General features: G+C 48.6%; 73 protein-coding genes across 73 annotated transcripts; 40 read left to right on the top strand and 33 right to left on the bottom strand.

Moving 5' to 3' along the window:
* Positions 1 to 3,738: 3,738 nt before the first annotated feature.
* On the top strand, positions 3,739 to 5,145 carry F9C07_8369 (uncharacterized protein). Its single transcript, XM_041294051.2, has 4 exons — positions 3,739 to 3,902; positions 3,973 to 4,057; positions 4,286 to 4,495; positions 4,565 to 5,145. The coding sequence occupies exons 2-4, from the start codon at positions 4,040 to 4,042 to the stop codon at positions 4,868 to 4,870; spliced, it is 534 nt and encodes a 177-aa protein (XP_041149317.2). The 5' UTR covers positions 3,739 to 3,902; positions 3,973 to 4,039; the 3' UTR covers positions 4,871 to 5,145.
* A 40-nt stretch (positions 5,146 to 5,185) lies between these two features.
* On the top strand, positions 5,186 to 7,510 carry F9C07_2286097 (NADP-dependent oxidoreductase domain-containing protein). The gene is made up of 3 exons (XM_041294052.2): positions 5,186 to 5,705; positions 5,860 to 6,292; positions 6,411 to 7,510. The coding sequence occupies exons 1-3, from the start codon at positions 5,654 to 5,656 to the stop codon at positions 6,886 to 6,888; spliced, it is 963 nt and encodes a 320-aa protein (XP_041149318.1). The 5' UTR covers positions 5,186 to 5,653; the 3' UTR covers positions 6,889 to 7,510.
* A 135-nt stretch (positions 7,511 to 7,645) lies between these two features.
* On the top strand, positions 7,646 to 8,882 carry F9C07_8367 (putative C2H2 finger domain protein; the record flags this gene model as incomplete). Its single annotated transcript, XM_041294063.1, has 2 exons — positions 7,646 to 8,177; positions 8,263 to 8,882. The coding sequence occupies 2 exons, from the start codon at positions 7,646 to 7,648 to the stop codon at positions 8,880 to 8,882; spliced, it is 1,152 nt and encodes a 383-aa protein (XP_041149319.1).
* A 1,027-nt stretch (positions 8,883 to 9,909) lies between these two features.
* F9C07_1754480 (chromodomain-helicase DNA-binding protein) lies at positions 9,910 to 14,846 on the bottom strand. Its single transcript, XM_071508365.1, has 3 exons — positions 14,675 to 14,846; positions 10,190 to 14,612; positions 9,910 to 10,137 (listed from the first exon to the last, which is right to left on the bottom strand). The coding sequence occupies exons 1-3, from the start codon at positions 14,682 to 14,684 to the stop codon at positions 10,011 to 10,013; spliced, it is 4,560 nt and encodes a 1,519-aa protein (XP_071367755.1). The 5' UTR covers positions 14,685 to 14,846; the 3' UTR covers positions 9,910 to 10,010.
* A 634-nt stretch (positions 14,847 to 15,480) lies between these two features.
* Positions 15,481 to 19,013, top strand: F9C07_2286094 (P-loop containing nucleoside triphosphate hydrolase protein). Its single transcript, XM_071510804.1, has 8 exons — positions 15,481 to 15,740; positions 15,810 to 15,834; positions 15,915 to 15,926; positions 15,987 to 16,389; positions 16,447 to 16,608; positions 16,664 to 16,760; positions 16,817 to 17,888; positions 17,946 to 19,013. Exons 1-8 carry the CDS (start codon positions 15,721 to 15,723, stop codon positions 17,967 to 17,969), a joined length of 1,815 nt encoding a protein of 604 aa, XP_071367754.1. The 5' UTR covers positions 15,481 to 15,720; the 3' UTR covers positions 17,970 to 19,013.
* F9C07_2286093 (spliceosomal protein FBP11/Splicing factor PRP40) lies at positions 18,985 to 24,416 on the bottom strand. Its single transcript, XM_041294058.2, has 7 exons — positions 23,884 to 24,416; positions 22,693 to 23,815; positions 22,369 to 22,641; positions 21,707 to 22,308; positions 21,495 to 21,649; positions 20,366 to 21,419; positions 18,985 to 20,309 (listed from the first exon to the last, which is right to left on the bottom strand). Exons 4-7 carry the CDS (start codon positions 21,977 to 21,979, stop codon positions 19,263 to 19,265), a joined length of 2,529 nt encoding a protein of 842 aa, XP_041149322.2. The 5' UTR covers positions 21,980 to 22,308; positions 22,369 to 22,641; positions 22,693 to 23,815; positions 23,884 to 24,416; the 3' UTR covers positions 18,985 to 19,262.
* Positions 22,134 to 24,067, top strand: F9C07_8363 (TRAPP trafficking subunit Trs65-domain-containing protein; the record flags this gene model as incomplete). The annotated part of the gene is made up of 4 exons (XM_041294067.1): positions 22,134 to 22,308; positions 22,369 to 22,641; positions 22,693 to 23,815; positions 23,884 to 24,067. The coding sequence occupies 4 exons, from the start codon at positions 22,134 to 22,136 to the stop codon at positions 24,065 to 24,067; spliced, it is 1,755 nt and encodes a 584-aa protein (XP_041149323.1).
* Positions 24,417 to 24,757: 341 nt separating the features above from the next.
* Positions 24,758 to 25,883, top strand: F9C07_8362 (peroxisomal membrane protein; the record flags this gene model as incomplete). Its single annotated transcript, XM_041294068.1, has 6 exons — positions 24,758 to 24,823; positions 24,935 to 25,025; positions 25,086 to 25,111; positions 25,175 to 25,517; positions 25,571 to 25,737; positions 25,812 to 25,883. 6 exons carry the CDS (start codon positions 24,758 to 24,760, stop codon positions 25,881 to 25,883), a joined length of 765 nt encoding a protein of 254 aa, XP_041149324.1.
* Positions 25,884 to 26,713: 830 nt separating this feature from the next.
* On the top strand, positions 26,714 to 28,099 carry F9C07_8361 (putative phosphoglycerate kinase PgkA; the record flags this gene model as incomplete). The annotated part of the gene is made up of 3 exons (XM_041294069.1): positions 26,714 to 26,779; positions 26,852 to 27,272; positions 27,333 to 28,099. The coding sequence occupies 3 exons, from the start codon at positions 26,714 to 26,716 to the stop codon at positions 28,097 to 28,099; spliced, it is 1,254 nt and encodes a 417-aa protein (XP_041149325.1).
* Positions 28,100 to 28,182: 83 nt separating this feature from the next.
* F9C07_2286089 (putative 26 proteasome complex subunit Sem1) lies at positions 28,183 to 29,443 on the bottom strand. Its single transcript, XM_041294059.2, has 3 exons — positions 29,084 to 29,443; positions 28,838 to 28,955; positions 28,183 to 28,712 (listed from the first exon to the last, which is right to left on the bottom strand). Exons 1-3 carry the CDS (start codon positions 29,193 to 29,195, stop codon positions 28,679 to 28,681), a joined length of 264 nt encoding a protein of 87 aa, XP_041149326.2. The 5' UTR covers positions 29,196 to 29,443; the 3' UTR covers positions 28,183 to 28,678.
* F9C07_2168711 (outer membrane protein iml2) lies at positions 29,444 to 32,880 on the top strand. Its single transcript, XM_041286893.2, has 6 exons — positions 29,444 to 30,223; positions 30,302 to 30,319; positions 30,391 to 30,467; positions 30,568 to 30,634; positions 30,692 to 31,695; positions 31,751 to 32,880. The coding sequence occupies exons 1-6, from the start codon at positions 30,133 to 30,135 to the stop codon at positions 32,579 to 32,581; spliced, it is 2,088 nt and encodes a 695-aa protein (XP_041149327.2). The 5' UTR covers positions 29,444 to 30,132; the 3' UTR covers positions 32,582 to 32,880.
* Positions 32,881 to 33,560: 680 nt separating this feature from the next.
* Positions 33,561 to 35,448, top strand: F9C07_8358 (putative MSF drug transporter; the record flags this gene model as incomplete). Its single annotated transcript, XM_071511766.1, has 5 exons — positions 33,561 to 33,912; positions 33,975 to 33,996; positions 34,052 to 34,143; positions 34,204 to 34,535; positions 34,594 to 35,448. 5 exons carry the CDS (start codon positions 33,561 to 33,563, stop codon positions 35,446 to 35,448), a joined length of 1,653 nt encoding a protein of 550 aa, XP_071367753.1.
* A 178-nt stretch (positions 35,449 to 35,626) lies between these two features.
* Positions 35,627 to 54,080, bottom strand: pes1 (non-ribosomal peptide synthetase module). Its single transcript, XM_041294060.2, has 8 exons — positions 53,957 to 54,080; positions 51,531 to 53,844; positions 51,058 to 51,474; positions 50,634 to 50,936; positions 41,444 to 50,579; positions 41,014 to 41,393; positions 40,296 to 40,956; positions 35,627 to 40,245 (listed from the first exon to the last, which is right to left on the bottom strand). Exons 2-8 carry the CDS (start codon positions 52,029 to 52,031, stop codon positions 36,017 to 36,019), a joined length of 15,627 nt encoding a protein of 5,208 aa, XP_041149328.1. The 5' UTR covers positions 52,032 to 53,844; positions 53,957 to 54,080; the 3' UTR covers positions 35,627 to 36,016.
* Positions 54,081 to 66,918, top strand: F9C07_2286085 (multidrug resistance-associated protein). Its single transcript, XM_071510803.1, has 17 exons — positions 54,081 to 56,603; positions 56,708 to 57,245; positions 57,306 to 57,523; positions 57,586 to 57,865; positions 57,923 to 58,156; positions 58,207 to 58,988; positions 59,048 to 59,210; positions 59,290 to 59,631; positions 59,696 to 59,819; positions 59,886 to 59,957; positions 60,010 to 60,125; positions 60,205 to 60,823; positions 60,883 to 60,963; positions 61,020 to 61,394; positions 61,453 to 63,745; positions 63,799 to 65,940; positions 66,010 to 66,918. The coding sequence occupies exons 1-15, from the start codon at positions 56,379 to 56,381 to the stop codon at positions 61,682 to 61,684; spliced, it is 4,401 nt and encodes a 1,466-aa protein (XP_071367752.1). The 5' UTR covers positions 54,081 to 56,378; the 3' UTR covers positions 61,685 to 63,745; positions 63,799 to 65,940; positions 66,010 to 66,918.
* On the bottom strand, positions 60,801 to 66,918 carry F9C07_2286084 (nucleoporin Nup120/160-domain-containing protein). Its single transcript, XM_041294061.2, has 5 exons — positions 66,010 to 66,918; positions 63,799 to 65,940; positions 61,453 to 63,745; positions 61,020 to 61,394; positions 60,801 to 60,963 (listed from the first exon to the last, which is right to left on the bottom strand). Exons 1-3 carry the CDS (start codon positions 66,647 to 66,649, stop codon positions 62,595 to 62,597), a joined length of 3,933 nt encoding a protein of 1,310 aa, XP_041149330.1. The 5' UTR covers positions 66,650 to 66,918; the 3' UTR covers positions 60,801 to 60,963; positions 61,020 to 61,394; positions 61,453 to 62,594.
* F9C07_2286083 (DNA repair protein rhp51) lies at positions 66,919 to 68,722 on the bottom strand. The gene is made up of 4 exons (XM_041294062.2): positions 68,332 to 68,722; positions 68,155 to 68,234; positions 67,989 to 68,056; positions 66,919 to 67,920 (listed from the first exon to the last, which is right to left on the bottom strand). Exons 1-4 carry the CDS (start codon positions 68,416 to 68,418, stop codon positions 67,109 to 67,111), a joined length of 1,047 nt encoding a protein of 348 aa, XP_041149331.1. The 5' UTR covers positions 68,419 to 68,722; the 3' UTR covers positions 66,919 to 67,108.
* F9C07_2168697 (uncharacterized protein) lies at positions 68,723 to 70,820 on the bottom strand. Its single transcript, XM_071509341.1, has 3 exons — positions 70,143 to 70,820; positions 70,065 to 70,082; positions 68,723 to 70,016 (listed from the first exon to the last, which is right to left on the bottom strand). The coding sequence occupies exons 1-3, from the start codon at positions 70,185 to 70,187 to the stop codon at positions 69,432 to 69,434; spliced, it is 648 nt and encodes a 215-aa protein (XP_071367751.1). The 5' UTR covers positions 70,188 to 70,820; the 3' UTR covers positions 68,723 to 69,431.
* A 362-nt stretch (positions 70,821 to 71,182) lies between these two features.
* F9C07_2286082 (uncharacterized protein) lies at positions 71,183 to 72,287 on the bottom strand. The gene has a single exon (XM_041286895.2). The coding sequence runs from the start codon at positions 71,953 to 71,955 to the stop codon at positions 71,443 to 71,445; it is 513 nt and encodes a 170-aa protein (XP_041149333.1). The 5' UTR covers positions 71,956 to 72,287; the 3' UTR covers positions 71,183 to 71,442.
* Positions 72,288 to 73,062: 775 nt separating this feature from the next.
* On the top strand, positions 73,063 to 74,304 carry F9C07_8352 (uncharacterized protein). Its single transcript, XM_041294053.2, has 4 exons — positions 73,063 to 73,378; positions 73,440 to 73,468; positions 73,543 to 73,680; positions 73,739 to 74,304. The coding sequence occupies exons 1-4, from the start codon at positions 73,222 to 73,224 to the stop codon at positions 74,093 to 74,095; spliced, it is 681 nt and encodes a 226-aa protein (XP_041149334.1). The 5' UTR covers positions 73,063 to 73,221; the 3' UTR covers positions 74,096 to 74,304.
* A 164-nt stretch (positions 74,305 to 74,468) lies between these two features.
* Positions 74,469 to 78,058, top strand: F9C07_2168688 (armadillo-type protein). Its single transcript, XM_041294054.2, has 2 exons — positions 74,469 to 75,015; positions 75,079 to 78,058. The coding sequence occupies exons 1-2, from the start codon at positions 74,634 to 74,636 to the stop codon at positions 76,791 to 76,793; spliced, it is 2,097 nt and encodes a 698-aa protein (XP_041149335.1). The 5' UTR covers positions 74,469 to 74,633; the 3' UTR covers positions 76,794 to 78,058.
* On the top strand, positions 77,607 to 81,667 carry F9C07_1748810 (uncharacterized protein). Its single transcript, XM_041294055.2, has 3 exons — positions 77,607 to 79,144; positions 79,213 to 80,572; positions 80,628 to 81,667. Exons 1-3 carry the CDS (start codon positions 78,419 to 78,421, stop codon positions 81,059 to 81,061), a joined length of 2,520 nt encoding a protein of 839 aa, XP_041149336.1. The 5' UTR covers positions 77,607 to 78,418; the 3' UTR covers positions 81,062 to 81,667.
* A 238-nt stretch (positions 81,668 to 81,905) lies between these two features.
* Positions 81,906 to 82,302, top strand: F9C07_8348 (uncharacterized protein; the record flags this gene model as incomplete). Its single annotated transcript, XM_041294056.2, has 2 exons — positions 81,906 to 82,111; positions 82,185 to 82,302. The coding sequence occupies 2 exons, from the start codon at positions 81,906 to 81,908 to the stop codon at positions 82,300 to 82,302; spliced, it is 324 nt and encodes a 107-aa protein (XP_041149337.2).
* A 488-nt stretch (positions 82,303 to 82,790) lies between these two features.
* Positions 82,791 to 83,713, top strand: F9C07_2235497 (uncharacterized protein; the record flags this gene model as incomplete). Its single annotated transcript, XM_071509973.1, has 3 exons — positions 82,791 to 82,805; positions 82,859 to 83,091; positions 83,164 to 83,713. The coding sequence occupies 3 exons, from the start codon at positions 82,791 to 82,793 to the stop codon at positions 83,711 to 83,713; spliced, it is 798 nt and encodes a 265-aa protein (XP_071367750.1).
* A 986-nt stretch (positions 83,714 to 84,699) lies between these two features.
* F9C07_8346 (Zn(II)2Cys6 transcription factor) lies at positions 84,700 to 88,138 on the bottom strand. The gene is made up of 7 exons (XM_071511765.1): positions 87,047 to 88,138; positions 86,447 to 86,952; positions 86,275 to 86,386; positions 85,839 to 86,206; positions 85,394 to 85,783; positions 85,148 to 85,337; positions 84,700 to 85,085 (listed from the first exon to the last, which is right to left on the bottom strand). Exons 1-7 carry the CDS (start codon positions 87,549 to 87,551, stop codon positions 84,976 to 84,978), a joined length of 2,181 nt encoding a protein of 726 aa, XP_071367749.1. The 5' UTR covers positions 87,552 to 88,138; the 3' UTR covers positions 84,700 to 84,975.
* A 544-nt stretch (positions 88,139 to 88,682) lies between these two features.
* F9C07_2235495 (DNA polymerase POL4) lies at positions 88,683 to 90,988 on the bottom strand (the record flags this gene model as incomplete). The annotated part of the gene is made up of 4 exons (XM_041294083.2): positions 88,683 to 89,864; positions 89,917 to 90,282; positions 90,336 to 90,508; positions 90,577 to 90,988. The coding sequence occupies 4 exons, from the start codon at positions 90,986 to 90,988 to the stop codon at positions 88,683 to 88,685; spliced, it is 2,133 nt and encodes a 710-aa protein (XP_041149339.2).
* A 319-nt stretch (positions 90,989 to 91,307) lies between these two features.
* On the top strand, positions 91,308 to 92,485 carry F9C07_8344 (putative F1F0 ATP synthase assembly protein Atp10; the record flags this gene model as incomplete). Its single annotated transcript, XM_041294071.1, has 2 exons — positions 91,308 to 91,723; positions 91,792 to 92,485. 2 exons carry the CDS (start codon positions 91,308 to 91,310, stop codon positions 92,483 to 92,485), a joined length of 1,110 nt encoding a protein of 369 aa, XP_041149340.1.
* A 353-nt stretch (positions 92,486 to 92,838) lies between these two features.
* F9C07_8343 (putative vesicle transport v-SNARE protein Gos1) lies at positions 92,839 to 93,665 on the bottom strand (the record flags this gene model as incomplete). Its single annotated transcript, XM_041294084.1, has 3 exons — positions 92,839 to 93,342; positions 93,403 to 93,516; positions 93,600 to 93,665. The coding sequence occupies 3 exons, from the start codon at positions 93,663 to 93,665 to the stop codon at positions 92,839 to 92,841; spliced, it is 684 nt and encodes a 227-aa protein (XP_041149341.1).
* Positions 93,666 to 94,044: 379 nt separating this feature from the next.
* Positions 94,045 to 95,222, top strand: F9C07_8342 (60S ribosomal protein uL29). The gene is made up of 4 exons (XM_041286896.2): positions 94,045 to 94,095; positions 94,181 to 94,320; positions 94,549 to 94,774; positions 94,867 to 95,222. The coding sequence occupies exons 1-4, from the start codon at positions 94,093 to 94,095 to the stop codon at positions 94,870 to 94,872; spliced, it is 375 nt and encodes a 124-aa protein (XP_041149342.1). The 5' UTR covers positions 94,045 to 94,092; the 3' UTR covers positions 94,873 to 95,222.
* A 194-nt stretch (positions 95,223 to 95,416) lies between these two features.
* Positions 95,417 to 98,652, bottom strand: F9C07_2235491 (mediator complex, subunit Med16; the record flags this gene model as incomplete). Its single annotated transcript, XM_071509972.1, has 8 exons — positions 95,417 to 96,120; positions 96,196 to 96,327; positions 96,388 to 96,657; positions 96,710 to 96,820; positions 96,872 to 97,265; positions 97,316 to 98,029; positions 98,088 to 98,433; positions 98,498 to 98,652. 8 exons carry the CDS (start codon positions 98,650 to 98,652, stop codon positions 95,417 to 95,419), a joined length of 2,826 nt encoding a protein of 941 aa, XP_071367748.1.
* Positions 98,653 to 98,960: 308 nt separating this feature from the next.
* Positions 98,961 to 99,431, bottom strand: F9C07_8339 (uncharacterized protein; the record flags this gene model as incomplete). The annotated part of the gene is made up of 2 exons (XM_071511763.1): positions 98,961 to 99,011; positions 99,237 to 99,431. 2 exons carry the CDS (start codon positions 99,429 to 99,431, stop codon positions 98,961 to 98,963), a joined length of 246 nt encoding a protein of 81 aa, XP_071367747.1.
* A 1,346-nt stretch (positions 99,432 to 100,777) lies between these two features.
* On the top strand, positions 100,778 to 102,561 carry F9C07_8338 (DHS-like NAD/FAD-binding domain-containing protein; the record flags this gene model as incomplete). Its single annotated transcript, XM_041294072.1, has 2 exons — positions 100,778 to 101,111; positions 101,180 to 102,561. 2 exons carry the CDS (start codon positions 100,778 to 100,780, stop codon positions 102,559 to 102,561), a joined length of 1,716 nt encoding a protein of 571 aa, XP_041149344.1.
* A 477-nt stretch (positions 102,562 to 103,038) lies between these two features.
* Positions 103,039 to 104,126, bottom strand: F9C07_2109349 (uncharacterized protein; the record flags this gene model as incomplete). The annotated part of the gene is made up of 2 exons (XM_041294086.1): positions 103,039 to 103,848; positions 103,977 to 104,126. 2 exons carry the CDS (start codon positions 104,124 to 104,126, stop codon positions 103,039 to 103,041), a joined length of 960 nt encoding a protein of 319 aa, XP_041149345.1.
* An 855-nt stretch (positions 104,127 to 104,981) lies between these two features.
* On the bottom strand, positions 104,982 to 106,742 carry F9C07_8336 (P-loop containing nucleoside triphosphate hydrolase protein; the record flags this gene model as incomplete). Its single annotated transcript, XM_041294087.1, has 3 exons — positions 104,982 to 106,508; positions 106,576 to 106,670; positions 106,730 to 106,742. 3 exons carry the CDS (start codon positions 106,740 to 106,742, stop codon positions 104,982 to 104,984), a joined length of 1,635 nt encoding a protein of 544 aa, XP_041149346.1.
* A 391-nt stretch (positions 106,743 to 107,133) lies between these two features.
* Positions 107,134 to 108,087, top strand: F9C07_8335 (putative glycerol-3-phosphate phosphatase; the record flags this gene model as incomplete). Its single annotated transcript, XM_041294073.1, has 4 exons — positions 107,134 to 107,233; positions 107,309 to 107,330; positions 107,382 to 107,491; positions 107,606 to 108,087. The coding sequence occupies 4 exons, from the start codon at positions 107,134 to 107,136 to the stop codon at positions 108,085 to 108,087; spliced, it is 714 nt and encodes a 237-aa protein (XP_041149347.1).
* A 7,064-nt stretch (positions 108,088 to 115,151) lies between these two features.
* On the top strand, positions 115,152 to 117,347 carry hbx1 (putative homeobox transcription factor; the record flags this gene model as incomplete). The annotated part of the gene is made up of 2 exons (XM_041294074.1): positions 115,152 to 115,481; positions 115,545 to 117,347. The coding sequence occupies 2 exons, from the start codon at positions 115,152 to 115,154 to the stop codon at positions 117,345 to 117,347; spliced, it is 2,133 nt and encodes a 710-aa protein (XP_041149348.1).
* Positions 117,348 to 118,139: 792 nt separating this feature from the next.
* On the top strand, positions 118,140 to 119,330 carry F9C07_8333 (putative GPI anchored protein; the record flags this gene model as incomplete). Its single annotated transcript, XM_041294075.1, has 3 exons — positions 118,140 to 118,274; positions 118,330 to 118,551; positions 118,611 to 119,330. The coding sequence occupies 3 exons, from the start codon at positions 118,140 to 118,142 to the stop codon at positions 119,328 to 119,330; spliced, it is 1,077 nt and encodes a 358-aa protein (XP_041149349.1).
* Positions 118,611 to 124,691, bottom strand: F9C07_2168632 (nuclear localization protein). Its single transcript, XM_041294088.2, has 3 exons — positions 122,819 to 124,691; positions 122,403 to 122,525; positions 118,611 to 122,215 (listed from the first exon to the last, which is right to left on the bottom strand). Exons 1-3 carry the CDS (start codon positions 122,925 to 122,927, stop codon positions 120,303 to 120,305), a joined length of 2,145 nt encoding a protein of 714 aa, XP_041149350.1. The 5' UTR covers positions 122,928 to 124,691; the 3' UTR covers positions 118,611 to 120,302.
* A 1,867-nt stretch (positions 124,692 to 126,558) lies between these two features.
* On the top strand, positions 126,559 to 126,876 carry F9C07_8330 (uncharacterized protein; the record flags this gene model as incomplete). Its single annotated transcript, XM_071511762.1, has 1 exon — positions 126,559 to 126,876. One exon carries the CDS (start codon positions 126,559 to 126,561, stop codon positions 126,874 to 126,876), a length of 318 nt encoding a protein of 105 aa, XP_071367746.1.
* Positions 126,877 to 128,111: 1,235 nt separating this feature from the next.
* F9C07_8329 (uncharacterized protein) lies at positions 128,112 to 129,053 on the bottom strand (the record flags this gene model as incomplete). Its single annotated transcript, XM_041286902.1, has 1 exon — positions 128,112 to 129,053. The coding sequence occupies one exon, from the start codon at positions 129,051 to 129,053 to the stop codon at positions 128,112 to 128,114; it is 942 nt and encodes a 313-aa protein (XP_041149351.1).
* Positions 129,054 to 130,563: 1,510 nt separating this feature from the next.
* Positions 130,564 to 130,998, top strand: F9C07_8328 (uncharacterized protein; the record flags this gene model as incomplete). The annotated part of the gene is made up of 2 exons (XM_071511761.1): positions 130,564 to 130,660; positions 130,817 to 130,998. The coding sequence occupies 2 exons, from the start codon at positions 130,564 to 130,566 to the stop codon at positions 130,996 to 130,998; spliced, it is 279 nt and encodes a 92-aa protein (XP_071367745.1).
* A 7-nt stretch (positions 130,999 to 131,005) lies between these two features.
* Positions 131,006 to 132,280, top strand: F9C07_2286061 (uncharacterized protein). The gene has a single exon (XM_041286897.2). It carries the CDS (start codon positions 131,322 to 131,324, stop codon positions 131,919 to 131,921), a length of 600 nt encoding a protein of 199 aa, XP_041149352.1. The 5' UTR covers positions 131,006 to 131,321; the 3' UTR covers positions 131,922 to 132,280.
* A 671-nt stretch (positions 132,281 to 132,951) lies between these two features.
* Positions 132,952 to 139,132, bottom strand: F9C07_2286059 (DNA replication regulator SLD3-domain-containing protein). The gene is made up of 6 exons (XM_071510802.1): positions 138,888 to 139,132; positions 138,740 to 138,797; positions 138,577 to 138,604; positions 136,438 to 138,500; positions 135,647 to 136,375; positions 132,952 to 135,603 (listed from the first exon to the last, which is right to left on the bottom strand). The coding sequence occupies exons 4-6, from the start codon at positions 136,576 to 136,578 to the stop codon at positions 133,714 to 133,716; spliced, it is 2,760 nt and encodes a 919-aa protein (XP_071367744.1). The 5' UTR covers positions 136,579 to 138,500; positions 138,577 to 138,604; positions 138,740 to 138,797; positions 138,888 to 139,132; the 3' UTR covers positions 132,952 to 133,713.
* F9C07_8325 (S-adenosylmethionine synthetase) lies at positions 137,500 to 138,973 on the bottom strand (the record flags this gene model as incomplete). The annotated part of the gene is made up of 4 exons (XM_041294090.1): positions 137,500 to 138,500; positions 138,577 to 138,604; positions 138,740 to 138,797; positions 138,888 to 138,973. The coding sequence occupies 4 exons, from the start codon at positions 138,971 to 138,973 to the stop codon at positions 137,500 to 137,502; spliced, it is 1,173 nt and encodes a 390-aa protein (XP_041149354.1).
* Positions 139,133 to 139,484: 352 nt separating the features above from the next.
* Positions 139,485 to 140,354, top strand: F9C07_8324 (putative ATP binding protein; the record flags this gene model as incomplete). Its single annotated transcript, XM_041286898.1, has 1 exon — positions 139,485 to 140,354. One exon carries the CDS (start codon positions 139,485 to 139,487, stop codon positions 140,352 to 140,354), a length of 870 nt encoding a protein of 289 aa, XP_041149355.1.
* Positions 140,355 to 140,893: 539 nt separating this feature from the next.
* Positions 140,894 to 141,481, bottom strand: F9C07_8323 (nuclear pore assembly and biogenesis-domain-containing protein; the record flags this gene model as incomplete). The annotated part of the gene is made up of 2 exons (XM_041294091.1): positions 140,894 to 141,405; positions 141,466 to 141,481. 2 exons carry the CDS (start codon positions 141,479 to 141,481, stop codon positions 140,894 to 140,896), a joined length of 528 nt encoding a protein of 175 aa, XP_041149356.1.
* Positions 141,482 to 141,651: 170 nt separating this feature from the next.
* Positions 141,652 to 145,989, bottom strand: F9C07_2286056 (uncharacterized protein). The gene is made up of 4 exons (XM_071510801.1): positions 144,882 to 145,989; positions 143,811 to 144,702; positions 142,213 to 143,747; positions 141,652 to 142,152 (listed from the first exon to the last, which is right to left on the bottom strand). The coding sequence occupies exons 1-4, from the start codon at positions 145,313 to 145,315 to the stop codon at positions 142,071 to 142,073; spliced, it is 2,943 nt and encodes a 980-aa protein (XP_071367743.1). The 5' UTR covers positions 145,316 to 145,989; the 3' UTR covers positions 141,652 to 142,070.
* Positions 145,990 to 147,897: 1,908 nt separating this feature from the next.
* On the bottom strand, positions 147,898 to 149,620 carry F9C07_8321 (putative C6 finger domain protein; the record flags this gene model as incomplete). The annotated part of the gene is made up of 3 exons (XM_071511760.1): positions 147,898 to 148,030; positions 148,085 to 149,350; positions 149,425 to 149,620. The coding sequence occupies 3 exons, from the start codon at positions 149,618 to 149,620 to the stop codon at positions 147,999 to 148,001; spliced, it is 1,494 nt and encodes a 497-aa protein (XP_071367742.1). The 3' UTR covers positions 147,898 to 147,998.
* Positions 149,621 to 150,434: 814 nt separating this feature from the next.
* Positions 150,435 to 152,001, bottom strand: F9C07_8320 (vacuolar H+-ATPase V1 sector, subunit H; the record flags this gene model as incomplete). The annotated part of the gene is made up of 3 exons (XM_041286900.2): positions 150,435 to 151,041; positions 151,104 to 151,623; positions 151,698 to 152,001. 3 exons carry the CDS (start codon positions 151,999 to 152,001, stop codon positions 150,435 to 150,437), a joined length of 1,431 nt encoding a protein of 476 aa, XP_041149358.2.
* A 585-nt stretch (positions 152,002 to 152,586) lies between these two features.
* F9C07_8319 (TATA element modulatory factor 1 TATA binding-domain-containing protein) lies at positions 152,587 to 155,298 on the top strand (the record flags this gene model as incomplete). Its single annotated transcript, XM_041294076.1, has 3 exons — positions 152,587 to 152,734; positions 152,795 to 154,290; positions 154,357 to 155,298. 3 exons carry the CDS (start codon positions 152,587 to 152,589, stop codon positions 155,296 to 155,298), a joined length of 2,586 nt encoding a protein of 861 aa, XP_041149359.1.
* A 119-nt stretch (positions 155,299 to 155,417) lies between these two features.
* On the bottom strand, positions 155,418 to 156,662 carry F9C07_2286052 (proteasome regulatory particle subunit). Its single transcript, XM_041294093.2, has 6 exons — positions 156,522 to 156,662; positions 156,443 to 156,468; positions 156,209 to 156,337; positions 155,998 to 156,120; positions 155,607 to 155,936; positions 155,418 to 155,551 (listed from the first exon to the last, which is right to left on the bottom strand). The coding sequence occupies exons 1-6, from the start codon at positions 156,577 to 156,579 to the stop codon at positions 155,501 to 155,503; spliced, it is 717 nt and encodes a 238-aa protein (XP_041149360.1). The 5' UTR covers positions 156,580 to 156,662; the 3' UTR covers positions 155,418 to 155,500.
* On the top strand, positions 156,663 to 158,608 carry F9C07_2286051 (pleiotropic regulator 1). The gene has a single exon (XM_041286899.2). It carries the CDS (start codon positions 157,011 to 157,013, stop codon positions 158,367 to 158,369), a length of 1,359 nt encoding a protein of 452 aa, XP_041149361.1. The 5' UTR covers positions 156,663 to 157,010; the 3' UTR covers positions 158,370 to 158,608.
* F9C07_2223489 (origin recognition complex, subunit 1) lies at positions 158,609 to 162,069 on the bottom strand (the record flags this gene model as incomplete). Its single annotated transcript, XM_041294094.2, has 6 exons — positions 158,609 to 160,252; positions 160,313 to 160,443; positions 160,499 to 161,482; positions 161,516 to 161,558; positions 161,671 to 161,718; positions 161,969 to 162,069. The coding sequence occupies 6 exons, from the start codon at positions 162,067 to 162,069 to the stop codon at positions 158,785 to 158,787; spliced, it is 2,775 nt and encodes a 924-aa protein (XP_041149362.2). The 3' UTR covers positions 158,609 to 158,784.
* A 225-nt stretch (positions 162,070 to 162,294) lies between these two features.
* Positions 162,295 to 166,026, top strand: F9C07_2168598 (uncharacterized protein). The gene is made up of 7 exons (XM_071509340.1): positions 162,295 to 162,626; positions 162,686 to 162,916; positions 162,972 to 163,202; positions 163,260 to 163,843; positions 163,896 to 164,186; positions 164,237 to 165,585; positions 165,646 to 166,026. Exons 2-6 carry the CDS (start codon positions 162,776 to 162,778, stop codon positions 164,949 to 164,951), a joined length of 1,962 nt encoding a protein of 653 aa, XP_071367741.1. The 5' UTR covers positions 162,295 to 162,626; positions 162,686 to 162,775; the 3' UTR covers positions 164,952 to 165,585; positions 165,646 to 166,026.
* On the bottom strand, positions 164,886 to 166,200 carry F9C07_8314 (putative prefoldin subunit 5). The gene is made up of 4 exons (XM_071511759.1): positions 166,004 to 166,200; positions 165,646 to 165,932; positions 165,468 to 165,585; positions 164,886 to 165,384 (listed from the first exon to the last, which is right to left on the bottom strand). The coding sequence occupies exons 1-4, from the start codon at positions 166,047 to 166,049 to the stop codon at positions 165,317 to 165,319; spliced, it is 519 nt and encodes a 172-aa protein (XP_071367740.1). The 5' UTR covers positions 166,050 to 166,200; the 3' UTR covers positions 164,886 to 165,316.
* A 739-nt stretch (positions 166,201 to 166,939) lies between these two features.
* Positions 166,940 to 167,686, bottom strand: F9C07_8313 (putative mutt/nudix hydrolase; the record flags this gene model as incomplete). The annotated part of the gene is made up of 3 exons (XM_041294096.1): positions 166,940 to 167,203; positions 167,269 to 167,477; positions 167,584 to 167,686. 3 exons carry the CDS (start codon positions 167,684 to 167,686, stop codon positions 166,940 to 166,942), a joined length of 576 nt encoding a protein of 191 aa, XP_041149365.1.
* A 988-nt stretch (positions 167,687 to 168,674) lies between these two features.
* Positions 168,675 to 170,956, bottom strand: F9C07_8312 (prolyl-tRNA synthetase; the record flags this gene model as incomplete). Its single annotated transcript, XM_041294097.2, has 7 exons — positions 170,773 to 170,956; positions 170,642 to 170,720; positions 170,546 to 170,589; positions 170,408 to 170,498; positions 170,271 to 170,350; positions 170,086 to 170,215; positions 168,675 to 170,032 (listed from the first exon to the last, which is right to left on the bottom strand). The coding sequence occupies exons 1-7, from the start codon at positions 170,872 to 170,874 to the stop codon at positions 168,675 to 168,677; spliced, it is 1,884 nt and encodes a 627-aa protein (XP_041149366.2). The 5' UTR covers positions 170,875 to 170,956.
* Positions 170,957 to 171,181: 225 nt separating this feature from the next.
* Positions 171,182 to 174,712, top strand: F9C07_8311 (CAATT-binding transcription factor/60S ribosomal subunit biogenesis protein; the record flags this gene model as incomplete). Its single annotated transcript, XM_041294078.1, has 4 exons — positions 171,182 to 171,994; positions 172,045 to 173,168; positions 173,222 to 173,759; positions 173,822 to 174,712. The coding sequence occupies 4 exons, from the start codon at positions 171,182 to 171,184 to the stop codon at positions 174,710 to 174,712; spliced, it is 3,366 nt and encodes a 1,121-aa protein (XP_041149367.1).
* Positions 174,713 to 176,336: 1,624 nt separating this feature from the next.
* Positions 176,337 to 176,543, top strand: F9C07_8310 (uncharacterized protein; the record flags this gene model as incomplete). Its single annotated transcript, XM_071511758.1, has 1 exon — positions 176,337 to 176,543. The coding sequence occupies one exon, from the start codon at positions 176,337 to 176,339 to the stop codon at positions 176,541 to 176,543; it is 207 nt and encodes a 68-aa protein (XP_071367739.1).
* Positions 176,544 to 177,149: 606 nt separating this feature from the next.
* Positions 177,150 to 178,872, top strand: F9C07_8309 (transmembrane amino acid transporter protein-domain-containing protein; the record flags this gene model as incomplete). The annotated part of the gene is made up of 5 exons (XM_041294079.1): positions 177,150 to 177,368; positions 177,431 to 177,573; positions 177,627 to 177,753; positions 177,812 to 178,735; positions 178,792 to 178,872. The coding sequence occupies 5 exons, from the start codon at positions 177,150 to 177,152 to the stop codon at positions 178,870 to 178,872; spliced, it is 1,494 nt and encodes a 497-aa protein (XP_041149368.1).
* A 540-nt stretch (positions 178,873 to 179,412) lies between these two features.
* Positions 179,413 to 180,919, top strand: F9C07_8308 (glycine cleavage system T protein; the record flags this gene model as incomplete). Its single annotated transcript, XM_041294080.1, has 2 exons — positions 179,413 to 179,804; positions 179,866 to 180,919. 2 exons carry the CDS (start codon positions 179,413 to 179,415, stop codon positions 180,917 to 180,919), a joined length of 1,446 nt encoding a protein of 481 aa, XP_041149369.1.
* A 471-nt stretch (positions 180,920 to 181,390) lies between these two features.
* On the bottom strand, positions 181,391 to 184,095 carry F9C07_8307 (putative alpha-1,2-mannosidase family protein; the record flags this gene model as incomplete). The annotated part of the gene is made up of 7 exons (XM_071511757.1): positions 181,391 to 181,982; positions 182,034 to 182,134; positions 182,190 to 182,638; positions 182,685 to 182,824; positions 182,856 to 183,193; positions 183,245 to 183,888; positions 183,957 to 184,095. The coding sequence occupies 7 exons, from the start codon at positions 184,093 to 184,095 to the stop codon at positions 181,391 to 181,393; spliced, it is 2,403 nt and encodes an 800-aa protein (XP_071367738.1).
* Positions 184,096 to 184,202: 107 nt separating this feature from the next.
* Positions 184,203 to 184,592, top strand: F9C07_8306 (uncharacterized protein; the record flags this gene model as incomplete). The annotated part of the gene is made up of 2 exons (XM_071511756.1): positions 184,203 to 184,374; positions 184,513 to 184,592. 2 exons carry the CDS (start codon positions 184,203 to 184,205, stop codon positions 184,590 to 184,592), a joined length of 252 nt encoding a protein of 83 aa, XP_071367737.1.
* Positions 184,593 to 184,786: 194 nt separating this feature from the next.
* Positions 184,787 to 186,396, top strand: F9C07_1747026 (thioesterase family protein). The gene is made up of 3 exons (XM_041294081.2): positions 184,787 to 185,220; positions 185,279 to 186,006; positions 186,065 to 186,396. The coding sequence occupies exons 1-3, from the start codon at positions 185,064 to 185,066 to the stop codon at positions 186,095 to 186,097; spliced, it is 918 nt and encodes a 305-aa protein (XP_041149371.1). The 5' UTR covers positions 184,787 to 185,063; the 3' UTR covers positions 186,098 to 186,396.
* Positions 186,397 to 186,695: 299 nt separating this feature from the next.
* Positions 186,696 to 188,074, top strand: F9C07_8304 (vacuolar H+-ATPase V1 sector, subunit C; the record flags this gene model as incomplete). The annotated part of the gene is made up of 5 exons (XM_041294082.1): positions 186,696 to 186,996; positions 187,058 to 187,152; positions 187,206 to 187,297; positions 187,348 to 187,840; positions 187,892 to 188,074. The coding sequence occupies 5 exons, from the start codon at positions 186,696 to 186,698 to the stop codon at positions 188,072 to 188,074; spliced, it is 1,164 nt and encodes a 387-aa protein (XP_041149372.1).
* A 76-nt stretch (positions 188,075 to 188,150) lies between these two features.
* F9C07_8303 (adenosine 5'-phosphosulfate kinase) lies at positions 188,151 to 189,113 on the bottom strand. Its single transcript, XM_041286901.2, has 2 exons — positions 189,019 to 189,113; positions 188,151 to 188,940 (listed from the first exon to the last, which is right to left on the bottom strand). Exons 1-2 carry the CDS (start codon positions 189,024 to 189,026, stop codon positions 188,313 to 188,315), a joined length of 636 nt encoding a protein of 211 aa, XP_041149373.2. The 5' UTR covers positions 189,027 to 189,113; the 3' UTR covers positions 188,151 to 188,312.
* A 1,874-nt stretch (positions 189,114 to 190,987) lies between these two features.
* On the top strand, positions 190,988 to 196,906 carry F9C07_1747030 (WD40 repeat protein). The gene is made up of 7 exons (XM_071508363.1): positions 190,988 to 191,139; positions 191,211 to 191,996; positions 192,054 to 192,184; positions 192,270 to 192,582; positions 192,648 to 194,246; positions 194,294 to 196,846; positions 196,896 to 196,906. Exons 2-6 carry the CDS (start codon positions 191,223 to 191,225, stop codon positions 196,478 to 196,480), a joined length of 5,004 nt encoding a protein of 1,667 aa, XP_071367736.1. The 5' UTR covers positions 190,988 to 191,139; positions 191,211 to 191,222; the 3' UTR covers positions 196,481 to 196,846; positions 196,896 to 196,906.
* F9C07_2223483 (alpha subunit of succinyl-CoA synthetase) lies at positions 194,292 to 199,290 on the bottom strand (the record flags this gene model as incomplete). Its single annotated transcript, XM_071509743.1, has 9 exons — positions 194,292 to 196,838; positions 196,888 to 197,180; positions 197,231 to 197,262; positions 197,323 to 197,936; positions 197,987 to 198,197; positions 198,254 to 198,636; positions 198,693 to 198,836; positions 198,885 to 198,998; positions 199,096 to 199,290. The coding sequence occupies 9 exons, from the start codon at positions 199,288 to 199,290 to the stop codon at positions 196,743 to 196,745; spliced, it is 2,082 nt and encodes a 693-aa protein (XP_071367735.1). The 3' UTR covers positions 194,292 to 196,742.
* Positions 199,291 to 200,356: 1,066 nt separating this feature from the next.
* On the top strand, positions 200,357 to 201,455 carry F9C07_2286036 (putative alcohol dehydrogenase; the record flags this gene model as incomplete). The annotated part of the gene is made up of 2 exons (XM_041286903.1): positions 200,357 to 200,871; positions 200,930 to 201,455. 2 exons carry the CDS (start codon positions 200,357 to 200,359, stop codon positions 201,453 to 201,455), a joined length of 1,041 nt encoding a protein of 346 aa, XP_041149376.1.
* A 369-nt stretch (positions 201,456 to 201,824) lies between these two features.
* Positions 201,825 to 203,353, top strand: F9C07_1746792 (uncharacterized protein). The gene is made up of 2 exons (XM_041286906.2): positions 201,825 to 202,361; positions 202,580 to 203,353. Exons 1-2 carry the CDS (start codon positions 202,193 to 202,195, stop codon positions 203,146 to 203,148), a joined length of 738 nt encoding a protein of 245 aa, XP_041149377.2. The 5' UTR covers positions 201,825 to 202,192; the 3' UTR covers positions 203,149 to 203,353.
* Positions 203,354 to 203,702: 349 nt separating this feature from the next.
* On the bottom strand, positions 203,703 to 204,049 carry F9C07_8297 (putative ubiquitin-like modifier; the record flags this gene model as incomplete). The annotated part of the gene is made up of 2 exons (XM_041294110.1): positions 203,703 to 203,759; positions 203,828 to 204,049. 2 exons carry the CDS (start codon positions 204,047 to 204,049, stop codon positions 203,703 to 203,705), a joined length of 279 nt encoding a protein of 92 aa, XP_041149378.1.
* A 649-nt stretch (positions 204,050 to 204,698) lies between these two features.
* On the top strand, positions 204,699 to 205,022 carry F9C07_8296 (uncharacterized protein; the record flags this gene model as incomplete). Its single annotated transcript, XM_071511755.1, has 2 exons — positions 204,699 to 204,714; positions 204,850 to 205,022. 2 exons carry the CDS (start codon positions 204,699 to 204,701, stop codon positions 205,020 to 205,022), a joined length of 189 nt encoding a protein of 62 aa, XP_071367734.1.
* A 101-nt stretch (positions 205,023 to 205,123) lies between these two features.
* On the top strand, positions 205,124 to 209,323 carry F9C07_1747596 (nuclear pore complex protein). The gene is made up of 6 exons (XM_041294099.2): positions 205,124 to 205,650; positions 205,713 to 205,947; positions 206,001 to 208,058; positions 208,117 to 208,447; positions 208,516 to 208,640; positions 208,700 to 209,323. Exons 1-6 carry the CDS (start codon positions 205,600 to 205,602, stop codon positions 209,038 to 209,040), a joined length of 3,141 nt encoding a protein of 1,046 aa, XP_041149379.1. The 5' UTR covers positions 205,124 to 205,599; the 3' UTR covers positions 209,041 to 209,323.
* Positions 209,324 to 209,594: 271 nt separating this feature from the next.
* Positions 209,595 to 210,004, bottom strand: F9C07_8293 (uncharacterized protein; the record flags this gene model as incomplete). Its single annotated transcript, XM_071511754.1, has 2 exons — positions 209,595 to 209,636; positions 209,705 to 210,004. 2 exons carry the CDS (start codon positions 210,002 to 210,004, stop codon positions 209,595 to 209,597), a joined length of 342 nt encoding a protein of 113 aa, XP_071367733.1.
* Positions 210,005 to 213,424: the final 3,420 nt, after the last annotated feature.

The following is a 213,424-nucleotide window of genomic DNA, read 5'->3' as shown; positions in this document are numbered from 1 at the left end:
GTGGGACGGTAGATAGGGTTCCAGTATATCAGACGGTATTAAGTCTATGGGAAACATGGTTTTTTAGGGTACCGAGTCAGTGACCTTAATGCTGCTGACTCAATCACACGATCTTCAGGGTCCGGAAGAAAGTTTGGGACGGGAAACCCTGTTTTTTATTGTCCGTATTGTCTGTTCAGTTACCGGTCTAATGGCGAACGGAGAATATTTTTGACTTTTGAGTTTGGTTTCTTCGGACGGTATTGAAATTCTGGAAATACTGACGACGTGCAGCGAGACTCGGATATAATTGCCGTATTTCCCGACGTTTACCCTTAGCTTCTTTTTACTTCCTGCAGTCGTACAGTTATGTATCGAGGATTCGAGATAGTGGTGCCTTAGTAATGCGTTGATCCATAGGATCTGTGGCTCGGCGATTAGGTGCTGCGGTGGATTCACAGCCCACTTCTTTGGATTACATAGTTCGATTGGCGACTGCATGGAATATGTCAACACCCAGGGTGTATCTTCAGATCTCATAGCCCAGTCCGATATACGTACGTGCTCCGCGTATGCCCTTCATGGTCTCGTCTGTAACGGGATAGAGAAAGATCAGCCATCTTATCACAAGACGGCTCCTGTTACAATGAGGAATACGTATACCCCGGGAAAACAAGGCATATTCGGGAAGAAATAAGAAGAAAAATCAGCAAAGATCACCATCGACCCTTCGCTTTTGCATTAACATCTGATAAACAATCTATGAAGCATCACAGAAAAATATACTATGCTACGTAAGCAGAGACGTCACGGAGTGGGGCCAGGATTTTGACAGAGGACGTATCGAAGACCGCAGAGACAGCTAAGCGCTGCAGCTTAATCCTGCTTGCAGCCCTAGTGCTGTGCACAATAAGATAATGAAAGAGACACAGACCCCTACCGTCGGCTTCCACACCTATCTAGACTTTTCCTTAGTCCGAAGCTTAGTGTTTTGGCCTTGTGGCTCGTCATACGACCATACGTAAGCCAGCGTTTGTGAGCCACATCTCAGTGGAACCAACCTAAGGCAGCAACATTTCTCCTCAGGGTCATTTGCTTTCTCCAGAGATTGCGGCGCTTCGCTAAGATGATAACTTTATTGTTCCCCTTCGACAAACTTACGTAGGTGCATACGAATGCTCCGGTCCGGAGTGGGGCGGACGACGGATTAGGGCTGTCCGGTAGTAAGCGCCGAGGGTGATGGATGTCAACTGGGCTTAGCTGTTGGCCTGGCCGGGGTCCATGATTCAAATCCTGTGTGGCTGGTTTTGTGGCAGGGCCTTTTTTTTATTTTTTATTTATTTTTTATTTTTCTTACCCTTCGTTGGGTCCGCTTTTTCTTTTGTTTTCATTGGCTTGGCAAATCGGATTATCCGAACGAGACGATGTATGACTACGTACTCATAGTCCATATCCAGGATGAAAGCGTTAAAACCGTTCAATACTCGGTGGTACTCGGGGACCAGCTTATTCTTTCTTGTAAGCTTAATTGTTGATTTGCTGACGAGTGACTGCCAAGGCCAGTAATTAATCAAATTCGAGGAGCCCTAATCTTCTAGCCGGCCATCTGCGACGGCCATGGGAATTGACCGTGATGAGTATGCATGGGTAGTAAATTAGCTGCTGCGAATTGTTCCACTATTGTGCGAAAATTTCCGACGTGAAGCCAAACTGTACTGTATAGTTGTATCAGATTCGTGTACTTTTTGTCCGGTGAGTCGAAGGGCAGGTACCGTATGCCATGGAGAACATTGTGGGCAAAGTGTTGGCTTTGAGACTATCACTAGTGAGGAGACAATGAAGGGCTATTGGTGTATTCACATTGCTTGAACCTGCCATACTGCTATACGATGAAGAGTGTCGAGAGTTGTGGTTTTATAGCTGTATACTACTAGCCTTCAACAATCAAACCAGTGCATTCTAGTCGTACGTACGCCCATACACACAGAATCTGGGCATCTCAGAAGCTCATCTTGATGTTTTATTAACTTTACCACACTCACTAGTCTACCTCAGTGCAGAGTAAATATGGCCCCAATAGATCGCAGACTGTTCTCGTCGTCGCTGTCGGGACGGTCTCCGGTCGGCACCTCTGTGTAAGCTCATGCCAGACCTACCTGTTATCCCTCATTGTTCACGATGAAAACTCACAAGGTGTCTGTCATCTTCTTAGGAACTCCTCCACACCCTTCACCCCCTCCGTCACCCTCCGAGTTGTCTCGCTGCCATGACGCTGGCGTGTGATACCCCCTACCCCCTAAACCACGAGCTCGCCCATACCCTTCTGCCCGGACCCTATATACCCCCGTGAGTCAGGTGCGGGGCTCAGCGGCATCAACAGCCCTACACCCTAGAACTGACCTGCTGACGATTCGGTCCCGGTCGTGCTTAGACATTACTCTATACACTTCTAGCCAGCAAAGTCTGTCATTGACACAAAATGTACTAGAATCAACGGCCTCCATGTGTGGCTAGACACATTTCAGAATAGTCTGAGCAGGTAAGACGACTGCCTCATCTTCCAGTGCACAAGATATAACCGTGAAACTTGACACTTACAGACGCGAAGACCCAGCTACAGGATCAGCCAAACGAAGCCGATTACCCTCCCTGAACTACACCGAGGCCAATATACCAGCCATAGCTGATAGAACCTGCATGTGGCATATACTGGTGGCCTCGAGCGTCCTTCCAGCTATGACAACGCTCTCTGTGGCACATAATGGGGTCAACCCATGGCTATCAGACGATAATGAGCCTCCAGAAGACGTCGATATCATAGCAGCGAAGTTGCTTCCTGCCTAGCCATGAATACCAATACCTACACCTGGACGAGGACGCGACAAGAGAGAAATCAGTCTTTCTTCAAATACAGCCAGTTGTGGTTCGGCTTTACAACCGCAATGGCTCCTGGGCAATGTCATTACTCGGTTGAAAAGACGCTACCCAGCGACGCGCTAGGGGAAGTTGCATTCAGAATGGCTCGGAAGCCGGGTACATAAAGATGTCAACGAAGCAATAAAGCCTAGTATCCTATACGTAATAGGGTCTGTGGAATCTCGACAGATTTCGCTGCACACGGTGAACAACGATGGGAACCGCGGGCTAGAAGCACATACACATACGGGCTTCGAAAATTCCGGTATTATCCGGTACGGTCTATATGGTATATGTTTGCGCCCTCTTGGTTGCCACAACGAGCAGTATCTGTTGATTTATTGCCATATACATGGTCAAGAAAGCTCGGCATCGTATGTGCCAGAAAGAATAATTGACCAAGGCTCCAGCGTATGTCACTGGATCTGTGAGTTTGACTTGGTGAAGTTGATCATACATTAAATTCTCCAAGAGACATCAAAGTCAAATGAAACGTCGACTAATTATGACTAATGCATGGTATTGGATGCCCCAGGCGCCACTGCAGGGCTGCGCAGGGACCTTCCCTTTGTGGCTAAAGATGTCTCAAATAATGCAGTAGTAGAAATCGCATCTATAATAAGAAGCAAGTCTTTGCCAAATTGCACTTATATCATGTGATGTCTTCATTTATTCTTACACATCCATGCACCGGCTCGACTCGACTCAAGCCGCGAAATGCACAGGTTGTTGATGTGTATCCTGAGTAGGTCGATTCGGGTATTTATAGTACTACAGTACAAAGCAACGTCGCTCTTTCTACTCCAATGAACTTCATTCAATGCACACACATATATTTTGCCGCATTCCTATCTGCTCATTCTGATCTCATACTGATGAGTGGCGTGAGGATCATTACTGCTTACTACAACTATCAGCAGATGCCCTGGAATGCTTTTCCCTCACTGGAATGTAGGTATCCCTTATCGAAGCGGGGATCGCTTCGATATCACAACAAATACCAGCCGGTAAGCCAGCATCAGATTGCTTTGATTTATTCATAAGGCAGATAGTGTATCCTATTTATAACTGTTCTAGACTGTGATTTTGGAAGAACATCGGCGGACATCAGCATTACATACAAAGCCTCACTATAAGGCCGAACATGACCCAAACTTCTCAGGTATGTAGAATGTTAGCTATCGGTTCTGAACCAAATTAGAAGCGTACCGTTTGGCAGCGTGTGGTATCCGGGCCGACGGCCCCATTCCACACAACGGCCAAGCAACCGCCAGGGAGAGACAAGGAGTCGATCGAAGGGTATATCTAGCGATTGACGATCGCTCTGACAAATTCAACTTAATACTTTCTTGACCTGACGTTATTGGCCTCATATCCTCTAAGTTGATAGTTCTCTTCACCACGGCTTATACCTGTTCACAGTTCGAAACCATCTAATTTCGATTGTTTCAAATCAAGAAGCATGGCGTTGCTTGCCAAGGCATCATCCCTAGCTTGCCTGCTTGTTCTGGCCTTTCTGGCTCTTGCCTCTATCAGCCACTCGCGCCCCGTCACGGAAATCTCCAGATCTGGGACGTTGCATGCGCGCGATCCGGATCCGGTGCGTCATAAGGACACTCACTGCTTTGATTATCAACTAGGAAAGGAAACCACTAACGGTGTATGACAGAGATTGATACCAGGCTCCAATGATCTAGTCAGCGATATTCTCGATAGTATAGGATTGCAGAACTTCCAGAAACTCAACAATTGGAAGCAAAATCAAGCCACGGATGAGAGTAGCAACACCGCGCCTACCAAAACACAGCAGAACAATACCACCCCAAGTAGCAACCATACCGCAAAGCAGACGACCCCAAGCGGACTGGCGGACCCTGCGGGTGACCCCTCCGGTTTTGTGTCGGGGTTATTGCGATTGCTATCGGATAGGTTCAAGCAAGCGTGGCATAGCAGTGATGAACACACCCTGACCTAGGGAGTCATGATTAGGATAGGAATGTGACTGTTGATGATTGGATGCTTGGTCTGTCTTTCTTCTGTATCTGTTGCTTGATTTTTCTTTTCTCCTTTTCCTTCTTTTTCAAATCATTTCTGCGTTAATGCCCTGTTGAGCATATGATATGTCTCCCCAACGAACTCGTTCAGCGGTGTAACGATTGATGACGGAATAGGCGATGGCGAAAAGTTCCGAACGTGTTAGTAATAATCAATAGCTCGAATAATCCAAAATGGTAACAATGACATTCTCGGAAGAGCCTCGTTATCCATCTCTTATGTCCGCGTGGTTGGACGGCGGGATGTATATCCTCCCGGCCTACGCGATAAATCCGCACCCTTAAATCCGTACCACGGCCCAGTACAAAATATACTCTACCATCTACATAGTACGGACTTAATCTCCACCGTACCGTCACCAATCCCTCTTACGGCCACAACATAAACACACCGATGGCCGAATGACCAATTTTCCAAGAATTATCGATCTCCGAAAGCAGCCAGATGGGGCGATATCCCAATTGGGTTGTGGTGATGGGAGGCCGCTGCAAGGTCCAAAGCTTGATATTAGCTGGAGTATACCGCCAGTTCGCTCTTATAAACCGCCGCTTTTTCGCCTCTCTGGTGGAGTACTTGCCTCCCACTTCCATCCAAATTACTACTTCTACTGAGTCGCAACTTCTCTTGCTCGGTTTTTTCTTCACACATCTCAGTGAGACTTTTTTTTTACCAGCGCAAAGCGATTTATTTGACTTGAGATACCATGCCTTCTCTTGTTGGACGGGATGTTGGCCATACTGGCTATGGGTTGATGAGTATGTAGATTTCTTTGTTCCTTTCTCCCGCCCTTTGTTTTCAGGGTGGGATTCGCTGTTATAGTGGTGTCTTTTCTTGTCCATGATATCCTGTGCAAAATACAAGCAAAAGAGGAGCAAAAAAGAAGCACAAGTAGTTAACCCACCACTACAGGAATGACCTGGGTGCCTCAACCACCCCCGCAAGAACAATGCTTCGAGGCTCTGAACACCGCCCTCGCCCATGGCTCCAATTTCTGGAACGCCGGTGAACTCTACGGCACACCCGAATATAACTCTTTGCATCTGCTCCATAGTTACTTCGCCCAGCACCCAGAGAATGCGGACAAGGTTGTTCTTAGCATTAAGGGTGGGTTGAAGCCGGGCCAGCTGGCGCCTGATGGTTCCGAGGCCAATATTCGGCGCAGTGTGGATGAGTGTCTTCGTGTGCTGGATGGGAAGAAGAAGATTGATATCTTTGAGTGTGCGAGACAGGATCCCAAGACTACTGTAGAGCAGACGGTTACTGTTCTTGCGCAGTTGGTTAAGGAGGGGAAGATTGGGGGCATTGGGTTGAGTGAGGTTGATGCGGAGACTATTCGGAGAGCGTATGTTCCCTTTCTTTTGTTTCTGTTGTTTTGTGCACTTCGGGTTCTTATGGGTCTTGGATTCTTGGATTCTACGGTTTACGGCTCATACTGGATTCTGACTAACTTGGCCAAACAGACACAAGGTGCACCCAATTGCAGCTGTAGAGGTTGAGATGTCTCTGTTCGACCTGACCATCCTCCAGAACGACGTCGCGAAAGTATGCGCAGAACTCAACATCCCCATTGTGGCATATTCGCCATTGGGACGGGGTGTCTTGGCCGGCGCTTTCACCACAGCCGCCGACATCCCCGATGGAGATTTCCGCAAGACGTTGCCCAAGTTCCAAGATGAGGCAATGAAGCAGAACATCAAGCTAGTCAATGAGGTCAATGACCTCGCCGCTCGGAAGGGCGTTGCTCCCGTTCAGATCGCACTCGCATGGGTCCTAACTCTTAGCGGCAAGCCTGGCATGCCTACGATTATTCCTATCCCTGGTGGTACCACGAGCGCCAAGGTGGCGCAGAACTTGCAAGCGCCTCGTCTGACTGATGCAGAGATGGCAGAGATTGATGCAATTTTGAAGCGGAATGAGATTGTTGGGACTCGATACTGAGGGGTTACGGTACAGTAATGGATGGTTCGATTCTCAATGATGCCTTGCTGTATTTGTCACTATATGAACTAAATAATAGATAAAATCAGATTTCATAAATTGTTGAATAGCCTTAGCGTGATATGGTATCCTAGACGCTTCTACATTTGTTAGCACTCTGTTAATCGCAATGATGATGTTGGAACAATCAATCGTGCAGAACGAATAGAGTCAGATCAAGTGTAGAAATGTCAACATGCAATCTCGCCACAGTAAACTGAGGAGATTGTCCGAATTGCAGAATTCTCGAAGGAATAATCATCATGCAAACAGAAAAAGTTGATGACCACGTAGTCATGTACGTACCATTGGCTGAGATTACAGGGTGGTAGTCGAATCTGCAGTCAAGTCTGGTATATATAAACAATGCGTCCAATTAAGGACATCCTAGTCGTGGTAGTAATCGACTGGAAAGGTCATTTCAATTCCAGAAGATTGACCCACGACAGGGAGTGTAGTCTGCCGCGAGAGAAAGAAAGACGAAGAAAAAGGGGAGAAGGAAGGAAGGAAAGAAAGAAGGGACGAAAATGTTGTGGGCGGTATTTTGACCGCGATAGCCTCGTCACGTGCCGCGCGGGCAGTATACTCGCCCCAGCCTGTAACACCTCCATTGACTGATGGATGCTTTGTTCCGTCGCAAAACCACCCGGTGTTAGTCCCTGTCGAATAATTGACTTCACTGATTTCTCCCCTACCGTTTCTCCCCCGCTCTCTCCCAATGACCGAGTCTCCGGGTTCCCCTCTCTCTTCCATCGCCTCCGACGATATGTCGGATCGCGAGGAATTGAAGCAGGGCTTCTCCCCCTCGGCCTCAAATATGCCTCCTTCCAAACGTCGCCGCACCGGCATCGCATCCTGGGATCGCAATACCCCCGTCTCAACAACCTTCCAAGATGAAATCCCCCCGGCCTCCCCATCTTCTTCCATCTCCTCGGACACCTCGGGCGACATCCCCAACTCCCCCGGCACACTGGCCCTTATCGGAGGCAGCCAGGACGACGACTACAGCGGCCAAGGCAACGATCAGGTCACCGTATGCCGGTGGGAAGGATGCGATGCAGGAGATCTGGGAAACATGGACGACCTAGTCCAGCACATCCACAACGAGCACGTCGGCAGTCGACAGAAGAAGTATTCCTGCGAATGGTCCGACTGTACTCGAAAGGGCCAAACACATGCAAGCGGATACGCACTGCGCGCGCATATGAGAAGCCATACGAGAGAAAAGCCGTTCTACTGTGCGCTACCAGGTGGGTTCATGCTCATAACACGACGTTTATCAGACCCGCCCCGTTGTTTGGGGTGAAAGCAAAGCAAAAGCTAACTTGCGACCAGAATGTGACCGAAGTTTCACCCGTTCAGACGCCCTCGCCAAACATATGAGAACAGTTCATGAGACAGAAGCTCTCCGACCTTCTGATCCCGTTCCGAAGCATCATAATGCGCCCTCCGCCGCGGGCACCCCTGCAGGGACACCCGGGAGCAAGCTGCAGCGCATCAAGTTGAAGCTTTCGCAACCGCCTAAGGAGGACCCCGAGCAGCAGCTTAATGAGAAGATGAACGAGGAGAACAAATACCTGGACTGCTATCTGAACGATTGGGAGGAGCATGGGTACCATCGCGAGCTAGGCTTCCAGCCTTATGAGAGCAAGCTTCCGCCGCAACAACTCTATCGACTCCTCCGTCGACAAATCCACTGGGCAGAAAAGGAAACAGTAGAGCTACGCGATGAGTGGGAGAGGGTCTTGCCGAAGAGAAAACATGCATTTCTGGAGAAAGAGGCCATCTTCGAAGACGTCTGTGATGCTGAACTACGACTATTCAGTCTCCTCATGGGCAGCGACGCCGCGGCGCCATCATCATCAGCCGCTGCCACAAACGGAGCAAAGAAGCAGCCCGAGACAGCAGATACGGAAATGACGCTTAATCCCGAGTCAGAGTCGGTAGCAGCGTGAAAGAGCGAATTAGCTTTTTCACTTTGGTCGATTAACCTACGCCTTTTCTGCCCTCATCCTTCCTTCTACAATACCTTATCCTCCTTCTCATATCTCTTCTCTTTATCTTTATCTTTATCTTACCTTCTTCCTGTCCTTGTCTTCTAGGGGTATACCTTTCATGAACTAAGATACCTAATCGGATCCTTATTTTTTTCTACATGTTTTGGAGAACGGTTGTCAGTCATGGTGTGATTTTTCTCTCTGTTTTCGGCAACACTGGTCTTTGAGTTTTGTTGTTTTGTACTTTTACGGAGTAGGAATTCGATCCTTGCTTTTCATTGGTCCTGCTATACTCTTGAAAGTGTTATAAAGATCTCTATATCTAATAGCGAACGGGGCACATAAGTTCTTTGTAAGGGTACAACTGGCCCGATGCGCATGCTCTATGGTTCCTTATGCCACATGACCAGTTGGCTATCTTCATTACTAGCAAGAGAAGAAACAGACGAATTGGAACGTAATCTTTGTACTTTTCGTTTTGTCCATTTATCAACACAGATCCCAGACAGGGTTATCCATAGATGCAAAGCCACAACCTCGAGTAGCCGAGAAAAAAAAAAAAAAATAGAAATCAGACGTCTAATGATATCTCAATATGTCTCCCAGAGGAGATGAATGATCCAAAGCAAGTCAAACTCCGGGAAGGCACCGCCAATAAGATACATGAAATGAAGAGAACACCCATGACCGCAGGGCCCACTGCCAGTAAAGGGGGGTCCCTGTTGTGAAATACAACGCGAGAAGGGAGATAACAACGAAAAGCTAGATGTGAGGCAAGGCCCTATACTCCCCAGACACGGGGGGACCAAGCTCAGGAAACAGATATGCGAACATGTTGGCAAGCCTTTTGCTCCAATCGCAGAACAGAAATAAATGTGAAACATAAAAAGCCAAGTTATATCATGGAAACATCATATCAAGTCCACTCATGCTCAACACTCCTTCATATATCATACCAGACGCCGTCGCCATGCTTTCCCAATGATGCATATTTACCGTGAATGAAGAAAGGAAGAAAGAAAATGAATACACCACAGAATCGAAGTGGACGATCTTTTTTGCTTTTGCTGAACCAAGCGAGCACCGCTAGCTTCCATTGGAAGCTGGGGCGGCAGCTGCAACTTTCTGAGCAGCCATCAACTTTCGATACATTTCTTGGAGTTTGGCCCCTCCAGCTTCTTTATTAGGCCAATGATTATCCGCAACAAAATGCCTGCTCATTTAGTCAGTGAGAGATATCGAGACAATAAACGCGAGAGACAAACCATAAACGGGTCTCTAAGGAATGAACGGAGCTTTGTCCCTTCAAAGTACCATCTATAAATTCACCGATCTTACGGAGAAGATTCCGTAACTCAGAAGCCCGCTCCGCTTTATTCGGGTAGTTCTCCTTGGTAACAGCCGAGACCTTCCTGAGGTCTTCACGAATGGGCTTAAAGAAGAGGCGTGCGACGTCCTCCTTGCCTGCAGAATAACCGTTCTCACTATTCTTCCGACGACGAACATCTTCACTCGACGCATCGGACGTCCTATGGCGGGCGCGTTCGCTCTCATGAAAAGACCTTGGTCGGGAGTCGTAGTTCGGAGTGTGATGGCGTTCAACGCTATCCCGAGCCCCGTGAGTATGAGAACGATGCCTTGACCGATCCATTTCACGATGGCCTTTGCGTGGAATTGAAGGCGCGGGTGAAGCAGAAACACTAGCACTAGCGTGGGGCCGAGAACCTTTGCGATTATTGCGGTGGTGATTTTCGACAGCCCTCTTGGCATTGACGCTTGAACCATTGGTAACTTTGTCTTTGAGAACAGATAGCAGATAATCTGCCCGGCGGACAAGGTGAACAGCGCCGGGAGATTTAGTAGACTTATCTTCTGCATTCAGACGCTCGTTTTTCCGTTCAACCCGGTGCTCCTCAAGGAAAAACTTATCCCCAAGCGCAAGATCTGGGTCGTCTCGAATCTGAGCCCAGGCACCATAGCCATGGCGTATGATACCAATGCAAAGCATACCATCTTCCCGGGCACCCCAAGGACACGAGTAATCAGCCGCCTTGGTGGCTTCGGGAACCCGAAAATTCTTGAAATCAGACACCGCGTTTGTCGCTTCCTTCAGGATCCGCATCTCAACCGGGCGCTCAACGATGGTATATGCGTTAAGACGCTTAACACCATGTAGATCAAAAAGAACGGCTTTCTTCTCCTTCTTAGTGGGCATTTTGCCGGCATGTTCAAGAGCTTCCATCTTCTCAATATCCTCGCGGACAAGAGAGGAAGCCTTCTCAGTAATCTCACGAAGTGCACCCTTAACGGTCTCCCTGTCACGGTCCAGTAGACGCGCCTCACGGATAACATCCTCTTCGCGATCATCTATATCACCATAACGCAAGAAGGCACGCAACAAATGGCGATACTCCTTCTCTATAAGTGGTCGTTTTGGGTCCAGTTGCGTATTCGAATCGGATTCGTCGCCATCATCAAGGGAAACCTGAGCCCTCGCTTGTCTCTTTGCTTTGCGTTCTTCACGAGAATCTCGTTCATCCCCGGGCACATTACGTTTGCGTGGGCGATTTTGCTCGATAACCTCCGCGAGATAGCGTTCGTCAGCTTTCTTCTTCTCCTCAGCTTTGATTTCCTCAAGCTGCTCCTTGGGGATGATGTCGTCCCATGTAAGGTCATCGACCTTGATATCGACGTAGTCAAAGGCCTTGAGAAATTCTTCACCGCCATCAGCCTGGATATCCTCGGCTTGTTCGGTCTGGTGCAATTCGGCATTTGCAAGCACGGAGTCGATGTCAAGCTGCTCCAATTTCTCCTGGTTTCCAGTCTGTTCAAACATTCTCTGGCCACGACGCTTGAGGATACGAGAAATATCCTCAGTCGAGTTCGGTTCAGTGATGGAGATTCCATTTCGCGCCATCTTGTTTTGGATCTCTGATGCCTCCTTGTCGGTGACACCACGCTGAATCGTGATGAATTCCAAAAGAAGCTTATTCCGGGCCCTCTCAATCACTTCCTCTTCTACTGTATCTTTCGAGACTAGACGATACACGCTGACAGGTCTCGTCTGACCAATACGGTGTGCTCTTGCCATGGCCTGCAGATCGGCCTGGGGATTCCAATCCGAGTCGAACAGAACAACTGTATCAGCAGTCATGAGGTTAATTCCCAGACCACCTGCTCGTGTAGAGAGAATGAAGGCGAAATCACTGCTTCCAGGGGCATTGTAATGCTCAATGGCCAGGCGACGAGAGGCCGCCGGGATCGTTCCGTCAAGCCGCTGATACGTATAGCCACGAAACTCCATATACTCGCCAAGAAGATCAAGCATTTTTACCATTTGACTGAAGATTAAGACACGATGACCGTCACGTTTCAACTTTGCCAAGAGCTGGTCGAGAAGCATCATCTTGCCACTGCTGGTGATCATAGCTCTCAACACATCCTCTCGGCGAGTGCTACCGTCCAAAATCTTCGCTTCGGCATTCGGAAACATGAAAGGGTGGTTACTGGCTTTCTTCAGTTCCATCATAATGTTCAAGAGGGACTGCTTTTGGCCCTTAGCGCCATCGTTCAGCGCAGCATAGTTTTTCGTAAGAATGTTCTTATAATACTCCAGCTGAACATCCGACAGCTCTACTCGAATGATCTTTTCCACCTTGGGAGGCAGGTCTGATTCGACTTTAGATTTTGTTCGCCGAAGCATAAAGGGTTGTATGGCCTTAGTCAATTCCGCAAGCTTCTGAGAGGCAGCCTCCGCGTTCAAGTCCATGTCGGCATCTATGTCAACCAGGCCAGGATTTAAGAAGTCCAAAAGGGCAGAAAGTTCAGCGAGGTTGTTCTGAATAGGTGTACCGGTAATAAGGAGCCGAGCAGGAGACCTAAACTCGAGGAGCTTTGCATATAGCTGAGATTCACGATTCTTGAGTCGATGTGCCTCATCGATAGCCATGAATTGCCATTTGAATTGGCTCAGGAAAGAGGAGTCTAGGAGAACATATTCATAGGTTGTTAGGAGGACATTGAACTTCGGCCGTCGAGGATTGCCATCAATCATGAGCTCGTGCTCTCGTAAAACTGTACGAGCGGCTTCATTACCGTTGTAGACAACATAATTTAGGTCGGGCGTCCAGTTATCAAACGTCTCCGCCCAAGACGGCATGGTAGACAAGGGGACGACGACCACAAAGGGCCCTTGTTGGCGTCTAACATGTCGCAGCCAGTTAATGAATGAAACAGTCTGTACAGTTTTACCTAAACCCATTTCGTCGGCAAGAACGACGTTGCGGTTTTTGACCCAGTTGAAGGCCATGAAATTGACACCCTTAACCTGAAACTCCTTCAACTCGCCGTTGCGCAGGAAACTTGGGGTACCTTTGATGGCTTCAAATGATTTTCGGCTGGCAGGGTTGGACTCCGACTTATCGGAGACAGGAGGCCGAGAGGAACGATTTAAAAAGCGATCTATTTCGCACTGAGCGATTTCACTAACGAGCTCCTCGTTTTCCCACGTGCAGGAGTCGTAAAAGAGGCGTTTCCATTTCACGAGGTATTCGGTCCCCTCGTCGCCTTCCCGCGTAGCAATGACTCGCTCAACCTGTTTGTAATCCTCGATAGCATCTACGTCTCTTTCGCGGTCAAGGTTCCACTTTTCTCGATCCTCAGGGGCTACATCCTCGTCTTGCCTCAAACGAATGTCTTCATACAGGACCTTTCGGATGTAATTGTCAAGGCGGCGCGTGCTGCGGCAGTTTGCAAGAGACTCGGCAGTTTCCCATGTTGCGTGGTAGTGGGATTTGCCTTGCCATTTTATGTAGAACTCGAAGTCATGACGATCGAGGTCGGTATTACTAGAGTCTACACCTGCTTTCAGACGGTGGTTGAGAACAATATCCACGGCAGGACGATCATCTTCCACTGCATTCACCCAGTAATTCTGCATTAATTCATCTGGGTCATCCTCGAACATTGAGTCATCATCGTCCTCATTGTATGTGGAGACCCTAGCAGCATTTCTTGTCGAGAAGCGGACCTCGGCATGGGAAGGTGCGCTAGCTGACGCCTGTTGTCGGCGACGTTTCGTCTTGCTTGTACGGGAACGACTGCCCCCGTATTCGGATTCGGATGTTTCTGAATCTTCCGAGAATGAGGACTGGGTTGCGGAGCGGGAGGGGCGCTTGGAGGTTTGTTGTGAAGCCACAGGGCGCCGACGCTTTGAGCGAGGCGCCACTGCATCCGAGTCTGAGTCTGAGAGAGACTGGGCTACCTGACGTGTCGTACGAGCGCGTCCACTACGGCGAAGTCCGTACAGATCTGGATTCTGTCTGATATAGTCCGATTCGTTGACCGAGGATGATTTCCGTTTTGTTCCCCGACCGGATTCAGATGATGAAGAATTTTCGCTGCTGGACTGGCTACTGTCCTTCGCGTTGTCCTCCATTGCAGAATCATCCTCGTACCCTTCTGCATCAGGGGAGTCGGCGTTAAAGGACTCGTCCGCGGCGTCAGGATCCGGGGAAGAGTCGGAAACGACGTGGTTGTCAACAGAATCGAACATGTTGCTGTCACCATCACTAGCTAAAGGCTCATTCCCAAAGCTGACAGTGTCGGAGGCAGGCGAGGCCGGATGACCATTGGCGAAAGCCATCACAGTCGAGGGCTCCGAGGTAGATGGGATCACCATGCTAGTAGCTATGTGAGAAGAGACATTAGCATTGAAGCTCAGGACGGGCCTGGCGAGGGATGAAAGATACAGCGTGGCATAAAACAGCAGTACGCGACTCAGTTTCCAATATTTAGAAGCTCGAAAGTCAAGACAATCAGGTAGGAGGCAGGATATGATGCACGGATGTTATTTTTGATGGAAGCTCTGATGAAACGCGACGAAGAGGGTTGATGTGAGTATTATAGATGTAGGGACAATTTCGTAGGCAAAACCAAACCCAGGAGGAGAGCTACATCCAGACCTTGACCAAAGGAATTCAGAGAACCTCAACATAAGATATGGAGAGGAATTCTTGTGTTTCTCGGTGGGTCGAGACCGTGGAGAAGTACCCCAGCCGCCAGTACCAGGACACGTTTGAAAAGGTTAGAAAAGAAGAATAAAATACTCACAATCCATAGCTTGGTGACCCCAAGGCAGGATAAATTGAGGGAAATAATGGTGAAAAAGGAAAGGAGCGAGGTGGGGAAGAGGGGGGGGATGAAGTGGTGGAGAGGGCGAGAAATGAAGACCGCTGAGAATATGATGAGGGAGTAGAAAGAGAGTTGTACGTCGGCTGGAGGTGAGCAAGTCTCCGTGAAGGGATTGGCCGGCAGCCTGATCCTTCAGGCCGTCACAGCCCACCATCCTCTGTGTGGCTTAGCGCCAGCACAAGCGAGACTCCAATAGGCTTCACGGCGCCGGTTTATCACGTGCTTCAGTCTGGCGGATCGTATGATTTTCCAGAGAAAGATCGGGGGACTCATCCACTCACCAATCATAAGGAGAGGAAATAATGCAGTCATGCTTTCTGCCTGAGGCAGGAACGGTTGCCCACAATGCCTGACATAGTTTTCTTCTCCAAGCCCCTCTTTCTCGAGGCCTTTCAGCACTGTCCTTTCCTCCCCTTCAGTACCTGCTGGCAATCTGCTCGCGCAGTTATCTGGTGTTTCTTGCCTTCTGCCAGCACGACTGGAGCAGTGTCAACTTTTCTGCCCGGTAGAGACCACTCCACTGTGGGCATTGTTCTTGCATCTACTTATACATATAGCCATCAGTCTACCCATTTTGCGCGTCAATACAACTTGAACAGGCACCATGTCTGACAAGCTTACCAGGTATGGTCCCTTGCGGTGTGATTCACGTCGTATATATAAAAGCGTTTTCTAATACGATTTTTCTTATAGAATTGCTATTGTCAACAGTGACAAAGTAAGTTCGAAAGTGCCCCGCTGTCGATTATATAGGTATACGACTTTTTTTGCTCACGCATGCTTGTTTCACTCAATCAGTGCAAACCGAAGGTACACGATACACACCTGTTTTCTATATTCATTTACAGAGTGATACTCATATATTCGCAGAAATGTCGCCAGGAATGTAAAAAGTCTTGCCCCGTCGTCCGTACGGGTAAGCTTTGTATCGAAGTCACTCCCGAATCGAAGATCGCCTTCATCTCCGAGCGCCTCTGTATCGGTTGCGGTATCTGTCCTAAGAAATGTCCTTTCGGTGCGATTCATATTATCAACTTGCCCACCAACCTGGAAACCCAGGTCACCCACCGTTACTCCGCGAACAGTTTCAAGCTTCACCGACTTCCCATGCCCCGTCCCGGACAGGTCCTTGGTCTCGTCGGCACAAACGGTATCGGAAAGAGTACCGCTCTGAAGATTCTTAGCGGCAAGCTGAAGCCTAACCTTGGACGTTATGACAACCCTCCTGACTGGGAAGAGATCTTGAAGTATTTCCGTGGTTCCGAACTGCAGAGTACGTTTCCTTCTGAAGCCGCGAATGAAGAAAACAACGGTTGCTAATATCATGCAGACTATTTTACCAAAGTGCTGGAAGATGACCTGAAGGCCGTTGTGAAGCCTCAGTATGTCGACCAGATCCCTAGAGCAGTGAAGGGTCCAGTCCAGAACGTTGGCGACCTCATCAAAGCTCGTGCTCAAATGGACAACATGGAGCATATTCTTGATGTACTTGGTATGTATAATGTACACGCTTGACTCGTTTTATCACTAACAAGGACTTTTCGCAGAGCTTCGCCAAGTTCGAGGACGTGACATTGGTCATCTTTCTGGAGGAGAGCTTCAGCGATTCGCCATTGGTCTGGTCTGCGTGCAAAAGGCTGACGTGTAAGGCTGATTTGCCCGGTTTTATCCTGGTGACCTTGGTTCTGACAGAGTTATAGTTACATGTTTGATGAACCGTCTTCTTATCTTGACGTCAAACAGCGTCTCGCTGCGGCCCGTACAATCCGAGAGCTTCTGCGACCCGACGACTATGTTATCGTTGTTGAGCACGATCTGGCTGTCCTTGATTACCTTTCCGATTTTGTTTGCGTGCTTTACGGAAGACCTGCGGTTTATGGTGTGGTCACATTGCCCTCTTCAGTTCGCGAAGGTATCAATATCTTCTTGGATGGTCATATCCCGACTGAGAACCTCCGTTTCCGAGAGGAATCTCTTACTTTCCGTCTCGCCGAGGCAGGTGATGAATTCCTGGTTAACAGGGACCGTGCTTTCACTTATCCAAGCATGGAGAAAACTCTTGGTAACTTCCACTTGAAGATTGATGCCGGCAACTTCACAGACTCGGAGATTGTCGTCATGATGGGAGAGAATGGTACCGGCAAGACCACTTTCTGTAAGATGCTCGCTGGCGCCGAGAAGCCCGATAACGGTGTTACGGTGCCCAAGTTGAACATCAGCATGAAGCCTCAGAAGATTACCCCCAAGTTCCAAGGCACTGTCCGCCAGTTGTTCTTCAAGCGTATCAAGGCTGCTTTCCTGTCGCCACAGTTCCAGACCGATGTATACAAGCCCCTTAAGATCGACGATTTCATTGACCAGGAGGTTCAGAACCTGTCTGGTGGTGAATTGCAGCGTGTTGCTATCGTCCTGGCTCTTGGAATCCCCGCCGACATTTACCTGATTGACGAGCCTAGTGCTTATCTCGACTCCGAGCAGCGTATCGTGGCCGCGAGGGTGATCAAGCGTTTCATCATGCACACCAAAAAGACCGCTTTCATTGTCGAGCACGATTTTATCATGTCTACTTATCTAGCTGACAGAGTCATTGTTTTCGACGGCAAGCCTTCCATCGATGCGCACGCCAACGCTCCCGAATCTCTGGTTACCGGCTGCAATAGTTTCTTGCAGAGCCTGGATGTTACTTTCCGTCGTGATCCCAACAGTTACCGCCCTCGTATCAACAAGTACCAGAGTCAGATGGACCAGGAACAGAAGTTGAGTGGCAACTACGTAAGTCTCTTCAGCTCGTGTTGCACATGAATTCTATACTGACATTCATCTCCTTAGTTCTTCCTGGAGGAAGAGAGTTGAAAAGGTTGTCCCAGGGAAGCATGACCGCGACCGTCATAGAGATTATGATGATCGCGACTCCCGCCGGCGGCAAGATCGACGTCGCGGGAAACGGAGGGACCTTCGGTTAGTGGCGTTTTCCGGCGTTACCAAGGCTTCAACTCAAACTAGGCGGCGCCGTCTTCGTGGTGTGCGCCCTCTTGGTGATATGGATGGTGCTTCGGAGGAGGAAGACGATGAAGAAGACAACAATGACTAGGGCCGGTGGTCTACCTGTTCCAGTCTGCTTCGCTGCGTCCGGTTGTCATCTCTCATTGTTGTCCTTCTCACACCCACACCCACACCCACACCTCTGTCCGCTAAATTTACTTTTTGTCTTCACCATGTTCGTACGGGGAGACATAGGACCCTAGTTCAAATGGGGGATTTTTGGGTAATGGTCTTTTGGATGGCGTGATCATGCGGAGTTGCGATTGTCAAAAGTTTTGATGATTTTATGGCATAGATGGTCACTTGACCGGCATGTAGATGATTCAGCGAAGGCAAAGGGACTGGATATAGGTCAAGATAGCTGACCAAAGTCCATATTCTTCACTTGTCTGTGCGCGGCCTTGTTACTCCTACTCGTATTGTATACATGGTAGTCGAATGAAGTCGTGTTCACTTGTTGCAATTTGCGTGTGATACTAGATACGCCAGATTTACTGATTAGGTAAGAATGTGAGATAGTTAAGTAACTGTGTGAACCTCGCGGAGTAGATCTTTTGTATCCCAAGTGCCCTTGCAGAAGGTCGTCAGTATTTTTGAGCGGGAATGGGCCTAAGTAATCGACGACCTCTGGGAGATCTCTGATCATACAAATAGAGTTGGATATTACAATCCTGATATATGAAGCTTTATTTTTTTCATCATACAGGTCCTCGATGGCATCTTTGTTAGTGCTCAAATATCTCGGATAGCAACGAAACCCGATATATATCTTCCCGCCTCAATCGAATAGCTAGCATCTGAATTCAAAGTACTAGTCGATACAAACCGAGATAGATATAGTAGCAAGAGGCACCTTTCTCTTTTTTTTTTTTTTTTTTTTTTTAAGATATGCTACGACTGTGAAGTGCTGAAAAGTCTAAGCTTATGCATTATACTCGAGCAGCAAGAGAGACAACGGTCTGGGTCCTGGATGATCCGGTGTACGTATTGACGTTAAGAGACTAGAATAAGGATATTGCTAGTGCCTATAATCCTTTGGTTCACTTGGACTTGATGTATTGACTTCCTAACTGCATACCCATTCATAATAATACTTAACAATACTTAATCTTCCTCGATCTCTCCTTCTTCACTACCAGAATGAACGGCCTTCTCCTCCTTCTTTGCTTCCTCTACGGCTGGGGTGCGCTCGCGACGGTCTTTCTCACGCTTGGGACCTCCACTGCGCTCCCGTTCGCGGCTGTCGCGACGATACCGTTTGGCAGAGCGACTGGCAACGCTTTCCGTGTCGCTATCACGCCTGCGCCTACGGTCATTGCTGACGGTACTTCGAGTGTCCGCGCCGTAGTCCAGTTCGTCCCGACTGCCCCGTGGATCACCGCGGGTGCGATAGAGTCTTTCACGCTCTTCTTCTCGGTCGCGGCGTTCGCGGTCATAGTGGCTGAGAGAACGAGTGCTTCGTTCACGTTCCCAATCGCGATCACGATCACGATCACGTTCGCGGTCACGGTCACGCTCGCGGTAGCGATCCCTATCTCGGTCCCTTTCTCGATCACGCTCTTCTCGCCTCTCTCGCACCGGTGAGAGCCCACTAACCTTCCGGTAGGAGCGCTCGCGGTCTGCCTGGGCTTTACGCCGGTCTGCCTCGTAGGCATCCGGTTCTGGGGTACGACTAAGACGACTAGAGGCTCCTCGCCTCTCGCCTCTATAACTACGATGATCACGGTCACTGCGGTCATAATGATCGCGTCGGCTACCACGATCTCGGTCACGGTCCCGATCGGTATCCTCTTCCTTCTCCTTGAGGCGGCGAATAACCTTGTCAAAGGCAGATTGTCGAAGTTCATCCGAATCGATGGCCTTATACTCTTCGTATTTTTCTACTCTGGGCCGCACTTGATCCCAAGTATCTGTCGGTCGGACAGGAGGCTCCAGACGTTTGATTCGCGAGCGTAAGGCATCAACAGCACGGCGCTGATGACGGTCGGCCGCATGCTTTTCCTCTTCAGTCCGTCGAATTGCTTTATCCTGAATGCGCTGGAAGATAAGCTGAAGGATCTCTTGATCAAGATTGGCTGTGCGGCGATCAGCAAGCACGACGGTATTGAATTCTTCGAAGGTAGTCTTGGGCGTAACATCGAAGCGTTTGTCCTGCGAATGGGGTGTTAGAAAACCAAGTCTATAAAAAACAAGTCAGGATCACTCACATCAAGAACATCCAAAACATCATTTCGCGGGCCTCGAAGTGACCGCTCTTCTTCCTCAACCACATCCCAAAAGAGATCTAGGGGAGATGAACCCGAATTACCCAAGATTCCAAGATAACGTGGGTCTTCCTTAATCAATGGGTAGATGTTCATCCATTTGCTGCCGGCCTTGATCTTGCCTTGAGACCTCAGCTCTTTCAGAAGTTCAGTGAACTGCTCACGAGCATGACGCTCTTTTCTTGCCTTTGCGGCTTTCTGTTGTTGACGCGCATCGTTGAATGCCCGTTCAAGAGACTTGATATGGTTTTCAAAGACAGTTAAAATATCAGACTTGCTGAGGGATTTGAACTTATCGTCATTTTGCACCTGATCATTTGACTGGATGATGGCATGCGCTTCAGACCACCGTGTGTACGGCTCGAGCTCGAGTGACTTCAGGATATTTACTAGTTCATCCATTGCAGCTTTACGCTTAACGGATTCCTTCTCAGCATGTTCTTTCTTGAGTTCAAGAATGTACTCCTCGAAGAGTTGGCGCCTTTCATCCTCATCGTCCGTAGATCTGAAGATAGTCTCACCCTCAATAATCGGCCGAATGGTCTTCCAGCGACTATAATGCTTGATTTCAGGATGACGCTTCAGCATGGTATTGAAATCTGCTCTGAGCTTAGCGAATCTTTCTTTCGCCCGATCCTTTTCCTGCATGCGAACCTCGACCGCGTATTTTTCAAAGGCTGCCTTGCGGTCTTTGGGGTCTTTCAGAGCACGGTACTGAGGATCTTTAACCGTTGCGCGAATAGTTTGCTCCCAAGACCAATCCGGTTGTACATTATGGCGTCTGAGCATCTTCATGAACGCATTTTCCGCCTCCTCAACTGAACTGTACTCTGGCTCTGTAGTCGCCCCCAGCATAGGGGCAGCCACAAGCCCATTGGCATCACCGGAGCCATATCCACCACGCCGATCGCCATATCCTCGGTCGTAGTCGTCACGTTCACGTTGCTGTGGATAGGAGGAAAACGAGCTAACACCGCCCGCGACAAATGTTGGCCCCCTATGCGCATAGGTTAGTACGTGATGACCCAAGAGAAAAAAGATATATAAAACGCTCTAAGGTCAAAAGACATACGCTGCGGGCGGAGGTTGGGCCGTCTGAGCTTGCGCCAAAGCATTCTTATAGACATCTGGTATCTCCCAAGTGCTTTGCTTGGTCTCCGTATTGTACCAGTACTTTCGACCACCATCGGCAGTATACTCTTTCCATGGTTGATTTGCCAGAGCACGCTATCGAATGGAGACCAAATTAATAGATATAAACGTAGATTATGGGAGAGAACGTACCTCGACGGGCGTCATCAACTCCACGGGCTTATTCCATTGCGTGGCTTTTGTCTGGACATTGTAGTAGTATACCCTTCCATCGGCGTTGCGAGCCTCCTGCCAAAGAGCAGGCGCCCCGGGGCCATTCATCGGATTCATAATGTATGCGGGTAGTTCCCCAGAGGAACAGTGCTGTCGTTCAGATGGAACACGCGCGGAGCTCGAAAAAGTAGCGTCCGAAGCTCTGCCGTTCCTTTCACCAATGATGTTTGCGTTGTTTGCACCTGCACTCATACACCGAGCATCATCTCCGACAATCCTCGAAACTCTTTTTAAATTGGACGTACATTGACAGAGTCTATTGGGCAGTTCGCTTTAATTCTTGTGATTGTCCCGTGTCGCTTGCTAGCGCTACTTGGTAGATGGGCATGCGGTAGTTGTTCTCACAATGCCGAGCCTCGAAATCCCTGGGGAATTTCTAAGACATTCTGTGCTAGATACAGTTGTCCCGCATGCTTCAGATATAGATCTGGAGGCGGCGCTGACGTCTGCCTTGGAAGGGGGAGCAGATGACTTATCATCTGTTCTCTCATTCATACCTCAGCGCTCACTCCTGTTCTTTGGTAAGCATATACCTGGTATCCTAATCGAGCTGTCTCTTACTCATAGACAGTTTTATACAGATGAGTTCTGCAACGCCCGCATCGTTCTGAGACTTTCCAACTGCTCGCAGGCGAGCCTAAAATACCACCTTGAACACCTGGAAGTGAAGCTCGACGTCTTCGCCATCGACCCGGCTGAAACAGTTGCTGAGAACCCGACACCTACTAGGGACCTAATATTCTCAGGGGTCGTAAAGAGAGATGAAGAACCGCTGGTAGTGGTGAATGAATTCGAAGGAGAGACGGGAAGTGGTAACCATGTCTACGTGATCTGGAGCATTGAGACATTTCTCAGTATGGGCCGCTATGTCTGATATCTACGAGTCATCTCACTAACCGTGCCAGAACGCCCTCGTATACGTATTCAGCACCCCTCTCTTCTGTTTATTGCATCTGTCAGCCTCAACCCGTCTGAAAGCCGACAGCAGGAGTCTCGCGACGATGACTATCTCCCGCCATTGATACCTGCATCCATAAATATTCTGCAGCCATTGTCGTCTGATAACGCTTTTCCGCAGAAGGATCCTTTTCTGCCAGCGTCTAGACTTCTACGAGTTGTACCGGCGCAATACAGCGAAGATCCTATCTATAACGTCCAGCAACAATCAGGTCATCCGATACGAGTTGTGCCTGCAGCTAGTGCAAGGATACGATACTCTCGGCTAAACTCTTATTCGGGACGGCCAACAACCGTGGCAAGTCTTGATTTCGAGGTGACACCGTTCCTCAATTGTGAAGTCGTCTTCGATAAAGCAGAACTTCACATGTCAGATGGGACTATCGAAACCCTCTCTGATGCGTCTGGGCTAGTTCCGCCGATATCATGTCGACCACGGGATGACGTTACTTTGATATATAAACTGACGCCAGAATATGGTCCAGATCCTAATCCCTCAACAACGGTGATGGTCAGCATCTTAGACATCCGGTTGGAGGCCATTATTAAACTCTCACCCAATTGCAGCCCGCGGATTCTAATGCAATGGAGGACAAATGTTGATTTCTCTATGGCCCTCAACCCTACGTTTGGTGGACCGAGTCAGGCTTTGCAACGGACCAACCGGCCGGCTAGTCTTCCCATGACGCCGAATCAATCCAATACTGCAACCGGAGGGCCCCCTAGCAGAAGCTCCTTCCGAGAAAGGGCGTACTCTGTAGCGGATATGGGAGTGACCGTGTCCTTTTCTGGCCCTGCTAGTGTGGTGGTCGGGAAACCCTTCGCTTGGAATGTTTTTATCGTCAATCGGTCAGCAACATCTCGTAAATTCGCTTTGAATGCCATTCCACGAAGGAAGCGAGCCGATCCAAGAAGTCACGTAGCCCGACCATCGTCTTCATCGCTCACGAGTCGGCGGGAGGATCAAGTTGCCGAAGCCGTGACGGATGATAATATCGTTCATGCCATGCAGAAGAGTGTGGCAGGGCAAGAGGCAGAGCTGGTCTGTTTGAGCACGGATCTTCGAGTCGGGTAAGTCTTACCTAACTACACAACTGATCTACTTCTATTACAGGTAGACTAACTCGATGTTTGAATAGTCCACTTCTACCCGGAACATGTTTTGCGACCGAACTAAAGCTGCTTCCATTGGCAGTGGGGGCGCTCCATTTAGAAGCCGTGCGTCTTGTGGAAGTCAACACGAATGAGACGACAGATATCAAAGATCTCCCAGATATTCTATCCTTTGATAGGAACGGAATACCACCTCAGGATAAGAAATAGAGCACCGTACATACACTATGTTATCGCCATGAAATGCAGGAATGCCTCCTATGTAGATACGTATAGAGACTCTCATGTGATTTTAAGATCGGCGGCTAACGTGCAGGGGGACACTTCTCTTATTACTTACTATTTATAACCATGGAAGCAATAATAAAAGACCGTAAAAGAAAATGGGGCCAAAAGAACATCTTCAGGGCTGGTAAATCCTACAGTGAACCAGTCTATGATGCAAACTAGTAATGGTTCGGCCCCAGAGGCAGAAAATTTATGCAAAGCGGAAGGCGGCGGCAAGGCGGATACAATGACTGGGCAGCTGATCTAAGAGTGGGATTGGATCTACGCGCCCGCAATACCACAATTAAATACGGCAGCCTTATTGCACTCTTGACACTGGACACACGACAATCTGAAACCCCTTCAAGATTCCATCCCCCAGCTGGACAGGGTGATCGACTTTCATCGCTGGTTATTTAGTGGAGACCTATCCCACTGACGTCGGTACATATTCCCATATATTTTTACTGGGTTAGCGTTGTGGGTTTCTTGTCCTACTTGCCTCCCTTCTTTTGCCCTTGACCTCTCCTTTGCGTCATACTGGCTGGATCCCGCCGAGCGGAATCTTGCCTTCGCCTTCGATCCTTTTCTACTCCGATTATCTATTAGTTTTTGGTTTCAATTAGCTTCACCATGTTCTCCGCGTCGCGTCGAAAAATTCTGGATGGACTCAACCGGAGATACATCTATGGCCGTTTGGTAAGTGTTAAAAACACCCAGGGCTTTTCTACAAACACCTATTATATACAACCCTTATCGCTTTTTGCGCAAATCACTCATAGTAACCCTTCGTTAACCTCTTGCATATAGCCCTTGCTCCACAGCATAATTTTTCTCATCGAAATGGCGGTTGCGATGCGGTTGGCGGCCAAATTCAACTCCTACTATGCAGAGAAGCCGGGTAAGCCTCTTCTTATTGGTATCTAATGCATCAAAGGCAATAAGCTAATCCAGTCTGCAGTATTGACTACTATGGTGACCAACGCGGTAAATATCACCTATGCTAACATCCTTGTTTACGACGAACATAACTAATATTGAATGCCGTAGGTCCTCGGTGGAGTCGCGGATACAGTTGCGCAGCTGATCACGGCCTTCAAAGCTCGACCGGGCCGACCGAATTATGATCCTGGTGATCTCATCTCAATCGAAATTCATGACCTCGATAAGGAGAAGCCACCAGCTCTTGGGGAGCTGGGACACGCGAGACACTTGCCTCCGCCTTTTGATTTCGAGCGACTGACACGATTTATGTCATATGGTTTCTTCATGGCACCGATCCAGTTCAAGTGGTTCGGATTTCTATCTCGGGCATTCCCTCTTACCAAGAAAAACCCGACCATTCCGGCCTTGAAGCGAGTTGCTGTAGATCAGTTTCTCTTCGCGCCTTTCGGTATGGCTATCTACGGTCTGCAAACCATATATGAGATGCTAACTGCGGTACAGGGCTGGTGTGTTTCTTCACATTCATGACACTCGCTGAAGGTGGTGGGCGTAGAGCCTTGACACGCAAATTCCAGGATGTTTACCTGCCCACTCTTAAGGCCAATTTTGTTCTCTGGCCAGCTGTGCAGGTTCTTAACTTCCGAGTCGTTCCAATCCAGTTCCAAATCGTAAGTGATGCGTTGTTACTCCAAGATAACAAGCTGAGACGGTATAATTCTAACTTCATCATTCTCTTTCGTAGCCATTTGTGTCCTCTATTGGTATCGCTTGGACTGCGTACTTGTCCTTGACCAACTCTTCCGAGGAGGACTGATTAAATCACCTGTGATGATGATATGAATGGTTTCGGGAGGGTTTCGGATCGTCAGTCATTTCACATTTGTCGCTCCTTTGTCTTTTTTTTGTGTCATTAGATTGTTTCCTGGGCGTTGTATATTGTCGTTGGGGTTCTGCTGCCTTATTCTTATGGCTGGTGTCTAGGTCTTTTCCCCTTCGGTGGGACGGTTCAAAAGGTTGTCAATTTCACTGCTGGTTGTTTTCACACGCATATCATTATACAAGGTGGAACGCCCAACTACGCATTGCTTCACCGAGCTTTTGTCATATGATTCTCACCGTAGACCTTGAGGTGGTATAATGCCAATCGACTAAGTGCCATGGATGGTTCTTTCTGCTTCCATGGGCGGGCGGATAAGGTATACGGAGTATAGTAGTAGGAAAGGGGAGGGGCAGGGCCCCTCTATCGCTTCCGTACGAGAACGGCAGAGCGGTAGTATATAATTCCATTACTTGAAGCAAAGCGATCTACATTAGCTCGATCCGAGGCTATCGAGAATCTAAGCATCTGGAGTCCCCTGAGGTCCCCGGACCCTTCCGTCATCATTGACATCAGTCCCGCAACAGTCCGATGCGTCAGCGAATCTCTCACCGGTGGCCCCACCAAACGAGACAAAACAATGTTCCTCTACCCCGCCGCTGAACCGATCGCTTCTATCAGGAGACTGGCGTTCACCGTGAAACGTATTGAGTATTTTTAAACATCCCACTTGCTCATTTAAAAGGTACTCCGTCCCCCTTCTTGCTGCTCTGACCTTCCACGCTGACCACCCTCCCCCCACCTTGTGTGATAGAACATCGTCCATAATGTCTCTCTCCAACAAGCTTGCCATCACCGATGTCGACCTTAAGGACAAGCGCGTCTTGATCCGTGTATGTACCTGCACCGAATGGAACTCAATTATTCGCGCGGATCAGGGAATGCTAACCGTTGACAACTAATAGGTCGACTTCAACGTTCCTCTCGATGCCGACAAGAAGATCACCAACAATCAGCGTATCGTCGGTGCTCTGCCTACCATCAAGTACGCCATTGAGAATGGTGCTAAGGCCGTTGTCCTCATGTCCCACCTCGGCCGTCCCGATGGCAAGGCCAATCCCAAGTACAGCCTGAAGCCTGTTGCTACTGAGCTGGAGAAGCTGCTTAGCAAGTCTGTCATCTTCGCCGAGAACTGCGTCGGCAAGGAGACTGAAGAGATTGTGAACAAGGCCACTGGTGGCCAGGTCATCCTCCTTGAGAACCTGCGTTTCCACGCCGAGGAGGAGGGCAGCTCTAAGGATGCCGAGGGCAAGAAGGTCAAGGCTGACAAGGAGAAGGTCGAAGAGTTCCGCAAGGGACTGACTGCTCTTGGTGACGTCTACATCAGTAAGCTCCCATGGACGTCCAATTGACTTCTGTCTTCCTATGCTAATCTTTGCCTCGTAGACGACGCTTTCGGAACTGCCCACCGTGCTCACAGCTCGATGGTTGGTGTTGACCTGCCCCAGAAGGCTTCCGGCTTCTTGGTGAAGAAGGAACTTGAGTACTTTGCTAAGGCTTTGGAAAGCCCCCAGCGCCCCTTCCTGGCCATTCTGGGAGGTGCCAAGGTCTCTGACAAGATCCAGCTGATCGACAACCTGTTGCCCAAGGTCAACAGCTTGATCATCACTGGTGCTATGGCCTTCACCTTCAAGAAGACCCTCGAGAACGTCAAGATTGGCAACAGTTTGTTCGATGAGGCCGGTAGCAAGATTGTCGGCGATATCGTTGAGAAGGCCAAGAAGAACAATGTCAAGATTGTTCTGCCCGTTGACTACGTGACCGCTGACAAGTTCGCCGCCGATGCCAAGACTGGCTATGCCACCGATGCTGACGGTATTCCCGATGGATACATGGGCCTGGATGTCGGTGAGAAGAGTGTTGAGCTGTACAAGAAGACTATTGCCGAGGCCAAGACCATCCTCTGGAACGGTCCTCCTGGTGTCTTCGAGCTGGAGCCCTTCGCCAACGCTACCAAGAAGACCCTTGATGCTGCTGTTGCGGCTGCTCAGTCTGGTTCTATTGTCATCATCGGCGGTGGTGACACTGCAACCGTCGCTGCCAAGTACGGTGCTGAGGCCAAGCTCAGCCATGTCTCCACCGGTGGTGGTGCATCCCTGGAGCTCCTTGAGGGCAAGGTTCTCCCTGGTGTTGATGCTCTGTCAAGTAAGTAAGCGAAACGCAAATAATGTGTTGAAAGGGGGAAGCGTCGGACAGTCTCTCTTCATGTCCAGCATGTCTTCTCGCTTATGAGGGACGTTTAACTTTCATAAATGTAATGTACATGAGACGATAAATTAATCCAAAACTAGTTATTTTGTTCATTTTTTTTTTTTTTTTTTTGCATGAGAAGAAAGGTTCTGATGATAGAGTGCTATAACATAGTGTTGGGTCCTAAGCTGTGATTGCCTTAATCTGGTGTGGGATGGACTTTGAATCGTTTCACAATTAAATTGTAGATACTTATAGAATACGTGGCGAGAAAAACTCAAGTCGTCGCCTCTTCTCGTCTGTAGGCCTGCTGTCAAGTATCCCATCATAGGTTGTCTCCTCAACTGCACATCCTCAATCCCAATACAGTGCAGGTCAAAGAAGATTTGGAATAAATTCTTCGAGCATCGAGATCTAGCTTAGCCCAGTTGTGAGGTTATGTATAGCGTTTCGTCTTGATATATTTGTAATTCCACGGTCAATTAATTCATTGAGCTGTCATTCATCTCGCGAACCGAACCGATACCATGCCACTCTGCATACTAACGGGATGCTTCGACCTTTTTCAGTTCCTCCCTGCAGTCAAACCAACAATATTAGTACCATGTCTCGACGTAATATCAACAGCCACAATGGCACCGAACGCCTAGCAACTGCTGGAGCTGTGGCCACCACGGCCACCATAGGGGACTAATACGCACTTCAACTGCTTCGAGAAGTCCTCAGCGGCATCATCGTCATCCCAGCTCTCTTCCCAAAGGTGACCATTAGCGCCGTTTGCTGATCCAGAAGCTTGTTCGGTTTCTTCTTGTGGCCAGTCTGTAGATGGAAACCGTCGGTCAGCGCAACTCTCATCTCACGAAGCAATCGAAGCTTCCAGTAATGCAATCAGGTCGCTGGTCTTCCTTGCTATTTTCACCGGGCGGAATCCACTATTATTGTCTGACCTTCAACGGGGAAATCCTCGAATTCATCGTCTTCCTCCAACACGGGGGGCTTCTGCTGTTGGGGTTGCTGTGAAGCTTCGGGCTTATCGTGGGATTGTGTTGAGTTCGACATGGTGGGTGGGGGTGAGAGAACGATGCGTTTGGAGTATTAGGCGATAGACCAGATATGTTTTTAAAAGTGGATATTCAGGAAGAGCTCGAATGTGAGAGAGCCGAAGCTAAATAGCTAGTGATTATTAGAGTTGATGGGAGAGGGCTTTTGGTGCTGTAAAGAAGCGCGCGGAGACCGATCGATGGCTTTGGGTTGGTCACTGACGCCAGACACCTGAAAGCCAAGACCCGACAATTAAGGCCAACCAAATTTGTGCCTAATTAATGTCCATTAACTGACTTAATACACCATAACCAGTGAACCACACCCTTTTTGAGGCTCCCGGAACTACCGGAGAGACTGGGTTTTTTGAGATCTCTTAGTTACTCTCAAGCTCTGGATTAAATCAGTAAAAATACTGTATAAAAATCGAAAGCCGCAAAGCCAGGACTTATCGGATTTAACGCTACCGAATTAATTCACTGAATGGGGCCAAAGAGGAGAATGTATGCGTTCATAATATTCTCATTAAACCAAGTTATTAGCTGTAGTTCTTCCATCCACTGGCAGGTCATCGTTCTTTACCCTTTATCGCATGGCCGAACGCTCCGCCTCGCCGCCATAGTGGACCACGGTTCTACTTAACCCATTCATCTTACATTATCGCGGCTCTTATGACCGGGACCTTCCTCTCCTTTCTTACTTATTGTTCTTGATTTCCCGCTTTTCTTTTTCCTTTCTGTATCCCGGAAGGTTATGTTCCCGGAAACCCTCCACGCCCTTGGTCCGTATCTGATGGGAGAGTATATGTTCTTCCCATTTTGTTTGCTTCCGTCTCTTGGGGTTTACTCCCCTTCAGCTTGCGCTCTGTCTGCGAAAAATTGATTTCGACCTCAATTCATCTTTCGTCTCATCTCATATCCATCTGCGACGGTTCGCGCGACCTGCACCTTTCACCATGCTCAAAGTAGGCTCGTGGTTATATGGCAAGAAGGCTGGTGCCAATGCCTCGACGCAATCTTTGGACTCGTTGGTTGAATTGCGGGATCGTGAGTGTTTCTTCAGCAATCATTTCAATGTGCTATGCGTTCAGTAATGTACTGATTTGTGTCTCCTCGAGTGTGTAGTTGAGGATGCTATGCGGGGTATGTGCTTCTTGCCTACTGTGGACGCCCGAAGCCCAGTCAAGACGTATACTAATCTTGTACGAGTTTAGCTGCGACCCTCATCCTGAATGATGACGTCGACGGTGCCGAAGATGGTCTTTCGGAAGGTGTTTCGTCTTTTCACAATGTGTGTATTGTCCGTGGCTGGGGAGCAATACTACTGCTCTTAGGATCCACAACGACCCTTTGAATGCCTTTACTTACGATCCCTTTTTCTTCGTGTATAGCTTGGACGAGGGGTGGTTGCATTTATCCGGGCAACACTGGGATTTGAACAGGAGATTATGCGCCAAGGTCCGTGGATTCTTTGGTCTCTCGGCAAGAACTAGGTTGATCACTGACCCCTGACAGCATCGGAACGACTCAATACGGCCGAGACCAGTGCAGCTAGTGATCAAAACAAGGCTCAGCACAACTCCCATGCTCCCAATACTTATCACTCGCCGATCTATTCGCCGGGCACCGAGTTCGCGCTCTGTCAGGCGATGGCCCAGCTTATGAGTGCTGTTGTGGGTGTGCTCAATGAGAGCCTTACAGAAAGTATCAAAGGTTTCTATAAAATGAGAAAGGCATACATCACGCTAGACGGCATCCTCAAGATGGAGCAGGCATATATGCAGTCAATTTGCGGTGGTGTGTCTCCTGCAGACCAGGGGGAGGCATCCAAACCCAGCCAAACAGCCACCGTCGAGGCTAAAGGGCTATCCCAGAGGTTATCTGATCTAAGTGTCTCTCAGGATAGCACTAAATCTGGGGAATCAACTGAACTATCGACGCCTAATCCCTCGGATATGCTTAGCCACGATCCCGATTCAGATATCTTCAAAAACCAGATTGATGTTTTCGTGCACTCTGGTTCTAACTTTTGTTTCGGTATTCTTCTTCTTGTCATCTCCATGGTTCCTCCGGCCTTCAGTAAATTGCTCAGTATCATTGGGTTCTACGGAGATAAAGAGCGGGGACTGAGGATGCTGTGGCAAGCTAGTAAGTTTAATAATTTGATCGGGGCACTTGCTGCTTTTGCGATTCTCGGTTATTACAATGGTTTCGTCCGTTACTGCGATATTATGCCAGACCCAGTTCCGGGAGACCAGGGCGATGTGCAGGGCTATCCTCAGAAGAGGCTCGAGGCCTTGTTAGCGCAGATGAGGCAGCGGTTCCCCAAGAGTCAACTCTGGCTGCTTGAAGAGTCTAGGATGGAAGGAGCGAACAAGAATCTAGAAAGATCCCTGGAGCTTCTGTGTGGTGAAGAGCGCAGTCCGCTCAAACAGGTCGAAGCTTTGCGGGTGTTTGAGCGCAGCTTGAATGCGATGTACCTCCACAAGTATGAACTGTGCGCCGAAGCATTTCTCGAGGTCTGAGCTCTTTTTCAAGTGGAAGCCATGTATGGGCCTGCTAACGGGTACTTAGTGCGTCGAGTTGAATTCCTGGTCTCGCTCATTATACTATTATATTGCAGGAGCATCTCATCTCTCCTTATACCGGAGCACTATTGTAACAGACCCTAAAAAAGCAGAAGAGCACGCAGAAAAAGCTACAGAGTACTTCCGAACTGCGCCGACGTTTGCGGGAAAGAAGCGCTTCATGGCACGACAACTACCTTTTGATGTATTCGTTGCACGGAAAATTGCCAAATGGGAAGCGCGAGCGAAGGAATGGAGTGTGCCCCTTGTGGAGGCAGTCGGCGTTGATCCCATCGAAGAGATGATCTTCTTCTGGAACGGACATAGTCGGATGACACAAGCCCAGCTCGATGAATCTATGCAGAAGCTCGCCTGGTCCGAAAGCGACGAAAACAAGAAGTGGTCCCGGGAAGGTCCCGAAGAGAAGGCAATTCTACAGCTATTGCGGGCTGCCGTCATGCGTGCGATGCGTAAACATGACGAGGCTAGACAGTTGCTTAAAGAGTCTGTCCTCAACCATGACAAGTCTTTGTTCACGGGCCATCTTAAAGACAATTGGATCCACCCAGTGGCTCATTTCGAGATGGCGGCTAATCTCTGGATGGAACGTCCCGGTTACATAGCCGTTCACGACGCTCCGGCTACTGAGGGCAAGATCACTAACGGTGAGGAAGGAACACAACTCGAAAGAAAGCAGGTGCAAGAATGCAAGGAATACCTTGAGAAGGCTGCTAGATGGGAAAGCTACGAGCTGGACGCTCGTATTGGTCTCAAGGTGACCGCTGCTATGGAGGCAGTGCGCAAGTGGGAGAGCACGCACTCTACTCCCGCCAATTGATGACTTGATGTATTACGATCATATACATGTATCTGCATGAACTATCTTTGCAAGATATACGATGGGTAGAATATATGAATAGAGGACTACGATCATGTTCGGATATTACATGGAGATATGAGGAATTATCGCTATTGCTTCACAAACTAGTGAAACATTGCTCAATTCATAGATAACCGTTTTCCCTTGTCCCGGGCTGTCTTTTTATGGATTGGTTATGTTTGATCTAAACTTCCAATTTTTTTTTTTTTTTTATTTTTAAGATATTGCGGCACATTCTTGGTTTCTATTTATTAGGGATCTCTATATGATATATTATTATCGTTATTCGTTCTCAATCAGTCCCGTGACATTTCACGTGATGCGATATGGACCCGGTCCACTTTTCTTTGTCTTTTCCCCGGCGATCGTCCTTTTTAGCGTCTAAAATGGTCTCGGAAAATATTCCGGAGAGTGGTTCGGCAGGCTTGGCGATTGAAATGAATGCGGATGTCCTGCCAACTCAACTGCCATTAGCTTTCAAAGAACTGAGCAGCGACTAATTAGATGTCATGATTGAACTTCCACGGGAATCTAGATTGCTGGTGACTGCGGGTGAATAAATGATCGGTCAATACGGGCTTCAGCCGAGCTGCGACCCCACTACACAACTTAGCGGCAAATGCATTTAGCGGCGAATGAAGATGTGGTCGGACGTCCGATTACGGTCTCGGAGTGGTGACTCGGTTAAGACGGCTTTTGGCCGAGCATTGAAAGAACTTTTATATAGTTCTGGTTCCTGTCAAAATTCTTCGAATTGCCTAGACTTTTGATTTTTCCTGGAACCAGTGACGTCTGATTCATACCGCTCTGTTGCTCTTTTGCGCCAATTCGCGTTTATCACTATTGTCTACGGGGAAAACGTCCCTCGGGGATTCTTCAATACATTACAGAATTCTCTTGGCAGCCTGCGTTATCTACGTCATTTGCTAATGAGATCATGACAAGAGACGAAGAACGATCTTCATCTCATAGCTCTCTCGACGATGACGGCAATTCGCTAGAGCTGCGGCATACCAACTACGATGAACGACCCAACGCAACGCTGGAGAAGCAGAGCACAGCGGCCTCCGCCCTGTCGGTCTTTGAACAACGCGCGCAATCGGTAGTTTCAAGAATTCGCAGTCGAGAACCTGGCCAAACTGCTCGCTTCACGCACCCTCTGACACATACCAAAACATCGACTGATGTGATCGTGGACTTCGATGGACCCGATGACCCGTATCGACCGCTTAATTGGAGTTTTAGGAAAAAGGCTATTACTACTCTATTGTACGGGTTGACAACAATGGGTATGCAAATTGTTACCTCTATATAATTGTCTAAAGTCCTGACTTGAATGCTCGAAATACAGGTGCGACTTGGGCCAGTTCGATGTATGATCCAGTGCCTTATTCATGTTCTTATAATGGTATACTGACATAAGGACAGCTACTCCACAGGCACGAGACAAGTCGATGCGGAGTTCGGCGTCGGCGAGGAAGTTGGTACTCTTGGTACAGCATTGCTGTTGTTCGGGTTTGGTAGGTCCTAAAGCTGGAAATCACCCACATTTAAGGGACCCTTGGCTAATGTCCCTTCAGGGCTTGGACCGCTTGTGTGGGCACCATTATCTGAAGTCTATGGGCGGAAACCTGCTGTTCTAGCCCCATACTTCATTGCTGCTGTTTTCTCCTTTGGCACCGCTACCGCCAAAGATCTACAGACAGTTATGATCACTCGGTTTTTCACCGGATTCTTTGGTTCGGCACCTGTCACCAACACTGGCGGTGTACTGAGTGATATTTGGACCGCGGAACAGCGAGGAGCGGCTATTGTTGGTTATGCTATGGCCGTGGTTGGAGGACCGGTGCTAGGACCTATCGTTGGTGGTGCAATTGTTCAAAGCTATCTTGGTTGGAGATGGACTGAATATGTCAGTACTACGTTCTCTCATACTGTCACCCAGAGACTCCTAACTTCGTTTCTTCCAGCTCACCGGTATTATGATGATGTTCTTCCTCACGATGGACGTTTTGTTCCTTGATGAAAGCTATCCCCCAGTTTTATTAGTCTACAAGGCCCAGAGACTCCGATTCGAGAGTGGTAATTGGGCTCTCCACGCGCGCCATGAAGAATGGGACGTCACATTCAAGGAACTCGGCAACAAATACCTCATCCGCCCCTTCCAGCTCCTCACAACCCCAATTTGTTTCTTGGTCGCCCTTTACGCCTCATTCGTTTACGGTATCATCTACCTTAGCCTGGCAGCTTTCCCCGTTGAATTCCAAGAAGTCCGAGGTTGGAACCAAGTTGTCGGCGCATTGCCATTCCTAGGGTACTTAGTCGGAATCCTCTTCGGCGCAGCCGTCAACCTCCTCAACCAAAAGTTTTACGTTAGGCGCTTCAAAGCAAACAACAATTTCCCTGTCCCCGAAGCCCGACTTCCCCCAATGATGCTAGGATCCGTCTTCTTCGCCGCAGGCATGTTCGTATTCGGCTGGACCGGTCAACCGGACATTCACTGGATCGGCCCCGTAATTGGCGCCGTGATGATGGGCTTCGGCTTCTTCACCATCTTCCAAGCCGCTCTCAACTACCTGATCGACACCTTCCAGAAAGTCTCCGCCAGCGCTGTGGCAGCCAACACTTTCCTCCGGAGTGTCTTCGCAGGCTGTTTCCCGCTCTTCGCGAGTATCATGTTCCGCAAGTTGGGCGTGCCCTGGGCTTCCAGTGTTCTGGGCTTTGTGTCGGTTGCGCTTATACCCATTCCGTACTTGTTTTACATCTTTGGGAAGCGTATTAGAGCTGCTGGAAAGTGGTCTCGTGCTTCCGTTTATGGGGACTGAGTGTCCGCTGTCTTCGTGACTAAATGATTATGACGATATCATGTTCAAAAGATATGGTTGAGTAAGGTTTGTTTTGGTTATATCGGTGCTTCATATACCCATTAACGAAGCAAAGATAAAAGTTATAGTTTTTGCAATCTTTAGAGATACCAGAGCTGTGCCTTGGGAGAAAAGCGGTTTCCATAATTTCGTGGCTATGACCATATGAGATTGTGTGGCTTTTGTTTTTCTTTATTTCCTAATTAACAGACTAAATAATAACAATATAATATCAAGTATCAAATATGTCAACGAATATGAATATAAATGTGTCCACTTTCAGAATGAATAGTGAAAGAAAAATGGTCCAGTTGGACAGAGTCACAAGGTTATGAAATAGCGAAGAAAATAGAAAGAATGTGTAAGAAGGTCCAATAATTTAGACAAATGAAGAATGGAGGCTGTTCCTGTTTTGCTTTTTCTTTTCTCTCTCTCTCTTTTTATTTTTATTTTTATTTTTTTTTTGGTAATGATGGAAAGGGCAAATGAACGAAGCCCATCAGTCAAACGACATCCCGTAACAATATAATCAAGCCTTCGAACTCCATTTGGTAGTAAACCTCCTGGCCAAGGTAACGGCCTTACCAAGAGGATTCCAATTGGCACTCTTTCTACCCTTGACCGAGACAGACGGAACACGAGCTCTACTCTCAACAGTCCTGGTCCTCTCCACCAAATTCTCCTGTTTAGCATTATGCAATGCTAGCACAGCCAAATGGCCCAAGAAAGTAGGATGCTCGAGCAATTCCTCGAGCCTGACCTGGAGACCTTCCTGCTCGAGACACCAGACCAATTGACCCATGCTGAAAATGTCGCCGCCCAGGCCGAAGAACGATGAGTTGAGCTGGAAGGGCGGCCGGGGCGTCTCCGGGTTTTTGTTGGGGAGGACGTGTTGCCAGGTTTTGTTGAGGATGTCTGAGTGAACGAGGAGCTCGGAGATACTTCTGCTGTTGAGGTTGGAGGTGAGGAAGTGCTCTTCTGTTGGTCTGGGGAGGTCGTCGATGACTTGGCAGGGTAGGGAGCAGAGGGTTGATGGGGAGGGAAGGGTGATTTGGGGGTTGGTGATTAGGCTGTGGGCGGTTTCGCAGAGCATGTCGAGGATCTTTGTGGCAGAGGGAGTGGTGATTGCGCTTCTTTGGGAGTAGGCGAGCGTGATATCCAGCTTGCCGTCGCCTGTTGGTTTGGAAACTACCGTGATGTCGGTGAAGTTGTCTACGACGCCGACGCCGCCCATGCGGTACATGTTGTCGTCGAGTTGCATGTGGCCTTCGTATTCGACGTTCTGGTGGAAGACGGAGGTGGTGAAAAATGTGGAATCGGGCCAGTCCGTGCAGTTTCGGATTATTTCTCTGAACCCGAGCGACTCGTAGGGCATATTGGCGACTTGTTGGTCCTGGAGGTAGCGGAAGATGTCGAGACCCGTCCATCGGTCTCCGAACTTGACTCTCACTGGAATCATGTTGAGACAGGGTCCGACGGTGCTTTCGATACCCGGGATTGTGGCGTTTCGGCCGCTGATTGTGAGCCCGAATACCACGTCGGATTGTGCGGAGAGCTTGGCTAGTGTCATGGCCCAGGCTGATTGCATGACTGTGGCGAGGGTCACGTCGCCGATGACTGTGGCTGAGATCTCGATGGCTTTCTTCTGTGCAGTGAAGGAGCCGATGTGTTGGAAGTTGTTGGGTGTTTGTCTTCTGATGATATCGGTCATCTTGGAGCCTTGTAGAAGTGTCGACCAATGTTGATAGTGCTCTGGAGTGATACTGCCAGGAAGCATGCGCATGTAGTTCGAGAAAGAGGACGTTGGGGGAATAGGGCTTCCCTCGTAACCCATTTTGATGGCCGACATGATTCGTGGAAGGCAAACGCCATCGAACTGAGTGTGCGACATTCTGATCAGGATACGATGGTGGTCGGTGTTTTTCTTTTTAACGACATAGAACTGCACATATTGTTCACCTTGTCGGGGTTCTTGTTCTCGGTCACGCTGTTGTAGGGACTCAGTGTACTCGTCCAGACTCATCTCCGTCTCGTGAACGACGATTTCTGGCCGCATCTTTCTCAAGACGACCTGGAAAAACTGGCCATGGAAGCAGACAAACACCGTCCGGAGGATGTCGAAAGCGTCGACTACCCGCAAGAAACTTTCTCTAAGTCTTCTAATGTCCAATGGGCCCTTACCGTCAAGGAAGAAGTAGTTTAACATCCATCGGGACTTGAAGAGACTTGCGGTGATTGACATAGCCTGGAAGTCGGTAACGGGGAGAACGTCGGCAATGCCACCTCTGAAGACACCAATTTTGGAGCAGATGCTGGACTGTAGAGACGAATCGTCAATCGGCATAGGCCGCAGCACGGATATTTCGTCGGGTGAAACTGCCCTAGTGATGACGACCGGTGTCTCTGGGACTTTCTCACTGAGCTGAGTGATCTCTGTATGAGTCTCAAACAATTTGGGGGTATCCTTAGCGACAACTATGGCCAGCATATCCTCGAACACTGGATTGCCGAAGACATCTGCTACACTCAACGAGAGGCCTTCCTCTCTAGCGGCGCCAACCATCTTCATAGCAGTTATACTATCACCGCCCAGCTTGAAGAAACTGCCTTTACGGTTGACAATGTTGGGAGACAGGCCCAGTGCAGAACTCCACAGTGTCCAAAGCCGTTTCTCAAGGTCAGTTGATTCCCTGGTATCGGTTGATGCTCTGCTGTAGTTGGTCAAAGTCAGCATAGAGTCTGAAAGGTCCCTTTCACGAGGCATCCGTTTCGTTGCGAATGAACCCTCCGATGCTTTGATATGAAGTTCATGCACTGTAGGTATAGCTAGCGCTCCCTCCTTGAGCATTCGGGTGATTATCTCATTGACACGGATGTCAATCAACTTTCGTAGAGCATCACTGTTGAGTACGTCCAGGTCCACCAAAGCGGAGTTACTCGTAACTGAGGGGCCTTGGCTTGGAGCAAGCTTGAGTTCCGATACAAGTCTGGACGGGCTCTCAATGAAGCACGTAAAGACTTTAGCAATAGCATCCGCCAAGTCCTTCGCCTGACTGTCAGACACTGTGTCCGTCCAGTATCTCAGCATGATACCCTCACGCCCCTTTGTTGTTTCAACATTCACAGTAACAGGATACTCGGTCGGGTCGTATGCCCTTTGCATCTCAAATGATATGGTCTTGTCACCGGAGTCTTCAGGAGCGGAACGATTCTGGATGGACAGGGTTGTGTTGAAAAGTGACTGTCCTTGTTGGCCAAGCTCATGCTGGATTTGTGCCAAAGAGCAGTTCTGGTAAGGAAGGTTTCCAATATAATCACTTTGCACCAACTTGGAGACATCCTGTAATGTCTGACCCGAGATGAACTTGACTCTGCAGCACACCATGTTAATGAAAATACCAACAGCATCGTGGATTCCAGGAACCGGAGAATCACGACCAGCGGAGGGATAACCAAAGCAGATGTCGTCTGAGCCGGTGAAGCTCCGAAGAACAACAGCCCAGGCAGAAAGCGTTAGGTTGGCAAGAGTGACAGAATTATGTTCGCAGAACTTTTGCAATTCGCCGAAACGGTTGAAGCTCATTAAATGGGAGCCAAGCTGACGATCACCGCTTGGTTTAGTAGAGAACGACAAATGACAGGGGCGAACTCCGGCGAGGTATTGTTTCCAGTGCTTCAACGCTTTATCATGCACTTGGCTCCTGGTGTACTTGATATAGTCACTGTAGCGAGGCCCGGATCCTGCAGGGAGCTGGTTGTTGTATGCCAATGCTAGGTCTCTGAAGAGAACGTCAACTGAGCCACCATCGACGATCGCGTGGTTCATCTCGATCTTCATGAGCACCCTCTCAGAGGCTGTGGTGCAGATGGTCAAATGCTGTGGGAGCTTTATCCGCCTGGTGGCGTTTATATCATGAAGCTTGACTTGATCAAGTTTAGCGAATGCAAGCGACTCGTCGCACTCGAATTCGAGAACATCATCGCCAGATGCTTTGATCACCAGCTGATCGAACGTCCCACCCTTGTAGTTACTATCGATGAACAACGTACGCAAGGCTGGGTGTCGGTTGACTACCATTGCCCATGCCTTTCGTAATAATGCTGAATCGATACGTTTGCCCTGGAGAGAACGAACTTCGAAAATACCGTGGAACATGTACCCATGCGGATCGCGAAGTTGACTGAGCAGGATACCTTCTTGTACCGGAGAGCATGGATAGATGTCTTCAACCCTATTCCAGCTTTCAACTCCCGCTCTAGGCAAAGTTTTCTTGACAAGATCATCCAGTCCAGCATAGGTTGTCGGGAGTAAGGGATAGTCACTAAGAGTTGGCGCCGGCGAATAATCCTTGAGAGACAGAACCTCCTCTTCGAGGGCCTTTCGGCACTCAGAGACCCAGTTCTGGATGCGCGATTTATGCTGCATATTTCGGTTGTATGTGAAAGAAACATGGAGCCTATCCTTGATGATGATCGCGGAGATCTCGAAGAGAGCAAATCGCGGCGTTTGAGGTCCCATGTCTCCTGTCACTTCAAAAGTTTCGGCATCAAATGCGCCGCCATAATGCTGGAACAGGGAGTCATTGCGTTCCAACTGTTGAAGTTGACCGAGGTAGTTGAAGACAACTTCTAGGGGGACTGGGAAGCTTTTAGAATCACTTCCGGTTGGATGGAGGAGACTCTGAGCAAAGTAAGATCGGCTGTCATTCGCAATTTTGCGTCTTGTATCCTTTACTCGCTTCAGAGTATCAATAATATCTAGCCTCTAGTTAGTAACGTATTGCTAATTGTCTTCAACAAAGCCATACCTGAGCCTTCGTCGACATGCAGAGGACACATTGCTGTGAACCAGCCAACTGTTCTGGAGAGATCAATACTAGCATCCCAGGCTTCGCGACCATGGCCCTCATTGTATATCATCGGGACGTTCCTATCGGTAAACACTCGACTAAAGGAATGAATAACAGCCGAGAGTAGAATCTCAACAGTCTCTGTTCGAAGAGCTTCATGACAGCGGCCAAGGAGAAAAGCAGTAGCTTCTTCGTTCAGCGTGAACGACTCCATCTTGACATGACCATAGAGATTTTGTGAGTTTGTCATGCCCCAGTAAGTTAAGTTGGGTGGCTCAATAGAGAAAGGTAGGTTAATGACACCATTTTCTCGTTTACTGTTCTCGAATTGCAGGTCGCACCAGCCCTGGAATGACAGCGGCTTATCAGAGGACAGGATACCGGTTTCAATGAACTCCTGCATGTCCTGTAGGACTATGCGCCATGACACCATATCGACGCAAAGGTGATTAGCTACAACGAATAGAACCTGCTCATGACCGCGAACTTCAAATAGATCTGCGGCGAATATTGGCCCGTTCTGGATATCCAGACACTGCTGACTTTCCGCGATCTCAGGCAACATTTCTCCTGCATTGTTGATGGAATGAGTGCGCAACCGATAAGATGAATCAATATCCTGTAGGGATTGCTTAGTTTAGGAGGTTTAGTGTCTTGCAAGTAGGATTGAACATACCTTGGTGATCGTCTGTTTCCAATTTCCATCAGAGGACTTGCTGAATCTTGCCCTAAACATAGAGTGTCGGTCAATAACCGCCTTGATGGCATTCTTCACAGTATCTGGTTTTGTCCGTTTTGTAAGGCGAACTGTCATGCTTTGGTTGAAGCGAGCTTTGCCCTGGAACTCATCGGTGGTTTGCATAAACAAGCTCTGGATCGGAGAAAGATTGAACAATTCACCAGACTTCTCTTCGTGTTTGACTGCCTGGACTATGGCAGTGGAGGTAAGAGCAAGCTCGGTTATCGACTTGCTCTGGAGAATATTGTGTAGCGTCAAGTTGAGCCCGTGTTTACGAGCCCTGGAAATAACAGCCATTCCAGTAATGCTATCACCTCCTGTGGAAAGTTAGTTTCCTGTCCATCGTAGCTGAATGAAACACACTTACCAAGGCTAACAAACGACCGGCTAGGATCAATCTTTGAGGATGGGATGTTGAGCACCTGGGTGAAGATATCACGAAGAAGATTGATGGAAGAGTCATTGTCCTCTTCATCCTTGTGCTCCGTATTACCTCGTTTGATATTGTCGTAATCCTGCATTATACGATCATATGTGGATTCGTCAATCTTTTCGACCCAGGCTGTTATCTTTTTCCTGTCTAGCTTTCCCGAGACCAGCATTGGAAGCTTTTTGATCACCGCCCATGTTTGAGGGACCATGTAGATGGGTAACTGTGACTCAAGGCTTTTCTGAATCTCTTGAAGTTCGGAATATGCAGCATCCATTTGATCCTGACTGATAAGCTCGCATGCCCCATCAGAATTAAGACCGTTCCCTGAGTTCAGAGATTCTAAAGACAACACCGCGACCAGGCGTTTCTGAATGAGCCCTGATATTGGTAGAATCACAACGGCGTGACGCACACGACGATCTTCGCACAGTCGGTGCTCAATTTCACCGAGCTCCATACGGAGACCGTGGATTTTGACTTGGTGGTCCTTACGGCTGATGTATTCAATAGAACCGTCTGAATTGTATCTTACCAAATCACCAGTCTTGTATATCCTCCTGGGTGAAGGTAGGGAGCTGGGGAAGTCTCTGATCCATGTTGGCTCATTAACAAAGGCATCCGCCGTTTTCTCCGGGCTTTTGAGGTATTCTCTTGCAAGAGCAGCACCTTCCAAAGCCAGCTCTCCTATCGCACCCAGGGGAGAGAGCCGGTTGTGATTTTCAGGGTCAACAACCCACGTCAATGTGGACGGAATGCCATAGCCAATACAAGCAGGATCGGTGCTTGGGGTCACATTGTTCAGGACCGCGAAAATAGTTGTCTCTGTTGGTCCATAGCCATTAATCAGTTTCACACGATGGGCCCACTTCATGACTACTTCCCGTGAGAGTTTCTCCCCACCGCATGCAAGCACTTTCAGAGAAGGAACTGACGATGGCTCGATAATGCTTGCGATAGATGGGGTTAAGAAAGCCCACGAGACATCCATTCGCCGAATGGCTCCGACAACGTCATTTAAGCGCTCTTCTTCACTTGGAATGCATATACAACCTCCATGCATCAGTGTGGCAAGTACTTCCATGACTGCGGCATCGAATGTAAGAGAAGCAAACTGGAACGCCCGAGAATTTTCGTTCAGGTGCACAATTGGCGAGAAAGCTGTAGCGCTGCTTGCAAGTGCGCGATGATCGATGATAATACCTTTGGGGCGGCCTGTGCTTCCTGAGGTGAAAATCGCATAAGCCATGTTTGATGGTGTAGCACGGTTAGGGCTCGGGGTCTTCCTTGTAAGAGCACTATAAGCTCGTATGGTCTCCTGACTGACAGGGACAACGGTCTTAACGGAGCCTGCATAGCGATTGCGATATTGAGGGGAGCAAAGAATGACACGAGCTTCTATCTCTTCCAGAATCTCTTTGTGTCTCGATGTTGGGTGGGCAGGATCCAGAGGCACAAACGCTCCACCTGCGATAAGAATACCAAGTATAGTAACTATCGCCCATACAGACTTATCCAAGCAAATCGGCACCAATGCTTCAGGCCCAACCCCACGGGTATTAAGATAGGCAGCGAATGAAGATGCATAGCCATACATTTCCCTGTAAGAAAGCTGACCGTCCCAGGCACAAATAGCCGCGGCCTCAGGCTGTGCAGCGCCTTTTTCCCGGATGATATCGTGAACACATCTATCAACGCGAGCTGGCTGTCGTTGGTTCCACGAAAGGATTTCTTGCTTGTCCTGAGGGCTGGCTACATCAAGGTCACCCACCTTTCTGATGTCCTTCTCAGAGACAGTGAGTAACTGCTGTATCACATGTGTGAACTGGCTCGTGAGCCTTTCAGTTTGCCAGCTGTCGAGAACAATTTCGTCATGATGGACAGTCAATACCAGCTTCGAACCGCTAATCTTACATTCAACAGTAAGTGGGTGAGTAAAGAATTCATCACTGGTTTGGTTATTTTCTGGAACCCACAGGTCTCCATTCATGACTTCCTCTTCTGTTTGTATTACTAAGAGATTCTGGAAGTCACAAGCGAAGGATGTGTTATCGTTGAGCTTCCGTATCCGTTGGAGTCCAGAGTGCTGGTGTGGTATCATCGCTGTGGTCAGCGTGCGTATATTTTGCAAGAATTGAGTGACCAGGAGCTCGTTGTCAACCTGTACGCGTGTAGGGACTGTTGTGAGGACTGGCCCGGCGACTTCAGTAATTCCACGGAGACTGATATTTCTTCCCATGAGCGTTTCACCAAAGCAGACATCATTGGAACCAGTATGGACAGAGATAACAATGGCCCATGCAGCGCGAATCAGCTCGGGTAGGGTCAAATCTTTGCTCGCTGGAGTCTGGCCGATCTCTACACTGCTGTGATGCCGATTTCCAACACGTACAGCATCCGGCGTTGAAGCCTTACTATGGGGGAAGGGCGAACATGAGATATCCGCGAGTTGTGATCTCCAGAAGTTGTCCGACTCAGACAAATCCTTGTCCTGGAGGTGGCTAATGAAAAGCTTGTATGGAAGCGTAGAGCCGGTAGCGGAAGGGTCCTTATACAGCTCTTCCACCCTCTTGAGAACCAATGGTACACTCCACCCGTCATACAATGCGTGATGTATGGTCCAAATAAAATAGCGCGAAGAGGAGTCTCCAGGCTGGACAATTGCATAGGCAGTCAGCAATCCTCCACTATGATTTGGCAGCTCTGGCGTGTCATCCATGATCTCCTCCATTGTTGTTGCAGTAGTCCAAGAAATGTGTTCCTTGTCGAGCACAGCTTGAAGGAAACCCATAGAGTCCGTATGTACAATACGAGTTCGCAGAATATCGAGTTCATCAACGGTGCGCTGCCACGCCCCTCTGAATCTCTCTAAGTTGACTTCGTCCGTAAGCTTGAAGATTGGTCGAGCGATGTAGGCTCCTTGTTGCTTAGTTGAGAGCGTAATAAGACCTTCTTGCACCGGACTGCAAGGGTAGATGTCAGATATTGATCCTTCAGATACATGACACTGGTCAGCAACTTCTCGTAAGGCTTCTTTGCGCATCGAAGAAGGAAGAAGACAAAACGGTTCGATCGTCGCCGTGTCAGCTGCCGCTTCCGAAGACTTGCATATCTTTGCCATGTCTGCCAAAATAGGGTTTGCATATATGTCGGCTACTGTCAGTGCAATGCCCTGAGAGTCCGCAGAGCTGACAAGCTTCATAGCCGAGAGAGAATCACCACCAATCCCGAAGAAGCTGTCACCAGCGCCAACGGATCCCGGTGCTAGTCCCAAAGCTTCCTCCCACAAAGCCCTAAGTTTCCCTTCAGCTCCATCTTCAGCTATTTGTCTGGAGCTGCTATTGAAGGTAGTATATTGCATCAGTTTCTCTTTTGGCAGAGGCTCAACCATGGTACGAAGCCCTTTGCGGTCAAGCTTTCCGGTTGTTGCAATCGGTAGGCGACGTACCGGGAAGAAGAGCTTCGGTATCATCACAGTGGGCAAGGACTCCTTCAGGGAGCTATGCAGCTTCTTCACAATGCTCACTGTAGTTTCATTCATAGGAAACAGTAAGTCTGACTCATTCTTGTCATGATCATCGGTAGTGAAAAAGACAGCAAGGCATTTCGCCACAGTTTTCGCTTCTGGCGTAACCACCTCAACCGCAACCTGTGTATTCGCTGGCAAATGACCGACACATTGTTGCTCAACTTCTTCCAATTCTACCCGCTGGCCGTTGAGTTTGATCTGGGTGTCCTTTCGCGAGATAAAACAAAGGCTGCCGTCAGCATTGTACCGAACAAGATCTCCAGTACGGTACATGCGCTCCTTGTTCTTGAAGATTTCCTTTAGTCCGCTATGTTCAGTCCACCGAGCGTCAGTGATAAAGACCTCCTCAGTCTTTTCAGCATTGTTGAGGTAGCCACGTCCAACATTGCAGCCTTCCAAGACCAGTTCGCCAATTGCTCCTATAGGGAGGAGACGGTGGTAATTCTTAGGATCAACGATCCAAGCCCTTCCAGCGAATGCAGTGCCGATGGAATTGTAATCCTCAGTGAGGCGTCTTCCCCCATCAGCTTTTACGCTTGCCGTCGAAGCCACAGTGGCTTCCGAAGGCCCGTACGCATTTATAACACACCTGTCTGCCCAACGGTCAACATGACTCTTTGTCATTTTTTCTCCTCCCGTTATGATTGTTCTTAATGAGGGAACGGCTTCTGGTTTCAGAGTACTTATTGATGATGGTGTCATTGTGCACATATTGACGCCCATCCTATTAATTGCCCCAGACAAGTCATTCAACCGTTCTTCTTCGCTAGGAACACAAATACAACCACCAGTCATAAGGGTAATAACGGTTTCGGAGATGTTGACATCGAATATGTAATTCGAGAATTGAAGAACACGAGCCCTGGGGCCCATTCTGAAAATCTCGGTGAATGTTGATGCAGCTATGCCAAGCGATATATGTTCAATGACTGACACTTTTGGCTTTCCTGTTGTACCGGATGTGAAAATAGCATAGGCTGCATTGTGTATGCTTGGGATAGAAGCAGGCATAATGGTCGCTGGAACTGTAAGCCCATCGATTGTTGCTTCGCAGACCGCAAACACAGTGTTGCAAAGCCGGGAAGCTTTCTCAGTATGCTTAACTGAGCACAACATGACATGAGCTCCAACATCTTCTATTAGACCCTGTAGTCGAGACTCTGGATGACTTGGATCCAAGGAGACAAATGCTCCTCCAGCCTTTAACACAGCAACTTGTGCAATGACATACCAAGCTGACTTCTCGAAAAACAAGGTGACAAATACTTCGGGTTTTACTCCAAGTCCTATGAGATACTGAGCCAGTCGAGTTGAAAGGTGCTCGACATCCGAGTACGTGAGGTTCGCGTCCCAGGAGCAAATTGCAGGGGCTGATAGAGGAAGAGATAAGGCCTGTTGCCGAATGATTTCATGTGCGCACCTTTCAGGTCTAGCTGGCAACTTCGCATTCCATTCGCATAGCTTTGTGCAAAACTGCTCGCTGAGAAAGTCGATATCACCTATCGTGCTAAGCTTAGTATCTTTGTAATGGGCAATATTCTCCAGAGCCTTGAGAAAAATGCTAGCAACATTTTCTGCTTGGCCAACTGACAAAGCCGTCGTCCAATAGTTCAGGTCGATGTGCGCATCATCGTCAGCAACCTCGACGTTGACATAAACGGGGAACTCTGCAGGATCGTAGATTGATCCCACCTCCACAAGCTGCACCTCCTCGGCGTTTGCGTTGTGCGGGGGAAGCTTTCTGTATGAGACGCCAGTGTTGAACAACGTCGTATCTGAGAGTTTCAAGGCGTGTTGTATATCAATGAGCGACGTGTTTCTGTGGGATAGTTGCTCCATATAGTCATTTTGGACTTGGTGTAGGATGTCCGTAAGCAAGCCATCTCCAGGTATCTTCATACGGCATGCCAAAAGCGTTATAACCGGCCCAACGATAGAATCAATATCCTCGACAGGCATATCTCTCAAAGAGGCCAGGTAGCTGAAGCAAACATCATCGGAGCCACAGAATTGACCGAGCGTAAGACCCCAGGCTGTGCTAATCGCAGTTGACAAAGTTACTCCAGCCCTCTCGCACGCTTCTAGGAGTTCGTTGTAGAAGTTGACGTTCAGACGAATACTTCGGAGTTGATTTTCAGAGCAGACGCCATCGTTAAGCACAGGGAAATGACAAGGCATATAGTCTGACAAATACGAGCACCAGTACTCCGTGCTGTCATCTTGCTCACGCAGATAATGCAGAAAGTTCTTGAACATCGGTCTGCGGTGTGTTTCTAGTTTCCCAGCGTATGCGAGCTGCAAGTCTCGGGCTATAATCGAAATCGAAGAACCATCCATGGAAACATGGTTGATTTCCAGTCTGCAAAACAATTTTCCAGTAGTAGTCTGACAGATAGTAAATCGGTGAGGTGGCCGATGTCCAACATAGGTCATTGGTCCCTGCTCATCAAACGCGGCGAGCACCCCATTCTCATCGATACATCTGATGATGCTCGGCTGGGAGTCGATCGTTTTTAGGACCACCTGGCAGAAAAGCTCCCGGCTTGTGAGTTTGTCCACAAATATGGTCCGTAGCATTGGGTGATGCATGACAACTTGTTGCCAAGCAAACACCAGTCGATTGAGATCAGGTTCACCCCTCGAGCCTCTCACTTCGAATGTGTCATGGACAGAGTAGAACCCTTCGTCTCGGGAACGGCTCAATAATATACCTTGCTGCATGCGCGAGCAGGGATAGATATCCTCTACTTGCTCAGGAGATTCTATTCCAGCGCTCGGCAGTCTGCTTGAGAACATCGTTTCGAGCTCTTCATACGTTAAGGAAAGCATTGGGAAATCGCTCAAAGTTGGTTTTGGCGCATGAGACTGCAATTTCGGACCGAGATGTTTGAGCAGATTATGAAAGTTTGAGATCCAATCTCGGATAGATTGCTGATGCTTCATATATCTGTTGAAAGAAAACGTAAAACGTAGCTGTCCTTGAACAGCCATCGCAGAGATCTCAAAAAGGGCAAATCGCGGGGTTTTCTCGCCAAAATCTGCTGCTCCTCCACCGCGACCGGTCTCCCCAGCCATCTGATTCATAAGCTGGAAGAGGCCATCCTGTCTCTGCAGGTCTCGGTGCTGGCCAACATAGTTGAATGAGATTTCCATGGGGCTAGGATGACCACGATCTTTGGCATCGCCAACCAGGCGCCGTGCAAAATCTTGTCTGCCATTATCCGTAACACGTCGACGGAGATCCTTGACACCTATGAGTGTTTTTACAGGATCATCTTCCGCAATGTGTTGTAAGGTTATTGGGTGCAGAATGGTAAACCACCCAACAGTACGCGAAATGTCAATTCCAGAGTCCCAAACCTCCCTACCGTGGCCTTCGTTGTAGATCACTGGTAGAGGTCGGTCACTAAATGTCTTCTGGAAAGAATGCAGAAGGGAGGCGAGAAACACATCAATAGGTTCGGTCTGAAGACATTGGTGACAGTCCATCAGGAGAGTATGCGTGCTCTCTGCATCGACCTGAAAGGTTTCGCAGTCCACATCACCGTAAGTCATAGGACATTCCTCCATCCCCCAATAGGCGAGGTCTGGCGGAGGAAGGTTATCCAAGGCTATGTTCGGTTCTTGGCATTTGTTTGCTTGCAGTTGACACCAAGTCTGGAAAGGAAGAGAGCCAGTTTGCGATGTAGCCTCATCCGGGTTCAACAATAACTCTTCCAGATCTTCCAGGATAATCCGCCACGAAACAATATCGACAACCAGATGGTGAGCAACAAGAGATAAAACAAATTCCTCTCCATTTCCAATAAACATATCAACTGCTATAACGGGTCCAGTGAAGGCATTAATGCTTGACTGGCTATCGGCAATGGCATGCTCAATCTGACCTTGACAATTCACATCATGCAAGCGCCAACGGTAAGAACCAGCAATGTCTTCTGTAATACGCTGCTGTAATCCTTCAGGACCCAAGTCAGTCAATCGTGATCTGAGCATAGAATGGCGGCTAATGAGTATTTCAATGCAGCGGCGCAGGTCATGCTCGTCGACTTGTTGATTTAGGCGCGTCAGTACGCTCTGGTTGAAATGCCCCTGGCCCTCTTGGCGCACCATGAAATGAAGCTTTTGAATTGGCGAGAGGCTAAATGGTTTCTCGATGGTTTCCTCATAGGATGCTGGCTGTTGAATATCTTTTGCACGGGTTGCCAAGTCCCTAATTGACTTGCTCCGAAGTATATCTTGAACTGTGATACCAATTCCCTGCTTTGCGCAGAAGCCGACACATGTTAATCCGGCAATAGAGTCACCTCCCAGACTCAGAAAGCTTTCGTTGAGACTGATGTGGTTTCTAGGGACATTGAGGACGCGGCTCCATATGGAAGCCAGTTGCTCCTCTGTCGCGTTTCCAGACCGAGTGCTACTATCGTCAGGCATGGGGTCAAGCTTGGCGAGTTGGATATTTGGGTCATTTTCCAGGCTGCCAACCCAATTCGCAGTTGCCTTTCTGTCTAGTTTACCGGATACAAGCATTGGCAAAGCCTCGACACATAACCACACAGTGGGGATCATATACGCTGGTAAGCGTGCCGACAATCGATCACGTATCTGAGATATGATTGAATTCTTCTTTGAATCGTCAAGAAGTCTCAGGGGTGCCGGCTCCGGGTCTGAAATGTCGTCGAAAATAGGCAAAGATAATACCGCTACTATTCTGCCTTCAGAGAACCCAGACTTCGGGAGGAACACAAGGCTGTGCTTTATATTTGAATCGGTATTCAGGTTGTCTTCGATTTCGCCCAACTCAATTCTTTGTCCGTGAAACTTTACTTGTGTGTCCTTTCTTCCTATATACGTCAGCGAACCAGCTTCGGAATTGTACCTTACCAAATCGCCGGTCTTATAAAACCTCCGGCCGGGATCTCCACCCTGGCCTTTCGCCCAGGAGGGGTCATAAATGAAAACCTCAGCAGTCTTCTGCTGATTGTTAACGTATCCTCGAGCTAGAGAAGGTCCCTCGGCTAGCATTTCCCCAACACAACCAACAGGAACAAGCTGATTGTGATCATCTGGATCTACAATCCAGCAACGGATTCCCGTAGGAAGACCAATATCCCTGCTATCAGAGGATCTAGTGACGTTTGAATTAACGGCAGCTGTAACGGCAGTCTCCGTGGGCCCAAACCCATTCACAAGGTTGATTTTGGACCATGTTTCCAGGTGTGATTGAGACATTGCCTCACCGGCGAGCACAAGAGTCTCAAGTCGAGGAACATCTGAGATACTGATGAAGTCAACGAATGATGGCGTCAAAGTAGCATGGTTCACTCTCATGTCGTTGATTACTTTAGTAATGTTGTTTAAGCGTGCTTCTTCGCTTGGCACACAAGTGCAAGCCCCAACCAACAGCACTGTTAAGATTTCAACCAAGCTCGCATCGAATGTATGTGCTGCGAATTGTAGTAAACGAGAGTTGGAAAACACACGGAGCCGTGGTGCATGAGCCATTGCACTGGATACATATGCTTTATGCTCCATCAAAGTACCCTATGCACGTTAATTCGAGGAATTTTCCTTCTCGTACGTTTGAGAATAACATACCTTTGGCTCCCCTGTTGATCCGGAAGTGAATATCACGTATGCTGCGTTATAACCCTTTACTTCCGTCAATAGGCTTACGTCTCCGCGGGGAATCGAACGTTCTTCCCAAGTGTCATTGTCCAGTGGTATCAGGTGCTCTACAACCACCCTTAAGTCCTCAGCATGGTTTCTAGAGCACAGCATGATCCTCGCCTGTACAGATCGAACAAGAGACTGCAAACGAGCCGCCGGGTGTGTTGGATCCAAGGGTACGAAGGCACCACCAGCCTTCAAGACAGCAAGCATTGCCACAATATTCCATTTCTGCAGGCACTTGTTAGAACATAGTAACGAACAGTAAAGGCAAATGGTCGCGGTCGTTACAGAATAATGATGAACAAAAAAGCCATTCATTTCGGATATTCAGGTTCCTCGGAACACTTACAGATTTATCAAAACATAGCGCTACGCGGACTTCAGGGCCAACACCTTGCACTTGGAGATAATACGCAAGTTGAGAAGCTAACAGATCCAATTCCCTGTACGACAAGCTTCCATCCCAAGCACACACAGCTTCCCTCTCAGGCTGAAGAAGTGCCTGCTCATGAATGATTTCATGAATACAGCGGTCGTGGGTCTCCGGAGTCACTGCATTAAACTTGTAGATGCGATCCCAATCGCTTCCTACTATGCCGCGTAGTTTGCTCACGATCATGTCATCTGCCACAAGAACCCTGGTTAAAGTTTGCTGGAAATAGTTGGACATGCTTATGATATGCTCGGTTGACATGTCGTTATTCCACCACTCCATGAAGATGTCGATATCTTCACGTAAGACCTTCACGTGAAGGCGAATGCGACACTGATGATTGAGCGTCAGTAGGTTCTTCTCGAAAAAGGTCATCACATCCAATTTACCTCATCTGGGAGGGCGGTCGCCGCGACTGGTTGTACTGGGATATCCGTCGAGATTCTTATCGTCTCACGACAATTTTGGATCATCAACATAGTGTTATACAGCCGAAAGCTTTTGTTTACCACGCTCGGGGTTCCGCATTTCTCAGCGGAATTGACGAGGTCACTCTGACCCTTCGCTTTTTCAAGCAATCCTCGGATAGAGTCATCTTCGCTGACTGAGAGTCTGCATGTACAGATAGACGCACTATCTGAGGAATGTGTCGCAAAATCACCAGCCGCCGGTTGTTGGAAACCGAAGCAAATATCTCCAGAACCGGTATAGCGGTAAAGGACCAAGGCCCACGTGGTTTGTAATAGAGCATCCAGTTGTCCTTCATGCCACGCCGAAATCAACTGAGTGGTTTCTGGACTGCTCATCCTCATCCTCATCGACATAGGCCCCTTAGGGCCTTCAGATAGGGGACTGAATTTTGGCAAAAAGCATTGGGTAGAGTGGGCCATGATGGTCAGTAGCTATCTGCGGAACACCGCAGAGGCAAATGTATTAGATATTAGGAATATAGAAATATGTAAAAAAAACAAAAAAGAACGAGAGGAGCTGACAGCTTGCACAGTGCTCCTTCACACTTTTAAATTGTACTTTTCAAATCATGGGGTATCATCGTGGGGTGTCAAAATTTGCTTCGACAAAAATAGATCAATGGAGCTAAAGGGCTTCATCACATCGCTAAGGCTTTGCGCAGACGCTACACACAAAGAACACGAAGGTACCAAGAACCAATGACAAAACATGAACGCCTTGTTTGTTAGCCACCGAGCTTCTTACGGTTTCCTATCTTCCCTTGCTTTAGTGTGAGTCCGGGCGATGTCCGGAACGAAGGGCATGGCTCTCGAACTTCTGCAGGGGGCCCGGGCCCATGTGCACCCCCCGGTATGGCTCGAAGCCTAGGAAACGATAACCCACATAGTGGACCCATAGTCAGGAGAGGCAAGTTTGGAAAAAAGAAAAGAAGGAAAGAGAGACAAAGGCAAATGAAAGTCAAGGCTGAATGGCTTGGTTGCAACAGGCATGTAAGAAGTTGCCCCATCGTAATCCTTGGGAGTCCTTCTTGGTCTGGAACAAGACTGGATCAGTAATATCCAGTAGGAGTGATCTTCGATTCGGTAGGGATCAAGTACTCGGCAGAGAAAAGATAACCGAGTACACTTTAGTGGACTCTTGAAGGAGCCAAGTTTTTCATAGGTGAAGGATTATTTCTCACCAGACTAAGTGGGTTCTTCGGGAATCCACTCTTAGAACTGGGAAGTATCAACAGGGAAGAGTCGTAGTTGCTGCAATGTTTTTGGATGGTGCAGGTATCTAATTCTAACCAGGTGACTTGTTGGTCGGAACAAAAGCTCCTTTCCCGTTCAGGCAGCTGGTTAATTTCGGAGGTTTTTCATTGGGCCCACGCAAACATCTCGTGGGCATTACCATATTGACTCCTACAGAGTGCATAAGATATCGTATTGAAGCATCCTAGCTGCATAATTCTCTTATGCACCGTTACATTCGCTTACAGATTCGAGAGAGCAGATCACAACTTTCTATCCAGGAATTGGATCAACAACCCCTTTCAGCCATCAGCCCCATGGGGATAGGACAAAGCAGATGTGTTGGATCAGCAGGAACCCAAGGTGGTTAGAATATGGATCACTGAGTTCTCGGATGCTCTCCTTGCTCAATCATTAGGCACTGTGGCGAACTATATGTTCGAACTCAATCGGTAGCAATTTATTACTGTTCGGATATAGAGACTACATACCATTAGACTTGCATAGTTTTAGCTCACTTGAACTTAAATCTACGAGTATGAGGATGTCTTGCTCGCTCGGAAATACAACCTCAGGTTCGACTAGGTCATCCCTTGGTGGACGTGTACAATTTCACCATAGCTAAGCATATCGTACGGAAATTTTTCTTGCGAGGTGCCTATATTTGGATCCGGCATCCGAAGGAAAATTGAAAGGATTGGATGCGATTGGCCTGGTGGCATTGTCATCGTCAAATTTTCACACGAGTAAAGTGATCTTCTGTTCTTTTTTCCCAATTAGCAGCAGTTTGTGCGTTAATATGAACGTCATGCGAGGTGAGAGAGGTTGTTGACTAAACGTCGATGCAGGCGCTGCAAGGGGGTGAAGACACTAGTAAATCCATGGTCTGTACTCCATATACTAGTAGTGTCGGGCCGATATCTATCACACCTCGTAATTTTCTTATTTTAGCTAAATTGCAAGCAAAATCCGACACCGATTATTGCCCAATCGGGGATGTCTAGGGTGAAGGATGTTAGCCCCACAAACTTCCTGCTCCGGAGATCTGAGCCGATTTTATTTTAAATTTAATGATCGAAGATCCCGGGGGGTTAAGGAGTGACAAGAGGTACCTATCATACTCCGGAGTTCTGAGTTATCACTAGCTGCGGCCACTGCCCAATCAGGAGGATCATACATCAAAAAAAAAAAAAAAGTGAACAATCAAAACTAAAATTTTTTTAAAAAAAGAATAGATAAATAAAATGGAAGCAAACGAAAACGAGCCGAGAAAAAGAAGAAGAAAAAAGAAAGGTCAGCGTTTGCCGCAATGTCTCTCATCCATGTGCTACTACTGCATGACGACAATAAATGCCTAACCCTAAAGGTTCCGATCTAGGCAACTCAAGCCCTCTGGACCAATGTGGCTCCCATAACAGCGGCAGCAAGATGAACACTAGTAGCTTGACAGTGTTTTTATTACAAACCAGATAACTAAGTTAGCTTTTCTACCTAAATCGAGTACGGTTGGGGTTGCAGGGTGGAAAATCACACCGGCCCGTAGAATTAGAAAAATATTAAATCGAACGTCGGGATCTGATGGATCTCCACAACTGCTGACAATCTCCCTGGCTGACACGCCAAACTAGACTAGTAGCAAGGCACAGGACAATTCAAAACTCCACTTTATAACGGGGACTGAAGGATACTCCCGAAGCTTCCCAACCATTGAACTCGACGGGTTAACACAAAGATAGTTAGCTAGTGGGCTCCGTCTCAAACTCGTTGAATCACCGCCATCCACCACGAAAATCTTAGTCTAGGCTGTCCAGGGGAAGAGGGTCGGTCCACCTAAGTAAGCTCTAACCCAATCACCGTAGTGGGTAAGGACTGTCTAGTGCTGATATTAACAAGGAATATAGACATTATACCTACGTATGTATCCACACAACTGCCTTGGTTGATCACAATGCTGTTTTCTCCCTAGTTTTCCTTGGAAGCCACTATTATAATCTTGTTCATGAATGGGCAACGACGCGGCTCGCCACCACTGAGGAACTGGTCATTCCACACACTAACAATCCTTAGGACGGGCTCTGTTCCAATCGGTTCTGCCATCAAGGTAGGTGCTTACTTTTTTCTTTTTCTTTCTTTCTTTTCGCCGCCTCTTGCTGATGTTGCTGAGGTCAGCGTGTCAAGCAATGGGCACGTCAACTGCACGGTACAATTTCAAATTAATTGATAACGGGCCGCGATCACTGTGAAGAAGACAATAATGACTTGTAGTGTCGTACTACATGATCCTGTGACGGGTTCTTTTTGTTTTTTTCTCCATGCATCATTAAATGTCATGTCTTTCTACAGGTGAATAAACTTCTGAATGTAAACATCTCCGTCTTGGATATATCGAGTGGCTTTTCGGCTGAGGTAGATGAGATCTCAGCAGCATTATACATGCTACGTTGGATTATGCTGCTTCTCAGCTCGGGATTTGGAATGAACCAATTCTTTCTCATCCGTATTCCGGTCGTCCGCAAAGCCACCCGAGCTCGTTCCGGAACTAGTACGCAGTACTTTTGACTTGGTTTACAGCATGGCTACTATGGGTCCGTCCCATATCTCAGAGGCTTATATGTGGGGACTACAACAGGGATGCCTTAATTTGTCCAACTAGACTCTTCTTAGGTAACTATCAAGTCCTAACTACCTATGGCAATGCAAGGACAAAAAGAATTGAAGAGGAAAAACAAGAAATAGAAAAGGGAAAGGCCGGGTCCATAGCTCGAACTAGGAAAGAGCGCCAAACTTGGTCTGGACCGACTATGAGTTCAGCTCAGGTACCAAAAATAATATTGATGAAGATGACAACAATAATATCCAAGGTATTAACAACAGAATAAGAATGAAGCCACGGTTGTACGGCACCCTCCTCGTGTTGCCCTACCCTGAACGCTCGAGTTATCGCCACTCATCATGCGAGGGGAGCGTATTATCATCACCCCACAGTTACGTAGCGGTAGTAGTGGTATACATCTCGCCTAAGACAAAACTCTATGCATGGCAAAGACATATCTAGAATCAGAAAAAAAGCAAAAGTAAAACAAAAATTCCTAATAGTGGAGATCCCCTTCTGCAAGAATATGGATCACCAAATCATTTCCTTTGATAGCCGAGCGTTGGGTTCAGATGAACACATTGCATTGGATCGGCGACAGATGGCTTTACGATTTTAATTCTCCTTGTGATCGTGTTCGTGATGGAACCGGTGGGTTCGACTTCCACTATTCTCTAGTTTGATTTATTTATTTTTATTATCATTTTTAGGTTGTTTCTCCCTAATCGCACCGTATATGATGACTAGGCTGCTATGAAGCCAAAAGCAAAACTGGGATGAGAATTTGTCAAATTTGATTTTGATTTTTATTTATTATTATTTTTTTTTTCTCTCCTCCTTCTTCATGATTAAGTAAACGGAGTCAAAGACAGATACCCATAATAACAGGTCCAGCCACCCATGATAGTGATTTCACTGTGATAGGAAACCATAGCGTAGTCATGGTGGTGCATTCAGGCTTCCTCGCGTGCCAGCGGGAGGATAATTCATTTCGGATTCCTGTCCGGTCCTGTCGAGATGGCTTCGACTTCTCTTTGCTTTTCGAGGAAACTATTCTAGGAGTATTGCCTCTTGGGCTTGTTCTTATAATCGCATCATATCGACTCTATCAACTGTTTCGAAAGCAACGCAAAGTGGTAACATCATGGCTGTTATGGGCAAAACTTGTATGTATGATTTCCTTTTTGGGTCAATTGTGTCCCGTGATTTTTGACCTTTGTTTGCGCTTGACGTGAACTCATCACTTCTCTGCCGCTAACCTTCCCATTAGACAACGTGGGCGCTTCTAGCGATCATCCATCTTGTCCTAATAGCATTATGGGCCCTTCCAGCAGCAAACCGAACGCAAGCCTCCATTGCTGCAAATGCGGTGTTGACTGTGGGGATCTTGTTTCTCGGAGTCCTCTCTTATGCGGAACATAATTATTCAGTTAGGCCATCTCTTCTTCTGGGCATATACCTTTCCATCACTCTACTTTTCGACATAGCAAAGACGAGAACGCTTTGGCTGCGCGAACTAGCGGAAATTAACAGAATAATTGCAATTCTTACTTCGGTAGCAGTAGGGGTGAAGGCCCTACTACTCCTTCTTGAAACAGTGGAAAAGCGGCGCATCCTCAAAAATGTCTACGCAAAATATCCACCTGAAGCTACAGGAGGTATCTTCAACAGATTTCTCTTTTGGTGGTTAAACCCTCTGTTCAAAACTGGGTTCTCCAAGCTACTTTCGGTAGAGGACTTATATACACTTGACAAGCAATTGGCCTCCAAAACACTGCATAACTCCTTGGAGACTATGTGGAACAACGGTAGTAAGCCCCAAATGACTGACCAATTTATCCTGCAGCAAGTGAGCTGACGTCAGCCAGGGAACAAAAACTCGTTGCTACTTGTTACATTCCGGACATTCAAATGGCAGCTTCTCTCGGCCGTGCTTCCACGAGCTTGTCTCGCCGCCCTGAACATATGCCAGCCTCTGCTACTACATAGATCACTTTCATTTTCGGTAGAACCAGAAACCAATGCCACCACTAACATCGGTTACGGTTTGATTGGTGCCTATATCCTCGTGTATCTGGGGATGGCGGTCAGTATAGCACATACGTTCCACCGGAGTCCTCACTCTTGGTTGCTAATCTTTTCTTTTAGGTAACAATGGGCCAGTACCAACACATGACATACCGCGCCATCACGATGGTGAGAGGTGCCGTGATCTCCATGGTGTACAGGAAAGCCACTACACTAAGCGTTGAAGATGCTGATCCCGCTTCATCTCTTACACTGATGAGCGCTGATATAGAGAGGATTGTTCAAGGGTGGCAGACAATCCATGATATCTGGGGTAATGCCTTAGAGATTGGCTTAGCCATTTTTCTCCTGGAACAGCAGTTAGGAGTAGCTGCCGTGGTTGCTGTTGGTGTCGCTGTTGGTGAGTTGGACTTCACCTTATCTTGGTGATCAACGTATTAATGATGTTTTCGGATAGTGGCCCTTGCTGGCTCTTTGATAAGTCTTGTGTTCGTGATGTCGAGACAGGCTATGTGGCTTGAAGCAATCGAAAGACGCATCTCATCTACCACGTCAATGCTTGCCTCTATGAAAGGGATCAAGATGCTGGGTCTTAGTGACCTGCTTATGACATGCATTCATAACTTACGGCTTGACGAGTTGAGAATCTCGAGGAACTTCAGGAAGCTGCTAGTTTGGAATATGGCGTTTGGTATGTTCGATACGCTTCGCCTGTTGTGATTTGCTAATGGCTTCATGCAGCTTGGACAACCCGGATTTTCGCGCCGATATTCGCATTCGGTGCGTTTGTCGGTATCTCGCATAAAAACGGAAATGACGCTGCCCTAAATACTTCGACGACTTACACCTCACTGTCATTGTTTGCTCTTTTGGCTGACCCACTTTTGAACTTGGTCATGGCTCTGATGACTTTCCTTGGATCTGTTGGCTCCTTCCAAAGGATCCAGGAGTTCCTCGAGAAGAAGGGCCATGTAGACTCGAGAGATAAGTCCCGGCCGCTCCAACTAGAGCCCGTTCAGGAATCCAAGCAACTGGCTTTTGTTGAAGACTCTGAGACCCTAACTGATGGGTCAAGCTCGGCCAAATCAGAGAAGGAACCAACAGCTCTATCTGAGAACATGGTCACAATCAAAAATGGAGCGTTTGGTTGGGATACCCAGAAAGAACCTCTACTGAAAAGTTTGACAATCACGATCCCTCGTCAGACTTTTACCATGCTAGTTGGACCCTCCGGCTGTGGAAAATCAACCCTTCTCAAAGCTATCCTTGGCGAAGTACCTTGCTTGGATGGTACCATAATATTGTCGTCTGAGCGTATTGCGTACTGTGATCAAACACCGTGGCATATGAATGGGTCTATCAAGCAGAGTATTGTGGCAATGTCTGGGCTAGACGAGGATTGGTATGTTTCAGTTACCCGCGCATGCGCCCTGGTTGAAGATTTCAAACAATTACCGCGTGGAGACCAAACAATCATTGGGAGCAAGGGCATTGCCTTGAGTGGAGGACAAAGCCAGCGTATTGTGAGTAAACAGCCAATCAGCATTATTCCATCCCATCGCTAATGCCTCCGCTCTCGCAGGCACTAGCAAGGGCAGTATATGCCAGGAAAGATATCATAGTCTTGGATGATGTCTTTAGCAGTCTTGATGCGACAACTGAGGAGCACATCTTCCAGTGCCTAGTTGGTACACATGGCTTACTTCGTTCAATCGGCTCAACTATTGTTCTTTCCTCATCTTCTGGTAAGCCATAAACCAAACATTTACCTCCTTCCTTTGCTTTCCAGTGTATCAGCACCATGCTAACGAGCTATACTTGTAGTCAAACGAGTCCCTTTCGCCGACCATATCATAGTGCTCGGCAATGAGGGCCATGTCATTGAACAGGGAAGCTTCAAAGCCCTTGATCTAACAGGCGGCTATATCTCAAGCTTCGCGTTAGGCCTACCAGAGCAAAACAAGGCTGCTGAGAAGACCAGTAATTCAGGAAAGTCCGATGTTCAAGTGAGTTCTGTTGAACAGGACGAGGACAGCGAAGTGGATGGTCCTGGGGCGGGCGGCGACATTTCGATTTACTTGTATTATGTCAAGTCAATCGGTTGGCTCCCCACTCTCATATTCATTATTGCGATTACAGGGTTCGTTTTCTGTATATCCTTTCCCAGTGAGTTTGATGCAACGCCCTGCTCTCCTGCAATGGTCGAAGCTTGCTTACCCATCATAAACAGGTATTTGGATGAACTGGTGGGCTAGTTCAAATGAAGCGGAGCCTGGTAAACACACAGGCTACTACCTGGGAATTTACGCAATGCTAGGTGCTGTTGGCATGCTTTGTCTAATTGTCGGTTGCTGGTAAGTTATTGATCACTGTTTACCTCACACTGTGTTATTTTTAGACACTAAAGCGGGCCTCTTCAGGCAAATGATCATTACTATGGTGCCTAGATCTGGAGAAAACTTTCACAGAAAGCTCTTAAATACAGTTTTGAGGTACGTTTTATCACTTCCAAGTTTAATAGTATTTTTCTAATGACCTCTACAGCGCACCTATGTTATACTTCTCGAAGACAGATAGTGGCGCCATTCTTAATCGATTCAGCCAAGATTTACAACTCATTGACATGGAACTTCCAGTTGCTGCTATTAATGCATTCGTCAGTAAGTCACCTTCAAAGATTCTAATAGTCTATCAAGCTTCAGTGGGGGGGGCAGTTACTTATAATTGTATAATCGCTAGCATTCGTCCTCTGCATATGTCAAATGGTGTTTATTGGAATAGCCTCAAAATACGCGGCCATCTCTTTCCCGGCGGTCATTCTAGCGGTTTACGGAATACAGAAAGTGTATCTTCGCACCTCACGACAACTGCGATTCTTGGATCTTGAAGCCAAGGCGCCTCTATACTCTCATTTTGCTGACTGCCTTGGTGGTCTGGTGACGTTGAGAGCTTTTGGCTGGCAGCAGGCTATGGAAGAGAGGAACCATGAACTGCTTGACTATTCTCAGAGACCATTTTATCTTTTGTATGCCATTCAACGCTGGCTTACACTCACCTTGGATCTTGTAGTCGCCGGTATTGCAGTTTTGTTGATTGTCCTAGTTGTGGTGCTACGTGGGTCTATGAGTGCAGGCTACGTTGGTGTGGCCTTGCTCAATGTCATCCTGTTCAGCCAGAGTATCAAACTGCTGGTAACGTTCTGGACCAATCTTGAGACTCACATCGGCTCCATCTTGCGTGTTAAGATGTTCTCTGAGAATGTTCCTTCAGAGAACCTGCCCACAGAAAATGACAGCTTGCCACCAGACTGGCCATCGCAAGGAAACATAGTCTTTGACTCTGTCAGTGCAGAGTATAGGTAAGTACCTCCAAGATTACACAGCAACGTTTACTGTACTAATACGCGGTTAAATGAAGAGCTTCGGAGCCAGTTCTCAGGGACGTATCTTTGTCTATTCAAGCAGGGGAAAAAGTGGGGATATGCGGCAGGACTGGAAGGTAAGATTGATTGCATATCTTTCTGGCACTGCACTGTTGCTTATATTCTTTGGTAGTGGTAAAACCTCTCTCTTAATGAGTGTCTTCCGGATGGTTGAGCTCAGTTCTGGAGGTATTCAGATTGACGGCGTCGATATATCAAAGGTGCCACGGCAAGAAGTACGCTCCCGCATTAACGGGGTCGCTCAAAGCCCCTTATTGATAAGGGGAAGTGTCCGAGAAAATATCGATCCAACAGGCTGCCACACTGATAAGTCCATAATGGAAGCTCTCAGAGCCGTTCAACTCTTCTCCAAGGTTCAGGAAAACGGAGGCCTAGGCACCGAAGTTGACGAACTATTCCTATCTCACGGGCAAAAGCAGCTCTTCTGTCTCGCTCGAGCAATCCTGCGTCAAGGCAATATTCTCGTCCTGGACGAAGCTACCAGCAGGTACGCATTGCACCTTAAATAATATAGTTTGTATCAAATACTGACATATCCGATTTAGTGTCGATACCGTAACCGACGAGATCATGCAACGAGTTATCCGGGAAAGGTTCAGCAACCACACAATCCTCACCGTTGCCCACAAGCTTGAAACAATTCTCGACTATGACAAGATTATCGTGCTGGATGCCGGCCGCATAGTCGAGTCCGGCAGTCCCTATGCTCTTCTGGCTTCGGACACCTCGCATTTCAGCAAATTATATGCAAGCTCGATGATGGAGGAAGCCGAGTAAATGACTCATATACATATGCGAGATACCCATATAAAAGTGTTACTTTCACCTATATACTAATTTTTTCTAATATATAACTAACAATTGCTTCATGAGTCCTTATCCATCAGCCAGATGCTGCATCCGTTGTAAACATTGAGTTTCTGGGCAATCCTCTAGCTATGCTTGTTCATACATGGGTTATACAGTTCTAGAATATATTTCCAGAAGAATATAGAAAGAAGAAAGATTAGATCAATACCCCAAAACCGTAGTTATTCAACATAAACTATTTTTCATCCATGAGCCTAGACATAACAACAAAAGATAAATCCATTTAGCAAACCGCAAAGGCATGTCCATACATATACATACATCCCTTAGTACAACGCCCTGAAAAGTCTTACGGGGGCGATATACAGTGCTACTTCATTTGTTCTGTTACTTCTATCTCCCCACAAGTCATTTTGAAGAGTCAGGACACCTCATAGCATTATTTTCTGGAGCCCTGAGCTGAAGATATCGCGTTCTTGCTAGATGTTGTTAGAGAAAGGTAGTAGCTTCCTAGAGGTGTTTCTTTATTGGCATCTTAATTATATAACACTCAGGCTTAATGTTTTCGGTTTAGCTCTATTAATGCAATGGGTTCGAAGGTATTGTCCGAGGTTACAGTTTCTCGGGGGATTGTGCTTTCTAGAAACATTCAAGCAGTGTGTCGGTAGTCTACTAGGAGGATAGATATCTTGAAGGAGCAGAAGAGAAGGAACCGAAAAATTAGAAAAAAGCCTCCATTTCCTTGCACCACCAGATAATTGAAATAAGAAGCCTAGCCTAGAATACAAATGCAGTCCAGAGTCTGAGATAGATGGGAAAAAAGAACAATATGCAAGAGATTAAATCAGAAATCATGGACACTCATCTAAGGCTCGACCTAGAGTCGCATCGTATCATCATTATCTGCCTCAATGGCGTCAAGAACTCCGAACTCCCAATCACCTCTCTCGATTCTACTGACCCGATCCAGCTCGGACTGGTACTCGCGACGTAAATGGTCGAGCGTCACAATGACACGCCGTCGGGGAGCATGGCTGCCGACTGTAGAGACAGAAGACCTGCTATCTCTGCGTCCGGATGGTACGATTGCGGTGGCACTGGAGCTGAGTCGGCGCTTGGAGCCATAGGGTGTGGGTGAGTTGACATCAGCTTCCTCCATGAATACATTCCCGTCATCGTCTGCTTGCAGACTACGGCGTCGATCTGCGAACGGGGCGGCGGGTACACTGGAGTCTTCCTTCTCGACTAAAATATAGGCTTCACTCTTCTCCACGCAGCCAAGCAGGTTGATTAGAGAAAGGAGTTCGGTTCTAATCTCCTTGCTTTCGAGATCATCTTCCTCCGCAGGCTGGGTGCCGTCAATGTCGCGGTTCTTGCTCAGCACCAGATGAGAGGAAGGAGCATCCCGGGCATTGCGTAGGCGCTGCACGTTTCGATACGCGATCTCGGCGGCCCCACGATAATCGCCCCGTGCGATGCGGTATGCCTGTAAAATTCTCTGGTAATCAGGTGTGCTGCTTCCAGTATCTAAGAGAGAACTGAAAGTCGTCTGTTTCCGAGCAAGTGAGGCCAGTATATCGTCCACGTGGGAAGCGATATTTGGGATAAGTGCCGTCGGAAAGTGGAGAATTTGCTGAAGTCCAGCAGTGCCTGGTCCGGATGCAACCAATATACTCGTGACTAGGGAGCTGAGAGCGGACTTCTGCAGTGCAAAGTCCTTGTATCGAGATAGGGCAGAATATGCTTGGTCAAACTGACAATTCTGCAACGACGAATAGAACAAACGCGAAAGAAGGTCCGTGCGCAGGATGTTGTATTCTGGATCTTGGTCATTGTGGTTTTCACTCGCAAGCGCCTGCAATGCAAGGCGTGCGAAGTCAGCAACGTGAGAAAACGAGCGAGCTTGCTCGAAGATGGTCAAAATATGTTGAAAATATTTTGGAAGGCCATTGTGGAACGAGTCCACTGAGACAATATCCAGCAGCGTGGACGACATTTCATGCAAGTTACCGAGAGGTTTGCCGCATGCTAGAGACAAGGTCAGATAAGCTGGTCCAAGAAAATGCGAGTGGGAAACTTACAGAGGAGATATGCAGCCTTGCGGAAATACAAGGCCGCAGTGTCGAATTCGGACATAGCCACATACAGACGACCTTTCACATATGTCGCCCAAGAAGTGCTTGGCTGGAAACGAAGGAAGTCCCAGGCAAGATCAATGTTGTTCTTTGCAATGAGATCACACTGAATGTAAACCAGGGCATTTGGAAAAGCTACTTCGCCTTGGCGTGTGACCCACGACAAGACATCGTGGATTCCCAGAGTTAGAGTATAGCTCTGGGGTAGACCGATAGTCTGCCGGGGTTTGATATCGCTAGCAAACAGGTCCTCCAGAATAGTCGCCATTCTTGAGCCTGTAGTCTTCGAAGGCGAGTCCTTCAAAGAGAATTGTGACGCTGATTGGTCATCTGAGACGTTTGTAGGCCTATCAAGACATTTCCGGGTGTTTGAGCTGAGCCAGGCCATCATCTCGTATTCTCTTAGCAACGTTATCAGCGAACCGAACAAGTCCACGGCATCGAACTCAGATGTGTCTTCTTGCTGAACCTCACCGTCCACAAAAACCACAAGGACTAAGAGGTCAATGAGAAGCTGACGCGTATATAATATCGCCTCCTGCACACCATTCACAGTAACCTTGACTCCGAAATGGGTAGCCAAAAGGTCTGAATCCTTTCCGGGGAACCCAAGTGGGATCGTGTCTATGATAGTGTAGAAAACATTGTTCGGCAGATTGTAGATGTTCAGATACCCATCCATAGCCGCAAGCAGACCATCATAGGTCTTGTTGGAGATCTGTTCGCCAAAGTCGCAACGATCACGGAAAGCGTCCATCCTGTCTTGGACAGACGAGGACGGATCAGTGAATAGCTCTGCTTCAAGAGCGTTTTGACATGCTGCGTTAAGTTCAGCTGGGAATCTTTTCCTGAACCCAGAGGCAACTCTCATCAATCGAGAAGCTTGCTCGAACATATTTCCAATTTCCTCGTCCAGGTTCCTGTGCCTCCAGCGATCCGCAATTTTGTGTCCTTCGGCGCGAAGTTCAGCGCCCGAGTTGTGCAAAAGCAACTCGGTTGAGCTGCATTCCCTGATTACTGCGCAACTATCTGAAAGAAGCAGCCATGGAGTCTCATAGTAGAAGTCATAAAGAAGAGAGACAGGCTCGAATCGCCTCTTATCAATATCCTCCGCAATCTGCCAAAACTGGCGCCACTTTGCGTCTGTATCCGTGCGATACCTAGCGAAATCCATCTCGTCCTCGGCAAACTTCCGAAGCGATACAGTGGCAGCGATAGTAGAGCAAAGTCGCTCCGTAAGTGAAGCACTTTTCTTTAGAACGCTAGGGGATGAGAGGGGCCGGAGTGCCTCCTGATAAACCGCTAGGGAAGTCTCAAGCACCTCAGGAGAATACTTGTTGGGCTGTAAAAGAAACTTCAGCCACTTCTCTGTTGGGTCCACTACGTCGGAGAATGCCATAGGCGGCGGAGGCTCCTGTCCGCGAGTGTCGATCGCCGTCGACACCCAATTGGTATCCCAGTCTCTCACTAGAGTTTCGAAATTGAAATGTAGGGTGTAAAGCTGATAGACTCCGCTGTTTCTCCAAAGGACCCATAGTTCCATTCCTTTCCCTTCTTCGGCCGGCTTGAGCTGGAAATCTATAATACTCCAGAACACATTCCCGGTTGAATCAGGGTCTAAGGGCCGCAAACGAGCATCTGGAAAGAGATCTTCGATAACAAGCGGTGATGTCAAGCCTCCCTTTACAGCCCAGAACTTGAAGCGTCCATCCTCAAAAGGCGAATATGTGATGACATAATACCGATATGCCCCGTCCAGCGCTCTCTCCACGTTGAATACACGAATGAAGGATGAATCAGCTGGGTTTAATGTATATGACAACGAATCCGGCTCTTGCACTTCACGGCCTAACAGGTCAGTCGTGGCAGCTAGCTTGTTTGTAGCTAGGTTCCAGATCTTTAAAGTGTGATTCAAACAGACCGCGAAGGCGTAAGTCTGATCAGATGTCGTAGCGATCGCATTTGCCAGGTTTGTATCGAGATTGCGTCCTTTATATTTAATTGAAGGTTGCGCGTGCCACCTAACCAATCCGCGGATAGAGGCACCCCAAGTTCTCTCGTCGAATGTAAGGGGAGACCAATTTGAGCCTGGAAACCAATTGAGTCAGCATTCTCAATTCACCTGTGCCAGGTTTAAGGCGAAATGTGGAGGTTTACCATCATCACCAGACCTCCGGGTTAGGCGCAGAAGTGCGCCGTTATCGAGGGAGATGAACAACTCAAGCGGACTGCTAGCATGCAATCGGTGGGGGTAGGAGAACGACATGGGCGCCGGTACATAGCTCTTGCACCAGTCCAATACATTGTCGTCAATCGCACTTGTTCTGCGGAAAAATTCGGGGCGCAAACTCAAGGTGTAAAGTTGCTTCGAAGCCGTAATCACGAAAACGCTCAGCACTTCATGATCCTCCAAGTCTGCGAAGTCAACACATGAAGGAAGAATTTCTTCTTGAAAATCCAAGCGTATGGTATTGTTGTATACTGAATGCTCGATACCGCCCTTCGTTAAATCGACACACTGGATCTCGAGCACCTTGCTGTCATTGACAACCCTCCAAAGAAACGATCGGGGATAGACAGTGCGTTTGCGAAAGTAGATTGACCCCTGGCTCGAGAGATGTCGTCTAGAGAATTCTTCCTCATCTTTCGCTATCGGTTCGTCTGCGCCTACAGAGGAGGATATAGAGAATCGCGCTCGGCTTTGCGTACTCGCATGTGTTGGAATCTGAATGTTGACGACGGCGTTCGATGAGTACGGTCGAAGGTCGACCTTGGTGTCTTTATAAATTTTCGCCATGTCGGATGAGCGAGGGACCACCTTCCACTAATTTGTAAAATTGGTCACTTCAAGTCTCCATGGCCGATTGTCGCAAGTACGTGGAATGTCGCAGCCTGTGGAGTTGGAAGAGGGAAGCTCCGAAGCTCTGTTCAGAAAAAACACGGTCTTGGCGCCAGCCTTAGCAACGCGCATTTATCCACCGCCTTTGGAGATCTACAAATTTGATGGAAGGACAGAAGAGCAAATCGTTCGAAATAGATATTTTTAGAAGACCATACGTTCTTTGTATATACAAGTCATAGTTCTTTTTTTATTGATCAACTTTTATCTCAATTAGCACATAAAATCTAGCACAATACCACAAACACCGTATGCTATCAAAATCAAGATACTAAACAATATGTACTAAAGAACAAACCAAGTAAAATCATATACCGATCGTGGTATCGTAAGTAATTAATACAGCTTCATCGCTCCTCAGTTATTTTCCAAGTCCTTGGGGCTAGGATCCCCAATACCATCTTCATTGATGGCAAAAAGACAGTCACTCTCGGGCAGACAGGGACTGTCATAGATCTTGCACACTCGGGTCTCTCCTCTCCCCTTTTTCAGACTCAGCCTGGTCGTGCTGGCGTGTGCGATAATGTTTCCACCGATTGGCTTCTTGGGGTCTGGGTTGAACATTGCACTCGGACCGCCGTCGACCTGGGCGACGACCTGGTTGGTGATGACGACGGCAATACCAAATTCATCCGCCAAGCGCTGCAAGGTACGCATGAATTTAGCGAGATGTGTTTGTCGAGTCGATAGTTCACCACGGCCGTTAAAATCTGTCCGATATAGCGCTGTAGCAGAGTCGACGACAAGAAGTGAGAAACGAGTTTCGCACATCATTTGAGACGCCTGGTTCAGCAGCTGGAGCTGGTGATCCGAGTTATAAGCGCGGGCATAGGCCACATTATCGAGTACCTCTTCGCCAACAAGTCCGTATCTTTGAGCAACTGCCAACAGACGGACCGGTCGAAATGTCCCTTCAGTATCAATATAAAGACACTTCCCTTCCCCACCACCCATGTCGAATGGCAGCTGGCAAGTCACTGCAAGCGTATGGCAAATTTGACTTTTACCTGTCCTGAATTCTCCGAATATCTCGGTAATAGATCCCGTTTCTATACCACCGCCTAGGAGAGTATCTAGTTGCTTGGATCCTGTCGTGATCGATATGAGCTCACTTCGACGTGCATGCATTTCTGTTGCAGTCGTGAAACCCATTGGCACAAGCTTGGCAGCTATTTATCAGGTATAATCAGCACGAATCCTTACAGACGGTTGAGCTCCATGAGTTGAGGTGACTAACCTTCAACCAAAACCTTGGTGGCCTTCTGCTCCGATATACCTTTGATTTGTTCCAGTAAACGTTTCGGTCTATGATGTACCACCAATGCCAATGTCAGCATCTCCTTAAGCTCTCCAAGTTTGGTGCTGCAGCAAGTTCATTTAAACATTCAAGAGGAAAGACGTACGTATACGCAATTGATTCGACAGTGTGATAGCCGGCATCGACAAACAATTTGATATCTCTTCCCGTTAATCCCGCAACACCCTATCGAGTCAATGGTCAGTACAAGTCACTGAAAGGGGCTTTTACTACTAAATCAAGCTTGTAATATTGTATTGTGTGGACAGTAGAGATTCCTCACTTCTAAAGCTGAAAGTGGCGTGGGCGCTCCAGGCCCGGGAAGTCCACTATCATCGTATTCATTCTGAGTATCCATATCCGCCGTCATTTTCAATCAGGTAGGCAAGTAAAGTGTCTCCCTAGCCAGCCCCAAGAGTAATCAAGCAACTGCTACTGGTCTTGCACACAGCCTACTCGACGCGACAGGACGCGTTCTATTGTAACTGTGGATGAATTCTTCGCTAGGATTGTTTCTTATCGGACGAATACCCCAAAGGCTGCTTTGTAGTCACCAGTTTGGAAACAATAGAAGTCTTATTTAAAATTCGTAAGTCGGTCGATGTGGCAAAATGGCGTATGACTCTACGGCGATAAACAATTTGTTGAGGTTCTGGACGCGTCGAGGCTGTCACGAGGTCACGTGTTCCAGGCACATCAGGCTGCTGCCTTAAGAGGTAAGCCTACAATTACGCAACGCTATATTGGAACAATAATGCAAGGAAACATGAGAGGGGCCCTAATGTACAGATCATGAGCTTGCTTCGTTGCATCTTGCTTCATCCAGTCCGAGAAGTCTCTTGACGGTTATCAACCGGTACACCGAACATTTTTCCACGTTAACAGTACACTTGTATCGCCTAAGAAGAATTCTACAAGTCATCCTCACATTTGAATAATAGTATACATCGCAGCGCTTCTCAGAGTGCAGTTGAGTCAATGCCGACGTGACACATGACAGTATCCAAACAAGAAAGAATGAAGACCTTCAAGGCTGGCCATTCACGCTCTGGGGTAGGTTACATGACCAATTGATAATAGCATATAATCCCCATTTTTTTGGGGAAATTAAACAATGGAATCATTCAATCAATGGATTGCGTGGTTCAGTCTATGCATTGATGGATCTGGGATGAGTTCCTTTTGATGACCATCAACGGACTCTGAAGAATCGGATCCCAACTGAAACATTTCGATTGGGCGTGCCTGGACATTTTCGTCGAACAATCTGCTGATCCTGCGCCTAAACTCTTCGGAAGAAGTTCGCGGATGAGCTCCTATGCGGGCTTGTCAGTTTCGGCATCCTGTTACCTCAAACCCCCTATACACCCCTACTTTCACAAACTAGAATGGAGTTATGGACTTACCTTCAGCGCCTGGCATTCGCTTCTCAAAAGGCTTGCTGATCCACGAGCCACGAGAGCTGAGTCGCAGCTTTGACCGGGCAACATCCGAATCGGCTACATCATGATGTTTACCGACTGGTTGAATATCTGACTGGCGAGATCTATTTGCATGCAAAGTGTTGGGGTAAAGACTTTCCGATGATTCGGCCCTAATATCGGAAACTGATGGAGCCCATCTTGGGCCAGACTGACTTGATAGAGGTACCGGCATGTACGTTTGAGAAGGCCTCTGTACCAAACCTGTTAGGCTCGCAGGCAGCTGCGTCAGGGCCGGTCCAGCGCTTTCGTGTCTGGTTGGTGTATTGGATTCCATCGGAGACTCCTGGCCCGGTGTCCATATGCCCTCCACAAGAACGCCTCGCTCTAAAGCTCTAGCACCGAACGGCACCTCATTTGTTTCTGACAGCATTGGATGTTGCTCCGCATCCTGTATCGTCTTCCGATGCGCGTCTGCAGCGGCATGTTTCCTAGTGGCCCGTCTGTTGTAGAAAAGGACGCAGAGCGAATAAATAAGCACGAGAACCTTGTCATATCAGTAGTGATCCTTGTGCCGTGGGGATTATCACATTACGAGAAGGCCCGCAAGCACCTATAGAAGTCGTCATTAGCAATGCCCCAGTTTCATAATACTCAGTCATTACATCCGTACCAAACTTAGCTTCTGCCACAGTGCCCAATCCACCCAAAACCGCATGGTGAATCCGGAATTTGGCTGACGGGCAAGGTGTGAGAGAAGTGTGCTGAGGCAGCAAGTAGCGGAGATTGCACTATGTCCACTGACTGGCCAATATGTAGACGACGGCTTTTGTCCGGTTAACCTATCACCTAGTGGTAAGTAGGATAGCTGTGCTTGGGGGCGGGATACTCTAAGACTATTGTGCGGATCCAGTTCTCAGTCAAGATGGGCAAAAGCAGGAATTCAGCTGCCATGGAAGTAACACTCTAATTTCAGCACACTGTTGGAAAGTGCAAACGCGTCGTAGGCGAGGCAAGGAAGACATTGAACAATGGAAAGCACGTATGAGCGATACTTCCTCTTATGTTGAAAAATGTACGGTGTGTTATTGGGGTACATTTTAATAAACACTTGTAAAGGCAGGGCAATGTCTAGCCTATGGTGGCGCATGTATGAGAATGGTTAAGAACTATACAATGACGAGGCCGTTTCAAGGTATGTGAGTCGATACAGTCAGTGTTAGTCCGACAGGATAGGGGGATACTCGTGAAAGCAAACTAAGCAGACAAGACAATTATTAGGCCGGGAAAAAAACAAGAGGGCGTTACAATGAGGAAAAATAATATATTGGAGTATGGCGAAGAGAACATACACAAAGGCAAAAAAGAAGAGAGACGTAGTTGTCCAGCCAAGTAGCCAATTTCCCTGTAACGGGTCGGTGTATTCTGGCGACGCCACCCCAGGGTGGAGATGTCTCTGCAGAATTGCTTCCCTCAAGAATCATCTCCATTGCTTAGCGCGTTGTAGCGATCGTGGATTACTCGCACGAGTACAACGACGACCCCAGGATTCGTACCAGGCACCGGTCCCGCTGGTGTGGAGAACCGAAGCAAGGTTATCGTCTTAGCGGCTGACCTCCCACTGGGTTATCCATGACAGATTAAATAGATTATGAGGTTCTTTAAAATATAGACTACGTTTTTTCCTATAACTAAGTATATCTTAATGTCTTCCTAGCCATACGGTGAGGTTACAATAAGCACAATATGTAGTGAGCAAAGTTTTTTTTTTTTTTCTTCTTTTTGCTTTTTGTAAAGCACAAAAAATCAAAAAATTTTTCCTTCATATCATCCACCTCTTCCACCATGTATGAGACATATCCTCATCCAAACTCATCAATCAAAGCAACTACATAGGCATGTCAATCTTCTCCGTTCCCCTCCTCATAGCAAATCAATCTCATTCCCCATCCATGAATCAATTTGAAGACATCTCAGTGCTTGCTATGCTTGCACTCCCTCGTCAGACGCCATCCTAGGCGGCAGACACCCGAGCAACACTCTTCATTGGCGCCACATAGCTGCTTGTAAGGCTTGCATGACGGAGGGTTGGCTCCGCCTGCAGTACGGCACTGTCCACCCAGGCATGTCTGACCCCGGCGGCAGTCTTTATCAGCCAGGCAGCCAAGAATGCAACGGCCGGAACCGCACAAATAACCAAGATCGCAGTCCAGGTCAGAGCGGCATTTGCCCTTACGGCGCCATTTCAAACCGTCGGTAGAGACCTCATCATCGTCACCGGTAGTTGCGTCATCATTAGGGATGTTCTCTCCATCTGTGTCCTCAGTAGGTGTCTCAGTTGCAGTTGCTGCTGCAGTAGTGACAGCGAGATCATCACGGCGCCAAATGGTAATTTCGGCGGGGCTTTGTGGAGTGGATAGGGCCACAGCAGAGGCTACCTCGACGGTGGCAGCGGCCAGAACAGCAAGGGCAAGAAGACGGACCATTTTGGTAGTTGCAAAGTATTTTGTGAGTAGGTTCTTGGTAGAACAGGGTAGTGTAACTTGATAAGGAGAAAGAAGTGCCTGTAAGTAGCTGATATTGCTTGGAGGTATGCTTGAAAGTTGCAGGTGGTTGTGAAGAAGGAAGTAGAAAGGAGGGCAAAGGGCGATATAAATACTCTGACTCGAGTTAGAATCCAGCTGTTGTTACCGTGGTTGATGGTGTAGGCAGCTGTGTGAAAACCTGTACAAATGACTATATCGTGTCATCATACACTGCTGTAGGCGACATTCAGGTAGCTTCGTGATATGGTATCGAAATCAGATGCGGCAATGGAATCTACGATTCAAACAGCCCATCAGGAAGGGAAAGTGAAGAGGACAGTGAGACATAATATATTGGACATCTGACGTGCTTGCTTACCCTTCATCTTATATTGAATCTACGCACGCATTGAGGTGCTATGAAATTTTCACAGCTTAGGACGTCTTTTGGTAATAAGTACGTAGAGTCACAGAATCATGTGCCCTAGAAAGATTTGCAGCACTACACTAACTGATGATTCAACACATCGTCGTAGACATTACCCAATCCTTGAAAAGGACCAAGAAGGGTGACACCGTGGAGTCATAGGACTTGCAATAAGAACAATCGAATGCTAGGCAGCACCAAGGCAAGATACAGTGTAGTCATGTTTAAGTTTTCATGATATGTAAGTTACTATACTTTGTAGAGTATATCCTGAAAGCCCTAATTTTATCTCTGAGATGACAAGACCACCCCAATAAACGAGCCCAATATCCCCAAAGAGCTGCAGCTAGCTGTACCACCACCCTCATGAAGCATTGAGCTCTCGTCTAGTATAACTTATACGTTTTTTATCGAGGAAAGCAGTAGATATAGAGTACTGGCTCGCAGTAAGCTCAAGGTTGTACTACTCTATATGTTCAGTGCGTTATGAAGCCCACAACAAAACCAACCAATCCAATTGCCCCCCACACCTGGCTAGTGGGCCCCTAATTTACATTAGATAAATTATCTTACTGGGATCGTCGTTCCCTTACATCAAACGGATAAATCACCATTTCATTATTTGTACCGCCGCCGAGGCGCCGATCATGTGAGGTTGTGTCTCTTGACTTGGACCACTCGTACGATCCATTTAAACCCTCTTTAACCTCACCCTCTGTACCCGTTGTCGCCTCGGTAGGGCAGTGCGATTACTTTCTACGCAACTTAAAGATTTCCCCCAACACTTCCCTACTCCAAATATGACCCCGTTCCGCAACTTCCTCACCAAAAGGTCCGCCGCGTCTAATAGCGGGGAAGCCGATAACGTTAGTCGCTTGTCCGCAGACAGTCATCAATCATCACCATTGAATATCAGGAAAAGCACCGACAATGAACCGCCTGAATATAAACTGAGTGGTATGTTTTTCTTTTTCTTCACAATGGGTAGAGCCGTCGCTAATATTTGCCCACGAAACAGTGGTCGACGATAATGGGGCCTATCTTCCGGTAAATCTACATCCCCTCCATAACCACGTGCTGGTGATTGCATCTTTGCGCTGCGGCTAACCATCTACCAATAGCCATCTCCGCCGGAAAAACAGAGCTTCTGGCGCAGGTACCCAGGTTCCAATAGATCCTCGAACCATCGCGACCTCGTCGATGAGAATGAGCCGTTCTCAATATCCCGCGAATCCTTCGATTCGTATCGTCGGTCGTTCGTGAGTCTTTTGCCCACCCTAGTGAATATTCAAGAATCTGACGCATCTTTAATTCCAGGATATATCTGCCCGATCACCTATAAATCATAGCGACGCAATGCCCTCTCGCACCTCGCTTGATTCGCGTTTCTCACGTCTATCATCGCCCTACGTAAGAGGCCTCGAAAAGCAACCCACATCGATGGAAGAAGAACAATTCGAGGATGTTGGACTCGACGATGACAACGAAGCCAAGCCGAAAAAGAAGGGCTTATTCTCGCGACTCGGCGACTTTACAAATGACAGCCAGACGTCAAACAACTCCAAACTGGGCTTTCACATCCCGGGCAGAAAACGAGGACAGAGCAATGTAGGGTCTGAACTGGGATCTATGAAGTCTCCACCAACTTTAGAGTCGGAGTTACGTGATGCGTGAGGTCCTCGCAACCATAATATATTTGGGTAATGAATGGGGTAGGCGTTCGGGGGGTTGATCAGGGTTTCTTCCCGATCGACGACTAATATATGCGCTTTGACTTGGATTCTTGCGCGCTGATGGCCGAAGCATCATTGCTACGCATACATACGGCCGAATTGATTGTATGATTTTCTTTGTGTTGTACTCAAATAATAGAGTTCAAGCTCCTTCATAAAATTTTTCTTCGAGACTGTCTTTCGCCACTCATATTCATTCCACGGGAACAGTACGGATTACTCCGTAAGAGGTACAGTTGCTTATCGCGAACCAGAGGCCTTATCAGTAAAGTGCAAACAAGACAAACGGACCGACCGCCCCAGGTCTTCGGAGCAAAAAAAAAAAAAAAAAAAAAGGGAAATATCCGCAGCGGTAATTCAAACATAAAGGAAAATTCCAGCGGGTGACGTATCGAATTTGCTCGCCAGGAAGTCCTCGAAAAAACACATTCCGGTTTTCTTGGAACTGAAGGAAAGAAAATCAAGGAACCAATACAATCATGGTCGGAGTAAAGCGTCCTGTGGACGCCGGCGACGAGCGCAAGGGAAAGCGGACGAAGACCAAGACACCAACTGTGCCGACGAAGAAAGCCAAGGCTGCGCCTGAGAAGAAATCCAGCTCGAAGAGCGTGGCAAAGAAGAGTTCAAAGCCCGAGAAGAAGGATAAGAAAGCTTCAAAGAAGAAGGTTATAGAGGAGGAGGAAGATGACGATGATTTTGATCTGGACGATGTTGAAGACTCAGAAATTGATGACCTGGACGATCTCGAGGACGAGGATGTTGAGATGAATGATGGAGGCGACAATGATGACGAAGACGAAGATGACAGCGACAACGAGGAGGAGCCCAAGAAGGTTGCGGACAACGCAGAAGCTGCGAAAAGTATGATAACGAGGCTTTCCACCCGCGATACGAGATATCAAGCTGACTGTTCACCTTTTGCAGACAAGACATCCTCGCGCGAATCGCATGCAAAGCAAAAGGCCCTCTTACAGGAGCGCAAAGCCGCAAAGCCCAACGCCGATATGATTCAACGCTCGAAGCAGCTGTGGGAGCGTCTGCGCCGAAAGTCACATGTTCCGCTCGAAGAGAGAAAGAAGCTTATTGCCGAACTTTTTGACATCATCACCGGACGAGTGAGAGACTTCGTCTTCAAGCACGATTCGGTTCGTGTTATTCAGACTGCCTTGAAGTACGCAAATATCGAGCAACGGAAGCAGATTGCGCGAGAGCTGAAGGGTCACTACAATGAGCTTGCGCAGAGCCGTTATGCTAAGTTTTTGATCGGTAAACTGATCGTCCACGGCGATACTGAGATTCGGGACTTGATCATCCCAGAGTTCTACGGTCATGCCAAGCGCCTCATCCGACACCCCGAAGCATCTTGGATTTTGGACGATGTTTATCGGCAGGTTGCAACGAAGGAGCAGAAAGCAAAGCTTCTTCGCGAGTGGTATGGTGCGGAATTCAGTATCTTCAAGGAGGAGAAGGGTAAGGTGCCAACTGCAGAGCTTTCTGAGATCCTTAAAGAGAACCCGGAGAAGAGGGGGCCCATCATGCATTTCCTTCATGAACTTGTCAACCAGCTGATCCAGAAGCGTACAACTGGATTCACAATGCTTCACGATGCCATGTTGCAGTATTTCCTCAACACAAAGCCTGGCAGCTCGGAGGCCAATGAGTTTATCGAGCTGCTCAAAGGTGACGAAGAAGGTGATCTTGTCAAGAATTTAGCGTTCACCCCGTCTGGTTCGCGTCTGATGTGCCTAAGCTTGGCATATGCCAATGCCAAAGACCGCAAACTGCTTATGCGGTTCTACAAAGACACCATCAAGCTAATGGCTGGTGACCTTTACGGCCATATGGTTCTCTTGACAGCATATGAAGTTATCGACGACACTAAGCTTACAGCTAAGATGATCTACCCTGAGCTACTGAACCAAGGCGGCGACGCGGAGGCACGGAATGAGGAGCTACTCTACCAGGTTACCGATCTGACAGGCCGTATCGCTATCCTGTTTCCATTTGCAGGAGACCGGACCAAGTGGCTCTTACCCGAGATAGATCAGGCAGTCTTGAAGGAAGTTCGTGAGATTCGTCAGGAGACTTCGAAGAAGGATCCATCTGTCCGACGCCAAGAACTGATCAAGGCTGCGTCACCGACCCTGCTTGAGTTCATCGCAGCCCGCGCAGACTCTCTCTTGGAGACAAGCTTCGGATGCCAGTTCCTTGCCGAGGTTCTCTTTGATGCTGACGGAGACAAGAGTGAGGCTCTCTCTGCTGTCGCGGTTGCTGCCAAAACTCGTTCCGACACCAAGGATTTGCCTTTTGTTGGACGACTGCTGAAGTCTCTCGTTCAAGGAGGTCGGTTCAACAGTGTAGAGAAGGTTGTTGAGAAGGTGCAGCCTCCGTTGAACTTCCACGGACTGCTGTATGAACAGATTCAGGAGGAGATTATGTCATGGGCTACCGGATCCAACGTGTTTGTGGTTGTGGCCCTCACGGAATCCGATGAGTTCGAGAAGAAGGCTGAATTGTTGAAGACTTTGAAGAAGGGTAAGAAGGCTTTGCAACAGGCCGCTGCCGAATCTGGGAAGGATGGAAAGAAGAAATCAAGCCCAACCAGCAGCGGTGCTAAGTTGCTCCTGGAAAAGATCTAGAATCGATGAACTGTGTTGGGGCCTATCTTTTGACGGGCGACACGCGAATCCGTATAATATTGGCTGGGTTGTTGATTGGTTCTGGGAACTCAATCTTTCCCGTTCTCACATTGTGATATATGCTCGCACTGGCATTTTTTATCTGTACAGGGTCTGGGAGTATAGGGCCATGAAGTTATAAAAAAGCAATCGATTTGTTCCTTACTGTTCAGTACGAATGATCCCCAGCGTAATCGACTGGTATCTACGAAACACTAGTCACGTTGGTGGCTTGTTTGGATATAACATAACAGGGGTTGTAACAAGCAGAGTATAATTAAGGGCGTTGGAACCCAGCTGAATTGTAATAACTTCCTGACAGGATGGGGGAGAAACTTCTCGAAGAGGTACATTGACACCGAGACTAAAAGCATCACGGAACCATTGGAACGACAACCCTAAAGCATCCGTGGATCAGCCCGAGCCATTCAGGGGTACAAACCAGTCAAGGTACATGAAAATTCGGAGATAGGAAGTAAGAAACTAGGTAATCGTATGGAGTAGTCAACATGATAAAAAGAGGAAAGAAAAAAATAATCTAAATAAACAAGGCAATGAAATAGTAGTGCAACTGTTATGCATGAACAAAAGAGAGAGAGAGAAAGCGAAGGCGTCCTCTTGCCGCATGAGTGAGAGCATCTCTTGAAATGATGATCTCCGCCTGCAGGTGATTTAAGGTTTGTCCAGTGGCTTGTTTTAATATTATTACATGTTATTAGATATGGATTCTTCCTGGTCCCAAGTCCAAGTACCCTTGTGTTGATGATGCAGGGCAGGGTAATATGTATGTATGCAACTCTCCTCTGTTATTCCATGTCAGTCTGATACACCTCCTGGGGAGATTTTCTCTCCTCCCCAACGCCCAAGATAGGGTCAATAGTTAGAACAATTTCGGTAAGAGACCTTCAATTTATTAATTAACGGGGTGGACTCTCCCCCACGGGTCCGATCTTTACCTCTTTGGGCTTCGCAGCCAAAACCGACGAAAATTTATTATGGACTCTTTTTTCATTTACTCGAGTCGGTCAGGGTCAAAAACAACAAGAGCCAAAGAGAAGAATAAATAACACCACTAGTTAAAAAACTAAACAATAATACTAACTAATACCTTTTTGTTTTCTCCCTCGGGCCTGGTGGCTGCGTGTCACCTTTCTTCTTTCTTTCTTTCTTTTCTTTTCTTTTCTCTGTGTTGCCATCCATCGCCTTCTTATTGTTGTACTAATTACCTCTGTTATCTATTTCTTAGTTGTTAATCTTAATTCTTAATCCTAATAAACCTCGTCGCGCCTCGTTGCTTTTCTTTCTTTCTTTCAATTCCGTCTGCCCTGTCTCGCTTGATTGGGTTTGCATTGACCTTGGATTTGCTTTGCGACGGCAATTAAATCTCACCTCGAGTTATGAATTAAACTCATCCCTCCATTCCAGTGACGCGCAGTTCTAGCCCTTCTCCAGACTCGGGCACGTTCTCACCGATGACATTGCTTTAATTGGTGGTTTCTCTCGACCCGCGAACTAGATCAACCACACGCATCTGGGCTTACCTCTGAACCCCGTCGAGCACGAACCCCCAGATTTGACTTGGAAGCATGTTACACGGTTCCTCTACGGAGGATGCCCGGCATCACAGGCCGCCTCCACCGGCGATTCCACCGTCGCCGACTTTATCGAACCCGGATATGATCCTGCCGTTTGAAGGCGAGCGCGAATCCTCTACTCCTTCGCCGCCCTTCAATCTTCCTTCCTTGTCCCATCTCCAATCGTTCTACAACAACCGACCTTTTCCCCAAGACTACAATGGTAATGGCGCCCCCATGGCTTCTCACCGATCCCAGAAAAAGTCTTTCCCGCGTCACACTTGGCAACACGACGCTGTTGATGCGAGTCGTCGCCTGTCTGATATCGGAGAGGAAGATATGTCGTCAACCTCATCGGTAAGCGGATTTGGGCCCACCTTGGAGGTCACGCATAATCGCCGAATGGCGGGTTCACCGGCCTCGCAGCGCACGACAGAGGACACGGAGGCCAAGGATGCAGGAGGGCGCAGTAGCTCATCTAGTTCTACAATTAGTGGCGCTAGTGAGTCTTCCTCATCGGAGGGGGCCAAAAATCAACAGAGTGGACAGAGGGCCTCGCAAGAGGGTCGTGCTGCAGACCAGGACCATTTACTTGAAGCTGTTCGCATCATGAAGGAGAATTCTATTGGCAGAATGGTGGCGACTACTGAAGAAGGAGGCCCTGATGATGAACTATCGTCGGTAATTCTGAGTAGTGAAGCTGAAAGAATCCTGGAGAATGCAAAGAAACGGCTCACGGTATGTTAAGCAGAAGAACAGAGTGGGTTGCTACTTCATGGAACTTGAACTGATGTATATCGTTGTAGCTCATGGAAGGTAATCTGACTCGGGCTCGGTCTTCAATGCGGGCATCGCCATCACTTTCAGCGTCGCCAACACCGTCCCCTGGTCCCCAAGCAATGGGGCTGGGTCAACCAGTTGGCGGCTTGTATCAATCGATCTCCCGTGCGGATCGCAGAGCATCGACTCGTCCTCGTGCGACATATACCTCATCCCAGGACACTAGTAACAATCGTCATTCCCGGGTGTATAGCGAAACGCGTTTGCCGTCAGTAGACCAATCGAGTCTGCCAACTGTCGAACCAGACCTGTCCAGGTCCCTCAGTGCTCTAGGATCGAGCAGCGTCTCGAACTTCAACAATGATGAGCGAACATTCCGTTATGATCCAAGCAGAGCCTATCTTACGCACCGTGCCTCTGTGTCAAAACCGCACTCCGCTCGTGCTTCTCCCTCGAACTTGCAGGAAGACTGTTCTGGTTCACCTAGTGGGCTGGGCATCTCAGCGGAAGATACAGAGGATCATACCTTGGGCGCAGAAGATCTTCATTCGGTCTACCCTGTGTCTGATCCTCCATCTCGATCCCAGTCGCAGCTGCATGTGAGGGATCTCCAAGATCAGATGAAGGGTCTGCACATAAAGATCTCCAGTCTAAAAGTGAAAGCACAAGAGGACAACTTACGTCGACGTAGCTTGCAGAGTCTGCGGACTCCCAGTCCTTTCACGGCGGCAGATCAGTACTTCACCAATACAATGGAGTTAAGAGACAGTCAACTACGACCGAATGCGGGACGGAGTCCGGATCCTACTCAAGAGCCCCGACGTAGTGGAGAATACAAACACGCGCGAGATGGCAACGAGGCTGTCACTAGCCATTCCGGAAGCGAGATACCTAATGCGACTGCAAAACCCCCGCAACCAAAGGTCATCGAACCTGTGGACGAAGATGGGCGGTCGGTCATTGAGAGCCTGTATGAGGATGCAGAGGAAGGCGAATACAATTCCGACGACTCGTCTGACATTGATCGTGAAGCCCTGAGCGAGATCTTGCGCGAGCCTCTGGAGGAATATGACGACCTGGATGCATTTCCAGCGGTCCCAAATTCTGACTCTCGACCTCATGAAGAACGTGAAGATGCATTTGACTACGAGAATTTCATCCTTCACAGCGCCCTAGGCAATTATTCGGCTAGGTTAAGGCGAACAAGTAATGTCTCAACTTCGTCTGTCGAAACAACGCGGCCTATCCATGATCGTCCTCACGTCCGTCACTCTCGCACGAACAGCGGGGCATCCCTGTCCACCGTAGCATCGTACGAAACTGCAACTGAAGGAGACCATGACGACCTTGAGAGTGTCCTTTATTGGGACAGGAAATTTAATGATGGTGAGTCCACTAACTGCTGAAAGGTCAAACACACCGGAGACTAACAGGGGATCAGAATTACGTAGTAATCAGCGTTATACTTCTGAACCTGCTGCTGAAAAGCGGCACTCGACAGGGTCTGAGTCAGAGATGGGAACGCCTCGTGCGGTCCGAAGACAGCCGAACAGCCGGAGCAATGAGGAGGAATATCTTTCGACTCCCCGACAATCTATGACTGGGTCTGCAACTCCGACATCTCTGGTGTCCTCCCTTGTATCCACTGTGCGAGCGGCGTCTAGTCCCCACCCCAAGTCCGTGGCCAATGGCAACATGGGAATCAACGAGGATGACACGCGCCTCTTAGAGCAGTTGTTCAAGAGTTTGGGCGATGTTTGCATGGATCTTCAGACAATTACGACCTCCTCCGATCCAGATCCTAAGCGCGTGCGTCAATTGAGGCGGCGATTGGATGCTGCTCGCCGTGTGCTTGATGGAGAGCTCGATACGTAGGAGATTTCCCTGGGTGAATTACCTTATTTGCATGGGTTGGACATTCGATGCGTTGCATCGAAGATAGCTGGTCCCAAAGGCCCAGAGTTGACGGTGCTTTCTAGCGTTTCTTTCGCACGCGACAGTTGATCTACATGATTTCTTTTGATACTTGATACCCAGCTGTTGATATTCTCGAACGTTGTCTGTTTGTTCGATGCTGTACTTGTAATGTGTGTATATATATGCCATGTCCGACTTGTGAGAACCTTGCCGAGAAGCCATATTCGTGATTTCAAGTGTATCCTGCTTCGTTAAACCTCTCTGGACTACTACTAGTAGTAGTTAGTAGTCATCGAATTACCCATTTTGAAGATCGAATGAACTCCGGCGTTTCCCCCACCCAGCACGTGCCGACGCGACGGAACGCGATTTACTCATATTGAATTGATTTACGGAGTATCCCTTCTGTCCATGTTGCAGCGTCAGGCCGCATCCATTTCATTGTTTTATCATTGATTCATTTCATGTATTGCTTGGATTTCCTTAAGGTTGTTCTAAAGAACTTGTTCATCCTTCTACTTGTTGCCCCGCCTTCAGGGGGGTTATCTCCATCCCGCACTCAATTGCGCACAGATCAACATTAGCGATAAGCGGGATCGTGGCTGCAGCATATCGATAATATCAATTTTACGATTGCCGAGTTTGTTTGATCAACAGCAAGCGATCTTTTGCGCCGCGCGATTGAATCCTGTACTACTATTGGAGCGCGCATGACCTGTACACACCCCGTACTTGCAGCAGGGGAATAACGACATCAATCGCAAGACAGAACCACAAAAATAGAGAAAAAAGAAAAAGAAAAATGGCCCCACAACCATCCCGCCGTCTTCTCATTTTTCAGGAAGCTCGCAATCCCCAAAACACCGCCGAGGTCGTCTATCTCCCTGTCAACAAGCTGGGTCTTCCCATCTGCGGGCCTGGACCGGAACTCCCCTCGATTCTAGAGTTGCCGTTGCGCATTCTGAAGGCTTTCACAGATATCTTCAACCAGCCAAAGTATAAAGGATGGTATGTAGTCTACGTTATCTTTTTTGCCATACACCCGAAAGGCACAAAACCACAGTAATACTAATGGAAGTAGGGCTGTTATGGGCGCGGGACCTTACCATGATACCTCTGAAGAGGGTAAATACTACGCAGTAGTGTTAGAGCAAGTGCAAGGGCATTTGCAGTCCCCGGATTCGATAGTGGCTGTATGAAGAGACCGCGCCATTGTTTCTACTATGCTCTTCATATTGTATTATGACTGATGATGATGTGTTGACTTTGTTCTTATTGGGTTATTCCTCTTCTTTGTACAGTCCATTTGGTGAATGTCAGAGGGAATCGGATGTACTGCCATTTCTTTCTTATTGTTTCTCCCTTTCTGCCATTGGATGGACGAGTCAGTCATTCCACGACTGGTATTTTTTACTTCTCTCTGATATCCCGCTTACTGCTTCTATTCACTGGTGTTATTTCCCACGGTTTTCATTGGCTGTACCCACTTGGGTGAATCACAGATACCTAACTTTTTCAATGTCGCGGAGATGCCTACAAGGTGTTATTCACTGGTGTTGCTATCTCCATTTAATATAAATTCAGCTATTCCTCTATCTATTTCTCATAACAACAGTTCACCACGTGTTTTGTACTATGAATCTTGTGCTCTGAAAGAGGCCTGATTCAAAACTAATATAATAAAGCCATGTCGGGAATGACTGTGAGTCGATCTATCTTCCCATTTCATCAACAATATTAACTGACCGATTATAGTGCTCATATGCAGAAAAGTACTTCCTCCTCGACTTTGCGAAGACGAGCGGTGGGTACGAACCCATAGGATTTCCTCTCCAATTATCCGAAGCATCCCATATCATTAAGATGGCTCTCGCCGGCGAGAGTAGACCGTCCTCGTCCTCCCCTCTTGCTGATGAAATCGTTTTCTTCGAAGACTCCGTGCTCATGCAAACAATTGCTAATATAATATCGTATGCCACTAAAAGCTAGTAAGCTATCTCCCCTATAACACTATCTTCGCTCTACATACCATGATAGTATACTAACAAAATGGACCACAGCGCATACGTCAAAAGCTACAACGACACTAAACACAAGGGCTACCACGCCATAGTCGTAGCCACAGACGGCCCTCATATCTGCGCCAACAACATTGTTCCCCAGCTCCTCACCAGCGCCAATCCCATCCAAACCCTCTGCGCCCATAACCCCAAGGGCCCAGTTCTTATATATTCAGAGGATCCGTCGAACGAGTATCTCAAAGATCTAACAACAGCCTGCGAACGATATAACGTACATATCCTTCTCCTGAGCACCAATATATTCGATAACCAAGCGTTCGACACCAGTTTCTTCGATCAGCCGGCTTCCATGCTCACCCTTCCTTGCAAAGAGAGCACCAATAGCCAATCCGCCAAGAGACCAATACCTTCAGTTGGACCATCTATGCCTCAGAATAATCAAGACCTAATTAAACCCGAGAATAATGAAATGACCGTGACCCTACGGGATGTCCTACTTCACACCCCTGTGCAATCACCTAAAGATAACGGTTCGCCCCATTCCCGGGATAAATATGCAACAGACACTGAAAGGGACACAGTTGAGTGACATTTGCACAGCAACGTTGCCAATTGGCAGTTAATAGGCGCTGATAACCGTCACAAGAAATGACCAGAAGGTGCTGATTGTCTTTGATCTTTGTTGTAGCTCGGATATGCTTTGGTTCTGTTCTTCTGATGTTTTGATATTCTATTCCACTTCTTGATTATATTTAAAAAATTTAATCTTCCCGGTGTTTTGGAAACTAGGGTATGAAGGCCGTTCACTTCTATCCTACTATCAGACTCTCCTCTACGAGGCCTACACTGACTTCCTGGATGTTACCATGAGACTGTACAGCATTATCGTCTGAAACTTGGATGTAATTGTACTGGGACTACATGCGTCCGCTTTTTTGGCCGCTTTCCCATATTATCATTCTCACTAGACATCCCAAAGTAGGGGATTTATAGTGTTATTCATACGCGGACCCTCCTCACCTTGGCGATATACAGGTATAAGACCACTATAGCTATCCTTGTTATCTTCAGTTACATTGTTCCATTTCATGCCAACGAACTTAGAGCCTCGTCTTGGGGGTGCCAGTGGTAGCCTCTTCACCTCTAATTTATTCTAACTTCCAAGTTTTCTAACTTGTAAACCAGATAGGTCCATGCCACCTTTCGCTTGTCTATGCATCACCTATTATACCTATTCACTTTGAAAGAAGCTATAAGTGTGACTAGGTTTTCAAAGGAAAGATAGCTACATTGTAGTACACAGTGCTTACTATATACTTTGTTATACTTTAGACCTTCTGTGCTTAGATTCACTATGCCGAGAGTTTAGGGTTTGTCTGCGCGATATTCAGAGAAGGGCAAAGGTACTAGTAGTCAACCTCTGCTCGATATATGCTTGCTCTATACTTAATACCATATTTACTCTTCACTCTGATTCCCAAGACCCTTATTTCTCATTCGAGATTCCGCCCTGCTTGGTAGGGGGGGGGATGATTATTATTTTCCATTTATGGCTAGGACTAGAAATCATGGGGACTCATGCATCGATACGGGGAAGAAACGGGATCTGTAGATTACACTTGGGTGCTCGGTTTCAAATAGAAGGTTAGAAAAGAAAAGAAAGAAAAGAAAAGGAGGAAAAAAATCGAAAACCCCATAAATGCCCTTTTTCAGCAAGCTAATTTCATTGCAAAACCCTCCTTCAGACCCAGTCAAGTACAGTACCTATCTCGAAAAGCCGGCTTCAATCAATCTTTTCAAAGTCATTGGTTCGTTTGGTTTCATCAGTCACAGTTTGTGGACCAGCGCAAATCATGTGTAAACGTTCGTAGGTGGCAACAGTTTTGCTCCGTAGCGGAGATCGAGGGAGCGAGAGTCGTTGGGATCGAAGACAGCCGCCTGTCGTTGTTCAAGGTACAGAGCTGTTTTTTTGACTGTAAGCTAAGGCTCTGCGGCTCAGGCACAGGGTGTATGGTAAACTCACGGGAAACTTTGATCATATCGAACCAGCGAGCTGCGTTCATGTCGCTACCGTCCACCGCCTTCAAGATACCATTGTCGGGGCGTGGAGTTGCCTTGGGCGGCAGGCTGCGCATCTTCAGTAGCATATGCAGAATATCAGAGAAGCGATCGCCTTGGCTTGCGTAGTAAGGTGGACGTTTGTCCAAAGGCCACTATGATGCGTTAGAAAACAATGCAATCCACGAATCAGAGCTCAGAAGACACTTACGCGCTGTGCAAACGCCTCGTCTTCCCAAGAGCGGAACAACCAGCAGGTTCTCTCCACGCAGTTCAAGAGGATGAGGGCAACCAAGAAAGTTTCAAACCAGCCACTCTGCTGACGCTGAAGCAGGCGCCGTTCGAGGTCGTTCATCACCGATTTGCTCAGTTGCGAGGCACGCTTCTCAGTTGCTGCGCGCAGCTGGCTACACAGGAGTGCGTAAGACTCAGCGTTAGTGACCTCGTCGATCGGCATGCGTCCATCATCCGATGGCTGCGCGAGAGCGTGCATCGAAGTAGGAGGAAGAGTAGGGTTGCAGAATGTTCTCCAACGCAAATCTGAGTCGACCAGGATGTGGGTAGCAACCCAGAGCTCCAGCACCCGCTCCAGTAGAATATCCTGTAGCCATTTAGCCTGTGCTTCGTCAAGCGGCAGTGTGGGCAAAGATATATACCTTCTTCTGCTGACTCAACTCTGAGGCAAGCAGCAGAGTGGGCCTCATGACCTCAGAAGCTTCTCTCTCGTAGAAGAAAGATGCGGTCTTTTTGATGTACATCTCCAGCTTTCCAGGCAAATCGTCTGCATCGCTGTCGAGCAAGTAGAGCTCGTGAAGAGGTCCTTGGAATTGCGTGTCGTCTCCAAGGCCCTGAAGTTGGGGATCAAGCGTCGAGGTAGATGGCTTGTGGCCCTGGAGCGCACTAAAGGTGACATACACCATGCTCTCTTCAAAGTGGGTAACCTCAATACGGCCGGCATAATGCTCAAACTTGACTTGGTTTCGGATACCGCTTACGTCGTGATATGCCAGGGTGGCGTGCAAATCTAGGCGGTCAGTCACCCAACACAAACTAAAAGCAAGGTGAGGGAAAAAAAAAAAAAAAAAAACTTACTTGCATTGTACAGTTCAAACTCTTCCGCGATGCGCGTCCGAATACAAGGATGCTTCCATAACCGCGCGCTTTCTACACTGGCACAGGTAGTGCAAGGACTATCACCGGAACACTAAAGAATGATCAGTGTTGCGCCCCCAAAAAAACACACAAAGATTAAGGGTAACTGTACAGGCTTCTTGAGCATGCGGCAACGGATACACGCGCCGCGCTTTCTAACCTCCTGAACCTCCCTACGTCTGGCCGCAGAAAAACGCCCGCGTACCTTCGGCTTGGCCGGTTTGGTCGAGTTACCAAATTCATTTACGAAGCCCTTCGCCTGTGAGTTGGGATTCATCGCGATAGGACGTGGGAAAGCAGCAGCCCGCTGCGTCGCAGCGGTAAGTGTAGGGTCATGTTCATGGAGACTGTCAAATAGGAGCTGTTCCTGAGTGGAGAGCTGTTGATTCCATGCGCCCACTTTGGGCAAGCCATCGACGATGTCATGGTCCAACGGCATTCCTTGTGGCACCATCTCGCTAGCAGAGGCGGCGATCATGGAAAGTTGCGACTGACGAGCATTGGAGGTGGGGTCAGGTGTCAGCGAAGCTTCCGCCAGCGGAGGAGACGCGGACGGAGGTTGATCTTGCGAAGCATTGGGGAGGGAAGGAAGTGTTGCGTTAGAGCCCTGGGGAGTTCCTACAAAAACGATTGTGGTTAGTGCGACACCAATGAAACCGATGAAGCCAACATCAAACAAAGAGAATGAAGACAAGGGACGAAATCAGCTTACCAGGTGGCTTCACGTCTTCCTCGACGTGCTCTGCCTGCGGATGGCCCTGAAAGCCCTCGGCTTCAAGCGCAGGGTCGACAACAACCGTCTTGCCACCGACAGTAACCGATTGAGTATATGCAGGGCCGCCTCGTTTGGTCTGGTCGGACGCGCCCACTTGCCTTGAGGCCTCAGCTAGGACATTCAGGCCATCGAAATTCTGGCGAGTGGTGAAAGGTAGATCCGACCCTTTTCCTTTGTTCTGGCCCGCGACATTCGGGTCTTTGTTCTGGTCGCCGTCGGCGAGATCGGGAAGTTCGTGGAGGCGCAACAGGACGCGTTGACGGTCTCGCAGCGGGATGGCTTGACACTTTTTGACGAGATGGTTGGTTAAACTGTCGATGCGACCTTTGGGAAATTTCTCTCCGCAGGCCTTGCATGTGTGCTGGTAACGGTTACTGGCATCCTCGAGTTTCTGGCCTCGAATGAAGAACTCGAGGATCAGCTGGTTCGGTTTGCGACCCATGACGGGTGAGTGAGACGGGCAACACAAGGACTCGACAGGAAGGGTCGGGAGCCAGAGGCGTCGAGTATTCCCAGGGCCAGAGGTCCCGATGGGGATAATTAGGTCACGCTCAACCTTACAGTGGGATTAAAAGCGACAGCAGAATACAAATGGTGGATCGAATCGCGCGCACAAAGGAGGACGAGGGGTGGTTTGGTCGGGACGGCAAAATACCAGTGGGCCACAAAGCACACGAAAAACAACAACCACCCGCGTGTGTCGCGGATGTGACAATGACGATGGGCCGAATTGCAGGCGATTCACCGGCCACCAGACGATTGAGAACGGCAGAATAACAGCTGTGATGGGGAGTGCGATAAGGTGGAGAGACAGGAAGAGTGGGATGGAGGAGGAATAATTGTTGGAAGCAACGGCAAAACGATGACTTTTGCACTTTTCCACAGGCGGTCTGACGGATGCCGCCCTCAGTGTTCTATTGCATGCGCTTCACCGCATGAAAGGCGGTGATGAGATCGGTGACAGGGGTGGAAATGATGTCTTGTTTTATTTTTTTTTTATTTTTTATTTCAATTTTATGAATACGTTTGGGGTGTGACCTCACGGGATGAACTGGATTCACGCGTGACTTTCGATTCAACTCACAGTCTTTTTCGCCACCCTACCAAGTGGTGAAGGTCTTAACCCTCGTTTATTGAGCCTCCCTCTGGCATGTTCAAAAGTCGCCAAGTTCCTGTCCTACCCTGGGCCACACAAAAGATACCTCTGAAAGCTTACGGAAAGGTTACTCCCGTACAATAAATACATCCGAATTGTTCTCTATTTACCGCTTCTGGCTTCAGCCCTTACAGCAACACCATCATCATGATGATCCAGACCACTTGAGCCAGCGTCATACTTAGTCTTCCATATCTACTCCATAAAAAACCTTGTAACATTCCTGCAGTGACACTACAGCGAATTCATGCAAGATGAGAAGTCGGTCTGGAAGCGGAACAGCGAAAGTATATATCTAAAGCTATTAAAAAAGTACTAGTTAATGCGTCAAATGTTATCTGTCATTAAGCATACTCCCAAAAAGCCATTACCGGTTCCCAGAAAAACGAACAAAACCCAAAAAAAAGCCCGGGCACGTCAGCATATACGATGTTCGGGAGGACGCCATGGAACTCCCAGAATTTCGAAAATACGTCGCTCGTCGCGACCCTCGAGCAGCCGACCGGTATTCAACTTCACCCGCTGTGGCCCTCGCAGTACATCCGTATATAGTCCGCGCTGATTCAAACGCATGCCTTTCTTGCTAGCCAATAGCCTCATGCTTCGATTGAAAATGTCATTCCCAGTAAAGTAAATCAGTGCAGCGCCAATCTCCGAGCCTGGCACGAAAAGAAGATCGATCCGTCGCCAGATCTGGCCGCCTGGAGCTAGAGATGCGCCATGCCATTTAGACCCATCCCCTCGCGACGTAATCGCCAAACTGGCCTGCAAGAAGCCCCGTTTGAAGAGTTTCGGGACCACCACATCGATCATTAGGGCACGAATCTGCTCAATCGTAGCATCCGGTTTGGTGATTAGCAGATCGATGTCTCCGCAGTCAGCAGCGCCACGTCGGTAAGACCCAGCGATGATGACCTGCATTCCAGGGTCAGCCTTTTGCACGACCCTTTTGACGATCTCTCCATGTGTCTCTACTTCCTTTCGCGGGATCCGTTGGGAGAAATCATGGTAATGATCGACACCGATCTCCTGCTGAGGAGTCAGAGACGCTTTAGTCCTTAGGTCCTCTAGTGATCTGTAGCCTTGAGCAAGCCACCTCGAGGCCTGTGAAATCCCAGCTCCGTAAACGCCCAAGAACTCCTGAAGTATGATATCCTCGCGTGTAAGATTGGTATTTTCCAAGCGGCGGAGCCGGTTTGTGCACACAATTTCCTCGATTTTATCCGCCAAGCGCGGTCCTACTCCTGGGATAGCGAGTGCCTGCGATTTCGTGAGGATCTTCTTTGGCTGCCTTCGAAGAGCGGAGATGACTTTGCGATAGGCAAGCGTGCGCCAGTGGTCATCAGTCCTTGCATAGTAGTCCAGCATTTGCTGAAGGACATCAATAGTCCGCCTGTTGGGATTCTCAGAATTCGACTTCGGATCATGCTTTTGCACGCAAGCAAATTTTTGCTGCCAATCATTATTTCCTTCGTTATCCCGTCCCGAGCTTCTTTTTCTCTTTCGCGTGTTTGGCTGGCAGTCCGATTCTTCGGAAGTTCCCAGGTCGGCCTCTTCAGTTACATGTTCATCATCAAAGGAATCCAGTGGGTCCAAAGGCTGTATCAATGCTCAGTATACGCTTTTGTAAATGAAAATAGATTGGTCGTACCAAGTTATTTACAGCTTTGGCTTCATCAATCATGTCATCCAGGGCATCTCGCTCACGAAGTGGCTCAGAGACCACCTCCTTATGTGCCTCGTCTGAGAAATCATTGACCCTTTGTGTATCGGGGGGGTATTCCGAGTCGTCTTCGCTTTCAGATGACTGAGACTGAGTTTCAAGCTGTCGCTTTTGTCTGCCGGCTGGCTTCAATGGTAAAGACTCATCCGAGGGTTCGTTTTGCTGGGACACCTCCTTTGCTTTTGAGACAACCGGCATCCCATTTATTCGGAATCGCACATGAGATGTACTTAAGACTGTTCGGAACTTGATGCATTCCGAAGGATAACTCTCATCTAGGAGGGCAATGTTCGGCTTCTTCGAAGTCAGTAGGTGGGACAAGTAAAAACACCATGCCCTAGACTAACCGGAAACGTCTCCAAACAAAGATGCTTCAGGACCTCCTGGAAAGCTAGACCTTTGTCAACTATTACATGTGTGACATTATCACCCCAAGTGCGAGCCCAGAGAGCACCATACTCCTGCGCTCGCTGGATGCGCAGCCGCCGCAAAGGCGAAACATCGCTATTCGGGAAGAAGACTGAAAGACCAGTCAGCATAATGAAGACTATATGGTGAGGCTCAAACGAAGCGAAACTGATCACTGACAGAATACGAGGCCCTTGAAGATTTGATGCTGTTCCGGAACTATTTTGGTAGTAGATGATCGTTTTTTCTTGCCGTCGACTTTATTCTTCTTCAGAGCCATGATCTTTGATCCTTTCACAGTAGGATCTTGTACATCTTCAACGACAATTATAGACGTGTTTACGCACTTTCTTTGGACCGTGACATCAAGTGAAGGTGACTGTAAAGCGGAAGTTGCTCCCAATGCACCTAATTTCTGCACAGGTGAATCGGAAAGAGCAGGTTCGTCTTGGTGAACAGGTTCAACATAGTCTTCCGCCAGTGCTATAATCTGAGAAAGCCCCTCGGCGTCGTCACCCGAGTCATCCAACAAAGCATCTAGCCTCTCGAGTCCTTGGAAAAAGGTCTCTTTGTCCGAGATGCTCTGCACCATCTCCGGGCTCATATAAGGTCGATGTCATGTCCTCCAAAATCTGTAGAGCCATGGATGAATCCCGAACCTGCCCAGCAGGTGACGCTATATATACGTATATTACCAGTACTTCACAGCAGGTGGTCGGTGACAGGGAATACTATGCAAAAAACACGCCGGAAGGCAACCACGCGCCGGGAGAGACACGAAAATGCCGCCTAGTCACGGGATTGTGGGCTTTCAATTTAACTTTCCGAAAGGTAAGCATGTGGATCTTTCTTAGCAGATAGACCGAGTCTACGACCACCGCTGTTGAAATTGACATTGTTCGTCAGTCAGAATGTGGAAGCGATCTATGCTCCTGTCATCTTTCACAGAGGCCACTCTGCTCCAGGGTGGTCGCTGTCTCAGCTGCCAGTTCCGCAATGCCGCTGCCATTTCAACTATTCGACTAAAGCCGGCGCTGCGGTACTACGCCAGCAGCAGCAACAACGATAAAGCAGCAAAGACAGCTGTACCCAATCCAACGGCGAATAATAAGGTCCAATTTAAGCAGAACCCATCCCCGTTATCAGGTCCTTCTGCAGCCCCCCAACCCGGCGACGATGACTTCGTTCCCCCGACTCTCGACCGTCCAATTGGTTCGGTGATTCCTCCGCAAGAAGGACAAAATACCGGTATTGATTCGCGAACTCTCCGGCAAAGACGAGACGATTTTGTCAATTATGATAGACACCTGGAGCGTCGCAAAGAGCTGTACGAACATCTTTAGCCTTTCAAGTAGTCTAAACCCAGGTACTGATGCAACTATGCGCACCACACAGAACAAGACAAGTCGCAAAGCCATATTTCCGAGAATGGTCGAACCTCCGCCATCACGAAGGAAAGACCTTCTACTCCGGTCCCCGGTTATTCAAACGAGATAAGGCGCTCTACTTCCCCAACATGCACGGTACCACACTCGCATCGCCCAAGGAACCGCAAGATACCACCACGCAGCTTCGGGGCAGGATTTCTGTGGTGACCCTTTTCTCCAGTGTTTGGGCGGAAACACAAGTCGCGACTTTTACTGGTCCCGAACAGAATCCAGGCCTCCATGAGGCGCTCAAGAGCGGTGGCGATATGGTTCAGAAGGTGGATATCAACTTAGAAGAGAATGCCCTCAAAGCATGGCTGGTTCGCAGATTTATGTGGCGGATGCGGAACAAGTTACCTGAACAGCAACACAGGCGCTACTTCCTAGTTCGCAAAGGTGTCACGGAGGGCGTTAAGGAGTCCATCGGGATGATGAACAGCAAGGTTGGATATGTTTATCTGTTGGATGAAAACTGTCGCATTCGGTGGGCAGGAAGCGGGCCCGCGGAGGAACATGAGCTCGAGGCACTTAACAACGGAATTCGGAAACTGATTCAAGAGAAGAAGGTCAGTATGGAGTCTGAGTTACCGGCCTCAGAGTGGGGAAGGAAGAGTCAAAATGAGTCGGCAGCTCAAAAGCCCCGGGTTGTCATGAGACCTTGAGGGGCATAAATAGCCATCATGTATATACATATGTATCATATTACGGATTACCCCATTCACTTCCACCGTGCTCAGCCACAGCCTAATGTACGACACAGGTCAGCACCTTGGTCGACGGATGTAGATCCATGATAACTATGATTTGGGTCGTCCCTGTACATCAAACAAATCATATAAGAAACCAAACCTCGGGACCCACGAATTAACATTTCCTGTATAGCAGAAGTAAGAAGTGCCCCAATCCCATAACGCCCTCACACTATAGACAACAGTAAATAAATGACAAAGAAACAAGACAATCACACCGCTAAAGTAGAGATCTGACAGCAAGCTAAAGCGGAACCAACATGCACTTATCGGAAAAAAAGCAGCATCAAAAAGCAGAACCCGATAAAGGCCCCCAAGATAAGCGCATCTCGCCTCCGCTTCGACCCAATCTTCCCGATCAACGCATTCATCCCGGGCACCTGACTAGCGGCTCCAACAATACGCCGATTAATACTGGCCAGCGTCTCGCGCTGAAGCCCAAAGTTTTCGTTGATGGCGTATGCTTGGCTCAAAACGCCGTCTATCACATTGTGGCTTTGGTCGATCCGACCCCGCTCCTCGAGCATGTAGTCGGCTTCGGCGGCAGCGGGATTCGACGCCCGATAGGCATCTATATCGGAGCGGACATTCGTGAGTAGATTTGCGCGGTCGCGAGATTCTGCGATGGCGGATGTGAGACGTTGAAGTTCGCGGCGGTGGTCTTGGAGGACTTCACGATGGCGGGCGAGGTTGTTCTGTTTCAGGGCAGAGGAGGTCAGGGTGGCTTCGGAGTCGAGTAGACGGGCGAGTTGGGAGACGAGGGATTGACGCTGGGATGGAAGTTAGTGAGACGTTTTGTCGGGAAAAGGATGGCCTAGTTGAGAGTGTACCTTTTCGAGTAATTCTTTTAATTGTGATTCCAGGCGGATTTCTTCTTCAGATGGGTCCGGGGGGAGTTTTGTCATCGACGCATATTGCGAGTAGGAGTGGAACAGGCTTTCAGTCTATAAATGATAGGAGTTAGCATGTTACTCTTATGTTCACTGATACAGTCTTCAGGACTCCTCTGGGTTGAATCAGTCCATACCTGAGTCTCGAGAGAGCGGGCTTGCTGCCGGAGCTGAGCCCACCCGGTACCTGTTGAGGCAGCCATGGAGTAGTGGGTATAGAAGTATATGAGGTTAAGGTGAAGATAAAGAGTATTAGGATCTCGAATGAATCAATAAACAGAGAGGTCAAGGAATATAATTTCCCAAATTAGGCTAAGAAGATCTTCAACCGTCCCAAGAAACCCCCGACTAAAAGCACAGTGAGTATTAAAGAGACCGACCAGCGGGAAACGAAAGGCAAAGGCATCACCCAAAAGCATCCGCGGCTGCCATCACCAAGTCCGGTAAGGCGGAGGCGGAGGCGGCGTCATCACCGGGCACCAGCCACAGTTGCATCACGTGCCCGCTTACGGCGGCGCACCACACGCAAGAAAAAAATAACCCTAGTCCCACAACGACACATCCCAAATTGACCCGGTCCATCTTCAATCCTCTCGTCGACAACCGCACGACACGACAATACCGCCCACCATGGTATGTTGCGCAGCGCCAGGATGATAACGATGCTGGTGAATTTTTCGCGTTCGAATTAATGGGTTGCTAATGGTTTCGTCGATAGTCTTCCAAGGTCAAGGCTGGTCAGCTCTGGGGAAAGAACAAGGATGATCTCACCAAGCAGCTGGAGGAGCTGAAGCAGGAGCTCAGCCAGCTCCGCGTCCAGAAGATCACTGGCGGTGCCTCGTCGAAGACCCAGAGAATGTGCGTTTGAAAATTGCTTTTTCTTTTTCGAAATCCCTATTTGCACCTGGTTACGCCAATACCCAAAAGAATATGTGCGCTAGATAGAAGTGGAGGGAAAGGAGGGAAAGATTTTACATCTACTGCGAAAAGAGGAGGGACTGCAACGACAGCGCAAAATTCTTTTTGGACAACCACAACGGGAAAACGGAAGCAGACCAGAAAATGCTGATTGTGAATTTGTTACAGCCACGACGTCCGCAAGTCGATTGCTCGTGTCCACACCGTCATCAACGCCAACCAGCGCGCTCAGCTCCGCTTGTTCTACAAGAACAAGAAGTACCTCCCTCTCGACCTTCGCCCCAAGCTTACCCGTGATCTCCGTCGCCGCCTTACCAAGCACGAGGCCTCCCTCAAGACCGAGAGACAGAAGAAGCGCGAGATCCACTTCCCCCAGCGCAAGTTCGCTGTTAAGGTATGAGGCAGTCATCTTCCCGACCACGCTCGCATCTGGGAAGACCCTTCTCTACGGAAAAGTGAACCAGTACTGATCGGTTGTTCGAACAGGCTTAAATGAAGTCGGGTCGTGTCTGGATTTAGATGGAGTTCCGGGAACGTCGTTATAAAGATGACGGGTTGGACCACCTTGTGTGGGTCGGTTGCACCAAAAACGTCTTTTAAAAGAAATTGATTATGTATCTTAGAAAAAGATGCAAGTCGATATTAAATGAAGGCTTTACTTGACATGACAATGATAATGCACGACTTCCGACCGTGATGTGACGAGTTCCTTAGAATCCGGCAATCCAATTCCTTAGGGGCGAGAAGGGGTCTTTCCTAGTCGATACTCGTTTCCATTCAGTACCATATCTGCTTAATAGGAATTCTATGGTGTTGTTGCGAGGAACAAGTCCAGACAGATGAAGTTTCGGGTTCAGGATTCTGCGCTATCATCGTATTCATACACACACCCACGTAGTCCTCGGACCTCTATTAGACTGGTCCTCATGCCCCCAGATAACACCCTTTGTTAATCGAGATATCTCACGTTTTTTGAAAAATTTCCCACAATTATGATAGCCTTGTAAACTAGAACAACTCAGCCCTATAGATGGTTCTAGCGGTGGAAGTCTGATTCCAGTGTCCATCCACCTCCACAAATACAATACCGCACATAGCCCAACTTGTACATCATGCGAGACGATAGCTGTGGGCGTGGCGGGTAGGCACCGCACATAATCTCGCAACAACGGACGCACCGTCTGCGCACCTGACTGGGATTGTGTTTTCCGCTTTGAGTCTCGTCCGAGCCCGCAGATGCCGTGCTTCTGAAAGGAATCTTCTTGATGATATCCACGTCCCTGGTCCTCCGGTACAGTTCTGCACGTCGGTCGGACCCAAGGCCGAGCCAGCTGTAGTCACCCATATAGATAGCCATCCGATCGATATCGGGCTTGAGCGCAGGGACCGTCTGTCGGAGAATAGTAGAGACTGCTGTAACAAGAACAGGGGGGATACGGCCGTTGACTAAGAGCTCCTTTTCAGGGCCCGGCCGTTCATTGTCTCCGAAACCTGCGCCATGATAGACATGTCGCACGGTCGAGTCCACCCCAGCAAGCAATTTCTCATAAACGTCAATTCGCACAGGGGACGTGTCTAGGGTTCGATAAATCTCGGCATAGTAGACGCCAGCGTCGCCCGTCAGAGGTGCGGTAGCGTAGCCGGCCTGAATTCCTCGCAACCCCCGGCAGATGAAGCGCAGGAAGGCTCGGGACATACTAGACAAGAGGATGATCAGGGGCAGAGAACTTATGGTTTTCACTGCCACAAACAGTATCAGTAAAAAATGCCCATGGCTCTGGTTTGAGGTTGAAATCAACGGGATGGTATACTGACATTTTTGGGCAAAGGCCTCCTGGTCAGAAAGCAAGCTTTCTAGATCATCCGCGAGGTCAAGAAGGTCGTTCAGAACATAATGTAACAAGTCCAGAGCCCATTTCGTATTTCCAAGTAAAATGCGTATAGCATCTGCATCAAATCTTACAGTTAGAAAAAGTTCTGCGTACTTCCCGCATGTCGAGATCTTACCTGCATCAGGGGGTTCTGCCTGGACACCCCCTTTAAGGTACTGGAGAAACAGCGCATATAGAACAGAAGCATGGCGAAGCTGAAGAATTGTCCACGGCACATTAGATGCAAAGTTCCGTGACTTGTATTTATCAATGAATCCCAGCGCAGCTTGTACACTAAGGCATTTTGGTAGGTACTGATGGCTCATCAATTTGTCATTTTCCTGTGTATAGTTGCAGTTGACCCCCAGCGCGCGGTAAACTTCGTTGATGAAAGATATTTGCGCATCTTCCCAAAGGGTTAGGCATGTGTTCCAGTCGAATATAGGGGAAAAACTAACCAGGTGATGCTTGCCGTTTCAAAATTAACAATATGTCATCCGTATTAAATTCGCTTCCGCATCCGCGGCAGAATGCCAATGTCAAAGAGGCAACAGCAGCAGAGAATTTATCTTGAATGATGTCAGATATAACCATAGATCATTGATGGTAAAAAGACATACTTTCATCGTAAAGTCCATTTTCCGCGCCATACGAGTGTTCCATCACCCGTAGCTGCGCCTGGCCTTCTCCATCCAGTGTGACAGCGTTGCAGCCACTAGGGGAGAAGCTGATGTGTAGACCTGCTATAGAAGTGTCAAACTTCGTACCACCGCGATATCTTGAGGGGAAGCTACCTGCAGAGTCAGGGGGGTATTGGAATCCCGCATGGGCTAAGCTAGTCAGTGTATTCGTATCATCGGTTCCATTCAAGACGGCCATCGTCTTTGGATCATAGAAAGTGACCGAACTATCGTCGTACGTGACAGCTAGGACGTTTCCATGCTCAGTCTGCTCTATCATAGTGACATATCTATCGCAATACATGTCTTCCTGTCGTCGTAGCACCGATTTTGGCTAATCGGCAATCAGCAAAGCTCACTAGGGGCCAACCTTGACTTACTTACCTTTATTTGAGCATTGTTCTTCTTTGCATTCACCTCGTCAAACTTTGGGTGAAGCACCTGTGGAGCAGACTCTAACTGCCATCGGACAATGACACTACAGGGGCTCTGTTGCTGTGAGTGGTCAGGAGTAGCGTGGGGGGGGATCGAGAAAACAGCTATTATCCATGGATTCGTAGTCATCCCTGCAGAATTGTCATGTGCGGCGAGGACTATATCCAGGCGGGTGAGGCAATATAGTGGGTTGGTAGAGGATGGCATTCCATCGTTAGTTGCTTCCCCGTTGCGGCTTGCACTTGGTATGATACAAGGAGCCTCAACTTTAGAATGCATGAAGCGAAAGCTTGGAACTGGGAATTGGTTTGGTGCCTGCTTTAACTGGCTCGGATCCCACTGTGGGGGAGTCCAGTTAATCTGCACTCGATAGAAGTAGATTTTTTGGCATGCAGAGTAAGTAGCGATGAGAATCCCATTCTGAGTGGCCACTATAGCGGCATGGGTAAGAAGTCGGTCGGAGTAGCTCGCGTTCTTCAGTTCTGCAGAGATCTCTGCCCACTTGTTGTCGGGGTTCTGGTACAAGAGCCTAATGATGCCAGATCTGGTGACACATAACAAAGCGGCTTTCCCAGCTGGGTGAAAGGGACCTATTGGGCGGCGTCGAAATGGCGAATATGCCCGGCGTCCTTGTACCATCGCTGCTACATTGAAAGCATGAACCTTGGAGGGAGTTGAGCGCCATACCAAACATGGGAGAAACACCAAAGTGAGCACTTACGGAACGTTGAATGTTCAGCCACATCATGCCGACGATCTGAGTCGCATCATCGACTGGATCAAACGCCGCCTGACGTTGTCCAGCTAGACTGTTAAGAGAAATCGCAATATTATAAATCGAAACTCGTCCAGACGAGTCAACCACAGCTAATTCAGACCCAATTTCATTCCAGCATAGATGGACGAGAGGCTGGCCCCCATGGGCCTCTGCCACTGGGTGCAATGGAGTGTCATCGCTCAGCACCCACTTGCCGTCAGATGGGCGACATTCAAGGTGACGAAGATTCACTCTCAATGTATCTTGAGAGATATATGCAATGCAGCCCTGTTTAGACCAGGCAATCTTCCTACACCTAGTAAGTGTCTGTACAAACCAGAGAGTCGCTATACAAAGATAGATAAATGACATACTGACAGCACCCCAAAAGTCGCATCTCATCTAAGCGCTGAGCAAGACCTTTGGTGGAGTTAGAGGTAGGGGCGGTCGCTGGCAAGCCCAGCTCCAGAGAGGCAGACTCGCCAAACAAATCGTCAACATTGATGCCGTCGTCCATGATCATTGGCATGATGTCCTGGATCGCATATACTAGTCATAAAAGAGGAATGTGCAGTCTTTAACTTCCCGAAAATATCTTAGATCGATAGCCCGATCGATATCATAGTAAGGGCGTCTTGTTCCTGGGTGATGGATGTCGGAGCCCGCAGCGATACTAAGAACAGACCACGCCAAACGGAGGTCTGAAGGAACAGCAAGCCTAACTCAATCGGAACCAACAGGAAAGGTGCGCATCCACATCCTGCGGCTTCTATACACTTTCCTCAACCAAGATTCTCATTCATTCCTGATCTCGCTCAATCTTCATCGATAACACTTTCAATTCCATGTGGAGTCAACGGCTGGCTTAGTCACCATCACGTGGGGGTCCTGTGATCACGGTATCCGGGTCAACCAGATGAACCAATCATCGCCGTCCCCACCCATCCCGAGCCCTACTTCTATACCTCCCCGCCGACCACCGATCTTCCCATCAGAACCATATGCTGACACATAACTGCAAGTTTACGGCTGTTCCTTACTGTGAATTACCGATTGGATGAAGAATTGGGGGGCCGAGACGTGGCAAGTGTAAAATTCACGATCTATCCTTACAATGTGCCGTAAACGGATATCAAATGGAAACGGAGGCGGAACGGCATCTCCCTTGATAACTTGATTCAATTCAACCGTAGATGACACAGTGTAGCTTAAGGGTTGAAATTTTATGTCTTTTTGCAATGCAAGGATTTCTCGGACTAGCTGTTTGCCAAAGATAACCGTGACATGACCCTTGACAGAAGTGGGCATGCAAAATAAAAAGTCTAGCAATAAAACCGGGTCACTAGAAGTCGTTCAAGAGCGAATAAGAGGAGCAGCTACCTTAGTACGTGGAAATGGGCCCAACTCCGTGGAATTGCGTGTCCTCACGTCCGGGATATTATGGGTAGAGGTGCATGGATCTAAGGGGGGTAAGGAGTTGAAGACATGTCACCCCGTCGTTGGGTTGGGCACACACTGCCCTGCATCGAACGAACAACTAAGCACGGAAGATACAGAATCGGACCGTAAAACTTTTTCGAAAAAGCCATACGCCAGAAGGCCAGGTGCTATTTAAGTATTGCTATATCCAGAACTTTATAGGTGCTGCAGTTCGTTTCGGCAGGTTCGACGTGGGGACGGACCAATCAGCGGCTGGTTTGCGGCTAAAGGTTCTAGAAGGCTAAACCCGATTTCTCCTAGTGGTCTTTGCATGTTGGACTTCGCGCTAAATTTGTTAGCAGATTTGTTAGTTCACATTGGAGGTCAAGACATAAACAAGAGTTCTGAAAGGTCATTGGCACTCCTTCATAAACCTGGTACCTCTCATATCAGATCCCATAGACCTGTGCTTTGTACGGTACTAGTAGACCAACGATCGCAGCATACATTCTTCTCAACATACCTCCGGTTGCCAGTCTTGACGTCTGTCAAGGTCGTTAGGGTTTCCCGCAGGCCATCCAGTATCACTGCTGCGATTGTGTTCCATCCCGTGGGTCAGTCAAAATAAACACAGCATCGGCACCAAGCGAGAGAGCAGAGTTGAACCAGAACTACTACGACTCCGTACGCTGTACCATTCTTCTTTCCCTTCTCCCGCCCTGACCTCATGATTTTCCCTTTCCCCCCTGCGGTTGTTTCTTAGTCACTCTTACGGTTGCGTTCATTCAACCCACACCCTCTCGTCTCGACCCCATCCGTCGACGTGTTTCTGGTCTTCTTCCTCTTCCTCTTCTTCTTCCTCTCCCCTTACCTCCTATCACCAGACAAGGGAGTGTTTTAAATCCAGAAAAGGACGAGGAAAGGGAAAAACGCAAAAGGGAAAAATTAAAAAAACAAAAAAGAAGAAGAAATTTTCCAAAACGAAAGGTTCAATTTGGAGGTTTCCCCCAAACCAATTGATGTTCCAATTGTGGTCTCATTTCTCCATGATTAGCGATTCTTTGTGGTGAAAGCTCTGCTTGCTTGCTTGTTCTCCTCATTTTTCTCCTCTTTCTCCTCCAACACGACACCTCAGCCTTTCCCTTTCAACCACCACCACGTCGTGATCTTCCTCCTTTCTCCTCCGTGGGACTGTATATTTCTCTTATAATTTTCACGAAGAATTACACCACGCCATGGACGATGGATTCTCGGACGTATCGGAGCTGAGCTCGCCGCCAGCTTCACCGACACCACCGCCAGGGTTCTATCCCTCGCCGCCTCCGTCACAGGAAGCAGACGAGTCAAGCGGCACCCGCAGCCAAGACCGAGATGACTTGCCGCCCGCAAAAAAAAGAAGACGGGTCGCCGCCCCCAAGGAACGCCGAACACAACGTCTTGATCTCTCCAGCAGCGCCGGACTTTCTTATACTGAACAGCAGGCGCAGATCGATCTGTTAACGAAAACCATTCGTCGGCACCGCAAAATTGTCGTCATCGCTGGAGCGGGCATCTCCACCTCGGCCGGCAGTATGCATTCCCCTCTTCCCTGTCCACTCCTCGTCTCTGCGCTAATCACATCTCTTGCTGCCACATAGTTCCCGACTTCCGCTCGACGGATGGACTTTTTAAATCTCTACAGAAAAAACACAACCTAAAAGCGTCGGGGAAACTTCTCTTCGATGCTGCCGTCTATCAAGATGAAACACTAACCGCCTCCTTCCAAGACATGGTGCGGTCGCTGTCCGAAGAGGCAGCCAAGACCTCCCCAACGGCTTTTCACCACATGCTGGCTCGGATTAGCCAAGAAAATCGTCTGACCCGCCTGTACACCCAGAACATCGATGGCATTGAGACATCCATGCCTCCCTTAGCTACTCAGATCCCATTGAATGTAAAAGCCCCATGGCCGCGCACGATCCAGCTGCACGGAAGCCTGGAGAAGATGGTGTGCCAGAAATGTCGTCATCTCGGTGACTTCGATGGCGACATGTTCGACCGTCCAGATGCTCCGGAATGTCCAGAATGCGCAAGGAACAACCAATTTCGCATCGAGACGGGGCAGCGCAGCCATGGCATCGGTAAAATGCGGCCCCGTATTGTGCTCTACAACGAACACAACCCGGATGAGGAAGCCATTACGTCGGTTATGAACGCTGATGTACGCTCGCGCCCGGACGCGCTGATCGTGGTGGGCACTAGTCTAAAAATTCCCGGCGTGCGGCGCCTGGTGAAGAGTCTTTGTTCCGTCATCCGGAGTCGCCGAAACGGGGTGACCATGTGGATCAACAATGAACCTCCGGCCGGCAAAGAGTTTGAAGATTGCTGGGACTTGATGGTCAAGGGGGATTGTGAGGAAGTGGCACGGCTGGCCGCCCTGAAACGGTGGGATGACCACTCCGAGAACGTATTCGACGAATGCAATGCATCTGAGGTGGAGCGCGTGAAGAACGAGCATGGAGTGTCGATTGTCATCGAAACACCGAAGAAGAGGCAAAAGACTCAAACGGGCTTCCTCACGCCTTCCTCCAGTCACGACGAAGAGGCTTCAAAAGTACCAAAGAAGGGCGGATCTCGGTCCAACCCCGCCAGTCGCGGGCGCAGCCTCCAGGAAGTGCTCAAGGCGTCCAAGACCGCGGAGTCCAAGAAGCCAGCCGCAAAGAAGAGTGCCCCTCGCAGGAAGATCAAGAAAGACGAGCCGGCTAAGAATACCCGGATTACCACCTTCAGCAAGGTTACTAAGGCGCAGAAGGTCGCGACCGACACGGAAAAGGCGGTCAAGCTGGAGAAAGAGGAAAACAAGCCAATGCACCCTCTGCCTCCGGGTGCAGCTCGCAACAATGGCCCGATGATTCCTCAGCTGGCTCAGAAGGGAGAAGAGACCCCTCAGCGCAGCAGTCGTTGGCGCCAGCCAGACACAATTTCTCCCAAATCGGTTCCGAAGGGGATGAGCCAGTTGTTAAATCAGCCGGCCGCATGACTGCATGGCACTTGTCGCATGTCATTTTTAGTCTATCTTCTTCTATTCTTCGCTATTATTATTTTTCTGTTTGTTTTACCTTAGGACCGTCAGTTGAACTGTCAAGATACCAGGATAGACTATGCATGTTGCAATGGCGTTTTGTGGGGAAATGGGCATTGAAGAGAAACAGCATGAAGCAAGGACTCCCGCTGCTTCCATTTGGGATGCTGTACTATGAATGGTGGTTCAGACGATACACGTCTGCCTCTGTATAATTTACGGGATGATGATCATGTATCTGGTCCTTCGGGTCGGCGTTTGGGTTGGTGTCGGTCGTGGAGTTTTGTGTATACATTGTCGCATTATCTATCCTCCATACCATACGCTTGGAAATGAATCTGCATTCTTGCGCATCTCAATGATTAATATTCACCCGTACATATAACGTAGAACAATCTATAGATTAGCAATAAAATCATAATCACTACAAGAGAATCAACCCAACCCCAAATCCCCCCTCAACTGTGACGACGGCCCAGCATCGTCATCACTGTCCGACTCATCCCCAGCAGCATCCGGGTCCATAAGCCGTCTCGCCCTCGAGTCACGATCCAAGTCCTCCACCCGATCAATATCCTCTTCCTCACCCGGCTCCTCCTCCTCCTCTTCTTCCTCCTCTTCACCCTCATCATCCTCCTCGGCTTCCGACTCATGCTCCTGCTCATCCACCTGCTCCGCCTCATCCTGCGTCTCATCCCCATCATCCCCCTCCTCCGGCCGACTAGAAGCAGCCTCTTCCCCCTCAACCCTCTTCACCCTCTTCGCCCCCCTCGACGCACCACCACCACCCTCCGAAGCAGCACTCCCCTTCACGCCCTCCGCAGCAGTTACCTCAGTATCCCCCTTCTTCGCCTTCCTCTTCCCGGCCTTCAACTCCGTAAACGCATCCAACTCCTTCTCCAACCTCGACCGGAACCCATCAAACTCCAGTTCCGAAATCGCACTAAAGACATCCGACGGCGCAACCGTCCTCTTCAAAGTCGCTTCATTGGCACTATAAAACCCACACTTAGCATCATAAACACCCACTAAGCCAAACAGAACCTCTCCCATCCAATATAACGCAACGCAAAGAAAAGAAAAAGAGAAAGGAGGGGAAGGGGGGTAATACTGCGAAGAAAGATAAGACACAAACACCGTCGCCGCTTTCTGAATAGCGAGGACCGCATCCTTCTGAATGGAAGTGTTAGGCGGGAGGACCGATTTCGCAAGCCGAAGTGTTAAGGAGCGGGGGAGGAGGTAATCCTTTCAATTTTGCATTTCATGTTAGTTATTATATCCAACACCTCGTAGGTAATAAACAACCCATTTCCGCAAATAATATCCAGCATAGCAGATAAACAAATCCAAAGGAACTAAAATATCCAACTAACCTCAATACTAACACCCCCCTCAGCCCTGGCCTTGAGTTGTTGCTCTGTCGCCTGGATCGGTTGCGATTGTGTCGGCGGTGATTGCGTCTGGGCTTGTGATGGGGATGCTGGGTCTTCAACGGTTTCGCTCGTGGATTTTCGGGGTGGCATTATTGGTTATATTCCTCCTCTTGTTTTTCTTTCTCTTTTCGAGATCGGTGTTGGGTGGTTATAATTCTTATGTTGGATTGGGAGTGGAGGGTGGAGGCGGCATCGGGTGATGTTGTTGCGTGCTGCTTTTTGTATTCTAGCCTTCCAGTAGGTATGTCTGATTCTGGGGTATGTATCGATCAGGGTAAAATCAATATTCGGCCTTGGGTCCGTTGGTTTCCTGGAGTTAAAGGGAGAATTTGAGATGGAAGGGAAAAAAACGCGACGCGATGCGGAGGCGCGTGGAGAGCGGTGGCAATTTAATTCAACTGATTTGATTTGATTCAATCTTATCTTTTGGTGGGTATGTTTGCATACTTCGGTCTTTCCTGGCGGGGGTTGCTAATGGTATATCTTATTGGTGGTATTTATAGTTTCGTATTTGTATTAGATTGAATGGGATTTTGTGTGATTGGTATGGTTTATTCATTGGGATTTGTTTGGTTGTATGCTTTTTATATAGTTGTTGGGTTCAAGTTAATGTGTTGGGCTTTTATGTGGTGTGATGTATATATATCCATGTTGGATTTTGCGGGTGGATGTGTCAAAAAACATCGCCGTTTAAAGAGGATTGTTGTATATCTTTCTGGTAGGGTTTCTATTTTTATTCCTATTGTTTATTCATCTATTTCTGTCACACCGGGCTCCTGAGCAATATCCCAACTACAAGTCTCCCTGAACCAATACTCTGTATAACCATTTCATAACTTGATATTGACATCGAAAAACATCATTCTACCGTCTTAAGAACAAAAAACCAGGCAACGCCTTTTTGGTATCCATGTATCCATAGCAGACAAGAATAAATAAACCAGATTATTCCGCCATCTCCGCATCAGCGCCATCACCCCACAGACCCTCAATCTTGAACTCCTTGGCCCATTCAGTGACAACCTGCTTCGTATCCACGCCCGACGCAGCGGCTGCAGGAGCCGAAGCATCATCGGTCGCGGCGACAACTGGCAGCACAGGAGCATCGACCCATCCTTGGATCCGTCCGTCCCTCCAGTCATTGATCACGGTCATGGCTGCGGCCTCGATGTTGGGCACACCGTGCTTACCCAGACGACCGCGTTTGCGGGCAACGTGAATCAGGAAGTCGTGAGTCTGGTCGCCAGCGTTGAAAAGAGCGGGGATGCCATATAGTTGCAACAGCTTCGACTTGAGGTCCTCGGAAGTGGACAGACGCTTGAGGAGCAGGGACACGGCCGGGACCGGGTCCTCGATCTGTTTCGGGGGGATGGCGTTCAGGAGGACGAGGCGCGCACGCTCCTCCACCTGCTTCTTCTTGGACTTCTTCTTCTCAGCATTAGGGAACACGATACCGGGGGAGTCGATCAGCTTAAGCTTGTTGTCCAGCTTCACCTCCCGCAGGTTAGTGGTGACACCGGCCTCGGCACCGGTGGGGCATGCGTTGCTGGAGCCCTTGTTGAGACGGGCAGTGAGGGCATTGATGACAGAGGACTTTCCGACGTTGGGGTAACCGATCACACCGACGGAGATGGACCGCTTCAGGTTCTTGCTGTGCGCGTAGGACTTGAGAGCCTTGAAAAGCGTCTCTGATGTACCCTTGACGGTCAACTGCTTGTGGTCGAAGCTGTGAGCGTTGGCGGTGCCATTAGAAGCCTTCAAGGGCAGGGTGGGGAAGTATCGGCGCAAGTGGACCAGCCAGTTCTTCAGCACCGGCGGAGGGATAAGATCGATCTTGTTGAGGATGAGGATCATTCTCTTGTTTCCACCAGCCGCCGCCATAATCTCACGCTCCACATCCTTGGACCGGGTGCCCTCCGGATCGCGAGCATCAAGCACATACAGCACAACATCCGCAGCGTCAACAACCTGCTTGAACACCTTATCGAATTGTCGCCGAGAGCTCTCCTTGCTGTGAGTCTGTGAAACAAGCTGGGGAGCGGAATCGCCCAGCGCAGCACCGCCCTCTTCCTCATCCTCATCCATGCCGTCCATATCCTCATCCTCATCCTCGTCCATCTCATCGTCATCATCGCTCTCATGTTGATCTTCATACTCTGCCGCTCTCGCGCGCGCAGAGGCAAGTAGCGCAGCCATGGGGTTCGACGATTCATCAACATCCTCATCCATATCTTCATCGTCGGAGTCACCCTCCAGATCAATATCATTTTCCATCACGTCCTCGGCGTCGTCTCCTTGCTGTTGCGACTCCTTCTGTGCCTTCTTGCGAGCGCGCGCCTCATCACGGATGCGCTCCTGTTCCTCGGCCTTCAATCGCTTCCTCTCCTCCATCTCATGGAGAAGCTGAGCCTTGTGTGGGAACAAATTAGGAATACCCGGATCCTTCTTGATCTTTGAGCGCCATTCGGGATTCTGCAATGACAGTATTAACCACAGGAACTTTCCTCCACAACAATTAAAAGAAAGAAACAGCACATACCTTCTTGGCAAGCTTTCTCTGCTTCCGTTGCTTGGCTGCAGAGGCCTTCTCGATCTTGTGCCGTAACCGGACGGGCGTCCGCTTCGAGTTTTTGCCTTGGGAAACGGTCAGTACGAATTCGAACCCGCTAAAAAAGGAAAGATGAAATGTTTACCTAGCTTGACCATCTTGACAGAATTTCACAAATTCCCCTTGAAGCAAAAAAAGCACAAACAAGGGTAGAAGGAAGTGATAGAAGTTTTTTCTTCTATCTAACAAGCTCGCCGTCTGAACAATTTTGTGCAAACTATTTTACCCACGCTAAGATAACCGGACTAATATACCACCGATCTCCGATTGTCCTGCGGATTTTGTGCCCGATCTATAAGGAAGGAATTCTTTATCTATTGAGATTTGAACCATTTACTTTCTTGTGGTTTGGTCGCCGCATTCTCCGTTTCTTTCATTGTGGGGTAATTTAGTTTAAGGCATTTTTCTAGACATCGTTCCTACTTCAGTCTTTCTTCGCTCATTCTGGTTACCATTTCCATTGAACATCCTGGTCAATCTATAAGCACAATGACTAAAGGCCAAGGCTCATTCTCAGCCCCTCCGCAAGTCGTCACTTTTGATGGCCTCCTTTCAGATTTCGACGGAACTATCGTCGATTCGACTGATGGTAAGGATATAAAGTCTATTTGAATACAAAGATCCTGTATCTTACAATAGGCTAAATCTTCGGCGTTTCTTCCAGCGATTGTGAAGCACTGGCACAAGTTAGTCTGACCCCGCCGAACTATAGCCACATGGTTCTAACCCAACAACAGGATCGGCGAGGAGCTAGGAGTTGACCCTAAGGCTATTTTGGCCACGTCCCATGGACGTCGGAGCATTGATACGCTGCAGGAGTATGATCCGAAGCTGGCGAATTGGGAGTGTAAGTTCATGTCATGGTCCCTCGCTTTCGGGGAGTTCTATATCAGCGAGTGATGAAAATAGGGGTGGCGGGGGACGGGGAGGAAGCGCATGGACTGATGATCGGTTGTTCTAGACGTCAGCTTTATCGAAGGCCGCATCCCTAAAGAGTTTGGCTCCGATGCTGTTGAAATCCCCGGCGCTAGATACCTCCTTTCGCAGCTCGACGACGCCGGTGCCTGCTGGGGTGTCGTCACCTCCGGCACGCGCGCACTCGTTGATGGCTGGCTAGGTGTCATGAACCTCACGCATCCGAAAATGCTTGTTGTCGCGGAGGATGTCGAGCTGGGCAAGCCCGACCCGCGATGCTATCTGCTTGGCCGTAAGCGCCTCGGTCTGGAACATTCGTCATCGCTAGTCGTGCTTGAGGATGCGCCCTCGGGCATTAGAGCAGGCAAGGCTGCGGGATTCAAGGTGATCGCGCTGACGACGACCCACTCCCTGGAGCAACTTCAAGAGGCTGGCGCAGACTGGATTGTGGAGGACTTGAGAAGTCTTTCGGTCAAGGGCGTGGTTGATGGACGCATTCTGTTGGAGATTCGGGATGCATATCAATAAAGGGGAGAATATGGGATCAATAGACTAGACTGGCTTGGGTTTCCACCTTCATATTGCTTTACCAAGTTTTACACTGGGTCCGAGGGTTGTGTAGACCTTGTTTTCTTTTCTTTCAGTTTCGTTGTACATAGAAGGTTAGAACGCATACTCCAAAGTACATAGACAAAGTACGGGGCCCGTTTTCAGGTGATATGACATGTACAAATGTATGTACAAGTAAGGAAGTTGCCTTGCATGGCGCTAATGCTTGGACGGTACGATTCTCGCACAGAATTCCCTCAGAAGCTCCATCCCAAACGACGGCTCGAGCACCTTTAATGGAGATGAAACAACGCCAAACGACTGGGGCTGAAACGGTACTAGGCTGGCTGAGTCGAGTCTAGCCGTGATTCTGAGAAACAAGTACTACGATTACTACCGACTAAGGAAGGCGAGTGTGACGAGAAAACGCCGCGATGTAGACGAGGATCCATAGAAGACCCATCGTGAACTTTGAACGGTGGCGGTGTGAAGTGGCTCAAATCAGAAAGATGGGGGATATGGAGCGAGCTCCATTCGGGAGAGCCGTCGGAAAGGTGATCTCTACACCGAGAGATCTTTGCCGAGGCATCACCGCCTACCGGCCCTGCATGACAGATCTTAAAGTCATGCCCATTCTGGAATCCAGGTGCAATATATCATGGAATAGTTGATGTTTAAGTTAAACGTCGTAGGGTTAGACCTTTCTCACCGACAACCTGGTGCTCAAACGAGTCTCAACAGGTTCCGATAAGCTCAGATCGAGCAAGAAAAAGAAGACCTATTGCATGCAAAGTGGCCGTCAGACGCAAGTCGAACCCGATCTAGAAAAGAGGGAAAGCTTGGAAAGTATCCCAGATAACGATCAAAATGCGATTCGGGCTAAACAAGGAACCGACTGGATTGTGGCAGCAATCCACATCCACACGAGCTGTTCCAGAACAGATTCGAGGGGGTGAGATGAAGAACTTTGGGTTGCAGGTCGAGAACGCCATGGCAAACACACCTCGTTTACAGAAGGGGGTGATGGATTTCTGGAAAAAGACAGGTCGATTTCAGCCGCCCTTCCTTCAACTTGGAAGCAACAGTGATCGTGATCGGCGTAATCCCCGCCGCGTTGTCCATTGGAAACAGACTGGAGCCTACCAGTGCTGCGTACTTGTGGCTTTAGCTTGTTTCTGATACTGTACTCGGAGTACGCAAGGGATAGTGATACAGGAAAGGAACACCACCGGGAAGTGGGTTCTCTGTTCTACCATTCGTTTTTTTTTTTCTGAGACTTTTTGGACGAATGTGAACGTACTGAGTGAAGATGGGGCATCAATCACACCGGTCGAGTTTTCTGGATGGAGAAAACCCATTGAGCAGGTGTAAAGGCGTGTGCCTAACCTGTTTGGAGACAAGAGAGCCAACAAACTGGGAATTCCTGACCCGCATAGTTCGAATGACTGCAGTGTGATTTCCTCGAAGTACTGCAGTGCATCTACCCGTAGAGTATAGCATCACATCTCCCCAGCGGGATTGAACTCCAGGCAGCCTAAAGGAAAAAAGGGAGGAAAAAGAAAATAAAAACGAAAAAAAAGGAAGAGAGAGAATTGGCAGCGGCCCTGAGCGTTGAGCAGCGTAAGTACAGAGTACAAAGGGAGCCAAGCCAACGTAAATCAAGGCGCTGTGGCTTGAGAGTTGCCCCCCGGCAATGGAGCTCATTGGTGCATATCAATCGGCACTATTTGACAACTTCTGACAAATTCTCCTCAACTTCATCCGTGCACGATTAGACGACTAAACCAGGAAGTCCCTCGGATGCGACAATGGGAAAGCCCTGCAGCAGATCACAAAAATAAAAAGAGAGAGAGGAAATAAGAAAAAGCAAAAGAAAATGGGCTCAACTGTGGCTGATATTACGAGCACCGCCACGCAGCTGAGGTCTAGTTTCCTGTGGCGCTGCAAGACGCGTACGGTATCCTCCGTCCGGGGCTGCATCTCTATCAGTTTGGTAATCCTTAGTCAACTATCTAAAGTTGACTATGGTATGTACTAACCTGAGTAAGTCTAGTGATTGTGATGATTGTCGTTGTTACATCATCCGTGAACAATGACCCCATATCATCAGGTAATGGAGATTAAGATTGACGCATGGGAAATCAGCGTGGTAAATCCGATCCTAGGGGATGGAGTCGGATCGTACGTATGTAAGCAAGTTTAGACCAACCTTATACCCCCAAAGTCAGGGATACGATGCTATCGTCGATCACTTAGTGGTTCGTTACTGTCAGACTCGCTTCAGGGGCGTCACAGTTCTGTGAATTCACCAGCTTCCTCACTTTCCATTCTCGACAGCCACATTGATACGCCGATGTCTTCGGCGAATTTCTTCTAAAGGGGGCCAATATTTGAGATCCCTACATCGGGTGACAACGGCTCGTCACAGAGCCCACCCGTCTGAAAATCACTTGGAAGCGATCCGTGCGGTTGCTTGCGGATCATCCCAGGGGTCAGGTAAAGGACCTACTGTGAGATCTGTTATTTTCTTTTTTCATTTTCTTTTCTCTCTCTCTTTCTCTTTTTTTTTTTTTTTTCAATACTCGGCTCCGAAGGTTCCAAGCACCTGGAGAGGTGATAGAGGAAGATACCTGGGGCGAACCACAATGATTGCTAATTGGTCTGGGCTTGGAGTATGTCATTTATTTGTCCCGACCCCAGTGCTATCCATCGACTATAGTATTAGCACAGTGTACTAAATGGATACACAATGGGTCCGTGATACATACCCTCGCCTTGGGCACTTATTGTCTAAGTGTTTGGGAAAGACTCTCGAGCTCTCAAGCTCAATTAGGTCCCACATTACATACACGTGAACGATGGGGATCTCTTTCAGGTGTTCGCATTCATGAACAGCCATGATCCCTGCTCCATTCACAAGGGCTTCGGATAATCATGAGCCATGATGTATGCCTGTATGCCTGTATGCATGTACAGAGTCCCGTAAGATTGTCCAATGGTACTTTTTTTTTTTTACCTTGGGGGTCAACTTTGCTTACAATTACGACCTGAGAACTTTTGTAGAATAGTTCGTTGTGCCCCCTTTCTTTCGGTTCCACCAACGCCAACGCCATGTGTGCCATGTCCACTCTGACGAAGATCGTCTGGAAATTTCGGGTACGGTACCGCGGTGCCGGAACTTGCAAATCATGGACGTTGAGTTGCTGTCACACTACTTAGCCGAAGTAGAAAAAAAGGAAGTAGGATAAACGTATCCCAGGAAAACGACACATGCATTAACCGCTAAAGTAGTGACAGTTGCCGGGTAAATGGAGAAACCAGTGGGAAAAGGGCAGCACATATGATAGCACCGAACCGCTCCGTTCGTCTTCCCCCTAGCATGGTCTGGTCCCCCCTCCATATGCATGGCAATGCGTTTGGAACTGCTGTTGCGTAGCCTCGTGACTTGGCGTGAGCGGTTCGGATTGCATCATGATTAGCGGCTTTTCGGGGAGAGTGAGTGATTGACAGAAACCCGGAACCCGGAAATGGCCCCAATGGTGGAGTCCGCTCCATCTCCTGTGCTTCCAGGCATCTGCCAATGTCGAGACTGAAAAGTAAGGCCCAGTTACGCTTCACCCATAGGGCTTTGGAAGGAAAGGGAAGGAGATAACGGAGTCGCGGGCTTTCATTTGACAATCGAACAGATCCTTGTGGTGATCGACGGGATCTGTAGACTATTGATTTTAGTGGGTCTTGGCCTGAGTGCTGCCACGCTTTTCCCACTGATTTCCTTTTTGCTTTTCCCACGCTTCTTTAGATTTCCCTTAGACCAACAGGATGATTCTCCGTCCCATGAACTTTGTGGGAAACGATGACAGGCGCATCTGGAGATCCGTGCTAACTGTTGCGGGTGTACGTATGCACTCGGTATCTGTACACGAAATTTTTTTTTTTTTTTTAAAACCACCTCAGTAGCGTGCTCCGTGCTGTGAGGGTCTCCCCTCAGTACTCCATCCTGTCGCCACTGCTCTGCCCAAGTACTTCGCATTCGAGCTTCCCCTCTTTCGGCTAACCAGAGGGAATCCCCTCCTCCACACCTCATGTGCTGGGGACGAAGTAGAAAAGAAGGGAAAGCAAAGGAGAAAACCAAAGATAATGGGCAGGTTTCACAGATGGCTTTTTAAGTCTGTAGCGAACTTGACTCAACTGCTTATTTTGGGTTTCATATTAGGGGTGGTTTGATGTAGATGCCCTCGATGATTATAATGCAAACCAAACAAATACATTAAAATCGGAGTTTGGCACAGAGAACCTTGGGAGTCAAGCGGTCTCTCACCGCTAAACCCAATATAGAACTTACGGGCTTCTTTCGCGAATCCGATGACCAGAATCCCACGGATGGACCCCGATGACCCTTGACCCCGTGATCGAATCTTGGCCTCAGGCAAGACCATCATTGGGTGACATTGCAGGCACATCGATGGATCTCGGGGGACTTCCAGGCGAGCTTCATCTAGGTTTCGACTTGATTGGATGGGGACTGGGAGTATGACCCACTCCCCACGCATATCCGATGCGCTCTCTGACACGATTTCGCTCTGGCAATGCAGTGTGGAAGAACTGGAAAATCATCACACCCTTGTAGGGAGTAGATAGCATGTTTACTCCATTATATCAACGGACAACTTCACTATTGGCGACGGTTTGTTTTAGCATTGTTTCGGGGCCCATATCTCTGCTTCACGGGATCTTCCAAATTCCCATATGTGACCCCGCCCCCCTGGGTAAAGCTAAATTCGTTGGTCCCTGGGCTATGACGCTAATGCAGGAACTGACGAAGCTCTTGTTAGTAAATGGAAGTACTTACGGAGTTACCAGTTTCACTCTGAATCATTATTATGGTGACACCCGTGAGATTGGATGCCGATGGTGTCACCACCTGTGGGAGTTACGGTCACTCAAGCTTAAAGTACTTCAGTTGTGTTCCTTGGCGATTTCTTCTGTTTTTCTTTTTCAGTAAAGTTCAGTTTGCCGATTTCCCTTTCGGCCTTACCCCCTTTTTAAACTTTGGGTGTGTCGCGGGAAAGATCCCGTACTGAACTTAACCGTCTTCCACCAATCATATTCATTGTCTCGGGATTACAACTGTACATCTACAAACTCAGACGGGATACTCTGGGAACAACGGAAACATGTAGATTCAATGTGAGGTACGGATAAAGAAAAGTACGAAGAATGAAGCCCTATTACTGATACCCAAAAATAATCAATGGATTCTTAATTTTCTACTACAAACCCCAGTAATGCGACATGGGTAAAGCAGGAAAAGAACCAAAAAAAAAAGAGGAAAGAAAAATTACTAACTTTTCACAGGACGATGCAGTCAGTATGGGCCCGTCATCCAGCATACACGAACATCAGTGACTCTGCCTCAGATTCTCGCAGTCACCGCCACAGTGCCACTACCTAATGAGGGTCTGTAATGATGCACGTCCAGAGCTACTTACCTACATACATATGTAATGTACCTATGCATGTATGTACCTAACACGTCCATGATGTTCTACTTCGATGATGATGATGATGATGATGATGATGATGATGATGGTGAAGATGATTATCTTAATTTACTCATCTGAGTATTGTTTACCCAATGCCTTTTTGAGTTATTTTAAGCCTTTGGCTGCTAAGGCTAAGCTAGTTTGTAAGAGAGAGAGAGACAGAGAAAGAGCGAGACACAGGAACAGAGCCCAAGGCCGCCACCCCCTAGAACCGCGCGAGCGGCACCACCACAAACCCACTTTCGGCCAATATTTTTGGTGGTCGGTGCCTTTCGGTTTGGTACGGTACCTGAACTGTCCGTACTCCCGTACAGTGGTAACCAACCAACTCTACCAGTGTGGGAGGGTACCTGAGATCGCTACCATGGATGCGTTCCTAGATAAGGTAGACTATAATGATTTCAGGGGAAAACAAGGGTGACATTTATTTAGACGAATCACCTGGAGAGACAAATATGTGAACCTCTTTCTTTTTGGATATTTATTTCATATGATTGATTTCTTAATCTATCTTAGCGCTGAGTTTACTAATCGAAAGCGATTGGGTTCATCATGCATACCTACCTCAGGAATAGGCCAGAACAATTTAAGCTAAAATCGGGAAGCTGCGAGTACGGCTGAAGCGCTGATTCCCCCAGTCATCCAAGCTGACGGTAAATACGGCATTGATACCAAACCGCTTCGAATCCTCTCTCAGGTCCCGCTCGGCGATCTTCCAATCACATTTGGGCCCTCCCCACCTTTTGCTTTTCCCAGGCAGCCGCTGCCAATCTCTCCATCCGCTTGTAATCCACACCACTTCCCTTTTCCTTTTCCCCCCCAATTCCTCAGTCCCCAGTGACTGGTGTCAATCCTCGTCTGGAATTATTTTTTTTCTTTTTCTTTTTTCCCTTTTTCTTTTCTTAATTTTATTTTTTTATTTTTGATTTTTGATTTTTGATTTTCGATTTTCTAATTTTTTTGGGCCCTTTTTGTCTTTTTCTGTCTTTCTTTCACTCAGACTCTCTACTTTCTTTCCTCATTCTCTCCTTTTCCTCTTTTGTCCCCTCTTTTCTATATTTTCTTTTTTGCTATTTCTTGCTTTCATTCTCGATCTGCTTAGTCGTTCCTTTCCTTTCCTTATTCTGATATCTGCTTATTAGTACCGCTGTCCGACTCAATACATTCATTAATCCTCTCCCTCTTTCTGTCTTAATCCATCCGGTCTGCTGCTGTGTTGTATACTACCACAATCTATATACCCAGCAACAACCTGTCATTCTCTCACTCCACACAACTCTCTCAATCATCCTTTTTATAAAAGAGCTTATCTATCCTCCCCTCCAAAGTCATTCTTAATCCAACAACTCATACTTCTTGTGATCCAATTGTTCAATGATCTAGAGCCGTCACCTATCGAAACTTGCCGCTATCTTGTTGCAGCAACAGGTCCGGTCTTTGTATACCCTTTCCCTCACCTCCTCACCTCCTCCTAATACACTCGCACCGCCAACCGCAACCATGAATTATCTTCACCACCCATACGCGTATGCTGGTCATGCTGCGGTCCCCATGGAACAGCCCATTGCCTATGATCCGACAATGGCACACCCATCCATGATGCATCCAATGGAGGGCTACATCTATCCGCACCCACCTTTTGACATGATCGACTTCTACCATCAGCCTATTATGGACTACGAGGAATATGCAGAGAACTTGTCTCGTCCACGGTTGACTAAGGAACAAGTTGAGACCCTGGAGGCCCAATTCCAGGCCCACCCAAAGCCCAGCAGCAATGTTAAGCGTCAATTGGCTGCTCAAACAAACCTCAGCCTTCCTCGGGTTGCTGTTAGTGAATTCCCCACTCGACATTAGCGCTTTCCGTGAATTTTAAGCTAATGATCAATACAGAACTGGTTCCAAAACAGACGCGCAAAGGCCAAGCAGCAGAAGCGACAGGAAGAGTTCGAAAGGATGCAGAAGGCGAAAACAGAGGCCGAGGAAGCTGCCCGGATCAAGATAGAGAATGCCGAGAAATCCGAATCGAACCCAGACGTCAAAGAAGAGACAGACAAGGAAACCCCAAAGCAATCATCCGATCAGACCATGTCTGATGACCGTACTAAGACACCTGCTTCTAACTCACGATCGAAGCATCACAAAACAAAGAGCGAGTCGGCTCGGGAAGCAACCTTTGCATCATTGCAACGAGCCTTGAATGCCGCTGTTGCTGCTCGAGAACATTATAGTCCGGATGAACAGGGTCAACCTGCTACCATCCATGAGGGCTCGGTGTCTCCGACAACAACCTACTCAGGCATGAACAACCACGGTGATAGCCGAGCTGCCCAGAGCAGTTCCACAACTCCGTTCTCCGAATGGGAAAACGCCAAGGAGACTGCGATGTCGTGGTCCGCATCTCAGAGTCCCCAAGAACATCTTGGCTACTCCGCTGCCGAGTCGCTAACTGTCCCGGAATTAGACGGCTCTCATCAGAATGTGCAGCACAGTGACACCCTCCAGTTCCACTCTTCACAAAATGAGGAGTGGTCCGGCCAGGTCCAAGGGACAAAATCCTTCCCTGGCTATCACTCATCCAACGACGCAGAAGCTTCTTATAGTGCAGCTCAATATACCTTGCACCCAGAGAGCTCATTGTCAAGACGAGGCTCTTCTGATGATCTTGCTGACTCCCTCGAAGGTATCGGGATTCATGCGGCTGGACTTCCGATCAGAACGGACCGATCTTCATGGAAAGAAGCCGGCAAGGAACTTGACCTTGCGGCCCGGAGAAAGCGGCCTAGGCCTGCTGCTATCGGTACTTCAAGGTCGTCGTCCATGTTGGCAGGATCGGCAGCGTCCATGTCCCCGACCACAAGACTCCCAAGCTACGGCTCTGCACCTGGTGTGAGACAGTCGAAATCAGCGCAATGTCTCAACTCACGTTACGCAGGTGTTCGGAAAGCATCTGCAGCTCAGCGTTCGCCTTTGAACCTGTCTTCCTTTGCCGAAGCCGGGGCCTTGGGTACTTCCAAGCCAGAGATGTCATCGATGCTGTCGCCTGCCGTCACCACGGGTGGGCTGGCTCCACCAACTCCCTTGACACCAGATGACCTGCATCACTTCATTCCAAATACTCCTAGTGATGGCGGTTACTGTCTGTCTGCCCAACCCACCAGCCAATTATTCCCTACAACACAGCCCATGCAAATCAACATTGCCTCTCCTCCCGCTACGCCTATGGCTATGGATATGCTTTCCACCTACCAGTACCACAGTGTTGCACCACCAATGTCCGCTCCTGCCCATTATACTTCGTTTCCTGATTATGTCACTTGCGAAGGAGCCCCTTTGACGGGCAGGAGTTGGACAGGTGCCAACTCGATGCCCTCACCAGAGGCAGCCTTTCAGAACCGTGTCCCAATAACCCAGGCGGATGTTTCATCTCTGTCATATGGACAAGCTCTGGAGCAGGGTCGACAGCCTGCTGATAGCCTCTCAGCTGCTGGGTCACCGCCCCTGATGTATACGACGGATGCTGATATGCATACATCGTCAGGGTCATTCCATGGTGATGCGAAGCCGACGGAGTTCTATATCCACGAATTCCCCGAGCAGCAGGAAGCTCATCGGTTTGTTGCGCAGCAACTGCCGCAGAAACCAAAGGCGTATACGTTCAATAACCAAACGCCGAGCGATTGGAGAGGAAATTGAATATAAAAAGGGAAGTAAAATTATTCGGCGTTTGATTTCATGTATCGGGCTTATACACTGCCACTACTCTGTATGTAATTACACCTCTGTCTTTCCCTATTGCATTGTCTGCTGTTACAATATGGGACTCCCTAAGATCCCAGGTCTTGTCTGTTTGATTCCCAGAGCATTCGTGTTGGTGTGTTTCTTCGGCGTCTGCCATGGTTTGTTTTCATCTTCGGTTGTATTTGGTATTGGGAGGGAAATATTCTGGATATTGTTGGATCTTGCATATGTATTTGGAAGCGGTTGGACTTTTTTTTTTTGACATATATATTTGGAGGCTTGAGTTTCTTTCGTGTCACGTATTTATTGGCCCTCGCTGTAATTACTACTAATACTGATAATATGGATGACGATTGCAATCGCTGCATCGTCGGCGCCCTTAATTGTACACACGTGCTGCACCACTCATTATTTCTACCTTCTCTTCTTTCGCCTTTTTTATTTATTTATTTATGTATTTATTTATTATTTTTTCCCTCTCTTTCTCCCTTGTGTTAAATATTCGCTCCGAGAACGGAGGAATTTGTGCTATGACTTTACCAATTGGCAGGTCGATCGAAATTAAGTGAATGGGGCTTGGAGACCGTTAGCTCCCACGTGCCGACCTGGTAGGCAACAAATCGCGATTACACAATATCATCATGGTGCCAGCCACGCAGGCACCTGACGAAAGCAATCCTATATAATGCAGGCCGTCGATCTTGTGCTTTTGAGTCCACGACCTCCGCCAGTATTGTGCCTTCCATCATGAAGATCTCGGGCTTTACTTCAGTAGCGCTGGGCCTGGCTGCCTTTGCGGAAGCCTCGTATGTCAACTATACCACAGTAACTGGATATTTCTTGCAGGATGAAGCGACAACCGATCCATCCACGTTTGACTTCGTCAGTACCCAACTTACTTTCCCTTTTACTTTCGTCATAGCTAACCATGAATCAGACAACCACTAACTTCGGTCTGATCAATCGCACGTACCCAACCGACAAGGGACATGGCAACAAGAACAGCCACCGTACCCAATGGGAGCGATTCTACCACCAAGTAGTTGAGTTGAATCGTAAATCAGGCCCCAATGTCGACTACAAAGTCCTATTCCTTGGCCGCCACGGCGAAGGTTGGCACAACGCAGCCGAAGACTACTACGGCACGCCTGCCTGGAACGTGAGTAACAAAAATCGCCTATGACCATGCCGAATCTCCATCTTGCTAACACCAACCAGTGCTATTGGTCCCTCCTGGACGGAAACGGCACTGCTACTTGGCGCGATGCCGAGCTCACTGATGCCGGCGTTAAGCAGGCTCAAGTTGCCCACGATTTCTGGCAAAAAGAGCTAGACACGCAACATATTCACCCACCGGACAGCTACTTCGTCAGCCCCCTAACCCGCACCCTCCGCACAGCCAACATCACCTTCTCCGGCCTCAGTCTCCCACACAAAAGCACCCCCTTCCGCCCTCTGATCAAAGAGTATCTCCGTGAAGGAATCAGCATCCACACATGTGATCAACGTCGCAACCGCACATACATCCACGACCTATTCCCTACTTGGCCCATCGAACGCGGTTTCACAGAGATAGACGAGCTCTGGAACGGCGTAACAGCCGAAACCAACGCCGCGCAGGATCTCCGTAGTAAATCTGCCCTGGACTCGATCTTCCAAGCCAACAATTCCGGCCTCTTCGTCTCAGTTACGAGCCATTCGGGCGAAATCAGCTCGATCCTCCGTGTGGTCAAGCATCGTACCTTTAAACTTAACACTGGTGCTGTCATACCCGTTCTCGTGCGCGCCGAGACCGTCCCTGAGGCCCCGACGACGACCTCGGTTTCGTGGACTGCTAGTGCACACTGTACTGCGCCGCCTGTTACGTCTGTCGACTCGTGCGTGTGTCCCTCTACGGCTGTCCCTGTGACGACGCCCTTGGTTACTGTTTCTGTATAAATGAGGTTGCGATGGCTATATACTGCCCAGGAAATGGCGGTTTGTGTATCTATAGATGATGTTCTTGCTATATCTTGTTGCTCAAAAGTGTATACGCAGGTTATAATTGAATGAATATGAATATCGACGTGACATAGGATATCGTAACTTCAATCTCAACTACTGGAATAAGACAAAATTCCACCAAAATGCAAGTGACAAGATGGCAAAAGCACCAATCATCAGGCCAAGATATCCACCAAAGGGAAAACATCATAGATATGGGCGCACGTGCATAGTCCTTGCAACGGAGTACCTGTTCAAATCAACCTACCAAAAAAGGACAAGCATAGACAAATGGGGAAAATGTATTCAAATTAGAAGCCCCAGAGTATGAACCTGCGTGCAATCTGCATACTATAAACACAAACATTGAAAGCATCAACATACGCACCAGCATTCGAAGGGCGCAGAGTCCAATGTCCAACATGAACACTTGAATAGCTGAGTAGAGTTAAGATAATCATAAAATGCTGGGGAAAGTAAACACTGAGACCAGTAGACTGAAACGCCCGCCTAGACCAAACGAAACATGATGAGAAAAAAAGTATCACCACCGTCCTATCTGACCGGCCTTCTATCATTGACATACAAGAAATGCACAACTTCCATACTCGTAACGTGTAAGCCCTATGGAACCAAGGAAAGAGAACATAGAAACAAAATCACAACATCATCGGGTATAGCAGAGGGTATAGAAAGAAAATGCGCAGATTATCATTAGCTGTTATCCTTGAGTAAGGATAGTGTATAGCAGGAAGCGGTATAACAAGGTGCTAGAAAGGGTGGAACGGCAAAACGAGCAGAAAGGGAAAAGGGGACATAGAACGTGTTCGATACACAAAGGTCACAATATCCTCGCAACGCCTCTTAAGTCCCATGAACGCCAAGATTCTGGTCAACGCCGGCCATGACTTTCTTATTCGTAGGCTTTTAGTAACCGGACCATCCAAGTGGAGCTCCGGATTGACCTGGCTGTGGATGTCCCGGTTGCATCGGTCCGCCAGGTGTTGGGGCCCAGCCGGGCATGGCACCTCCCGCGCTCATGCCCATGGCAAGGCCTGGCTGCTGTGGTGCTCCTGCCATAAACTGCTGACCACCAGGCCCCTGTGTCGAAGGGTACATGCCTCTTGCAGCTGTCATCGCAGCATATGGGGCCGCAGTGCCGCCTGGAAAGCCCATGGATGCCATCGGCTGTTGTTGAGGTGCCTGCGGATGATGTAATGGGAAAGACTGCGGCATTTGTGGCGCAGGCGGACGGGGTTGGTTCCGCGGAGACTGCGACGGATGTTGTGCGAGAGGTGAAGGCGAGTGTTGTTGCTGTGCATGTAGTTGGGAGGCATACTGTGGTATTCCCACAGCCTGCGGACCCGCGGCGGACAAGGGCGACGGTTGCGGTTGGGGCGGGGGTTGACCCCACATCTGCTGCGGTTGTGACGGGTAACCGTACGGGCCTGAAGGCTGTGGAGTGCCTGCAGATAGAGAAGGATTCGATCGCTGATGCATCAGGTCAGGACGAACCGCAGGCCCTGTCCGGGCGGGCGACTGCCCAACAGGGGGTTGCGGGTGGGCCACCGCTTGCTGCAAGCCGGGCTGACCGGGTATCATCGGAGTTTGATGGGGGAGCATGGCCTGCTGCGGCTGGGTCGTGTTCATCATCGGAGCCGACGCGATTTGAGGAGACTGCAAGGGTTGAGATGCCGACGGAGTCGAATCGAGCTGCCCAGGCTGCGACTGAGCCGCGGACGCTGGAATCTCGCGCTGCTTGGAATAGAAATCCTCCAAGCCTTTCTGGCGATAGCTGCGCTGGGAACTCAGGATTTTATTAAAGTCGGCGGTGTGAGAGGCCTGATTCAGAATCTCAGCCGCCGAACTGGGTTGTGTCCGGTCTTGGTACGGCTGACCAGTCAACTCTTGGCGGGTCCTAGGCATGCTGTTGTACTCTCTCAGTCGCGGATCGTCCGTTGTGGTGGCCATATGGATCATCGGCAGCGGCGCAAGAGAAACGGACGATGGTGGACCCATAGGTAAGCTGTTGGGCATAGCCTCAAGTGCATTGCTATAGATGACATCGCCATGGGCCAGGGCTGGCAGGAGGCTGGCAGCACTCGCCGCTTCCGCAGCGGCTGCATCGCGAGCTTTGGCCCCTCCGGGGCGTTTCTCGCCCGCCAGGTCGTCTTCGGTGAAGCCCTGTTTCCGGGCCTTGCCCTCCCAATAATCATCACGCACTCGCCGTCCGTTCACAATTACTCGACTGCCAAACTGACGGAACATCGATCTTGCGGTCACAATGGCAATTTGACGTGACCGGTAGGAATATGGAAGGATGTCTTGCTGAATCAAATCATCTTTTTCGATCTGCGTGGCGATAATCTTGTGCAGAGATCGATTTTTGTTGAACAACAGATATGAGTCGCGGTACCCAAGTACACGTGCACATTCGGTTGCTAGCATGAAAAGCTTCGTTCCGCGGTGAGGCACACGGAACGTGCGACATTTGTACTCCCGGTTGCCTGTAAGATAACCCATGGCATTGACCTTCTTCTCACCAGCTTCATCGAATTCCTTCGGGATGTACTCGTCGCCCTCCTCGTTCAGTTGATCAGTCGTGTGATCGCGGACGGTCGGGAGTGCCTTGACCAGGGTGGACTTGGTCGGGGTGGTCTTGTCCGGAGGCGATGCTTGGGGAGGCGACACGTTGACACCCGCCTGGTGAGGGAGGGGCTGTGCTTGCATTCGTGGGGTTTGCATATGAATATTAGTCGCTTGATCGCCAATAGCTGTGGTAGAGGGGCGTGGGGTCTTTGGAGGGCGCCCACGCTTTCGACGGCCATGTTCGTCCGCACCTGCTGGCAGATGGTCGGATGGACCTCACGTTAGTCGACATGGAACTCAATAAAGATGACATAGGGGAAAGCGTGCACGCGTTAAATCAATAAAACAACAAATAGTGGTTAAATGAGACGAAGCGGCTCGAGAGTGTCTTATACGGTGTCTAAGCAAACCGTATGATAACTCGCGACGCGCACATACCGTCGTCATGATCTCCATCAGCGCGGAACAATCCGCGCTGATCTGGAGTCCGACTCCGCTTGATCCCGCGAGGAGCGGTGTTTGCGCTCGTACCAAACGAGGGTGTTGGTAGAATAACTGCGACTAGCAAAAGGCCGTCAGTTTGGAGGTCGTCGCGATGGACAGACACATAGATATGTAAAAACTCGTAATGACCTCCATGAACGGCGATGGCAGTACCCCATTGTAATCAGCCGCGATAAGCGATTCAACATGGGTATTGTATGAACAAAAATAGCTCAACGGCATGGCGGGATACACCCAGTTGGAAAAGAATTAAAATTGGAGGGAGAAAGGTGGAATGTGAACGAGGCAAGGTGAGGGGAACAAAAGAAACAACTAAGAACAAGAAAGAAGAAAGCAAAGGGACAACATACCGCTGTTGGTATTCAAAGCAGCGGGATTAATAGTTCCCGAACCATCGACAAGGTCGCCTCCGATCCCATTCATGGGAGCGGAGACGGAGGAATGAGAGGTGCCATACATGGCGGGCCAAGGAGGACGGAAAGAGGTTGAAGAGCCGTCGCAAGGCCGCAAGGCGCGTCAAGGGAACGCGAAAGGTGTCAACACCAAAACGGGTGAGATGACGACTGAGTGGGCTACTGCAGCGAGACAAGACAGCAGAGCAGCTGTAACGATGCAAGTGATCCTCGGAACAATGAACGCAGACCACGATCTCGCATGCAGTGGGTGGTTGGACTGGAAGGTGGCAGGAAGCGGATCAGCGGGAAGGTTCAGAGCAAATCAGTGTCGCGCGAGCTTTGACAGGACTAGCAATGGTGTTAGGCGGTGAGAACACCCAGAGACAAAAGAGGAACAATGGAGGCGAGGCAGATGACAGGTGATTTGTGGCTTGACGGGCTTTTGGGGGGGAAAGGTGACCAGGGACAGACACCGCCACACCTTGCGGCTGTGACGTGTTTTCTATTTTGGAGGGGGAAGAGGATATGGAGAGGGGCGAACCGGACGGGGTTTCCCTTTCCCAAGGTTCCTTTCCTGCAGCAAGCACTGTCACCCGGGCTTTGAAGAGCGATAGGCTTAGGGAGGGGTTCAGCAGATAACACTTGAAGATGATTCACGCTGAGGGAACCGATCAGTGGGTACACCAGACTGGGGTTATGTGTGACCAACGGGCTGGTGTCTGTGTGTAGGTCGCAAAGTGTGCCAGGCAACAGAACCGATGGGTTTATTGGGTTAGAGTGAAAGGGGAGACAAACCAGGACAGCAGTTGGGTGGGGACCAAAGTTGGAGTTGGGACTGGGAAAGGAAAGGGGGCCACCCCAGGAAATGAAAGGAAAAATAAAATAAAAACCACAAGCAGATGATGAAAGAGGGAGGGTAAAAGAAAAGGGTAAGGTTAGTTGAGAGTGTCGAAGGAGGGGGTCGGAAAGGAAGGGTTGTTCAACGATAGGATCACAGCTCAAGGCGGGAGGCGGCGCCACACCCTCCTTGATTGGCGGTGCACCGCTTGGGTCACGATTCAACGCGGGCGCATTGATGATCTCTCGTTCCGTCAAACAAACTACTACCCTCCCCGACTCAAATCCTACCCTAAGCTTCTCTTCGTGTGCTGACGGTTGAAACCAGCCCACAACCCCAAAAGCAAGTACCAGAGGTGAGAACAACAAGGGCTAAAAAAAAAAAAAAAGGATTCGGTAGAGAAGATAAATCAAATCCAAAGCCACGAATCGAGGTCCGAGGTCCGATAAGAATAGAAATACTAACGCGATAGAACACGTATGACGCGCCCCTCTAGCTTATAAGGGAAAAGAGAAAGATGAAATGAACGGACTTACTTCCCCAATCACTTCTTCAGTCGTTACCTAATCTAATCTAGTATTCGTCCTCGAAGATTTATTCTTCCACTTGATGATACGGGACAAGCAGCATGTGGACGATCGGGTAGCGCGGACGTATGGACGGACGACTAATTTAGTGCGTATTGGATGAGCACTGGTCGTCATGAAAACTGATCCCTGCACGATCGCTTGGTTCCGACTTATTCACGGAAAAATGCAGTAGCAGTCGGTTTCGGAGGAAATTGTCAAAGTAGTAGTTGTATTTCCAATTCCTTACCTCGCAGATGGTCCGGATGACTATAAAGAAAGAGGATCGCAGACCACCGACAGTGGAGTGGATCGATCGACAGTGTAATGGACGAAAGGGTCCTGATATCGATAGGGGATCAAGAGACTTTCGGCGATGATAACAACACTCGACGAAGAATGGGGCGCGATTGCGTGGATCAACCTTAGGTAGCAATGATCAATCCATGCGTCCAGCTATTCGTGGATAAATGAATAGGACCAGTAAAAACACAATAACAATGGGATTTGGAATTGCAAAAAGAGGGTCCCAATGAAAGTCAAAAACCAAAAAGCAAAAAGTAATCCATACTTTTGTCAATAAATTAGAAATATGTCGCAGAACCACCGCGGGGCAATCCTTGGGTTTGGCACTCGGACAGAGCCGCTTCTTCCCCCGGAACGAATGGATCTGACCAGTGTGATATCAACTTTGCCCAAGTGATTTCGGGGGAGAAGTCGCTTTTGGCAATTTGGGACTGTTGACGTTCTTTCTTTTTTCTTTTCTCTTTTTCTCCCTCCTTTTTCCTTCGTCTTTTGTCCCTCTTTCGACCGTTGGCCCTCAAGGAGCTAGGAGTGCACGGAGCAAGTCAAACACGAGGGGAAAGGCGGATTTCTGAAGCGACGGTTGTGGCTTGCACTGTATGGAATGATAGTACAAGAATCGTGTCGCAGTCAAACAAGGCAGATAGCGTGGAGGAGAACTGCAGAAGCCAATGAAACTGGACTTAGTCCTTGCTAATAAGAGCTGCTGACAATGATAGCGATTGAACCATAGGCTTGATTAGTTGTAGACTAGGCCCTGGAATGAATGGCTTGCTTAGTGGATGCCTCCCGAGGTAGGACGAGGCCAGCCCATTCGCCAAATCTAGTCATTGGTCAAAGAAATTTTCTCTTTTAGTGTATTTACTTTAGACTCACTGGTACTAGTAGTAGGAGCGATAGGTGACCGGGAGATCCTCAGTATCCTGTCAAGACCCTACGTGGAGTCCGACGTTTAGTAGTTTGAACGAATCTCGCCTGACCACTAGGAAGAAATCTAAACCAGGCAAGGCTGAGAGCACTAAGCGTTAAGTAATACCGAGACGGCGAAAGTGTAAAGATACCAATGGAAAGGCTGGACGATATAATATGATATGATGATAAAAGGATGGAGAGTCTCGGTCCAGAAGTCACCATCTACTTCCGTCTCTATTTTGGCTTTTCAGGTTTCTTTCGTCTTGCAATTAGTGACTCCCTATTTCTGGAGCAAAAATCATAATTGAGATGAAGAGATCATCGGTTCTACCGAATATGCTCTTGGAATGGAGGATCCGTGACCGATCTGCTTTTTCCTGATTTTCAATGGAATCTCGCGCCTTTCCACTTCAGGACCAATCACAAGACACGCGCTTCTCCTCGCTTTTGATTGATGATCGACCATCTCGTACGGTATTGTCATAGTAATTCATTCTGGATCACTTCGTTTCTGAGTCTTTTTGGGACTAATCGTCATATTAACACAGATAAAAAGAAAAAAGAATAATAAGACGAACTATAATACGAACAATAGCAAAACAAATATAATAATACCAAGCCTACGTGGCCCTAGCAGTAGTGGAAAGACCGTTAGCCTTTATTTCTGCTGGTAAGAAATGGTTGATCTACGAAGACGTGGAAGAGTCCCGTTCTGCTACCATGTCGATCCCGTCCTTAGTTCCCGGCGAAGAGAGACAGATGGAAGAGAAAAGCACGACACTATCAAAGGGTCATCGGTGTGTGATAAGTTTATTTATTTAGAATTAGACTTGTGCAACCAGACAAAGTTTCATCTATTGATATCGATGTCATTATATAAACTAAATGAACGAGAGGTGGACATGCTCTTCAACGGAATTCTTAAGTAACTTCCTAATTAGGGTTGACCCCGAAGAAGCCCCATAAAGCCCGCGATCGACGGGATCTGACATGGACAATTCTCCGTAATATTAAACTCGACAAAAGTATGCCACCTTCAAGCAAGAGAAAGTAGGATAGAGTTAACGAGTATCGATATGCAAGACAGCTCGACGGAGAGTGAGACAAGATCAGAGACAATCGGAAACAATCCCGAAGTGGTCAACTATCCGCCATCACAACGGTTACATCTGCCTAACCAGATACACTCCAACGTGAAATACTTGGATCGACCAGAGGAATCTGTCCCGGCCGACCAGATACTCACGGTGCTAGGGACATCCTCGAACCCTATAGGCTACTCAGAGTACCAAACCCACATAGTCCAGGCATTCCAACAGGCAGATGACCAGCGCCGACGACGGATTGACTTTGCACCGGAAGGTCACTTGAGCGGGAACTACAGTAGGGGCTGATCACTTTGGGACCGTGCGTTTGATATTCACAGTAACTGACAGTACATCGCTGGTAAGAAGGATGCTCTCTCGGACGATGAATGTATTGAGAAGACATGGCGCCATCGCAAAAATCATTGATTCTACTCCGCCCCCACCCCCCCAACCTCAACCCCAAGATCAACGGTAACACATTACTAGTAGCAACTATGCACAGCGTCCCCTCTCCACTGTTTAGTCCTACTTACCAGTAGATCTTAAATCGCGCCTGCACATTAACGGTTTGGATTGTGGCCACTTCTATACGTCGCATATTGTGTGGTTACACAGTCGCCCAGATGCCCTTTGACTATCGGGGCTATGTTGGGCGCTTCTTCTTTCTCTCCTTTTCTTTCCCAGTGCCGCCTTTTCTCTCTTTTCATCCAATCGACATGGCACGATTCAAGCTTCCCAACCAGGTGCAGCGTAACCTATCCATGTCCTTTGGAGAGATAACGAACGGACGATAGCCGGGGAGGTCCGAGAAGAACGTGGAATCATTGGAGGTGATTTATGGCGCCAAGCAACTAACCAGTCACGGACAGGGAAATGGTATGCAAGTCATCACCGGAGCAGTTCCACATCAGCTGCAGACTAGGCTAGACCACGGACTCGGAGAAACACTAGGTCAAGTCCAGCCGTTGGTCTGTATCTTGCAGGGGTTGTACCGTGAGAGCTCATAGCCATCCAGACTGGACTGCATCGTCTGTCCGACGAGTTAGTGAACAGGTGGTGGTATTGGCGTTAACCGTTAAGCGTTGTAATATATACTTCGATGCTGATGAAATTATGTCTTTGAAGAATCTGCATCTATACACTGCCGGGATGTTATACCCACCGGTCCTCTTTGCAGATATCGTGGCTCTAGGACCAGTGCAGCTTTATGCACGGCCCTGCACGCGGCAAATGATCCTGCGAATGTATACCCACAGACCAGCTAAACGTGCGCATCGGGTGACCCGCCCGCTATGTATCCCCATTATGATCAATCCGGGTTGGGTAATAGTGGTGCAGAGTTTCAGAACTCGAACATCTCTCTCCCGTCCCATGCAATTACCCGAGACAACGCAGCCCTGAATCTTGTATTTGACGCATGTGCAACCATATGAGGGCGACTGCAGCATTTTCGAGACTAGTGGAAGGTACGTTACGTTCTCGAAATTTACTGGGATCAAGACGCAGTACAAGCTATCACTCTGAGCCCCTTTGCTCCTCTGTCATCCGAATGCCCATGGAGGCCGCGTCCTTGATTCGAGCGCAACGTGGAACGACTCGAACGTTCTTGTTTGTCTCGAGATGTACAATTCATTTCCAGGTGCAGGGTCCCAGTATGTGCGAAGTCTTTTCCCTGACAATGTGCTCGATGGAGGGAAGTCTGGAGTGGGAGATGGCTTGTGGGTATTGACTTTTGGAGGCGGTGATTCACGTAGGTTGTCTCCCTCAGTGCTTTGGTCAGTAACGTCTGGCATTTCGCCACAGGGTACCCTGTCGTTCTCCTCAAGTTTTGCGCTTACCCCGACAACCATCTCATCCAGATCGACAGCGCCAGTTATTTCATCACTAAACTCTACTTCGGCGTCCTCGAGCCTTTCGTTGCCCCCGACGTTTCCTTCTTTTGTGGAAACTTCATGAATAGTCTCATCACCCGATAAAATATCACTCCTCCCCAGTAGTTCCCCCTCAGTTTCCTGAGACGGACCTTCTTCAGTAGTATCTCCTTCATCCCGAGCGGCTTCGCCAGCTAGTTCCTGGAATAGTATGCCACTGTTCTCATATTTTTCGACTTTGCTGCCGTCTTCTTCTTCTTCCCAATTGGGATCGTGAATGACGGTTTCATCGCTACTGATGTCGATTTCGCTCATATCGACTTCTGTTCGTTCATCTTCCTCCACGTCTGTACAGACGCTCTCATCGACATATGTGGGCGCATCACGTGGTATTCGTCGCGTTGCGAGGCGAAGATAATATGGAACGAGAAAAATGATGAAGCACGGAGAAAGAGTTGTGGTCACGGCAGACAAAGGTGGCCCAACTTGGGTCAGAAACGCAGGAGGTTCTCTTGCGATGGTGAAGAATACCACTGCGACCGTGATCCGCACAGCTGTATAAAACTGTACGAGAGCATCTGACGGTATGTGGGAGGATGTACGAAGATCCATGGCTCCGAATGAATTGACATGAAAGTCCTCACTGTTTGTAAAACAGTGAGTTATGTATAACAGTGAGTTACTGGGTGGCTTTGACTGCTGCACGTACATCTCGACTTAGTAACTGCACACCTAATCTGATGATACAGGAAAACTTTATCGGGATTGGATGATCTCAGACTGACCCGACCAATGTTAGTGTTGCGTTCATTTCAACTACAACCAGTCCCACTCCAAATCTAGACTTCGGCCTGAACTCTGTTCGTCGAATAGCATTGAAGTGCATCGAAAGCTGACAACGGACGTGAATATTGACCGTGGTGAGGTATTGATGCCGAGGCTACATTGTGTCCTCTTTCTACATGTCGATTGTGATTAGTTATGCCGGAGACGATGTTCTTTTTCTGCTGCTGCTGAAGATGCTTATCTTCGGTTCAACCGAAAAGAAACCGGGTTTGCCCGCAATAACCCTCGGTAGAGCAACCATTCGCTCTTTATCCTTCGCGATGCTGCTTCCAGTTACGGTATCGCGTCGCCTGCTCTCTCGTATGAGATCAAGATCACCGTATAGCGGGTCCCTTCCTTCGTCCAACCCGTTTCCCCGGACATCCCAGTTCCTTTGTCTACGCTGAGGCGGAGTTACCTTTTTCGAAACTAGCGCTTTTCGCAATTCAAAATGTTAGATTATGACTTCAATTGAGGGAGCAGTGACGCTTTGTGGCAATGGAGCTGTCATATAAAACCTTATAAACGGTTCCATGACGGGTCATGAAGTCATACACAGTGGCATTGTCAGAGTCAATTGTCTGATGGGGCGAATATTACATCATCCCAGGTTATTCCAAGGCAGATCCCCATCAAGCAAAAAAAAGTGGACTGGCTACTGTATGTTTGATAACGTACCCCACGGAGTAGTATACACCATCTTCGAGTTAAGATAACTGTATCTAGATATGTTATATGATAAAAAAGTAGTCAAATTAGATAGATGCCTTAGGTCGCACCGCATCCATACGCAGATAATTTTCCTCCAATGGATCCTCACCGAAGGGCAACTCCACTCGAGTCTCGGCCTTAGTCAGAGAATAAGAGTCTTAGTAAGGTTTGCTAGCGCAACCCTTGTCAGGGTTAGACTATTGCCATTTCCGCCTAGCGTTGCTCTGTATAGTAACGAGTCTAACCTAGAGAGTTTGACCCCGCAAAAAGCGGCCAATGGGGACACGTGAGCATCCCTGAGTCAATCGTTCGATTGTTCTTCCACAATTGAGTCCCTGCTGATTCTGGGTGTAGTATCATTCCACCTGCATTGAGGGATCTTCCGATTGTTCTCCTTCATTTTTACTGAAAACAGAAAGTGTACGGATTAAACTGGTGAGGTGGTTTAGTAAAACTGGAAATAAAATTTGCATGACTCGGGCGAGAAGGTCAAGACCGAGACTGAAAACGCACAGTAATGATGATCAGAAAAAAGGGAAAAAAAAGTACCAAATAATTATTCATAATCATTGACGAGGAGACTAACATGCTCCCCGGCGTGGAAGATTCCATGGTGCCGACAAAGCCGGACCCACTGCATGGTCAGCTGGTTCACTTGGTTTTTGTAGTGGAGTCGCCCAGTGGTACGCAACCCTTTTTCTCCTGGCAGAGTTGGTGCTGGTCTCGGTCAGCAATTCGCCTCATCACCGAAACCACGATGGGGTGGGCTACGATGGACGAAAAAGACCCCTGGCAAAAAGGGACCAATCCATCGGACACTTCAATCAATTATGAACTAGGTTTGGTTGTGGTCGAAGGCCAGGGGATTGGTGAGTGGAAGAGCACCGAAGCAGGTCTCCGGTGGACAAGTTGGGAGTATGAGTCTAGGCCTCGCTGGATCGTCCGCTTGCAGAATCTGCCAGATCAGATGGTCATCAGGTCGGGTTTCTGTTTTGGGGTCTCCCGTACTACGCAACCCTAGTTTCTTTGGTCTGGAATGCCTGGACTTTCTCCTCTCTGGTGATTCCCTCGGACCACCCTTTCGCTTCTCTTAAGAGTTTCCTCCCCCATTCCATTTTCTTCCTTCTTTTTTACCCTCTCCCCAGATTTTCACACCCACTGTGCTCCAATTCAGCGTGCTTAATATTCCTCGCAATCTATCGCATCTCGCTCGTACATGCTACCTCTGTCTCATTGACTATCGCGCAAACAATTTCAATCCGTCCAACTACCTAATCGCTTAATCAACACGGCGAGTAAACACAAGAAGAGAAGAAAAATACAACATCACAGCAACCGCCAATCATGGCTGTAGCAACCATCGACATCATGCCGAAACAGGCATCCTCCTCCCCTCTCTCCTCCAACAACCCCTCCATGAACAAGCGCTGGCCCCCTCTTGCCGACAAGACCTCCCTGCCTTACAAGCTCACCACCCTGTCGCGCCAGAAGCTCGCCCGGGAGGCCACTGCCCCCGACCCAGATATCAGACGGTGCCTTGGCCACTTCCGTCTGCATGTTATCTCTATGGAGTGGGCACAGAAGGACATGACTACTCGGATCAACTCGTTCGAACTGGAGGATGACGAGTCCGAAGAGGAGGAGGAAGACAGCAAGCGCGACGACGGTCAGGAGAAGGACTCCGACGAGAGTGACTCCACCGAAGAGGAGAAGGAAGACTCCGAGACCAAGGCCAAGGATGGTACCGCCACCGACGCCCCTTCAGACAAGGAACCCGTTCAGGTGACCTTCACCGTCTCCTTCGACCAATCTGCTCCTACTCCTCCATCTCCATCCGACGAGAAAGAACAAGGCCTCTTGGAGAAAGGCCGCAACTGTCTAGAGAAGACAAAGCACCTGTGGCAATCACCCGCGCAGTGTATACCTGTTCGCATTGCCGGGTAACTGGCAAGCCACTACAACCATCCGCTACTACCAAGCGTACTGGGGACACCACCTACCCCCAGCAAATCATACGCATAATCTCCACTTACGAAGTCACGAAGCAACGAATCTCATATTTTCATTTCCATATACATATTTCAGGCCGGAAGCGCTAGCGCAGCAGGATCGGAGTTACAGGGAGTTCACAAAGAACCACATCATCGACTATCACTCAAGCATGTATCTAATAGAAAAAATTGCTCAGATGAACATGTCACCACATGTTTGAATAGTTATAATAACAATAACCAATAACCAAACCAAAAATTCAAAACCAATTCAACAAAAACCAGTCATGATCCAAACCCACCCACCCAAGTAGTCCACTAGTAGAATCCATAACTTAGTAATCCCCAGGAATGACTCAACCCCGAAACCCAAAAACCAAAACACAAACAAAAAGAAAATCATAAAACCCACCCCCACAACCCAGAAATACTATTAGAACCAGACAATCACGCGCGTCGTACCTGAAGCTCGCCAACCACATCGATCTGCACCTCCTCGCAACCTGATAGGCGATGCTGAGCCTCTCCCCACAATCTCCCACCCACGTTGCGGTCTAAGGAATACTATTCCGTTGTAAGCAATGAAAAATGTGGGGAATAGCATTTCAATTCATTGTTTCCCTCCTTGCTTGGCTGCATGTTCTATTTAGCCGGATTCGGAATTCCCGTTTTTGCTTTTGTTCGTTATGGCTGGTGGGTTTTTTTCTTGGCTGTGGGGATGGATTGATATTGTCCTGTACTGTGTAAGTGTGAGTAGGTGAGTCGATGTTACTTTTGGTTAGGTAGTGGATTTAATGGGTATTTTGCCTGGGGGGCCTAAGAACTCGAAACTACGGAGTAGTTCTTGAGTCACGGTGAGGGTGAACAAATCCGTTAGTAGTCACTGTGCTTTCCTTAGGTAATGTAGCCTACTCAAAAGGGATAATTTACGCGCCCTGTGTCTGGAGTACAGGGTACTTTTAACCGCTACCCTTTTACTTCTACTATCTAGTATCTGATACCTGCACTGAAGTGTTAATTGACCACGTGGGTTTCTTTCTTTCTTTCTTTCTTTTTTACTTACTCCCTAACTACTACCTATTAGTACTGTATATAACGTAAACCAAGTCCATGCACCAATTCCATCAGACCCAATCTAATTAAACAACTAACAATGAAAAGCGCCGACTAGTCCTCCAACTAACCATAATCCAACCTATTATCACAGCCTTAGGTAAGATAATAGCTTCAGTTGCAATAGTGGGAATCTATTAGTTTCGTATTGAGTGGTCGCATGACCTCGTCTGTGCCCGTTTAGTGCTGTTTTACACGTATGAAGGAACACTATGGGCTGTCGATCTCGGGTAGGGAGTTTATAGCATCCCATCTCATATCATATGAATGATGGATGGTTGGTCATTGTCCATGGTTTTTGGTTTTGGGTTTGGTTTTCCTGGAGAGATGGTGGATTGGTGAGTGTTGGGTTGCATGATTGTAGGTTATGGTCTGTGGGTTATGTTGGTCTATGCGTGATAGGACACGTAGCGCTGGTCTGTTGACCTGTCTTATTGTCGGAAGTCTAACTCCGTATTCAATCAAAAGGAAGAGATTCTTATTCTTAAAACTTGAGAAGTCTCATGTTGAAATGGTTAGGTTCGGTCGTCTATGCTCATGATGTATCGAAACTAAGAACTGCAGTCATACCCAATCCCATCCCAACAACCGTAAACGCCCGCTAAGCACAAAGTCCAGCCATGATTGCCTGTTTACAGACCAAGATCGTCATCGTCGTCCCATCCCAGGTGCGCATAGATTGATTTCTCGGGTGTCACCGGCACCGCGGTGCTTGTCGGGACAGATAATCTGGTAGAGCCCTTGACTGGTGTTCCGAGCACCTTCGCTGGCGTATCTGCGGCCACTTCTGTTGGCCCGTCGGCCTGGATAAGTGGCACTGTGAGGTTTTGTCTCGGTGGAGTTTCCATCACGAGTGAACTGGTCGGTTCCGTGACTATGTCTGGACGAGACTTGGTGCGCCGCGATGCGACGGGCGTTGTCGGTGCCACATCGGTCGACCGGGGTATCGGGCGCCGAGGTACGCGGAAGAGGTTTCCGGAAGAAAGAGGTGAATCAGCCACGCTGGTTGCTGGTCCATCAAATGACCCTAACAGCTGAGTTGGCCGTCGCGTTGGTGTTTCCTGGATCGCGTTCGTGTCTCTGGAGCTGGAAGCGATAGAGAATGATTTGGGTCGCGCGGTAGAAGCGGGGACCACAGGTGATCCGTCGCCTCCAAAGAATGAGGACGCCTTTGGTTGGGTAGATGAATGCATCGACATGCCTCGGGGAAGAGGGGGCATGCCAACGATTACGTCCCTCTTTCGACTGCCCTTTGGCGTAGCCGCGACCTGGACTCCTTCTCCAAACGGGTTGCGGACAGGATTTTTCGGTTTCCTTGCACTGCCTGTGCGTCTCTTCTCAGCATCTTCGGCAATGTCCTTGGCGACAAGCTCCCTGTTCGGCTTTCGAAGGGCATTAATCGCGGCGTCGAGCTCCTTCTTCTGATCCATGAGCATTTGCATCTTCCTCAGCTTGGTCTCGTGTTGCCGGGCCACAGCGTTCAGGTCGACTTCACGATTGTCTACTCGTTTGGCCTTCTGAATACCACCTCGTACATTAGCGCTCAAGGAAGGCAACAAAGGTTCCATCGATTCCCGCTCGGGCTGTGATGGCATGGTATTGAAGCGACTCAGCGATTGTCGACGTCCTTTAGAAGCTGTCTGTTCATCCGTTAATACGCGTTGCAATGTACGACGAGGATGCTTTTGCGATGGTTGCCGTTCTACAGCTGCCCCAGGCTCTGCTCGGGGCATATTCTTCGGCTGGGCCTTCTTGGGGAAAGGCGATAGCACGCTAGGGACCCCGAGTTTCTTGGTGATCGATTTGCATTTATCCGGTAGGCGGGAAGCATAAAAGGGTATGATGACCTCAGTGCAAAAGTCCCGAACGGCATCACTTTCAACCTTCTTGCCCCCCGACTCATTATCGCCATAGCCTTTGTTTTGATCAGAGACGGCAACACCGTCGAAGCTAACGGCATGCCAAATGCACAGCCGATCGAGGTGCAGTTCAAGCATAACTTTCAAATCTTGTATTTTCTTAGGCTTTGATACTTCCGTCTTGTCGGACCCGTCACCAGTAGACTTTGCTTCATCCGCCATGACGGCTTCTAGAGCCATCGTTTCGAGAATGAGAAGGATCTGAAGCTGTGTCTCTCGTAGTCGTAGATCAGCAACGTGCTTCTTGAGTTCCGCGTCGCGCGACGTCTCGGTTGATACACCTTGATCTGCAAGCGCTCGACCTTTCCACCATGTCCGAATAAACTGTTCCTCTGTAGGGTAAAGCCCATTCTTTCCGAGCTTCTTCTTCTTAGTTTTTCTCTTCCTTTTAAGTGTCGATTCATCGTCCGAAATAGTGAGTACAACATCTTTCAGAGTCGAAGGCAATGTCTCCCGGTATTTGAGATCCATCTTCTTAGCCGTAAGAACAGCCTCTCGATAAAACTCAATGAGCTCCGAGGGTTGAGCAGACCCAGACTCAGACGATTGGAAAGCCGTACGACAACGTGCCAGCGGACCTTTAGCAAAGTATGCCACGGAAGTCTTTCACAATTAGCACAGAAACACAACTAGGCCCAACACATACCTTGGAAATATAGAGGGCTTGCAGATACTGCTCCCTGAGATTATCCAATATTTCCTGCGGCGACTGAAGAGACTCAATCTTCATAGACTCCGTCCCGACGCCATCACCACCCCCATGCTCTTGAGAATCCGCCGCAATAGGCATGAAAACATCAGAACTCACGCCCCTCTCCAAACATACCTGAGGTGCCACAGATTGACTCCGACTCTCACCGGAATCCACCGGTGGCGACACATCCTGCATGCGCACATCGTGATCCACAGCGCCGAAAACGACAGAAACGTCAAACTTAGATCGCTTAGTAGGAAAATGAGGATCCGTGACGGGGTCATCGATCTGCGCCATCAACCACCAGTCACCACCCTCCTGAATAGGAGACATGCATCGAGGAGCCTGTTTCACCTCCGATGGACTCCACCCTTTCACAGCAACAATGATATCCCCTTCTTCCACACCGCGAGCTAGTTTTGAGAGCGCATAGATCCCCTTCTTCACTCGCTCGATGACGTAAAGCCCACCATCAGACGCCAGTCGTACAGCCAGAACGACGGGCTCTAATCGTAAATCATTCTCTAATACAGGGATATTAGCGACGAATAAGCTGCCGGGCTGTATATCGGACAACACGGCGGGGGAGAAATCCAGCCATGACAACGGCAATCGGCAGCGCGGAATAATGGCAATCGGTTCTAAGACGTATGGTTCATCGGATAAGGATGCGGCATGAGCCTGTGTATTGCGGGTCGGTCAGTATCCGACTACACGGTGTGGGATGAGTTGCCGTCACTCACCCGAATGCTGATAGTCTGTTTGGTCCAGTCATTCTCGAGGTGACATGTTTTCCGCTTTTTGGAGCGCGGGTTAGTGACGTCCTCTTGGAGGGGTTTCACTGAGAAAGGGTCAAGGGCGCTGGAGGAAACATGCGAGGCCATGAACGCGTCTAGTTAAGCAAGCATTGTGTGCTTTCACAAAGGAAGAAGAAGGATAATCAAGGCTCGACTTGACAAAGCGTAATGCCAAGAGGGACTCGGTATAATTGAGTAATCGAGAGATAATGATATGATATGGATTGATAGGGTCACTAAATCTATGTCCCGAAAATGCTGGCCCGCGACGACGCGATTAAATTGGGGCCCTCTTGGCATCACGCGTCACGGTTCGAACAACCTTCGACTGACGCACATGGAAAATGACTTACAGCAAACTAATCGTTGCAGTTCCAGATTGTGCCTGAGCAATGATCCACACACTGTTGAGGATCACATAGCTGCCGCTAGGTATTTGAGGGCTACAAAGTAGATCGAGGGAAGAGACACCTATCCACATCTCTAGAAATTACAAGGACGATATACCATAGCGACTTTACTTTTAACATCTACACGGAAACATAGAGGCCATATAAATGGTTCATTGTTCATTACTCTATAATGCTAATGTTTAGATTAGCACAACTATGACTGGGCAAATGCCGCCGGCCATAGATAGATCATCTCCTCTCGGACGCTTGTCCGAAGCACAGCTTACGACAAGCGTCCACAAACTTCTGTGCGGACCTGGTCCTGAATGACGCTGATGGTCCGCAGATGTCAAGCCTGAGGAGGCAGTGTGTTGAAGACTTTCGCTCCCGGATAACGCCGTAACATCCCTCCCAACAGATGAAAAGTGGTATCATGTTGAATTTATCCCGCCGAACCCGCCTTTTTATAGACGATCATGCAAAAATTATAAAAGAAATATGGAACAAAGCTTTTCTGACGTGTCTATGCTCATGCTTTGAGTTGTTGAAACAAAGCAAAATCATCACATTCGTAACGAAACAGGAGAAGGAAGATTATGTAGTCACAGCGACGCGCTTAGAACTTGAGGGTCTTAGGCTTCTCCCAGGAGAACTCCTGGTTGGTGAAGTGACCGTTCTTGGCGGTCTGGAAGTAGATGGGCTTGGCCAGATCGAGCTCCTTGACAATGACACCGGGACGGAGGTCAAAGTTGTTGCGGACGATCTGGACGAGCTCCTCGGAGGACTTCTGGGAAGTACCGTAGGTCTCAACGAAGACGGAGAGGGGCTCAGCGACACCAATGGCGTAGGAGAGCTGGACAAGGGCACGACGAGCAAGACCAGCGTTGACCAGGGACTTAGCGACCCAGCGGGCAACGTAGGCGGCGGAACGATCGACCTTGGAGTAATCCTTGCCGGAAAAAGCACCACCACCGTGAGCACCCCAGCCACCGTAGGTGTCGACAATGATCTTACGGCCGGTCAGACCGGCGTCACCCTGGGGACCACCGATGACGAAGCGGCCGGAGGGCTGGAGGTGGTAAACAGTACGGTCGTCGAGGAGCTCAGCAGGAATGACCTGCTTGATGATCTTCTCCTTGAGAGCGACACGGATCTCCTCAGTGGAGAGATCATCGCTGTGCTGGGCAGAGATGACAACGGTGTCGACACGCAGGGGCTTGACAGCACCGTTGTCGTGGGCGTACTCAATGGTGACCTGGGTCTTGGTGTCAGGGCGGAGCCAGGGGATGGTGCCATTTTTACGAGCATCAGTCATGGCCTTGTTGAGCTTGTGGGAAAGGATGACAGTCAAAGGGAGGAGCTCAGGGGTCTCGTCGGTAGCATAACCGAACATGATACCCTGGTCACCAGCACCGAGCTTCTCGAGGGCCTCATCATAGTGAAGACCCTGGGCGATATCAGGGGACTGCTGCTCAATGGCGACCAAGACGTTGCAGGTCTTGTAGTCGAAACCCTTCTCGGAAGAATCATAGCCGATATCCTGGATGGCACCACGGATGACCTTCTGGTAGTCAAGCTGGGCCTTGGTAGTGATTTCACCAAAGACCATGACCATACCTGGAACATTGTTAGCATTTGCGCATTATCTAACATAAACAATACTATTGTTTATGTAAGGGTATTTGGCACATACCAGTCTTGGTGGCGGTCTCACAAGCGACCTATCATGATAACCAAATTAGTGCGTGCTAAATTTTGGTGCGGAGATAAAGCCGGTCCAATCGGGTGGGGAGAGGAAAAAAAAAAAAAAAAAGGGAGGGGTTCCGCAGAAAAGTAAAACAATTTCCGCTCCGTACCTTAGAGAGAGGATCCTCAGCAAGGCAGGCATCGAGGATGGCATCAGAGACCTGGTCACTAATTGAACAGTCAGGATTTTATTCGAATTGTATCAGTGGGTGCGACCTTCAGGAGCAGGGTCGTATTGAGGGTGTAAGGGGTACGAACGCAATCTTATCGGGGTGACCCTCTCCGACGGACTCGGAGGTGAAAAGAAAAGTGCCGGACTTGGGGAGGTTTGCGACGGAGCCCATTGTGAAGGATGAGGATGATTAGAGGGGGGGGATTAATTGAAGAGAGTACAAGAGTGACGGAGAAGGAGCGTCAATTCCACAAAGGGGGAGAGAGAAGAGATATCAGTGAGATGAGATGAGATCTGAGGGAAAAAGAAGAGGGGGGGCGGGAGGAGGGAAAAGAAATCGAGGGGAATCTGGCCGTATTAATGTGCCGCCGATGGCGCCATCTTCCTCCGGCGGTCACCCTCGGCAGAAAAAGTGCGCATTCTGACATCTGCGCCAATCCCCGACATCCAACCGTGAATGTGCAGCATATTGTTACCGATCGCCCCTGTCTTTCTGCGGCTGGCCCCTTTAGTGCGGAGTATACGGTGACGGTGACGGAAAACAGGCTATAACTATTCCTTGTTCACTGCGGTGGTGCCCCATCGTCCCTGATCTTGTTCGTGCATCCATTATCTAGCGTCTTAGCGTCGTATACAGACGCGGTTAATAAATCTCTCTACCCCGCGCATCTTACCTCAGAAAAATGTCCAAGTTCGGTGTCTTGGTAATGGGCCCTGCGGGCGCAGGGAAAACCACCTTTTGCAATGCCGTCATTCAACATCTCCAGCATACTCGTCGAAGTTGTTTCTACGTCAACCTGGATCCGGCCGCCGAAAGCTTCAGCTATGAACCTGACTTGGACATCCGCGAACTGATCACTTTGGAAGATGTCATGGAGGAAATGGGCTTGGGGCCCAATGGAGGTCTGATCTATTGCTTTGAGTTCCTCCTGCAAAATCTGGACTTCCTATCGGAAGCCTTGGATCCGTTGAGCGAAGAATATCTGATTATCTTCGACATGCCGGGCCAGATCGAGCTCTACACACATATACCCCTCCTACCGTCATTGGTACAGTTCTTGTCGCGTGCGGGGCCCCTGAACATCAACCTTTGTGCGGCTTATCTCCTCGAAAGTACCTTTGTCGTTGACAAAGCGAAGTTCTTTGCCGGCACCCTAAGTGCCATGTCCGCAATGCTGATGCTCGAGATGCCCCACGTAAATATTCTGACTAAGATGGACCAGGTCCGGGACATGGTGACTCGCAAAGAATTAAAGAGATTCACCAATGTGGACGTGCAATTGCTGCAGGATGATGACGCTGATGCGATGGGAGACCCGTCGTCCAAAGAGACATTGCTCAGCGGTGGCTCATTTAAACAGCTCAACCGGGCCGTCGGTCAACTTATCGACGACTTCAGCATGGTCTCATTTCTGAAATTAGATGTGCAGGACGAGGACAGTGTCGCCGCTGTTCTAAGCCATATCGACGATGCCACTCAATTCCATGAAGCGCAAGAACCGCGCGAACCCAACGATGAGCAGGAGGTTAATTACGAGGATGCAGACATATGATCGACCATAAATATGAAGAACTTAATTGCCAAATTAACCTTGTTCGAACATATCATCTGGGACCTACCGGCGGCTACAAGACGGAACCATCTCATCCTTCCAACTTGTTATCATCCGACCGCCAGAGGCACCAGAAGGTCACTGACACGCTTTGATCCCGTGGCAGGGATTTGCCCGCTTAGCCGGGTCAGAGCCAATAATTAGCATCAGAGCGCGGGCGAGCAATCAATGCAAACCCAAACATCGGGCGCTTGCTCCCTCATCACAGGCGCAGAAATGCCACGATATAGAAGTCATGTATCTAAACGAACTCCATCACGAAAACAAAATAATGTCGCAAATAATACTAAATAATGTATGCATCATACTCCCAACGTCGTAAAAGCGCAACGAAGGAAAAAACTTATAAAAGCCAACGCCGAGAACGCGATTATCACCAACTCCCCAAGTTGGCATTTTTCTCCAGCATATACCCAAGAACATCTCAACAGCATTAATCACACGTGATTCGTAAAAACCAAGCTGAGGTGGCTAAAAGCTCAGCCCCTCCCTATAGGAACCTGGAAATCCCGACCAGATGCATATCCTCCCCAACCTCCAGTGGCCGACGACGATCTTTGACCGCCCTCAAACCCATCCTGGAACTTCTCCGCGAATCCCTTCACGACTCCGTAGAACCAGCCCAGATCGCGACCGGTCTTCTCTAACCCAGCATTATACGCGTACCAGATGGCTCCGAGGATGAATCCCCACCAGACTAATCGCAGCGCCAATGTAACCCAGAACATAACGACACGTCGCGCATAGTCGAGGACTTTGAGGGAGATGATGAAAATGAGAGCGAGGATAAGGACCGAGACAAGGTCGGGCATTGAAGAAGCGAGCATGGAGGCGAGAGGTTGGATGATGTATGGGTCCAGGTAGGTTGATTTCAGGTGGGAGATGTAGGGATCCAGATATGTGGTGCGGGCGTTGTTGACTTGAAACGCGATCGAGGATGAGGTGAGCTGTTGGATTGTAGGGTTGTCTTGGATGAGGGATATAATGGATTCTTGTGTCCGTTGTTAGCGATCGCTAGGAAGCTGTCTGTGTATTGTTATCATAAACTTACCGGGAAGGAAGTCCATGGCGACGAAGTTGTGCGGTGGTTCGCGTTTGGCTGGGACAAATACAGTAGACAAGAGGTAGACCAAAGCTTGAAACAGTCTAGTGATCGCACTTTATAAAGGAGCCAAAAAAAAAAATCTCCTATCACCGCTATAAGGAGCACTGATGCATGATTGTTGAATATCTAAGACATATGCATTCTTCGGAGGACAGATCAAGCAGAACAAACAAGCGAGCAAACTAAACAAACACACGGAAGGGATCATGTCAGCTGCATGTATGTATTATTACTCTTCTTGTTCGCCCTTTCCCCCTCTATCTATCCATGTGTGTATTAAATTTGACCATATCGTGGTCACGATATATACATATCCACATCCCTTGTGGATTCAGTTTCGACCATATACAAACATCGTCAATATGCACAGCGCCCAAGTAGTTGTCGTCTTGAGCCAAAGAAAAGCGTCACACACCAGGCGCTACCATGCGCCTCCAAAACAGAAATTGCGACTCTGTGTAACGCCGGAACACCGAGACCAAGCGCCAGGGGATAAAATCGTCAGTATATATACAGGAAGAATAACGTAACATAATCCGGAGAGATATAGATCAGCCCTGTAGGGCCTTGAAGGCTTCCCGCTCAGCCTGAATCTCAGCCTGCAGTTTCCGAGTTTGGCGAAGTGCCTCGTCACTGTACACACGTTAGACTTATAATCCAATCAAGAAGAAAGTACAAGTCGACGGTACTTACCGGTCAGACTGAAGCTCAGCCACTTCGATTTGCGCACGGTTCATGCGGCTAACTACTTCTCCCATCTCCATATCGGCGTCGCGGAGAAGTCTTTCAAGTTCTTTCACCCGCCGCTCCAGGGCCTCCGGCTTTACGGCCTGATTCAGCGAAATTCCATCGCCGCTAGTGGTTTTATCTAAGCGGGGAGAGCGGGCAACGAAGGGTGATGAAGGAGGCATGGGGGACAAGCCGGCGGGGCTACGAGCACCGTTCTTCATCCGTGATAACTGAGCGTTGTGGCTTTCATTCAGCTTTTGAATCTCTTCTTCGTGCCGGGCCATTTCTTCCTCGGCGTGTTGTTGAGCTATCAAAAGGGTGTCTTCCAGCTCTTTGAGACGCGCCTGCATTTCATTGATCCGAACCACAGAAAGCTGTTGCTCTTTTTCACCTTTGCCGATAGCGTCTGCCAAACGGTTGCGCAACGCGTTGTTCCTCTCGAGCTGTTTCTGCACATGCTGCGAAAGGCTTTCCGTCCGACTAACCGAGGCTGCTAGCTGGCCATGTTCTTCCTGAGGCGACTGAACGGCGCTTGCTTCAGCTTGCTCCCGTTCAGCCTGGAGCTGCTTATATGCGGACTCTAATGATGACGATGTGGCTAGTACCTCAGCAAATCCCTCTTGGTCAGCTCCGAGGCCTTCTGGAACGGTGATATCGTGTTCTTGCAGCAATACACGAAGGGATGTGGTCTCCTGCTCAGCACGGTCAAGGTCCATCTTAAGCCCTGCCAATCCCTTTTCGCACTGCCATTTCTGATCCAACGCCTCTTCGGCACGTTGCCGGAGATGGTTGACTTCCTCTCTCAGGTTACGGACTTCTCTCTCGTAACCCAGTTTGCGTGGAGAGCCTATTTGCTGTGCGTGAACAAGCTCTAGCTCCATGGCCCGGATACGCTTCTCGTATTCTCGAGCTTCGTAAGCTTGACGGTCGAGCAGGCGCCGAAGGGCGTGGTGAAGTGCATCTCGCTGTGCTTCAACACTCTCCACCCGATCCGCCATGGATTCCCGGGTGTCAACACCCTTGGGAGTGACTGGGCTTGACTGCGACAGAGAGTTGGAACGGGACAGTCCTGTCCGTATGGTAGGCTTTGAATGCATCCGAGCCAATGAGCTGGAGCGCGATAACCCCCCTGCAGAGTTCCTCTTGCTACTAGGAGTTTCATTGTCCTCCGATATGGTAGCAAATCGGCCTCCTTGTAGTTGCGCTAGCGCAGCATTCTCAATCTTCAGAGCTTCAAGCTCTTCCAACAATCGCTGAACCTCCGTGGCATCAGATGAAGATGCTGCGCTATTTTTCAATTCTGGAACCATGTGGTCACGAAGGTGATCCCGCTCATTTCGAATCTGCTCCAATTCTACTCGCATGGCCGTGAGCAAATCTTCAAAATTGTCTTTGATCTGTCGCTCTTCCGCCAATTTTCTGCGAGTGGCTTCCAGAGCACCCTCGAGTTCTTTTGTCCGAGAAGACAGATCGGAGAGGTCAACTCTCTCTCGCCGGAGCTAATTAAATCTGGTCAATTCCATGACGGATAATAAGGGAGCGGAAGAGATCCATTGACATACCTGATGTACTTGTGATTCCAGTATCTGTACATGTGAATCTGCCGCTGCGCGGCGAGCCCGCTCCTCTTGCCATCTCTGCGTTAAATCTACTTTCAATTGAGCCCGTTCCTGCTCCGATGCCCGCCGATATTTTTCAACATCGTCAATCCGCCCATCATACACCAGGCGAATGGAGCTGGTACCCGAGTCAGAGAAATAGTCACTGGTACGTTGATTTCCGTTGTCCAAAGGCAATTCCGATTGAAGCCTTTCTACCAAGTCCTCCAACTCCATCTCCCGCCGGATGGAGCCAGCCAACTCAGAACTGATTTCCCGGAGTTCATTTTCGAGTTCAGCCACATGCGCCGTGGAAGGTCCTGTTTCCAAGATACTTGCACTACTCAGGGACGGATTGCGCGGCGGGAAGCCCTTTGAGGCATCGAAGGGCACCGTCGTGGACGGCGTTACCGCACTGGGTAAGGAAGGAGGCATTGGGGATGGGAGCGGAGAATGACCCAGATCTGAGACTTCAGTGCTCGATGACTCTGCACCAGGTGACGTAGTAATGGTGCCTCGCCAGCCAAAGAAAGAGCTGATTTTGTGACCGGGTGTTTTAGGGTTTTTGGCGTCTACAACGCCGGATATAGAGCGTCCGCTCGAATCGATGTGGAGGGGAGGGGGTCGATTTGACGGATGGTGTAAGGGCATGGTCGTAGCCCGTTTCTGCATCATTGAGGGAGACTTGAGTACTGGGATAAACGGTTCGCTAAAGAGACGACTATGCACTGGGCCCCCATTCACGAATTGGGAGCCGTAGTCCGCGTCAAGACCCACGTCGTCGTCCGACGAATCTATGAATGAGGCGGATGTGTCTATGCGAAGAGGAGGTGCGGGCTGTCTCGCATGGGGAAGTCTGAGGGTAGCCAAGAAAAGAGTGGGATTAGCTGTGACACGTCTGAAGGGGGAATGGGCAGCATGGGAAGTCCTCTGCCCGGGTGGGGACCAGGCGAGTGTGACAAAATGAAGATCAGAACCGGGGGGACGGTGCCGGATAAGAGGGCATAAGAACAAAGAGCGCTACGGCTTTCATACCTATCCAGATCTCTGGGAACAAAGAGAGAGGGGTCCTCCGCGGGAACCAAGCCGGATAATTGGGACAAAGTGGCACGAGAATGTGTCTGCACGTCAGAAACGCTCGTGACAGGGATTGGAGGATCTGCAGGCGATACGCCTCCGGAGAAGGAGGCACTTGAAGAGGACTCGGACCGGCGAGGGGGTATCACAGCGGCCGCATTCTGGGGAAGCGGTTTCCTGCGCACGGGGGAGGTGGTCGTAGGAGAAATGACCGGAATGGAAGTATGAGGAGGAGCGGTTGTGGAGGATGCGGAGGGAGGAGGACTTGGCCAACCGCCGGTGTCACCAGTCCCTTGATGGTGTGGTTGATGGGGGTCGGCGGACACAGCAGTAGTCGACGATAAGGCGCCAGGAGCCGGCGGAGAAGCCCAGCCTGGGGCCATGACAGGCATAGTAGATTTTATTGGAGATCGCAACACGGAATTGGCCAAGAAACATGCTATAGTGGAATTCAAATTGAGTCAGAAATAGGAAAGGGGACAGAGAATCAGAAACATCCCGTTAGCCAACGGGGGCATAGGATCGACGCACCCTCATGGTGACGATGAGCCTTGACTCCTTGGGGAGCACGGGCAAAACGGGCGATGACACGCGCCGGGTTGTTAGGGGTAAGACCAAGAGTGGGAATTGATAGACCTTGGGAATGGCGTATGTTGATTGATGGGAAGACTGGGAAAAGGAGCCTAGATTTTTTGTCCAGGAGTGAAGGTGACCAGGAGACTTGGAAAGACGACCAAACTAAGGGGTGGAAAGGAGAAAAGGATTGGCGGTTCGGGAAGACAGCCTAATAGTGAGCATTTCCTGATTCGGAGTGGAAGACCTGGTGGGGCGTTTATCATAAAAAAAAAGTATGGATTAATTTTGATCATTAGAATATTGAACATCTTAGGCGGTTAGAAAAAGGTTATTCGATTAGGAAAAAGAGAAGTACTCCTATTCTTAATATTCCTAAATTTGAAGTAAAGTCTATATTCTTGAAAAAATGTGTCCATTGCATAGTTACAAGTGCATACCCTCTGTCCTGGAGGAGATCGCAAAGAGAGAGAGAGAGAGAGAGAGAGAGAGACCGTGGCCAAGATCTGGAGATAAAAAGATCGTTGGAATGGAAGAAGTCCAAGCAGTAAGAAAATAGACGGCTCACAACTTCACAAGCGGCCACTAACCCCCCACTAGGGCGGCCGATCGCAAGTGAACCGTGAAGGACGGACCCACTCCTATGCATACTTCTGGACTCAGGGGCAATTGCAATGGCAACTTTGCCCTCAGTCCCAAACACAATCCCCTCCAGAAACAGGTTTCATCAAGTAGAAAAGTAAGACATAGACCAAGTCGTCGAAGATAAAGAAGCAAAAGAAGACTATCTCAATACTAGTAAACCCCGAAGGAGTTCATATCAATCAACTAGTTCCATCCTATCATACGGTGCAAACAATCTTCCTGTAACAATGGTGGGAAACCGATATACCACGATGGTCTGAGCTCCCAATATACTGACTTAGTCCAACCAACCCATCTCGATTCCACCTCACCACCACCCTCAACTACGCACAACTAAGGCAATCACCTCCGAACGACTGATATGCAACGATCGACTAGCTCGTGCGCCAACATCTATCACTTACAGCGGTTGGTTAAATGTAGAATGTCAACCGGCGAATCGCCGAATCCCTTCTCAAGTCCTGGGGGGGTTTAATGCAACTTGAACTCGGACCAGCTGAAGCTCAGGAGTCAGTGCGGTTTCTCCACCAACTTATGATTGGATGTTATTCTCCCTCTCAACTGCCGTCAGCCCTGAAGTAGTTTAGCACTAGACACTAGGAGGTGTACGTAGTACGTACTGTATTAGTATCGTGTAGGTCACCCTCAGGTGTCGACGAGGCAGCCATACCTAGTCCGCTCTCGTTTTAATTTACTTGGCCTGTACTTCGTGAATTCCCTTTCGGTATACGGAGTACATCTCCGTCGGAAGAGCGACAATATCGTTTTCATTATTGCTTGACCTAATGCGCGTCAATGACTCCATCAGGCTGAGAAACAGTATGGAACCAGGATCAAAAAAGACCCTGGCTAAATATAACATGAAACGGCCACTGAAAGACGTTAAGAAGGGACCTTCCCCCAATCTAGACCTCACTGGATGGAGAATAGGCGCGCAATAGTCGGGTTCAAAATAGTTACCACTTTCTTTACACGTACCACCTGAACAAACATTTGCCCCGTCATTGACACCGAGGAGTAACAAGAATAGTAAACAACAAAAAAGAAAAGAACAAATAGAAAAAAGCAGTCCTTGTCCAACAACTGATAGTTAAGCGCCACGCCCCGAAAAATCTATTTTTCGATTTTCATTCGAGCAGACCGCTGAATTTGCAAATTTGCATCCTCCGAAGCGCCCAGAATCCCGCTTGCCCCAAATTTTGCATAGGAAAAAATAAAAGAGAGAAAAAGATCCGAGACCTGACTGGTGGTCCATGTAGCCCTATCTTCTCAAGGCGCAAGGGGCGAACCCAATCATTGTCCCATTTGGAAACGCCAACGTTGAGACCGCCATCCTTAGGAATGCTAATTTAAGAAATGACAGGCGTTTAACTTCTGCAAGGGTTGAGTCAGTAGTTCATGGGGCCAGATTTCTTGATTTAACCGCCTTTTTCCCTCCCTCGAGGGATAAACAGTTTCCATCCCTGTCTCCATGGACTTGGAAGTGATACGTCCATTCCGGCAGATTTAAACTCGGCAGGAGCCGCGAACGTGACGTGTGATTGATTATGCATGCAGCTGAGAATGTTAAATGACACCTGCCAACTGTTTTTAACACCAAAGGGGTGGTTGTATAGACAACTTAGATATACGGTAAAGGGCGAAGAAATACATATATACAAATACATATACAATAAACCGCTAGAATCATCAAAACATCATAATAACACCCGTTCGCTCGAAAATAACGTAATCCATGCACTGTGCCACAGCTTTGGCAATCGTTTGGTACATATAATATATCATTAGCAACATGAACTTCCTAAACGCTCTCTTGGCATCGTGAACATAAATAGCATGACATTCCCTGAAGCCCTGTCAATAGGGGATAAAGTCAAATTTCATTCGATCTATGACTGTCAGCGGGTGCAATCTAGACTCAGGAGTAACACAAGCAGACATACCGAGGAACTGATTCCAACCTTCATTCTCATCAATCTGGCTCGTCCAATATTGCTCCAAAAACCGTAAGGACTGTAGCACATTCGGCACGCGAATCGTGTCATGCAAACAGGAGAGCAATTGCCGCACTTTCTCCCGGTCCTCATCCCCTGCCTCGCAGCCTGCAATGAATAACGGTGTGGTGAGCATGGTCCATGGGCTCAGCCCTGCTGAGGGTCCAATCTGAGCAGTACATTCTAAAATACGCTTGACAGATGCTTGGACCTCCGGTGACGATGCTGGTGTTTTCCTCAACCGACGATGGATCTGAATGAGCGCGCTATGCTGGAAGGCTTCATTACAAAGGATGAATTGACGAATGTACTCGCTTGAGAGCCCTTCCACCACCCCTGGGTAGAATGCAGGCTGTGAGTCAGCTTCCTGGTCCATCAAGCGCCGAACGGACGACTCAAGAACCGCAGCTTCATGATGGACGCTGAATTCGTCTTCTTGGGCTACGCCACCGCATTGTTGGCTGGGGTGACTTCGCCAAGCAGCGGCCCCTATCCCGCGAAAGACTGCAGCAAGATTTACCGTGAAGCCCCAGTAATCGTCAAGATAGTCAGGGGAGTCGTGCTGGTTGATGGTACTCAAGATGGGTTGACCTGCAACGTCACCAATGGGTGGGCCATTGCCTGTTAACGCCGTGAGCGAAACAATCGATCGGTACCACCGATCCAAGTACCTCCTGAACCCATCTGACGACCGCGGCGACAAAGCTCCTCGATTATCACAAGCATCCATCAACGCCCTAGCCCCCTCAATATGGGCCCTCCATGAGTTGGGATGAATAGCCCCCGAATGAATCTCCGCGAGACAGAGTGTTCGCGCGGTCGCTAACAGCGCATCCGAACCCTTGACGTTCGGGTCCTGAAGCTCTGCCCGAAAATGTTCTAGACTGAGGGCCATGAACCGTGCTATCTCTGGTGCAGACTTGACGTTTTCTGACTGATTATGTAGGGCTTGTAGGTGGATAGCTGATAAGGCCATCGTCGCATATAGTAAAGACGGGGTCTGCAGGGCCATGGGAACGAGCATCTGGCAGATATCCCTTTGCATGCCCGTATGGCAGGCGGTGATTTGTGAGGCATCATTAAGGAAATGGTGAAGAAGAGCCTTCTGGTCAGACGATAACGAGGAAAACGGGTCGACGGGTCGGGTGAGAGCAAGAGGTTCAGAAGGAGGAGGTGAAGCTTTCGTAGTGTAGATGAATTCGCCGGGAGAGTATTCTAGATCGATCCGTTAGATCTAAGGGCTCCAAAGTGAAGAGTACGGCCGAGCACGAGTAGTAGAAGTAACCTACCGAGTTTCTGCATGCCCCCGTGTCCCACACAGGCCCCGAACCTCGAGCGCGAAAAGGCCCTCCCTCCCCACTGCAGTTGCATCGCATATCGGCATTGCGCTCCGGCGGTTTTGCATCGTCCGCATATTGGTCGCTGTTCGTCACATTTTTGCCGTCGAGCTTTACATCGTTTGCAACCGGTAAATGATCGAGACATGGGATTGGATATTGTGTGGTCGATTGACGGTCGCCGATTTCTTTGACCTGTTTTTTATTTTATTTTTTTTTTGGCTTTCTCGTTATCTTTCTCTGGAACCCTTCCCCGTTTGGTTACCTCGGCTGTTCCTGGTGGCTTCAAAATATGCCCTATACCGTGTAGAAAATCGCTTCAGATCAACAGAAAAGATGAAAGAGTAATTTAGCGAAATGTCGGCTCTCTGTGCGCAACGAGAGTGTGGCACGAATCCCCGTGGAGGGTCGCTCGTATCAGTGGGAATGGAGATAACGGACCTGCGGAGTGCTGTATAGCGGCCGATCCTCCAGGCTAAAGATCCACCGGAGGGTCGTGCCTACTGTACGTACATGGACACTATTGAGAAGTCGTGGAGAGGATCCAAGTGATTTTATTCCCCGGAGATAAATTCCGTGTTGCCTGGTCTCAATTTAAGGAGTCCTCAAAAATAAGAACGGCTCACCACGAAGTCCTTTTCTAATGCGGGGTTGTGGTTCCGAAGTTTCACAAAAACGAAGGCTAGGTTCGGTCGCCACGAGCCGATCTCAACCCGTGGGGTTGGTTGCATACTTGACTGCATTCCAGCACATGGCATGTCCTTCTAGAACGTCAAGGAAGATTACTTATTCCACAAAACAACACCGCTAAATGCACAGTAGTAATGAAGACACTTGGCCGACGTACGCTGCGCAATCAATACAATGCAGCTGGTTATCTCTATATCGGTCCAAAGCAAGCACAGAAGTAACAGACACTGGGTAATATAATCAACATGTAACAAGCATCTCGCGAAGAACGATCAGTCATCAAAGGTATACCGAAGCCACTCGCCCACTGCTCGCAGACTCTCCCAACGTACCGACTCGTCCTTGTCGGCCATGAGCTCCATAACTCGCGCCTTCAACCCGAGCTTTTCCAGCTGTGCTCGTCGTCCCGGCAGTTCCTTCACCAGATGTCCCACATCGTTACAGGCAATCGCGAGAACCTGCTTGTCATTGTCCCACTCCTTAGAGATAATCTCCGCTAGCTTCCTGGGAAGATTAGCATCATCCAGGATGCGCCGGGCATTGTCCTTCCAAAATGTAGGGTTACGGTGGGGTGGGGACCAGCGGAGGTGCCCTGACTGCAACTCCGCCGCGTACTGATCAAAAGTAGTTTGAGTTTTGGTGTACTCGTCGAGCATGTCCGAGAGAGTCTTCAGATCCTCAAGGAGATCGGGATCGGTCAAATGACGACCCGAGAGGTTCGAAAGAAGCGCAGGGAGGCGGACAAACACTGCGACCGGCAATAGGGTTGTACGATTGGAAGAAAGGAGGTTGTTGAGAGTCGCAAGAAGAAGCCGAGTTGTCTTCTCCTTCGGCGACAGGCGCAGGAGGTAAGTATACAACTGAAGAAATTCGTGGTCCCTGCGAACGTCAGTAAATTTCAGTCCGGGTGCAATATATTTGATCAGACGGAGGCTACGTACGCTTGAAGGTCATCCCCGATTAGCGCGCCTTCAAAGCTCAGCTGCCAGATAACAAGAAGAACCCGATACAGAAGTTGAAGCCCAACACCGCCGGAGAGACCTGGCTCGATCGCCCGCGAACTGCCAGCCACGGTGCTGGAACTGGTATCCTTGCCTCCGGTCGCCGCACGTAGAATTTCAATCAAAGGGGTGACCGTTTCTCCCCTCTGCTTCCAGAAAATTTCCCGAGATCTAGATGTACGAAGCAGCGCCGACAACTCCTGGACACCGATGTCTTGCAATCCACTGTCCTGGTTTTGGGTCAGACTGGAGAGGTAAGTGTACAGTTGTGGAAGTGCCTCTTCATCTCGGGCCGCAGACTTAGACGAAGACGCGAGGCTGATAGAGACAAGGTTTGTCAGGAAGGTAGAAGTGAGCAGCGGGATAGGGTCCTCGGCATTCGTAGAATGACGCAAGAGGGGGAGAAATGGCTTGTAGGGATCAGGATGCGCGATTAGGGCAGACGAGAGCGCTGGAACATCTACAGCACCGAGTAATCGGGTCAGCACAACTTCTATACATTTGCGCACACTTTGGGATCAAACATAGCCCTACCATTGATCAAGTCCGCTGCCAGCACAAGGATATACTGTACGATATCGGTCCTCCTAGAAGCGGAGTCCAGAACGCTCTTGGCGTCGGCACTTCCAGAGAGCAGGGTTACATAGCCAGAGATATCGCCCTCTACAGTCTGACGCCTCTGGTCTTTGCGAACCTTGTCCACTGCCTTGATCTTTTTCAAATGATCATCGGTGATGTTACCAGCTCGAACTGCTCCCTCCCACGGGATGGGCCGAGCTCGGATGTTGTTCTGGAGAGAGCTGAGATACATGGGAGGCTCCAAAGGCATGGTCGACATAGTTCCGGTAATGCAGGGTAGAAGTGGAGCCTACCCGGAACAGTGAGAAGCGAGGAAGACCAAGATGTGTGGGAGGGGGAGATTGAAGATGAAGAGAGAGGGCTGGAATCTATGATGATAGAGTGTTAACGAATGGAGGAAAGCTCCGGTGTTCACGTTGTTCCCCATCCTACCGCCAAGACCCATACTAAGCCCCATTCAATCAGTAGTAATCTCTCCAACCTTCTCGTCCACGCAAGCCAGACACCAGCGTGCGTCTTCCTGCTACGTGGTTGCACTCATCCTTGTCTGTTTCATGTCTCTTTATATCTTCTAGTCTAGTCTCTCGTCTCTCGTTTCGTTTTCAACCCCTCGTTCCCTATATAACTCCAACCCCCCACGCTCATTTTCCCCGCAGGAAAGTCAGGAATTATCGCTCAGCCTAGTTCCACATACTATACAGTGCGTGTGACAGCAGGCAAACATCAACCCACTTCATCATTTGCCAAAGACTGCCGCCTTTCATGCCAGGAAGCCAGTCGGACTTGCTGCTAGGAGTAGCTGATTCATGCCTCTGATTAAGACACCTCCGACCGCATTATCATAATGGCGCAACAAAAATGGAAGGTTGGATCCTTCCTGCAGCAAGCTGTCGCCGGCGTTGAATCGAAGTTGGATATGATCCTGGCCGATGAGGAGCAGCGCCAACAGATACAGCCAAAGCAAAATACGGCGACGAAGAATCAGCCTGGAAGTATGGCTTTCCCGAATTGATTGGAGCTAAATATATTCCGTCGCATACTAACAGGTCTAGATCTTTCGCGAAGTTCATCAAATGCGCGGAAGAATGATCGCCTTCAGGAGCGTCTGGCTCGCGCTGTTGTCAAATCTAATACCAATGCTAATTCCGCTTCCCAATCCTCAAGTCGAGTCCCCTCTCCCGTCACCAGTCCGGTCACGAGTAATGGCGCGCGGTCGAGCATGGATATTGAATCGAACCTTGGACGTAGCAGCCTCAATCTCGAAGAAAGTGCCCAAAACGTCGCTCCTGCCGATGAACTTTCGTCGATTGCAGCCTCCAGAACAAGTCATGACAGCAGCTCACCACGGAACTCGAAAGACATTGTCCCCTCGCGCGCATCGAATGAGGATTCCGAGTCGCAAAAGGCTAACTCAGAAAAGAGCACCGAAGTTGTACAAGAAAATGGCGTTGAACCTGAGCTACAGGAAACCGAAGCTGACAAACCACACTCATCTGAGGACCTTGCCCAGGACGCTGCGAATGGTCCGAGTGATATCATCGAGCCCTCCTCCACCGATGTGGACAAGACTATCGCACAGTTACAGGCAGAACACAAGGCAGCCGAGTCACGTTGGCAAGCGGAAATGTACGAACATATTGAGCGAATTGACGCATTGCAATCGAAATTGAAGTACTTGACCAAGGAAGCTGCCGAGTCCGCCAAGAAAGCGGCCGCGGCGGAAGCACCTGGAAGTATGGAGAGACAACTCCGGGAGAAGGACGAGAAAATAGCACTGTTATTCGAAGAAGGACAGAAACTTTCGAAATCTGAGATGGACCACCGCACGGCAATCAAGAAACTTCGGCAGCAGTTGGCGGAGAATACGAAAGTTCAAACTGAAAATCACAAGAGAACAGAAAAGCTGGAAAGAGATCTAGCCAACGCTGAGGCCAGGGCTAAGCGGGCTGAAGCTGCCGAAAAACGAGCCAATGAATCACTGACGTCTCAGTCAAAAAGCTCGCGAGATCTTGAAACAGTCACAGCGGAGCGAGATGCATTGAGCCAAACAGTTCAGGAATTGAAGGGCCAACTTGCCAGAGCAGTTGCGCGAGCTGAGGCAGCTGAAGCCAAAGCCCAGTCTGACGCGCTAGAGCAGGAAAAGCGCCATGCGGCCAAGTTGGAAGAAGAACTGGCAAGCATCAAGGCCGAGCGTGATGAAAGTGAGGAAAGCTTGAAGACAGAGATACGCGATCTGAAGAGTACCATTGAGCAAGAGAAGGAAAGGGCACGAGTACTGGAGGTCGAACTAAAGAACGAGCAATCTGTATTGGAAAGCAAGATGGAGTCTCTTCGCTCCAGAGCGGAAGAAGCTTCATCTGGGGTAGCTGGCGATGCCCAAGCGAAGCTTCTACGCCAAATCGAGACATTGCAGACGCAGTATGCTGTTGCCAGTGAAAATTGGCAGGCGTTGGAGGGTTCTCTACTTGCGCGCTTAGCCAACGTAGAGAAAGAACGAGACGAAGCCGCACGCCGAGAGGGAGACCTGCGACGGAAAGTTCGGGAAGCGGTATGAATGACCGTGCTAACTCATTGTTTTTTTCGTGAGCAAACAGAGGCTAATCTATACGTACAGAACCTCAAAGCTAAAAGGGCCGAGGAGGACCTCGAAGAAGCAAAAGAGGTCGAGCATGATCTTGAAAGCAAACTCGAGGAACGCATGCAGGAGTTGCAAAAACTCGAGCAGAAACTTCAAAAAGCTACGGACGATTTAGTCTCGGCACAGAAAGACTTCGACGAACAGAAGAAAGTGTGCGATGCAACATGGGCACAGAAGCTGGAGGAAGAACGAGTGAAATGGCGCGAGCAGGTTGTGCCCCCTGCCATCTTCACCCAACAACAACGTACCGAGTCACCAGTAGCCTACAGTCGCAGGCCGAGTACCCTGGAGCCTGTAGGTTCTTTCAGTGACTTGCGATCAAGTCGCCGGTCTTCGACTCTTCCCATGACGTCGCCAGAGGTAGGCACACCAACACGACAGAACTCATTCCCAACATCTACGTCCGCTCTCCTTTCACCTCCAGCGAACAGCGCATCCTTCTCGCAATTTACGGACACCCCATCAATCTCTTTCGAACCAGACGAGTACTCTGCCCGGCCGCGCACGCCATCTGCTTTTGGCGGAGCGCTGACCCAAAACTCCCGGGGAATCAACGACATTATTTCGGAATCCACTGTTGGCGCCGGTCCATCGGTCCAGTTGGTGGAGCGCATGAGTGCGACGGTTCGCCGATTGGAAAGTGAACGAGCGGCCACGAAAGATGAGCTTGCTCGTATTGTAAGCCAACGCGATGAAGCCCGGCAACAAGTTGTGGACTTGATGCGGGAATCTGAGGAGAAAAGGACAGTCGACGCCCGTGTCCAAGAACTAGAGAAGCGACATGCAGAGCTAGAGGAGCGTTACGAGACTACTCTTGAGCTGCTGGGTGAAAAGAGTGAGCAAGTGGAAGAGCTCCAGGCCGATATTGCCGAAGTCAAGAAAATCTACCGCGAGCTGGTGGATAGTACCATGAAATGAGAGCCTATAGACAACTCCTGAAAGATAATCCTTTTTACTTCTGTACATAGTATTTTGTCTGGACGTTCGATACCGATTAGACGATGTTATGCGAAACAGGACTTTTCAGAAAAGAATATAATATCTCTTCTAATTGCTAATATTAGACCATTATAATAAGCTATGGAAGGCTCTGGGTATTCATAATCATGTTACACGTCTCTTAGATTTCTATACCCTCCATTTCTGCAGTTTGCCGAATATATGTTCGAACCTTGACGAGGTTAGTGCCTAAAGGATGGTTTACGGAGAAAGAATGAACTACTTACACTTGTATCCGGCGCCATGTCAATAGCCAAATTGCCATCGGCGTCCTTCTTATCCGTTTCAGCACCAGCCTTAAGCAGAGTGATCGCAGCTTCACCGTGGCCCTCGGAGATTGCATGGTGCAGAGCAGTCAGACCGTCCATATCCGTGGCATTGACGGGGCTCTTCCCGTCTTGAAGAAGAACCTTGATTATAGGTGAGGATCCGATAGCTGCGGCGCGATGAAGTGCTAATTGCCCGCGCTTATCTTTAACTCTGGCGCTGCATTTATTGGCTATTAAGGTACGAACGGTGGAAAGGTTGGCTTTGGAGGTTGCGAAGTGGAGAGCATTCTGGAGATGGGATTACAGTTAGTGAACTGACAAAGACCTGGTTAATTGAGATTAGACAGACCTGTCCAGAGTTACTCTTGGCATTTACGTCTGCGCCCTTTTTCAAGAGTAGGTCGATGATGGGATCTCCTTCGGCGTTCTTTAGACTGGCTGCGATCATCAATGGGGTCCAGCCTGAACCGTCCTGTGATACAAAGTAAGTGATTGATCGCAAATGACCCAGGTTACATCTGTGTTTATAGCAATCCCAGTAAGTAAGAGCCGGACACTACCTCGACATCTGGATCGAAGTGCTTCGTGGCCACCAGTAGCTCCACGATAGGAAGCCGATTATATGCTACGGCCCAGTGGATGGGGAGACGCTCATCGTCATCCTTGACATTGGCAAGCTTCGGATTTGCCTGTTAAACCTGAAAGTAAGCATCCATGATATACTCCGGCAAGCGCGACTGCCCTGACTATAAAAGGGAGATAGACAGCTCCAGATGATGCGGGGCAGCACTTACGTTTAGAAGTGACTCGGCCACCTGAGCTATCAACTATTGGTAAGTATCATAATTTTATAGACTACCAAGTTGCGCTTACTCCTTCCCTCTCGAGCGGCCTCATGTAGAGGAAATTTGGCGTCGTGTTGAGGGTCCATGACGATGTGCTATAGAATTTATAGATGCGGGTCAGAGAGCTGCTCATGATAAGATCGGAGCTATTGGCGGAGGGGAGCTTTGCCGTTGACACCTGTGGCATGCCTTACAGCCTCAGGCAGATACTATGTAGCTCTCCGCCAAAAGTCAAAAAAGGAACCGCAACCAACACTTCGACTCGTCATCGCCAGTCTTTCTCTCCTCCACCGATACTCGCCACCAGTTCGCGCTTGTCGTCCAATCGCTCAATAATAGATTTTGAATGAGGCAGTAATTTGCTGCTATCGACAACTGACCGTCAGAACCCCTTTGCCCGGGGTTCCAGACGCGAACGACACGTTCTTTTCGCCGCCTACCACCTCGCTGTAGGCGATCCAAATAAGCCATAAGTCGCTTTACGATCCCAATATACGATCTCAGAATTTCCACGAATATGGACGTTATTCCGTCGACTACGCCCGAAGAGGCCGTGCGCAGATCCGCGAAGAGGACTGCTGAACTTTTCGGCGCGGATTATCTTATGGTCACACCCTCGACTGGAGATGGATCGATTGGTGTTTCTTACAGACGGAAAGTGGAATATGAACATGTGAAGGAACTCCCACCAGTGCTAGCAGAGAAGCAAGCCAAGGCAGCGGCCGGGCGCACGAAGCGTCCCAAAATCCAAGCCCAGGCGAAGGCGCCCGTAGATGGCAGCGGCGCCTCAATGGCCCTGGTGAAGAAAGCTCAAGGCCCGGCTGCTGGTGGCCTTGGTAATGAGGATCAACCCAGGAGCCTGATCCAGCGACCCTCCGCGACACGACAACAGAGACCCGACTGGCACGCACCATGGAAACTGATGAGAGTTATTTCTGGACATTTGGGATGGGTGCGAAGTCTGGCGGTGGAGCCGAATAACGAGTGGTTTGCTAGTGGTGCTGGTGACCGGACGATAAAAATTTGGAATCTGGCGACTGGTGCTCTGCGTCTGACCCTTACAGGCCACATTTCCACCGTTCGCGGTCTGGCTGTGTCACCCCGGCATCCGTATCTTTTCTCGTGCGGAGAGGACAAGATGGTGAAATGTTGGGATCTAGAGACTAATAAGGTCATTCGTCACTACCATGGTCATCTAAGTGGTGTATATACGCTTGCTCTACACCCTCGCCTCGATCTGCTGGTCACTGGTGGTCGAGACGGCGTTGCCCGAGTCTGGGATATGCGAACGAGGAGTAACATCCACGTTTTGTCCGGCCATAAAGGAACTGTTGCCGATGTCAAGTGTCAGGAAGCTGATCCACAAATAATTACTGGTTCCCTGGACGCCACCGTTCGTCTGTGGGATCTTGCAGCTGGAAAGTCAATGGGTGTCCTAACTCACCACAAGAAAGGTGTCCGAAACCTTGCTATCCACCCCCGGGAATTCACATTTGCTAGTGCCAGCACAGGAAGCATCAAGCAATGGAAGTGTCCAGAGGGTGACTTCATGCAAAACTTCGAGGGTCATAATGCTGTCATTAACTCTCTCGCCGTGAACGAAGACAACGTTCTCTTCTCCGGTGGTGACAACGGTTCCATGTCTTTCTGGGACTGGAAGACCGGATACCGTTTCCAGTCGATCGATACCATGGCTCAACCCGGTTCGCTCGATGCAGAGGCAGGCATCATGGCCTCAACTTTCGACCGGACCGGCCTGCGTCTGATCACTGGTGAGGCAGATAAGACCATCAAGGTATGGAAGCCGGATGATGAGGCTACACCTGAGTCGCATCCGGTGACTTGGGCTCCCACTCTTGGCAGACAGAGATATTAGGTTGGTGGTGTTGTTGGCCGTCTGTCATGTTTATACCCTTCATTGGTCTGGATCTGATATAAGAATCGGGCATGTTCACTTCACGCACTTACGGAGTTTAGCGTTCGAGATGTACTGTTTGTTATCTGTGACTAGTACTGGGATTCGGTAGGGTTTATAAAAGGATTTTTCTCTTGTTGTATCTTATTAAGCTTGAAACATTCCGAAACTTGCTTGATTTACGCTGTTAAACTTATTCATCTTCGGGACTTGTAGTCGATAATTCGCTTGACGTACAAGTGGGTATCATTATTCGATTAATAAATGACTTTGTAGAATACATGGCCCAAACAACGAGGACATCGGACACGGAAGTTGTACATTCAAGAGGTGCAGGAGCTGTTGGTCTGGAAGACCGTCTTGCTCATACAACAGGTTACTGATCCGTGCCCAGTCCTAACCCCTTTGCTTCTATATCTTCACGGAACGCAGCCCTTACATCTTCGGCTGCCACCCTCAACCTAACCTTGCCGCTCCTGTCTCCTCTGCTAGGAATGGCAGCACTTCCCAGGGGTCCTTTCGTTGCTGGTCCGTGCTCGAGGGCAAGAACTCCAGAATTCATCAGTTCCATAGCCGCAAAGCCGAGAGCACGCACGCGAGCACCGCTGCCACCACTGAGTAGGTACTCTTTGATACCTGCACCAGCCGCGCCAGCAACTGCAACTGCAGCGTCTGCAATTCGCTTCGCTTCGTCAAGCACATCCCCAAAGGTTGATTCAGTGATCCCAGTTCTCTTCACACGGGCCAACAGAGCGGCAAGGAAAAGCTTCGCGGAGAGCGGGAGACAGCGTAGGGATTGCTGGAGCGGGGTTGAGGTTGCTTCTTGGATGGCTTGTTTGATAGTGGCGATAGTGACACGCCCTTGTCTCTGTGGCGGTTGAGCTTTTGGAGGCGCGGACTGCCTGTTGGTTGATCTCTCCTTTCTCGCAGGAGTCTTGCTGGGTGTTGGTGGCATGGATTCAGTATCATCTGCGTTGCCATCTTCTAGAATCGGTTCCAGTTTTGCTGCCTCGCTGGCCTGTTCGGCAATTTCTACTGCTCGGCGGCAGATATCTAATGCGCGTCGAGCGTCACCGCTGACAGCAGCTACCTTTCGGCTTGCAAATTGGATGGCGTCTGCATCGACTATGTTTCCTGGGATGTTGGCCAGGCGGGTGCTTATGATTTCCATGAGGTCGGTGTGTTTGTAGCCGGGGAATGTGATACGAGTAAGACCCAGACGACTGGATATCTTGTTGCTTAGTGTTCGCTCAGGCAGATCCATAGTGTTTGCGACGGCAAGCACAATGAGGCGGGAATGGCGAAGGGCAGGCCAGTTAAAGAAATTGTACATCACAGACTGGTTTTTAGTAACCAGTTGGTCAAGTTCATCCATAAGAACGACGCATGAGACACGCCGAGGTGATGGATGTGAAAATTCCCTCTCGAGTAAATCAAGTGCATGGGAAGGGGACACCCTGTCGCCCTTCAAGGCTTCCCAAAGCAATGAGTAGGACTGATGTGGATCGGTCACTTTCATACCATTAATCTCCACGAAAATGAAGTCGTCCATCTCTTCTGCCAGTACGGCTGCGTTCAACTGTGCGACTACCTCACGGACTGTTGCCGTTTTGCCAGTTCCAGGTGTACCCGAGATATATATGCAAGTTCCGGTTCCTTCCATGATAGCAGCGCTGAGATGATTGTACACGGTGTCGAATTCTGCCTTCCGGCACGGTAATGAAGTAGGGACCGTAGAGACATGTAGGAGAGTCCGTGCCTGGCGATATGGAGAAGCGAAATGGGATGGAGAAAGTATACGAGTGCCCAACGGTGTAAATTCGAGGGGTTTCTTGACAACAATTCTGTAAAACATGCCGTTAGCACCAGGACTGCCTATATCTAGTTGGATATATGTCACAAACCTCTTATGTGTTGGGGTGGTCAGAGCTTTTTGACGTCGTGACTGTGGCGTGGCATTCGTGGCTAATTTCTGCTTCTTCCTTGGTGTCACAGGTTGAAAGTCGTCATCTTCTTTATCCTTGGTATCAACATACTGTTTCCAAGTGTCAGAATGTTTAAACCTTCGAGCAAAGTCGGTTGGATCTCACATCATCATCACCCTGCTTTCGCTTCTTGGCCTTTTTCAAGCCATCCTTGATCATAGCAATCAGATCGAAGATCCTATCCTCCCGATAGACATCTTCCCAGACAAATTCCTCGGTGTATCTCCCTTGAAGTTGATTCACACCTCTACGGCAGACAATGCATTTATTGTAATCTGACAATTGTTCCTTTCCTTTCGGCGGAGCCCCATTCGGATATTTGGCGAAAAAAACATCCTTGGACATTACCGTCGCTTTACCGTTAATTGATGTAATTGGATTGACGTTGAAGTCGGCCGTTAGATACTGCTCATTAGGCAAAGCGTCTGCTCGTCTCTTGTTCCTTGTCGACATGAATTCGTCTGGTGAAGCAAACCACATGATGTTGGCGGACTTGATCGTCTCACCCTCCGCTTCATCCTCTTCCTCCATGAATTCCGTGATGATACCCACCCAATCTTTACCTGGCTCCGGGGATTTGAGCAGCACGACCTGACCCAATTTGCATTCAAACGAACCCATCCGGGCTCCAATAATTGGTCGACGGTTCTTTGCGTTAGCCCGGGAGGTGCGCCTTCGATTTGACCTTGGTGTGTCTTCTGGGGCGTCCGTCACAGTGTCCTCCTTGTTCTCAGCAGTATCGACCGCATATATCCATTCCCACGGAAGATCCTCATCACCAAGTTCGTCGTCAGAATCATCGCGAACAAGACCTCCTTTGGTCATCCATTGCTGGGCCTGCTTGCGCGCACTACGCCTGCGAGTCTCCAGAGTATCATTCTCATCTGCAGCGTCTATAGCCATTTTCTTTCGAAGAAATGGGCAAATTAGCTGCTGGCGGAAGGGATGGTCTGCGGCAATTGAACAGCAAACAAAAGAAGGTTGAAAATGGATCCACAACGCGTCCAAAGGCGCGCAGTCCACTTTACCCCATTTCGGGTTTAGCGCCCCATTGCTCCGTCCCTGTCCAATCAGAAGTCTCAACACGATCTATATAATCTTAGCCTTAGGTAGGTATAGTACATAGTACAAAGAAGTAGCATACAAGGGCAATCGGCCTGAATTTCTTATTTCGTCTCCAAGGTAGTACATTTAAAACATATAATCGAGATAACTTTGAACCATCCAGAAAAACTGATCAATATATCCGTGAGTAGTAGTATACAGTTTCAAACAACACTGAATGCCGTGAGCCATCCTCGTTTGGCACCAACGCCACCAGCCGGCTGTTTCAGAGGCAACAGTGTTGTTTTTGGTTGTAAACATGCTGGTGAGGTTCTTGATGCAGGTCACAGGACTCTCACCCCGTGACTAGGCACTTTCCATATTCATCATCAGCTAGTGTTCTTTCACTTTCGCCCTCATTCCCCTATCATACTCTGAACAAAGAATCCTGTGTCATTTACTTCCACTCCAGAACTATTAAATCAATCTAGCTATCAGGCGTTTCTCTCTTCTCTGTTATCTATTACTCACCCAACTCTCATCAGCTTACTCTCTGCTTCTGCTCGCCCTTTGAAGCTATCGCTGTCGGAGAGCTTCAACTCTGTTGCGAGTTTCTCCTTGGTAAAAGACATGGAGTGAGTTCTCTATTCTAGCTCATCTCTATACACCTCACCTGAAACAACTAGTAGTTCTCATCCCGTTTATGCTTTGTATGCTAACACCGTTGCAGTCATGAAACCGCGGGAGCTAGAGGTAAGGCATATCTCCATCAGTAAGAAGCACAAGACAATTCATATCCCTTACTACCCTAAACGCTACTAAAATTAACTGTTCATTGACTGGTCAATGCTCCATATAGAATGGTTGCTACCTGGTTACGGGCGACCCACATCGAAAAGCCGTGGAGAAACCACTCGAGCAGCGACAGGTCAGGCTCGCATAACATTATCTAAAGGAAGTACCCGGAATGAGACAGAAACACAGAAGAAGCCGCAGGTATCATATACTGAAGTTACCGCTGCTCCTATAACCAACAACACTGGGCGTGCTAGAGGTGCACCGAGAGCAACAAGGGGGCGTGTGCAGGCTAGACGGGCATACTCCAACACCGCAGCCTCACGCCAATCTAGCAATCTTCTCCGTGATTCACCTGCAAAATCAAATTGGAGAGCTGGTAGTGAGCCTTCTGGTAAGCTCTCTCTAGTTTAGGATGCCAACAGGCTAACACAACCCTGGGTTATACTAAAGGGATTTTCAAATTGCCTGCCTCTTTTGGCAGTTTCAAGTACGAGTAAGCACCTTCAGCTCGCTTTTATCTATGAAAACGCTCACTATTATATGGTGTATAGGTTCTTCGGGGTAGCAAGATCAACGCTTTCAGCAAAATCCACTGCAGCCACCCAAGGTCGTCATGAAGTCTTCGAGGATATCAGCAGGAGAACAGGTGCATATGTGAAACCTCCATCTTATACTGACAAGGTAGGCCATTTAGCAGTCTAATATCAGACAACGATTGTGTGCTCATTCACTGCAGGTTATTCAGCTATGGGGTAAACCACAAGACGTGGCTTCGGCCATAGAAATAATTGAAAGGCTTCTTGCCAAATGCAATAGTTTTCAACCCGCACACAAAAAGGCAGAATGGGCTAAAATCAATGCCTATTCTGCAAACAAAGTAATGGGCGTTGAGTTAAAGGAAAGACGTGAGAATATGCTGCTTCTCCTGAGGAAAGAACCCGAATCGCCTTCAGACTTTCCAGAACAGGTCAGTATATCAAGATATAAACTATTATTTGCTTTTCTAATAGATCTATTATCCAAGCTTTTTTTCTTGTGGCCGAGCGATGGTCCATCAATCAAGGAATCTCTTGGAGAACAACTCGAGGCTCTTGATATAATTCGAGCGAAATTTGGCTGTCACCTCTACCTCCCGAAGAATGCCCCTGACTATATATGTGCTCTTGGTCCCAATCATGATACGATGAGGCAGATCGCACAGCTTCTTAGGACCAAGTGGAGTGAGACTGTTGCCAATAGCCACGTTAGGTCGAAGGTCTACATTTCAGAGCCTCCCAAAATCCTGAGAGACAAGATTGTCGTGGAAAATAATACCTTCTTTGCGAAGGCCTTTCTTCATGGAAAGGTGGTGAAGAGCCTTCAGTCGGAGCAGTGGCAGAATCGACGTACTTTGATACAGACAAAGAACAAGGCACACATCTCGAGTGCCCTTTCAAGATCCTTGCGAGGTGTCTCCTTTGTCCGTGGGCACTTGCGCATGCGTGTCAACCTTGGTTCGTTTGTGCTTGATGAGTATCGCATGCCCAAGAACGAAAAAGCTGGGTATAGTTTTGAGGAGTTCAGAGAGATGCTATTGCATGAACAAACAAAAGGCCGCTTGATTCCAGGGTATGGACTCCCTATTATTTATTTGTCCTAGGCATTAATATCATATGAGCAGGTTACCTGTCAGTCAGGATGAGCTCCTGGCTAGATGTTTCATGTCTACCGATCTTCTCGAGCCTTACGAAAGTACATCCTGTTCGCTGAAAAATGCCGAGCCTGCATATTCTGTGAACTTCGAATTCCTGGGTTCGAATAATGCTCTACTTCGACTTGAAGCGGAATTTGCTAGAAGCCCCGGAGCGCAGGAGTTTGAAGTAACTCAACGCCGATGGCTTAGGCCTCGCAAAAGCGGCCAGTCAAGCGACAGAAGGCCACCCCTCCAGATTGGTGTCATTGATTTCGAAAGGTAGGTATTTCGTATCTTTCGTCGGTTTAAACTAACTGAGTCCTTGTTAGAGCCGACTGGCAACTTGAAATCAAATCCCTGGAGTTCTACGAGACATCTTCCATCGATGCTGCTTTGAAATCATTTTCGCACTCTATCGGTTTCCGACGCTCTACAACCATAGGTGACATTTCTGCAAAGCCTGAGAGAAAAGTCGTCTTTCCGAGTTCAGCTCCGGTATCTAGGTTTGTGGAAAAGACCGCCATCCGGTATAGGCTAAAAAGCACCAAGTACATATTAGAAATAGCAAGGTACGATGAATACAGCCGATTAAAGACGGATGCTTCTCAAGGACAAGCACCAGCACCAGCTTTAGTGACGGGTGAGATCTGTGATGTCCCATCCACTTCCTGGGGAGCATCTATATTTGATTCCAACTGGGATAACTTGATGGGAGAGCAAGCCAACCTGTCAGTTGGACATTCCGCACGGCACAGCCCAGAGCTTCACACTTTCTTCCCTCCGAAGACAATATCAGATTCGAATGACAAGAACGAAGGCTTCTGGGAGTTTATTAGCCTAGTGAAGCGAGTAGCGGAAGTTCTAAGCCCAGCACAGCCCCGTTCCAGCTTAGAGAATACTGCCAGGAAAATACAGCTGAGCACCGAGTCATCGATGGTTCCCACTGCAACCAAAAGCCAGCCACCCTCAAATGAATCCTCGCCCAAGCTTGACGTAAAGGGTCTTGCTGGAATGTTGGACGCCGACCTTGGCACTCTATTCTAAACAGATGAAGTTGATCTTTATGAGAGGACTAGTTGGTAACTCACAAAAGCGACCAACAATGCCATAGCTCAAAGTCTAGGGTGCAGGGCCATTCTGCTTGTGCTTTGTTGCGATCTTCCCATCATTGTGCGGGCTCGATGTCTCGTCGAACATGTATGTTTCAACGTGTCTTACATCTCGGCGGAAGCCTTGGAGCGTGCGGTGTTTCTCAGCCGGCAAAACAGGAGCTTACATGCGAAACGGTTGATGATTTGCCATTGCCAACACTTACTGTAACAAATACCATTCCTCTATTATTTCTGTTGACTATTTTACCCTGACCAATCACTGGATGATCGGACGCCTCTGCGAGCGTCTGGCAGGTTCTAACCACCGCCCGCAGCGGCAGCAGCAGAGGATGGGGCGCCTTCGCTAAGCAACTTTTGTCTCAGAGCTGGTAATAGTTAGCTTATAGTACGCATTCGCAGATTGAGTGCGGGCCAGTTAGAGAATGGTATGGCATTATATTCGACTTACCCTCCTCGAAGAGTCTTTGCTGGGAGCTCTTCGTCTGTACAATCTTTTCCAACTCTGTGAGATTCGTCTCTAGACTCTTGATTTTGTCCTCATAAAACTCAATCGCCTTTTTCGTAGTCTGCCCAGAGATAGATCATCAGCTTTCGAACTAGCCCTTATAAAGAGGACATAGACTCACCTTCTCAACATAGAATCCCGTTCCAACATCCACAAGCACCTTCTCCCGGTCGGCCAGCTTACCCTTGACATACAACGAGCTCGTCAAAGGCACCAAGATATCATCCCTCCCATCCGTGCCCCTCTTCTCAGATCCGACAACACCCTCATTAATCGACCGCACACAATCCCTAAACTTCGACTGCGCCGCGCGCAACTTAGCATGCGACGACGTCAAATGCTCCAATTCCGACGAAAGACGAGTCTGCAGCGCCCGCAGTTGCGGCACAGAAAGCGAGTTGATATTAACTACCGATTCATTTCATCATTAGCTAGGCAGCCCCAGGTCTAACCAGCCATATATGAGAAGTTCGCCGTACCTGAGCCCGGAGGAGCATCCGATGCGGGGGAGTCTTGAGGGGCCATTTTAATTTATGCAATGGCGCTTGTTTTCACTTTCCCGTTTCCTTGTTTTCGGATGATACTGTGTAAACCCGAGTTATGTATATGTGGAAAAGTTGACCTTGGTTGGAATATCAACGGTGCGAGGGATTGGGTTATTTCCTCGTCCGTTGGTTGATATCATTTGGCTGTGATTTGGGAATTGATTATGCCCGCGACGGGCGAGAGCAGGTTGCCCTTTTGGGTATGGTCGTTAATTAGATTATTAATTGTGCGGGATCCTACTATGTTGATTAGTCAGGCTTGGGCTTTTTTATGCTTAGTTTGGACTAAATAGAAGTGGGTAGGATGGAGGTCTTCATGTTTTCATTATTTCTTTATTCTTTGAGTGGTCAAAGTGTTGTTTTGATTCTAGTCTAGTTGCATTAATTGATTTGCTGGGGAATAGAAAGGTGCCGTATGATTGTTGGGGTTGGTATATTTGAGCTGTGAATATATATTCACTAGATATGCATGATTACTGAGGAAAGAGTTACTACTAACTTAACTAACTTTCATAGTCAAGTCTATTGAGATTGACTGGCACCTGATGTTCTATTCTATGAATTGAAGGATCAAGATAATTGACAAAATATTCATAATCCATACTAAAAGTGATAACAAGCGTAAACAAGGTGACTAGCACACGAAAGAGGCACGTATTGTTGAAGGTGAAGGAAGTAAGCAAAAACAATTCGTCGTAATTGAAAGTGTATTGTCGTATTGCATGTCGTAGATCAAAAGGAAAGAAAAGTCCATGAACCAGTTCTCATCTGTCTCAGAAAGCATGGCGTATGTCATTCAGTCTGTCCTTGACTAAACCACCAAGTGAGCCATGAACAGACAAAGAAAGAAACAGAAAGACTAAAGAGCTGTCAATTGGACGCAGGACCGACCACAGGTTTTTCTTCACTTTCCAGTATCGCGTTATATGCCTTCAGTGGATGAAGTTTTGCTCGTTGCCGGAACAAGTTCACCGTAGGGAGGAAGAGTTTCGGTCCCTTATACTCAGGGATCTCATCCCCTTTCTCAGTCGCTTCCTTAGCCGCTTTCTCAGCAGCATCTTGTGCCTTGTAAAGATCCTCGACTTCCTCCCAGGTAAACCACTTCCATTTGAAGCATTTTTTGGGCTCATTGAGCTACATGAGATTGGGTTGTTAGTGTAAAGACTTAAGGCATTTTAGTGATTGGGGTTGAGTCCTACCTGAGGGTCTCCAGTGCCACCTACAAGTTTGGCTGCGAAGAAGTTGGTAGTGTAGTGTTTCCTCGCCTCCTTGAAGACATCGTTTGTAACAGTGAGAAGTTCGATATCGAAGATGTCCAATCCCGTCTCTTCATCGATTTCGCGCTTTGCGCAAGCCTCCAAGCTTTCTTCGAAGAAATCTATGTGACCTCCAGGGAGACCCCAGGTACCTGGGAATATTAGTATACTCCACCAATATATATAGGAGCTAATATGAACGGCGAAGGGGATATATTAACGTAGGGGCAGGGGGGGGGGGAGGTTGAAGAAGCATACCTTCACCATGACTGCCCTTTCTGAGTCCCATCACAAATTGGCCTTGATTATTAAACACGAAGACATTGACTCCGGTTCTGACGACTTGTCCTTGCGCACTCATTGTGATTCGAAGTTATGAATCAAAAAGATAAGTGTATATTTAGATAGAGTGTAAAAGTGAAGGTCTTGTGAAAAGAAGGAATGTGCAATTATTGCGCTGTGTAGAGCAACTATCAGAACGCAGGAGAAAGGGGACCTTCTTTTATATTGTATAGAAACTTGAAATTACCAGTCAAAGGGGATAAATTCCAGCCTAGGGCTGTGAACCTGGGAGGTTACCTGGACTTCCGTGCGAACCAATCGGAGCATGTCACTGCCCCAATCTTGCCTTATGTACGACATAAAGACTGAACTCGACCTTTTCATGATCTTCGACAAGGATACACCGTGACCCACCCTGAATGAGCCTCAGCAAGGCACACTTCTGACCGATCTCTTTCTTCAGCTGAATCCACTAGTGTCGTGGTCTGCTTCTTTTCACAATGAGATGGCTATATATAGTTGGGAGAGTACCCCGCTTTGCCCTACATAAACAAAACCCGACGAATGCAGCGTTGAATCCCTGACTGTGTTTGTTTGGAGTTTCCGTTTTCATAACATCTAGGAGGAATTCTCCAGACTGTTGTCATTGCTAGTGCGGTGGTACTGGCCGGTTAACTGTGAGAAACACGGGAAAACGGCCATGTTCAATGGGCTTAGTCCGCGGAGCAGATCAATGAGAACTCCGAGAGCAGTAGGTTAATGGGCAAACCAGGGTGTTTACCATGGCTGGCTTTGGAGGATTACGAGTTAAGAGGCCTGATGACCCATATCGGGAAGGCTGAAAAGTGGTGAAAGCCTGTAACCTGCCGCCGCAGAGCCCTTGCCTTCTAAAGTTCCCAGCTGACCAGGTGCTAAATACCACATATTATACCCATTATCTCTTGGCTGCATGGCAATGTATCGCTGCCTTCTCTCGGTTGTTCATGATTTGGTGTGGATAGACGTCGACAAGAGATGAATATTGTACAATTGATCATCAGTATAATACAATCCCAGAAGCCTTAACTCTACAGGCGCTCCAGCAAGGACCGAATAAATGTCGAGAGCTGCTCTAGAGGTACATTCTCCCGTAGATTGTCCAGCTGACGACACTGCACTTCTAATGTTTGCTCCTTCTTCCACCCTTTACCGACCACAACAATGATAGGGTAGCCGATCAGGTCGGCGTCTCCCAATTTCCACCCCATTTGCTTGTCCCGGTCATCAAGAATGACGTCGACTGGAGATGCTGGGTCTGAAGTAAGTGTGTCATATATCTTTTCGGCTTCTTCCTCCAAGCCCTTCGCAGGGACAACAATGACCTCAAAAGGAGCCACTGCGCGGGGCCAGTTGAGGCCCTTGGAGTCAGCTAGACTGTCAGCGACCGCCGTGATCATACGTGAGACACCGATTCCATGACATCCCATTTGCATGGGCACCACCTGATGCTCTGAGCTTCCAGATGAGGATTGGTCCACCATGACAGAGGCTTGTAGAACTTCACTGTATCTAGTGCCAAGATGGAAGGTATGGCCCAGTTCAATCGCGACCTGGGTTTTCACACGACCTTGAGCGCATTTGGCGCACTTGTCGCCGTCCTGAACCTTGACAAGGCTGAGGCCGTTGTTTGTGCCAGGGAATCGATCCAGCATAGAGTAGTCAATGTCTTCCACCTTGCAGCCTGCTTGATCCAGCAAGTCACTCAGCGGTGGACGTTTGTACACTCGCACCTGCGAGTCATACATGTCCACTACACGGTAAGGGCCGGAAGCCTTGTTGGACTTGACATTAGTAGCCCACTGTTCTAATGGGTTCTCTACGCTGAGATCAAGATCGATACCTGCAGCATTAGCTACAGACTTGACAGCGTGAGAGTTCGCTTCTCTTTCCACTGGTTCCTGGGTTTCGCCTTGCATGGAGAATTTCGGATACCATCCTCTCAGCAGTGTCCGTTTGTCCTTGGATATCGACATCCAGAGACCTGTAGAAATGGTCGGAGTTGCTTCGGGTGACATATCCCCCGTGTCAAACCCTGGACTGGCCTGATGGCTTTCATTGTCTCCGAGTTCATGAATCTTTCCGTCTGCAAGCTCGTCATTATAAACAGTGTCGCAGCTAGTACAGCTGATGACCGTGTCTTCTCCTTTGGAGCTGGGAACGTGGAATTCGTGACTCAGGTTGCCGCCCATATTGCCGGAATCTGCAGCAGCGACCAGATAGGGTATTTTAAGGTCATTGAATAGTCGTGTATACGCAGCTTTCACAGAGGTGTACGTTTCTAAAGCTTCTTCCACGGTGCAGTCGAACGTGTAGAGATCCTTCATGATGAATTCTCGCCCACGAAGTAGACCTTGTCTTGGTCTTGGTTCATCACGGTATTTCCTTGCTGCATCAAGAAATGTTAGCGGTAAAACCGTCGATTTTTACATGTAAACTCACAGATTTGGTATACTCGTAGAGGTAGATCTCTGTACGATTTGGCGAGACTGCCCACTAGAGTGGTGATTTCCTCCTCATGAGTAGGAGCAAGAAGGAAACGAGATTCCTTTCTGTCATGAAATTTGAACACCTAACATGCCATGTTAGAGTTTTTTTTGCAAGAGATATCGGAGATACCACTGTACCTCTGAACCCTCTCCTAAGCGTCCTGACCTCTCCCAGAGTTCTTGGGAAGATATGGACGACAGTGAAACTTTTGACGCTCCTATAATCACATTTAGGAAATTGTACTTTCTAGCGCAGAAAGCATAGGGGGGCATACCAACTGAGCGCATGTGCTTATCTATCAGGCGCTCAAGCTTGTCTTGCACTCGCAATCCTAGCGGTAACATATGAAAAATCCCCGAATAAGCCTATACAAAGTCAGAATTGGCTATGCTATGCAGGTGGAGTTTACTACCTGTCGGAGGAAGCCTCCCCGAACTAAGAGGTCATTCACGTCCTCTAAACCCGTTGTCAATTGTTGTCCTCGAGAGTAATTGCGTTTTAAAATTACCTTTTTCACCCTGAATATTTTTCTTTGAGATGCCTCCCGTAGGAATCCAGAAATTAGACACCCGAGTTCGGCCATCAGTCTGTCAATGTTAATGAATAAGTCTTGTGGCAGGTATATGCGCAATGTCCTACATGGAAGCTGCATGATGGAGTTCTATGGAATCGAAAGACTCCACAGTATGCTCTATATGCGCCGGAATAGCGGCCCGGAATCGGGCGAAAGCCGGATATCATGAATTAATGAGTGTTGCGACTGACAATTCTTCGAAGTCTTTGAATAGGGAAATATGATCAGAATGATAAACAGAAGGGAACGTTTATCTCCAATATCATGGATATGATTAGTTGGAGATCTAAATAAAAGGTCCGCATTGAAGGCTTTAGTTGGCCCGTGCACCGGGACGCTGACCAACGGTGAAACCGTTTCTCCGGCGGCCTGGAGAGTCTCCATAATTTTTTTGGGTTTTCGGGCGGCAGAAAAAAAAATGTAGGACTTCACCATTCCATCGATACTGTGTTTTGGCCAGGAAATTGTCCCATAATGGCCAAAGGAAAGGGGAAGCGCTCCTCTGGAGTGACTGCCGTTGCCCCGGAAGGAGGAGCTAATGACTCCAACGCTGGTGCGAATGCTGTCCCTCAATTTGAGGAGAGTGCGTTTGCCGGCCTGCGCCAGAAGATTGAACAAAGGTTGAAAGATCAGAACGCTGCTAAGCAAAAGCCAAAGAATAATAAGAAGGATGCTCCCAACGATACCCCGAAAAAGAACAACGAATCTACACCTAAGTTCGACACAAAGCGAAACGATACCGACAAGAACAAGGGCAAGAAGCGGGACCGCAATGGCGAGGTGATCGCAAGGGAAGATAAGAACGCCTCCGGCAAGGACAAATCCTCGAAATCCAAGGAAGCGGACCAAAGTGATGCACTGCGACAGGAGATTTTGGCTCTTGGAGGTACCGAGGAAGACTATGACATGCTTGCGGGGGTTGATTCTGAGTCCGAAGTCGAAGATGCTAAGAACACCTCTAAGGGCTCCGGAAGCAAGTCTGAGGAGGATGCACTGAGAAAGGAGTTGTCTGGTATTTTGGCTGCCGCAGGTCAAGTTGTTCCCGATGATATTGCCGACGACGAGGAAGACGAGGCGGGGCAAGATGAGGAGGAAGAAGACGATGAAGAAGACGTGGAGGATGACGAGGTCGATCTTGACTCTGGAGATGAAAATGACAGTGAAGAGGCGGACCAAGAAAGCTCCGATGAGGATGTTCCTCCAACTCCAGCTGCTAAGGAGCCGACGAAAAATGAGAAGGCTAAGAACTCTGCGGAGCCTCCTCTTCCCAAGGAATACAGCAAACTTGTGAGTTTAGCATGAATTTGCCAGCAGATGCCATTCTAACCAAACTACAGGCCGTCCCACCTAGATCAGACTGGTTCATGACCGAGCTTCCTCCGATCTCCGCAAAACATGCGAACGGCTTGCCCCGACACCTGGTTGATCGTGTTTATAACTACGCTGTATCCCTGCTCGAGGAAGAATCCAACTTGTATTCTGAAGCGCAGAAAACCTTGGCCTCCTCTTCTCACAAATTCTACACGACCATTATGTCCACTGGTACCCTTAGTGATAAGATTTCGGCGTTGACACTTGCTATACAGGAGTCGCCTGTGCATAACACGAAGTCGCTGGAAAACCTTATCGCTCTAGGAAAGAAGCGCAGTCGTGCCCAGGCGGTAGAAGTTTTGAGGACTCTTAAAGATATGTTCGCCCAGGGCACGTTACTTCCGAACGACCGTAGGCTCAGGTCTTTTGCGAATCAGCCATCGCTCATGGCTGCATTCCAAGGAGCGGGAAGCAAGTGGTCTGAAGGAGATGCCCTTCCTAATGGTCTTCAGAAGCGCCACCTTATCGTTTGGGCATTTGAGCACTTCCTGAAGGAACAGTATTTCGAGGTCCTCAAGATTTTGGAAGTATGGTGTAATGACGAGATTGAGTTCTCTCGCTCCAGGGCCGTGAGCTACGTCTTTGAGCTGCTCAAGGAAAAACCTGAGCAGGAAACAAATCTGTTGCGACTACTGGTTAACAAACTTGGCGATACTGCCAAGAAGATCGCTTCTCGAGCTTCCTACCTCTTGCTACAACTCGAGCAAGCACACCCATTGATGAAGCCAACCATCATCAAGGCTGTTGAGGAGGTTCTTTTCCGTCCAGGTCAGAGCCAACACGCCAAATATTACGCCATTATCACCTTGAACCAGACTGTCTTGAGTACAAAGGAGGAGCAAGTTGCGGCCCAACTACTTGACATTTATTTCGCGCTCTTTGTTGCCTTCTTGAAGCCCACCAAGAAGAACAAGTACCAGTCGAATAAAAAGCATGGCAAGAACGGTAAGCTCAACAGGAAGGCCCAGAAGGCCCTGAAGGAGGAGGAGAAGGGTCAGGCTCAGCATGAGGAAATGCAAGAAAAGCTCACTTCTGGCGTTTTGACCGGCGTGAATCGAGCTTATCCCTTCACCAGCTCTGACTCAGAACGGTATGTATTTTCTCTTCAGTTCCCTAAGGCGGTTATAGCTAATCCATGCACAGACTGTCCAAGCACGTCGATACTTTGTTCCGCATCACTCACTCGTCGAACTTCAACACTAGCATTCAAGCCCTTATGTTGATCCAGCAACTGACATCCTCACACCAAATTGCTGCTGATCGTTTCTACCGGACATTATACGAATCTCTTCTGGACCCACGGCTGGCCACGTCTTCGAAACAGGCACTCTATCTTAACCTATTGTTCAAGGCTTTGAAGAGCGACGTGAACGCCCGACGTGTAAAGGCATTCGTGAAGCGTATTATTCAGGTGCTTGGTCTGCATCAGCCGGCCTTCATCTGTGGTGTCATGTATTTGATCAGGGAATTAGAGAAGACGTTCTCTAGTCTCAACTCCTTGTACGATCAGCCCGAGGACAATGAGAGTGATGAAGAAGAGGTGTTCAGGGATGTTCCCGATGAGGATGATGAGACGCAAGAACAGCCTGAAGCCCAGCCGAAGAAGCCATCAAGCCGTTACGACCCTCGCAAACGAGACCCGGAGCACAGCAATGCTGACAAGACATGTCTCTGGGAATTGGTGAGTGCATCCCATTTTCTCTATCATTATCATACTTTACATACTGATACTGCGCTTGATAGCTGCCTTATTTGTCACATTTCCATCCGTCCGTTTCGGTCAATGCGGCTCAACTGTTAGAGCACAAGACTATGAGCGGAAAGCCAGATATGACGATACACACATTGATGCACTTCCTCGACCGCTTTGTTTACAAGACGCCGAAGGCCTCTGCCGCTACCCGGGGTGCCTCTATCATGCAGCCTCTTGCCGGCAGTGACGCGCAGGATCGGTTGGTGTCCGGTACCAAACAGACCCAGGAACTTCCGCTTAACTCCGAGGCCTTCTGGAAGAAGAAGTCCGACGAGGTGGCCGCGGAGGATGTCTTCTTCCACGAGTACTTCAACCGTGTCGAGAAGGACAAGGATAAGAGCCGCAAGAAGGCCAAGGATCCCGTCGAACATGCTGAAGAGGATGGCGAGCTCAGCGATGCCGAGTCGGAGATCTGGAAGGCACTGGTGGATTCGAAGCCTGAAGTGGAAGGAGCTGATAGCGATGATGACCTTGACCTGGATGACCTCCAGTCGGCCTACGATCAAAGTGAGGATGAGGAGGCTGAACAGAGTGAAGACGAGGGAGTCATCTTCAACGACGAGTCTGACGTGGACATGGACGACTTCGAGGAAGAGACTTTCGAGACCAAGAAGCCAGCTACCAAGTCCAAGGCCAAGAAGGCCGAAGATACCTTCGACGAGGATGATGACTTTGACATGGATGTTTCTGACGACGAGGCCTTCCTCGACAGCGACGAGGACCTACCTTCGGACGTGGAACTCGGCGGCGGAGTGGAGCTCCCGAAGGAGGACGACAAGCCCGATCAGAAGAAGAAGAGACGCAAGCTCAAGCATCTGCCGACCTTCGCCTCGGTGGACGACTATGCGGCCCTGCTGGCCGGGGAGGACGAGGGCATGTAAGGGGAAGATTGTTGTACAGCTATGTAGCAAGGCGTTGTTCATACTACAGATACCACAAAAAGTCTATCTCAGGGCATTTTCTTCAACCCAAGCCTATACGACCAGAAGCATAGAGATCAGCGATTGTAATAATCCCTGCACTGCACAGAAGTAAACAAGCAAGGTCCATGATGGCATGTTCCAGACCATTCCTATCCGGAAATAGAAACCCAAATCAGGTGATATGTTATACAAACGTCCCTGAACAATTTAAACCAACCTAACAGTACCAGTAGTAGACTTCGGCCCTAGTTAGGCAGGTACCTGATCAAATTTACCGAGGCTTTTTCTATTCTTTTCTATTCTTTTTTTTTTTTTTTACTTGAAAAAAAGATCAAAGAAAAAAAAAAAAAATAAAAAATAAACCGCCCCAGCAGAAGACCGAATCTAGAACCTAGGCGCCACATGGTTCTCGAACTTGGATAGCCTGCATTACATCATGGTGGCATGAAATTGCGATTGCGAGCTGTTCTTGCTGACATGAATTAACTTATCGACCGGGATAAATAAGATCGAGTCAAAATCTGCTCTGCTGGCGTGTCACACCATTCGCTCGACGCAAAGTAAGCATCCCAAGGCTTCAGGAAGTGGCAGTGATTGACTGGGCACGTGGGGATCACGTCATCTGCTAGTGCATAACGTGCTCAAGCTTAAGCCAACACGAGAAAAAGAAAGAATCATCGATCATCGTATTAGTACATGGTAGTATAAAGAAAAGGGAAGCTGGTGCGAAGTTTAATATCGGTTGTTGTGTAACTAATTTGTTAGGCTACTGTGTATGTAACTGTACTCCGTAAGGTGCTATGAGTAGGTTTGGGGAAAGGTTCAGATCGGTCGAGGTGCCCAGAATTAGCGCAAGAAGCGTAAAAGACAAAAGGCGCATTTCATTATTTTCATAAAGTTGAGTAAGCAGTAAGCGAAGGCGAAAAAATAAATACATAAAGAGAAAAATGAAATAAAAAAAAGATTATCAATCCAATAAATCCAAGCCAATGTACGGAGTATCGCAGTCATAGATCTCGTCAAGGACTCTAGTCCGGCAAAGGAAATGGCTGTTACTGGATAAGCACGGGACAACGTCTTCGGTTGAGGCCAAGAACCAAGTGGGGCGCATCCGCTTCGAGGGAGAGAAAAGTTCAGTTTACGGATGCGGGGCACTCAAATGGTTCGGATGGGCTCCTCCATCTGAGTAATGATTGGCAGCGGGGACTCGTGAGTTGCATGGGGAGCTGGTCCAATGCCAGAGGTATCCATAATTCCTGACTGCTTTTTCTAATTAATCTAGCTGCCTCTGCAGGTATTGTTCAGGCCTGGAAAGTTTATGGTGATCGTTGCCCTGAAAAGTGCACCGAATACGAAGTCTTTCCCAGGTACTCTGTAGTAGGTGTAGTTCTCAACCTCTCTCAGATCTCAGGTATCTTGACTGTCACCCTGGTTGACTTCCCGTGACCCGCGGTCGGGAAGCTTGAATTACTCTGGCTGTTTTAACTCGGTACCTCAAGAGCATAATTTTACCCTGGAGCGATTCCTGCCCTAACAAGTAAGTAATGAGACGCGCAAAGAGCCGACTTTATGCGTACCATCGATGGCCCACACAGGTGTGAGCACGTCATGGGTTTTAGGATTTCAAGTTTACATTAACTTCGGTGTCGCCGTCCGACTCATTGCGTCGATGGTCATTCCACACGGGATCCGCTGGGGGTGGACGCTAAGCTCAGAGAAGCTTAAGCTGGATTTCTGGAAACGGACTTGCCCTGTGTCTTTATCAGCCGCTGAGGTCAATGCTAAATAGAAATAAATCATTTAGAAAAGAGAAATTATAGTATTAGAGACTAATGTGAATTAAAAAAATACTAATCGAATAATAATCATGATAAGGTTCATTCAAAATATTACTCACTATTTTACTTTTTTACTTTCTTTTTTTTATTATTATTATTATTCTTCTTCTTCGCCTCCTCCATCTGACAACCATCCCAGTGGTTGTTCTTCTCTCCCGCCTCTTAGTGTCTTGGGGTCGATTGCTTGGACGCCTCCAAGCTCTCTTGGTACGCCCATGCCCAGCATTTGCCATACGCATTTGACGCTAATTAGCCGAATAGATTTTTCTTTCTATTTCCCTTTCGCCTTTGTTCATTTCCGTCTAGAGAGATTTACCGATCTTCTTCTGATATAAATCCTTTTCTGTCCCTAAGGTGAGTGATTCTGGTCCCACCTGGCTGGCGTGTCCCATCGCGCATCCATTGACTCCTCCGGGCGACTATTGACCTGCGATTCTCTAGATCTTCTATTTGAATCTTCAACGTGAGGAGCAGTACATGCATCCAAAGGCCTCCAATTCTACTTTTACGACCCACTCCACCACTTCCCTGCAACAGCGGTCCATCCGCTCCTCAAAATGGCTGCGCCCCATACATCCAAGGCCCTTGACGGGCGTGGGGACGAAGACAGTCAGTCTTTCGCCTCGGAACGAGCTGATTCTCCCGATAAGGTGAAGGATCTCGAGAATCAGCGACAGCCCGGAGTGCAATCCGATTCGGACACAGACGATGTTGGAAGACAAATTGAAATGGAGGCGGGTAACTCCATCAAATACCGAACATGTAGTTGGCAAAAGGTGCGTCCGCAAGTGGAAAAATATATATTTGTGGCTTATTCCTGATCAACATGGACGTACAGACGGCCGCGTTGCTCTTTTCCGAGTACATCTGCCTGGCTATTATGTCATTTCCCTGGTCTTATTCCGTTCTCGGGTTAGTTCCGGGGTTGATTCTGACTGTGGTTATTGCTGGGATTGTGCTGTACACTTCCCTGATTATCTGGTAAGTGAATGCGACTCTGCATCCCCTGAAGCCAATGTTAACAGTCACCTTAGGAGATTCTGCCTGCGCCACCCCCATGTTCGCGATGTGTGTGATATCGGTCAGCATCTCTTCTGGGGCTCGAATATTGCCTGGTATCTGACCGCAGTGATGTTCTTGTTGAATAATACCTTTATTCAGGTAACTCGCCCAATATCATCTTAAGATCCAGGATGATTAGTCCTAATACTGTTTTTAGGGTTTGCATTGCTTGGTCGGCGCCGAGTGGCTCAATACGGTCTCTTCCCATGGGACGTGTACCATCGTCTTTTCCTTGATAACGGCCATTGTCTCGTTCGTCTGCTCGCTTCCGCGAACATTCAGCACGCTGTCTAAGATTGCCACTTTCTCAGCGTTGTTCACGTTCATTTCGGTGATATTGGCCGTTATCTTCACAGCTATTGAAGACCATCCCGCTGGCTACACTCCCGCAAAAGGCGATCCAATCGTGACCGCAGTCCCCGTGGCCGGGACAACGTTCGTCTCTGGTGTCAATGCTTTTCTGAACATCAGCTACACGTTCATTGGTCAGATCACACTCCCGAGTTTCATCGCCGAGATGAAGGAGCCGAAAGACTTCTGGAAATCCGTCACGGCGGTCACTGTTGCGGAAATCATCGTGTTCAGCTTGGTGGGTTCGATCGTATATGCCTACACCGGCAATCAGTATATAACCTCCCCAGCATTCGGCTCTATCAGCAATGAGGTGTACAAGAAGGTGTCCTTTTCGTTCATGGTCCCAACTCTGATTTTCCTGGGAGTGTTGTACGCCTCGGTATCTGCCCGTTTCCTCTTCTTCCGTCTATTCGAGGGAACGCGCCACAAGGGTAACCATACCGTCGTTGGATGGGCCGCCTGGGCTGGAATCCTAGCCGTTCTGTGGATTGGGGCATTTATCATTGCCGAAGTGATTCCATTCTTTTCCGATCTGCTTTCGATCATGAGCGCACTGTTTGATTCATTTTTCGGGTTCATCTTCTGGGGTGTCGCCTACCTCCGGATGCGTCGTGAAGACTACGGACCGAATTTCTACAAGAATCGGGGAATCCGGGGCTGGATTGGCTTTATTGTCAATGTCGGCTTGATTTTCGTCGGCCTTTTCTTCCTAGGGCCGGGAACCTATGTAAGTTTGACCTTCTAGATCATGCGGTTTGTAGTCATGACTAACGATCTTTGCAGGCTGCTGTTGACAGCGTAGTCCTAAATTATCAAGCTGGAACAGTGGGTAGTCCTTTCTCCTGCGCCGATAACGGATTGTAATGAGTTTACGTTGTTTGATCTAAATTTCCATTCTTTGCGGGTTGATCACAAGTGTGTGTCTTCCGACGTGTACGACCCTGGAGGTTTTCAAAGGACCGTGGGAGGACTTCTTTTAATGTTATGGTTTGGGCTCGCAACATTCTCTGCATGACTGCCTATTCGTGTTATTATGGTAATGAAAGATATCATCACTGTAGCGATGAAGTAAAGTCTCTCGCAGACAGACGGCGCTGTCTGCGTTCTGAAGACTCCACAACACCCGCCAGTGGTACAGGGGGGGAAGATACCCTTGTCGCGCTTTTTCGCTGAAGATGTCAATCTGGCCTATCGATTCACACCATCGTAGATGCTTTATCTTGCGTAAATCCAGTAAGTAATCCTCCCGACGGGGCGGAGAGTACGGCTTACCCGCGGAATTTGCCCTATCGGCATGTGACTTTTCCGCTATCGGTCATACTCCTCCGCAATTCTACCCTGTCCTCCTCTGTTCACGAACTTCCTTCTGTAAATAATCACATCTAATCGCTTCAAAAACTCATCATGTCGGCCGTACGACCTTTGCGACGAGGTATCAACCTTCTGGGATCGAAATCGCTCTCCCAGCCCGCTTCTATCGCAGCCAATGGCTCAACTCTGCTGCCGCGGCAGTTGACATCTCCGCTCCACCGCGGTCTCCGCACTCCGACTGCTGCACGCCCATTCCTCCGTGTCAGCTCTGTTTCTTCCTCTAATGGTGCTGTGCGATTTGCTTCGTCTGCGGCTCCCTCGGGGCCGCTGAGACAGACGCAGCTCTATGATCTACATCTCGCCCGGGGCGCGAAAATGGTGCCCTTTGCGGGGTTTGACATGCCATTGCAGTACTCCGATCTCAGCCATGTTGAGAGCCACAAATGGACCAGAGAAAAGGCGAGCTTGTTCGATGTGAGCCATATGTACGTACACACCCATGAGAACCCCTTTATACATAGAATCAAGGATTAACACCAATTGCAGGGTTCAACACGAACTCAGTGGACCGGGTGCAATCGAGCTTCTGATGAAGGTCACCCCATCATCCCTTGATAAGCTCGGCCACAACCAATCCACTCTCTCTTGTCTGCTCGAAGAAGGCACCGGCGGTATCATCGACGATACCGTCATCACCCGTCGTACTGACGAAACCTTCTACTTTGTCACCAACGCCGGCCGGCGCGACGAGGATCTCGCCTTCCTGGAGGCCGAGATCTCCGCCTACAAGCAAGCCCACGGCGCCGACAGCATCAAATGGACCATCCTCGAAGACCGCGCTCTGGTCGCCCTCCAGGGTCCCCTCGCAGCCGAGGTTCTCCAGTCCTACGTTCACGGCTCCGGCCCCGAAACAGACCTCAGCACCCTCTACTTTGGCAACTGCCGCGAACTCTACCTCACCCTCCCCGATGGCTCGCGCACCCCGCACCCCCTCCTTATCTCCCGCACCGGTTACACCGGCGAGGACGGCTTCGAAATCTCCATCCCAACAGCAGGCTCCCCTTCCCTGCCCGCGCAGGTCACCGAGCTCCTCCTCACAAACGCAGACCAGGTCCGCCTCGCCGGCCTAGCAGCCCGCGACTCCCTCCGTCTGGAAGCCGGCATGTGTCTCTACGGCCACGACATCTCCACCGCCCAGACTCCCCCCGGCGCATCTCTGGGCTGGGTCGTCGGCAAGGACCGTCGCGACCCCGCAACCGCCAACTTCAATGGCGCCTCCGCCATCCTCCCCCAGCTCGCCTCCCCCGCCAAGACCCTCTCCCAGCGTCGCGTAGGCTTCACCGTCGAGAAGGGCTCCCCCGCCCGTGAAGGCGCTGTCATCGTCGATATCAACGATGAATCCCGTACCCCCGTTGGCATCATCACCTCCGGTCTCCCCAGTCCTACCCTCGGCGGTACCAACATCGCCATGGGCTACGTCAAACAAGGTCTCCACAAGAAGGGTACCGAGGTTGGCATCTTGGTCCGTAACAAGCTCCGTAAGGCTACTGTTACCAGTATGCCCTGGGTTGAGAGCAAGTTCTATCGTGGCAAGGCCTAGATCCCATAATGGGGTTGAGCTCTGTTGTTCTGGTTTTTAGGCTTTTGTGGTTGCGGTTGCGGTTTCTAGTCCTTTTTCCTTTTATTGAATTGTTTCATGCCGTGATGTACTGTAGATATTACGATTCCCCTTTTCACTGCATTTGTGCGAGACTGCCATCAACTCGTCTCGAATCGGATGCCCTGTCTCGGCTGGGTGTTTGATTAATCCTCAACGAATGAATTAAAAGAATTTAAAATATTTCATTAATGGGTTTGTTCTTGGTTTGCGGTAGTATTATGTAGTTGCTACCTGTAATGTTCAGTTGGCTACGTAGTCTGCTTGCAGTCCAGTCTAGGAGGTCAGTGATGTCCATCTTGCTCCTAGAGCAATAACTTTATATTACAGACTCAAGACCACTAGTCTTTCTATGTCTAGTACAATTAACCCAGTTCCCATAATTACCATCAGAGTTAGTTCATACACTTGCAGTTAGTCAAAGAGAGCACCCCTTGTCGACAGAGACGGCGGCAGATCCTCTTTTCCGGTACCCCAATGGCTCTCATTCCTTCCCAACACAAGCACCAACTCCCGTCCTTCGGTGAAAAAGTCATGTCCCACCCAGTTCTTGCTATAAGGCTTTCCGTCCAGTGTCGCAGATTGGATATAGATGTTCTTGTACTCGGGATCAAAGTTAACGGCACGGATCGTGGCGGTCCGTCCCGTCAGTGGCGAGGCGATGCGGACAGACTCGAAGAAGGGAGCTGAGATCAGGTACACATTTTGTCCTGGGTTCGGGAAGAGACCCATCATGGTCATTGCAACGAAGGAGCCCATGGCGCCTGAGTCGTCATTGCCGGGAAGGCCGGTTGGATTTGCGTTGAAGTACTTGGGGACATAGAAGTGAGCGCGGGAGGTGGATTTGCCGGGACGGCTGCCGTAGTGGTACTGGAAGACGGTTAGGAAAGAGGGCTCGTTGCCGATGTATGTAATGCCAGTGTCATGGAGGTAGTCAAGGCGACGGATGAATTGAGATGGGCCTCCAAGACGAGTGATGAGGGCGGCCATGTCATGGGGGACGAAACTGGAGGGGTCAGTGTGGATTAGTTGAATCGTTTGACTAGCTTTCTCTTACAATTGATACTCCCATATACTGTCCTCAAAGGTTTCGGCTGCATTGTTTTGAAGCGAGCAAGCTCTCCCGCTCGTGTCGATGTTGGAACAGGTGATGGGGTCCTTTTTCTTGATTAGACGTAGACACTCTCATGGAGATTAGGTCATGAGAACAAACCTGATATCCCCAGGTCCCATTCAGGTATTTAGGTTGGAAGAAGCCTTTGAATCCAGTATCAGTTCCGTTTATGAACGAGGCCTGGTCATCGCGAAACAGATTCTGCCAAAATCGAGAAGTAGCTTCGTATTGCTCAGCATCATCCATCTTTCCGAGGCCACGGGCCATTTGTGCAATAGTGAAGTCATCATAAGAGTATTCCAGCGTGCGGGAGATGCTCCGCGTCATCGTTCCAAAACCCTTGTAGTCAAAATCCTCTACTGGAATGTAGTTCAGCGATTTCCAACTGTCCAGGCCACCACGTCCTTCATTCGACCAGTCATACGGCTCCTCTTCAGCATCCTTCTGGACGGCGGAGTAGCCAGCCTGCCAGTCTATTCCGTCGGAAATGCCCTTGAGGTACGCATCGGCAAGGACGACGTCCGCGTTTGAGCCACCTTGGGTGTAACCTAGACCGGTCAGCCCGCTTCTAATAATAGGGCTACAGTTCCGCACCTTTGCAGAGCGACATGCGGCAGTCTGGAAGCCAGCCCAGATGTTTCTGGGTATCAATCAACGATCGAATCATCCGAGCCAGCGATGCAGGATCAAAGATGGTCAGAAACGGCAACTGAGACCGAAACGAATCCCAGAGACTAGCACATATCAGAGAAGATCTCTACGGACAGATGGTGCGCATACCAGTAGAAAGAGTCAAAATATGGCTCTGTGCTCTTCCAAAGTGGGTTCTCCCCGGTGTAGTCCTGCGGATTGATCATGGTACGGTAGATTCCACTATAAAACGTGGACAGGAAGGAAGAATTAACCCCATTTCTCGATACTCGAATTGGGGCCAGCTTCTTTGTCCATGAATCCACCGCGGCGGAATGCGTCGCATTAAAGTCAAAATTAGGGATTTCAGACTCAGCGTTGCTGCAAGCTTGTTCGCTACTAATGAAGCTAAGGCCTACCCGAGCTAGAACTGTACGATCGGCCAACGAGTTAAATCGAACGAAAGCACCTCCCTACAATTGTTAGTTTTATCTGGCACTAACAGGTTCGGTGCCTGAACAAACCGGTAGAGGGTAGCCATTGATGCTCCGGGAGATGGTGAGATTCTTTACATCCGTACTCGCTCGTGAATTGACGAATATACCATTGTCTCTGACACCGGAGACACTGCGAAAGTCAATGCAGAAGTACGGAGTGTAGGAACCACTTCCAAAACTGGGCAAAAAGCGAGCATGGCCGACCATCCGCCCCGTGTCAGCATCTACATCAATGGTTCCATTGTCCTGTCGCGTGTCGGACAAGTCACTAAGGTCCAACAGGATAAGGGGCTTGGTTTCGCGATCTGCTGGGAACCGAAAACGGAAGAGAGATGCATGGTGGGATACAGTCATGTCTACCTGAATTCCCGATGCCATGGTCAATGCAAAATAACCCGGGCTCGCAGACACAGACCCGGGGTCGTAGCGCGTCTTGCGCAGTTTCTTGGGATACACACAGCCATTGACATCGTCATCCTTGCAGCTCACATAGGGGAAAATGGGGAAGTTCCCAAGCGACGGTTGACCTCCAGTACCTGAATCATGCAGACTGGAAAACCCCGTGATGTTACTCCCGTCGTATGCGAAGCCGCCCTGGTTGTTCACAGAATCTGTGTCGGCTACAGCCTTCGCCATGCCATAGGGAAGTGACGCGCCGGCGAAGACGTTCCCTAAATAATACAGGGGATCAGATGCCAATCGCAATGTTTGTTATTGAGACCGACTGGAAGATTTATACCTCCGTTCGAACTTCCGATAAGCGGGTCAACATATTGCAATACATCGTAGTCTTCAGGAATTGAAATGGAGCGAGGGTTAGTGTAGCCCAGGGCAAGAGGAGTAGCGATCAAGATCGACCAGAGAACAGACGACGCCATTAATAACAACTATTCTAAGAGTTTGTAACAAATCAAAGGAGCGTGTCATGGCAATAACAAGGAGCGATTAGCTAAAAGATCAGGGGGTTGACTATGGACGATCAGGAATGCTCTTTCCTGGAATGTTGGGGCAGAGGTACTATATGCACGCCATCCAGGGGGGAATGGACTCCAGGGGAAAGCCCATGGTTATAGCAGGTGCAGGTATCATGGATGTACTGCGCATGGTCCTCATCTGTATGTATATTGGCAACTGGCATTCTCTCATTAATTTCAACGGTATGCATGCCCCTGCTGATCAACGCACTAGGATACGTCCGATGCCTCTGAATGGTTCGGACTGTGATCAGTCCGATGTCCCGCAGGACGTGGCGCTAAAGGTTCAATTACGTTCAATAGTTGCGATAATATAAACAGCCATCATGGGACCACTGAAAGGTGGTGATCTGCCTCAGATGATCTTCCAGTTTAGTTCCATTTGGGCGATCCTGTTGTGAAACAATATGATAGGTTCATCCATGTTCGAGGGTTCTCGAAGACGGATGAAATGCATCCGGTCCGTCACATACACACAGAGAAACTCTTATGCAGACAATTAGTCGATTTCTCGCCCGTGTCGTCACTGAGTCCGAGTCTCAACGGTTTCGCGTGGCATCGGTACAGGACCGAGGATTGTCGGTGGTGATAAAGGAAGAGTTTCAAAATGAGCCGAGGTTTAAAGTCCAGTGATTTATCCGCTGCCCCTACCGCCGCCAATCAGAAGGGCTCCCAGACACCCAATCTTCAGGCCTTGTTGAGGGATCAGTCCTTCACCACTCGGTTGGGGTGTCAGAGAAGCAGAAGAATTTCACCAGGAGCTCCCGAAATACCAGTTGAGCTCCCCATAAGGGCTGGTTTTGGCCGATAGCCCTTCTGACAAACTCATTTTTTTGCCATCCCGGGGTGCGTACCTAGATCTCATTGTCGCCATGCCACGAGTCCCATCCTCTGCCTTCTTTCGGGCTGTCCCCACCACGACCAAGCTCTGTCTCAAGTCAAACGGCCCTATAAAAGCCCAATGGCTCGTGCATCACCCTTGGAAGGTTTCTCTACCTCGCAATCTTTCCCAGCGACTCTATTCTTCTGGTACTGCATCCCATCTCCACTTCGGATTTCACTACTAATCATTCTGCCCCGGCTTCAGAAGCTGCATCGCCAGTTCCTCCTCAGACATCTAAACCTCGGTCCCGTCTACGTCGATTCGTGGGCTTCACATCCATTGCATTAATCGCCTTCACTGCCGGACTCGTTTACCAAACCCAGAAGACCGTTTCTCGCATGATGACGGTCACTCTACGTACAGATGAGGAAACCCTCACTGCATTCGTTCCCGCCGACCAGTTTTCGCAAGAGGTCGATGAATACATCCGCAACCATCCGGTAGCCGTGGAGCTGCGGGAAAACCCTGCCTTCACCGAGTCCCGGCCGCATTTGAAAATCCCCGCCGAGCTGCGCGACCGCCATCTGACGGCGGGCACCCTTTCGGGTCCTGATCGAATTGTTGTTCCGCCGCACGTCTTTTCCGAGAAGGATGGGAAGAGCCTGGTTTCGATCTTCTACCTCGGTTCCGCCATCAGTGGCCACCTGGGCATTGTCCACGGTGGCCTTTTAGCCACACTGCTCGACGAGGGGATGGCACGGTGCTGCTTCCCCGCTCTGCCAAACAAGGTGGGCGTAACGGCCAATCTTAACATCGACTACCGGCGCCCTGCCATGGCGGAATCATATGCTGTTCTGCGGGCCGAGACTGTAAAGGTCGAGGGCCGTAAAGCCTGGGTGGAGGCGCGCATTGAGACTTTGCCGAAGGAGGGAGAGGAGCCCGCGGTTTTGGTCGAGGCAAAGGCTTTGTTCATAGAGCCCAAACAAGCTGCGGTACGTTTATCAGCCCGAGAGAATCAAGACCCTGAAAGCTAATATCCTTTCTTTCCAGGCCATGTCCAGTCTTTACAACATCACCAACTAGAGCCTCGGTTATCTCAAGATCGAGTCGGTTTTCTGGGAATTTAAATAACATAACATATGCATTTATTGGATAGGCGTATAGACGGATGGAGACTGGTTTGTTTCAGTGGAATTGTATATAGTGACTGTATAGTATTTGGTTTGGTTAGTTCTTAGATGCAGCCCAGCAGTGTTGCAAAGGGGCAATTCATATATGCTTTTATCGAGCAAAACTTCTTCGTTTAGGAACGTGACCGATTGCAATGCTTTTAGCCACATATACGAACGGGCGAAACATAGGTTACTCTATAATGAAAAAGAATGTGACTGGTTTTGCTCAGAGACAAGGTGGAAACATACGTCAACTTAGTATAGAAATTATCAAATAGGCGTGACCTTAACTTGCCGCCGACCGCCTCCCGGGATCCGCAGCTGGGAAGCTCTCCAACACCTTAACTCCACGACACTGACTGACGGCCAGCCTTCCCAACCTCCCTCCTCCTTGTCCGCTTCCTCCGTTCGACTGCCTCATGCCCGCTTGCTGAGCGTGGCAACAGGTCGTTACCTTCTACTCGATTAAACCCCCCTTCTCGCCAGTACAACTGGGGTCTTTCGTCACCATGTCCAAACCCACTAAGTACCTCCTCGTTTCCTTCCCCACCTCCATCACCCCGTCTCACCACCGCGACGACGCTCTCGATGCTGTCTCCGCCACGGTCGCCCCAGAAAATGGATCGGTCGCCCCATTCCCTATTCCCGAGTTCAAGATCGGTACATTAGACGCCTTGGTGCAGCAGGCCGATGAGCTGGCCAAACTCGAGACCGCCTGCCAGGTTGTTGTGTCTAAGGTCGGCGATGCGCTGAAGAATATCTTGGAGGGTGATGAAGCGCAAATCAGCAAGATGAAGGCTGTTAATGATAGTATGCTTTGTTCCGGACCGATGGATCGGCATTGAACAAGGTATTAACGTTGAATTATTAGAGCCGGTGGATCAGTACCTGCGGACCTTTACGTGGAACAAAGTCAAGTATAGGGCCGATAAGTCTTTGGGTGAGCTTATCGACCTTCTCCAGAAGGTATGCTTCTTACAATGCTCAACGGGCTGTTTGGGGCGTCTAACTGTGAATAGGAAGCTGCCAGTATCGACAATGACATCAGGTCGAAGTACTCCCAGTACAATCAAGTCAAGACCACCCTGGCCACTCTTCAACGGAAGCAAACGTGCGACATCCCCCTAATCTGTACCTACGGGATACTGATGTCTATTATAGAGGTAACCTAGCCACCAAGTCCCTCGCATCGGTTGTCGACCCCCGCAGTGTAGTCCAGAATTCGGAATACCTCGAGACACATCTCGTCGCCGTCCCGGCTCAACAGGTCAAAGAGTTCCTCAAGACGTACGAAACCGTTTCGCCCATGGTAGTTCCTCGCTCTGCGACGTTTGTCGCTTCGGATGACGAATTCACACTATATGCTGTCACGACCTTCAAGAAACACAGCCTGGAGTTTGTCCACAAGGCCCGTGAGCACAAGTGGATTCCCCGTGAATTCAAGTATGTGGAAGGTGGAAAGGAAGAGGAGCGCAGGGAAGTCGAGCGCGTAGGAGGCGACGAGCGCAAGCTATGGGGAGAGACACTGCGGCTCGGACGGACAGCCTGGAGCGAGGCCGTCATGGTCTGGATCCATGTTCTCGTTCTCCGTGTGTTTGTTGAGACTGTACTACGCTACGGTCTTCCTCTTGACTTCGTTTGCACTCTTATCAGGGTATGTGTTTATGATTAGTGGTCTTTACGTTTTAGGGCTAACATGCTGTAGACACCGGGTTCCAAGCAAGCTGACAAGGCGAAACACAACCTGGATGAGAAGTACTCTTACCTCGCCGGGAATGCGTTCGGACGGGACAAGAAGGGTCGGGTCAAGAAAGACGACCCGAGCGAAGTACACGAGGGAGGCGGCGAGTACACAGCATATGTGTACTATGAGTTCGAGCTCAATTAGAGGGGCAAGATCCTGTGGATATCTGTCTGGGTACGGTACACTTGATACCTTGTTTTGTAGCGTATATACTTTACTTACTTGCTTCGCATCATACTCTTGAATATCTGAATGAAACACAATTGAAGACCTCAAAAAGGAGTAAAGTTCTATATATAGATCACCGATCTAACATATCTAGTCCGCAAATATCCGCAAAAACAAACCCAAGTACAACGAAGAACGAGACACAAAAGAAGACCTACTCCTTCTTAGGGGGCAAGTAGCCCTGAGCATCCAAATAATCCACAATCTGCTTCACAGCATCCTGGACTGGCAAATCATGGTTATGGATATGCACCTCAGGCTTTTCAGGTTCCTCGTAAGGCGCACTGATGCCGGTGAACTCCGAAATCTTACCCGCCCTGGCCAACTTATAAAGACCCTTGGGGTCACGCTGCTCGGCAACCTCAATGGGGACATCGATGAAGACCTCAACGAAGGGCAAACCGGTCTCTTCACCCGGGGTGGGGACTTCGTGCAGTTTGCGCGCGGTGTCACGGTCTGCACGGTAGGGCGAGATGAACGAGGTGATGGCGATAGAGGCGCTGTCGGCGAAGAGCTTGGCAACCTCTGCAATCCGACGGATGTTCTCGTTGCGGTCCTTTTCGCTAAAACCGAGGTCCTTGTTGAGTCCGAAGCGGATGTTGTCACCGTCGAGACGGTAGGCGTGGACACCCCGGTCTCGGAGGAGCTGGTGCTCGAGCTCAACGGCAATGGTAGACTTGCCCGAGGCGGAGAGACCGGTGAGCCAGATTGTGAGACCGCGTTGGTTGCGGAGTTCGCTGCGTTCGCTGCGCGTCAGGGCGCTGGCATGGAAGGTGATGTTTCTTTTGGTGATTATGTTAGTGGCTGCGGGATGGAGGGGTATCTGCATGGTGGGGGAGGGGAAGGATGTATAGACTTACGTGGACATTGTTGGAGAGAGCTGATGGTGGAATGAATGAGGATAGTGATTTCGGGAAAGAAAGCAATTGAGGAAATTGAAGATATAAATTTTTTAAGTATTGTGATGAGGAATCAGGAGGGGTGAAAAGGAAAGGACGTGGCTGTCAATGCCGAAGACTGAAACAGCGGGGCGCCGATCGCGGGGGTCCATTCCTTCGGTGTGCGTATGCTGCTGCATAATCATAATCTATTTGAGTAAATAATTGAAATCATGATCATCCAGGTGTTTGGATATACATTCTTGGCTTGAACAATTGTCACACCTATTTTTTTATTGTTTCGATTTTTCTCTCTTTGTTTCTCTTATTTTCTTTGTTATTCTCTCCCGCCGTTTTTCTTTTTCTGCTTAACGTCGTATAAGCAAGTCACATGGGCCCTGCATCATGATAACCTTTTCTTGCTCTTTCCCTATCTATCTATATCCTAGATACTCCCCCACCTGCTAACACGAGGATATAACACGGCATCGACACGCTATCCATTCATCGCACTAATTGCTCGTGCAGTGGATTAAATCCTGAAGCCAGTAGAAGGCAGCCAGCGTCGATCATATGAACTTATACTTTGAAGATGGTCACTCAATAGCCCAGGCTCTACATCAGCCCGGGTATTCCACTCACTGCCAGGTAGATTCTGAAAAAGGATCAACTCAAATTTATCATCTTTAAGTGGGGGTTTCTATCGGAGCTCTAACAGGATAAGCGACAGAAAAGGATGGAGAGTCTTGGTCAGACTTTGGGAGTTCAGTATACTGTCTCTGCGATACCTGCCATATCTTCCCAGTAACTGAGGAGATTTCAGTCATCAATACTTAAGAAACCCTCAAAGTGTCAATACACAGTCCTCTGTCATCGACAGAGACTCAAGGTCTTGGGTTGATGGGTTCTTTTGCCAACCGATAAACTATTGATGGCCGATGACTACATTATATCCCTAGGACTCTTGTGCGGATCAAGGCATTGAGCTACATGGATGACCTCAGCGATTTTGCTAATCCATTGATCAGAGATAAAGCTCGAGCACAAGAAGCCCAATCTAGAAATCATTAGATGGTCTCTCGCGCGGCTGTCGAAAAGATACAAGCAAGAGCAGAAAACGGTTTACTCAAGGCTTCAATGAAGATATAATGAAGCCTGAAGAAAAGAGCGAGAGAAGACCGTTGGGGGCCTTGACGTACTAGAATCGTCAACACCGACTATTGGTTGTTTTAGACTACCAGAGTATTTGACAGAAAACCCAACAAGGCAGGTTGCAGTCTGCGGAAAGACACAACAGCAACTGGATTAAAACGAAAGTTATATCAAACGCTGTTGCCTAACAGGGAACCACTGAAACAAGTGTAACAGTCAATTCTCAAGCTTTCAATGCTAGTAATCAGGTCAACCCGAGCCAATATGCTAATCTCAAGCAACTCCTTTTGGTAATCTTTTTTGACTTGTATACTCATTAGGCACAGGGCAACTTTCCCACGGTTTGGGTGATCGAGTTAACATGATACGTTATTGGATCCTTCGAAAGAAGAAATTGAGAGTAGGCATCCAGGTATTTACGTTAGCTGATATTCCGCTACTGGGGGGCTTCTTTTTGAACGAAACGACAAGCAGTCGTTCATATTTATCCGATGGCGCATCGGCTAGATACATGCCCAGCTCCACTAGCGCATACGGAAATGCAACCCTAGCCTTTTGTTTCATTTCGGAATTGCAGCTAAGAACCAAGGTATACTGTACAAACTTAATTCATATTAAGTCTCAGCCCTCATGATGTTTTTGTTTTATCCGTCATGCAGGATCGAATTTCTCTCCTTCTGTGAAAATATGTGCCCATTATAGAATGTGACAGGGGAGCCTGCAGTGTGATTTCACCAACGCAGCTGAGAGGACAGACAAGGGGGAAATGTGGGGTACTATACTACGCACGGGGAGCTAGGCTTAGCTGACACGTCAAGCAAACGGTGAAACCCCTCATGGATGCTTGGGGCCTTTTAAGGATGTCTATCCCTTCCTTTTGCGAGAAGCACCGGCTCTTCTAACTGGCTTCTATATTATCAGTCCACACATTGCGAGGCTAAGAAAGCTTCGGTGCATCAATCTTTGCTCATGGTACACCATGAGCTGCTTCTTTTGTTAGATTCAGGCTTATATATATCTAGCTTAATGCCATTATGTCAAAGAACCATCGCCTCTGGCCGCTGCTGAGCTTCCGCCATTCCCGCGAGAAAGCGGACACAGACACAGACCCTACAGGGCTTATTGCCTCTCATGGACATGACACACGTTCGGAGACACCAGACGACCATTTACAAACCAGCCATTCAAGGCGTCGTCGCTCGATATCATGGTTGAGAATCTCAAATCGCAATAAAAACAAAGATGCAGAAACAAAACCCACAAAACTCGATCAAGAAGGAGCAAACACTCAGCCGTACTTGAGTCAAACAGAGTATAAGGATGAACCTGATACCAGCGAAGGAAAAGTAAGTGGTTCGGCAGAATCAATTATGTCTGCGCAAGGGACCCCAATCAAAGAAGAGGAAGGAGGGCAAGCCGAAGCGAACATTGCGAGGCTGGGAGAAAAGGTGATGAAGGATCTGTGGAGTGAGGCATATAAGAAGCTCCACAGCGATAATGCCAGTTTAGTCGAATCATATGAGACGGTTTTACTGGCTCCTAAGACCGATCATATGGGTGGACGATCTTCGACTACGCAGGAGAAAACGGACCGACAAAAGAGAATCCAAGACCTGGTTTTCTGTAGACTCCAGGATATGGAACAGGGTCGGTTCGATATTCCGAAAAGAAGTAGGCAAGGTGTCATCGGGGATTATGTTCGTCGTACTGTTCATGGCATTCTCTATGCGAAAGACTTCGTTACAGCAGCAATTAGCGCTGAGCCCCATGCTGCACTTGCATGGGCTGGAGTCGTGATGGTGCTCCCAGTAAGCGATTCCTTTTTACTTTGTATCTCAAGGCATAACACTAAAATCATCTTTAAGCTGTTTTTGAAGCCCTTTACACAGCGTGAAGATGCTGTGGCAGGACTCCAGTTCATCTCAGATCTTTTGATCAGATATCATATAATCCAGAACTCACATGTTGAAATTTTTATGGATGTCCTGGGTAAAAGGTACATACATGGTTCGCTCTACCGTTCACTGTTGAATGACAGGATCTATCTGGTAATAAAGTCATATTCTAAGGTCATCATATAGTACTCCAGAGGATATATCCAAATTTGGCCTTCGGCTCAGGGAAAGAACTATAAATTTATACTCTCAGGTATTAGAGTACCAAATCCGACTGACGAAGCAACTCTCTCGCTCTGGACTTTTCCAATACATGAGAGATATCGCGACCGCTGATGACTGGAAGGAAATGCTCACGGAAATCAAGCGCACTGACAAATCGATCGAAGATATATTAGGGGATTGGTCAAAGAAGACAGTCCAGGAGATTCATGCCGAAATCACCTCAATGAAACGTGAGGTCGAAAGGCAATTGAACATTGTTCTTGACACTATCAACGTAAGATACATGGTTTTCGGGGTTTTACTGTCTACACGTCATAACTTAATTAATGGTTAATCCAGACTCAAGCAGCTCAAGATCAACTGGATATCCTCCATCCGGTTACGCGCGCTGCCTTTGGTTCTTATGAACAAGCTAGGGAAACATGTCTTGTCGGTACTCAGGTGCCTTTACTTCAACTAATTCAAGATTGGAGTAACGATGCCCAGGGGGAGCCTATTCTGTGGCTCCAGGGTATGGCCGGTACTGGCAAGTCTACAATTGCCCGAACCGTGGCTTCTGCATTTTACAATGGGACATCTTTATTAGGTCAGGAAACACTACCCAATGATGCGTGTCTTGGTGGTAGCTTTTTCTTCGACCATAGGGATGAGGACTGCAGGGACCCTAGGAAACTCTTTCCTACCTTGGCTAGAAACCTAGTGGATGTCCTACCAGAGATCCAGCAATCTTTATGTGATGGTATTCGTAGCCATCATGCTACCCATGCAGGATCCCTAGATGGCCAGTGGAAACATTTGATCTTCAACCCTCTGAAGATGCTGAAGACAACGCTCCCTGTGACAATCCTTTTCGTTCTTGATGCACTGGACGAGTGTCAAGCTGGAACTAGAGAGGATCAGGATGACATCAGCGATATCCTGGCTCTACTCAGTCAAGTTCGGGAGTTAACGACCGTGCGAGTTCGGGTACTCATTACTAGTCGTCCTGGAATACATATGCGCTATAGATTCAATGAGATACCAGAAGGAATTCGGGATGAAACTGTGTATAAAATTCGACGACTAGATGGCGATGGAGTGAAAGCAGATGACATTACCCGTCTAATTGAATATAAATTGTCGGAGGTTCGAAGAAGGAATGATCTCCCGCGGGACTGGCCTGGAAAGGAGAGGGTCGATAAACTGGCTGAGAAAGCAGATGGACTGTTCATTTATGCAGCCACAGTATGCCGATTTCTGGCAATGGCCAACAGAAAGACAATCGAAGATCGCCTAGGGAAGATCTTTGACGGTGATGTGGGCCTGGATGGGATGTACACTAGAATCCTCCAGGTCGTGCTTACCGGAGAAGTAGACAACGACCAGGCGATGTCCGACTTGTTTAAACAGGTAGTTGGCTCCATTATTGTTCTGTCCAGACCGCTTTCCATCAGAGCCCTAAGCAGGCTCGTTGAAGTCGAGCTTAGTGACACAAGATGGCTTATGGAGCACCTTTATTCGGTCCTGGAAATGCCCCAAGGTGATCACGGTCCCATTCAATTGTTACATCTATCATTCAGGGATTTTCTTCTAGCCTCTCAGCGATGCAATGATAATCGTTTTTGGATCGATGAGAAACAAGCGCATCGCAACCTTTACCAATACTGCCTAAAGATCATGTCTAATATCCTACGGCGTAATATATGCTGCCTTGAGGACCCAGATACTCACATAGCAGATATGAAACCTTCAGTCGTGCATGAATTCCTTCCCGAGCAGGTGCAGTATGCCTGTAGTCACTGGGTGGACCATCTTCAACGGAGCGATATTGTGGCGTCTGATGACACAGTGCTCTATGACTTCCTAAGAACACACTTTGTCCATTGGCTTGAAGCTATGGCTGTTATGGGAAGGATCCCAATCGCGATCATGATATTAAATAACTTAACCACTCTTCAGGTAAATACGCCATAACCTCAGTGCTGGATTTATACTAATGGATGTAGCTTGAGACCAACGCGAAACTGCGGAGACTTGTTCATGATGCACGACGGTTCGCTGTCAGCTTCAGATCAGTGTATGAGAAAGCCCCTCTGCAAATTTACGCATCTGCTTTGCTCTTTGCACCTCAGGAAAGTATCATTCGACGTGAGTTTGAAGAAGAGATTCCTGCTTGGATATCTGAGAAGCCAAGTGCTCATCAATATTGGAGCCCATTACTGCATACCATCCCAAAGCCTAGCCGCGACCCTATTACACAGTTAAAATTCTCACCTGACAGCAGATTAATGGCGGTAGTGTCTTCGTATATGTACTCACATGTGTGTCGGTTATGGGATACGTCAACTTGGGTTTGTGTAAAATCATTTGAAGATCAAGGTAACATTCGAGATGCTGCCTTTTCACCAGACAGCAAGCAGTTGGCAACCGTATCAGAGGCCGGGTCCGTCCGGCTTTGGAATACACACACTGGGAGATCAACATTTCTCGAATCTGCTTCAAGTGCGGTGACTTTCGTGGTATTTTCGTCAAATGGTGAAAAGCTCGCAGCTAAATCTCATGGGGAGATCAAGGCTTGGGACTTAGTATCGGAGAGACTGCTACTAGAAATACCTGATGAAAGGAGTGAAATAGTTTCCATCTCCCCGGATTGCAGATTTATAGCATCTTGGAATAATCTTGCTGTTATCGTTTGGGATGTTTCACAGAGGGCGGTTTTACACACACATGAGCGACGGGGGGTCCATACGATTGAATTTTCCCCTGAGGGAAATTTGCTGATTGCATCCAATGATGGCACAGTTGAACTTTGGGATTGTACGGAGAATATCTTGCGATCTTATACTAATATTGGGTACAAATCGTTGGTCGCGGGTTTCTCACCAGACAGCAAAAACATTGTCTCTCTTTCAACAAACGGTCAAATCAACGTATGGGACTGGACTACAAATGAATTCAAAAGCAATATACACCATATAAGCGACTCAGTGGATTACAGCCTATACTGCGGAAAGGTATCATTCCCACGATTCGGCGAACTCGCGGCTTCTTTGGTAGCCGATGGACCGGAAGACATCTGGACATTTATACCGGGAGTCTTGACGGAAATATATAGATTCTCTGGTAGGATGATGGATGCACTTGCCTTTTCCCCAGATGGCGAGATAATAGCAGCTTCTGCATGCTGGACAGAAGAGATTACGATTTGGAATGGATCATCAAAGGTTTCGGAGGCGCTCGGTGATATACATGAGGATACCATTACTGGTCTAAGCTTTGCTCCGAATGGTACTGTTGTTGCATCGGCCGCCAAGGATGGCACAATCAGATTCTGGGAAGCGCAATCAGGAACGCATATGAAATGTCTGCGAGGGGTGGACGATCCGGAATTTCAGAAGATAAGATTCTCAACTGACAGCCAAACCATGATATGCCGAACGTATAATGGGCAATGTGTTATCTGGAATATACCCACGTGGAAGGTTCTAAAAAGGCTGGAACTTGGAAAGGACACTTCGAAACTCCAAAATATGGCATTATCACATGATGGTCAGCTGGTGGCAACAGGATGTTTTGATGAGCGGAAAGACACGAGTCATATTGAGCTCTGGAACCTGACTTCGACCGAGCCTCTCCTCGCACTCACAGAAGAAGGCGATACTAAGGACAATGAGATTTCGCCCCTTGGAAGTTTCATAGCGTCGACTTACTATGGATCTTCATCATTCCAGCTTCGGCACACACAGACAGGAAACCTGATTCACTCCATGGACCATGGAGATAGAGGTCCAGTCATTGCATTCTCTCCAAGTGAGAGCATGATTGCATCAGCCGAACATTCTATAAAATTGTGGGATACTTCTACTGGTACATGTCTCGGACAACGTTCAATCGATGGATGTGTTGAGTCTATGGTCTTCTCTGAAGACGGAACGTACCTTCGCACCAATGAAGGTCAGTTCCAAGTTGCTTCGATCCTCGGTGCCAACCCCGACTTGTGCCATGATAAGATGGTAGGAGAAGGTGTATACGTGCATAATAACTGGATCATGGAGGGAGGTAAGAAACTTATACATCTACCTGTAGAATACAGGTTTCGTACATGTTCTTTTGGAAGCCGTGTTGCCATAGCTAGCAAGTCGTCTTCTGTCATGGTCATTGGGCTCAGTGCGGATGAAAGGAAAACGGTCTGAAGGTGTTGGTCACCAAATTGTATCTAACGTATATAAGGAACTATGTCATTTATTTGCTTTGTCATATCTTTCCTTCTCAATTTCCGTACCAACTAGGACATCAATACTCTATGTCTACCTTGTTCTTTTGTATATCCTTGTGTTCAAGATGAAATGATAACTACAGAACGTGTATTCTCCAAGCTTCCGTATCTAACTCACTATATTCTATCCCTATCCTAGCTCTCGCATGTACAAAGCTTTATGCTCCAACAGCTCAGCACTAATTCGACGGCTTTCCCCCCGCTAAGCTAATCACCTTCTTCGCAGCCCCTTCAAAACTATCAAACGCATGGAGCGGAAGTCCACTCTCAGCGATCTTCTACGGTTAGTACCACTCACACTCAACTGTCACGACATTCACTCACCATTTTCTGTCCCTCTTCCTCATTCGTCCCCCTCAACCGCACCACCACCGGAACACTCATATCCAGATCCCTAAAGGCCATAATAATGCCCTCAGCAATCATATCACACCGCGTGAGGCCCCCAAAGATATTGACAAAGATAGCCTTGACCCGGGGGTCTGAAGTGATAATCCGGAACGACGACTTAACCGTCTCAGACGTTGCCTTGCCGCCTGTATCCAGGAAATTGGCACAGTGGCCGCCGTGGATAGTGAGTGCATCTACTGTGTTCATTGCGAGTCCGGCGCCGTTTACTGATTGTGTTAGTTTAGGGATTTTTAGTTGGATTTGTAGAATGACGTACCTAGAGTTCCGATGCTACCTTCTCCCTGTAGTCTATGGTGTGTTAGTTAGTGCTATATTCTGGATGTGGAAATGATGGTACTAGGATCATACTTCACGTAGACTATGCCGTCTTTCTCTGCTTCGACTTCTTCGTGCACTTCTTCTGCCGGGTTCCGCAGGCTGTGGACTTCCTTCTGGCGTCCTGAGCTTCGGAATGCGGCGTCATCGAAGCCGAAACGTGCGCCTCGGACTTCGAGTCCTTCTGTAGATGGGTTTACCCGGACTTCTAATAGATAGGCTTCTTTTTCTTTGAATATTTGCCAAAGTGCTTGGACTAGTTCTGCTAGTGTCTCGTGTGTGGTTTCGGGGAGATGAAGGTGAGATGCGATGGATTTGATGATTGGTGAATCGCTGCTGCTGAAGTCTGTGTTAAAGTAAGGGAAAGGAAATTTGCTAGTGTGCGACGGTGCGAAATCAGCAGATGTTGAAGCTATAACGCAGGGTGATAATGCTGTTCTATCGACTGTGAGATTTAGGAAAATGTCGGATTCTGAGGGTTCTGTTTCGTTGATTGGAATGGACTTTTCCTTCAACATGTCCAGGGCCTGGAATTGCTTGATGAAGAGGGACCGGCTCTGCTTCAATACAGGTGGGCGTTGGTTCTTTTGTAGAGTTACACGTCTCATTGTGTGTAGGCCCCTTTTCTGGTTCGGGGTGTTGGTAGACTGGGATATTGTTAGTGTCTTGGTTTGCACAGGATATATTGTGAGATTACCGTTGTGTTCTGCACCCGTGGTCGACTATTCAGTAGGGTCTTCATTCCTTCTCCGAATTTCTCTGGGTGGTTAACCATGACTGCCCCGGCGCGCTCGAGAGCTTGATACTTTGCGTGTGCACCCGGTTCTCCAACAGCAGTCCATGCGCCTGCATGGCCCATGATTCGTCCGGCAGGAGCGTGCAAACCACCAACTAGGCCCATGATTGGCCTTGTCTTCCAGTCAGCATCAGGGGCAATTAGCAGGTCGAGGTACAAGGCACATACTTAGGATTCGCGGTTCTTCTGTTGTAATCCTTGATCCATTCTGCTGCGTCTATCTCCGCCGTTCCACCAATCTCGCCAACGAGAATGATACCCTCTGTATCGGGGTCATTCTCGAATATCTTCAGGGCATCGACGAAATTAGTCCCAGCCAAGACATCGCCACCCATACTGATACAGAGGCTTTGCCCCAAACCGGCACGTGAAGTCGATGCAACAGTCTCATAGCTCAAGGTCCCAGACTTCGCAACGATACCGATCTTACCAGGAGAAAAGCACGGCAACGGCTGGAATCCTATACGACACTTCCCGATCGCCGAGATAATACCAGGACAGTTTGCCCCGACTAGCCTCGTTTTGGACTGTGTCTGGAGCATGGAGTGAATCTGTGGATATTGTAAGCATGAGCCAGTATGCATTCAGTGTAGAAGAGAAACCATACTCTGAGAACGTCATGGATAGGCACATGCTCCGCTACAGCGACGACGAGAGGAATCTCAGCTTCAATGGCCTCTTCAATCGCCTTTGCTGTCTGGTTCCCCGGTACATAGATAGCCGATGCATCCGGTTTCGCTTTTTCTTGGGCCTATTTCAATAAGTATTTAATCTGTACAGTTGAGATAAGGAATCGTACCGCTTTCACGGAGGGGAATACAGGAAGTCCGAGGTGCTCGCCTTCGACTCCTGGCTTTACGCCTCCAACAATCTTAGTTCCCCAGGCCAATGACTCTTTTACGTTGGCAGTGGCCTGATTGGTTAGTTATTCTGTTTGGCTAGCGATTCTGGTAGTTTTGACAGTACCTGTCTGCCTGTAAATCTTAGATTAGTATATTTTTTCGGGAAACTTTCTCAAACAAAGATATCTCACCTGTAAATCCCTGAAACAGAACCCTGGTATGGGCCCCGATCTTCAAGTTCGGAAGCGTATCAGCATAGGAATAACTCCGCGATGAGGTAGAGAAACCATTCGTCTGTCTCGCGGACAAGCGTGAAAAGGGCACTCCCCGCGCCCGCGCAGGGAGAGATCGCAAGTTCGTCATTTTGCGTCTCGTATACTGGTTGTGGATGTACCAATGAAGTATCCGGTGGCACGCTCTGAGTAACTAAGTAGCCACCCTGGTGATATCCGCTTGATTAAGAGCAGTAGTGGAGATGAATTATCGAAATGAAACAACTTGGGATGTTCACAGGCTAGTGAACAGAGTCAATGCAGTCTAAAAAAGAAGATGCAGTGCCCGGGGAGTGAATCAGAAGAGGAGAAACAATACCTCGGGAGATCAATCGAACTGGAGAGGGTGTCCGCCGGTCTCGGACTCCACACCGATAGTTTCCGAGGTTTTGCGGGCGCCCCACGATGGGACACGATTGGTTGTCTCGGAACTAGGGTGCCGTGTTGTCACTCGGAACTTGTTCTGTATTTCTTGGCGGTCTGGGTTGGAATCTATTCCGGGAGTGTTTTGAATGTTGGAGCGGTTGTGATGTGTTCTTAAGTTATCGTAAGTTATGGTTCATCATGCAAGTTTTGGTTAATTCTCATGGATGGGGTGTGTGTTCGCAAGAGGACAGAACTCCAGTAAATCTTAATAGTTTATGGGAAATCTAAACATTTTAAGACCAAGATATATCATATACTAACACTACTCAAAGACATGTACATGATAGACTAATTTGCATCGGAAGTATATTCTTTACTTATATGCAACGTATTCCCGACAACATCCGCTCCTTGTACTGTACCCTTCTAGTCGAGACAGCCCAAAGCTTTAGCTTATATTCTTGTCGGTTGTGAATAATTAAAGTCGCTTGCATGTGGGGTAGGATGGAAGAGTTCTCAGACATATGCATACCCAAAAGTCCAAATAAGATCAATTCTAATTGGCTTATCTATCGAGTTATCAACTAAATGAGTGCAGGTACAGGAGGCGTTGATTACAAACCAACAACGCAAGATTATCAAAGCATACAACGATTCAATGCATGACATGACTAATTGCATTCTATCAATACTCAGTAGCCGTAAATTATATACACAGCACATTTCGTAGCTATAGTAGTTTTCAATATGTAGCGCAATGCGCAAAGAACTTATTTTCATCTACGCTCAAAATGAAAGCCATCGTTTTGAATAGAACAAATGCTACAGTGGTGTACTCACAGCCTATCCCTAAGCTCCGTGACGACTACCTTCTCATTAAAACCGTGGCCGTTGCCCTAAATCCGACTGACTGCAAGGCGATCAGCCAGGGAAGGGGGGCCAAAGATGGCCTAGCTGGCTGCGACTTCGCCGGTATTGTCGAAGAAATCGGACCAGTTGTCACCAAGCGTTGGAATAAAGGCGACCGAGTGTGTGGCTGCACTCATGGTGCTAATAGCCGTAATCCAGATGACGGGTCATTCGCGGAGTTTATCGTCGTAAAGGGGGATGTCTGTATGAGAATGCCGGATGGCATGAGCTTCGAAGAAGCGGCTGGTATCGGCGTCAGTGCGATTACATGCGGTCAAGGCCTATTTCAGAATCTGGGGCTGAATCTTCCCCTTAATCCTGTCCAAAAGAAAGAGTACATCCTGATTTATGGTGGTAGCACGTCAGCGGGAACCCTTGCTATCCAATATGCAAAGCTGTAAGCCCGCCCCTGCTGACTTGATTTGAGTATGCGGATTTCTCACAAGATACATAAGGGCCGGCTATTCTGTCCTTACAACTTGCTCTCCAAGGAATGTAGATCTGGTCAGATCACGCGGCGCTGAAGCAGTCTTTGACTATAACGATCCATCATGTGGGGAGCAGATCCATCGTTACACGAAAGGGGAGCTCCAGCTGGTCTGGGATACCATCGGCTCCGATCAAGGAGTTCACGCCTGCATGGCCGCGCTGTCAACAAAGCCAGGGTGCCGATACGGTACGATTCTTCTCAATGATATCCCACGACAGGATGTCGCTTGTACGCGGAGCATCATGATGACGTTTCGGGGCGAGCCATTCGACTTGTACGGCAAACATTTTCCGCCAAGTGCTGAGGACTTTGAGTTTGCGAAGATGTTCACCCAATTGACGGAAACACTTCTCGCTGAAAACAAGCTGAGGCCTCATCCAATCAGAGTTTGTGAAGGAGGTTTGCAAGGCGTACTAGACGGTGTGGGGTTGGTGCAACAGGGGAATGTGAGCGGCGTTAAACTGGTGTATCGAGTTGCCGACACACCTTGATAGTTGCTAGGTAAGGGTTGCGTTCCCCACAATCCAAGATTGCGTACCCGGGCCATAGCTGTGGTTCGGCATGAAAATATAAGCATGGACGCCTACCATGTTCAGTTAGTCTTTTCTTTGTTCATACTCTTTGTTGACCCATGCGATTGGAACGATGTCAATCCGGGGTGATTTCAAGGCACGCTGTCGATCATCTTGTCCATGTGACTTTGATGTACAAGCAACGTAGAATAGGCGGACTTGCGATTGGTCAGAGGCCTTCAATAATGAGACTTGCCTCAGAATGAAGTCATATTTGCTCATAAGAACCTTGTACATATAGCTTCAGGAGACAACAACAGATAATCATGGACGGTGATATTTTCGGTTACAGGATCTGGATGGTTATCGGTCCACTCAGTGACTTGGACTGATGTAGCTTTTCAAGGGTTGGTCGGGGGTTGATTTGAAAGTAATATACTGTGTAGTACCAATAGAAATATAGAAATGCTTTCAGGCATAACCAATCATACTCCAGAAAAAAGAAAGAAAGGAAAGAGGATTGAGTAAGTTGGAGTCATACCTGACATGGTGGCAGATAAGTATTCTCCTGTGTTGGGTTGGCATTGTTGAGGGATTCCTCCGTCATCAGGTGTTCTCATCAGGTGTTCTGCGCAAGACCTAAATTCCACCCATGAACAAAGCGACTGTTCTGGACATCCCCGGCACAGACCAATGGAAGGCGACGGCCGAAAAGAATGGTGGGGTTCAACTTCTCCACGACTGACGACATTCATTATTTCCACCTCAATGCTATTAATATCCTCTTTCCCGTCAATTGCGGATCTTTGAAACGACTCCGACCATCTGGCCGACTATTAAGAGAAACGACTGACATGGCAAGAAAGCCTGGTCCAGAATCCAAGGGTCCGTGATTTCCCTCGCAACCATTGACCCTGTGCGGCCTGGCCTGCTTTTTACTTTCCCTCCCCAATCCAAAGAGTTATACTTTGCCCGCTCCTTGGGAACTCCTATCTCAACTTTACTTGCACACTCCTAACCCCCTTCGTACACCTATATTACTATCTATCTATCTATTATACTATCCAACCTCACTGACAAACCGCCCTTAATGTCTATTTCAGAAGCCACCACGACGGAGCTCCAATCATCCCTCCGCGAACTCTCCCTCAGTAACAATAGTCCCGTGAAGGACATCGCCCGCCCGGCGGTGAAAACTGCAACGGCCAAGGCAGCAACTGCCAAGAAGAAGGCCCCTGTTGTTGCCGATTCATGGGAAGACGAGGCGGACGAGTCGGAACCGGACATTAACTCCCCAGGATGTGCTAGCTCTTCGCTGTCGCCATCCGTCACCACCGCAGAGGGCCCCTTAGACCCCCCGCCCACTCCGATTTCTCCCCAGACTTCCCAGACATGGAGCTCTGTGCCGGTGTATCCTGATGTTGGCAGTGCGTCGTCTCGGACATCGAATTCCAGGTCCCCGTCCCGGAGGCCGGAGAAGCAGACTGCTGTTGCGGGGAGGATGATTGCAGGTGCTTTGGGGCTTCGGGCCCCGAAGCGGACTGAGGAGCAGCGTGCGTATGATCGTGCTGTGAAAGAGAAGGAGATAAAGCGGCGGAATCAGGAGCGGGAGGCGGCAGCTAAAGCTAAGGAGGAGGAGGAACGGGCAAAGGCTTCTGTTTGGGATGATTAGGATTCTCTCTCTTTTATATTCGCCGTTTATATATTTGACTACCTGACGCTGGCTTTTTTAATATCGTTCCTTTCTTTGGAGGTCGTGTACTCCGTATAGTGTGGTGTAATTGCTTGTCTCTCATATGGGGATTTTGGGTTGAATCATTCGCAGGTGTATTATATTAAGGTATAGTACAGCCTGGACGGGTGTAAGGTGTCCTCTTTTTTACTTGGTGTTCTTTGTGTGAATGATTAGACAAATAGCAAGGACAATAACACTACCACTAGGACTTAGGTACGGCGACCAAATTTGCATGCTTAACCCAGGGAGAAGTACTATGTCGTAAGTAGTTAATTCGTAATACTTAAATAGCCTATCCACAGCCCAGCATGTTTTTAGTTCGCTTGTGTCTAAAGCTTTTCTAAGCTTAAGTCAAGCCCGTAGGCGACCCCGTTCCAGCTAAAGCCCGACCGGGCCAAAACACCATTGCGCCTGTGTGTCTCAAAAAAATGCGAAGGATGAAGGAAAAAAGGAAGTGACAAGAAGTGAAACAAAACGATCGGATGGGCCTCCTAACCACCGATCTGCTCCTGGTGAACTTCCAAGGTATCGCCGTCGGCCATCTCCAGCTGAAGCGGGGTAAGAAGCAACTGTTAGCCCAGTGATCTAAATGCGCATGGTGTAGAGGTAAACATACAGTGTCTGGCGTGTCTTCCGGGCGTACACGAGTTCCGTCGAACAAGAAACGGACAGTGGAGATCTGCTTCCCTTGACGCTCACAGAACGCGTCCATCAGCTTCTTGAGCTGCGTCGAACGCTTGATCTTGAAGAAGACTTCATTGTTGTTGTCGGTCACTTTGATATTGAGATGCTCAACGGGAGCAGGGGCATCGCCAGTGGGGAGTCCTGCATCGGCCATTTTGGGACTGTGAGGATGTGAAGGATTCGCGATGAACTTGAAGTAGGTGGTTTATTGCTGTGTTTGAGTAGATTGTCAGCTCTGGTGCGGTAGTTTTGTCGCAACAGGTGCGAGGAAAGTAAGAGTTGACAGATATGGAAAAGAACTTACATAGATTTGATAAACTTTTCGGCGACGACAAGAAGATGCCAGAGAACGGAAAGGATTCAGCTGAGAACAAGAAAGAAGGAGCTGAAGATGCGAATGGATAGATATCAACGGGCTGGCGGCGAAGGGAAGGCGACCCCCACCACCGGCAATGAATGCTCGCGGATAATCTATTTTGCGGCGCAGGTCCTGATTCCGGTCTTCTATATGGTTGTTTGCTCTGTGAACGAATCTCTGACATTCCACGTTTCATTACACTTGGGGATTTATGTGTTTGTTTCTTCTTTGAAAGAATCTTATAATTGCATAGTGTTATATGTACCTAGTAATTGGCTAGACCATCACGTTTCTTTCCTTTCACTTTTGTTTCTCATTTTGCTGGTTACACCTTGATAACATTGCGTCATGGTAAGAGACTCTGAAGACAAAATGATATTTCACTTGATCCAGTAATGACAATGGTATAGGGAGGACTAAAAGAAGATCTGGCATACGACCCTCCATGCCATCCACGGGCAGTAAGTCTATTCTTCTTAGCCATTCGTGGTGAAGTGAACTTTTTACTGATGGACCAAGTGCGCAATTCAAAGTACTACAGACTCCAACCACCTTGTATATATATAGTTCATAGTGCTCATGACTAACCAACGCAGGCTGTTTGACGAAGAACTCATATCAGGAAGAAAAGTGCCAAAACCAGATAAATGCCTTGTATGAATGCTGTAACGCCTTCTATCAAGCTCAAGGGGAGGATGCAAAGACACCCAGTTGCCCTAAGCCCAGTCTGCTCAAGCTGAGGATGAAACAGCGCGGTCAGGGCAACTGAGATTTTCCCTTTTGTTTTTTCGCATGGATACTTCTGGTCTGTTACAACGCAACAAGACCTGTATATACTACTGTTCATATATAAACTACGAGCTGTTTAAGCCTTGACCAGCATCAAGTACTCCAGGAGAGGAATAAAAATTGAAGATATATGAAGCGATGTGACAACCCCTTTGCAGTCTCAGCCCTCATGCGTCAGGAGGTTCTTGACTAGTTGTAAGAATTGCCATAATTCCTCTAAGACAATCTTGAGCACGCAGAGAGGCCGATTGACCTGAACGAAGATTGAAGCCCTCGTTCCGAGACTCTAATGATTGCCTATAAGACATTAATGAAAGAAAAGAAAAGAAAAAGAAGAATGAGAAAAAAGTGTTGAGAATTTTATAGGCGTGTGCTGGCCGACAGCGCTAAACTAAATCGGAGTTAGCGGGCGGTCGGCCCCAAAACACGCCCGTTCAGCATTCGAGCAGAACAGAAGTTCTCTCCCCAAATCCTGTTTAAAGCTACAGATTCTCATCAAGCGGAACCGCATTGCAAACCGCTGCCGAGAACAGCGACGGTGGCCATACTTACGCGCCATGGCTCCTTTAATAAAGTCTGCGGGGTCCGCTGGCTTTACGTCAGTAAATGTGAGTTTATTTGTTTTGGCGACTACTTCTTTTGGCGGTGCGCCAACTAATTTCTCTTCTAGGCTGCCCGGGGGTCGACGTCGAATGACCCGGAGATCATCGAGATAGACGACGACGATGACGAACCAATGGACGATGAGGAAGACGTTGACGCCAATGAACAAGATGATGAAGAGGAAGAAGAGGTAGAAGAATACGAGGAGGATGAGGAAGACAACGATTCTCTTGAGGAAATGAATGGGATAAACGGCGGCAGCGAGTCGCCGTTAGACCTTGGTTCCTTTCAAAATGGTCACAGTACGGTTGATCCCTTGACATACTGGTTCCGGTGAAAGGCTGACGGACCTCAGAAGCGTTCGACATGACAACTCCGGAACTATTCACGTCGGCTGGCGCACAGCAGGCATTGCATCCTCTTCGCCGAACTGCGGATCGGGTCACGCGCCAAATTGAGGCATTCGCAGAAAAGCTCGACCGTTTCAAACAAAAAGAGAACCGAGATAGTGAATTCGAGAATTACCAAGCTGCCTACCAATTGGTGAAGAGCTATCAAAATCTTGCAAATGATTCTATCGAGGATATCTCCAAGCAAAACACCCTGAAGCGCGCGAAGATGGGGTGGAATACCAGCCGGACCAATGGAACAGCGGCGCAGGATCCCAAGACACAGGAGGAACTTCAAAGATTACAGCTAGAAGCGAACACCTGGCAGCTCCTTCTTAATCTGATTAGCATCAACGATCCCCCAAGCAGGGCTAGTGCCAAACAAGCTCAAGAGACTGCCTTCCAGAATCTTCACCGCTACTCGACCGATCGCGAAATTTGGGAACAGTTCGTGGGTGCTGATCACTATGCTCTGGAATGCGTGATCATCATGAAATGGCTGGAACACACTTCAAAGTCAGCAAGTCAGGACATCGACTCGATAATCTCGGAGTTAGAGGCGCAGGCTCAAAGGGGCCAAGGGATGTGGACCCACGGCTGGCTCTATACTAAGGAGACTATCAAAGGTCAAAAGCGACTGCGAGCTTGGCCTCAACCTCTCGAGCCTAACGATCCCGCTGTCGCGGCCTCGCTCTTAGTCTCAGAGAAGTCAGAATCAATGATTACCCAATTGGATCCAGATGCGGTCACTCGACAAAAACAGAAGCTTCAGAAACAGGATCAGTTCCATGAGCGCGCGACTTGGATGACTTGCTGGAAGATGCTGAGACAGGGCGAAAGTTGGACAAAGATTCGGGAGTGGGCAGAATCTTGCCTGGAGAACTGGCGAGCTGTTAGCTTGTGTGGCTCGAGCGTGGACGCAAGCTCTTCTCGCGGGGAACGGACACCTGTTGACGATGGAACCACGCGCATGATGAACTGGCGGTCACAAACTACCTGGCGAAACGCCTGCTCTGCTTTGGCGCGTAGCCAAGGAACTGAAGATTTCGAGCGCGCCGTCTATGCATTGCTTTGTGGCGAGACAGAAGCTGCCTTTAAGGTCTGTCAAAGCTGGGATGACTACCTTTACGTTTATTTCAACAGCGTTGTGCTCTCCCGCTACCAAGGGTTCTGCAAGCAGTTTCAACGGAAACTTAATCACTCGCCTACTGTTCCTGTCGCATTTGTTCCCGAGCCTGTTGGGTATGCTGATGTGAACAAATTTGTGCTGTATACGAAGGGCAACGATCGCGTCGGGGTCGAGGCACGCAACCCGTATAGGACTATCCAGGCGGCTATCCTGGGTAAAGGGTACGACTCATTTTTCCACTCTCTGGCGAAAGCGGTATCACAAGCGGCGGCCAGCAAGGGAGATCTGTCTTTCGTACCAGATCTTCCGCCAGCTGCCGTGGACGACTCTTTATTGATTGCGGCTGAGGACGGCGATGCCTTGAGGATCGCGACTCATCTCTACATCATTGCGAATTCGCTCGGCTATGTGCGCTCAGATACGCAGTTCTCGACTAACGCGTCTATCAATGTCATTGGATATATTGCTAACTTGGAGGAAGCCCGGATTTACGATATCATCCCTCTTTATGCATCGCTTCTACCAACATACCAGGCACACTCTGTGCTTGGCCAGATCCTGATTGAGGTAGTCGACCCGCGGGAGAGACGACAACAAGTCAGGCTCATGGAGAATCATGGTATCGATGTTGAAGCTGTCTTGCGTGATCAGTGGCAGTGGGTTAGCGCTAGTGTTTCCTCGGTTGAACATTCAAGTACGCTTAAGCGATACCCCAAGGTTGTCCGTCGCAAGGATGGCCTGCCTGAGGTGGTACCAGTCAAGAAGGATTACATTGGAACCGATGTATCTGGTACGGAAGAACGCGTCATTAGAAGCTTGGAGTGGCTTCGCCATGTTGATGGACAATGGGGGAGGATCTGTCAACTGGGTGCCTTGCTGTACAGAAAATTTTATGGTATGTCTCTATGCCTCCAACTGCCTCGGACATGGTATTGACTTATATAATTTTACAGTTACTGGTAGACTTGCTGCTGCTCGGGAGTTGAGTAGACGCATGAGGCTGTCGGATATCTCACGGGAGTCATTTGGGTTTGACCTGACAGAAATCCCCTTTGGCGTTGGGGATGGGGCAGAAGCGTCGACTCCAGAGCCCTCTAGCCCGACTAAGTCAAGGCTGTTCGGCTCTCCTCATAAGCGCAACCGATCCTTAACGAATAGACTGCCATCCGACGAGCAAACAAGCCTCTTGGTCCAACAATCGCAGACTATGCGTGACTTGGAAGAGCTTATTCTGGCGTTTAATGCACTTGAATGGTTTGCTGTGGTTTGTGAGAAGTTGGATAAGTAAGTAACCTGGCCGCCTGATCAGGGGAGTATGTCGGGATGAACCCACAGCGACTAACGATTTACAGGAATAAACGCAGACGCGATTCTGGTACGATCAAAAACCTGAAGGACGAGCTTCAGGAGTCTTTAGACGAAGTTTCTGTGCATGTTGACGCACTGCTGGATGAGTGGCTCATGGGGGCTGAGGATGGTAAGGCGTCATTGGGAAACACATGAGAAGACGTATGCTGACACCAATGGCCCGTACAGAAACTGAACAAGCCGAGCTGGAAGAAATCCGAAAGACCTACATCCCGGAACTTTTCCTCGACTATCACAATGCGCTGTACTATGCTGGACATGTACTTACCAGCGAGCTTCTGGTGCAGTGCATGAACCTGGCAATGCAGGTGTCCGAAAACGAGTATCTGACTAGCGCCTTTGTGGCTTCTCGTCGGATGGCGGAGCTCGTGGACGCGTTGGCCTTGTCCAGCAAAGCCATGGTCAACACGCAGGCGAAGCCCGGCAAGAAGCTTTTGGGAGGCGAGTCTTTGGGCATTTGGAATGTCGACGTGCCCGATGAGGACAATGGCCTCCCTGAGGCGCAGTGAAACGTACATGTACTTACATATCTTATGAATGAGCTGGTGTATATTACCCTCTTTTCTTATGTTCTCCCATCTTTGGCAGGAGGGTTCTGGTCAAACCATCGCATCTGGACAGGGTTTAAGAGGGGTTGTTTTATTATTCGGGCGCTTTTTGTCAGGGGTTTGGCTCGATTACAATATCACATCAAGAATTGGCATGGCATATCTCATGGAAATTTCGCTCTCTAGTTAATATCTCGCATAGGAACTTGTGAAATCCTTACTCCTTGCTCAATCTTGGGCAATCATGTTTCGTACACATAGCTGACCTGATCCGGATACTTCACCTCAAACCGGTCCAATAAAGCTCAATAAACAAGGTAAATCCTCCAGTATCCACGCCATCAACCCCGTCGGCATCGTGGCGCAGTCCGCAAACTATTGAATACGGAGTATATGGACTATAAGCTTGCTTCCCGAATCCCGAGTAAAAAAAAAAAAAATCAAAACTTTAATACCAAACCCATAAACTAGCCGTCATGGGGTCTGGCCAGAGACCCAATATCCACAGCTTACACTCAAGCTTTGCTTAACAGAGAAAGGTTATCCAACAGACTAGACTGTCAAGAAATCGAAAAGCCCCATCAAGTAGGACAATGATGTGCACTGTGTACTCCGTAGTGTGTACATCATTGCAGTGTATTGCTCCATCGAAGAGGGCAGTGCTTGGATTCTCCATCGAACGAGCAATACGATTACGACCGCGACGGAGAATACGAATGGAAGGCCCTAAAGATCTAATGAATTGAATGAAAATGTTGCAGTCTAGATTACCGCTAGACGACGGACGTTTGATGCGTTCGTTTCTTGTTCGAGTAAACGGAAGCATCTCGATAGACAATTGCTCAGTAAAGCAAGCAAAGGTTGGACGGGACGCCGTCTGTTTCTTCCCGAATCCCTTCCATGAGACATATCGACCCGAGTCCATGGGGTATCGTGACCAGATGACGTGCAGATAATGGAGTGAGTTGGCGAACTCTACCCCCTCTCACAACTAATCCAGTGAATCCGCCCCCCCAGACCGCTATTTCGTGTCATAGGTTGAATTCCTAAGGGTGAGGTTGAAAGTGTGGAATGTTGGGTTGGGTTTCTGGCGTTGTATGCGGTATTAATTCAGATGTCCTTGGGGTACAAACATACATACATACATGGATACCATTAGTAGGTACTAAAGAGGAAGGTGGACGTCCAGTTACTGTACTGTACCTGTCTATTGTGATAAGCGTTTGGAGGCTGTGTTCGTTCCTCTGGAGATTTAGTACACTTAAAGGTACGTGTTAAGGAGTGGGTCCTTCTCGATACTGGAAGTACAAGCTGTTGTTTGGCAGAGGAGATATTATCCTTGCATGTGGCTTTCCGTCTTCTTAGTGTGGGATTTTTCTCTAATAGTATGTTGATTTGCGAGTGTAGATAAGCAGGGGGTAGTGTTTAGGGTATGCTTCTATGCAGGGTGAGCAAGATTGATAAACTTCTCGGTATGTCTACCCAGTGGTCGTGATGGCATGTCGGTTTACAAAATACATAGCACAGAGCATTTGTGGATTGAAAGAAAACCGGATAGTCCCACATTGCTCAACTAAGGAAGAGATTCAACGAGATACATACGGGGTACATCCAGAACACATGTTCAATGTAAGCCGAAGTACGCCTGATGCTCGCTCGCGTCATACATGTCGAACTAGTGATTGCAGTAGTCTTTCTAGAATCGATAGTGAAGCCTCGGCTTAACCAAGACTGGTCGAAATGGTCAAGCTAGCAGCTAGAAAGTAAAACAACATGCACGATCACTCATATAGCCGCCTCTGTATAGTCATGCTTACTTTCCCCCCTTGTCAGATCCGCGTGGTTACAAATGACGCAGTGTTGTGCTATTCTAGAGAGTTCACTGCATTACATTGGACCACGCTTCATTCCTTTGTCCTATCAGACCATTGACGTTGGGTGTGTAACTGCCACATATCATCCTCAGAGACAGCATGGTACCTCGGACTTGGTTCCCGTACCCGCGTCTCGCTTCGTTTGGAGAAGTATCCACCCATATTATCATGCTTAGATTACTTAAGATTGTACGGAGTACAGTATGTAACTATGTACATGTATACGTTAGTACTTACTCCGTGTATCTACGGAGTAGACTTCAATCAATCAGTGAGGCTAATGCCACTACCCAAGCGAACCAGTAGAAGTGCCTCGGCGGATGGATCGAACGCGAATGGCATCAAAATAATGAGGAGAAAAGTCATCAGAAAAAGGGAGAATCGCAAGGGCTAGACTGTTGGAGACGTGTTATGGGTCCCTTTTCCTTTGCACCGCCCATTTGCCAAGCCCCGGAGTTCATTATTCGTCCGCGGCAATGAAACGACCCCAATCAAGGAGTTGAACGGTACAACGGACATGATAAGATTGGTTCATGGGAGGGAAAAAAATATTGGCAGGCCAGCAGGTTTGAAAAAAAAAAAAAAGAAAGACAAAAAATTTTTTCGTTCCCCAAGTGTCCATTGCAGGCCGCCTGTATGTATGGGGTAGATACTGATAGCCACATCGACAATGCTGGAGTATAACTTTTACCAACCACATCAACATTACTTTTGGGCTCCCAGAGGATTAAAGTTCCGGATCAAACAACACCACAGTGTGCATTAGTGGCAGGGAATCCATCTGTCTATCTATATTGAATTGTATGACTCGCCTCCCCCTTTTGGAAATTGTCGTGTAATATCATCAAGTGGGCCCCCTTTTTCGGCGTCAAACAATTTTATAGACGGCAAAATCCTTTGACGGAGGGGGAAGATCGGAATCTCCAACTACTCCTACTGTCGAAAGAAATCCGGTTATGCAGGGAATATCTTGAATAAGTGTATAGGTCATATAAATCGGCCCAGAAAGAATGATGACGGAGCTTTTACTTTTTCTCTTGTGGTATGAGGATACTTGCATCGAACAGAGCCCGAAAACGATGTATATCAACAAAGTGGTTACATTGTCACGGGAGCAACATCCCAATTTTAGGTTATTAGACTAGGAATGGTGGGAAAATTGATATGAGAAAAAAAATAATTTTTTTAATTAATTCTCTTGAAAAGGAGAGGAACAAGAAAAAGGGAGGAGGTCAGTGTGTGGAAAAATAAAAAATAAATAATAAATCGATGACGGAGAAATGGAGTGAGGCAGTGCAGTGGAAGCGGACGAGTGATGTGCCAGGATTGAACTTGCAGGACAAGGTCTATTAGCAAGTGAAGCAAATCCCAAGCATTGTGTTTCGGTGGCAAGCCATGGACCCATCCATTGGAGAGATCCTTGTTTTTCTTTTTTCTCTTTTTATTCTTTTTAGTCGTTTGTAGTCATTCTCCCTTTTCAGGAAAATTTGTGAAGGAGATGTTTAAAGGGAAAACTTTCATTACCAGGGGAAAAACGCGATTAAGTCCAGATCCAGTAAGCAGGGGAGCGATGTCATCCGTCCAACTTGGGAAATGAGCGGTTCTGCAAACGGCATCCGTTACTTAATTCGCGTATGGGGTTTTACCATACAGGAGATTCTCGACCTTCTGCGGATCGCCAGTGGAGCTAATGGCTGCAGTAGTGACGGCCTTCTTACCGTAATGCTTCTAGATACCGGGTTGTGATTGGCTGACCTGGCCACCAGAGGGGGACTTCTCTCTGGTGGGGTTTGGAATATAGGAAAAGAAGTATCGGGTGCTGGTACGTATTGTAATGTTTAGCGCATTGAACCAAATTGATCGCAAGAGCTAACGCTACGATCATCTCCAGTCGACCTACTGACCTCAAGATATACCTGACCTCACCACCTCACCATACTCTCGCCTCTTTCCTCCTCTGACCCCGGGTAGCTCCCTTTTATCTCCCCTAATTTCATTGGTCCCAACGTCAAGGCGACTGGAGGAGTATACCGGTCCGTATACTACCGCTTTGTGTCTTTGTTGACTCCTGTCCGTAACTGGAGTGTTTCTGGTTTGCTTGTATGGCTGACCTTTGTGTGTGATTGAAAGCTTCACACTTTAGAATCGAAGGCACTGATTGCGGGTTTCGCCTGTCCTTTGTTTTCATTCAGGGTCTTTATGCGCTCATAGATGTTAACGCTTTACGGATTTCCCCGTCCTATTCATAACCGTGGATACTTCCGGTGACTCCAGATCGCTGTTTCCCATCGTTTGATATCTCGACATTCCTCGAGTGAATTGCTTTGCCACAGAAACCTGTGCCCGTTTCCCCTATACTTTGGATGTCGATCGCTACCGCTCCTCATCGTTCTCGCGCATTCTTCGCTTTTAGATTCACAAGGAAGGAGGACCGGTAATTTTTTGTCTCAGCATAAGCCGCATGATTATAT

Source organism: Aspergillus flavus, chromosome 6, assembly GCF_009017415.1.
Source record: "Aspergillus flavus chromosome 6, complete sequence".
Taxonomy (NCBI): Eukaryota; Fungi; Ascomycota; class Eurotiomycetes; order Eurotiales; family Aspergillaceae; genus Aspergillus; species Aspergillus flavus.
This window is presented reverse-complemented; position numbering and strand designations above follow the sequence as displayed.

What these genes read in the sequence shown, in the direction of transcription:
- F9C07_8369 (XM_041294051.2), top strand. An exon ending in ATGCGCGCGATCCGGATCCG is followed by an intron (nt 4,496 to 4,564) that starts GTGCGTCATAAG and finishes GGTGTATGACAG; the next exon opens with AGATTGATACCAGGCTCCAA.
- F9C07_2286097 (XM_041294052.2), top strand. Translation starts at nt 5,654, where the DNA reads ATGCCTTCTCTTGTTGGACGGGATGTTGGCCATACTGGCTATGGGTTG. An exon ending in TACTGGCTATGGGTTGATGA is followed by an intron (nt 5,706 to 5,859) that starts GTATGTAGATTT and finishes CCACCACTACAG; the next exon opens with GAATGACCTGGGTGCCTCAA. An exon ending in GCGGAGACTATTCGGAGAGC is followed by an intron (nt 6,293 to 6,410) that starts GTATGTTCCCTT and finishes TTGGCCAAACAG; the next exon opens with ACACAAGGTGCACCCAATTG.
- F9C07_1754480 (XM_071508365.1), bottom strand. An exon ending in TCCTTAGAGACCCGTTTATG is followed by an intron (nt 10,138 to 10,189) that starts GTTTGTCTCTCG and finishes CTAAATGAGCAG; the next exon opens with GCATTTTGTTGCGGATAATC.
- F9C07_2286094 (XM_071510804.1), top strand. Translation starts at nt 15,721, where the DNA reads ATGTCTGACAAGCTTACCAG. An exon ending in ATGTCTGACAAGCTTACCAG is followed by an intron (nt 15,741 to 15,809) that starts GTATGGTCCCTT and finishes TTTTTCTTATAG; the next exon opens with AATTGCTATTGTCAACAGTG. An exon ending in TGCGTGCAAAAGGCTGACGT is followed by an intron (nt 16,761 to 16,816) that starts GTAAGGCTGATT and finishes ACAGAGTTATAG; the next exon opens with TTACATGTTTGATGAACCGT.
- F9C07_2286093 (XM_041294058.2), bottom strand. Translation starts at nt 21,979, where the DNA reads ATGAGTGCAGGTGCAAACAACGCAAACATCATTGGTGAAAGGAACGGC. An exon ending in AGTTGATGACGCCCGTCGAG is followed by an intron (nt 21,650 to 21,706) that starts GTACGTTCTCTC and finishes TCCATTCGATAG; the next exon opens with CGTGCTCTGGCAAATCAACC. An exon ending in ATGTTTTGGATGTTCTTGAT is followed by an intron (nt 20,310 to 20,365) that starts GTGAGTGATCCT and finishes CCCCATTCGCAG; the next exon opens with GACAAACGCTTCGATGTTAC.
- F9C07_2286089 (XM_041294059.2), bottom strand. Translation starts at nt 29,195, where the DNA reads ATGTCGAACTCAACACAATCCCACGATAAGCCCGAAGCTTCACAGCAA. An exon ending in CGAGGATTTCCCCGTTGAAG is followed by an intron (nt 28,956 to 29,083) that starts GTCAGACAATAA and finishes TTCCATCTACAG; the next exon opens with ACTGGCCACAAGAAGAAACC. An exon ending in GACTTCTCGAAGCAGTTGAA is followed by an intron (nt 28,713 to 28,837) that starts GTGCGTATTAGT and finishes GTTTGACTGCAG; the next exon opens with GGAGGAACTGAAAAAGGTCG.
- F9C07_2168711 (XM_041286893.2), top strand. Translation starts at nt 30,133, where the DNA reads ATGCTCAAAGTAGGCTCGTGGTTATATGGCAAGAAGGCTGGTGCCAAT. An exon ending in GTGTTTCGTCTTTTCACAAT is followed by an intron (nt 30,468 to 30,567) that starts GTGTGTATTGTC and finishes CTTCGTGTATAG; the next exon opens with CTTGGACGAGGGGTGGTTGC. An exon ending in GCGCCGAAGCATTTCTCGAG is followed by an intron (nt 31,696 to 31,750) that starts GTCTGAGCTCTT and finishes ACGGGTACTTAG; the next exon opens with TGCGTCGAGTTGAATTCCTG.
- pes1 (XM_041294060.2), bottom strand. Translation starts at nt 52,031, where the DNA reads ATGGCCCACTCTACCCAATGCTTTTTGCCAAAATTCAGTCCCCTATCT. An exon ending in GATCAACAGGGGAGCCAAAG is followed by an intron (nt 50,580 to 50,633) that starts GTATGTTATTCT and finishes TAACGTGCATAG; the next exon opens with GGTACTTTGATGGAGCATAA. An exon ending in CCGGTCGTTTGTTAGCCTTG is followed by an intron (nt 41,394 to 41,443) that starts GTAAGTGTGTTT and finishes AACTTTCCACAG; the next exon opens with GAGGTGATAGCATTACTGGA.
- F9C07_2286085 (XM_071510803.1), top strand. Translation starts at nt 56,379, where the DNA reads ATGGTGGTGCATTCAGGCTTCCTCGCGTGCCAGCGGGAGGATAATTCA. An exon ending in GGCTGTTATGGGCAAAACTT is followed by an intron (nt 56,604 to 56,707) that starts GTATGTATGATT and finishes CCTTCCCATTAG; the next exon opens with ACAACGTGGGCGCTTCTAGC. An exon ending in CTCTTAAATACAGTTTTGAG is followed by an intron (nt 59,958 to 60,009) that starts GTACGTTTTATC and finishes TGACCTCTACAG; the next exon opens with CGCACCTATGTTATACTTCT.
- F9C07_2286084 (XM_041294061.2), bottom strand. Translation starts at nt 66,649, where the DNA reads ATGGCGAAAATTTATAAAGACACCAAGGTCGACCTTCGACCGTACTCA. An exon ending in CCGGAGGTCTGGTGATGATG is followed by an intron (nt 65,941 to 66,009) that starts GTAAACCTCCAC and finishes ATTGGTTTCCAG; the next exon opens with GCTCAAATTGGTCTCCCCTT. An exon ending in CAAGGCTGCATATCTCCTCT is followed by an intron (nt 63,746 to 63,798) that starts GTAAGTTTCCCA and finishes CCTTGTCTCTAG; the next exon opens with CATGCGGCAAACCTCTCGGT.
- F9C07_2286083 (XM_041294062.2), bottom strand. Translation starts at nt 68,418, where the DNA reads ATGACGGCGGATATGGATACTCAGAATGAATACGATGATAGTGGACTT. An exon ending in CGCCACTTTCAGCTTTAGAA is followed by an intron (nt 68,235 to 68,331) that starts GTGAGGAATCTC and finishes TTGACTCGATAG; the next exon opens with GGTGTTGCGGGATTAACGGG. An exon ending in CACCAAGGTTTTGGTTGAAG is followed by an intron (nt 67,921 to 67,988) that starts GTTAGTCACCTC and finishes CCTGATAAATAG; the next exon opens with CTGCCAAGCTTGTGCCAATG.
- F9C07_2168697 (XM_071509341.1), bottom strand. Translation starts at nt 70,187, where the DNA reads ATGCGGTTTTGGGTGGATTGGGCACTGTGGCAGAAGCTAAGTTTG.
- F9C07_2286082 (XM_041286895.2), bottom strand. Translation starts at nt 71,955, where the DNA reads ATGGTCCGTCTTCTTGCCCTTGCTGTTCTGGCCGCTGCCACCGTCGAG.
- F9C07_8352 (XM_041294053.2), top strand. Translation starts at nt 73,222, where the DNA reads ATGACCCCGTTCCGCAACTTCCTCACCAAAAGGTCCGCCGCGTCTAAT. An exon ending in GCCTGAATATAAACTGAGTG is followed by an intron (nt 73,379 to 73,439) that starts GTATGTTTTTCT and finishes CCCACGAAACAG; the next exon opens with TGGTCGACGATAATGGGGCC. An exon ending in ATAATGGGGCCTATCTTCCG is followed by an intron (nt 73,469 to 73,542) that starts GTAAATCTACAT and finishes ATCTACCAATAG; the next exon opens with CCATCTCCGCCGGAAAAACA.
- F9C07_2168688 (XM_041294054.2), top strand. Translation starts at nt 74,634, where the DNA reads ATGGTCGGAGTAAAGCGTCCTGTGGACGCCGGCGACGAGCGCAAGGGA. An exon ending in CAACGCAGAAGCTGCGAAAA is followed by an intron (nt 75,016 to 75,078) that starts GTATGATAACGA and finishes CACCTTTTGCAG; the next exon opens with ACAAGACATCCTCGCGCGAA.
- F9C07_1748810 (XM_041294055.2), top strand. Translation starts at nt 78,419, where the DNA reads ATGTTACACGGTTCCTCTACGGAGGATGCCCGGCATCACAGGCCGCCT. An exon ending in ATGCAAAGAAACGGCTCACG is followed by an intron (nt 79,145 to 79,212) that starts GTATGTTAAGCA and finishes ATATCGTTGTAG; the next exon opens with CTCATGGAAGGTAATCTGAC. An exon ending in GGACAGGAAATTTAATGATG is followed by an intron (nt 80,573 to 80,627) that starts GTGAGTCCACTA and finishes ACAGGGGATCAG; the next exon opens with AATTACGTAGTAATCAGCGT.
- F9C07_8346 (XM_071511765.1), bottom strand. Translation starts at nt 87,551, where the DNA reads ATGGGTCGCAAACCGAACCAGCTGATCCTCGAGTTCTTCATTCGAGGC. An exon ending in GGAAGACGTGAAGCCACCTG is followed by an intron (nt 86,953 to 87,046) that starts GTAAGCTGATTT and finishes TCGTTTTTGTAG; the next exon opens with GAACTCCCCAGGGCTCTAAC. An exon ending in ACGAGGCGTTTGCACAGCGC is followed by an intron (nt 85,338 to 85,393) that starts GTAAGTGTCTTC and finishes AACGCATCATAG; the next exon opens with TGGCCTTTGGACAAACGTCC.
- F9C07_8342 (XM_041286896.2), top strand. An exon ending in TCGTCGAAGACCCAGAGAAT is followed by an intron (nt 94,321 to 94,548) that starts GTGCGTTTGAAA and finishes AATTTGTTACAG; the next exon opens with CCACGACGTCCGCAAGTCGA.
- F9C07_2168632 (XM_041294088.2), bottom strand. Translation starts at nt 122,927, where the DNA reads ATGTATGGCACCTCTCATTCCTCCGTCTCCGCTCCCATGAATGGGATC. An exon ending in TGCTTTGAATACCAACAGCG is followed by an intron (nt 122,526 to 122,818) that starts GTATGTTGTCCC and finishes GCCTTTTGCTAG; the next exon opens with TCGCAGTTATTCTACCAACA. An exon ending in TGATGGAGATCATGACGACG is followed by an intron (nt 122,216 to 122,402) that starts GTATGTGCGCGT and finishes ATCTGCCAGCAG; the next exon opens with GTGCGGACGAACATGGCCGT.
- F9C07_2286061 (XM_041286897.2), top strand. Translation starts at nt 131,322, where the DNA reads ATGGCTGTAGCAACCATCGACATCATGCCGAAACAGGCATCCTCCTCC.
- F9C07_2286059 (XM_071510802.1), bottom strand. Translation starts at nt 136,578, where the DNA reads ATGGCCTCGCATGTTTCCTCCAGCGCCCTTGACCCTTTCTCAGTGAAA. An exon ending in AACAGACTATCAGCATTCGG is followed by an intron (nt 136,376 to 136,437) that starts GTGAGTGACGGC and finishes CGCAATACACAG; the next exon opens with GCTCATGCCGCATCCTTATC. An exon ending in AAGCCCTCTATATTTCCAAG is followed by an intron (nt 135,604 to 135,646) that starts GTATGTGTTGGG and finishes TAATTGTGAAAG; the next exon opens with ACTTCCGTGGCATACTTTGC.
- F9C07_2286056 (XM_071510801.1), bottom strand. Translation starts at nt 145,315, where the DNA reads ATGCCTGTCATGGCCCCAGGCTGGGCTTCTCCGCCGGCTCCTGGCGCC. An exon ending in GTTCCCAGAGATCTGGATAG is followed by an intron (nt 144,703 to 144,881) that starts GTATGAAAGCCG and finishes GGCTACCCTCAG; the next exon opens with ACTTCCCCATGCGAGACAGC. An exon ending in GCTGAGCTTCAGTCTGACCG is followed by an intron (nt 142,153 to 142,212) that starts GTAAGTACCGTC and finishes ACGTGTGTACAG; the next exon opens with TGACGAGGCACTTCGCCAAA.
- F9C07_2286052 (XM_041294093.2), bottom strand. Translation starts at nt 156,579, where the DNA reads ATGGACCCTCAACACGACGCCAAATTTCCTCTACATGAGGCCGCTCGA. An exon ending in GGCCGCTCGAGAGGGAAGGA is followed by an intron (nt 156,469 to 156,521) that starts GTAAGCGCAACT and finishes AATAGTTGATAG; the next exon opens with CTCAGGTGGCCGAGTCACTT. An exon ending in ACATGGCGCCGGATACAAGT is followed by an intron (nt 155,552 to 155,606) that starts GTAAGTAGTTCA and finishes AACCTCGTCAAG; the next exon opens with GTTCGAACATATATTCGGCA.
- F9C07_2286051 (XM_041286899.2), top strand. Translation starts at nt 157,011, where the DNA reads ATGGACGTTATTCCGTCGACTACGCCCGAAGAGGCCGTGCGCAGATCC.
- F9C07_2168598 (XM_071509340.1), top strand. Translation starts at nt 162,776, where the DNA reads ATGGTGTATAGGTTCTTCGGGGTAGCAAGATCAACGCTTTCAGCAAAA. An exon ending in CTCCATCTTATACTGACAAG is followed by an intron (nt 162,917 to 162,971) that starts GTAGGCCATTTA and finishes CATTCACTGCAG; the next exon opens with GTTATTCAGCTATGGGGTAA. An exon ending in AAAGGCCGCTTGATTCCAGG is followed by an intron (nt 163,844 to 163,895) that starts GTATGGACTCCC and finishes TCATATGAGCAG; the next exon opens with GTTACCTGTCAGTCAGGATG.
- F9C07_8314 (XM_071511759.1), bottom strand. Translation starts at nt 166,049, where the DNA reads ATGGCCCCTCAAGACTCCCCCGCATCGGATGCTCCTCCGGGCTCAG. An exon ending in CGGGATTCTATGTTGAGAAG is followed by an intron (nt 165,586 to 165,645) that starts GTGAGTCTATGT and finishes ATCTCTGGGCAG; the next exon opens with ACTACGAAAAAGGCGATTGA. An exon ending in GCAAAGACTCTTCGAGGAGG is followed by an intron (nt 165,385 to 165,467) that starts GTAAGTCGAATA and finishes AACTATTACCAG; the next exon opens with CTCTGAGACAAAAGTTGCTT.
- F9C07_1747026 (XM_041294081.2), top strand. Translation starts at nt 185,064, where the DNA reads ATGCCACGAGTCCCATCCTCTGCCTTCTTTCGGGCTGTCCCCACCACG. An exon ending in CCAGCGACTCTATTCTTCTG is followed by an intron (nt 185,221 to 185,278) that starts GTACTGCATCCC and finishes CCCCGGCTTCAG; the next exon opens with AAGCTGCATCGCCAGTTCCT. An exon ending in TAGAGCCCAAACAAGCTGCG is followed by an intron (nt 186,007 to 186,064) that starts GTACGTTTATCA and finishes CTTTCTTTCCAG; the next exon opens with GCCATGTCCAGTCTTTACAA.
- F9C07_1747030 (XM_071508363.1), top strand. Translation starts at nt 191,223, where the DNA reads ATGTCAAAGAACCATCGCCTCTGGCCGCTGCTGAGCTTCCGCCATTCC. An exon ending in ATGGATGTCCTGGGTAAAAG is followed by an intron (nt 192,185 to 192,269) that starts GTACATACATGG and finishes GTCATCATATAG; the next exon opens with TACTCCAGAGGATATATCCA. An exon ending in TTGTTCTTGACACTATCAAC is followed by an intron (nt 192,583 to 192,647) that starts GTAAGATACATG and finishes TGGTTAATCCAG; the next exon opens with ACTCAAGCAGCTCAAGATCA.
- F9C07_1746792 (XM_041286906.2), top strand. Translation starts at nt 202,193, where the DNA reads ATGGTGGGGTTCAACTTCTCCACGACTGACGACATTCATTATTTCCAC. An exon ending in GCCTGGTCCAGAATCCAAGG is followed by an intron (nt 202,362 to 202,579) that starts GTCCGTGATTTC and finishes TGTCTATTTCAG; the next exon opens with AAGCCACCACGACGGAGCTC.
- F9C07_1747596 (XM_041294099.2), top strand. Translation starts at nt 205,600, where the DNA reads ATGGCTCCTTTAATAAAGTCTGCGGGGTCCGCTGGCTTTACGTCAGTA. An exon ending in GCTGTACAGAAAATTTTATG is followed by an intron (nt 208,059 to 208,116) that starts GTATGTCTCTAT and finishes ATAATTTTACAG; the next exon opens with TTACTGGTAGACTTGCTGCT. An exon ending in GTTTGTGAGAAGTTGGATAA is followed by an intron (nt 208,448 to 208,515) that starts GTAAGTAACCTG and finishes AACGATTTACAG; the next exon opens with GAATAAACGCAGACGCGATT.